This window comes from Phacochoerus africanus, chromosome 2 (assembly GCF_016906955.1).
Source record: "Phacochoerus africanus isolate WHEZ1 chromosome 2, ROS_Pafr_v1, whole genome shotgun sequence".
NCBI classification, from domain to species: domain Eukaryota; kingdom Metazoa; phylum Chordata; class Mammalia; order Artiodactyla; family Suidae; genus Phacochoerus; species Phacochoerus africanus.
This window is the reverse complement of record NC_062545.1, coordinates 132,712,255-132,991,290: the sequence shown is the minus strand read 5'-3', so window position 1 is coordinate 132,991,290 and position 279,036 is coordinate 132,712,255. Positions and strand designations below refer to the sequence as shown.

Below are 279,036 nucleotides of genomic sequence, written 5' to 3'. Positions count from 1 at the left end.
AGGAAGGATATCCCCCCATGTCTCTGGGTCATATGACTTACTCTTCCTGGTGGCAGTCAGAACTGGCACAAAGAGGCAAATTACCAGTGCTTCCCCACCAACTGTTTCAGGGACCTGACCCCTCATGACCAGGTCATATCAGACAGTCCCTGGAATCAGGGACCTCCAAGCAGTACAGAGTTAACAGAATATCCTAGGGGCAGATACACCTGAGGTGAAATTCTGGCTGCATCACTCAGTAACTACAAGACCCTGAGCTGGTGCCTTAACCAGTCTGAGCCTCATCTGTCTCATGTGTAAAATGAGAATAGTAATAGTAATAGTATAGTACTTCCATGCTAGATTTGTTGGGAAGATGCGAGTGATGATTTGTGTAAATAGCTTAGTGTGGGGCCTGGCCCATAGGAGCATTCAGTAATTGGCAGGCATTATTATTACTATTCTTAGAGGAGGGCAGAGTCATCCAGAGAAAGGACCCCGAGGAAGCTTTTCAAATCACGAAGCAGACAGGTGCAGGGAAAGGATAATGTGTTTGTGTTTCTAAACCACAAGTTGATGCGTATCTTTCCACTTTGGCCCTAACCCGGGCTCTCAGCCCTGGCTGTAGGGGCTCAGATGTTACAACAGGCCCTAGCAGCCACAGGCTGAGAGCCAGGAAGTGCCTGCCCTGCCCATGTGCCCTGCTTGACACCCTCCCAGACCAGGTTGATTGACCAATGCCCCAGAGCTGGCAGTGCTCTGAGAGCCATTGCCCACAGTGAAATGCCAGTTCTCAGTGTCCGTGTCCAACTCTCTTGCCCATTTTATAGACTGGCCATGCGTGGACAACTTCAACCAGAAGGACTATGCCAGATGCCGAGGTTCTTCAAAGGAGGGTGTGCCTGGTCCCTCTCCCTGTGCTTGGTGCAATGGCAACCTGGGAATAGGCACTTGGATGCTGGAGGAGAAGCAGTCCCCAGACTGTCCCTGCCACTTCCCAAACTGTTGTTCTGGCCCCTCCTCCTGGGCAGGGCTGACCTGAGTGTGGATCAGAGGAAGATGGAGAAGAGGGGAGAGTCATACATAGAAATTAATCAGCCAGGACCCAGTCTGCACATCCCAGCCATCCCAATATGCAGAGGGTCATCCAACCAAGCCACCTGTAGACCCACGTGGAAGTGCAGAAGGGGTTGTGATGGGCTCAGGAGGCTCCCTAGTCTGGTCTGGTATCCACTTTGGGAATCTTTCTCTAGCATATTTGACTGATAGCTTTCTGCTTCTTGAATATCTCCGGTGATGGGGGAATTCATTACCTCCTCACTCAGTCTTATTTGGGAATCTCTGTCCCCCCTTAAGGCCCCAAAGAACACTATGACCACTATGGCTCTTGAGACACCCCCTTCCCCCAAGTTTCCCTAGACTCTCTCCCTATAGAGTAAGGATGGGACTTGGCTAGTAGCCTTTCTGGGATACCCAAGCCTGGATTCAAACCAAATTAAACACCAGTTCATTTCCGATAATATTCTAATGTTCATGCTTTATGGTAGTTTAACAGTTCAAAAGTACTGCTTGGAGCTGTTTTGGTATATAAGGTATTTGTATTAAAAGGAAATAATTCATGTGTTTGAAGTCCCTGTCGTGGCTCAGTGGTTAACAAATCTGACTAGGAACCATGAGGTTGCGGGTTCGATCCCTGGCCTCACTCAGTGGGTTAAGGATCCGGCATTGCTGTGATCAGTGGTGTAAGTTGCAGATGCGGCTCGGATCCCGCGTTGCTGTGGCTCTGGCGTAGGCCGGTGGCTACAGCTCCGATCTGACCCCTAGCCTGGGAACCTCCATATGCCCTGGGAGCGACCCAAGAAAATGGCAAAAAGACAAAAAATAAATAAATAAATAAATAAAATAAAAAATAAAAATAGGAAATAATTCATGTGTGAGTCAGTTAAAAATAATTTACAGTGTTGATTCTAGGTTCAATAATGTAGTGCATTTCATTCTAGCTTTGGTTCCTCGTTCATTTCAAATCCTCAGCAACCAATCTCCACCCCCCCTGCACCCTCCCACCCAGCCCAACCTGCTTCCCATAGCCAGCATTTCCATCTGGCACAACCACACCTTCCCCAGGGAGGCTGAGAACATCAGGGTTTTGTGATGCAGCTACATAGGGTGCAGGCCTGTTTCGGGGTGGCGAATTTCCACTGGCCACCTCAGCTGTTTGATGGGAGCCTATAGCAAACCGTGTATAAGCCACTGAGCCCATAATGCAAATTCTGTCTCCAAAAATTGCACTGATATGTCCAAAGAATCAGTGAACAAAAAAGATACATGGCAACAGTGATCTCAATAACTAAAGTCTGAGATACCCAACAATGACAAATACCCCTGCACTGTCCTCGGTGCCTGCACTGCTTGGGGACAGCAATTTAGGATCCAAATATGCTGAATTTCCAAGCTAGAATCCCCTAAGCACTCAGTTAGACACAGTCCTCTCTGGGGGCCCAAGGACAGCTTAAGTCTTCTCACTTCCTTGTTTGGGGAAGAGACAGATGGCCCCAACCCCTCCCACATAACATATAAACACAGGAGAAACCACCCCCAATCCAGAAGAAGCAGGGCAAAGGGCAGCCCCGCATAAGCCACGTGGGATAGCCATCCAGATCCTAGGCCAGGGCACTGCTGGGGACAAATAGGGAACGGTGCCTAATAATCCTCTCTTTAGGGGTGCAGAGCTCCTGGATGCTTTCTTTCCTCAGAGATCCCCTACAATCCTGAGGCCAGAAGGCTCTGAGAACTGAGCAAAGGCTGACAAAGGAATTGGAGTCTCTTTAAACCCCCTCTCCTGCCTGCACAAGGGGGCTGCCCCAAAGCAGTCTTAGGGACTTGTTCCAATGGGCCGGACAGGCCAAGGTGGCAGGTTCCTGGACTCCATTTGGGCTCTCCAGGGTGTGTGGGTGGGCACGTGCCACCCCGCAGCACCTCCCGACTGTGCGTCTGCAATGCAAATTAAGGAGTTCATTACGCGGAAAGGCGCTCAGCGGACAATCCAGGTCAGGCCTCTACGCGGCAGCCCAAGGTCCGAGGGGCCAAGTCCAGGTCATAGTGGGCCGGAGGGAGCCAGAGCCAAGCAGATAAAGCACTGAGCTGGGGGGCGTCCCTCGGGCTGAGAGGCCCGGAGCCGCGGCCCCTGCGACCCTCGGCGACTTTTCCCGGGCTCTGCATTTGCCGAGTCCTACCTGAGGCCACACCCCGAAATCAAACTCGCGGCAGGTGAGGCCGGCGCGGCACAAACATGTAAGCGCGGCCTCTCCTCTTCGTTCCCGGCGCCGCCGAAGTGCTTCGGGCGGAGGGCGGGCCGGGCTCCTGCGGCCACTGGGAGAGCTCCGGGCGCTTCCTGCCCGGCAGGTGGGTGCCCCGACCACCACGGGGGTGGGGGGGAGGGGGTTGTAAGCCCTGCCCCGGCTTGGGCCGGGGCGAGGGACAGGCCTCCCCGCACGCGCGGTCCCCAGTCCCCAGGCTTTCGTTCCCCGAAGTGCGGGGCCGCCAGCGCCAGCGGAGGGGACTCGGCGGCGCCGGGAGGGGACCTTCCTGCTCGTGTGCGCCCGGCGCTCGCGCCCAGGCGGGCGGGGGCTTCCAGAGGGCTCCGGGCTCCGACCGGCGAGGTGGGGGCGGTGGCCGCGCTGAGTCCGAGCGCGGCGGGCAGAGGGGCCGGAAGTGCTGCGCCCACCGCCCTCTCGTACCCCGTGCGCCTCGTTGGGAGCCCGCCGGCTCCCCTCGCACCTGAGACCGTGGCTCAGTCGGAGACCGGCGGCGGGGGCAGGGAGAGAGGATGGCGGGGGGAGGGGGAGGCTCTGACTGCTTTTCCGCCAGTCGCAAAATCCGCGGGGACACTTACTACATTGGTCACAATGAATTTCTGATCTGTTTCCATCCAGGCCTCGGAGGACTGGCCTGGGAAGGTCCCCAGGGTCTTCTCTCTCCTCGGTGCCTGAGAGCTCTGCCCACTGAAGAGTGAGGAGTCCGGAGAAAGAGGAGGCGGGGAAGGCGGCGCCCAGAGGTGAGTAAAGGACCTCCAGCCTTGGGAGGGCGCCCAGGGGCCTTCTCGGGACCTCCATAAGGGACAGGCTGGGACAGTGGGCAGGCAGGTGGCCTTTCTGGGCTGGCCCCTTCTCGGTACTGTTAGGCCAGTGGTCCCTTCTAGGTGCCATTTCTCAGTCCTTAGTGGATGTGCATTGTTACTTCACCAGCTTTGGCCCATTGCAGACGGTTGGATGGCAGGGCTTCAAACGCCCCGCCCTGGCACCTGGCCCAGCCTCTGCTTGTTGTCAGGTCTGATGCCTGTCTGGGGTGAGGCAATGTCACCAAGGCCAGTGCACTGAATTCTTGTTTGAGAAAGAGGCTCCCGAACCGGAAGGGCAGAAGCTGGCCCAGCGTCTGTGCAGAGCCCCAGCTAGAAGCAGCCCTGGCCAGAGGTGCTGCTCAGCACATCCCCGCCTGTCATCTCATCTCCCAGCTCCCCAAGCTGCTAAAAGCGCCAGCTTTGCCCACACCCAGTGAGTGGCATCCAACCTAGGAGGAGATGCTGCCAGGAACACCAAGGGCTAAGACAGGAAACATTCCCAGAGCGGGTAGCCTTCGTTTTCTGTATCTTGCCCCATTCTGGTGTGAGTTCTGCTGTGAGTTCTCCTCCGGCCACATACACAGGACAGTGGCCAAGAACACGACATTTGCAACCAGGAAGAGCTGGGTTCGAATCTTGACCCTTGGCCTGTGATTCTGTAGGCAAGTTGCCTTCCTTCTCTCCAAACTTGAATGTCCACATCTGTAACATGGGGTGATCATGCCTTCCTGATAGGGCCTTTGTGAGAAGTCACTGTGATAACTGATGAAAAAGTACAGCCCTAGCATCGGGCTACCTATGTAGCCTCCAGTTTTGGAAAAGGTTAAGCTACCTGAGAATGGTCTGGTTAGGTGGCAGGAGATTGCAGAGGTTGTTAGAACAAAGCAATGGGGACAAAGTAAAGACAGAGGGTCCATGTAGTTAGTGAGGTGGCCCAGGGAAGGGGCCATTTCTGGAAGAGGATCCGACTTTGGAGGCAGAAACAGCAGTGGGTTGAGGTTCCAGTCCTACCTCTGTCCAAAGCAGTTGTGTGCTCTGGAGCAGGTCATTTGACTTTTCTGGGGACACAAGACCAGGGAAGAGCTTGGAACTAGGGATGAATCCAAGCTCCACACATACCATCTCAGACAAGCACTTCTCTCTGAGCCTTGGTTTCTTCACTTGTAAAACAGAGCTCATATAGATGCCTTGTAGACATGTGACCATTAAATGCACTAATGAAAAGCGCCACACACAGTGTCTGACCTGTGCTAGATGCTTTGTACACGTATATGTCTATGTTCCCTTTCTCGGCTCCTCTGTCCTCTCCCCAACTGCCTGTCATCCTTAAAAATGCACCAAGCAAAACAGGTTTGGCTCATCTCACTGCAGTATTGTGAGCTTGGAGTGAGGATGGGAAACAATATTGAGATATAGAAAGTTAAGGGCTGTAAAAATATAATTTTTCCATGTGATTAGGGGACTTAATCATGTGACCAGGGGACTCTGCAGGTTCTTTCTGGCTAGGCACTGAGGACATTGTGATGGGGACTCATGTGTCTATATGTGGAGGCTGTTGAAAATCTGAGACAGTGAAGAGGTGCCTGGCCTACAGCACCCCCCAACCCCCATTAGGTCATCCTTGGAGAAAACCTGGGGCCCAGGAAATCCCAGTGTTGCAGACTGGGGAAGCAGTTAGGATTCTAAGTACAGTGAACAGAGGTCAGAGGGCTGCTCTGGCTTGAGCCGCTGCTGGACAGCAGCACAGCACTTGCAGGCTGGAGCTGGGCCCAAGAGGCAGGCCTGAGTCAATATTGACCTTCCCTGGCTGGCCAGCCTGGCCCTTCGGCCTCTCATTCAGCTGGAGTGTTGACACAAGTGATTGATTGAGACTTATTATCATATTCTTTTCAACAACAGCCCCATTATCTTTCCCCTGGGGATTCACTGGGACCTGTAGTGTGGGAATGATGACAAGGCATGCTAGAGGCGAGGGGGGGGGTGCACCCAGACATTTTGGTGTGTTCTGTGTGTAGTGTCCTCTGCTCTACATGCTTGGCTTCACTCTGGACCACTCCAGTGGGGCAGAACCTCAGGGTACTTCTGCACCCCAGGATCACTCCACACTTCGGTGCAGCGGCTCTGGGCAGATTTTACAGAGCCTGCAGGCAGTGGTAGAAGGGCCATGGCCTGGGTCTAGCCCCCCCACCCCGCTGCTGGAGATAGCTTTGGCAGAAGAGCAAATGAAATTCTCTTCAGGCCCCTCTCACAGGCGTATTTCTAAGGGCCAGGAAGGGTGCTAGGGTGTCACCTCTCATGTCAAGTGAAGAGGGCAGATGGCAGGTCTGGATCCCTTTTGGAGGCTGAGGGAGGACAAAGCTCAGCCCCACACAAAGGATGAGCTGTGAGGGACAGAGGGATAGAGGGCAGGGGCCTGAGGAAGAAGGAGGTGCCCCCCATCACTGAATGCATTGGAGCACGGGGAGCAGGGCATGTCCAAGCTCTGGTCCACGTTCCCACTGAGGGATTGAAAATTGGGCAGGGATAGATGGAGGGGAGACCAGACCCCATCAGCAAGTCCCACAGGCAGGCTCTGCAGGTCAGGGTGGAGTCTAGCAACATATGTTTGGAAAAGCCAACTAAACTGCAAAAGAGCAAGGATTTTGCTTGTTCATCATGATCCCCAGGACCCAGAGCAGAGTAGACACACAATCAATGAGTTGACTGAATAAGTGAATGAATAATATCATTTTATATTTAAACAAACCCTGGAAAGTAAAATTTGAGAAAAATCTTCCTGGCCAATGAGAAAACTCCAGTTAAGGGCCGCCTTCTGTCCAGGGTATTCTCAACCAGGGGGCTGGCGAGGCACATCACTCTTCACAGAAAGGTCGGGGTGGGGGGCGGTGACAGTTCCCAAAGGGCTGTATGAAGAGATCTCAGGGTGGAAGGGCCCAACTCTGGAGGTGACAGGGTCCTCCAGCAGTCCCTCATGTCTGGATGGTGGCAGTAGCCAGGGGTACCTTTATAAGTGCCCTGGAACCCAGGGGCTTATCTCTGCTTCGTATCACAGAGCATATTGCATGGGTCTGAGAATGACCCAGGGTGGGCTGGTAGGCGGTGACAGCTGACTGCAGCCACATTCATGTCAGGGTCTGAGTCAGATGGACACGGGTCTTCCTCTTTGCTGCTCCACTTGGGCCAACCACTTCATCTCTCCGATGAATAAGTGAATGAATAATATCATTTTATATTTAAACAAAAGGTTTAAATATATCATTTTATATTTAAACAAAAGGTTTCCTCACCTGCATAATGCATACAATAATAAGGCCTACCTCCCAGGCTTGTGTCAAGGATCCTGTGTAGGGAACACTTAGCCCAGATCCGGGTGCTGACACTGCGCACTCCCTGGTGACGATTACTCAAAGTACCCAAGCAGCCCCTCCAGTGAGCCCAGATGCTGCTTCTCTCCTCACTGTACCTGGAGAAGCTGGCAGAGGTAAACGAGCCCGTTCCCTCGTCACCCCCAAAAATGCTAGGCCTAGAAATGAGGAGCAGGCCAAAGGCACAGCAGAGCTTAGGGACCGCCGAGCCAGCGCTCAGCCCTGACAAGACAGCCGCACCTCCCTCAGGGGGAGCCTAGGCGTGTACCCCACTCTCCCTCACTGGTGCTCAGAGGGAGCAGGGTTCACGATACTGCTGCTTTCCTTCCTCCCAGGCTTCTGGAAATGGTGGGGAATCCCACCAGCCTCATTCCTAACAGACAGGTTGCAACTTCTCAGACCTTACACAACCAGCCACATCCTGCCGCTCAGAGTAGTTGCAAACTCCTTTGGACTCTCTTTCTGGAAACCACCCTCCCAGCCTGGAGTGTGTCCTAATGAATATCTCCAGTGGACCAAGTGTCCTTTCCTTGAAGGGGGTTTGATGTGTGGGAGCTGCCAAATCCCACTGGAAGCTGGGGCTAGGGGGTCAGGCAACCACATCTGATAACCAGCACTTCTAGTGAAAAGAGGAGGCCACAGGTTAGGAAAATAGCTGATGCTGTCTCAAGACAGGCCCCAGAGGTGATTCCCAGAGGGACCTCTGGAAGTCCTGGAGCATGTCTTAAACAGGCAGATTCACTCCTAAGGGTCTGCCTCAAATGGCGGCATCCATGGGATTTGAGGTTTAAATGCAGACTCATTTCTCCATGGCTCTGCCTTGGGTTTATGGGGCCCCAGGCCCTGGCAGACAGATGTCCCCTCCCCCAGAGGAAAAGCAGTTTGAGGGGATGCCCCACCCAGCACAGCTGTCTGCTGTCCCTGTTGTGGACCCTGGACCACCCAAGCCACAGTGCTTGGCTCGGGGACCCCCACCTACTGACCCCTTGTCACCATGGAACAGTAGTATGAGCCACAAAGCTCTGTCCACCATTCCTCAAGCAAGGCCTGTGGGTCACCTGATTTGGGGCTGGGATCCTACTGAAGGGAAGTGGAGCTGTGCTGCATAAAATACTCTCCTGCTGTTTCTACTGCTCTTTCCATGAATGCCGGGCCCTGACATCATAGCTGCCAATGTGAGCTCTTTAGAACACCCCCTACCCCACTGTAGGGCAAACCCCCGCAAAAACAAACAAACAACAATTAAAAAAAAAAAAGAAAGAAAGAAACTGGTTCTAGACAAAGTAAAGGTCAGCCTGCAAGTCAGGACAGCACCAGTCTCCCCTACCTCTGACTCACAGATCAGCCGGGGAAAGAACCTAGCAATCTTGGTGGAGGGAGCTGGCCCTGGCCCACCCCCTTCTTTTCAGGCTGCCCAGCCCCCTTCCTGTTTATAGACCCCTGAGAAGGAGATTAACCATAGCGTTCAACCGGGCACGGTGGACAGAGCAGAGGCCCTGGAACCAGATCTGGCTTCAGACCCCAACTCGGTCATTTTCTGGTTCTGTGACCCTGGGCAAGTTATTCAACCTCTCTGAATATCATCTGGATTTGTGGATTCTACTAAGTTCTATCTCTCAGGGTCATTGTGAAGATTAAATTAGTTGGTGCTTGGAAAGGGCCTAGCACATAGCAGGTGCTCAAGAAAAGTTACTTCTCTTTCTGTCTTGAGTCTCCTGCTCCTCTGAAGCTGGTCCTGTGGCTCCCTGAACTCTCCCCCACCAGCTCCACCCTCAGTTTGTCTGGGTGTGGCAGCATGACCTCCAGAAACTGACCAGCTCCCCATCTGCCAGCCTCTGGCTGGAGGAAACAGCCTCCACAGGAGCTATGCCCGGGGAGCTTCCTTCTCAAACTGGTTCAGGCAGGGCTCTTCCCACCCCCACCATCCCAGCGCCGAGCATCCCTCTCCCCATCCAGTCGTGGGCAAGCCTGCTGGCTGGAGGGTGATGTCCATCCTGAAGTGGAACATTCAAATCATTCCTCAATCTCAAGGTTGCCTCCCAGCCTGAGAAAGACTCCTCAGCAGCACCTCCCTCCCCTGCACTGGGTCAAGGTGGCACACCAGACGGGAGGGGCTGGGACTGCCGCCCTGCCCCTGCCCATTTCTACTTCACGTGTGAGGCCCACATCATGTCTGTCAGGCAAGGCAGAAGGAAAGGCAGGGACTGGCTTTCTCAGGGAACATCAGCCCTCTGCCGCCTTCCTCCTTCCTCTTTCGTTGTATCTTTAAGGAAAGCTCTTCCACTAGGTGAATGGAGTGTGGATGCAAAGAGGTGGAGATTCTTGGATGGCAGCTTTAAAGACAGGCACGGCTTGATCTGATTTAACCCCACAATGACTCAGCGCCCCCTCTCCCTCAGCCCTGGGAGCACTTAGACTTATCAGAAGGTGGGAAACTGACTAGAAGATGGAGGCCTAGGGATGGCAAGTGACAGCCCCTGTCTGGACCTTCGTGTGGGTTCCTAGGCACGGAGCTGCAGAGATACAGGGGTGCTTGGGTCTCAGGTGACACACCCAGTGACCCAGCAACACTGGATACTTAAGTGGGTGTGTATCTCTTAGGGACTCAGTCAGCATGGATTGCCCTTTTCTTTATTTAAACATATTTTGCTTTTAGGCGTTCCCCTTGTGGCTCCTCTGGTTAAGAATCTGACTAGTATCCATGAGGATGCGGGTTCGATCCCTGGCCATGATCAGTGGGTTAACCGATCCTGCGTTGCCCTGAGCTGCAGCTGCAGCTCCGATTTGACTCCTAGCCATGGAGCTTCCATATACCACAGGTGCAGCACTAAAAAAAGTCATAAATAAATAAATAAATTTGTTTTTAGAAAAGCAGCCCGTCATCCTTAAGGAAAATTTAGAAGAGCAGAAAGATTGGATGATAAAGGTCCAAACACAACAACAATGAATATTTAGCTGTATTTCCTTTGAAAATTCATTATGTTCATACTACATTTACAGATTAGTCTAGGTAAAATCTGTAGAAAGAACTCCCTACTCCTGGAGTTTGCATCATGGCGCAATGGTTAACGAATCCAACTAGGAACCATGAGGTTGCAAGTTCAATCCCTGGCCTTGCGCAGTGTGTTAAGGATCCGGCATTGCCCTGAGCTGTGGTGTAGGTCGTAGACGTGGCTCGGATCCCACGTTGCTCTGGCTCTGGTGTAGGCCGGCTCTGATTAGACCCCTAGCCTGGGAACCTCCATAGGCCGTGGGAAGTGGCACTAGAAAAGACAAAAAAAAAGAAAAAAGAAAAAAAAGAACTCCCTACTCCTAACCTAGGCCATCAAGAATTCTTTGGGAACTTTGGGAGTTCTCTGGTGGCTCAGCAGGTTAAAGAACCAGCATTGTCACTCCTGTGGCCCAAGTTCAATCCTTGGCCCTGGAACTTTCACATGCTGCAGGCACAGCAAAAAAAAAAAAAAAATTCTGCTTTAGACAAAGAAAACCTTGATAATTTAATTTGTCCTTGAGTATGGACAGGTTTTGGCCCCCACAGGTCAGGGACTCCAGGAGAGCCCACCAGATTGGAGGGCCCACATAGTCACTCATACCAGACTTGGGGCAGGGAATGGCCAGATGGTGGGTTTCCCTCTCTCCTGCCCCCCACCATCACACCTAGCAGTTTATTATTTTACCTTTCACATTTAGATCCAATTAATTTGGGAATAGGATATGAAATCTTTTTCCAGATTTTTTTAATACGGATGTCTAATTGCTTCAGCTACATTTATGGAAAAGATCATCTGTTCCCTACCATATTGCAGTGTCACTTTTGTCATAAATTAAGTGACCTTATGTGAGTGAATCTATTTCTGTTCTCTTTTCTATTCCATTGGTCTACTCATCAATCCTTGTGCCAGTTCCATACTGCAGTAATTAGTGTAGCTTTGTAATAAATCTTGGTATCTAGTAGGGTGACCCTCATTTTTGATCTTCAAGATTTTCTTGGCCATTCCTGATTTTTGATGTTTCTCTGTACATTTCAGAATCAGTTTGTCAATTTCTACCAAAAGATGTTTGCTGGGATTTTGACTGAGGTTGCAATAACAGCGTAGGTTAACTAGGGAATAATTGATATAATATTAAGCCTTCCAATCTATTAACATTCTTTATTATCTTTAATGTTTGATTTTTTCAGTGTAGAGACCTTGCACATCTTTGATTGTATTTATTCCAAAGTGCCTGATTTTTTTTTTTTTTTTTTGTCTTTTGGCTGTTGTCTTTTGAGGGCCGCACTCTTGGCATATGGAGATTCCCAGGCTAGGGGTCTAATCGGAGCTGTAGCCGCCGGCCTATGCCACAGCCACAGCAACACCAGATCCGAGACACATCTGCAACCTACACCACAGCTCCTGGCAACACTGGATCCTTAACCCACTGAGCAGCGAGGCCAGGGATCAAACCCGCAACCTCATGGTTCCTAGTCGGATTCATTTCTGCTGTGCCACGACGGAAACTCCGAAGTGTCTGATATTTTTAATGTAAAATGGTGAAAGGTGTCTGAGGGTTTTTTTTTCCCCCTAATGACACTTCTGACATCAAATGAGAAGGGTTTTTTTCCCTCTTAAGACTCTCTCTCCAACTTTCTGATACCAACTGGGTGTTGAACAATTCGATTTGAATTTATCACTAAGTCAGTGACACTAGAGTCAGCACAGACCCCTCAGGCTCCGACCCACAAACTGACCTCCACTTTAGACTACAGTTTCAAGTTCCAAGCCACTGGTACTTGTGATCAACTGCCTATCCTCACATTTGATAATTTGCTAGGATGGCTAATGGAAATCAGGAAGGCACTTGACTGTATGACCTGTTCACTAGCAAAGATATAACTCAGGAACAGCCAATAGGAAGAGATGTGTGGGGGAGGAGCACAGGGCTTCCACACCCTCCCCAGGCCTCACCCTCTCAGGACCTTGATGTGCTCACCAGCCTGGAAACTCCCTGAATCTCATCACTTGGGGGTTTTTATGGAGATTCCATTAAGTTGGCATGATTGATTAAATCATTGGCCATTGATTAACTCAGACTCCAGCCCCTCTTCCTTCCCCAGAGGTGGGGGCAGGGAAGGCTGAAAATTCCAACATTCTTGTCACTTGGGGAATTCCAAGAGTTTTAGGAAGCTAAGTGCCAGGAATGGGGCTGGATTGGAGGGAGGACAAAGACCAAAGCCTGTTTCCCATTTCCCATTGTACCATAGAAACTTAAATTTTTTTTTTTTTTTTTTTTTTGCTGCACCTGTAGCATTCAGAAGTTCCTGAGCCAGGGATCGAACCTGTGCCACAGCAGTGACCCAAGCCATAGAGGTGACATGTGGGATTCTTAACCTGCTGAGCCACCAGGGAACTCTACAGATCTTTTTTTGGGGAGTGGGGGGCAAGAAATAGTGACTTTATTTGGAAAGCCAGAAGACCAAGAAGATGATGGGCTGTGTCCCAAAGAATCATCTTGATACAGGTCTTTTTTTTTTTAATTAATTAATTAAGGTTCCCAGGCCACAGTTCAAATCGGAGCTACAGCTGCCAGCCTACACCGTGGCCACAGCAACGCAGGATCTGAGCCTTGCCTGCGACCTACTCCACAGCTCATGGCAACGCCAGATCCTTAACCCACTGATCAAAGCCAGGGATTGAACCCACAACCTCATGGTTCCTAGTCGGATTCATTTCCACTGCACCACGATGGGAACTGCAATACAGGTCTTTTTTAAAATTTCACTTCTATTTGTCTCTTGCTGGTATGCAGAAATACATTGATTTTATAATATTGACCTTGAATTGGGAACTTTTAAAATTCCCATATTTAATCCCAATAGTTTACATGTAGATTTTCTGGATTTTTCTATGTAGTCACTCATGTTGTCCCAGGCAGTGTTATCCTCACCATTATTTTGGATAAGCCCTGGCAGCCTCCCTTTAGGTGTGGATTTCCCACTAGCAAAATGACTGGCTCTGATTTTTAAGTCTCTGCTCCCCGTCCCCTAAAGCCTGAGCTCAGTTCATTGCTTCCCCACCTCCTACCACAAACTCTGGACCCTGGGACCCTGTGCGGCCCTCCTCTCTCCTCAGGCCCTTCCTGCTGCCTGTGGAAGAACCTACTCTGGAATCGCTGTGAGGGGATCCCACAGTCATGTAGACCACTGGCTAAAAATGCTATCTGTGCATTCCTGCAGCCAACAGTGGACTCTTGGGGCTACGGAGTTGGGGCGAGGGATGTTGTGGGGGGCAGAGGAGGCATTAGCCAGCTCTTCTGCAATTCTCAGCTGTGTTTCTGCACCTCCAGAGGAGTCCACAGAGTGAGGAGAGTAACGGGAACTCCCAGAGGAGGTCAAGTTTTACCAAACCACAGAGTCTACTTTGTGGAGAGGTGGCGAGGGCCTGAGAACCAGAAATCAGGCATGACCCCTGACAGGAGAACCTGAGACCCATAGTTGGACATCACTCCCAGACCTATATCTGCTCACGTCCTGACATCTGCAGGGCCCTGAGCTTAGAGATAGGATGCACAGAGGCCAACATAGAAAAAGAAATAGCCCTTGTCTACTGGGAATCTGATCATTTAACACTCCCTAAACCCTGTGAAATACCTTTTATTAACCCTGTTTTATAAAAACAGTGAGGCTCGGAGTTCCCTTAGTTGCTCAGCAGTAACGAACCTGACTAGAATCCATGAGGATGCAGGTTCGATCCCTGGCCTTGCTCAGTGGGTTAAGGATTTGGGATTGCCATGAGCTGTGGTGTAGGCTGGCAACTGCAGCTCCAATTTGACCCCTAGCCTGGGAACTTCCATGTACCTTAGATAAGGCCCTAAAAGAAAAAGAAAAAAGAATATTGAGGCTCAAATCATGTAGGTGATTCAGTCTCTCCCCAGATTAGTGGAAAACTCCCTGCAACTCACCTGTAACCCAAACAGTATATTTCATTCCAAAGTTTCTTGGTCCTTGGGGCTCCTGCACATGTGGCTTTGCCTGATGGGATTGTTTGGTAGGTTCCTGAACCTCAAGGCCCCCAAACTGGCTTCAGTTCCAAGAGGTCTGACACAGATTCAGATTGATTCATGGTTGGCGAATGCCCAGTGCAGAGGCTGTGGCAGTTAGATAGAGCACCCTGCCTTCCTACCAGCTGCCTCCCAGATCTGTGACCTGCTCCAAAACCTGCCAGACTGACCAGGAAGGCTTTGTCTCCAGAGCAGGAGCAAAGTGAGAATGCCATGGCACAGATCTATCCAGTTCTGTGGACAGATAATTGATCCAAGCATTCAATTCAAGAAACAAACAGGTCTTCTTTTTTTTTTTTTTTTGTCTTTTTGTTGTTGTTGTTGCTATTTCTTGGGCCGCTCCCACGGCATATGGAGGTTCCCAGGCTAGGGGTTGAATTGGAGCTGTAGCCGCAGGCCTACGCCAGAGCCACAGCAACGCGGGATCCGAGCCGCGTCTGCAACCTACACCACAGCTCACGGCAACGCCGGATTGTTAACCCACTGAGCAAGGGCAGGGACCGAACCCGCAACCTCATGGTTCCTAGTCGGATTCGTTAACCCCTGCGCCACGACGGGAACTCCACAAACATGTCTTGATGAAACACACCTATGGGAGTGTCTGACGTGGCTCAGTGGTTAATGAATCTGACTAGCATCCATGAGGACGCAGGTTCGATCCCTGGCCTTGCTCAGTGGGTTAAGGATCCTGCATTGCTGTGAGCTATGGTGTAAGTTGCAGACGTGGCTCGGATCTAGTGTTGCTGTGGCTGTGGCTTTGGCCAGCAGCTACAGCTTCAATTTGACCCTTAGCCTGGGAACCTCCATGTGCCACAAGTGCCACCCTAAAAAAAGTGAAAAAGAAAAAATAAAAAAAGACCTTTCCAGGTGACACAAGGATCCACTGTCCTTTGCAACCTCCACACAAAACCATTAAGCTGTTTTGAGCCACTTCAGATACAAAGCCTTCAAGTGAACACACCCAACCCTGTCTTCCATCACATGTGGTCCCCGCCCAGGGCTCCCTGAAGTCGTGGCCAGACTGGTACTCTAGAAGGGTCACCTTGCCTCCTGAATTTCCAGTCTCCCTCTCTCAGATCTGGAGCTTAGGTAAAATGGAAGCCAGCAAGGCAAGGGATGGGGGTTTGCCTGCAAGTGATCTGTATAGTCAGAGAGAAAGGGGCCCAGAAGGAGGTGGGCTGTCTCTTCCTGGAGAGCTTTTCCCCTAAGATAACAACCCTCACCAACCCCAGCCTTGCCCTTGGTCCAGAATTAGGGCCGAGCACCTGGGAACCATCAGGGCCCCTTCAATTTGGTTGCACATTGGGCAACATGTCTGTGAATCAGCAGCTTGGCTTTTTATGGAGTTGTATGTCACATTCAGAGGTTTTATGTCTGTGAACCATCCTGGGACAAACCTGAGTTGACTGTGATACAAAAGAAAACACAAACCCAAAAACCCTTTTTGGAGTTCCCGTCGTGGTGCAGTGGTTAACGAATCCGACTAGGAACCATGAGGTTGCGGGTTCGGTCCCTGCCCTTGCTCAGTGGGTTAACGATCCGGCGTTGCCGTGAGCTGTGGTGTAGGTTGCAGACGCGGCTTGGATCCCGCGTTGCTGTGGCTCTGGTGTAGGCCGGTGGCTACAGCTCCGATTGGACCCCTAGCCTGGGAATCTCCATATGCCGCGGGAGCGGCCCAAGAAATAGCAAAAAGACCAAAAAAAAAAAACAAACAAACAAAAAAAAACACCCTTTTAACAAAGAGTTGAATTAGATTTGCTAATTTTGTTTAGGATTTTCATTTATGTTCATAAGCAAAATGGGTTCAAATTTTCCTTTCCTGGTACTACTCTTACCTGGTCCAAGAATCAAGATCAAACTCACTTCATAAAATGAGTTTGCTAGCTTTCCTCCCTTTTCCCTATCCCACATTTTAATTTTTTGACAGTGGATGATATTTGTCCTGGGCTTTAGATCATATGAAAACACCCCAGAGTCTGCCTGCTCAGCAGGAGACTTGGCGCAGACGAGAAGACAGACACTTCTTTTCTTGTTTTTAGTCTGTGTTGGCTTATTTATGGGGCTTTTGCTGTTTCTGGGACCTATCTGCAGGGCACTAGCCATTTTCCTGAGGAAGCAGTCCTGAGAGGTGGGGGGAAGCCCTTGGGCTGGTGCAGGGGGGCTGTTCCAGGGGAGGGAATCCGGGGTCCCACCTCGGCCACCTGTGCTTCCTGGGGGGGAGCAGGTTCCTGTGAAGCCACTGCTGGAACTCAGCCTGACCCTCCCCACACAGGCACCATGTTCCGCAAGAAAAAAAAGAAACGCCCTGAGATCTCGGCCCCACAGAACTTCCAGCACCGTGTCCACACCTCCTTCGACCCCAAAGAAGGCAAATTCGTGGGCCTCCCCCCGCAATGGCAGAACATCCTGGACACACTGAGACGACCCAAGCCTGTGGTGGACCCTTCACGCATCACTCGGGTGCAGCTCCAGCCCATGAAGGTGAGGGGGGCAGCAGGGATGGCAGAGGGGAAGGACTCAGGCCACCCCCTCCACAGAAGGCGGCCACAAAGCCACACACACGTCCGAAGAACCACCCAGTTACCAGCTCTCTATTAGCCAGGTTGTTTCCAGTCCTGCTGATCAGCCTCGTTCCTCCCTGGGTGACCCAGGGAGGAGGAGCCTGGGGTATCCCTCTCCTCAGGGTGGCAGGGTTGCCAGATTTAGAAAAACAAAAGCAAAACCAAGATGCCCCCCCCAAAAAATTCGAGTTTCAAATAACAACGAATAATCTTTAAGTATGTCCCTTGCAATATTTGAACCTGCAGCCCCACAGGGGCTAGGGGGCTCTCACAGACCGGGGGGGTTGATTCATGGGTCAAGAAGGGTCAGCCCAAGGGCCTAATAGAGGTTGGGGTCAGGGTCATGGTTTGGAAGCCCTGCTGTGGGCCCTGGAAAGGGTTGGAAAAGTTAAGGACTAGATGGATGACAGCTGTGTGAGTGCTTGGGCATTCTTCCCCAAGGCCCTGGGGGAGGCTCTGTGACCCGGTCCGTGAACAGGCAGCTCACTAGCTCTCCCCACTCCCCTGCAGACGGTGGTGCGGGGCAGCTCGGTGCCCACGGACGGCTATATCTCCGGGCTGCTCAATGATATCCAGAAGTTGTCGGTCATCAGCTCCAATACCTTGCGAGGCCGCAGCCCCACCAGCCGGCGGCGGGCACAGTCCCTGGGGCTGCTGGGGGATGAGCAATGGGCCAACGACCCAGACATGTACCTGCAGAGCCCCCAGTCTGAGCGCACCGACCCCCACGGCCTCTACCTCAGCTGCAACGGAGGTGCACCAGCAGGCTGCAGGCAGACAACGCCGTGGCCTGAGCCGCAGAGCCCACGGGTCCTGCCCAATGGGCTGGCCACCAAGGCACAGTCCCTGGGCCCTGCCGAGTTCCAGGGTGCCACGCAGCGCTGCCTGCAGTTGGGCGCCTGCCTGCAGAGCTCCCCACCTGGCACCTCGTCCCCCACAGCCACGGGCAGGCGTGGGACCAAGACTGCCAGGCATGGCTCCGAGGAGACCCGGCCACAGTCCTGCTTGGTGGGCTCAGCCGCAGGCAGGCCGGGTGGGGAGGGCAGCCCCAGCCCTAAGACCCAGGAGAGCAGCCTGAAGCGCAGGCTGTTCCGAAGCATGTTCCTGTCTGCCTCTGCCACCGCCCCTCCGAGCAGCAGCAGGCCAGGCCCTCCACCACAGAGCAAGGTAGGTCAGGTTGGGCTGCCTCTGGGGCCACTCTCAAGTGGGCAGGGAGCCGGGCCCAGCAGCCTCCACTGGGGACACAGGCCCTGCCTGGCCTTCCCCACTTACAGGGTTGGGTCGGGGAAAGCATGAGGGAAACAGACCATCAGCTGGGGATTCTCACCTGCACCAGCTGAGCCCTCATCCTCCAAAGGCTTAGCATGTATGAGTCAGAGGTTGCAAGCCAGGTCGTTTTCTGGGGCCTCAGAGGGGCTATGGTGTGCCCCAGCTTACACTCATGCCCTCTGGGAGTGTCTAGGCAGACCACATTGCGTGGCAGACAATCCCACCCCCCCAACCCCCCACCCTAGAAAAAGCAGCGTCTTTAGGAGTTCCCATCATGGCATAGAGGAAACGAATCCAACTGGGAACCATGAGGTTGTGGGTTTGATCCCTGGCCTTGCTCAGTGGGTTAAGAATCCAGCGTTGCTGTGAGCTGTGGTGTAGGTTGCAGACGTGGCTCGGATCTGATGCTGTTGTGGCTCTGGCATAGGCTGGTGGCTACAGCTCTGATTAGACCCCTAGCCTGGGAACCTCCATATGCTGTAGGTGCAGCCCTAAAAAGACAAAAAGACAAAAAAAAAAAAAAAAGCAGCCGCTTTGAGCACACACCCAAACCCTCCCCTATCCACAGTACCCAGCATCCCCCACCCAGGCCCCAGCAGAGGTAGGTGCTCGAGCATTGGGGGCAGGGAAGGTCTCTCTGGCTCCCTCTTCTCAGACCTTCTTTTAGCCTCAGCCCCTCGCTAGTCCCAGTGCTCTCATGAGATCCTGCACAGCCTCCCCCACAGAAACACTCATGTTAACTCCTTTGCTAGTACGGATTCTTCCCTCCCCCTTTTTTCCTAATGCTGCTTTGTTTAGCACTCCTGTGATTATTTATTCTCATGTTGTGTGTCCTATGAAAAGCTAGAGGACTAAACTTGCCTGGGTCTGGGAGCAGCAGGAGTTTGGGAGAGCAGGAGTGTGTGACAAGCCTCAAATGCACATATTTTTCTTGTAAAAAAAGAAACAGTGAAGGGAGCTCTAATGGTGACATTTCTTGGCAGGCAGAGGAGAACACTTTTGCTTCTCGCATGCCCTATGACATCCTGTCCGTGGTGACAGTAACATCCTTTCCCATTTGGCAGATGAGAAGACTGACTCAGAGGCGATATATCTGCCAGGTGTCATGAATGAGTCAGCCGAGCCAGTGGGAGGGGCCCTCTGGGCTCTCGCCTCTTGCTCACTGAAGGCTTTCCAACCAATCATGACATCTTTTAGCTCTTTCCTGAGAGACAGGCAAAAATGAGCTTGGGCTATAGCACAAGAATTGTTAGACGTAAGCGTGAGCCTGGAGCCCGCCGTCCCTGGATGGTGCCAATGTGTCCAGCCTGACCTGGGGGTGGGCGTTGAGGAGTGGCCTGGACCCCAACCCTTGTAAGTCACTGCCAGCCCAAGGCACTCAGCGAAGGTTCTGGGCCCGGTGCCTCCCACTCCCCCACAGGGACAAAGGACAGCAGGCTGGGATCCCCCATGGGGTGGGGGTTTGAGGGAGGAACAGATGAGATGTGGCTTGATGTGTCCGTGTGAGAAACATGAGTGCCTGTGAGCTGAGGGGTCTCTGGAAGTCTGCGCCTGTGGAGAGACATTCTCCAGAAAACTCAGGTGGGAGCAGAACAGCGCACACTGCTGGAAGTGCACTTGGGGAGGACTGCGGGGTGGGCGTGTTTTCAGGGATTTGGAGGAGGGGGTGTCACTACTGGGCTGGGCACTGACATGTATGGTCTGCGCCCCTGCCAGCACCCCACAGCAGGAAAACAGGCTGACCTCCAGCCTCTGTCGGCCTGTCCGTCCCTACACCCTTTACCCACCACAGCCGCGGCCATGGGGTGTGCAGGCTCTTGTCAGCACCTGTGGAGGTGCCTGTGGAGGCAGATGGTGCTTGTCTGGGGCTCAGAAACACCACAGTTCCAAATCCAGGGGAGTGGTTTCCATCTTGGCCCCCGGGCATACCTTTCTAGATGGATGCTCTCCAGGCAGCCTCCTAAAAGGCAGAGCCAAGACTGCCTGCAACTCAACCCTGGGCCAGGGCTTCTCAACCCTGTACTCTTAACATTTGGATCCAATAATTCTCAGTTGTAGTAGCTCTCCTGGGCACTATAGGATATTTATTTAGTCTTTTGTCTTTATAGGGTTGCACCCCTGGCATATGGAGGTTCCCAGACTAGGGGTTCAATCAGAGCTGTAGCTGCCAGTCTGCAGCTCAGCCACAGCCAGAGCAACGCGGGATCCAAGACATGTCTTCGACCTACACCACAGTTCATGGCAACTCCAGATCCTTAACCTGCTGAGCAAGGCCAGGGATTGAACCCAAGTCCTCATGGATACTAGTGGGGTTTGTTAACACTGAGCCACGACAGGAACTCCAATTGTAGGATGTTTAGAAGCATCTCTGGCCTCTGCCCACTAGATGCTAGTAGCACCCCTCAGGTGGTACAACCCCATATCCCTCCAGATATTACCAAACATTCCTTAGGGGGGAAAAAAATCACCCACAGTTGAGAACCATGGCTCCCAGCAGATCACCACACAGCTAGGAAGCATTCAGTTTCCTCCTTCTCCCCTAGGACCCTGAGCCCCAAGAACTCCCAGACGAAGCCAGCAGCCAGCCCTCTGCACTCAGCACATCCTGGAGGTTGGGTCTGGACACTCCTAGCAACTCCAAAGGCAGCAGTACTGCACTGGTGCCTCTGGGGAAGGCAGGCCACCAGTGGTCACAGTGTGCTGGGAGTGGCTGCAAGAGAGTCTGTGGTCCCAGGCAGCTTAGCCTACAATCACTCACTTTGGCTAAAGAGTGAAAGAAGACCTTAAGTGGGGGCAGGGAGGCCAAAGGGGTAAGACAGGGAGGAGCTTGGAGGATTTAGAAGTAGTCCCACTTAGTGGCAGAAAGGCCAAGTCAGAAAGACCTCAACAGAAGTTCACTGGTGGCTCAGCAGGTTAAAGATCCAGCATTGTCACTGCTGTGGCTCAGGTTTGATCCCTTACCTGGGAACTTCCACATGCTATGGGTGAGGCCAAAAAAAAAAAAGACTTCAGCAATCAGCAAGCCTTGGTTAAGCACCTACTGTGTACCATGTTCTCCATTATATGCTAAGGATGCCCAGTAGGACCACAGCACAGGGGCCAGAGGTAGAACTGAAGTCTGGCTTTGTGCCTTACTACTGAGTGACTCTGGGAAAGTTACTTAACCTCTCTGAGTACATTTCCTCATCTACCTTCCTCATCTATCTAATGTAGATAATAATAGTATCCATAGGATAATAGAACAACCCATGGGGCTCTGAGAATTAAATGCATAATGCATTTGAAGCCCTTGTCAAGGTGGTATGTCCTCAATAAATGGTTTTATTATTTCTAATGTTATATGGCTTCTGCCTATGTGGCATTTATGGTACAGCCTCCCAGGCCCAAAGCTGGAGAGCCAGCCCTGTCACCAAGGCCCAAGAAGGGAACATGAGGCATCATTGTAACTCCACAATACAACGCTTCTTTCCAGTGGCTTCCTGCCCAAGAAGAGGTCTGAGTCACACAAGTAACTCCAGAATTAATCCAGAACCCTTTGCAATTAGTCCTCCTTTCCCTTTCTTGGAGTGGCTTACCAAGTTTTATCTGGTCCTTTCTAGTGGTTACATTAAGCAAAAGCTCCCTCCTGTGGAGATAGGCAGCAAGGCCAAAAAAGGGACACTTGAGACCAGACCCTGCTAAGGTGAAGACCAAGCCTAGCCCCACCACACCATGTCCTCTGTCCCATGTCCCAGGCCACGACGGTGCTGGCCTCTCAACCAGACTCATCTGCCGTTTCCATCCTTGCCACTGCATCCTCAGCCCCCAAGCTCAGGCAGCACCTGGGGCAGGGTCTCCACAGGGGCCTTGACAGGAGAAAGGGAGCAAAGGCCCCTCCTCATCCCCTCCACATGGCTTGTCCCCACCATCCCCATGTCCACTTATCCACAGATCAGAGAGCTTGTGCAGGAGGCTGGGAGGCCAGAAGGTGAGGAAAACTGTTTTACCGTCTTCCTTAGATACCTACAGAGAGGAGTTCCTGTTGTGGCTCAGCAATAATGAACCCAACTAGTAACCATGAGGATGTGGGTTCGATCCGTGGCCTCACTTAGTGGGTTAAGGTTCTGGCGTTGCCATGAGCTGCAGTGTAAATTGCAGACGTGGCCCAGATCTGGAGTTGCTGTGGCTGTGATGTAAGCTGGCAGCTGCAGCTTTGATTTGACCCCTAGCCTGGGAACTTCCATATGCCACACATGTGGCCTAAAAACAGGGAAAAAGGAAGGAAGGAGGGAGGGAGGGAGGGAAGAAAGGAAGGAAGGAGAGGGAGAGAGAGAGAGAGAGAAAGAAAGAAAGAAAGAAAGAAAGAAAGAAAAGAAAGAAAGAAAGAAAGAAAGAAAGAAAGAAAGAAAGAAAGAAAGAAAGAAGAAAGAAAGAAAAGGAAGAGAAGAGAAGAAAGGGAAGAGAAGAGAAGAAAAGAAAAGGAAAGGATCCAGATAGAGGTCCATGGCTGTCAGAGTAATCTCAAGAGCAGCTTTAGGAGTTTTTCGGGTCCCCAAGCTCTGCCTGGCCCCACACAGATGCTCAGAGAGCATGTTTTCTGTATTAAGCCCTTGCCTCCCAACCAGCAGGTAGTCTTTTTACAGAGCCTTGGGGGCTGCCTCCGGGTGACATCTCATGGAACTCCTGCTCTGGGAACTGGCCTCACAGCCTCCCCCTACCCCCAGTCCCAGCCCTCCCAGAAGCCATGGAGTCAGAGCTGCTCAAACTGTGGCCCACAGTTCCTCCCACATCAAAGCCCAGAGGCCTTGTTAAAATGCAGAGGCCCTGCAGTAGCTGGAAGCTGTCTCCAGGGCCCAACAATCTGCATTTTTATCCGGCTCCCCAAATCACTGTGCATTTATAGAGGAGAATGGAGCCCAGAGAGGAGGACTGATCTAAGATTCATCATAAGTCAGAGCAGAGCAGGACTGGAACCTGGGTCCTGATCCCAGTCTGGCAGTTCCACTGCTCCATCACAACAGAGCAGGGGAGGGAGGTGCTGTGAGGACATGGGAGAATTTATTTACTGTACCATGTGCTCACCAGTGGAGTGGTCCTAGGAGGCCTCCTTGGCCCCTTCACCATAAAGGCCAAGCTCGAGGCAGGCCCGCCTCCCAGAGGCTGGCGCACATGGAATGGGCAGGCGAGGCTGGGGTGGCAGAGGCTCCATGCACATGCTTGACTCCAGGCAAAGCCAGGGACTGAGGTGAGGGCCCTGATGTCTAGGGGAAAAGGGGAAGAGGTAAAAGGCTCTGGCCGAGCCTGTGAGGACCCAAGGCCCAGATTCAAGCAGCATAGCCCCAGCTGAGTGTCGAGTAGATTCCCTAGAAGTTGATTCAGCTTTGAAGGTGAGGATGGGGACCCCAGGGCACCAAGACAACCATCTGTGAGATACTCTGAAATGTCCTGGGAAGGCTTCTCTGTAGCTTCTGAAGTGTGTGTCCCCTTAGGTCACATATGGCCCTCTCCAGGTGCCCCTTTTAAAAGCACACAGTCCCTGGATTTCCCTTGTGGCACAGTGGGTTAAGGATCCCATGTGGTCATTGCAGTGGCTCAGGTTGTTGCTGTGGCACAGGTTCAATCCCTGGCCCAGGAACTTCCCCATGCCTTGAGCATGCCCCCCCTCCCAAAAAAAACCCAAAAAACAAAACAAAACAAAACTTGGGTGGTTTAAAAAAAAAAATCCCTGTTTGGAGTCATGTTGCACATCCTAGCCCCTTGGGAATAACCCAAGGATGGGACCCCCCCCCCTTTTTTTTTAATGGCCGCATCTACAGCCTATGGAAGTTCCCAGGCTAGGGGTAGGGATAAAATCAGAGCTGTAGCTGCCTACCTATGCCACAGCCACAGCAACGCCAGATCCAAGGTACGTCTGTGACCTACACCACAGCTCACAGCAACTCTGGATCCTTAACTCACTGAGCAAGGGCAGTGATTGAATTCACATCCTCACAGATCCTAGTTGGGTTCGTAACCTCTGAGCCACAACAGGAACTCCAGATGGGACCCTTTCTTGCTGGGGCTGCCAGGAGAGCTGGGCCTGGAAAGTCAAGGAGCTTCCTGGGCTGGGCCTGAGCAGGGCTCACTGAGGGCCCAATCTGTCACTCAGTTCCACCTTCCCTCTTTCTCTCCCCACCAGAGACCAGAAGGATAGGCCTTCCCTTCCTTGTTGGGGGTCATCAAGGAATTCCATGGAGGAGATCCATGTTCAGGAGCAAGTGGAGGGGCTGCTCTGGGGCGCCCTTAGGAAACCCCCTCTTCCCTGGCTCCAAGGTTTGGGCTTGGCTAGACCTACCTTCCTGATTCTAGATCTCTCTGGCACCAGATCCCCAGCCCAAGGGACACCCGAGGACACCCTAGATGCTAACATGGCTCTCTGGTCCTCTGTTGCATGTCACAGCACAGACACTCTGCCTTACTGCACCCCCTACCCCAGTGCCCAGGGCCTTTTCCTCCCACATGGGCCCTTGGGTGGGGAAGCCACGGTTGTCAGTGCTTCTGGCCCAGATTCCCTGTGCAGCCCCACAGCACAGAGGGAAGATTGCCCTCGGTGGCCTCCCAGGGCTCTGGCTCTCAATCACCCAAGGAAGAAATAAATACCCAGCCCAGGAAACCCCAGGGAGTCAGCTTTATCTTCCCAGGAGGGGCAGAGAGGCTGTAAATAGCTGTTGTCTGCTCACCTGGGGACACTGGGGTTGGTTTCTCAAACAGGACTACAGTTTAGTTTCAGTTCCATTTGAAAATCTTTGCTTGCTGCGACTGACTTGGGAGACGATGGTTTGGTTTGATGCCCTGCCTGATACTGACCAAGTCCAGAGGTCACAGCAGTCACCCCCTGCCTCTGGGAAGGGTGCACTCCCACAGCCAAACCCCTGTTTCTTTCTTTCTTCCTGTAGCCCACCTCCTCTTTCAGACCACCACAGAAAGAATGCCCCCCAAGCCTGGTGGCCAAGGCCCAGTCCTTGCCCTCGGACCAACCTGTGGGAATCTTCAGCCCTCTGACCACCTCGGATACCAGCAGCCCCCACAAGTCCCTCCGAACAGCGCCAGCTGCCGGCCCTCCTCCAGGCCGGTCTTCCCCGGCAGGCTCCCCCCGCACCCGGCATGCTCAGATCAGCACCAGCAACCTGTACCTGCCCCAGGACCCCACGGTGGCCAAGGGTGCCCTGGCTGGTGAGGACACGGGTGTTGTGACGCATGAGCAGTTCAAGGCTGCACTCAGGATGGTGGTGGACCAGGGTGACCCCCGGCTGCTGCTGGACAGCTACGTGAAGATTGGCGAGGGCTCCACAGGCATTGTCTGCCTGGCCCGGGAGAAGCATTCGGGCCGCCAGGTGGCCGTCAAGATGATGGACCTCAGGAAGCAGCAGCGCAGGGAGCTGCTCTTTAATGAGGTGGGAGGGGAGGGCAGGGCGGGGCGTTTGGGACAGTCAGGTGCAGGGAGTGTGCCCCACACTCAGGCATCCCCTCCTGCCCCAGGTGGTGATCATGCGGGACTACCAGCACCTCAACGTGGTGGAGATGTATAAGAGCTACCTGGTGGGCGAGGAGCTGTGGGTGCTCATGGAGTTCCTGCAGGGCGGGGCCCTCACAGACATCGTCTCTCAAGTCAGGTGGGCAGCTTGGAGGGCTGGGACCCAGCACCGGCTAACCCCTGCCCCACTGCCCGGCGGGGCTATTAGGCAGCCTCAGGCCGAGACAACCGGGGTGCCTGTCCTGAGCCACCTTCCCTGCCCCACCCCCATCTTTGGCTTAACAGACCCAGGGGGCTCAGGGAAGGGGAAAGACACTGGGTCTCCAGCCTAGGCCCGGGGGCTCTGGCCTGCCTGGGCTCCTACACACATTGCCCAGAAGCTGTTTTCCCCGGTACCCTGGGGGACCTACGCGGCCTGGCCCATCTGCCCTGCAGCCCTGCCAGAGCTAACATTCTCTTCCACCGGCGGCCCTGCCTTCCCTGTCCAGGCTGAATGAGGAGCAGATCGCCACGGTGTGCGAGGCCGTGCTGCAGGCCCTGGCTTACCTGCACGCCCAGGGTGTCATCCACCGGGACATCAAAAGTGACTCCATCCTGCTGACCCTCGACGGCAGGGTAGGGCCCTTCCTACTCTGGCACGACCACACCCCCCACTTCCCTGCTCCCTGCCTTGCTTCTCCTCCTAGTTCACCACTCACGCTCCTTTCTCCCTCTCACCCCAACCCCAGGTGAAACTCTCAGACTTTGGATTCTGTGCGCAGATCAGCAAAGATGTCCCTAAGAGGAAGTCCCTGGTGGGAACCCCCTACTGGATGGCTCCTGAAGTTATCTCCAGGTCTCTGTATGCGACGGAGGTAATGGTCGCTTTGTCTCCCAGTCCTCCCAGAAGAGGCCTGGGAACACACAGATTCTCTATTCATGGTCTCCTCCAGAGCCCCCCCCACACACCAAAAATAGCCCAGTTCTCAAGGTCCCACTTAGTCAATACCCTACCATGCTGTCCCATCTCCCCTCTTGGGTGGGTCTTCTCTGGCCTGTGCTGCCACAAACTGGTCCCCAGAATGCTCCCCAACCCAAGCTCAAGGGCAGGCTGGGGTATGGCCAGCCTCCCCATGTGTGATGCTCTTTCTAGGAGAGTAGCTGACAGCTACATCTTTACAGTCAGTGGTCACTGCTGCAGGAAGTAGCTGACCACAGGGAAGGTAGCCAGGAAGGAGGCCCACTCCCCAGGGAAACCTGGAACCAGCTGCTCCCTTCTCCCTCCAGCATGCTGCTACCATGGAGCCAGACTCTGGCCAGTGGAGTCAGGGACATTCTCCTCCTGCAGGTGGATATCTGGTCTCTGGGCATCATGGTGATTGAGATGGTGGATGGAGAACCACCCTACTTCAGTGACTCCCCAGTCCAAGCCATGAAGAGGCTCCGGGACAGTCCCCCACCCAAGCTGAAGAACTCACACAAGGTCAGTCAGTCACAGGGTATGACCTGGCAGGCCCCATTCTTCCTGAGGCTTCAAGGCTCTCAGGCCCAGCCTTTCCCTTCCAGAGAAGCCAGAGAATCTGGGCTCCTGGAAAAGCCTCCTCCTTCTCCACACAGAACTCGCATGGTGTGGAGTGCAGTGTGGAGCCTAGTCACAAACTCCCATGGTCACCCCTTCAGACAACTGACGGGAGCCTGGGAGAAGGGAAAGCGAGCCTGCCCAGCATCCTGATGTCCTGGGGAGGAATCTGGAGAAGCTAACTGAGCAGGAACTCCTCCACCTCATGGCCCAGTGTTCCCAGTCCATCACAGAGAATTGGCATGCCCCTCATCAGTGTACATCCTGATCATATCTGAGCCAGTTTTCCCCTTAAAACAAATGTGTGTGTGTGTTTAACCCTTTTCTGTTAAATCCACCCAAACCCACAATCCTTACCTGCCAGCACCCCCTGCTGGTAGCCAGGCCAGCACAGGGCTGCAAAATGGCACTGCCATCTGGTGGCCAGAGTGAGAAATGTCCCAGAGAGTTGAAGCTCGGTTCCTAAATGGCAAAAGAGTTCTGCAGCCCTACTGGATGGGAGGACAGACAAGAAACAACTAGTCCTTGGAGCTTGCTCTCCTGACCCCTAGACTAGCAGATATAGGGGAGATTTCTAATTGGCTAATTCCCCAGAGGATGTGGCTTTCTGTAACAGCCCAAGACAGCCTTATCTCAAGATACTGGCTCAGATTAAACCAAGATAAGCCCTTGACTTTGACTGTAAGGCTTAGAGCAGTACAGAAATCTCCCTTTTCAGGTCCCACTTTGTCCTTTTCTATTTTTCAAAGCACTTCTTCATCCTTGACTTCTTTATCTTCACTAAAGCCCTGTGTGGCAGACAAGGCAAGTACATTTTATCATTAGCCCATTTTACAGATGAGAAAACTGAGGTCTAGAAAAAAGTACAATTTGCCAGAGATCAGGGATAGATCCAGGACAGGATCACTGGTACCAATCCCATGCCCCATTCCACAGAGCCTGAACACAGAGCCCTGAGAAGCAAGGTTAGGGAGTTCCTGTCATGGCTCAGTGGTTAGCAAACCTGACTAGCATCCATGAGGACGCGGGTTTGATCCCTGGCCTCGCTCAGTGGGTTACTGATCTGGTGAGCTGCAGTGTAGGTCGCAGATGTGGTTCAGATCCCACATTGCTGTGGTTCTGGTGTAGTCTGGAGGCTACAGCTCTGATTTGACCCCTAGCCTGGGAACCTCCACATGCTGCTGGTGCGGCCCTAAAAGACAAAAAGACAACAACAACAACAACAAAAAAAAAAACAAACAAAAAAAACAAAAACAAAAAGAAGAAGAAGAAGAAGCAGGGTTAGGGATGGCCTGTATTTGGAGCCAGCACCTCAGCCCTCCTGGTATCCTAATTCTATTGCTCAGCAGCTCCCCCTATAGGTCACCTGGCTACTTTTCCTGGGCTGATGCAGACTTTCTTTACCTACCTGAAAATTCAAAAAGTGCTGAGTCTGGGAGGAAAGAGGAAGTAAGAAAAGAAAGAACTTAAGACTTTCAGATGAGGTTGGGCCAGGCAGATTGGGTCACCCCAAAGTGGCTCAAACTGTGGCTTCCTCTTGCTGCCTTGCCTCCACAGGTCTCCCCTGTGCTACGAGACTTCCTGGAACGGATGCTGGTGCGGGACCCCCAGGAGAGAGCCACAGCCCAGGAGCTCCTGGACCACCCCTTCCTGCTGCAGACAGGACTGCCTGAGTGCCTGGTGCCCCTGATCCAGCTCTACCGCAAGCAGACCTCCACCTGCTGAGCCCACCCTCGGAGTGCACCTGCCACCTGTGCCCACAGGCAGCGGACACCAGGCCACCAGCTTGCCAACAGGGCCTGCCTGCCTGCCTCATTCTCTCAGTATTCTCTCCAAAGATTGAATGTGAAGCCCCACCCCCACCCCTCCCTACCCCTCAGCCCATTGGGCCAGGCCGGACCTGCCCCTCGGTCACTCTCCCTCCCAAGAGTCCCCAGTTGCCTTTGGCATGATGGAGACCCCTTCCACAGGATGACCCTTTGTTATTTGCACAGGGATATTTCTACGAAACATGGAGACCAGCGATTCTGGCCTCTGTAGCCAACACAGCAGAAAAGGCTGCTGCAGTTTTTATAAAGGTAGTTGTATATGAACATCCCAGGTCACCCAAGAGGCAGACTGCCTGTCTTCACCAGGATGCTTGCTCTTCTCAATTCCAGTTCCAGACCCTGGGGTGTTAGGGCCACAGGAAAGGTGTTTATTGCCCGAGTCCGTCTTCCTCCCTTGTGTCTGACCTTCTGAAGGCACAGTCCCACCTGCACCTGCTTCCAACCCACCTGTGCTGACAACATTCTCCCTGCACAGCCCATGCCCAACTGTGAACAGCCTGCCTGCTCAGGGCCATGAGGGGGGGCATTTTCTGGGTGAAAGAGGAAGAAGGCAGCTGGTGGTAAAGGTGGTCTCACTCTACAGGATGTGTGTACATGTGTGCGTGCGTGTGGGTGTACACACGTGTCAGAAGGTCACCCACAGCTGGCTTCCCTCCTCTCTCCCACTAAGTTCTGAAGGGACCTGCTTCCTTGGCCTGGCTTCCCGCCTCTTACATCCCAAGTTTCTACCTGACCAGTAAAGAGGTCTGTGTTGAAGCTTGGCAGTTTTCTGAGTTTCTCCTGTCCTGTGACCAGAATGGTGAGGGAACAAACTCTGTTTTACCTGAGGGCTTCATCTCAATAACCAGGTCTTCAGGGACCCGATCTTTTGTGTGTGTGTGTATGTGTGCATGTGTGTGTGCTCAGGGGACCTGTTCTTTTCAAAATCCTGTTCTGGGGGGTGCACCAGCTCCTGGGGTTCCATCATGTCACCAGAATGGGTACCCCATCTGTGCAAACCACCTACCCCCAGCTGCCTCCTCTGACACCTGTCTCCTTGTCCTCCCCTCCCCTACCTTCAGGGCTGTTGTGAGACAAGGAATCCCAGGGAAGAATCCAGGTGTCTGGACCCTGTCTAGATAATATTTTTAGATTCCTCTGCTCCCTAGTGGTCTGCTTTGGGGCAAACAAACAAAAATTGTGATGACTTTTTTTAAGGGGTCAGAGTTTTAAAAACAAAAGCATCTACCGTAGAAACTTTTGTGAAGTTTGTTTGCACTTGTGCCTGTTTTAAATTAAACTGAGTGTTCAAAACCCGTGGCCTTCCTGCTGTCTCTGGGAGTGAAGCCAGGCTGTAGTGGGTGTCCAGGGTGCCCCCTCCCCCAATGTGAGCTCCCCAGTGGTCACTCTGATCCACAGAAAATCCAACTCCCTAGAGACACGTGAGCCTGAAATGAGGGCAGAGGAGGGAAACAGGAAGTGAAAGGCCGTTGGGAGAGCAAGGGCTGAGAAATAGACAGGCCTCCTTCTCAGGGGAGAAGAACCCAACCCCAAAAGTCAGGGCACCTCAGGGGCTAGGAGGGAGCCAACAGGGCTGATGACCACTTTCTTCAGCAGCATCTCCCTCCCCCCATTTGCTTCTCACCCCCTGGAAAGTCAAGAGGCTGCTCGCCCCAAGCTGTTCATTAGGAAGTAGCCTGGAACTGCTTGGAGAGAGAAAACAGTCTCTGTTTCAGTTCTCAGAATGGAGGAAGACCGGGAGAAGTACAACCAGAAACCAAGAAACCTGGGTCTTTAACCTTCTAGCTCTTGACACTGATTCCAGCACTTCCTTCCTAAGGTCTCATCCTACCCCTTCTCTGCCCTGATTCACTGAAACTTCTTACCCAGGAGCAGGGAGTCCTGCTGAGCTGCTTCTGCTCCCCACTGCATGCTCACCTAGACAGCCGCCTAGGTCTGAGGGCCCCAGTCCCACCCGCTCAGCGGGAAGTAGCCCTGAGTCTTACCTGCAGGAGGCAGCAGCGGAGGGCGGGGCAGTGTTGGAGGCTGAGGAAGCAGGCGCACCCTTCCACCTCTCCAACGGGAGCCCGGAGTCAGGAGTGGTTAGCAAGACAAAGAGAGGCCAGTTCTCGCAACTGAATAACACTGGATTTATTAACTATTCTTTTGAGTTCTAACAGTCCTTCCACCACACGGTGTCATTCCATAAGCGTGCGCGTATGTCATTTAGCCTCACACACACAACAGTTCTGAGCTTGAACCAAGAGTACCAGTGCTGGTGGCACAGGTGTCTTCACAACAACGAAAGCAACAAGAGTTAGAAAAGCAAAATGTTCAGAAAAGTCTCTGCTAAAATGGAGCGAGCTTGAGAGGCCCCTCAGCCTCAGTGCCCCAGGGCTGACAATGAGAGGAAATTCAGCTGAGTGAAATGTGGTGAAATGTTTTAACTTCTGAACAGAGCTGGACCTGGTAATAAATCTGCAAGAACAGCAAGGCAAGTCAAACACACAATTCAGTTCAGACAGGAAAGATCTGCTGTGGTTTTTTAGAAATATCACTTCCAACCACCAAACCCTTGGCGACTCCACAGAGAGGAGACTTCGTGGTTCTTTACCCAATAAAAAAGGCCCAAGGTGAGTTCAAAGACCCGTGTTAGTGACATGTGAAACATGACTGACAGCACCTTCAACATAACTGCAACCAAGACCTCGTGGTATTTTGAAGCCAAAACATTCATATTCTTACACCATTAAAAACTTCATGAAAATCAAACAGTTGGATAAGGATAAGTGAGCAAGCAAAGATCAGAAAAAAGGAGTTTGCTCTTGGGGTGTCCAATTATCCTCCACCCCACCCCAGATCCTCTCCTCTGGCTTTTCAGGTGCTTCAGTATCATCCCACCACCACCCAGACTGTGGGACAGAGAAAAGGCAGATAATCTGGGCAGAAAAGAGTAGGGAAAGGGCAGAGCACCCCAGAAACAAAGCAAATCTTATCAGAAGAAAACAGTGCATAATCAGTAGGTTCCAAGGTTCAGAAGTCATAAGGGATGGGTTGGAAGCTCCAGTTTCTCAGAAGACATCAGGAGCTCTCCAAACCGAGCCTTAACTGGGAAGATCTTGGGAGTCCTAAGTGAAGGGTCTGGGCTCCTGCTACTCCAAATGCGAGTTTTTTGTTCATTGTCTCTCACTTCACTGCTGTGAAATGACTTCAAGTATCCGGATTTAATATACTACAAGAAGAAGTGAATTCCATGGGTAAATACACACGTAGGGAGAAGTACACGGCGGTGATTCCAAAAAAACCCAGAAGTCAGACTCCGTGCCAGGGTGCAGCGAGGAAAGCGCACCATTGCCACCAGAGGGCACCAGAGATCACGTCCACTGTCCGGGCCCTCGCGCCCTTGTGGCCTCTGGAGGGGGTTAGAAGCATAGACAAAGTATCTGACACCTACACAAGGCCCGCCCCTGATCACCCAATCCTCACCCCAGGCCTAATTTCTCATCATAGATCATTCTTGCTCTGGGTAGTTCCCTTGGAGTTACTGGTGAGAAACTTCCGTTTTGCGAAGACGAATAGACCGACGTTTTAAAAAGACCCCATTGCAGGCAGGTGAGGGGCTGCACGATCAACCTTCGGGGTTCATTAAAAACAAAAACGAAACTTCCCCTCGAGCCGCCACCGGGCAGGCTGTACTTACGGGCGCATAGATACATGTGCAGGCACTGCAGCAGGGTCCTAGGGCACGCGATTCGCTAGACACCGCCCCACCCCCCCACCCGCCCTCGACCCTTCTCGCTAGGCGGGCACAAAGAGGAGTCGGGGGGCGAAGACAGAGGGGACAAAAGACCAGGCCCGAAAAGGGCCGTTAACCATCTCTCCGCGGTGGCCTCTGACTCACTAATCTGCCCAGTACTGAAGCAGGGCCGGGCCAGCGTCCCACGCGTTGGGGCAAAGGCAGGGGTCCTTGGTTTCGACCTCTAGCATCCATCATCCGCCCTGCCCTCCATTAACGGCTCAGCGAGAAGCAGGAACCGTTTAACAGCCCCCTTCCAGCAACCGCCGGAGTTTGATGTAATTTAAACTCGGACCTGCGGCTCGTGTGGGCTTCAGACTCCCGCGCGCCGCCCGTTTAACGTGGCAAACACTTCAGTCAATTATCCCCCTCGCGGAGCTTCTATTTAAAGAGACGTTGTCAGGTTCTTAAGCCTCGGATCAGACCCGCTGCTTTCTGCTTCATATACAAAGACTCAAAACACAAGTTCTTTGAGGGTTGGAAGAAATACAATTAAAGCCTTTGCAACCATTCTACCCTGCGGGAGCACCCACGTGCAGGACGGGGGAGCTGGGAGGGGGTGGGGGCGGGGGAAGTGCTAAATCCTTTCCATTTCAGGCTTCAGAGAGTGAGAGGAAATAGGCTCTAGAGCCCAGAGCTGCGCTGGGCTGGATAATGGTTGGCGGGAGACAATGACCCCACATGGTCAATGAAGTTGAATCTAGGGTCTGCCTTGGGCTGAGGCAGAGTAAGCTGGAATTACCCAGAAGCTGGTTCAAGGGACAACTGACCTTCCTACCACCCCAAAAATATTCTTTAAGGTCTTGAGGCAGTTTTTCCCCAGAAAAAAAATCTAACCTCCAAATTCCTTCTCTTCTGTGGAGAGAGGCTCTGGGGCCCGTCTCCTGGCTCCCCTTCTCCAATACCTAAGGGGAAGGGAGACTTAAGTCCTGTGGGTACTATAGTCAGCATCACTGGGGTGGAGGGTGGGCTGGGAGAGGCTAGGCCTTTGTTCTACAGGTCAACTCTCCTGCCCGCCTGGCTGACAAAGGTGTAGAAAAACCTGGCAAGGGCAAGGGGAAGGAAACTCCCCTTCCCAAACCGGAAGCACTCAGGTCGGAGCATTAGGGCTGAGGGAAGGAGGCCCGGCTTGGGAGGCTGCAGCGGATGGAACCAGTCTTCTACTCCCTGCTTCCGTGACAGGAAGGGCAGGCCTTTAAAGAAGGTGAGAGACTTGGTCAGGGAATACCAATAAGCACAAAAAGGAAATAAGATGGGGGTCCCTTTGAGAGAGAGAGCAGATGGTGGTCTCGCCTTGGTTGGAGGACAGGTTCTAGGATCAGGGGGTGGGAAACTGCCCTAAAAATAAGAGACCTGGAAAAAAGAAATCCCAGTGGAGCAGAGACGGGAAGGTGAGGGGAGCGCGTTTGGGCCTCAAGGCTGTTTACCGCTGAGCGTGCAGCACCACGGCCTCTGTGCCTGCCTGCCAGGTCTGAGGCCCAGGCTCTGACTGGGGCAGAGAGTTGGGCTCTAATTCCGAGCTGCCCTCGGGCCCAGGTGCCTCTCCGACCAGGCTGGGGATGTCTGGTGCTGTGGAGCGTCGGCGCAAACCCAAGCGGCCAGAGCCGGGGCCGCCCTCCGGGTGGGGGCTAAGGCCGATGGGGGCTTGCACTAAGGCTGGGGGCGCTCCCTCCAGCACCTCCTGCGAACGCCACCGCCCAGCCCCCGAAGACTGGGGCGAGTGTGGTCGGGCCATCCCGGCTCCCGCCCGCAGTCGAGCTGCCTCCTCCTCGGTCACGGCACCCAACGCCAGGCTCATGCTCCGGCCTAGCTCCGGCCGCTCGCTGCCCTGTGCCCGGTGCCGGCCGAAGCCCTTTCCCCCTGAGCCAGCCTCACCGCCGTGGCCATGGCCGTGGCCGCCCGCCGCTCGCGCAAAGCGCGCCAGGAGAGGCCGCGGTAGGCGGCGGGGGCTGGGTCGTCGGCGCTCAGGGCTGGGCGCGGGAGCCGGACGGCCAGGGGGGCTGTCGGAGTTGGAGCCCCGGGCCGCAGCGGCGGCGGCCGCGCGGCCCCAGGGCCCGGTGAGGGCCTGCACACAGGTCCCATGGCCGCGGGCGGCGGCCAGCTGCAGCGCCGTGAGGCCCGCCCGGTTGGTGCGGTCCAGGCGTAGGCCGAGGCGGCGGAAAGAGCGCACCAGGAACTCGAGCACCGCCCCGTGGCCGCACGCTGCCGCCCACATCACTGGGCTGTTGCCCGCGGAGTCAGCCGCCTCGGGGTCGCCGCTGAACTGCACCAGCAGTTGCACGGCGTCCAGGTGGCCGCGCTCGCACGCCAGGCTGAGCGCCGTGCGGCCGCGCTCGTCCCGCAGGTTCACGGCCGCACCCTGCTCCAGAAGTAGTCGCACAAAGCGCGCGCGCAGAGCGGGGTCTGGCAAGCCCACCGCCACCATGAGCGGCGTGCGGCCCTGCTCCGCACGGCAGTCGATGATGCTGCGGTCCAGCGCATCCAGCACAAAGCGAGCTAGGTGCACTTTGCCTGCCTGCATGGCCTCCAGGAAGGTACGCGTTCCCGCTCGGGGGCACAGGTCCTTGGGCTTGAGCATGGCCTCGGCCGCCGCGTCCAGGCGGCCCGGCAGCTCCGCACGGGGGCGCCCCTGTTCCTGCGCCCCTCCGGGCTCCGGCCTCCGCGGCGCTAGCGTTTGGCTCCCTCCGCGCGTGGGCGGTGGCGGCGGAAGGTCCTGAGCTTCCCGCTCTGTCCTCCAGCTGCCTCGCCGTTCCTGGGCAGCACGCCTGGCGTCTCACTGCTCCTTCCCCGAGCTTCCCGCCTGGAGGTGTAGATTGCGCGCTACTCCGGGGTCCGCGCCTGACCCGCCACAAGACGACGGGAGCCGAAGCTCCGGACCCTCCTGACTCTTCCGCTGCTTTCCCTTTGTCCAGTGCCCCTCAGTCCCTCGTAGCTGGAAGCCGCGCCACTCACCGGCAGCCGGGGCAGCCCCGCTCCCCTGCTGAGACGGTGGCGCCAGCCGTACGCGGCTGCCTCCAGCCCTGGCGGGGCGCGCCGCTCCTCAATCTGCTGGCGCCGCTTCTCCGCCTCCTCCCCTCTAGCGGGGGCCGGGCCACACCAGGGCGCTTGCTCCATACTTGGGGGGCTCGGCGGCAAGGGAGCGGCAGCCCGGCTGGGTACCTGGCTTTATAGCCTCAGGGGTCTCCATGGCAATACCTGCCCTGAAAGCGGGCAGGCAGTCAGGGCAAAAACTGACGGGGCGGCAGAGACCACCCCTGACCACCCCCCTCCCGGGCCAAGACGTCGGGGAGCAGCTCCTCCTCCGCGCTTCCCCGGGGCTGCGGCGGCGGGGGCTGGGCTGGGGATGCACGCAGGGGGCCACATGCATTCGACCGGGCCAATCCCAAAGTCACAGTCTTCTCTCCCCACCCTCCACCCCTAGCGGAGTCGGTGTCCTGGGCTCCTTAGAAACTAGCGGACTCCGAGCCCGTCGAGGAAGACGAGGGCCGCCCCTAGCGGTACGGGTGGAGGGAAATGGGACCCCATGAAGCAGAATTGGACCATAAGCGAGCTGGAGTTGGCGGCGAAAGGCAGACCGGGAGTAAATCACTCGCCAAATCGAAGGAGGGGGTACTTGCACTGCGCCGGTTTGGGGGTGCTCAGCCTGCCTGCGATGTGCCACTCGAAGCGAATCACTCACGCACACACAATTGTTCCGCACACGCTCACTCGGCTCAGGGCTGGGGGTGGAGAAGTGCACGCTCCAATCTCAGACGTCTCCAACCCCGACAACGTGCCCGCCTGCCAGCTCCTGAGAAGCTGCCAGAGCCGAGACGCAGCGACTGAAGCGGGAGCCTTGGGATCTGGAAATGCTGCAGTCGCGTTAGCAACTCCTCCTCGCTGCCGCCCCAGAAAGAGTGAGGAACATGCAGGGCTCCCCCCAGGGTCCCCGTCTCCCTCTCAAGCAGAAAACAACTCTGAGACCACAGAGCTCTGACCGTGACCACTAGCTGACCCCTTCTAAGAGGAAGAAGAGAGCACGAGTCTATAGGGCGTGGGAAAACCACTACATACCCTCTCCCTGGCCCGCTGCTCTGCTCTGGGGGCGAGGGAGGGGTGCGCAGGCCTTGGTGGAGGGGAGACAGAGCGCCTCAGAGCTGCAGAGGGTGGGAGGGTGTGTAGAGTTGGAATGGATATTTGTGAAGTAAGAAGTGAGTCAGGTAGCGACCACAGAATTTACTGAGACTTGTCATGAGCCCGGTATTGAGTTTCCAGCTGTGGGAAGTACAGAGGGGGAAGTTTGGTTCTGGATAGAAGAGACCCCTCTTAAGCAAAAAGACAAAACTGGGACTTTAAAAAAAAAAAAAGAATTTATCGCCTGGGGGCTGAATAAGTCTGTTAAAGACAAAACCAAGACCATCCCTAGATGAAAAGGTGAAGTGGTGCAGAAGGGAGATAGGGTCTTCTGAAGACAGGGCTTCTGAGATGGTCTTCAAGGATGTGTGGGCTCTGGCTGTTAAGCAAGGCAGACATTCCAGCTGGGGTTACTGAGGCAAGGGCATGGAAGCAGGAAAAATACTTTGAGGGGATAGTGTTGAGGGCTGCTTTAAGGAGTCCTTGCCTATGAAAGACAGGAAATTAAGGGAAGAATAAAGGTGTCCTCAGTCTGGGCACAGCAGTGATCAGAAGCTTTGCAGCAGGTCTGCCTGAGGGAAGGTGTGGCCTCTGGGAAAAGCCAGTGGGCCCAGATGAGGGAGGGGCAGACAGGGCACGAGGCCCTGCTCCGTGAGCCTTCCTCTCCTCTCTCCAGCTCCCTGGCTCCATGGATGCCAACATGGAGCAGGGGCTCCCCCTCCTCTCTTTCCTGGGGGGAGCATGTGATGGATGCCTGTGTGTGTACATCGTGAACCCCCCCCCCTTTATCCTTTTGGTTGATTTTCTCTCATGGTGTCACAGAAAGGTCACAGTATTTGACAGCAGAGTTAAGTCCTAGTTTGAAGGAATTTACTAGCAGTGTGGCTCCAGGCCTGCATTCTCTCATCTGCAAAAGGAAACCCATAACACCAGCCCTGCTGACTGCACGCAACAGCAAGCTGGAGAGTGTCAGGAAAAGAGCTGCACAGTTTTTCAGAGCTCAGAAAGCCCAATCCCACTCCCAGACCTGGAAGTCCCTCCTCAGTGTCACCCGGGATGGGTATAGATTCTCCAACTCCAGGAAGGATGTAGAAACGTTCTCCCTGTTTACTCAGGTAGTAGAAGAGAAGGCTTTCTTTCTTTTGTGACTCAATTTCCCTTTTTTGTAGCATGAAGGAAATTTCTTTCTTCCCTTCTTACTGTTTCCAGGGCTAGGGGAGGGGGCGCCCTAGGAATCTGTGTGTGGCAGGCCAGCCTGACAAGCCAGGCAGTGACACCTCCAGGTGGAGGAGAGAAGCAGCAGGAACATGGAAGGGGGCACTGGTCCCAAAGAGCCATGCCCCTCCTCCCTGAGCCTCCCAGAGACATCTCAGCCTCACTGATGTCCCTGTTTTCTGTGGCGGATAGAGACAGTGCAGGGAAAGAAGAGGAGCTGGGGCAGGACGTGGTCTGTAAGAGGGCGCCAGACTGGGTCCTCTTGCAGGGTCCTCTTTGGAAGGAGCAGCCCTCTCTGTTGCTCCAGCTAGCAGTGCCATCCCACTCCTGGCCTGGCTGACCTGTGGGGGGTGGGGAGCAGGGGGTATTGCCAGGTCTCAGGCCCTGGCGCCTTTGCTCTGACTTGCCTGTGGGCTCAATATGTTCTGAGCAGAAAAGAAATAGCAAAGATGAAAAAAAGCTGCGACTCTGCTGCGGAGCACAGAGGCACCAACAGCCAGAATTAGAAGCTGTCGCTTAGAGAGCTGAAGGCTGACAGGAGATGCAGCCGAGGCAGGCAGGGGGCAGGCAGGCACTCCACATGCCCCTCCCCTCCCACCTGCTGAGCCTCCCCCACTGCAGGCCCTGGGGCTGGCAAAAGGGCCTCCTCCCAGAGGCGGCTTGGGTCTGCAGTCTGTCACTCTGTCTGCAGCAACCCCCACCACCACCCGCCCTGCCCGGCCCCCTCCTTTCTTCCTCAAGTGTCACCAGCCCCCTCACCCTGTCACGTTGCACCAGCTCATCAGGGTTGGGCCTGGTGGCACGTGGCTGGGAGATCCAGAGAGCTGGTGTTGGGGGGTGCGCAGAGGGGAGGGTGAGTCAGCAGGGGACTCTCGCATCTGAGTCGGCAGGTGGGATTGGGAAGAGGGTAGGGGCTCTGCTCTCTGTGCAAAAGTGAAACTTAGTGGATAGGGAACCTGGCCCCAGCCCCACAGAATCTGCAGCAGGGGACAGAACCCAGTGCCCATCCCTTACCCCAGCGCCCTGAGGGAGGGCATCAACTCTTCCTCTCTGCACACCACCTGCGGCCAGAGATTAACTCACTTCCAGGGCCCAAGGCCTATGGAATTTTCCCAGGGGCGCCCTACCTTTTTCCAGGGGACAGACAGCAGGGAGGTTGGTGTTTGCCCTGGCCTCCTAGGAAGCCCAGCCTGCTGTGCAATCCAGAGGCAGGATTGCATCCCCTTCCGAATTCTGGGCTTCCCAGCTCCAAACTGGAGGCCCAGAGACCCTGCCCAGCCTGGCTACAGGATGAAGGGAAGGCATTTGCCTCCCCTGGAGCAGTCACTGGCCAAAGCCAGGGGCTGCCCAGTGGGGCCAGTTTGGCGCTGGCTCTAGCTCATGCCCCCATGCCCAGGCCAGTGAGCTACTCTAGGCCTGGGTCCTCATCCCTCTCTACCCCTGGCTTGGGAGGAGACGGGGCAGCTGAGTGCCCAGCTGGAAGACTGAAGACTGGGCACTGCCCTGGGGTGGAGGTGTCCCACCCTCAGCTGCGTGCAGGCTGATCAGTGACAGGCCTTACTTCTGTGAATGAGCAGGTCCCCTAGCCTCACCCTGTATCCAGGGGCTGCTAGCATCCCAGAGGAATGGGGGAGGGAGCTCCTGTTTATTTTCTGAAGGCCCAGGTGCTCAGGGCTAATGGCATTTGCTAGAACTCTCGATAAAAAAAAAAAAACACCTCTTCCCAGAATCAACCCCCACCCAGCCTCTCCCAGGCCAGTGTCTGTCCTCCTTTAGGATTTGGGACCATGCCGCCACAGATGCAGTGAACAGCTCCCCAGAAGCCTCTCTACAGTGCGTGCTGGGGTCAACCATAACTGCCACAGGGGCCTGAGAATCCAGCCCCTTTAAGTCTGCCTAAAGGGGTGCAGGTGGCCTGAAGCCTTGTGACTCCCCCAAAAGGGTGGAGCCACCTTTGCATGAGGCTCTTCTGCTTCAGCCCTGAGGGTGGAGACAAGAAAAGGCCACTTGTGGTGGGGAATGGCCCGGAAGAGTGACATCATTTTCCAGTGGTTGTGGCCTCAGGGCTGGCAGAGGGGAAGTGAATCCTCTTCAAGCCCAGAGGCAGGCGCATTCCACTGGGCTCTAGAAGGGACCTCAAGTCTAGTCAGCTCTCAAGGATTTTTTTCCCCCAGCCCACTTCATGGTGGGGGGGCACTCTGCTCTGTTGCCCCTCATTTCTTAGCTATAGAGCAGGTGCCATGTTTAGGCAGGAAATCTTGAGACAGAGCTCTTTAGTAGGAGTAAGAAAGACAAAAATAAATAAACTTCATAAAGTCAGGAGAGAAAATGGTGCTGACCTCGTCAAGCAGCCTGAGTGGGAGCACAGGTAGGGAAGTACCTCCCACCCCAACCCCACGTCTAGGAAAAGGGGTGGGTCAGGCTCTGGGCCTGAGAGAGCACAAAAGGCATCCTTCTTCCCTCACCCCCAGCCCCAGGCTGCTCAGCTGAGGCAGCTTTTCCATCACAGCCTCCCATCCCACATGCATCGCGGGAGCAACTGTCCTCAGGGAGCTGGAAGGTAGTGTCAGTCTCTGTATCACGCAGCTGACAAGGAGGCCAACTCATCGCAAGCCTGTGATGGGGTCAAGAAGCCGGGGTGAGCTGCCTGCCTTAGAGCAGGAGGATTTGGAGTTTGGACCAAGAGATGCTTGTACTACAGATGCTAGAGTTAAGGTTCCAGGTCTTCAGGCCTAACTCTCCAGGCGAGGAAGCTCAGCGCAGAACGGCACACTCAGAAAGGCAAAGTGGGGCGAGATCCCCATTTCCTGCCTCCCAGTCCATATTCTTCTTCTTCTTTTTTTTTTTTTTTTTTTTTTTTTGCTTTTTAGAGCTACACCCACAGCATAAGGAAGTTCCCAGGCTAGGGGTCGAATTGGTGCTGCAGCTGTAAGCCTACACCACAGCCACAGGAAGGCCAGATCTGAGCAGGGTTTGTGAGCTACACCACAGCTCACGGCAATGCCGTATCTTTAACCCACTGAGTGAGGCCAGGGATCGAACCCACATCTTCATGGATACTAGTTGGGCTCATTACCACTGAGTCACAGTGGGAACTCCCAGTCCATATTCTTTTGACCTCAACAAATATGATGCTTATTCAGATGAAGAGCAGGAGCTCAACTTGAGAGGACCCCTAGGCCCCAAGTGGGCCCCAGATGACATCTGGTTCCTTCCTCCTCCTTAGCCTGGCTGTGAGGAAGGGGCTCTGGCATCCAAGGGAGCCCCAGCTGCCTGCAGCCTCAGTGTGCCCGGGCCTTTTCCTCCAGGGGAGATGGAGCCACATCCCAGAGAAAGATGAATGTTCTTGCACAATGTCCCAGTGGGGTGGGGGTATCAGAGGTGGTGCTCCTGGGTGTCTGCCTTCTCCGTGAGTGGGTCCTGCTCACACAGCTCCGTGGGAACCCCACAGGGCCTCTCAGGCTTGTCCTCCTCCCAGGGGAAGCAGGCCCTGAGGCAGGACCTCACTGACTCCTTCACTTCCGCCTCCAGACCCTTCATCCTGTCCTCGTACTCTGCCAGCAACTCCTGCTGGAACTGTGGAGACAGCAAGAACCACCCCCTGGTTCAGGAGGGGCTACCTGCCCACTCACCCCACCCCTGGATTGTGGAACCAGAACATGACTGGTTTGTTCAGACTTCCCGGGAGACCAGAGTGGAGGGTAGTGGAGCCCATCAGGGGGCCTCTCAGGAGAGGGTGTGTCAACCAAGCAAAGAGATCTACAGAGCTGCCTCATGACCCCAGGGAGGGAACCAGAGCCCTGGCCCTCTGGGAAGAGGCGGGTGGTTCCTCTCCCACCTCCTGACCAGCAGCTCCTTGGAGGTGGGCCAGGGTAGTGGTCCCTGCTGTCACCTGCTTTTCCATATCTCGGATCTGTTCCAGGCAGGCTGCCTGCTTCTCTTCTAGCTTCTCCTGGTGCCTCTCCAGATTCTCTGTCATCTGGGCGGGAGGGAGAAGCAAGGATTCAGGACGGCATGGGCAGGCAACCTGGGTTAGAATCCAGCTACAGTCCCAGTTAACCAGCTGTTAAGACTTTAGGCAAATTCCTTAACCTTTAAACAGGTTTTTTTTTTTTTTCTTTTTCCTTTTCTTTTTCTTTTTTTGTAAAATGAGGACAATAGTACTTGTCTTGCTGGCTTTTGTAGGATTACGTGAGCCAGTTCATGTGAAGCACCTGCCTGCACGGGGTCAGGACTCAGGGGCTGGTAGCTCTGTTATTGTTGTTAATAATCCCCAGGGAGCTTTAGCACCATTCTCAGCAAGGCTTTCCTTCCTCTCTGAATCCCTGGAAGCCTGACTCAGGAAGCCTCCTTGCCCCCTCTTACCCAGCCAGCCACCCCAATCCCACCCCCCCCATCAAAACCTCCCCCCAGCCCCCCTGGAGCCAGCCCATATCATTTCCATTGAGGGCAGCTGGCCAAAGGCATACTCCTTTAGGCTACTATCCCAACCTCCACACAAAGGCCAGAACCCCAAATGGCCTAGGAGCAGCCCTTCTCTTGCACTGCCTTCCCCCATCCCTAGCTGCAGGGGCCACTCAGGACTGTATTTCCCAAGGGCAAAGTAAAGGCCTGGGGCTACCCCTTCCCTCTGAAAAAGAGAGAGTGTGTGTGTTTGGGAAGGACACAGCTCTTACCCACCTGCTTGATGACCTGCACCACCTCCTGGATGTGGGAGTTGTTGATCTCCCTTTTCAACCTGTTGGGGTGATCAGAGTTTCAGAGAGGGCAGGAGGCCCCTGGGAAGAGCTGGGTGAGACAAAGTCTCCATGGGGTATAGGTGAAATGGGAACTCAATCATAGAGCCATCCTTGGCTGGCTGCATCTATGTCTGGTCTGGGAACCAGCCAGAGGCCTAAACATGGGAACCCAAGGAGACTCTGAGGAGCCAATGGGGGCCCCTGAAGAACACACTGTTTTTCAAGGCATGCATGGGAAAGTGCATGTGAGAATCAGCGGACCCAAGGTTTCACCTCCCACTTTGCATGCTTGATTTTCCCTTAAACTTTCCTCTGCGCAAGCAGGGTTGGCATGTGTGTTTCACCTAAGGAGGACATTCTCTGATCAGACGTGACAGAGTACAACTAACTTTCAGGAACCAGGAGACAGAGACATCTCTGGGAAGCAAGTCAGGATCCACCTGCAGGGTGGCCCCTTCCCACCAGAAGTGGTTCCTGCTCAGCTCTGGGCCTGGAGTTTGAGCCTTGCGCCTCCCCTCCGGAGCTCACCTCTCCTGAGCCATTTTGTCTGTAGTGACCTTGATCATGGCCTGGATCCTCTCTAGCCTTTTGGCCTCCAGCTTTTTCTTCATCTCTTTGGTGTCACTACAGAGAAACATCAGGGCATCAGGAAAATGTTTCCAGCTGCTCGGGCCCTCCTGGGAGGTTTAAGAGGCAGGCGTAGAAGGAAGGCAGGCATACGTCTCCAGGGTCTCCTTGAGGGTCTTCAGCTCTGCAGCCTGTTTCTCTCTGGCCAGCTCCATCATCTTGGTCATTTGCTGCGGGAGAGGAAGAAGGACGGGCTAAGCTAAGTGAGAAGACTTTTGCTGTGCGGAGCGTGTGGGGTTGGTTGGTCTGGGCCGTCTCTCCCTCCCCTCCCCCACGCCAGACCTCGGCCACGTGCTGCTCCTTGCGCTTCAGGACGCACTCGCACTGCTCCTCGCCTTGCTGTAGCAGCTCCTGCTCCAGCCTCTCCCTCAGCTCTCGCAGGCGCGCGTCCGCGCCCTCCGGGCCCTCAGCCGGCGCCAACCCGGCGGTGTCCTCGCCCGGCAGGGTCCTGCGGTGGCCACATGGGAACAGGCCCTAAGCCCAGGGACGCCCGCGCGCCCGCCACGGAGTGTAGGATGCCGCCGCCGCCCTTACCTTTTCTTGCGGGAGCCCTTGCCCGGAACGACTTTGCGGCCACGGCACCCGCCGCCGCCCCCCGCACCTGACGGCGCGAGCTCTGCCAGCTGTGCCGCGCCCCGCTGCAGCAGCTCCTCCCAGCGCCGCGCGCCACGCCGCTCCAGCTCCCGAAGCTCCTTCTCGTGCCGCCGCTGCAGCTTCACGACGCCCTTCAGCTCCCGCAGCTCCTCCAGGCTGGCGGTCCGCGGCTCTGTGGGGGCCGGGGTGAGGCGCGCTGCCGCCCAGGGGCACCCCCACCCCCACCCCGACCCCGGTGTCCCGGACCCTCCCCAGGCCAGACCCCAACATCTCTGGGTCTCAGCAGGCCTTACCCGCAGCTTCTTTGGTGACCTCTTCGCTGGCCTTGGCCCCAGCTGCTGCAAGAGCCAAAGGTGGGGTTCTCAGGTGCTTTGCGCCCCCCGGGAGGGGGGGCGGCAGTGTGGACCCCCTGCAGCGCACTGCTCCAGCCGGAGGCTTCACACAGAGGCTTTCCTTCCCCCGGTGAAAATCTTTGTTTTAAAGATCTGCCGCCAGGCTGGGATGTGCCTATGGGTTTAGCAGAGAAGTCGAGACCCTTCGGGTAGGTGGGAAGACCCTGCAGTGCATACCTGCTGACCCGTTGCTAGTTGGGGCCAATGTCCCATTGACCTGGCGGGCAACTGGACTCCCGAGAGGGAAGGGATTCTGTGGAGGGGAGAAGGTTAGGAAGGTGACTCCAACAACAGCCTCTCTCCCTGAGCCCTAGACTCCTCCCCCTCTGTCATCTTCCCACAAAGAGGACACAGCTCCCATGGGGCCCTGGCAGTGGACCTTACAACACAGACCTCAGGTAGACCTCCCATGGCTTCCTTGAGTTTCACAGCCTTCTTATCGTGGGCATTGAAGAACTTGATGGGATTGGCGAGGGCCACCGTGAGATCTAGGTACACAGGAACATCGTGGGCCTGGTAAGATGTACCTGGGAGCCCCCACCATGCTCACCTACCCAGGATAGCCTGTCCTGTCCCCCTCTGGAGGCCAGCTTGAGGAGAGAGGAGGGGAAATGGAGAGCCTGGGGCTCCCCACATTCCATGTGCCTCCTACCTGCCCAGGTGTCAGGTACATAGTCCTTCATCTCCAGGAAGACAAAGAGCGCAGGCATGGTGAGGGGCATGTTGCTTTCGCTGTGCAGGCACATGTGGTGGTATCCTGTGGGACATGACCAGATGGGCAGTGAGCCAGAGCCCAGTGCCACCCAGCCCTGCTCACCAGGAGCCCAGTATGCAACACTTCTGACTTTGGTCTGGTTCCTGGCTGTGCAATATTGGGCAGGCTTACTTTAAATCTCTGAGACTTTCTTCATCTGTGAAATGGGATAGTAGTGTCTACCTTGTGTGATTATTGTTAGGATTAAGGGAGAATGTTTTAAGCCCTGCAAGCAATTTTTTTTTTTCGGCACCCATGGCATGTGGAAATTCCCCAGCTGGGGATTAAACCTGTGCCACAGCATCAACCTGAAGCTCTGGGGTGATGATCCCAGACCCTTAACCCGATGCACCACAAGGAAACTCCTTTTTTTTTTTTTTTCCTTAAAGCATTTTAAGTGCCCAGTAAATGTTAGCTACTTGGGAAACTGCCCCAGTAGTTACAGAAAATTACATTCTGTTAGGTGGGCAGAGTCCACCTCTGTCAGTTTCTTGGAGAGGTACGGTTCCTGCCCTGCTTTCTAGGGGTGATAACATGAGAGGGCCACCTCCCTGAAGCTGCCCCACCCTTTGGATAGGATCCTGATGCTGGCCTTGGTCTTAGACCCACTGGGAACAGCAAAGAAGGACCCCTATCTTTACCAGAATTCAAGGCATTGACGGGAATGATGCGATGTCCAAGAAACTTGTTGCCTTCCTCCATCACAGCCACCCTGAGGGAGGCCAGCTCGGGCATCAAGATCTGGGGAGAGTTCAAGATGGGACAAGCTGGAGAGGGGAGAGGGTGTCCAAGCTGGCCCACTCCCTGCCTCCAGAAACCTAGAGTCAGTGTGAGAACATGGCAGGTGTTACCAGACTTGGTGAGGATGGAGGGCCCACTCTAAGCCTCACACATAGACATCCTCACAGCTCATGCCATGGCCGGTCCACATAGAGCAGAGGGATGAATATGCTACCCAGGGCTCCAAGGGGGCCTGATGGAGACAGCCCTTGGCAGCTTTGCCAAAAGTATCCAGTGGGGCCAAGACCCCCTGATTCCATGGGACCCTGCTCTCTGGTCTAGGAGTTCATATTTCTGCCTCTGATTGTAAACATGAACAGGCATGCACATACACACATGTGTACACACACAAAACCTGCCCACAGAGTAAATTTCTATAAGCTTGGGTTTTGGACCCTTGAAACAGGAGGGCATAGGTGAGGTTTAGAGAGAAAGGGAGGATCAAAAAATTCTTTTATGTATTTCCTCTTCTACAAGGAGAGACCAAGAACCAGGGATAGATCCCAACTCCTGCCCTACCCTAACCACTCCCCCACCTTCTCAAAGACAAAGGGCTCCTCCTTCCAGACGGGATTGATGGAGTTGGTACTGGGTGACAGCTTGGTGCGATAGCGCCTCTTGGGGTCCCCAGGCAGGCCAAACAGCTCCACTTCCACATAGGTGCGCACACTGCGTTCTGACAGGAACTGCCCAGATATCACCTGGAGGTGGGGGCCCATGGCAGGCTAGTATCAGCTTCCCTGCCCAGGCCACTCTCCAGAACTTAGGGCCTCTAGCTCCGCTAGTGGAACCATCCAATCTTGGGTACTGTGAAGAGCTCTATTCAACTCTGGCCATGGAATAGAGACTGTGTGGCTTGAAGTTACAGCTAAGCTCTGGCACTGGGGTGCTTCCAGCATTCAGGAAACAGGTGTGGGCCTCCCCAGTGAGCAAGGCACAGGCCCTCCCCCAGGGCCTGGGGCTCCGGCTGCCCTACTCTGCCCACTCTTCTCCCCTCCCCCACCCCAGCCTCAGCGCTTCCCCTTGGTTTCCATGGGGACCAAGAGGCAGCCTCCAGTGCTGAGGAGGAGGCAGTTTCCAAGGCAACTTGCTACTGCACAAACTGGCTGGGGCTGAAGTTTCCAAGATATGGAGGAGGGGGTTGGGAATGGAGCGATGGAGCTCCTGTGTCTTTCTCCTCAAGACCCCAGCCCTCCAGGCCACTTGTCCACTTCGGGGCCTTGCCGTAATAGAAAGGGTGGTGGCCACCACCACATCGATGCGGTCCACCGAGAAGGGGTTGAACTGCTTGTCCAGCCGACGCATGAATTCATGCTTGAGGAGGTAGCCGCTCTGCCCGTTGAACTCAAAGAGCGCCATGTTTTGCTGCATGGGCAGGTCTGGGGGAACAAGGGCATTCAGGGAGGGGGCCCGGCTCTGGGTCTGCACACAGCCTTTCTTCCCAGCCTTTCCCTTCTTGTGAAGGGGGAGGTTGGGCGCACCATGAAGATGAGGGTTTCTCATGTCCCAGCCTAGTTCTTTAGGGTCTCATCTCTCAGGATGGGCCTGCACCCTGGAGTCAGCAGGAGGAAAGCCACGACCAGACCTCAAGCCCATGGTGGCAGGCAAGGCCAGTGGAGCAGGTGTCACCACAGACCCCCCTCAGGTCAGCACTGATGTCTCCACCTACAGACTCATGTACATGCAGTCACATAGGCACGTGAGACACACTTATATCCCTAAACGCTTGCTCACCTGCACGTGCACCCAGAGCCCAAAAGAACATCAGGACATCCCGGTCTATTCTAAAGACCCCCCTCCCCTGGGCTAGGGTAAAGGTGAGAGGAGTAGGGGAAGGTTCTCAAGAGCCTGAGCGTGCCCTCACCCATCGTCTGGAAGTTGAGGGCAACCATCTGGCAACCAGCATTCCAGAACATCTGGGGCATGTAGTTGGAGGAGTCCATGCGGGTGCCCTTGGGGTAGATGCGGCTCATTTGGCGCTTGTTGTAGCTGCCACAGTATATAGGAGCCTAGGGACTGCCTGCACGGGGAGCATCCACAGACACCCACCCCCTGCCATGAGCCCAGTCCCAGGCAGTCCCCTTCCCTCCACCCAAGCAGGGAGCCTGGCTACTGAGGCCTCAAGGATACTCCACGAACTGCACTGAGGCCTTGGAGAGCAGGTCGTAGGCCTTGAGCTCTGTGAAGGAGGAGATGACATAACTTCGGTTCTTCTCTGGGGGCAGGAAAAGAGAAAAGGGAGTCTGCGTCAGGCTTTCCTCTCCCTCGGACCTGCCCTCCCCTTTGATGTCTCCGTCCAGCACAGAGATACCTCCAACCCGGTGTGTCCACTGAGGCCTGAGGGTTGAGGGGCCAACCCCAGGCCAGGGAAGGTGCAGATTTGTGTGAGTAACAACATGTGCTGGGGGTAGAGGGCATGCCCGGGGGGGGGTATGCATAGGGTGGGGTGTCCTGGTGGGTGGGGTGCACGCCCTGGGTGGACACAGAGGGTGTGGGGAACACATGGGGAAGAGCCTGGGGGTCAGGAACATGCTGTGATGTACAGAGGAGCGGGGGGGAGGGGTAAGAGGCACACAGCAAAGGTGGTGCAGGTGGCACAGGCCATGGGTGGGCACAGGAGGGGGTTCAGGCTGGGGATTCAGGAGTAGGGATCCAGTGTCACACAGAGTGTATACAGAAAGAGGTGTTCATGTTGGGGGTGTGCAGAGGGTGCGAGGAACTCGCCATGTGTGTGCCTGGAGAGGATAAGGTAAACAGCATGGGTGAACTCAGGGGAGACGACAGGGGGCAGATGTGTACTGGCTGATCTTGTTGCCTTTCACTTGTCCCAGGAGTCCTCCTGCCCTGGCAGCTGCAGAACCTGCAGGTGGAGCCCCAGGCAGCCCGGCTGAGGTAGCCTGTTGTAAATGGCCTTCCTGGCACTGACACACTCCAGAGCATTCTGCTTGGTGCCAAGTTCTCAGTACAGGGACAGGACACTAGGAGCCACCACCACTTAAACAAGCCCTTTGCCTGGCTCCTCTGCTGGGTGTTTATAGACAGCGCCCCCAGCCCAAGGCAGGATGCCCCCCCCCCCTCTTGCTTTTACCCCTACCCATCAGGCTGCTCTGGTGTCAGGCCATGCTTCCTAAGGGCCCTCTCTTGAATCTAGCCTAACCTCCAGCTTCCCACCACCCCATGTTAACTCACGGGCAGAGAACTCAAAGGAGATGAACTTGGTGGGCTGGATGTAATTGACAAGGCTGGACATCTCCTCGTAAGCCGTCACTTCCAGGCCCGCTGTGCCCTAGGGACGAGGACGGCAGTGTGGAGAAGAGACCAGTACTGAGCCCAGGAGCCCAGCCCCCACCCCCACCTGGAGGGCTCTCCGGTGGAGCCAGCAGGAGGAACTCGGGGCTTCCCACGCACCTCATCTGACTGCATCTTCTTTATCCCTTCCTCATCCAGGTTTCCCGACTCCTCCTCCTCTTCCTCGTCCACCTCCTCCTCCAGCTCAGCCCCTTCCTCACCAGCCCACGCTGCCACACAGGGCTCCATCAGCACTGGGGGGGGGGGTGTTGAGATCCTGCACAAGGCCAACCCTCCCCTCCAGACCCAGCCCCTCCCTCCCATTCCAGGTGCTCCCTCACACCCACTTCTCTCCAGTTCACTCACCCGTGTCCTCACCCACAGGGACACTGGGTGGACCGCCACCCTCAGCCTCCCCACCCGGCTCCTTGCTGGGGTCCGTGGGGCCAGAGAACTGGTTCTTCTTGTTCTTGATGAGGATCTTACCCCGGAGATCCTCAGGGCTGGGCAGGGGGATACCTGGTTTCAGCTGCAGGAGGGGAGAGAGGGTCCTCAGCACCATCTCCTCACCTTCAGGGTGTAGCCTAAGCTCCTTGACTCCAAGCTGCACTCCTCTGCCCCTTGCCTGCTTCTCCAGCCTTGCCTCTCATCATTCCCACCTGGTGGGCTAAACCCTGCCTGACCCAACTTATCCCAGCACCTACTCCACCTGCCTAGACCACCTTTTCTCCACACTCACCAAGATAAATCCAGTGCCTCCCTCAGATTTCAGCCCAGCCAACACCTCCTCCAGGAAGCCTTCCATGATCTCAAAGACTAGATCTGGACTCTCCAAGGATTCCCACAGCAGCCACAGGCGGTAATGTCCTAGTTACTGTGCCTCCCCATGAGAAGGTAAGCCAGCTGAGGGCTGGGGACTGCTCCTGTGTCACTACCATAGCTCCTAAGCCCAGCACAGTGCCTGACATGGTAGATGACAGGATCCCAGCCCCATAACCTTCCCAAATGAACCCCAACATCCTCTGAGGACACCTGCCTCCTTAACCCAGCACCCTGCACTGGTCCCCAGTCCTCAGGCCCCAGTGTCCTACAGTGAAATCCACTCACTGGGAACTTTTCCAGGGGCTCTGTGAGCAGCATATCCCCAAATAGCGTCCGGCAGTACTCGGCCATCTTCGCCTGTTGGCGGGGTCTGCAGGGAGCAGAAGTAGGGTGGGGTTCAGCAGCTCCACCTCACCCTCTTGTCCACCTTTTTGTGCCCCATGATGACCCAGATCAGGGGCTCAGGAAGTTGGGGAGGCAGGAACACAGGAGCGCCTGGGGTCCCAAGGGAAGTTTTGCTGAGACCTGGGAGAGGGCTGGAAGGCATGGCTGGACGGGGACAGTTGTGGGGAGGGCAGCTACAGGCAGGAGATGGGGACCAGGTGGCAAGTGAGGCTGGATGGCCTGGATACGCACGAGTCCACGTGGTTTTCAAATGACAGGATGACCGGATAAGGGGAGGTCTTAAAGGCACTCTCTGCAATAGCTTCGATTGCTTCCTGGAGAAGAGGAGGACCCCATGGAGAGGCAGGCAGTGCTCCTGGCTTCCCCTCCCCCAGGGGCACCCTTGTCCACTCCCCAGTCTCAACACACACATAGAAATTAGAGGGTCACTGTTGGCCTCCCTGTCTCTGCATCCCTCTGGTCCCCACACCGGTCCAAGGCCTCCCAGCCATCCCTCTGCTCTGGCTTCACTCCCCTCAACCCCAGAAGGCTCATGTCCTAGGGCCCTTCCCTTGTGCCACTGCCACCAGCCTCCACATGCCAAGTATCACCTTGAAATAGATGTCTGTGGTCATGGTGAAGCCGTGAGTGATAATGGGCTCCTCATCAGGGGGCTTTCCCTTCCAACAGTCCAGCTCCACGCAACGGCAGCCAGCCAGCAGCACCTGGCGGTACATCTCAGCCGAGGAAAGGCCTGAGAACTGGCCAGCTGAGCCAGAGGAAGAGAGAGGGGTAGGGGCTTCACTCGGGGCAGTCCAGCTCTCCCCCGCCCCACTCCGTCCTAGGCTGTCCTGTGGGCAGCCCCTGTAGGAGAGTCAGGGCACAGGAACTGCCACCATAAAAGGAGAGGTGGACAGTGAGGTCTCCAGAGCCCACCTGTCAGGTAGGTGTTGTGTGACGAGTTGATGAAGTAATGGTTGAGCGGCTGCGTCATGTCCTGATGCAGCAGCAGCTTGTCCTGGACCAGCACGCTGTTCTCTGGCCCACAGAGAAACCACACCATGCCCTCGGGGGACAGCTGGCCTGGGGGACAAGGGTGGTTGTCAGGGCCACAGCCCAGCTGCTGGGACGGGAGAGGACCTTGGGGGCGGTTAGAGGTTCCCTGGGTCCTCACCCCTCTGCACGTTGATGCCGCTGGGTTCGTACTTGTCGATGAGGCCCTGCACCTGGTCAGGCCGCGCTGGCGGAAACAGCAGGGAGTTCAGCCTGGAGTCGCGCTGTTTCTGGTTGATGAATTTGGTCAGGTGCTCCTTGGTCATGTAGGGTTTGGCCTTGGAGTGGCTGCAGGCCAAAGAGAAGGGCACAGGTCCCCTCTATGTCCCCTAGGCCAGGGGTGGCTCAGACAAACCCCTTCTCCAGTGACACCACCCAGATGTCAGCATGGCAGATTGGGAATTTTAGCCACCACCCCTTCTCCAAGCCCAGCCCAAGAAGCTCACTAGGAAGTGAAGATCTCGTCTATTTCAGGCCGAGGACAGAGGCTCATGAGGAAACTCCTATAGACGGATTCTGGGAAGTCCTCGGGATTGATGGCATCATTCTGGGGGACGAGGGGGATAGAGAGTCACCTGAGGACTTCCTCTGCCACCCCCACCACCCCCCACTCCAGCTTCTCAGTACTAAGAGCCACAAACAAGGCCCAGCCCTGTGCATGGGGGTCTGGGGAGAGGGAGGGCTTAGGTCAGATGGAAGAGCAATTTGGGCACCTGAGCCCTCACTTTTCAAGGCCCTAGTTGCTGAGCAGAGAGCATCTTAGCTGATTTGCTTTGACTCTGAATTGACACTGGCTAGTCCCTTGCCTGGGACAGGATTTGAACTAAAAGTGACCAGGACGGGGAGGTAAAGAGATCAGAAGCAAGCAGTGCTATTTGCTAGAAAAGTGAGCTACCACTTTCTTTTTAAGGGGAGGATAAGTTTTCAAAAAGAAGCAATTCAAATACAGACAATGGCATCTGAAAACAGAACCTCATGATGCATGAAGCAAGACTGACAGAACTGGAGTTCCCATTGTGGCTCAGTGGTTAACTAATCCGACTAGGAACCATGAGATTGCAGGTTTGATCCCTGGCCTCGCTCAGTGGGTTAAGGATCTGTCGTTGCCATGAGCTGTGGTGTAGGTTGCAGGCGCAGCTTGGATCCAGCGTTGCTGTGGCTGTGGCATAGTCGGGTGGCTACAGCTCCAGTTAGACCCCTAGCCTGGGGACCTCCATATGCTTGGGTGCAGCCCTAGAAAAGGCAAAAAGACAAAAAAAAAAAAAGACTGACAGAGCTGAAGGGAGAAATAGACAATTCAACAACAAAAGTTGGAAATAGAGACAGTACAAGGAACAGTAACAAAAAAATAGATTAGACTTCACCCAAATTAAAAATTTTGGTATTCCAAAGGACACCATCAAGAAAATAAAAAGGGAGTTCCCCTTGTGGCTCAGCGGAAACAAATCTGAGTAGTATCCATGAGGATGCAGGTTCAATCCTTGGTCTCACTCAGTGGATCCAGTTGAGGATCCAGCGTTGCTGTGAGCTGTGGTGTAGGTTGCAGTTGCAGCTTGGATCCCATGTTGCTGTCACTCTGGCGTAGGCTGGCAGCTACAGCTCCAATTCAACCCTTAGCCTGGGAACCTTCATATGCTGCAGGTGCAGCTGTTAAAAAAAAAAAAATTCTTAAAAAGAAAGTAAAAGTAAAAAGACAACCCACACTATTACTCAGCCATTAAAAGGAACAAAATACCAGCATTTTTAGCAACATGGATGGACCTAGAAATTATCATGCTAAGTGAAGTCAGCCATACAATGAAACACCAACATCAAATACTTTCACGGACATGTGGAATCTGAAAAAAGGACACAATGAACTTCTTTGCAGAACAGATACTGACTCACAGACTTTGAAAAACTTATTTTCCAAAGGAGACAGTTTGGGGAGTGGGGGGATGCGCTGGGGTTGTGGGATAGAGATCCTATAAAATTGGATTGTGATGATAATGTACAACTATAAATGTAATCAGTTCATTGAGTAATTAAAAAAAAAAGACAACCCACAGAATGGGAGGAAATACTTGCAAATCATATATCCAATAATGGACAATTGCACAGTAAGACAACTCAACTGAAAGATGGGCAGTGGATTTGAATAAATATTTCTCCAGAGAAGATATGCAAATGACCAATAAGCACATGAAGAGATGCTCTACATCATTAGTCATTAGGAAATGCGAATCAAAACCACAATGAGCTACCACTTCACAATCACAGAGTGACTAAAGCCAACAACAAAAAGCCAAAGGCAGATATGAACAAGTGTTAGTGCAGATGTGGATAAGTTGGAACCCTCAACACTGGTGGGATTATAAAATGGTATAGTCCCTTTGGAAAACAGTTTGGCATTTCCTCAAAAATGTTAAGCACAAAGTTACCATATGACCCAACAATTCCAACTCTAGATTTGTATCCAAGTGACTTGAAAACCTATGTCCAGACAAAATCATTCATAGCAGCATTATTCATAATAGCCAAAAAGTGGAAACAACTCAATGTCCACCAATTGGTGAATAGTTAAGCAAAATCTAGTATATCCTTACAATTAAGTTATTCCACAATCAAAAGGTATAGAGTACTCATGCATGCTATAACATAGATGAAAACATGGTGCTAAATGAATGAAGCCTGACATCAGAGATTGTATTATATAATTCCATTTACATGAAATGTCCAGAATAGACAAATTTTTTTTTTTTTGCCATTTCTTGGGCCGCTCCCGCAGCATATGGAGGTTCCCAGGCTAGGGGTCAAATCCGGCCTACATCAGAGCCACAGCAACGCAGGATCCGAGCCGCGTCTGCAACCTACACCACAGCTCACAGCAATGCCGGATCTTTAACCCACTGAGCAAGGCCAGGGATCGAACCCGCAACCTCATGGTTCCTGGTCGGATTTGTTAACCACTGAGCCACGATGGGAACTCCAAGACAAATTTTTGTTTGGCCACACCCAGGGCGTGCGGAAGTTCCTGGGGCCAGGGATCAAACCCATGCCACAGCAGTGACAATGCTGCTGGATCCTTAACCACTCGGCCACTAGAGAACTCCCAAAAGAGACAAATGTATAGAAACAGAATGTAGACAGGTGGCATTCAGGGATTCTGTATTTTTGCATTCTCTTCCAGAAAAGCCCATCAAATGTTTTTCAGGATAGCTCTGAAAGGCCAATATCAGTCTTAGTTTGGAGCAGAGGCTCTGAGCAGGAGAGCTAGACAAGAAATTGGACCCATCAGCTCCAAGCAAAGATGGCTCAGTGGCCCCTACTGGGGCACAGAACTGATCAGTAAGGAGGCCTTAGCTAAGGTGGGAACTCTCGAGAAAAGGAGTGTAGCAAGTGGTGTCTTCAGCAGGAGCCCGTTTCCACCTTGTCCCCAGCCCCATGCTTGCATCCCCTGAGACTGATTACACCAAGAAGTCACCAGGTCCTTGGAGCTAATTGTGGGGGAAGTATTCCTGCTAGGATTCATGTGGACAGGTGATCAATGAGGTCTTAGTTTTATTTACTTACAATGTTCCAAATTCCTACCAAGAGGAAAGTCCCCATGGGGTGCATGTGGTGCTCTATACAAAGGCCAAGGGAGGACAGGGGGCTGAGATCTACTCCTGGCCAGACAGAAACCCTGGCTCAAGGCTGCATCTGCCCAGAGGGTGCTTTTTTCCCTTTGGCTGCATTCGTGGTTCACAGAAGTTCCCAGGCCAGGGATCAAACCCATGCCATAGTAACCCCCAGAGCCACCAAGGAACTCCCAGAGGGCTCCTTTGTGTCATTCACATAAGGCACCTCATGGGGTGACCCTGCATATAACTTGTAATTAAAAATCAATTACTTAAGGGAAAAGAAAAGAAAGTGTTCTCTTGTGGTGCAGTGGGTTATGGATCTGGCGTTGTCATTGCAGCTGCTTAGGCCACTACTGTGGTGGGTGTTTGGGTGTTTAGTCCCTGGGGTTAACTGGCTTTTTGGGCTCTCTGGCTGGGACAGTACTGTCCTTCCTGTCCCCCACCCCCCAGATGTACCCAGGTTGCCCCCTAGTCAGAGGCAACTCCTGTGAGAAGGAGAATTCTGGGGATGGGCTGGGTAGTGGGGGAACCACTCACCTTGCCTTTGGGGAGGTGGCAGGCGCTGAGGGCAGCTTCCACCCGCTTGCGGTCAGCAGGAAACATCTGGAAAAAACTGAAGAAGCAGAGAAAGGCACCAGGCAAAGAGAAGGGTGAGGCCTGGGGAGCGAAGGCTTTGGGGAGCTCGGAGGCCATGTGGGGAGGGAGCAGGGGAGACTCACTTCTTCACAGGAATCTTCCCTTCAGGGTTGAGCTGCATCCTGAGCTTCACCAGGCTGATGGGCAGAAAGCAGCCCGTCAAGGCCCAGGGCTGGCACCCTTAGCCCCACAGGCTAAGGCCAGGCTGGCAGGCACTTACATCTTGTCCAGGAAGGTGCTACGGCAGGCGTTGGCTGTGAGCGGATGCTTGGCCAGAGCCAGGACATCTTCAGCCCAGGCCTGCAGGACCCCAGAGCACAGCAGTCAGCACCCCACCACCACCACCACCACGAGATGCCCCCACCACCTCGCGGCCCAGGCCTGCCTCTGAGGAGGTCCAGGCTCTCCCAAGTGCCCAGCCCCAGGCCAGCTGCCCCTGAGGCACCTTGCCCACATTCTCCTTGTAGGAGACGAAGTTATGGAAGGTGAGGTCCACCATGTCTGGGCCGGACACCACAGTCAGTGTCTTCAGCAGGAAGCTGTTGTCGGGAAAGTCCATGTTGAAGACTTCTCGGAGCTTCTGGCTCTGCAGCAAGTGGTGATGTGAGGGTCAGAGGTGTGCCCCTGTCCCTGCCCCCTGTCTTTCCCTCTCAGCCGCTTGAAATATGGCCCACTGGGGTGGCATCCCATCCCTGCCCAGCTCAGGAGCCACCGGCCTCAGCACCCAGGAGCTGGGGTGGGCAGGGAGAGGCCCACAGGGAGGGATTAACCCAGTATTTTGATTGCCATTTTTCATTTGAAGACAGATTTTTTTTGTTTTTGTTTTTTGTTCCTTATTTTATTTTTTTATTTTTTGTCTTTTTTAGGGCCACACCTGTGGTATATGGAAGTTCCCGGGCTAAGGGTCAAATTGGAGCTACAGATGTAAGCCTACACCACAGCCACAGCAACAGCAGGATCCAAGCTGTGCCTGTGACCTACACCACAGCTCACGGCAACACCAGATCCTTAACCCACTGAGCGAGGCCAGGGATTGAACCTACATCCTCATGGATACAAGTTAGGTTTGTTACTGTTGAGCCATGACAAGAACTCTTTTATTGTTTTTGGCCTCACACACAACATACAGAAGTTCCCAGGCCAGAGCTGGAAACCCTGCTATAGTTGGAACCAGAGCCACATCAGTGACAATGCCAGATCCTTAATCTGCAGAGCCACCAGGGAACCCCTGAAGCCAGATTCTTAGTCCCCAGTCTCAAGGAATCCTGCTTCCTCCAATTTTCCTACCAGCATAATGCAAATATAGGCAAACCAGTCAGGAAGGCAGGGGGTGGGGGTGGGGGTTGTAGAATGCAGGCAACACCTCACAGACTGCCTGGGGTGCTCTAGGGGCAGGAGCTGGCCCTGAAACCTGTCCATTCACTGTGTGTCCTGATACTACAGCCCCAGCAAGCCCAGGAGCAGGTGTGCTGCATCCTCAGCTCAGAGGAAGACCCTCTGCTCAACCAGGGACCCTCCAGAGGTTGGGCTCCCCATCCCCACAGGGACTCCTGCCTCAGCCCTGCAGAGCTGGTGACCCCTCTGAGCCTGGGCTGCTGCTGGGCCCACTTACCTTGGGCATCTTGGCAAACTTCCCAAAGCGGGTGTCCCGGATGCTGGTGATATCCAGAAACTCCATCTCCTGGTGGGAGCACAGGTGGGAGGTGGACAGAGATGGCAGGTCAAGAACTAAGAGCAGGGAGGAGGGAGCTTCACACACATTCACATCTTGGCCAGCTGCCCTCTCTAGATGCCAAAGCTGTGGGGGGCCTCCCAGACCCTAACATTCCTTTCCCAGCAATCCCCACCCCCCATAGTGACCCTCGTCCCTTCCTCCCTTGGTCACTTTGAGTTACTCAGGGCCCATGACCTCCAGCCTCCCCTCCACCTTCCTGGACTCTCCCCGGCTCCCCCTCCCCCCTGCCCAGGTGTCTCGGCCCTTCTCTGATCTCTTGGGAGCCCTCAAGTTTAACCCCAGCCTTCAGCAGCTGCTCTTTTTCTTTTCTCTCTCTCTCCTAGGGCTGCAAAGGCTAGAGCATCTGAGCCTGAGGCATGGTTGGACTTAATGCATCCTCCAGCCCAAAGCAAACAGCCTCTTCCCCAGAGTCACCCTTCCAGGTCATCCTATACTCAGCGTCCACGCCTCCACCCCTGCAACACTAGGAAGCTGCTTGGACTCCATGGATCAGCAGGTGCTCAGGCTGCCTCACCTTACTCTGATACGTCCAGTATAAGTAGTAGCCCTTGGGGTCCACACGGAGGATAACCGGGGAGGCTATTGTTGTTTCCTGCAGGAGAGAAGGTCTCAGCTCCCTGCTCTGACCAGGTCGAGCTTTCCTGGCCCAGACCAGGAGTTTCAGAGCTCACCATCTGCCTAGGAGGCGGCCATCCTGGGAATCTGCAGGCATTTCCCTTTGTTTTCCAGAGCTAAGGGCTGAATATGAGTCTTTAAAGCTCGGAACCAGGGGTGGGGAGAGGTAGAGAATTGGAAATGACATTTCTGGAAGAGAAGAGAGTTCCCCCTCTAAATCCCAAAAAGAGGTTCTCCTTCTAGACCCCAAGAAGGGTCTTGGCCCCGACATTACCCTGTTTTCAAGGCCTTCAGCCAAAGGGGCAGAGTGTCCCTCTCCAAGACTCTGTACCCTTCCCTGCCCCCAGCCCAGGAGAGCCCAACAGCTCCTTTGCAGCAGGCTGGCTTCCCCTCTGCCCAGTCCTCCCCTCCAGGAACTGTGCCCACCCCACCCACCCACCTGTCCCAAGTGCCTTCCTACCTCCCAACCTAAGCACCCAACCCTGCCTGCCTAAAATACTGTTAAAGACCAGCTTCTGAAGAGCCTTTCCTGAAATGTGCTATAACAAGGGAGTGAGGGCCGGTTCTCAGATCTAGAAGCCCCTTCTGGAAATCCCCAGGGGCTCTGAGGAAACAAGCCTGTACTAGGCTGTGACTCTGTGCCCCCATGTTTGCTGAAAGAGCAAGGGAATGAAGAATGACCTCGCTTCTGAATTCCTGCTCCACTCAGAGCACACAGGCTACCTTTTATTTTAAAGGTCTGTGCGCATGAACAACAAGCTATTAAAATTGAATCTTGGGGTTTCCTGGTGGTGTAGGCATGGTAGTTGCTGCACACCAAACCAGACCAAATGAAGAACTGGCAAAGGAGTTGGTCCAGAAAAAGGTTCTCAGATCAGGGGTGGTTAGAGAACAAGGGAAAGAGAACACTGACAGGAGTTTAATTTTGGAGAAAGCTGTGTTCTGAGCTTCATCCTCCCTCCTGCCCCGTCCTAGGGAGGCTTGGGGTACCTGACCCCTTACCTTAAGGCTGCCCTTGGAAAGCTTTTGTCACCCCTTGCAGGTGTGGAGTGTAATGGACTGGGGTCTGACTCCTGCCCAGGAAACACTGGGTGACAGATTGACTGTCGGAGACAGAGGTGCTGGTGTGCTACGTGAGCCCTAACTCCCAGAGCCTATGGGGCGGGGAAGCCATGAGTATCTGCTGAGTCCAGAGTGGACCCATGGGAAAGAGGGGCAGAGAGTCCAGAGCAACAGGAAGCCGAAGGCAGAAACTGGATTCTGAGGGGCCTGAAGAATTAATTGCAAGTGACCTCCCAGAAGCAAGATGGAAGGAGGACCCTGAGTAAGAGATTCCCCAGCTCAGGGGGAGGGTCTCCTAAGAAACCTCAAAAATGTGTGCCTTGAGGAGTTCCTGTCATGGCTCAGTGGTTAACGAATCCGACTAGGAACCACAAGGTTGCTGGTTCGATCCCTAGCCTTGCTCAGTGGGTTAAGGATCTGGCGTTGCGAGTGTTGGATGGGATTAAGATGGCAGAATAGAAGGACTGGAGCTCAACTTCTCTCCTAAAAACAACAAAATTCACAACTAAAGACTGAGCAATCTCCACCCAAATGGACCAGGAAACCCATACCCTACTCCAGAAGAAAAAGAGAAGGCCACATCCACAGGTAGGAGGGGTGATTTCATGATATAAACAACCCTATACCTCCCGGGTGGGAAGCTCCACAGACTGAAAACTAACTGGCTCACAGAGACTCACCTCTCTCAGAGTGAGAGTTCTGAGCCCCACATCAAACCCTCACATGCTGGGATCTGTCACTGGGAGAAAGAGCCCCTGGAGCATCTGGCATTGAAGGCCAGCGGGGCTTCTGCGCAGGAGCTCCACAGGACTGGGGGAAACGGAGACCCCATTCTTAAAAGGTGCACACAGACTTTCACATGCACTAGGTCCCAGGGCAGAGCGAGGTCTCCACAGGAACCTAGGTCAAACCTGACTGCAGTTCTTGGAGGACATCATGGGAAAACAGGGGTGAATGTGGCTTGTTGTGAGGGAAGGACATTGAAGGCAAAGCTCTCAGGAATATTAAGCAGCGTGCCTTTCTCTGGAGGTGGCCATTTTGGGAAAATCTGGCCCCAACAGTCGGTCAGCTGCTGAGAAGCCCCAGGGCAAACAACAATCCAGGTGGGATCACAGCCCCACCCCTCAGTAAACTGGCTACCTAAAGAGCCTCAGGCACACAGCAGCCCCTAATCCCATCCAGAGACTAAGCCCCACCCACCAGAGAGATTAGAATCGGCTCCATCTACCAGTGGGCAGGCATCAGCCCCTCCCATCAGGAAGCCTACAGCAAGCCCCCCATACCAACTTCAGCCACAAGGGGGGCAGACACCAGAAGTAAGAGAGGCTACAGTTCTATTATCTATAAAAACGTCACCACACCAAAAACCTATAAAAATGAAAAGACAGAGAACAACAACTCAGATGAGGGGGAAAGGAAAAACCCCAGAAAATCAGCTAAGCAATGAGGAGATTCTCAGCCTCCAGGAAAAAGACTTTAGACTGTCAATGCTGAAGATGATGCAAGACATTGGAAATAAGCTGGAGGCAAAGATGGATAACTTACAGGAAACACTAACCAAAGAGATACAAGATATAAAACTTAAACAAGAGAGATGCAAAATACAATAATTGAAATAAAAAACTCACTAGAAGCAGCTAACAGCAGAATACAGGAGGCAGAAGAACGAATAAGCGAGGTGGAGGACAGATTAGAAGAAATTACAGATGCAGAACAGAAAAGAGAAAAAAGATTGAAAAAAAATGAAGAGAGTCTCAGGGAACTCTGGGACAATGTTAAATGCACCAACATCCGTATTATAGGGGTGCCAGAAGGAGAAGAGAGAGAGAGGGGACGGGATCCGGCATTGCCATGAGCTGTGGTGTGGGTGGCAGACACAGCTTGGATCCCACGTCGCTGTGGCTCTGGCATAGGCCTGCGGCTACAGCTCCTATTAGACCCCTAGCCTGGGAACCTCCATATGCTGCAGGAGCAGCCCCAGAAAAGGCAAAAAGACCAAGAAAAGGAAAAAAAAAAAATTGTGTGCCTGGAGTTTCAGTATGTTAAGAGCCCGACTAGCATCCATGAGGATGTGGGTTCAATCCCTGGCCTCACTCAGTGGGTTAAAGATCTGGTGTTGTGGCTTGGATCTGGCGTTGCTGTGGCTGTGTTGTAGGCCAGCAGCCACAGCTCTGATTTGACCCTAGCCTGGGAACTTCCATGTGTCAAGGGTGTGGCCCTAAAAAGGAAAAATCAAAACAAAACAACTGTGCCTGAGGAAGAAGAAGCCTTACCCTTCTGTTAGGCCTGGTTTATGAAAGCCCCTGCTCAGTTAAGAAATTTGGTACCCCTATCCCTCCCTGCACCCTTCCCTAGAGGAGGTGCAGGGAAATCTTCCCACCGGCCTTTCCAGGGGGCCTGGAGCCTACCTGACAACATTCTTAGAGGGAGGGGCACAGGAGATGTCATTCTAAATTACAGTTGGAGTTTTGAGTTAGAACTATTTTCTTTTTTTTTCTTCTTTTTAGGGCCACACAATGCCAGATCCAAGCCTCATCTGCGACTTAAACCACAGCTCACTGGGACTTCCAGTTGTGGCTCAGTGGTAACAAATCCAACTAGCATCCATGAGGATGAGGGTTCAATCCCTGGCCCCACTTAATGGGTTAAGGATCTAGCATTGCTGTGACTATGGTATAGACCTGCCGCTACAGCTCTGATTCAACCCATAGACTGGGAACTTCCATATGCTGCAGGTGTAGCCCTAAAAAGCCTAAATAAATAAATAAATAAATAAATTTTCTTAAAAAAAAAATCACAGCTCATGGCAACGCCACATCCTTAACCCACTCAGTGAGGCCAGGGATCAAACCCGCATCCTCATGGATACTAGTCGGGTTGGTTACACCAACTGCCCTACAACAGGAAATCCTAGAACTAGTTTCTGAAGTAAGACTGGGCTTTGTGAGGAGAAGTATCCAGAGGCTTTTCTAGTCTTTTCCCAAGAGCAAATGGAGTGTCTCATGACCAGCTCTGTTTCCTTCCACAGAACATAGGAGAGCTTCTCCCACAGGATACCTTGTAAAAGGGCCCTGGGACACAAAATGAAGTTGGGAGCTGAGCACATCCCATGCATCATGCTTATCCACTACCCAGCTCATCTGCCAACTGGGTGGGAGGTAGTCTGAGAACTGAGCCTCATCTGCACATGTTCTGCAACTGGGTGATCCCTGCTCCTGGGAGTCAGGATCCAGGACCCTATGGTACTCTGCCTTGGGGAAGACAGCAGCCAGCCAGGTACACAGATGGGGACTTGCAGAGAAGGCCGCATAGCCTGTCACCATCCTTACTGACCCTCTACACAGTCATGTTATACACACTTCCCAGAGGAACCGAGAGAGGCCACTTCACTTTTCACTCTGAGCCACTTCCCTCAGTCCACAGCCTCATGGGCCAGGGTTCTACCATGCCAGTGACCGCACCACTCCCAGAGAAGCAGAGAGCCTCCCTGTAGTCATAGCAACCAGATTACTCAGTTTAGCCCAGCCCATAAGGCCTTAATTCATAGACCCAGAGCCCCCTCATCCCACCTGTGAGGAGGAGGGCCCAGTCCTAGGGGCCCTTCCTTCTCCCTCACAGCCATTAGATTCCCTTCCTGGGACCAGCTGGCTCAGACTCTCACACTGGGCCAGCCCAGCAGCCTCCCCTCCCTGAAGCAGGGCCCCATATTTTCCCCTCACTTGCCTAGGAGAATCCCTGGCCTGTGGCAACACATTTTCAGGGCCCAGGAGGACCAGAGGCTGGGCAGCAGGCCCAGTCTGGGAAGGAGCAGACGCGGTGGAGACAGAGGTACAGGGCAAAGCATGGCTTCCCCCTTCCCTACAGACAGCAGGGTGTCAGCGGAAGCAGAAGTCTATAGGTTCCCTCCCAGGCCCCTGGGGGCAGAACCTCCAGTTCTGACTTGGGGTTCACTGTCCTTTTGTGGCTGCCCCACAGCAGCTGGGAGAGAGCAGGGCCTCCTGGGGAGTGGGTAGGGAGGGATGAGGATTCCAGTCCCAGGCATCCCGCTGGGGCAAGACTGGGATGTCAGTCCTGGGAGAAGGGGTCTGGCTCACCTCAGTCTCTGGTGCCACCTCAGCTCGGGGCACACTTTTCTCCCACCACCACTAAGCATGGGAGCAACAAATGCTACTCTTCTTGAGCGCTTTGGAAAAGGACAGACCCCCATCCAAAGAAACTTCCTCCTGTGACCACCTGGGCAGCCATCCTTTTCCCACATCCAGATGCAGAGCCTGGGCCATGGTGGTGGCCACTCGGGGCACAAGCCCTCACCCACAGATTTGTTTATCTGGGCAGTTGTATCAGCTACCTGGCCAAGCTACACAGGCACCTGAATCCTGGCAGACATAAACTAGCCCAGTCCCCTGGCAAAGCTCCTAGCAGCCTGCCCACCTGCCGCCCCCACGCCCCAGCAGCCCCCAGCCAGGCCCCACTCACATCGTCCCATTTGATGAAGCGCTCCCCTTGGCTCAGATAGGCCTTCACCTTGGGGGGCAGCAGGACGGGGTTGAGCAGAGACATGGTGCCAACTGTCCCTCTTTGGAGAGGCTGGGCAGGCACAGCAGACAGGAGGAAGGGAAGAAGGAGGGCGGGCAGGAGGGGAGCCTAGCTGGGCTCACATGTTACCCGCCCACCCCACCCCCCAGCAGACCCGGAAGTCTGGGTGCCCTGACAGCCCTCGGGCCCGCGGTAGCTGGGTACAATGCTGCGCTTGGGCCAGAGGCCCATCTGCCTTTTAAATCAGCCTCATCCCGCCCCCCTGCACTGGGGGGGGCTGTGGTCACTGCTCCTGCCCAGGGAGGCTGGGCTCCCCCTCCTTAAAACCCCCACCCTCACTCGGTGCCTCAGCACTTCCTGCTCAGGGCTTCCTTCTCAGCTCTTCTAGACTGAGAGGCAAGTCATGAGGCCCGGTCGCCCAGGAGCAGGGGCTTCTCGGTCCCAAGAGCCATCCCCCTCGGTTAGATAGGGGAGCGGGGGTCCAACTAGGGATGCTGTTGTCCAGGTGAACACAGAGGGGAGGAAGCAAGGAGCTCACCAGGGGAAGGGACCCCCACAGAGGTGGGGTCCAGAGCACAGAGGTCCCTCCCAGAGGCAGGGGAGGCTGGGGTCACCCTGGAGGTGGGAGTTGAGGGTGGGGCAGGGTCCAGCCGGGATTGAGTGTTTTGAATAAGCAAAGTTTGCTGAACACCCAGCTCCTCTTTCTCAATACTTCCTCCACATGAAAATGAGGTGCAAGTGAGGCAATGTGCCCCTCACTCAGCACACCTGACTCTCATCCCCTGGTCCTCTGGTCTAGGCTGAGGCCTGGAACCTCACTGACCAGCCACCACTCCACATACAGCCACTTTGAGCAACCCTAGGCCACCAGCCTCCCCTGTGCTCTCCCGCCAGATCCCTCCTCTGCCCTGGACTGGGACCTGACAAGAACACCTGGGGCTCAAGGGCTGCTTATACAGGCCTCTGCTCAGGCTGGTGGGCACTGCTCAGGGTACATGGCCCTGACACTGCTCCAGCCTAGGCCCCCGGAGCCCATAGCCCCGCTCAGCCAAGCCCACTTCCTCTTGCCTAACCTGCTCTTATCGCCCTTAACTCAGCTGGGGGAGCCTGGAGCTCTGCCCAAGACTTCCTTCCCCTCTCAGGGCCTGGCTTTCTGCCCCAGGTGCCACCACGGACCTTTGTGCTACCCCTTGACAACCTCAGGACCCTTGCCCCAGCCCTAGACCTGCTTTTGATGGCCAGTCCAGCCCAGGGTGGGAGAATGGAGGCCAAGGGGGGCTGGAGCTGAGGGGGCTCCTAGCACAAAAATAACCCCCAGAAAAACAATTCTAAGACCACTGGGGTGGAGGCTGGAGTAAGGCCTGACAGAACCTGTGGAAGCAGCATGGTGGGAACCCACCATGCTTCCGGGCCCTCAGGACTCAGATGCTCCCCTCTCCCTCTGAGCCCTGCTGTCTCATGCCTCCTCCATCTCTCCAGCCTTGTGCCCTTCTGGGGGCCCCTCTGGTGTCTCCTGCTGTTCCATTTCCCTCCCCAGGATCAGGTTCCCTCTCTGTCTGTTTGAATGGATTTTGCAAGGGAAATCCCTGACCCTTCCCAAAAGCCCCTGCACCTGACACCTGCACCTGCCCTTGCACCCAAGTCCCCCACTCTTGTCTGCCCTGCAGTCTTCTTCTCTACTTTGGGCCTGGAAAGACAATCTCCTCCCCCTCCCCCTCCCTTGGCTTGGGGAGTGGGGAGGGGAGGTTCTCTCACTTCACAGGATTGGGGGGGTGACACAAGGAAGTCAGGGATTTCAAGACTCTTCACTCTTGTCCTTTCTCAGGCTCTGAAGGTCAAGGCTCTGAATCCACAGAATAAAACCTCACCCATCTTTACCCAGTGATCGCACTGCCTGGAATGAGTTCTTGAGATCCCACCCCACCCTACAACTCTAGCTTCAGTGGGGCTGTCCTCTCCTGCCCACATCCTACAAACCAGCCTTCAGAATGCAGGAAAGCCATACAAGCCAGTGGAGCTGGGAAAACTTTCATCCAAGAGAGCTTTTTTCCTTTAAAGCTAGTTAGGTTTTTAAAAATGTGACTTACAAAAATATTGTGTAAATAATGGTAGGGTGGATATAGAGAAGATCAGAGAGGTCATGCAAATACCCAGCTTGGGAAACTGACTCCTGGGGTGAGCTGAGTAGAGGCGCCTCAGACTGTTGGGCAGTCTCACCCACTCCCCAGGGCAGAAGGTGGAAGGGCGAGGGTGCCCCCTGCTGGGTGCACCGGAAAGCGGGTGCCTCCCAGGTAAAGGCTGGGAAAAGCAGACCCTAGGGTAAGTGGCTGGTGTTGCTGTGGAGACAAGTATGCTGGAGAGTTTGGCATGTCTAAGCCTTGGACCATGGAAGGCAGTGAGAACTCACCTGCAACACCCAGAGAGATACTGGTGGCCTGGAGCCCCAGAGGCAGGTCCCAAAGTTACCTGTTCACTTGGTAGCTTTGTGTGGGGACGTGATGCTTTTTGGTTGCTTGACCATCAGAGAAGTTTAATGGTGGAAGTAGAACTCAGATCTTTGGTGGTGCAGTTAGCAGCCAAACAAGAGAGTCAGATTAGGTAGGTGTCTTACCTGACTCCACAAGGTACCTGATGAAGCAGCAGAAGCCTGCAGACCTATGGTGAGGCTTGGGCCAAGGGCTATCTTTTGGAATGAAACGGGCTCAGATGTGGCATCCTCAAAGATCTGTAGTCTGGCACAGACTAGACTCACTGTTTGGGCTCACTGCTCTATGAACCCCTCCACTTACTAGCTGGTTGATCTCATGATATAGAACCTTCCTGTGCCTCAACTTTCTCACCTGTAAAATGGGGATAATTGGAGTTCCCGCCGTGGCTCAGTGGTTAATGAATCCAAGTAGGAACCATGAGCTTGCGGGTTCGACCCCTGGCCTTGCTCAGTGGGTTAAGGATCTGATGTTGCCATGAGCTGTGGTGTAGGTTGCAGATGCAGCTCAGATCTGGCATTGCTGTGGCTCTGGTGTAGGCCAGCGGCTACAGCTCCGATTAGACCCCTAGCCTGGGAACCTCCATATGCCATGGGAGTGGCCTTAGAAAAGTCAACAAGACAAAAAAAAGGGGGGGGATAATTATGTGCCACAGGATTTATAAGAGTTTAATAATATAATGGATGTAAAGTACCTAACACAGTGCCTGCATGTGCACTCAACAGTATTATCATTGCTGTTGTTGCTGTTGCCGTTGTAGTTGTTACTTGTTTAGCAGACACCTCCAGGTCAAATACAGTTTCTTATTACTTCCTCCGTATATATTGCTATTCTTTCCACAAGTATCTTCACCGACTTCTTCTTTGAAATTTTTTTTTTCCCCCAGCAGTTTGTGTGGATCATGGGCCAGACGTGTCTTCCTTGGAGCAGGCTGTCCTCCAAGCAGCCTGGACATGTGGAGTCATGAGCACAAGGGCTCACATCATGGACAGGCACCCACCTGCCACCATCTTCACCCTTCACGGGTGATGAAGCAGATGTGAGAGAGAGGACCACGAGCTGTCCATCTCTCCAGCTGTGTGTCCAGCTGTGGCTCCAGATCCAGCCATCCTCTGGGTGCTAAGAGTTGAGTGCGAGTGGAGTCAGGGACAAGGCTGGGTAGCAGTACTCAGGTTCTAATCCCTCAGGTAGGAAGGACAAGCAATCAGGAGTTCTCTGCAGAAGCCCAAGAGGGAGATGATGCCTGTCCTCTCCTGGACTCAGAAGGAACCACTGGGGACTTAGAAGTGGAAAAGAATCAGTCCCAGGTGTTTCCCTTTGAAGAGTCATTTTGGATCAAACTTACCTGGAGGTAAACCTGGGGAAACGCTGGATTGATCAGCCAGAAACCTAGCTTTTACTTTTTTTTTTTTTCTTTTTAGGGCATTTGGAAGTTCCCAGGCTAGGGATTGAATCAGAACTGCAGCTGCTGGCCTACCCACAGCCACAGCAACACTGATCCAAGCCAGATCTGTGACCTACACTGCAGTTTGCAGCAATGTTGGATCCTTAACACACTGAGCCACAAGGGGGACTCCAAGAAACCTAGATTTTAGACTCAACCAGAGCCAAGGTTTGCTGTGAGATCCTGGCAAGTTACCCAAGCTCTCTGATCTATTAAGCTTTTGATCATTTCTAAGATTCCTTCCAGCTCTAAAAATCCCTCTCTTTCCAATTGGAAGGGCCAACCTTTTCACTTTCATCACCTGTCTTTCCTCTAAGAGATGACAAAACTAGAGATAAGTGCTGAAGATGGCAGGAAAGGATTGGCTCTCCCTGTTCACACCCCACCACACCCTCAGGGTGTTCTTGGACACATTACTCATCTTCTCTGCCTCCGTTTATTTATCTGTGAAATGGATCTGTTTTCATAAGTGTGATGGAAACAAGTTAGACGACATTCTTCTGCAGGCAGACACAGTGCAATGCATATAAGGAATGCCCTCAGAACTGACTGAGTTTTTCCATTCTTAGTCCTATCCTGGTCCACCTTTTTTAGGACCTGGGCAAAGTCGCAGTGAACAGGCCCCTCTACTTTGTGAATATCAAGGAGCCAACAAGATCAGGGGATGCTGGGAGACACACCCAGGATCTTCAAACATCCTAACCCACTGGAGCAACAGCCTGAACCTCACAAGGTAAAATGAACAAGGCTGAACTCAGAGATCTGGGCTTAGCTCCAAGGCACCGACTGTACAAGGACAGGGTGGGGAAGTAGCGGCTTAGCAGAAGCATGTGTGAATAAAACTGAGGGTTTTCATTGACAGCCAGCTCCATATGAGTCAAATGAAAAGGCTGCCAAAAAGGCGGACAGACTCTTAGGCTGCTGAGTTGAAGTCGAGTCCTGAGCCCAGTGACTCTCCATCTTGATTTCAGTCAGAATGGCCTGGGAAGCTCTGGTAACATTACATATTCCTTGCTGTACCCAGACCCTCTGAATCAGGACCTTGGATGGGTGGGTGGGGAGAGGGGAGAGAAGTGGGGAGCTTGAATTTCTAAACATGTTCAGCGTTGGTTCCAGTGTGCAGCCAGGGCTCTAGAACCAAGGAAAACTATCCCATTCTCATTCTTGGCATGTCAGACGACATTGAATATACCCAGGGACTTCAGTTTCAGTGGTGACTTTATCCTGGTGGAGGGTGGCCAGGATGTAGGCTGCACCTGACACGCTGTGAGCCCTGGTGGATGGAACCACAACACAGAAGGTGGCCAGGAGGTCCCCCTTCAGATGGATGAGACTTGTTTGCCTGGGCCCCAAAAGTTGGAATCTTATTTAAATGACTGTTTAAGTCAGATTTCTCATGAAACACTGTGAAATGGAGATTTGCTTGAAGGAAGTTTATTAGGAATTGCTCTCAGAAATAACACAATACCTCTGAGGGAGAGAAGGAATCAAGACTGAGTGGAGTAGGAGTTCCTATCGTGGCGCAGTGGAAACAAATCTGACTAATATCCACGAGGATGAAGGTTTGATCCCTGGCCTCACTCAGTGAATTAAGGATCTAGCATTGCCATGAGCTGTGGTGTAGTTTGCAGATGGGGCTCAGATCTGGCACTGCTGTGGCTGTGGGTGTGGCCGGCAACTGCAGCTCTGATTTGACCCCTCACCTGGGAATCTCCATATTCCATGGGTGCAGCCCTAAAAAGACAAAAAAAAAAAAAAAAAAAGACTGATCGGGAGGAAGAAATTGATCAAGGATGCAGTCACAACAAAGGATACATCTGCAGGGAGATCAGGGGTTGGGATGACCCTTCAAAGCTGACCTCGACTGAGGTAAGAGAGCTGGACCTTTAACACCCACCCCTCGTTATATGGACAGATTATCCCTCATGAAATCAGGCCAGGGAGCTCCCTTTGGCAGCTGAAGGAAATGCTCAGGGAGACACTCAGCTGTGGGCCATCAGCAGCCAACACTCCTGCAACTTGGGGATAAACTTCTCAGTCCCAGAGGCAGGATCTGGGTGGTGCACCATTGCAACCAACTAGCATCCCCTTTGCACAGCTCAGAACTATTTGCATCATGTGGTGAGCACACTCTGCCTGGGAAGACCCCCTCCAGAAATTCAGTGACTGCTTTCTCTGGGTAACTTACAGGAAGGTAAGTGGGATGAACTATAGCTCCACTACTGCAGCTTGTCACTCTGCTCTTCAGCATCCCCCCATTAACCATTCTAGATTCTCTTTAGCTTCAGCTTGTACCTCTCCTTGGGAAGAGGAAACTATGGCAGCATGATTTGAGAAGGGTGAGGTGGTTAGGACTCACCTGGGGGGTGACTTGGTGGCTCACCTGGGGGGTGACTCAGATCCTCATTCCCAGGGAGGCTGAGCTCCTAACCACTTTGCCCTTCTCAAATCATGCTGCCACAGTTTTCCACTTACTGTCAAGACTGGGCAAGGGAGTACCAAGAGACATCCTTGAGCATCACCTGGGTGCCAAACGTATTCTTTCGTGACCTCATTATGTAGGGGCAGCCCTATTTCTTCCCAAGGATCAGGGTCAGGTACCCCTGGTGAAGTGACTCCCTTTTCGGCTTGGTGGTATCTTGGCACAAGGAATCTAAAAGATGGGAAGCAGCCCAAGGGATTCTTGTTCTGTGCCCTTGTGGAAGTGTTCCATCTCTAGGAGCCAGATTCTCTAAACCCAGAGGTCCTGGATTTATAGGAATAGGAACCACAAATTCCCCCCCAAAGAATCACTAGGCATGATGGTAAGTGTGGGTATTCCTACTTTTTTTTTTTTTTTGTCTTTTTAGGGCTGCACCCTCTGCATATAGATTTTCCCAGTCCAGGTGTCAAATCAGAGCTGTAGCTGCTGGCCACAGCCATAGCCATGGCAATACCAGATCCTTAATCCACTGAGCAAAGTGAGGGATCAAACCTGCATCCTATGGATACTAGTCAGATTTGTTTCTGCTGAGTCATCTTGGGAACTCTGGGTTATTTCTACTTTAATCACTTGTGCATTGCTGTCTGTGTAGCCTACCTGTGGGGCCATAGCACCATATCATAGTCTTTCAGTTTTGTTGTTTTTTTACTTTTTTGGCTACACCCATGGCCTATGGAAGTTCCTGGGCCAGTAATTGAATCTGTTGCTGCAGCAACATCAGCTCCTTTTACCCAACACTGCACTAGGCCAGGGATCTAACCTGCACCTCCACAGTGACAAGAGCTGCTGCAGTCAGATTCTTTTTTTTTTTTTTTTTGTCTTTTTGCCATTTCTTGGGCTGTTCCCGCGGCATATGGAGGTTCCCAGGCTAGGGGTCAAGTTGGAACTGTAGCCAATGGTCTACTTCAGAGCCACAGCAACTCGGGATCCGAGCCGCATCTGCAACCTACATCACAGCTCACAGCAATGCTGGATCTTTAACCCACTGAGCAAGACCAGGGATCGAACCCGAAACCTCGTGGTTCCTAGTCATATTCGCTAACCACTGAGCCACAATGGGAACTCCTGCAGTCAGATTCTTTACTCACTGTCACAGTGGGAACTCCTCATAGTTAATAAATAGGGTGCCTCCTTCATCCTGGAGCATGGTGTTCCCTCATCTCTAAAATGGTGCTTCAGCAGCACCTTTGAAAGGCTTTTCTTTCACTCTTTCAGCTCTATTCACCAGCGGGTAGCAAAGTGTGATAGGGCCAGAAGACTCTATGACTCTTTTGCTATTGAGTGGGACTCTTGGTCTGATGCAGTGTTATGTGAGATCCTACGTCAGTGAATCAAACACCTTCAAGTCCTCAGAGAGTGGTGCTAGTGGAAGCCTTTTGCAGGAAAGAGAAAGCCCTATCCAGAATACGTGCTGATTCAAGTCAAGATGAAACACCAACCTTTCCAGATGAGAACAGGTGCAATGTAATCAACTCGTTACCAAGCAGCTGGTTGGCCATTAGTTGCTGGCAGGTTGGAGACTTGGCGGCAACAACAATAAAGTCAGTCTTGGTGAGTGGGTACCTATTCTGTTGGGCCCACCCCTGCCACCATAGACAACATGCCTATGTGTGGCCAACATTTGTGCCAACATGGCCACTTTATTCATGGGCCCATTGTGCCTGCACAGGTGGTCAATGACAGAGCCTGGCTAATATCATCTAGCCAGGTCTTTTTTTTGGGGGGGCTCCTCCGGGGCATATGGAGTTCCTAGGCCAGGGATCAGATCTGAACTTCAGTTTCGACCTAAGCTGAAGCTGTGGCAAGGCCGGATCCTTGCCCACTGTGCCAGGCTGGGGGGTTGAACCTGCATTCTAGTGCTCCCAAGATGCCATTGATCCCACTGCACCACAATGGGAACTCCACCAACTCATTCTTTTTTTTTTTTTTGTCTTTTCTCATTTTATGGCTGCACCTGAGGCATATGAAAGTTCTCAGGCTAGGGGTCGAATCGGAGCTACAGCTGCTGGCATATGCCAGAGCCACAGCAACACAGGATCCTAGCTGCATCTGTAGCTTACACCACAGCTACAGCAACGCCGGGTCCTTAACCCACCGACCAAGGCCAAGGATTAAACCCGAGTCCTCATGGATCATAGTCAGGTTCATTAACCCCTGAGCCACGACAGGAACTCCTCCACCAAGTTATTCTTGAAACTGTACATATTTTTATGTAGGGCCACTCGACTAGGGAGCCATGATGATGATCAAGTCTCCAGCTATCAAGTGTCCACTCAGACACTGCATGACCTTAAAATGTTTGGCTGCTCCACTTTCTCAGCTGTACAATTACTCATGCAAACAGTCAGGGAAGTGTACAGTAGGTCCCTTTGGGGACGAAATAGTGAAATCCTTACTCTATTACCGCAGTATTATAGAAGCCTTCCTTCTGGGAACCCAACCTCTCTTTCAATGAAAGGGTTCTGGATCTGAAAATAAATTCAGGTCTGGAAACCAGACAAGGTATTGTGACTTTTATTGGAGCAACTGCCATCAGCCTCCTGATCTTTCATTCTCGGTTTCTCAGCAATTCTGTATGTGGTCTGAACATCCCTGGGGGTGACTGAGATCATTTCAGGTATTTCACAAAAGTCAAAATCTTTGCATAATGATACTAAATAATACTATTATTTAGCTTTTGAACTGTGTTGACATTTGCACTGATAGTGCAAAAGCAATGTTGGATAAGATTCCTGGCACCTTAACAAACTTAGGCCATGGTACACAACTGTTCACCTACACACAGAAATGTAATGGTTCTTTCAAGGAAAAGCACTTATGTGATTAAGCTATGAACTAAACTAGCCACTTTTTTCATAGAACACCATTTTCTTTCTTTCTTTTTTCCTTTTCTTTTTTTTTCTTAGGGCCGAACTTGCTGCATATAGAAGTTCCCAGGCTAGGGGTTGAATCGAAGCTACAGCTGCTGGCCTGCACCATAGCCACAGCAACTTGGGATCTGAGCTGAGTCTGTGACCTACACCACAGCTCATGTTGCTGGATCCCTGACCCACTGAGCGAGGTCAGGGATTGAAACCACATCCTCATGGACACTAGTTGGATTCAATTCCACTGCGCCACAATGGGAACTCCCTGGAATACCATTTTCACTTGAAAAAATAACTGACAGATAAACTATGTTTATTCAGACTTGGTTATCTGGCTTGGTTAGATGTTTTTGCAACTTCTCAGTAAGCCTGTAACTTTGAGGAAAACAACTGATAGAATTTGTTGCCAGGGTTCTGGATCTGAAAATTGATTCAGGTCTGGAAACCAGACAAGGTATTGTGACTTTTATTGGAGCAACTGCCGTCAGCCTCCTGATCTTTCAGTCTCGACAATTAGAGCTTTCAAACGAAAATTAGGATCTTAGAAAAATTGTACATACTATCGTGAGCTTCATAGATTCCCAAGACCTAAAACTTTTTCTGATGATATTAACAAGTGTGATTTTTATTATTGTGTAATGAAAGCATCACTATTTGAAAGATCTATATAATTCAATGAATCTATATATATATATTTTTTTCTTTATCTCTTTAGGGCTGCACCCACAGCATATGGAAGTTCCCAAGCTAGGGATTGAATTGGAGCTGTAGCTGCCAGCCTACATCACAGTGACAGCCTCAGCAATGTGGGATCCAGGCATGTCTGTGATGTACATCACACCTCGTGTCGATGCCAGATCCTTAACCCACTGAGTGAGGCCAGGGATCGAACTCACATCTTCATGGGTACTAGTCAGATTCGCTTCCACTGAGCCACAACAGGAACTCTGTAGTTAGTGAACTTTTTTGAGGCAATTTCTTCATCTCTAAAATGAAGATAAAAAAATGACTACCTGATAGATTGTTGTGAGACAAATGAGACAAGGAATATAAGTGCTTATGGTGCCTAGCACATAATAAAGGTGTGAATGCTGCTGCAGTTGTAATTGCTCAGAACTTTCCAAGGCCTGAAAAGGCTGCCTTAGGGAACAGATAGCAAGGTGCACCAACATGGATGGCCTTTTAGATGATGCTGGAGAGCGCTAGCATCATAGGAATGCTGTGAGGAAGTTCTAGGGTCCATGAGGGTATTTATAAAAGAGAAACTTCAGGACCCATTCTGTCCCCAAGATGCCTTGATTCTCTGCTCTGACTGTCCACCCTTAATCCAGAAGAGGCATTTAGAGGCATACTCACTTTCAGGCCACTACCCTTAATCCAGAAGAGGCATTTAGAGGCATATTCACTTTCAGGCCACTAGGGGGCCATTTAATTGTCTGCGGCAGGAATACACTAATGGTCCTTAATGGCTCAGGCACCAGGGAGATTGGACTCAATTATATCTGAGAGCATTTTGAGTTCCTAGGGTAAAAGACACTATGTAAATCCAGATAATAAATAGGACTCATTGATGACAGGTTAAAGAATCTGGCACTGTTTAGTGGAGAAGAATAGGATGAGAGGAATTAAATAGGGGTTTCAGGTATATTTATTCTTCAGTATGGGAAGAAGTGACATGCTGTTTTCTTGCTCCACTGGGAACCAATCAGGAAGAAAAAAATTTACTTTGCAACAGAAGAAATTCAGAGTACATTCAAGGAAGTGGATGGGAGGAGGCTTTAGGTTGGCCTCACCTGGAATCTTGAAGAATAATTCACTTTGGTATGGCTGGTACAATCAGTTCTGTCAGGAAGGCCAGAGAGTAAGGGAGAGAAGAGAGTTCAACATCCAGAGACAATTCAGGATTTTCGACCTAACAAGGCCACCCGGCTAGAAGGGCTCTGGCCACCCTGGGAGCAGGATGGGGAAGGAGTAGTTATATTTTCCTCCTCAGCCTGCAGAAGACAATAAACATTCTAAACTTTTAATGTCTTTGAAATTTCCCAGAAAGTAAAAGTCAGGCTGTTCCTGGAAATGAGCATCCTGTTGGCCTTTGCTAGTGGCAGACTTGCATCCAGGCCTCAGGAGTCAGTGTCTGCACTGTGGGCCTGCAGTTCCAGCAGCTGATCAGCACACTAAGCTCTGGTAGCCATTTGACCTGTATGCAGTTGAGGTGGCAGGGCAGCAGTGTTGGGGTGGAGCTTCTTCATAAGAGGGCATGGTGTCTGGAAGCTAAGGGTTCTTATGGAGCAGGAAGAGAAATGGAAAAGTCAGAGATGGTCCAGCCCCACAGTGTCTGAAGCCAGGAGTCAGGAGGGGTGGTTCACTCACAGAACCTCCAACCCCAGTTCTCCCCACACCACCACTCACAATCTCCAACACCCATTGAGATACCCAGGCAGTCCACACAGCCAGCTCTGGGAACACAGGAAGTAAAACTCAAGAGGGAGGGAGCCAGAAATTCTAAAAAACCTCATACACAGGGAAGGGGAGAAGGAGAGAGCTTAAGAAATGTGGAGGGGAGAAGGAGAGGACTGAATGTGGAGGGAGAAGAGGAGGGGTGAAGGAAGGGGAAAGTAAGTGGCTACCGAGCTTTCCCAGCTTGGAGAGGGGTCTGAAGGATGACAAGCCTCACATGGGAAGGGTGGTAGAGGAACAGCCCCCTTCAGGCTCTGAGACACCAAGAGGATCAGAGAAGGGAAAAGCCCTGGGAGCCGCTCCACCGGTTCAGTGCAGCCTCTAGAGTTCAAGTCAAACCCAAATCCGGGAGGCGGAAAACCCTCAAAGCAGGACCTGGGACCTGTTGCAAACTTCAGGGCTAAGGTGGGAGGCGAGTCTGGAGAACCAGCTCAGCACGTGTACTGTCCCGAAAGCTCCGAAAGTTCTGGGCAGCCCACTCAGGGATCTAAGAGGATAGGGAGTCTGGGGAGCCTTGAAGCCCAGGCGGGACCCCGGCGGGGGTTGGGGGCAGGGATAAGGCGCGACCAGCGGTAACCGCAGTGCACGCTCCAAGCTCCTTGACTGCCTGAGCCAGACATGGGCCAGGCTCTCTAGGTGTAAACGGGTCTAGAGAACCCAGCGGGAGGTTACGTGGACTGGGGCACGAGCCGAGAACACCAAAGTAAAATCACTCCCACTTCTGCGTGTAAACTGAGGCCTGGAGTGGAAGCGCTGCTGCTTATACCACCTGTCACTTCGGACAGTCGGGAAGCAGAAAGGAGGTGCCAGAGTTGACAGCTCTGCGCTCCGACCGCCCCTCCCCGCCCCCCTTCCAATTCCGCACTCCGCCCCAAACGACGCTGTTACCCTTTTAAAGAAGAGCCCGGAGCTCCCACCCTCGCCGCGCCTGCCCGCGCGGGGCTGCGGCAACGTTGCCCTTTTAAGAGCCAGCCTCCGTTAACTCTCTCTTAACGGGGCGTCCCGGCGGGGGCTCCCGGAGCCCGCCAGCAGCCCGCCTCCTCCCCGCGCGGCATTTCCGGACCCCGGCGTCGCCCTTTTAAGAGGCAGCCCCAGCAGCGCTCTCCCCCGCCCCTTGTTGCCGGCGCGCGAGGCGGGGGAGCTCGGCTGGAGCAGAGCGCGCTGTCCGCGCGGCCACTGGAGACCGGGCGACCGGCGGCCGGGCAAGCGGCGGCGGCGGCGGCGGCGGATGGGGACGCGGAGCCGGGCGGCTGTGGCGGCTGTGGCTGTGGCGGCAGCGGGGAAGCAGCTGACTGGCCGGCGGCGGCGGCGGCGCTGGCGGCGGTGACTGGTCCAGGCCCCGGCGGCGGCTGCAGCGACGCGGTGGAGGGCTGCGGGCGGTCGGCTTGAGGAGCGGCGGCGGCGGAGCGCGGAGCGGGCGGGAACGGAGGGCGCCGGGCCGCCCCTTGCCCAGTCCTCGCAGGCCGCCAGGCCCCCTCCAGCCGGGGCCGTGGAGCACCGGGGCAAAGGCCGGGGCCCCCCCATGAAGGAGCGCGACTCGGCCCCGGCCGAGCGGGGCAAGCCGGCCACCTACACCGGGGACAAGAAGGCGAAGATGGCGGCCAAGACCAACAAGAAGTGGGTCCGGCTCGCCACCGTGTTCGCCTACGTGCTCTCCGTGTCGCTGGCCGCCATCGTGCTCGCCGTCTACTACAGCCTCATCTGGCAGCCGGTGGGCGCCGGGACCTCAGGGGGAGCCGCCGGCCCGCCCCCCGGCGGCTCCAACGCCACTGGCCCGTCCGGGACTTCGGGGGCGGCCGCAGCGGGGCCCAACACCACGGGGTCGTCCCGCCGCGAGGCGCCGCGCGACGCGCCCCCGCTGCAGGCGGCGCGGCCCTTGCCTCCCGAGCCCTTTGCGGACAGCCCCTTGGCCGGACCGCTGGAACAGCCGCGGGGGGCCGAGGAGGACGAGGAGGAAGCAGCGGCGGCGCCTGGGAGTCGTTGAACCCTTCCGAGCCAGGGGCGGCCGGAAACCATCCTCCCCAAGCCCGGAGGCAGGACTTTGCAGCAGGACCGGGTGGGGAGCCCGCAGGAGTGACCCCCACGGGAGTGAACGCCTCCCTTCCCCTGATGATCGCCGGCTCGCCCCAGGGGCGAGGGGCCTGCAACCTGCTCTTCAGCCAAGGGACCACGATTCTCCTGGGGGTTCGGGGTTTGGTCTTCCCAGGACCGTGCCGCGCCAGGGCCCTGAGCCCTAAGGGGGATGGGGGGAGGGGTGGGGAGAGCACAGCACCGACCCCTAATGCGCTGCTCGCTCTTCTGTATCCTGTGTACAGGAGTGACTCGGGCTTTCCCCCCAAGACTCAGGGGAAGGAGGGAGCTATATGGGCTCTTCTTTAATAAACCGCAGCTCTCACAAGGAGGAGGGCACCAAAAGTAGTGGAGCTCAGGTATGTCAACCTAGTTTTCAGTGGCCACAGATGCATTTAATTTATAGATCCCTGTATATAGTTGTTGACATATGCACTAGAAGCTATAATTGCATAGAACTACATGTATCTTCCCACACCCTGGGTAGACTCCTGGCTGATGGGGTTAAGCAAGGGCTACTTGCTGGCCCCCAAAGTGCAGCTAGCTAGAAGGGCACAGACACTTTTTTCGTTACCCACTCTTCCCCCCCCCCCCCATTTCAGAAAGATGGGTTTATGACACAAAAGAGTATAATCATTCTTAGTCTTGTTGGAAAGGACAGTGGAAACCTTTGAAGAAGTAGAAGCAGTCTAGAGAGGATGGGGAATGTATGGATCCCATCTTCTTCCCACCCTAGTGCCCCCACCTAAGGCTTGCTGGTGAAGTCCTAAGTATCTGGATATGGGCCAGGGAAGGAGGAAGGGAAAGAGCACTGCCTCTGTGCTTCAACCCTTGGCCTTCTCACAGAGTTCTTTTAGGAAGAGCAAGCCTTGTAGAGTGGCTGTCAAGTGTTTTTATCTTTTTCTTTTTCCCTGCTCTTCAGAATCGCCTCTTGTTCCAGTAATCACCTTTACTTTCCCTCTTCCCTGTGCCTGTAGTGAAAATGTACCCCTGTTATTAGGATGAAATCCTTTGTGAACTAGAGCTTTAAATTTTAAGGTAGAACCCAAAAGGCTGGAAGGTGGGCTTCAAACTCAGGAGTGTGTTTCTATAGCCGGGGAAATAGACCAGTCATGCTTTGGAAGGTTAAATTGGCTTGTCTTTACCTCTCCCGATAAGCCCCACTTAACATGCAGCCTATACTTTTCATTGAGATGAAAAACATCAAGAGAAATGACATATGTCTGGGACAGCAAGAATTACACATCCTCAATTTGGATTCTGTTTCCTTCCGCCACTTGCTTTTAGGCAGTTGAGTGTGGGTAGTGACAAGATATCAAACCCTTAGTGTTTCCTTTTTGGGAAATGAGGCACTTTAAAACAACAACTTATCCACCTGAGTCCTGAAGCAATTTGTCTCTCCAGTTTTATGGCTTACACTCAAGTTAGCTCCGATCCAAGTTTACAGGACGACAGCCTTGCTTTAAGCCATGTCCTATGGTGGGCAAGGTAATAGCAGCTGAGCTGTCGTAGCCTAGGGGCGGGCGGGGTAGCACCCCCAAGGTGTCTTGGCTGGAGGAAGTTTCTGAGCAGCTGACTTGACTTTGGTCATCAAGAAGCCTTTAAGTCCTTCTTAAATTTTTGGTGAGGGCCTCGGGGAAGAAACAAAAATGCCACTTTATAACTTCAATAATAGCCTGTAATTTGTATTTATTGTGTGAATTTTTAGTCCTATATTTTAATAATTTGTAAATTGATATCTTATTCCAAGAATCCTTTGAACTTGCAGGAGAACATCTGGGAGTCCAATCCCTTGTCCCCATCCTGACCCCTGCATTCTGGACTGTTTAATCCACTTTGGGATGGATCAAAGAGTCTAGAGAGACCACTCCTGGGTCCAGCTGCTGGCCTCCTGACTCTCTAAAGCCTTCACTGGAATTGGACATTAGCTCCAGCTCTAGCTGTGAGCCTGACCAGAGACATTATTTATAATTCAGCCATTTAAGATATACCTGTACTCAAAAAGTCCTGTATATTTTTTAAAAGTTTTATTTTTCAGGTGAACAAAAATACATTCTAAGAACTCTACGTCAACCTGCGTAAGTTGATAGTTTCTTTTTTCATGCTTCTTGGGGAAGGAGTAGAGGTTGGCAAAGGCAGTGGTCCGATGTGTGGTGAATGTGGCGTGATGAATAGGTGTAGGAGGAAAAAGCAATTGCTCTAATGTTCCCTTTGCCTGATGGTTTGACCAAATTGATTAGTGAAGGGTGACAGGAATCCATCTTAGTCGGGAAGCAATCATGTGGTCAGTCAGAAGAACAATGATAACGAGCTTAGCTATCTTTTGCCAACCTTAAGAAAGATTGAGGAGTTCCCGTCGTGGCGCAGTGGTTAACGAGTCCGACTAGGAACCATGAGGTTTCGGGTTCAGTCCCTGCCCTTGCTCAGTGGGTTGACGATCCGGCGTTGCCTTGAGCTGTGGTGTAGGTCGCAGACGCGGCTCGGATCCTGCGTTGCTGTGGCTCTGGCGTAGGCCAGTGGCTACAGCTCCGATTCAACCCCTAGCCTGGGAACCCCCATATGCCGCGGGAGCGGCCCAAGAAATAGCAACAACAACAACAACAAAAAAAAAAGACAAAAAAAAAAAGAAAGATTGAAAAAGGAGTTCTCTTGCGGTGCAGCAGATTAAGCATCCAGTGTTGTCACTGCAGTGGCTTGGGTGGTGCAGGTTCTATCCCTGGCCCCACATGCCACAGGAGAGGCCAAAAAAAAGGAGGAGTTCCCGTAGTGGCACAGTGGTTAACAAATCCGACTAGGAACCATGAGGTTGCAGGTTCGATCCCTGGCCTTGCTCGGTGGGTTAAGGATCCAGCGTTGCTGCGAGCTGTGGTGTAGGTCACAGACGTGGCTCTGATCCCGCGTTGCTGTGCCTGTGGCATAGGCTGGCGGCTACAGCTCCGATTAGACCCCTAGCCTGGGAACCTCCCTATGCCGTGGGAGCGGCCCTAGAAAAGGCAAAAAGACAAAAAAAAAATTAAAAATGGTTGAATGAAAGTTCTGCTTTTAGAAAACTAGAAAACTCTGAGCAGATGTCTCAAAGAGGAAGTTCAGGGACCGGTAAGCACGAATATTAAGAATTATTATAAATATTGAGCTGGGGTGAGGATCAGCCACATGATAGCATCACTGTTCTCACCTTTAAACCACTAGCCCTCAGCTCAAGAAGCGGTAATACCAGGGGAGACAAATGGATTCGTCTGCAGTGGTTGGTCAGAGCTTTGTCTATGGTGGGGGAGGCAAGAGAGCCACAGGGCTGAGAGAAGGTGTAGGTTGCTTCATAGGTGAGGCTTTTTCTTTTGTAAAGCAAAACGATAAAAGACATGTGGGTGAAAAGCACAAATATAAGGCATTAGTTGTGCTGCAGAACAATTCAGCTCAGCTCATTGTTAGACAATGCTGCCCAGTGCCAAGTGGAGTGAGAAGCCAGTGTCGGTGGGGCCCCCTGAGGCCTGCATTTCTCTGGAGCTGTTAGGGGGTGGCTGCTGTTCTTTTACATCACCTTGTAGTCTGCAGGAGAGCAGGGGAAAGTCCGCCCTTCTTTTATTTCCCTCTCGAGCCTACACAATGGCTTTCTGTGAGAGGGCTTGGTAAGGCAGAGCAGAAGGGGAGTGAAAGAGTTTCTGTGTTCTTCTAGTCAGCCCCTCCTTTCTGTAGATGGTGACATGTGGTTTCTGCAGTTGCACACGGCTTCACACGTTGGGCACATACAGTGGCATATGCAGCAGGAGCCTGCTGGCCAATTCGAAGGGCACTGTTCCACCAGATCAGGGCCTGGTGGCAGGGAGCAGCGGTTGGAATAGCTTTATTTTCAAGGGTTAGAAATTGGCTGTAAATTAATCCATCAGGTTTTGCACCAGGAAGGAGAGGTCTGGGCAAAGGGGGATTACTTCCCTTTAACTGGTTTGTGCCAGGACTACCCAGATCATTTCTAGGTGTTTGCTCATATTAGAAGTGACCGTGTGCATTTATTCCCCGACAGCCTGAGTTTGAAGAGATAATCCTCTTTTGAAAGTGAAGTTGTAGAAGGTGAAGGGTGAGGAGTTTGCCAGTAAGCCATTTAGGCTGGGCTTGTGTGGGTATCATTTCTTTTCCCATTGTGCTGAGGTGCAAAGAAGTGCTTCTCTGAAGTTTCCGGCACAAGAAATGTTTTTTCTCCTTAACAGCTCTAGATTTCTACATGGTATGAGACCACAGCTTTGGAATTTTTTTTGTCTACCTTGTTTTTTAGTTTTATGAGGGAATCCTAAGATAGTGTATCCTTTTGTTGAGTATTTATATCCTCTTTTGAAATGCTGAGTGAAGTGGAGAGCATCTGCTTGTTTCTCCCTGTTTCTTGAAGGGGAATTGAAAGGTCAGGTCCCGAGCTTTAGGGCTACCACAGCTATTTAAAAGGAGTAATAATGGTCCTCCCTTCCTGTCTGCAGAGAATGGAGATATTTCTGGATTGCAACGCAGTAACAAAAGAGCCAGGGCTGTGCTTTTGTTGGTCTCCTCCCCTGGAGGGAGGAACTGCAGTGGCCTGGCCCGTTTCACAGGACCAGCCCTAACTGAGCTCAGTGCCTGGCACACAGGAGAGGGACTCAAGTTTGCTGATCACCTGGTTGACCACTGCACTGGATAGAATTGGCCCTAGTGTCCTTGTGGTGTCACTGTCATGATCCACATGTACCATGTGATCCACATGTCATGTACCCACCTCCACAGCCCATAATCCAGTTGGGACGAGTGGATTGCCACATCACAGCTGCACTGGCCATTCTTTTTTTTTTTTTTTTCCCACTGTACAGCAAGGGGGTCAGGTTATCCTTACATGTATACATTACAATTACATTTTTCCCCCAGCCTTTCTTCTGTTGCAACATGAGTATCTAGACAAAGTTCTCAATGCTATTCAGCAGGATCTCCTTGTAAATTTATTCTAAGTTGTGTCTGATAAGCCCAAGCTCCTGATCCCTCCCACTCCCTCCTCCTCCCATCAGGCAGCCACAAGTCTTTTCTCCAAGTCCATGATTTTCTTTTCTAAGGAGATGTTCATTTGTGCTGGATATTAGATTCCAGTTATAAGTGATATCATATGGTATTTGTCTTTGTCTTTCTGGCTCATTTCACTCAGTATGAGATTCTCTAGTTCCATCCATGTTGCTGCAAATGGCATTATGTCATTCTTTTTTATGGCTGAGTAGTATTCCATTGTGTATATATACCACATCTTCTGAATCCAATCATCTGTCGATGGACATTTGGGTTGTTTCCATGTCCTGGCTATTGTGAATAGTGCTGCAATGAACATGCGGGTGCACGTGTCTCTTTTAAGGAGAGTTTTGTCCGGATAGATGCCCAAGAGTGGGATTGCGGGGTCATATGGAAGTTCTATGTATAGATTTCTAAGGTATCTCCAAACTGTTCTCCATAGTGGTTGTACCAGTTTACATTCCCACCAACAGTGTAAAAGGGTTCCCTTTTCTCCACAGCCCCTCCAGCACTTGTTATTTGTGGATTTATTAATGATGGCCATTCTGACTGGTGTGAGGTGATATCTCATGGTAGTTTTGATTTGCATTTCTCTTATAACCAGCGATGTTGAGCATTTTTTTCATGTGTTTGTTGGCCATCTGGATATCTTCTTTGGAGAAATGTCTATTCAGGTCTTTTGCCCATTTTTCCATTGATTGATTGGCTTTTTTGCTGTTGGGTTGTATAAGTTGTTTATATATTCTAGAGATTAAGCCCTTGTCGGTTGCATCATTTGAAACTATTTTCTCCCATTCTGTAAGTTGTCTTTTTGTTTTCTTTTTGGTTGCACTGGCCATTCTGACTGCAGTTTCTTTACTGCCAAGTCTAGGAACCTGGGCTTGACTTGACTGTTCTTACCAGGCACCCCCAGTACTCCAGGTGGTACTCAATGGAGGCAATGTAAAATATGTGACCCAGTCATTGTCTCCTTTGTCCTGGCCATGTGGCCTGATCTTGAGCTATAAAAATATCTGCTCTATCGACAGTTTTTTGGTCACATCTGTTTTACTTGCTGACATAACCTGTGGGCCTCTGCTGCGAGAAAACCTGTGTTATACTCTTTGTTCCCTACAGTAGCTAATTTAAAAAATACAAAGACAGGGAGTTCCTGTTGTGGCTAAGTGGGTTAAGGACCTGATGATGTCTTTATGAGGATGCAGGTTCAATCCCTGGCCTTGCTCTGTAGGTTAAGGATCTGGCATTGCCAAAAGCTGTGGCATAGGTTGCAGATACAGCTTGGATCTGGTGTGGCTGTGGCTGTGGCTGTGGTGTAGGCCAGCAGCTGCAGCTCCATTCGACCCCTGGCCTAGGAGCTTCCATATGCCATGGGTGCAGCTGTAAAAAGAAAAACAGGGAGTTTAAGTCATGGCTCAGTGGAAATGAATCTGACTAGTATCCATGAGGACACAGGTTCAACCCCTGGCCTTGTTCAGTGAGTTAAGGCTCTGGCATTGCCATGAGATATGGTATAAGTCACAGACATGGTTCAGATCTGGTGTTGCTGTGGCTATGGTGTAGGCCGGTGACTACAGCTCAGACTCCACCCCTACCCTGGGAACTTCCACATACCACAGGTTCAGCTCTAAAAAAGACAAAAAAAGTTCCAAAACTGTTCCAAAGCTTGTCCAAAAAAGTACTTGTTAGTTACCCAAGACTTCCTTTTAACGATACCTCCCTCTGCCACCACAGTGCTCAGAGAATGAATCAAGGTCTCCTCCCACTTAGTCCTGGAGGGCACCTGTCCCTTCAGCTCCCAGCTAGTAGTCTGGGCAGGATTGAGTCACAGCAGCCAGTCTCACATTATCATCAGGACCGGGGTTGGGGAGCAGTGTGCTCTTGGGAATCTGGGACCCCTGAACTGGAAGATAGGTGGTCTATGGACTCAGCGATGGCATTGGTTATCACTCTTGACCCCTCTCTTCCCTCCTAATTGACTGGGAGTTCATAAGAGCAAATGAAGCTAATAGATGTGATGGAGTATAGAGAGTTTAGGAATAAAAGTACATGAGATGGAGTTCCTTCCCGTTGTGGTGCAGCAGAAACAAATCCGACTAGGAACCATGAGGTTTCGGGTTCGATCCCTGGCCTCTCTCAGTGGGTTAAGGATCCGGTGTTGCCGTGAGCTGTGGTGTAGGTTGAAGATGCACTTTGGATCCCCTGTTGCTGTGGCTGTGGCCTAGGCCAGCAGCTGTAACTCCGATTGAAAACCCCTAGCCTGGAAACCTCCGTATGCTGCCCTAAAAAAAAGCAAAAAAAAAAAGCAAAAAAAAAAGTACATGAGGTAATTGATTTTCAAAAAAACGTCTGTCTCTTTGGGCAAAAATGATGCACGGAAAGAAATGTGAAGGGACAGGTAGTAAACATTACACATGTGCCCAGACCATCAGCATCACTTGGGAACTTACTAAGAGATGCCATGGCTTAGGCCCCATCTCATTTAGGAGGTGGTGCTCAGCATCTTTTAACTAGACTTCCAGGTGATCCTGAGGCACACTAAAATGTGAAAAGCACTGGCCCAGCCTTTCCCTCTGATTCAGTAACTTGGGTTAGGGTATTAGTGTTTGGACAGATGGTTATCAAAGGTGACTTTTGACCCTCTTGCTTGGTTGAAGCAGCTGCCCTGCTGGGGGAAGAGGAGACACTGTGTCTCTAGAGTTTTAAAAGGGAAAACGCCTTCCTTGTTGGTTATTTTTGAAGGTTGCAGGAGAGCTTGCCCTGGAATGCTTGTTAAGAAGGAGGCAGGCCTGAAAGAATCTGCCCTCCCCCTCCTACAAAGGTACCGTTGTGTTTGCCTCACCTCCTGCCTTGGGGCCTGCTGCTCCTCAAGCCAGTCCTTAAAAGGAGTAGTGGGTGCCACATTTGTTCTTTCTGGTGCCAGGTCTGTGCTGTTTCACTTCCCCGGCGTCAAGTGGATGCTTAATGAGAAGCTGTGACGTAGGCAGGCCGGCAGGCTTGTTGAGAGAGGCAGCCTCTCAGTCTGTGCTTTCTGCGAGCATCTCTCATTGCTTTCCTCAGCCTCCAGCTCTCCTCCTCGGTGAGGCTGTGGTTGCACTGTGTCAGCTCTTCCTCATAAGCCCTGAAAGCCCTTGCTCGGGAAGAAATGCTTGCGGGGTCTGTGGACACTGATAAATCACTCAGGAGGCAGAAGTGAAGTGGTGCCTTTCGTTCCCCTTATTCCCTTGACCACCTTAATTTAGTCCCCCAATGAAGACAATATGGCCAAATTGCGATTTTCGCCACTTCCTTTTTTTTTTTTTTTTTCTCAGGGGCCAGTGCCTTCTTTTCCTGTTATTCCTGTCCCTGAGGCTGGGCTTTGGGACTGGAGCTGATGGTGGTCAGACCTTGCAAACTTGGGCCTTGTTAGATGGCTGGGGATCCCCTGCTTTCAGGGGTCCCCAATTACCTGTTCCTTGACCATAAGAAAATACAATCATGCTGCTCCTTTGGATGGTAAAACATCGGGAGGCATGGAGCAAACTCCACAAGGAAGCTCATTTCTGGGGAGTGAGTTCATGAGATTGCTGCTGTTGTAAACAGAAGAAAAGAGGAAACACGCTGAGCTGCAAGAGCCAGTGTGCAAAGTTAGGGGGAAATGCTTCAGACATCCTTGTGATCAAGTGGCTGGATGAGGGCAAGAACATTCTCTGTAAGAGCAGGGTCACTTCATGATGCTTTTAACTCAACCAGACTTCCCTGGGGGATTAAAAACAACTCACTGTCCTAGAAGACTGGGTAACTTTTACAAACCATCCCTTGTTTCCCTCAGAGTGTATTGGCCCCGGTGAAGATGAGCCTAGAAAGAAAAGATTAAAAAACAAAGTAGACAGAGATCACAACAAATAGCTACTCCATTTATTCAACAGATATTTACGGAGTGCCTTCTGTGTGCCAGGCTACTGTTAAAAGAGTGCCTTCTGTGTGCCAGGTATGTTTTGCGTACTCTTTTTAATGTTCTTAACTCTTCAGCATAGATATTACTAGTTCCATTTTGCAGACAAGAAAACAGTGGCTTTTAGAGGTTAAAACTGACCAGAGTCACCCAGCTAGTGGATAGCAGACCTAGAATTCAGATTCAGTCTCTCGGATTCTAAGGCCCATGTTTGTTCGACTCTACCATCCGAAAAATACCTCCCTTGCAGTATGGTCTGCTGTTCCTCTCTATAAGGTGTTGTGGACCAGGACAGAGATGCCTTCTACCTCTTCTGCCTCCTTGGGTTTTGATTGTTTGTTTGGCGGCACCCATGGCATGCAAAACTTGCCAGGCCAGGGATCGAACCTGCACCACCGAAGTGACAACCGCAGGATCCTTAACTTGCTGAGCCACCAGGGAGCTTCATCTGCCCTCCTGGTTTTGAGGCCTCAGGTAAAGCTTTCATCCCCCTGCTGGCTCCCTACTACCCTCTGCCCTCTCTGCTGGCAGTTCCTCCAGCTCTGGCTGGGTTTCTGAAGCCATGTCCCACAGAGGACCTCCCATCTTTGAGAAGTAGTCTCGTCTGTTGTTTGAAGAGAAAGGGTATCCAAGGAAGGCTCCCAGTCTGGCCTTTAACCAGAGGAGCCACGAAGAAACAGACCAGCCTTCCATGGCCCCGAGCTTCGTGGGGGAAGTCTGCACTTCCCTCCCTCTCCTTAGCAGGTCCCATCCTAGAGCAGGTGGGGTGGCCACCATGGCTACTGGTTCAGTTATCCTGAAGGAGGGCTCTCCCTTTTTGAGAAAAGCTCAGTGGTGCCCGTCTTGCACTACAGCCTCCCTGTAATGAAGAGGTCCTGTTCTAGTCTCCATTCTTTCCAACCCCTAGTGACTCACTCCTGTGATGTCCCTTTCTCCCAGCATCCAGAAGGGAGAGAAGCCCTATATCTCCATAGCTCTTCTGCCCAGCTTTCTCTCCTGTTCCGGTCTTGTGGTGAGTCCTGAACCAGAGCTCTGCCCGAACTCTACCTCCCCATCCCATAGTCAAATGTGCATATATCCTTTAATGAAGGCACATCTGTACAATTGGCAGCCCTGGGGGTTGGGGGAAGTTTGTGAATCTTAGAATTCAAATTCTGGATCACAATTTTTTGGGAGACATCTGAGTTTGGGCTCTGCCCAAACCTGCTCTACACCAGCTCCATCGTGTGGGAGTCGTGGGTTCCAGAGCCAGGGCCATGCTCCAAAGTCACATACATGTGGCCAGGAGGCAAGAGGAAAACTTGAGTTTGGAGTCTTTTACCCTTGCCTTTTCATATCTCACAGGGGTCTTCTTTCCATAAGCACAGAATGTTCCCAAGCCTTTCCAGAATTCTTCTGATCAGTCTCCACCTCTTCTAGTCCCACTCATGCCGTTCCCAGCCAGCTTTATCACTCCCCACTATAAGAAGTTAGCCTACCCGCTCTTAAGCATCTACCCAGTGCCTCAGCCTCCCACTCAGCTCTGAGGCCAGGAAGCTCCCACCATCAGGGGCAGCCCACCCCCCTGTCCCCTACATGGCCAGCAACCAGCCCTGAGTCTAGGGTCAGTCTTTGGCCTTAGCCCTCTGTATATACTGGTCCAAACCCTTACTCTCCAAGTGTGATGTGGGAGCAAGCAGCATGGGCATCACCTGGAGCTTGTTAGAAATGCACATTCCCAGGCCCACCCCAGACCTCCCAAGTTAGACTGCATTACCCTGCACTGTCATGTATGAGAAGCACTTCTCTAAACAATCTGATCTGCCAGGAAGACACTTTCATGTCTCCTGAATGGAGGGAATGGAGAGTAGAGCAAGCGCCAGTGAGGAAGCCTGGCCCTCACACGGTGGAGCCACAGTGTAGGCCTCACAGCGCCAGCGGAGAAATGCCGGGTTTGGTCTGGACACGCCCTAGAGAACCCAGAGAGGCTGGTGAGGCCCAGGGCTCTCAGCAGAGAGGAGGGGAGCCTCAGGCCCACGTGGAGCAGGGGAACTTGGGGACAAAGGGCACATGATGAGAAAGAGAGGGGTGTGTGCCTTCATGAGCAGAGGTGGGATGGTTCACTTTGGGCTCCTACCACCATCCCAGGTCCTGTGGGCACCTATAGCCAAGAACAGCTCCTGTTGTGCAGCCTGGATCTGCCGGATGACTGGGTTTCCTCCCTCCCTCTGCTGGCAGAGTTGCCATCGCCCACCAGCTGCCTTGCTGGTAGTGGGTGCTCAGGAAATGTTTGTTGAATCAAGAGGAAGCCACAGCTTGTGCGGAGTCTGGATAATTCACCAGACGTGGGCCTCAGGGGAGGGGCAGGAACGGAGACTAAGTGGGAAAGACAAGTCCTGATGTCGTACTTAACTGGAGTTGCTGTTGCTCTGCCTCTCAGTCCCTGCCTGAGACCTTGCTCTGGCATGATGCAGTGTAGGGAGGGGGTGGGTAGAGAAAGTTGGAGATGGTGGGAAATGGCCTTAGCGGGCAGGGCCCCGGCCCCCATTCAGGGTGTCTGACCTGGGTGTGGGGGAGGAGGACCCTGCTATGGGGGAAAGCAAGCTGTCCCTCCCCCTCTCCACCCCATTTCAGAGGCTTTCTGGAGGCCCTTCCCTGTGCAGAGGAGACCTGAACTCTTCTCTTCTGTCCCCAGCTCCAGCCCCAACGGCTGTGGCCTCCCTCTTCCAGAAAGACAGGAGGCTGCCAGCTGATTGTGAGATCCTGGGTTGGCTGTTCTGTGAGTACGGGACTCTGAGTCACCTGGGAACAAGACAGGGGCATAGGGAAGGGCCCAGGCCAGGGGGTGACCATGCCAGCTGCTGAGGCTGCCTACATTTGAGGACCCAGGAGCGGGCAGCTGGAGAGGGAGGCCAGGCCCTGGGGAGCCAGGCGAGCCAGATGCTGAGGGCTTCCAGGCCTTGTCCTCTCACCATGGTGGGGGAGCTTGTGGCTGGGGCAGCAGTAAGCGCAGGACAGGGCTTGGCAGCCTCAGAGACCAGGAGTGACATGGGGATATACAGGGGCACTACCTGTAGGCGAGAACACACATGTGCACAGGGAGGTGCCTGGGGGTGTGGTGGGCAGCTTGCCCTCATGGTGTCACTCCACTGGAGAGTTTGCCAAACTGCTGAGCCAGGCTGTCGCAGCCACCAGCCACCACACACCCATTGCATGAAGGCTCTTGACAATACCTTCCCTCCTCTCCCCAGCCTGGCCCCATACTCCCAGGAGCTTTTGCTCAGTATCTCCCTGCAGGCCCAGGACCCCCTGTCCTGCTCCTCACACCTCCTGTGCCCCTCGCCCTTTGGCTGCCTCCTCTAGGGGGCCTGCTTCGAGGTACCAGGCCCTGCTGGGCCCTGGCTTTGCCAGACTTGCCTTCTCTGGGCTCCAGGGGCCCTGCTGCTTTGGGGGGCCCAGAGCAAGTCTGGGCTTCTGGCTCAGCCTGGGGCTGGTTCCACCCTAGAGACTGCTCAGAACCATCCGGCCAGGACACAGAGCTCTCCTGGGCCCCAGGCCTTGGACTGAGCCCACACATGCTCTCCCGGGGCCCAGGGCTGTTGGCGCCTCCTAGAGAGAGGTCCAGGGGAACCAAGTCAGTATTCTGTGGAGGGCCAGATGCCGCAGGACTGGCTGGACTGGCTGGCAAACCTCCTAACTCCCCTTTTGGCCCCTCTGGCGATACTGATGCTGGGGCTGGGCTGGTTGCTGGGTCACTGGTGGGTCTGCCCAGCTCTATCCTGCTCTGAATCTGTGCGTGTTGCTTCTCGCTCGGAGTCTTTCTGGTGTCTGAGGTTCCCTGAAACAAGAGGTTGGCTCTGCTGGCTGATGAATTCAGGGCTCATGTCCCTAGCCCACCCCGTCCTATGCCCAAGTACCCACCTCCTGGCTCTCCAGCTCCTCCTTGCCTTCCTTCATTTCCCACCTGCAGAAACACAGCACATGGCAGACCCTACTCCTCCCCACCCCACTTCATGTCTCACGTGGTCGGCAGCCCACATTCCCCCATGAGAAGCAAGAACCCAAGAGTCTTGGAGGAAACTCAGAGCCAGAAGGAGGCTCCAGAATGCTTCCCTTCCAGCCCGACCTTGGTCCCCAAATCCAACCATCCCCCCTGAGCACTGCCCCCTCACCCCCGATCTCCGGCTGCTGTTTATGGCCAAGCCTGCAGCACCTTGAGTTCTGTGGGGATTCCAGGCATGTCCTGGCCTGTGCTGCCTGGGAAAGGCTGCCTGACTTCCCAGGGGAAGGTAACTGCTGTAATTACCACCAGCCTCCCTGGGCACAAGGCTCTTGCTGCTGCTGCCTTTGCTGATGGCCTCTCCCTACATCTCATTAATCTGCCACCAGGCAGCAGTCAGCCAAGAGGCAGAGGCCCTAGGGGCTGGCGCAGGCACCTGGGCCAGTGCCGGTCCTGAACACCCCCCTCCCCCAGGGCAAGGGTGATCCAGGAAATCTAGGAGCCCAGATGCCGCCCTTGACTTTGCTCCCTGCCACATGTTACCTGCGGGCCCTGCCAGTCAGCCTCTCTGTCCCCCGAGCTTTGCTGCGTGTGGCCAGTGCCACCAATGGTCTGTTGTGTGGCCCACCCCGAGTAGTACAGCCTGCAAGAGATGGTCCAGGAATCAAGAGAGAATAGGTCCAGGAGTTCCCGTCGTGGCACAGTGGTTAACGAATCCGACTAGGAACCATGAGGTTTCGGTCCCTGCCCTTGCTCAGGGGGTTAACGATCCGGCGTTGCCGTGAGCTGTGGTGTAGTTTGCAGATGCGGCTTGGATCCCGCGTTGCCGTGGCTCTGGCGTAGGCTAGTGGCTACAGCTCTGATTCAACCCCTAGCCTGGGAACCTCCCTATGCCACGGGAGCAGCCCAAGAAATAGCAAAAAGACAAAAAAAAAAAAAAAAAAGAATAGGTCCACAGCAGCCCAGCTTCTAAACCAGCTCATGGTCCCTGCTCTTCCTTCTCTCCCAACTCACCTTTGCCATCTGGGGTCAACAGTGGGGGCTGTAACTTTTGGTGGCTCCTGGGACCTAAGTGAGGAAAGGAAATGGGGAAAGGATGGGGTCACAAAAGATCTTAAGCAGGAACATCAGTTTTTCAGGACCAGGAAGCTGTTGGTCCTTTTCGGTCCTTCTCAGTCCCCAAAAGAGCCCTGGCCTAGGGGTCAGGGGAACTGGGTCCCTGTGCTGGCTTTGCCACTCCTGGCTAGGTGATGGGCAGAGCCTCTCCAGCCCCAGCCTGCTCGTATATAAAATGAGGGACCAGCAATTCAGAGCTCTGTTCTGTTCCTATAACAGGCCAAGAACAGCTGCCACCCATGAGGGACCAACACCTCAAAGGGACGCCAGGGCTGACTTCCTCATGCGCCTTCTCCCCAGACTTTCGGTGGTTGGAACCCAGGGCAGGGGCTTAGAGGATAGGAAGAGAAGTCACGGTGCCCTCCTCCCACAGCAAGGGAGAGGAGGGAAGATGTTCGTCTGTGCTTCCTTCCAGGTCTGAAAATAAGCGATAAACCAAGAGACAAAGAAAAGAGAAGAAGAGGGGGTGGGGTGGGGGACAGCGTGGAATCCAAGATGGATGGGGGTGAAGTGGGTGTTGGCTCACCCCTTGTGCTGCCTGCCCTGGCCAGGCCCTCTTCCCGGGGCTTGCTGGAGTCCTGTAGCCTGCAGAGCAGAGAGAAACAGTCAGGAAGCACCCAGGCTGCAGAGCTGCCAGTGGGCGGCCGCCTGCCCCAACCATAGCCCCTGAGCTGAGGACAGCAGGGAGAGGGTGGGCCCAAGAAGGATGGGAAAGCCAGTGCCCACAAAAAGCCCTGAGCCCAGGGCCCAACCAGAGGACCAGGCTGATCCTCACCACCCTGGTCCCAGCAGCCCTCCAAGAGGCACCCATGGGCAGCCCAACCCCCAGCCCCACAAGCATGTCAGCCCAACAGGCCGCCCAGCCCAACAGGCCGCCCAGCCCTGCCACCCACGTGGACGTGGACTTGGCCTTGTCCAGGTCCCACGGGCGGCGCCAGTCACCCTCTGCATCTCTGTGCCGTGCAAGGCGGGCCAGGTCGATCTGCTCCCTCTCCTGCTTCCACTGGGCATAGTCCCAGCCTGCTTCAGGGGACCCCCCTGCTGGCTGCTGGGGAGCTGGGCCTGAGACCAGGCCTGGACTCCGGGGCTCCCGAGCACCCTGCAAGGAGAAGACAGTCAGCACCATAGGGTTGAAGTGGAAAGCACCCCGGGCTTGGCATGGAGATCCAGAGTGTCTACTAACCTGCTCCTCTCCCAAGGTTTTGACGTCCCCACCCAAAAATCAGATCTCTTCCAGCTGTCTGCCATGGGGACAGTTTCCACCCATCCATTAGCTGTGCCTTTTGGGCAAGTTACTTAACCTTCCTGTCTATCATTTTCTCATTCATAAATAGGGATAATAATTGCACCTACCCACGAGGTTGTCACAGGGGCGTGTGGTCAAGCCCAGGGCAAAGAGGCGTCCATCAGCCCTGAGCAAGAGCCAGGACTAGGGGCTGCTGCCACCTAGAGGTCACACCTGGCACATGGCCAGACTCTTACACCCTCCTGACCCACCTCCAGACCCCCATCAGCTTGTGACCAGGGGTCCAGGGAGCCTAAGGGGCTGGGTCACATCTCTGACTTAAACTGTCTCTCACTGCAAGTCCTACCCAATGTGGAGACTGGCCAGAGAAAGGAAGAAGCAGTGGGAATTCTTGCAGGTGCTGAGTGGGCCATGTCCCCACAGACGGGGACATATGTGATTCAGCTTCTATGTCACCCCCAAATGGGGACCACCACATACATGTCCCCATTCCCTCTTGAAGAGGTACCTTCCGTGTAGAATCTGAGCTGATGGCCATCTGCACAGAGGGGCTCGGGCCCAAGCCCCCTCCAGGTGACCCTTCTGCCCCCTGGTTCCTTGCTCTGGTGGGCTTCTCACTTACGATCCGCTTGGCCTAGAGGGAAGTGAGAAAGGTGGCGTGGCAGAGCCCGGGAAGAAGAGGCTGCCCGCCTGATGCCTGGGCATCCCTCACCCACCTTGCTCACCTCAGCTTTGTTTTCCATGGTTACAGCCAGCTCCACCCGCTCCCCCAAGCAGAAGGTACCAATGTAAGCCTCTGCCTCCTCATCCTCAAGCATTTCATTGGCTGCTCCAGGTCCAAGGGTGCTCCTGGCCCAGTTCCGGCTGACCACCCGCTTCCCCTGTAAAAGGAGGTGCTGGGCCATTAGGCCACATGGGCGGCACTGGGCAGAAGCTGAGGGCTGGGTCCTTTGAGTGGTTCCCCAGGCTGGGTTCCAGCCCCAGCCCTCCCTGGAATGCCCACAGAGGAGCTGACTCCGCGAGGCGTTCACATACCAGCGGCATTAGGTTATCCAGGCCTTGGGCCACCCAGGGGCCCAAGACGCCACAGTGGCCCATCATCTCTGAGCTGGGAAATCCAAAGCACTCAGACAATGAGGCTCTGTCCCTCAGACGCTCCTCCTTGCATTCAGCCCCAACTTCTCTGTGCCCCCAGGGCTTGGGGTTTGGGAGCGGCCTGTGCTTGGGGGCACAGATGCAGAGCTCTGGGGCTGGAAAAGGGCATGAGGAGGCTTCCGTTTGGTCACCTTTCAGGGGTGCCTCTTTGGGGATAGGGGCCAGCAGTGGCCTGGGCTGCATGAGGTTGAGAGCTGGTAGGTTTACCCCAGAACATGAATGGGGAAGCAGAGGAGCAGGGGCAGCTGGGCCTCCCCCTCCTAGCCAGCACCCGACCACCCCCCACCTCCCAGCTCTGGAGTGGGGCTTACTCCAGGAACCTGGCTGATGGTGACAGTGAGGCCGTCAGGACGGAGGAGCTCCGGCGTGGTCACCGCTATGCCCCCCTGCTCCGCCTGCCGACGGTCTTCCTGTATCTCCTGCAGGAGGGCCTGGGGTCAGCACAGGCCATACCCGCCCCAGATGCACAGAGACAGAGACACTGACAGGCCTATACAGAGAAACACCGGTGAGACACCAGGGGCAGAGGCACCCCATCATGGGGTCCCCAAGACCCTCTCAGAGCCTCTGAGATGGAACACACCCACCCTACTCCTGTCCCCAGGCCCAGAGCCTGCAGGGAGAGATCACCATGCAGGGGTCTGTAGGTCAGATCTCGAAGGCCAACTCAGTCAGTCCTCCCGGCCCGTCACAGCCCACTCACCTGGTACCTGCGCAGTAAGGCCTGGTTCTTCTTGCGAAGGGCTACTATCCTCCGGTCCAGCTCTGCATCCTTCTCCTCCTGCCTGCTCATTGGGGACTCAACCCCATGAGGCCCCTGCTGAGGGCAGGGGGCCCAAGCTCCTGACTCCTGGGCCCAGGCCTTCCCAGGTCCTCAGCTTTCACATACCCACCCAACCATGCTCTTACCACTCAAAGAAGAGACCCCAGACCCAGAGCTAGGGTCCCATGGAAGGCCCCAAGCCCCCACCCCGCTAGACCTGCCTGCCCATCTCTCTGCCTCCTCCGGGGCTCAGGTTAGGGCCTCATATCCAGGCCTGCAGCTCCCAGCACTGGCTGCCCCTCCCCCAGGCTCTCCAGGGAGCGCCACTGCTGAGCAGAGCCTGGAATGGGAGTTATAAATGGCTCTGGCAGGGGAACCTGCCGTGACTGGGAAGTTGCCAGGGGATTCAGGAGGTCGGGGGGAGCTGTTTGGCTCCCAGGCCCAGAACCGCAGTGAAGAGAAAGGCCCCTACTCCGTCCTGGGCTCCCAGGCCCTGCACCCCACTCCCCAGGCCTGTGCCCAGCTTGTGGGAAAGAAGCGCTCCCACAGGCCCAACCTCTCTAGGCTGCGAGCTGCTGGCAGTCGGGGCAGGAAGGAGCCGGCTCCATGGGCAGGCCCAACCCGGGAGGCACCCTGGGCACAGGGTGCCTCGGCATTGAGATCCCTGGGTCCCTCTCTTCTGGCTGCTGAAATTCCGTTGTGGCCAATGCCCCTGCCCAGCTCCCCCACCCGCCCCGGCACAGCCCTCTTCCTCCCAGGCCCAGCTGTCCCCAGCTGCCCCAGAGTGTGGCCGCCTGATGTCCCAACCCCAAGAAGCCCCCCGCCAAAGGCAAGGTGCCACTCACAGCCGAGTGCATGGCCACAGAGGGCACCGAGAGAATTCCAGAACAGTCTTGGGGGAGCCAGAGCGGGAGGGAAGCCGGAGCCACAGAGCCGGGCCTCTGCCGGTCTCTCCCTGCCGGCTTTGCAGCTCAGCACACGAGATCATGTTGTGATTACAAAAGACTCCTCTGGGCTTCCAGCCAGGAACTCCGCGGCCACTGCCCCCACCCATCCACTCTCAGAGGGCGAGGACCCAGGGCACCAGCAGCCAGCTGGCCCTGCCCGGCACCTCCCTGCCCCAGCGTCCCCAGACAGACTGGTAGGGGTTTCTCCCTGGCAGGCTGAGCCCCCATAGAGGGCCTGGCTGCCCCAGGCCCTGTGACCCAGTAACACCCCTGCCTGGTCCGGCTTGCATACAGAGGGGCAGCCTAGGAGGCCTCTGTCCCTCCCATTAGTACATAAAGACCTACAGCCCAGCCCACTGCACTCCCTGGTATGAGGGACCACCCCCACCCCCCACCCTCAAAATGAGCCTCACCTCACTCTCCTCATCTGCGCTGATTTAAGTAATTCAAAGGGATCAAGAAGCTCACTTTCCCTAAGCCACCAAGTACTACTGCATACCTAAAATAACACTATTAGTCATGCATTCCTTTAGGTGGAACATAGCCTGTATTTTATTTTGATTTTTTTTTTCTTTGTAGGGCCTCACCTGCAGCCTATGGAAGTTCCCAAGCCAGGGGTCAAATTGGAGGTACAGGTGCCGGCCTACACCATAGCCACAGCAATAGGGGATCTGAGCTACATCTGTGATCTACGCCAGAATTTGCAGCAACGCCGGATCTTTAATCTAATGAGTAAGGCCAGGGATCAAATGCACATCCTCAAGGACACTATGTCAGGTTCTTAACCCATGGAGCCACAACAGGAACTCCTGGCCTGTATGTTAAAGTACAGCTGCTCCCCTTGCTATGGGGAAATTCCTGCAGGGCCTGTGCCACCACAGCTCAGGCTCCTGACTCTGGGCCCTTCCTGGCCATGCTCTCCAGGGATAGTCCTTTCAGCCTCTCGGATCCTGAGAAAGGATGCAGCTTTTCTTGGGAAAATTTCTCCCCACATCTTCCCAGTACACCTGAGGCTGCTGTCTCTGCTCAAGGGAGCAGCTTGTCTGGTGATCCCAACCCTTAGATCCCAACCCTTGGTATCGGGAGCACCTGGTTCAATAGTAATATGTCCTCTGGAGTTCCCACTGTGGTTCAGCGGAAACAAACCCAACTAGTATCCATGAGGATGCAGGTTCGATCCCTGGTCTCACTCAGTGGGTTAAGGATTCGGCATTGCTGTGGCTGTGGTGTAGACCAGCAGCTGTAGCTCTGATTTGACCCCTAGCCTGGGAACTTCCATATGCCCTAAATGGGGCCCTAAAAAAAAGAAAAAAGGGCAGAAAAAAAATTAATACAAACAAAATAGTAACATGAAGAGTTCCCATCCTGGCTCAGCAGAAATGAATCCGACTAGGAACCATGAGGTTGCGGGTCCGAACCCTGGCCTCACTCAGTGGGTTAAGGATCCGGTGTTGCTGTGAGCTGTGGTGTAGGTCACAGATGCAGCTCGGATCTGGCATTGCTGTGGCTCTGGTGTAGGCCAGCAGCTACAGATCTGATTCGACCCCTAGCCTGGAAACTTGCATATGCTGCAAGTGTGGCCCTAAAAAAAAAAAAAAAAATAGTAGCAGGTCCCCCACCTCCAGGCTCTGAATTGGGGGCAGGTGGGCAGCTGTCCTAGCAATCCCCCTTATCCCTGATTGACCAGTTCTGTTTCCCTAATCCCATACACGCCTCGTCCTCTTCTGCCCCCAGAGCAGAAAGTCATGCTGTCCTCTGTCTCCTCTCCAGACCAGCCCAAGGAGCCAGAGGTCCAACCTCTGCTCCCCTTGTACTATGCCTTCCTGTCTGTCCTCCCCTCCCCACAACTCTTAGCCTTTTTCAGGCCAGGCCTTGGGGTAGCACCTCTGACCCCACAGCCAATCTCGCCCCCCCACCCCCAGAGTTCCCATCCTGCTTGCAAATGCCACTGCACTCTCTCTTCCTTTCATGCCGGATGTTCCCACTGAGTCAGATTCCTCTAACGTTCCCAGCAACAGTGACGCACCCAGGCTACACACACACACACACACACACACACACACACACACACACACACACTCCTTCTCTCACCCTCTCCACATGCTGCCTACTGAGTTCCAGCCTAGCTTCTGAAGGCCAAGGGTAGGGCCTTGGTGGGTGGCACTGGGGTCTCCCATCACCATGGTTGGAGCTGGAAGTCCCGCAGAGCACCAGAGGGGGAGAAGCAGCTGAGACCTAATGTTCTCCGTAGTCTTTAGAACCCAGCTCCCCAGACCAGATCTGGGTGTCGGGGGTATTGTAGACAGAGGAGGCTGCAGGGGTGATGCAGGTCTGCCTGTCCCCCTCACTCCTGCTCCCGGCCCGGGTTGGGTCAGGACAGCAGCAGGGAGCAGGGAGGGTAACCTAGCTCTTCTTGAAGAGTCTACAGAGAAAGCCTCCTTGAACCTAGTGGCAAAGGCCTCCCCACTGGGCATGCTGAAGGCCCACGTGACCAAGATGAACCAATAGGGCCCCACGGTTGCCGACCATGCACTTCCCAAGTGTTACTCCTAACATGGCGCGATTCAGAGCCGGCCGCACATTCTACTATTTTCTCGAGTCTGTGGTGTGCCTATCTGCTCCCCATTGGACAGAAGCTCTCCGAGGGCAGGAATGGGGTGCCCAGGGCCTCTACATCCCCAGGGCCTGTTATGGGGCCCTTGCAAACTATGGAACCTTCCTCGTGCCTGCGGAATAAATACACAGGTGAGTAATCCATGCTGTCCTCCGACGGCTGTGCATAGGCTGTGGCTGCCTTTCCCTCCATCCAGAACGCACAGAGAGGCGGTGGGTGTAAAGTCCCTAAGAGGGAAATTTCTTTCCCAGTCTGGAAAGTTTTCCAGACTGTTGGGCTGGTGTGACCAGCATGTTGTTCCCCGGGTGAGACCCTGACTCTGTTACTCTGTCACCACTAGAGGGCAGCAGAGTTATAAGATCTAGCTGCGAGGCTCTCTCCCCCTCTCCCTTCTGCTCCCCAGCTCCTCTCCCGCAATTCTCCATACCCCCCACCTACCAAATTCACCAGACTAGAGAAGCTAAGCATTGTAGAAGCTTTACTTTATTGAAAAAAAAAAAGGAATATGACCAGTATCAATGAGGACGCAGGTTCCCCATCTCTGGCCGCACTCAGTAGGTTAAATGATACAGCGTTGCCCTGAACTGTGGTGTGTGTTGCAGATCCCGCATTGCTGTAACTGTGGTGTAGGCTGGCTGCTGTAGCTCCGATTGGACCCCTAACCTGGGAACTTAAATATGCCGCAGGTGTTCCCCTGCCCAGGCTACACAACCTCTCCTTAGTGGCACAGGTGAGACTAACAGCCAGGCACCTGTCTGCCTGTCCTGTGCCCTTTCCCTGGCTGTGTCAACAACAGTTTCTATGGACCCTTCATTCTGTGCCCTCCTTCTTTCCACCCCGACCTCCGGGTCATATCTGCCCCCTGGCTGGTCCCCCACCTCAGGAGGCCTGCCAGCTGGCCCATAGACCCAGCCCTGAGGACATGATGGCCACAAGTCTGGGGATTCCCACTGAGGAAAGAAGGGGAGGGAGGCCTGCAGGGAGGAAAGACCCTCTGGAGTATACACTGAGACTGGGAGCATAGACCCAGGCAGAGGCTCTGCCCATGGGGCCTGCACTGCTCAGACCTCCTTCCCTGTACCTGGACGATGGCTGATCTACAAAATATGACTGCTCTGCCCTTGCCCTTCACCTCAACCTTGTCATAAGATGGGATAGAGTGGGATGCTGGATTCCAAATGAATTTCCCCCCTCACTGGCTGTGTGACTTTAGGCAAGTCCCTTATCTCTCTGGTCCTCATCTGTAAAATGAGGTGTGCCTATTTCACCGAGTCACTGGCAGATGAAATGAAAAAACACAGTAACAGCTGTATCTGGAACAACATGTGATGGAGAATAAAGCTCAAAATAATTTCTTCTTGCCTCAGGTACCTGTGATGGCCACCTTCTGGATGTTACCCCCCTGCCCCAGCCTCCTTTGAGGGACCCCAGAGGCCACCTCCCAACAGCCCACTGGGGCCTGAACACATTGAAGAACTCTGGGATATGGAGATCATTTGTGACCTGATGGCGGAGATCACCTTAGCATCGTCACTGTGTGCAGTATATCCTTCCAGGCCAGGCCCCTGCCCCACCCTCTCCAGGGAGTCCTCCCTGCTACTCCTCTCCCCCACACCCCATCCCCTCTGCAATCCTAGACTCTGGCTGCCATCTGTCTCCAGCTAGAGGTCACCGGTGCCACCTGCCAGCTCTGGGTGAGTGGATACATGCTGAGGAAGAGGGTGAGCAAGTCTGGATCCCATGAGAACCTGGCTACTAGGCAGGTGGCCCTTCAAACAGGAAGGGGCCAGAGGGTGACTTAAACACAGTGTTCCTTTCCCACAAACCCATATCACCCCCACGCCCCACTGGAGCCACTTCCCAGCTCGAGAAACTACTGTCCAGGGTTTCTGCTGTGGCACAATGGGATTGGCAGCACCTCTGGAGCACTGGAGGCAAGTTCAATCCCTGGCCCTGCATTGCCACAGTTGTGGCATGGATCATAGCCGTGGCTCACATCTGATCCCTGGCTGGGAACTTCATATGCCATGGGACAGCCAAAAAGGAAATTACTGTCCTGATTCCTATTGATTCAAAGTTCAGTGCAGGCCTCTTGGGTCAGGCTAGGCGTGGCCCTGAGTGTAGAGGACTGCGTACATGAGGGAAGAGCTCCAAGTAACAGGGCCGTTCTGGGCCCTACCACTCTCAAGAACACGCATGCCAGAGCAGGGCAGGGCCAAGGCCTTTTGAAACATCAGGGGGCAAAGGGTGAACCCTGGTGTGGGACTGGAGCCCGGGGCTACTTCACCTGACCCCAATCAATGTCAATGTCAACAGAAAGTGAAGACCAAGGCACCTGAGGCCACATTAGCCTGAGGTTAGGGCAGCCTAGGACTCAGATCACCTGAGGAGTTTTCTAGGCCATAAGCATGGGTGGTGGGGGTTAAGCAAGACTCAGCATGGGGATGGCAGCCCGAGTATTGCAGGAATGCAGCCTGAGAGGCTATGGTGGCTTCTTACCAGGTAAGAGAATGTGAGGTCAGGGGAGGTCACTGAGGGGGCAGAGGAGTCCAGAGGGGCTCACTGAAGCTTTTACAGCAGGGGCCGGAGGAGGCCCTGCAATGGTTTAGGAAGCCGGGGAGAAGGCTGGATCCAGATCCTGGAGGGAGGGGTCTGCACCAGCCCCAGGGGTGGGGGTGTCCAGGGAAGAGTAAGCAGGAGGACTTTGGGGAGCCTCAGAGCATCAGCATGGGGAAGTAGGGTTTCAAGTGGGGAAGGGGCTGCCAAGACAGCACTGAGGCTCAGGCCTGAGCCCTTGTGCATGTAGGGAGCAGGCCAGGCTTGCCGGCATGTGCTCCTTTCTCTGGGCAGGCAGAGAGGCTGGCAGGCCGGCTGGGAACAGACACACTGTGCCCACCTTGAAGCTTCATCACCTGGGCCTCTCCCAGGAGGGAGGTGTGGGCAGGGTAGGGAGAGGGAGAAGGTCTGGCACAGTTTTGAGGGGTGAGAACAGAAGCCCAACAGGAGGCTGAGGGGATTGGAGAGGGCTGGCTGGGTCCTGCTGAGAAGAGGAAAGGGCCTTTGGAATGGCAGGGGCTGGCGTGCCCCCTCTCAGGCTGGTGTCACTGGGCTTAGAGGCTTCAAGGTAGGAGAAGGCAACCAGGGTGAGAGAGAGCTGGCTGAAGTGCCTGAGTCACCACAGTCACCACAGGGAAGAAGAAGCCACGGGGGAGGGGAGGGGGTGACCAACTGTCCAGTTTGCCTGGAAGTGACCCCATCTCAGTGCTGAAAGTCCTGTGTCCAGAACTCCCCTCAGTCCTAGGCAGACCTGAATGTTCGGTCACTTTATGGGGAAAGAGGCTGTGGCCAGATGCTAGGGCAGGGAGGGAACCTCTCAGGAGTCTGTCCGTGAAATACTCTGAGAGACGCCAAAGGCCGAAGGTGGAACTGTATCTGGCAGAGAGATCCCAGTGTGAGCAAAGGAAAGAATGATGAGGCCAGGAAGACAAATAGGTCATCAGTGCTGATACTGATAATCATAATGACACCTTGCACTCACAGCTCACGCTGCCAAAGCCTTCACACACCTGATGTCAGTTGATCTCAGCAAGTGTTGAAATGTGTGAATTAGCCAGTGCTGGTGTTATTCGCTTCTCTTCAGGGTCAGTGATCTGCCCAGGAGTCTCCGAGTTGGGGTGGGGGCCTCCCACTGCACCTGCCCCAGCCCTGCAGCACTCCCTCCAGCCCCAGCCAGGGCCAGCCACCTCTGCCCTCCTGCCACCAGAAACCTGTTCACCCAAATCCTGCAAAGGCGCCTGGCTGTCCTGCTTCCCTCCCCACCCCACAGGACAGCCCAGGAGCAGGGGCCTTGCTGGCTCCGCTAACAGGGATTAGGGGGTCACAGAGAGGGCTGCCATCCTGCCTTTTGACCTTCACCATCAGTCTACACCCTCCCTGAGACCGCCCCCACCCCAGCCTCTACCGCTCCCGGAGATGCCCTCAGCCTCTCCTCTCCCTGAGCCCAGACATGTCGTTTCTTGCTTCCAGAGTACCTTTCCAGCAGGGGAAGGCCACCATTCTCCACGAGGCAAAAAATCCAAGCCCTTTGTGAGCACTTAACTTTCTGTAAGGCATGGTGCCAGACCACACATGATCGAGGCTCTCTACAGCATCTTAGGATTGTGTAGCCAGACGCCCATGAACTTCATACTCTGCTGTAAATTAACCCCAGTGTGCTGCGGTGGGCATCCTCCTCACCTCCCAAAGGCCTCCACCCCACCCAGACCCTCATATTCTCCTCACTTCTCTGTCCACCCCGTCAAGATGGGTCTACCTCCTACCACCTGCCTGCCATGACCTGGACCCCGATCCCAGACCCTGTCTCCTGAGATGGTGAGAACCAAGGTCCTGAACCTCCAGATCGCAGAGCATTAGCCCCCACCGCCCTCAGCCCTGGAGCTCCCCCTTCCCTCCCTCCAGGGGTGGGGGTCCATGAAGACACAGCCCTCTCCTTTCAGCTTCCTGCCAAAGGCTGGGGCTGGGGTGAGGAGGGCATGTCATCAGTGACCCCAAACGGGAAGAGGAAGATGCCTGGAAGAGAAATGCTGAGCGCTGGTGAGGGCAGGGCGTGGTGACTGCCGGTTGTGCCATTTAGCAACAAGGACTGGGAAGTGCTCCCACTCAGGCACGGTACCTTTGTAAACCTCCCCTGCTCCTTGCCCTGGCTCCCCAAAGGCTCACAGAAAATATGTGCCTGTTGGATTAATAACTCCCCACTTACTTGTAAACCAAATCCTTTGCCCACAATGTTACCAAAGCAGGATGCAATTTCTTAGAACAGCATTCCTGAAAAGAGAGAAAACATAAGGTGAAGAAGAGGCCCCAGGCTCTAGATTCACAAGGCCCAATTGGGACTGACTAGACACTGGCTGGGTGGCCTCCGAAGGCCTGGCTTTATTAGAAATCTATAAAAGAGAGGAAGAAAACACCTATCTCCAAGAGCTGATGTGAGATAATAGATTATTTTTTGATTCAGTGAATTTCTTTATAGTTGTACAGCCATCAACACAACCTAATTTTAGAATATTTCCAACCCAAACCCCCAGTCTATCCCTCCCACCCCAACCTGTGTCCTTTGGTAACCATAAGTTTTTCAAAGTCTGTAAGTCTGTTTCTGTTCTGCAAATAAGTTCATTTTGTCCTTTTTTTAGGTGTTAGCACTTGATTTTTATGTCTCACTGTCTAACTTCACTTACCATGAAAATTTCTAAGTCCATCCGTTTTTGCTGCAAATGCCATTATTGCTTTCCTTTTAACGGTTGAGTAATATTCCATTGTGTATATGTACCACATCTTCTTTATCCACTCCTCTGTCATGGACATTTAGGTTGCTTCCATGTCTTGGCTGATAAGTGATATTTTATTTTATTTATTATTATTATTATTATTATTTTGTCCTTTTGCTATTTCTTGGGCCGCTCCCGCTGCATAGGGAGGTTCCCAGGCTAGGGGTTTAATCAGAGCTGTAGCCACAGGCCTACGCCAGAGCCACAGCAACGCAGGATCCGAGCCGCATCTGCAACCTACACCACAGCTCACGGCAACGCCGGATCGTTAACCCACTGAGCAAGGGCAGGGACCGAACCCACAACCTCATGGTTCCTAGTCGGATTCATTAACCACTGCGCCACGACGGGAACTCTCTGATAATTGATATTTTAAAAGAACCTGAGGAATTCCCTCATGGGGTGAGCGGGTTAAAGATCCAGCGTTATCACTGCTGTGTGGCATGGGCTTAATCCCTAGCCTGGAATCTTCCATGTGCTGCAGACTTGGTCAAAAAGAAAAAAAAATAAAAGAACTGAACACATAGCAATACTTTCCTTTCCTCCCCACCCCATGGACATAAGAGAGAATCACTATTTTCATCTTATCCATTTTCCCAGTTGTTTTTTTCTTTTTTCTTTTTCTTTCTTTCTTTTTTTTTTCTTTTTTCTTTTTGTCTTTTTCTAGGGCCGGATCCACAGCATATGGAGGTTCCCAGGCTAGGCGTCTAATCGGATCTGTGGCTGCCAGCCTGCGCCACAGCCACACCAGATCTGAGCCATGTTTGTGACCTACACCACAGCTCACAGCAACGCTGGATCCTTAACCCACTGAGCAAGGCCAGGGAACAAACCTGCAACCTCATGGTTCCTAGTTGGATTTGTTAACCACTGAGGCATGATGGAACTCCCTAGTTGTTTTCTTCTGTTTTTACAGCTCTTGTTGAGCAAAATGATATACCAGAAACAGCACAAATTGTACAAATTTGATGAGTTTTGCCATGTGTTTACTTCATGAAGCTATCAGCACAGTCAAGATAATGAACACATCCACCAAACCCCAAAGTTTCCTGGATTCCCTTTCCAATGACTCCCTCCAGCATCTCCCCCTTCACACCACACTGTCCTCAGGCTACCTCTGATCTGCTGGCACTACCAATTTTTCACATTTTCTAGAATTGTACACCATTCTAGAATTTTATAGACAATTGTACTGTATTGTATTTTCTCTTTTTTTAAGGGCCACACTGGCAGTATATGGAAGTTCCCAGGCCAGGGATGGAATCAGAGCTACAGCTGCCAGCCTACACCACAGCCATAGCAACGCAAGGGATCCAAGCCTCATCTGCAACCTATACCGCAGCTCACAGCACCACTGGATCACCCACCCACTGAGTGAGGCCAGGGATCGAAACCTGCATCCTCGTGGAACCTAGTAGGATTCTTTTCCTCTGTGCCACAACGGGAACACCCAGGTAGGTAACTTTTTAAAAATCCAGTTCAGCCAGGCTTTTTATAGGAGAGCCTGGAGACAGTGGCTGGTTTAATTTCTCTGCTTCCTCCTGCATGTTTGTGATTTCACATGGTCCTTGTTGTCCTTGATTGAAACAGGAGCCGACAGAGCCCCTTCGCCTAGCTGAGGGTGGGAGTCCCAGCTGGCCTCAGTTTCATCCAGCATGGGGAGCCCATGGTGGGCAGCCAGAGGGCAACCAACATGGGAGAGATCCCCCTTCTCCTTTTTCTGGAAAAAAAAGATTTTTAGAAAAAAATATGTAAAAAAGAGGAGTTCCCATTGTGGCGCAACAGAAATGAATCCAACTAGTAACCATGAGGTTACAGGTTCGATCCCTGGCCTTGATCAGTGGGCTAAGGATCCAGCATTGCATGAGCTGTGGTGTAGGTCACAGACGAGGCTTGGATCTTGCATTGCTGTGGTTGTGGCTGCCTGCTATAGTGCCAATTTGAGCCCCTAGCCTGGAACCTCCATATGCTGTGGGTATGGGCTTAAAAGCAAAAAAAAAAAAGGAAAAATAAACACAAAATACACAAAATATAAACCACGGTAATGGAGACCAGTTCTTAGCCAACAATAATTACATTTCAACCTTGCCTTCATTCACCAGATTTTTTTTTTTTTTTTTTTGCCACACCTATGGCATGCAGAAATTCCCCAGGCCAGGGATCAAATCTGCATTACAGCATTAACTCAAGCCACAGAAGTGACAATGCCAGATCCTTAACCTGCTGTACCACCAGGGAACTCCCATTCACCATATTTTTACTGGGCACCTGCTAAGTGCCAGGAGATCTGCTGAGGGCCGGTCCTTGGGATACAAAGGTAAGCAGACAGTCCCGTGGAGCAGGAACAGGAGAGGAAAGGATGCAGGGAGAGAGAGGAACTTGTAATAGGGTCACCTGGTCTGTCTGCAGAGGTCTAAGGGAGGCCAGTGTGACCAAAACACACAGAGCAAAGGGGTGTTGCACACAGCAGAGGCCAAAGGGGTCAGAGGGGCCAGGCCACAGAGGCTTGCAGAGTGCAAAGTGAGCTGGCGGCCTGGACTGCAAAACCCTAGGCTCCCCCCATGCTTGTCAGCATTCTACCTGGAAATAATCTCTTCTTTTTCTTTTTTTTCATTTTTCCATGTCCTGGATATGTATTCTTTTTGTTTGTTTGTTTTGCCATACCCCAAATCATGTGGAAGTTCCAGGGCCAGAGATCTAACCTTCACCACAGCAGTGACAATGCTGGTTCTTAACCTGCTGAGTCACCAGGGAACTCCTGGAAACTTATTAATTTTATCTCCAGTTCGTGTCTGCGACGTACATCACAGCTCGAGGCAACACCGGATCCTTAACCCACTAAGCGAGACCAGAGATTGCACCCTCATCTCATGGATCCTAGTGGGGTTAGTTAACCTCTGAGCCACAAAGGGAACGCCCCCTGCAGTTCCAATTTAAAACTGCTTTAAATGGAAGTATAGGAGTTCCTGTTGTAGCTCAGCAGTGACTAACACGACTAACATCCATGAGGACTTGGGTTCAATCTCTGTCCTCCCTCAGTGGGTTAAGGATCCATGAGCTGTGGTATAGGCTGGGAGCAGCAGCTCCAATTCAGTCCCTAGCCTGGGAACCTCCATATGCTGTGGGTGTACCATAAAAAGACAAAAAAAGAAAAAAATCAAAGTATATACTTATTATTTTTAAAAATTTTTTTTGCTTTGTAGGGCCACACTCACAGCATATGGATATTCCCAGCCTAGGGGGTCTAATCGGAGGCACATCTGCCGGCCTACACCACAACCACAGCATGCACAGGATCTGAGCTGCATCTGCGACTTACACCATAGCCCACGGCAATGCTGGATCTTTAACCCACTGAGTGAGGCTAGGGATCAAACTTGCATCCTCATGGATGCTAGTCAAATTTGTTTCCTCTGTGCCACAACGGGGACTCCTCAAAGTATCTTTATAGAGTAGTCTACACCTGTTACTCTCATAGCCCATATTTGTCCATCCCCCCTTTGGTAAACACAAGTTTGTTTGTTTTTTCTGGGTGACTCATTCAATTTTTACTCTCAGGCTAGCGCTCTGAGCTGGAACAACACCTGTGAGAACTCAGGCCTGGGGCTTGGTGCCCAGGGCAGAATCCACAGGCCCCTCCACAAAGGTCACTATTTTCTCCTCCACTTTCCATTATTCTCCTCTTTCTATTATTAGCAAGTGATAATCCCATCTGTTTTGTATGAGTCAGTGAGTTAACTGAAGAGTGTGAGGCACCTCATGGCCTGGCATTCAGTAGGAGCCCCACAAGTGTTTAGAGCTAGCCCCTGGATGCTAAACAGCTTCTCCAGGGTTTAGGCCCCCTGCCCGGGTTATGTGGCATCTTGTCACCTGCACACACACATGCCTGCATGCATGTACACCCTGCTTCCAGCTGCTCTTTGCCAAGTTAAAGATTAGCCCAGCCTGCCTCATTCCTCCACATCCTCTGTCCATGACCCTCCCAGGGCACCTGACGTATCCCATCCCCTCCCCACCCTTTACAAATACGCCTGAGCTCCTAAGGACAGTCAGAACCTCTCCAGCCTCCTGCTCCCTGCTCTGCACGGTCAGGTAAGGACTTGGTTCTGCTGGCTGTGGAAAGGAGACCGGAGTAGCTCTGTGAGCATCTGTTGTAGGTTTGTGTGATCATGGTCTCCCTGGGTATGTGTGTTTATGTACTGAATTGGTATCTGTGCCTCTGTGTCTCTTTGTGTGGGTGTCTTGAGTATGTATGTTGGTCTGTGTCTTTCATAAATGCGATGTGGGTCTGTGTGCTGTGTCTGTGGATCTGCCTAGGTGCCTACCCGCTGCCCTGCCCCCACTCCTGGGCCAAGCTCTGCCTGCTCTCTACCTGAGTTATCATTGAATTTATAGCCTCTTGGGAGTTCCCTCCATGGCATAGTGGGTTAAGAATCTGACTGCAGCGGCTCAGGTTGCTGCAGAGGGACGTGTTTGATCCCTGGCCCAGAATAGAAGCTCTAGTATTGCTGCAGCTTTGGTGTAGTTCACAGCTGTGGCCTGGATTCGGTCCCTAGCCCAGGAACTTCCGTATGCTGTGGATGCAGCCATTAAAAAAAAAAAAATTATATCCTCTGACATGTCAGGCAGAGGAGTGTCGCTGAGTGTTGAGGGGACTGCATTAGTTCCTTTCCAGAGCCACCAACACTTATCCCTCAAGTACCATGGCGTGACCTGGGGAGAAATAGTCCAAGACCTTTTATTATATTTTATTGAGATATAATTAACATTAAATTAGTTTCAGGTGTACAACTGTTTGTACCTTTGACCCAGGCCCCACCCTCTGTATCTATGAGCTGGAGGGTTTGGTTTTTTTGTCTGAGAAATTATTTTTAGATTCCACGCATAAGTGAGACTATGTGGTACTTGTCTTTCTCTGTCTGACTTATTTTGCTTAACTTAATACCCTCAGGGTCCATCCACACTGTTGCAAATGGCAGGATTTCATTCTTTCTTACAGCTGAATGATATTCATTGTGTATAATAATACACTTAACCATTCATCTGTTGACAGACACTTAGGTTGTTGTTTCCACATCTTGGCTGTTGTAAATAACGCTGCAGTGAACATGGGGGTGCATTTATCTTTTCAAGTTAACCTCAAGCACCATGGCGTGAGCTGGGGAGAAGCAGTCCAAGGCCTTTTATTATTTTATTGAGGTACAAGTAACTATAACATTAAATTGGTTTCAGGTGTACAACCTTCTGTGCCTTTTACCCAGGCCCCACCCTCTATATCTATAAGCTGGAGGGTTTGTTTTTTGTGTGAGGAATTTTTTTTTAGATTCCACACCTAAGTGAGACTATATGGTACTTGTCTTTCTCTGTCTGACGTATTTTCTCTTAGCTTAATGCCCTCAGGGTCCATCCACACTGTTGCAAATGGCAGGATTTCATTCTTTCTTACAGCTGAATGATAATCATTGTGTGTAATATACACCTAACCATTCATCTGTTTTTTGGGTTTTTTTTTTTTTTTTGACTCTTTTAGGGCCGCACACACAGCATATAGAGGTTCCCAGGCTAGGCATTGAACTGCTGGCCTAAGCCACAGCTATAGCAATGCCAAATCCTTAACCCACTGAGTGAGGCCAGGGGTCGAACCTGCACCCTCATGGATCCTAGTCAGATTTGTTTCCACTGAGCCATGACGGGAACTCCAACCATTCATCTGTTGACAGATACTTAGGTTGTTTCCACATCTTGGCTATTGTAAATAATGCTGCAGTGAACATGGGGGTGCATTTATCTTTTTAAGTTAGTGTTTTTGTTTTCTTTGGATAAATACCCAGAAATGGACTTACTAGATCATATGGGTATTTCTCTTTTTAATTTTTTGAGGAATCTCCATACTGTTTTCCACAGTGGCTGCATCAGTTAACATTCCCTTTTGTCCACATTCTTGCTAACACTTATTTCTTGTTGGTGTGAGGTGATATCTCATTGTGGTTTTGGTTTTCATTTCCCTGATAATTACTAATGTTGAGACTTTTTCATGTACCTGTTGGCCATTTGTATGTTGTCTATGTAAAAATATCAGAGTCTCTGCCCATTTTTTATTTTTTATTTATTTTTTTGCTTTTTAGGGCTGCACCCGTGGCATATGGGGGTTCTCAGGCTAGGGGTTGAATCGTAGCTGTAGCTGCCAGCCTACACCACTGCCATAGCCACTTGTGATCCGAGCCACATCTGTAACCTACACCATAGCTCACAGGAAAGCCAGATCCTTAACTCACTGAGCAAAGCCAGGGATTGAACCTGCGTCCTCATGGATGCCAGTCAGATTCCTTAACCGCTGAGCCATGACGAGGACTCCCTCTCTGCCCATTTTTTAATGTTTTTATTTTCCCCCAAGGCCTTTTTTCTTTCTTCTAAGCCAAATTGTGGCTGGCTGTAAAGTTTTCTTTACCACTCCCTCCCCCCATGCCCTGTCCCATGGATCTCTTCCAGACTCATGACTCAATAAAGGGAAGGAGGAGGGGGCAGAAAGGACCATGGCAGGGTTCAGAGGCAGACCTCAGCTGAACATTTATGGCACCAGTAGAAGCCAACAAAAATGATTGGCTCAAATGTTGCCAGGGGCAGGAGTTCCCGTTGTGGCTTAGTGGTTAATGAATCTGACTAGGAACCATGAGTTTGCGGTTCAATCCCTGGCCTTGCTCAGTGGGTTAAGGATCCGGTGTTGCCGTAAGCTGTGGTGTAGGTTGCAGACATGGCTCGGATCCCACGTTGCTGTGGCTCTGGTGTAGGCCGGCGGCTATGGCTCTGATTCGACCCCTAGCCTGGGAACCTCTATATGCCGCGAGAGTGGCCTAAGAAATGGCAAAAAGACGAAACAAACAAACAAAAAAGTTGCCAGGGGCCTGTCTTGCAAGAGGCTGGGGCAGTTGTGGTACAGCTATGTGTGTATGTATGAACATTTGTGTTTCTGTGTTTAGCAGCCATATGAGTACCAGAGTGCCCTGATGTCAAGTATTTTGTCCACTTGTCTGATTTGTGGGTCAGAAAACAATGAATCTACCATGTTTATACTGGCTCCATTCTGGAGTTGTCCCCCATGACCTATGTGGCAGCCCCAAGCAAGACAAGGCCAGCCTTGGCACCAGAGCAAGCTCAAAAGCTCCATCCTATGAGAGCATATTTGTTGGCTAATGACAGATTGACTCAGACACCAAGCCTGGTAGGAGGAGACAGCAACAAGCAGCTTGGACCAGGGAAAGTTTTCTATTCACTTGTGCTGCAGGGACAAACGTCTTAGGGTGCTCCATATCCTCCAGAGGTCCCGACCCACCAACCCCATCCTCCTTGCCCTAGGTGCACTCATCTCACCAAGCCTCCCTCTGTAGCTTTATGCCAGGTGTCTACATAGGGGCAAGAGTCTCTAGGGACTGAGTGCCATGACCTGGCATGCTACATGAAAAATTAACATGATTGAAACTAACCCAAGTAGAAATGAATTAAAACATGATTATGAGTCCAGGGGTGGATCTGGGAGTGGAGGGTCAAGTGTGAGGAGGTAGGGTTCAGGGGTGCATAATGCTCTCACGTCTGTGTCTACCCCCCATGTAGATGAACCAATCCATTGCATCCATTCAACACCCATTCCTGATGCCTACTCAGGACCCAGCTCCATACCAAGTACCAAGCTAAGCCAGATGGAGCAATTCTAACCCTTTCATTCTTTGAAGGGGCCATGTGTGTCCAAACCTGGGAGGAAGAAGGAACAACTGAAATTTAAATTACAGTAAACTAAACTTTATCTTTTGAACCACAGGTGTTGTTTTTGTCACTCCCTGCACTTGCCTTCAAAGATGGAGCCAGGTAAGTACTGTGGTGGGAAGCTGTAGGGTGGAAGAAGGGAGAAGGGTGGTGAAGGCAGGGGCAATCAGTCAGTCATATCCACTGCAAGCCAAGAGCATGTGTGTTTGTGTGTGTGTATGTGAAGGTGGTAGAAGGGTTCCAAAATGAAAACAAGCCCTTATATTTTGTAGTACCATCTACAGTTTAAGAAACCAAGTTCCCCTTCCGGCTCAGTGGATTTCAAACCCGACTAGTATCCATGAGGATGTGGATTCAATCCCTGGCCTCACTCAGTAGGTTGAGCATTGCCATGAGCTGTGGTGTATGTTGCAGATGCAGCTCAGATCCTGTGTTGCTGTGGCTGTGGTGTAGGCCAGCAGCTGCAGCTCCGCTTTGACCCCTAGCCTGGGAACTTCCATATGCTGTGGGTGCGGCCCTAAAAAGCAAAAAATAAAAATAATAAGTAAGAGACATGCCCACTGGAGAGTCCTCATGGCTCAGCAAGTTAAGGATCCAGAAATGTCGATGCTGTGGCTCTGGTTCCAGCTGAGGCGTGGGTTCAGTCCTTGACCTGGGAACTTCTGCATGCCACAGGCACAGCAATAAGAAAAAAAAAAAAAAGAAAAAGTAAAGACAGTAAAAGAAACATGTTCACATTGTTCATCTCACTAGAACTTCAACCTCCGGAACGAAAGAGCAGGGGCTCCTCCCTTGGTACACATGAGCTCCAGGGAAATTAGAGGTCATGGTCAGGGTGAGGCCCAGGAAGTATGGCTGGGTTTGGAGCGTAGAATGCATTTCTTGGCAGCTCTGCCATTGGCTCCTCTCCAAAGGAACAAAAGACTGTGCTGGCCCTCAAGAAATAGAAATCTCATCGAGGGAGTTCCTGTTGTAGCTCAGGAACAAACCTGACTAGTATCCATGAGGATGCATGTTTGATCCCTGGCCTCACTCAGTGGGTTAAGAATCCAGCATTGCCTCAAGCTCCAGCATAGGTCACAGATGAGGCTCACATCTGGCATTGCTGTGGCTGTGGCTCTGATTCGACCCCTAGCCTGGAAACTTCCATATGCCTCCGGTGTGGCCCTAAAAAGCAAAACAAAAAACAAACAAACAAACAAAAAACTCCTCACCAAGGAGGCAATTCCCACCAATGGAGCACTTCAGAACACCCAGGACCATTCAGATTGGTTGCTACAAGACCCACTGAACCCACAGTCAGGCAGTCAGGATGGCTGCATCTAAGCAGTCTTCCTGCAGGAATGCATCAGAGAGTTGAGCACGAGAGATTTCCAAGTGGCAGGAGACATGAGCCAAGGCTGAGCTGGGACCAGAAGTTCATAAGCAGAAGCCAACAAACAGCTGAGGATCTGAGTAGAGATTGGGATGGGAAAAGTGGGGTCTTCGGGGGAGAGGGAGAGGAGGAAGAGGCTATCCGGACCTTTTTTTTGGGGGGGGGGGGCCACACCCTTGGCATGTGGAAGTTCCTGGACTGGGGTCAAATCAGAGCAGCAGCTGCTGGCCTACACAGCAGCCACAGCAGTGCCAGATTCAAGCTGTGCCTGTGACCTATACCACAGCTCACAGCAATGCCAGATCCTTAACCCACTGAGCAAGGCCAAGGATTGAACCTGTATCCTCATGGATACTAGTCGGGTTCTTAACGCACTCATCCACAACGGGAACTCCCAGAGCACCTCCTTAGCATCATGGAGTTTGGCTGAGGTTGGGAAGGCAGACAGCTGACAGAGTAGGGACAAGAACACAAACACTTCCTAACTAGCATTTCCCCACCGGGGAACTCAGCCACCTCCTGAGCAAACAGGAATGCACAACTGAACTTTGCATTGACTTTCAATATATATAACCTGTTCTTAAGTGAGTGAATGAGGGAATGGTGGTCAGGAAAGGAGCCAAATCTGAGAAGCCTCGTTGTGGGAGGGATGGGGGAGGAGAGGAGAGGGGAGGGGAGGTGGGCACAAAATCAGCGTCAGGAAGATTACAGGATTCTCACTGCAGAACAAAATAACCAAAGCTGTTTCTTTTTGTCTGCTACTCTTCCACAGGTCCAAAGGTAAGAAATTTCCCCAGCTGTCTCTCCTTTCCCTGACCACTGCCAGGTCCTCCAGACCTCTAGCCCCCTACCTAGACCCTCAGCAAGCTGCCCACAACTTCCCCCAAAATGCAGAGCAGGGAGCAGGCTCAGGCCTCACCCCATGGTCTGGGGTGGGGGCTGGAATCACAGCACAAGTCCACCCCCTGGCGCCTGCAGCCTTTTCCTCCTCGCCGTTCCTGTTTTCCCATCTGTCTCTCTCCTTTCCCCACTTCCCCTCCCTGCCCCAGCAGCCCATCCTCTCTCCTGCTGCTTCCCCTCCTGTTCCACGCTTCTTTGCTTTCCCAGCTACCCACAGCCTTCCCAGATAGCTGGCTTGCTCCCAGACCCCAACCACATGGCAGGGCCCCAGTGACCTGCCTCTGTCAGAAAAGGGAGGCTGCCAGCCCTCCTTCCTGCTTCCCCCTCCCCCAGCTCCGCTTTGGCTACCACCAGCAGACCCAATTCCTAGGCATGGAACTGGCCCTACCACAAAGAGAGTCATAGGCAAACAGGGTGGGAAGTGGCCAGCTTCCAGGCATCTTTGAGCCTGAATGGGCCAGCAGCTGCCCTAACATGGTCACAGGAAGTTCCCCTAGCCCTGAGGCCCACCTCTTCCCCACCCACTACTAGCCCTTATCAAGTTCTAGGAGGCTGGAGCAGACTGGGAAGTTAGCCAACCTCTAGAGTAGGGCCATAGCCCCACCCCTGCTCCCTCAGGGCCCCAGACCCTCAGTGCCCATCACTGTAAGCAAGGTGGTATCTCTTCCCATCCCTGGGCTTGTGGCAAGAGGCAAAGAAACTCCTCTGGTCCTGGGGCTTCAGGAGGGGTTCCAGCCAAGACAGAAGGGCAAACCACTCTTTCCAGTCCTCTTTTGTCCCAGGCAATTAAAGCCTTGGTTTTACTTTCTATTCTTCCTCATTTCTTGAGTCTGGCACCTGCTCTGCTCAGGTGCCAGAGCATACACTCCCATTATCATGTACACAGCCAGGCACGTGTACCCATATGCATGTATCTGTGTGCACATCAGCCATGTATAGGCCCCCACCCATGCATGTGGGTACAGACGGCTATGTGTATGTAAATGCAGCACATCCCCTTGTACCTGCACGTGCTACCTATACAGAGAGCAAGCACATCCTTACCTTGCTGCCTCCTACCTTTGTCTCCTCCAGCTCTCCAGCTGTCCCCTCTTTGGCCCTGCATCTCCTGTCACCCTGCCTCCTATCTCCTCCTTGCCCTCCTGTGAGTTCATCTGTAGCTTCCCCCAGCTCCTCCTTCACTTCTAAGTAGTCAGCCTGGCAAAACCTCTAGTCATTCTTCAAGGGTTCCCGGGTGAGGGAAGGGAGAAAATGAGATCATTCTGCTTCTTAGCTGCAGATAAGATAAACTAGGTCCAGGGAGTGGGAGTCATATCTCAGTTCAAGGAATGGAACCCAATGAATCTAGGTTCTTTGCCCCCCCACCCCACCCCTGTGTCCCCTCTGTGCTCTGGCTTTATCAAAGCAAAAGGCTCAGGGCTAGGAGCAGTCACTAGCTGTCCTCGACTCTCAGACCTCCACCCCAACCCCCTGCTAGTGCCCAGGAATCCTGAGTCCTCTAGAGTAGGGGTTGGAGAGGAGGAAGGGGGAGGGAGAGGGGGAGTTGATCTCAGGTAAGATTGGCACTAACCTCTGACTCTTAACATTGTTCATCTGGCTTTCTGCAGGGGCACTGCCATGGAGGCGGGCACCCTCCTGGACCTGGGCACCACCCTGGCCCTGGGCACCACCCTGGAGGCGGGCCCCCTCATGGCCCTGGGCACCACCCTGGAGGCGGGTCCCCTCATGGCCCTGGGCACCACCCTGGAGGCGGGCCCCCTCATGGCCCTGGGCACCACCCTGGCCCTGGGCACCACCCTGGAGGTGGGCCCCCTCATGGCCCTGGGCACCACCCTGGAGGCGGGCCCCCTCATGGCCCTGGGCACCACCCTGGCCCCGGGCACTGCCCTGGAGGCGGCCCCCACCCTGGCCCTGGGCCCTGTCCTGGGAAGGGCCACCCCCCAGGGCCTCCTGGTCCACATCACTGAAGAAACGGAAGAAACAAACCAAGAATGGGGTGCCTGACCTGGCATGAGTTCTGAACCAGAATCTTCTGTTCAAAATAATCAGCCTCCTGGAGGCCATGTTCTCCTCTTAAAAGAGCCTGTCTTTCTTCACATCCAGCCCAGTCCTCAGGGCCCAGTTGTCTCTGAGTTCCCTAGTTCTAAAAATATGGCCCAGTCAGGCTTTCTCAGATGTTTGACTCATTGGTGTCCATAGCATATTAATGTCACCCCTCCCTTTTGTTTTCACTTCTGTCCCACCCCCCATCAAAAGGCCCCAAGTAGGGCCTCATCACCTCTGCCCCATCACACATACCCAGGGCTGGTGGGCCTTCCAAGTTTCCTCTTGCTGGCCTCACTACAATTCAGAAGCCTTCAGTGGATTGCTACTGTCCACAAGTTATTTCTCACTATCCCCTGAAAATACTTTCCAGACTCCTTAACTCTGCCCAGTTTACCCACTACCACCACCTCTGCCCCACCCCAGGAATGCCTTCCTTCCAAGCCACCATCAACATGCAGCCTTCTCTAAAGCCTGTTAGAGTAAGAAGTCCTTTCTGTGCACACTGCCCTCTTTTCTGAAGCTTTTATCAGCCATCACATGGGCCCAAACACAGCCTACCCAATTGGCACCAATTAACTGGCTGGCTTTTTATCTCTTCAGCCAGAACAAACTACTCAGGGCTGGGTCAACACTTCTGCACTTCTAGACTCTCCCACCCTCATCACCTACTGGTCTATGCCTTGCATAGAGTGGTATTTGCACACAGTTTAGGGATACCCATAGTCGAAGCATCTCTGGGTTCTAACTCTCCCCCCAGCCACATTCTTCAACCAAAGCACCTCCCACACAGAGACAGCATGCCTGGTATGAAAACCCTTCTGCTTGCCCAAATCACATCTAGGATCCTCTCCACTCTGCAACTCCCAGGCTTTTCACACTGCCCAAATCTAATCTAGTGCTACCACAGCCCTCTAGCCAGGCCTGTCCACTACTCATCACACCTCCTCTCTCTCACAGTCACTGCCTGACGGGGGAGGCAGCAAGTTCCCGCAAGTGAGACGCTGTTGGGTACCTTCCAGGCTGAAGAGGGGTGGTTATAAGAAAAGGAGCTGGAGATTCTCTAAGTGTCTCTCTTCTCCTCCCCCACCACACTCCACTTCAATAGCAGAATCGAGGCTCCTCGTCTAAGGCGCGCAGGCCCAGGTCCAGAACAACATCAAGACCCAACTTGAGCAGATGTCTAGCACCGCTGGAGAGGAAGGTGCGGGAGTGGGGTTGGGGGCGTGGAGCGGAGCCGAGAGAAATGTGGGACTAAAAGTAGCCCAACCTCTCTCAATCCCTTGGCGTCCTGAGCAGTGCAGTGCCGGCCTGGAGCTTCTCCCTCTTTCAAAGCTGGAAGAGTCTGCGTTACAAGTCAATAAGGCTCTCTACATGGTGCTTGGGGTCGCTCTTCCTGGTCCCTCACGGGAAAACCGATGCCCCCCAGGAAAGGCCGGTGTGCTAACTACAGCCCGGTGCCAGATCCCCAAAGGCAACTCTCAGATCTGGCCCGGGTAGAGGGGCGCACAACACCAGTCATGGGGTCTTAAAGACAACAAGCCTCCAGCGCTGGGCAGGGGTGCGGCGGGAAGCCTCTGTCCCCGCCCCCCAGTACCGCGTGCATTGGCTGGGATCCTCGTCGTCCACGCCCAGCGATCGGCCCGCTTGGCTTGCACGCATGCGCCGGAGCCCGCCGCCGCCGCCGCCGCCGCCGCCGCCGTGGTCGCTTCAGCACCAGGGCCCGGACAGCGGCGCCGCCCACGGGCATGGAAGGTGGTGGCGGCAGCAGCAGCTGCGATCCGGCTCCTGGCCCGGGTCCGGAAGGGGAGCAGCGGCCCGAGGGGGAGCCTTTGGGCCCAGACGGCAGCTCCCCGGACAGGTAGGGGCGGACTGTTCCACAGACCCAGCTCGCAGACTTTCCTAGATCCCCGCCCCAGGTATCCCCAGTAGCCGCCATATGTCGCCCCATTCATTCCCCAGCCCCTCTTAGAGCCCCTTCTGGTGCCTTCAGACTTTCGGCCCTCTTGGCCACGCCCTCGTTCCGCTAGGTCAATTTTCTCTCTCTCAGGTACCCCTTACGGTCAGCCCCCTTCGCTCTCACACCCCCGCCCCCGCCCCCGCCCCTGGACCTGCCCCACCCACAGTTCCTACCTTACCTCTAAGGCCCTGAGTTCCCCGCCCCTGCTGCCTCCAGAACACCTCCCTCTAGGCCCTGCCCCCGCGTCTTCTCAGTAAGCCCCAAGCCTCCAGCAACCTCAGTCCGGGTTCTAGCGTGTCAGTATTCTCCAGGGTGCTGGTGTATTGCAGACGGAAGGCTCGCCAAGGTGTGTGTCCTGGGGGGAGGGCAGACACCCGGTCGCCAAGCTAGGGTCTGTCTTTGTCCCTTACTGTCAGTCTCCAGTCTGCCCGGCATGGCCAGCGGCGCACGTGTGGCAGCCACCTGCACTCTTTGGAGGCGCTGGGTGGCCAGGCTCTGAGGCTCAGGTGGAGGTCGGTACAGTCCCTGAAGGAGCACCAGGCTGGCTGGCGGGACAGAAGGAAGACCTTTCATTGAGATCCCAGACCTTGGTGCCTTTCTCCACCATATGTGTGAGGGAACAGCCCAGCCAGGTAGCAATATGGCGCAATTTCTGTGCCCTGCTTGGTCTGCCTCCTCCAAAATCCCTCCCCTAACATGACACTGCTTCTCTCTTCTGCATGGCCTGAAATAAGAAGCATTCTTTGGGGGCAAAAGCAGAGGTGGATTTCCCCAGTTAAAATGTACATTCTGTACCTCAGAGTGAAGAGGAGGCCCCTCAAGTGGGGAGAAATGTTTTATTTTCTCTACTGTTAGCACATCAACCTGGGTAGATTTAGCTACCTTTTGGTCTGAAAGACATAGAACTTTCTTCAGTGGGTAAAGCACAGGATGAATGTGTTCCATAGACCAGAGGGCTGCCTAGGACTATGGCCTGACTAAAGAGCCAAGAGTGGGCAAAGCAGGGACAGCGACAGAGCAGGGTAGGGGTCAGAAGCATCCCTAGAAGGGGCTGGAGAATCATTTTCTGCCTTGAATATTTTGCCAAGGATCAGCCCTCTTTGGTCTCACTTTCCCTGCACATGGGGGTCAATACTTGAGTGTAAGAAGCACTGCTCTCTTCTAGCAAATCTCTGAGACCTCTGACCCCTCACTGCACTTCCCCAGAGACTCTGGACAAATCAGGCAAAGAGACTCGTTTCAATTAAAAACAACAAATATATTTCTGCTGAACTAAGTGGAACTCTGGGGGAGGAATAAGACAGCACACACACACACATTTCTTTATTAATGCATTGACTACGGGGCAATTTGAAATAGTTCATTCTTGGAGTTCCCATCATGGCTCCGTGGTTAAAACCTGACTAGTATCCATGAGAATGCAGGTTCCATCCCTGGTCTTGCTCAGTGGGTTTAAGGATCTGGCATTGCCGTGAGCTGTGGTGTAGGCTGCAGATGCGGCTCGGATCTGTAGCTGTGGTGTAGGCTGGCAGCTACAGCTCCAATTCGACCCCTAGCCTGGGAACCTCCATATGCCGCAGGTGAGGCCCTAAAAAGACAAAAGACAAAAAAGAAAGAAAGAAGGAAAAAGAAAGAAAGAAAGAAAGAAAGAAAGAAAGAAAGAAAGAAAGAAAGAAAGAAAGAAAGAAAGAAAGTTCTTTGTGTTTTTCAAATTACCATTTTATTTTCCTAGTGGTGTGAACAGCTCCCCACTTGTCCTGGCCACTCTGAGGGATCATACAGATGTCCATATGGCTATGTATCTGGGGCTTGGGGGCATGGTTAATACACATGTACATTTGCCTTTTATGGGGCTCCCAAGTTGAGGGTTCTGTGTCTGGGGCACTATTAGCCAGGCCCTGACTGCTGTGACTTTGGCCTTTGAGGAGACCTGTGTCATCACTTTCCATTCCCCTACCTATGTGCCCTAGTCACTTGGCTTATAGACCAGTGGGCCCAGGCAGGCAGCCCAGGAAATTGCTCATCCCAGTCAGAGCCAAGGAACTGAGAGAGTGAGAATGAAAGCTCCCTGGGGAGGCAAGGCCTAGGGTGCTTAACTCCTATAATTACTAGATCTCCTGAGAAGAGAGGGCAGCAGGGGCTGGCACAGAAAGCTTTTATTCTGAGAAAAGTTTGGCTCTTCTTGGGAGGGCTAAGATAAAGACTCGGTTCTACAACAGTCAGAATGTTTCAAATTCTGCCACATTCTCAATGATGGACACAGTCAAGAGGAGTAAGATCCTAGGACCCTGGAGAGGGGTAGAAGGGATTGAAAGGAAGAGGCTGGGACTAGGGAGACCCCAGTAGAAGCAAACTGGTGGTGGAGGCTGGAATCCCCTTGAACAGGAGTCAGCTAAAGAAGAGGGGGGCTTATGAGATTTGGTAGACTGGTTAAGGAAGAGTGCTCCTGTTCTCTGTAGCACTCCCTGGAATGCTGGCTTCCCTTAATGAAAAAGAAACCTATGGATTTCCTGTTGTGGCTCAGCGGAAAGGAATCTGACTAGTAACCATGAGGATGCAGGTTCAATCCCTGGCCTCATTCAGTAGGTTAAGGATCCAGCATTGCCATGAGCTGTAGTATAGGTTGCAGATGAAGCTTGGACCCGGCATTGCTGTGGCTGTGGCATAGGCTGGCAGTTGTAGCTCTTATTAGACCCCTAGCCTGGGAACCTCCACATGCCGAGGGCAAGGCCCTAAAAAGACAAAAAACAAAAAGAAACTGATACTCCAAATGGGGGCCTGGCTCACTGGCCTCACTTCTCACTGAGTGCTCTAAGGCTGTGGGTGGCTGAAATAAGCACCCTGGCTGCCCCAACCTCCTGACTCTGGAAGGCAGTCCCACTCTAAAGAGGGAGACCTAGACTAGTGGGTCACATTCATGCCTTCAAGATCCAACCCAAACCAAGCACAGTACCCAGCATGTGTCAAGTGCTCAAAAAAGACCTGCGGAATAAAAAAATCTCAAAGAAGTAGATGACCACACTTATACACACAAACTCAGATCATTTGTCCAGCTTCTCTTTGGCCTATGGGGATGGGCCTGTAAGGTCTTTTATCTGCCAGGACACTGGTTGCTGTGCTGTTATTTTTTTATTTTTTTATTTTTATTTTTTGGCATTTCTTGGGCCGCTCCCACGGCATATGGAGGTTCCCAGGCTAGGGATCTAATCAGAGCTGTAGCCACCGGCCTACGCCAGAGCCACAGCAACGCGGGATCAGAGCCACATCTGCGACCTACACCACAGCACACGGCAACGCCGGATCCTTAACCCACTGAGCAAGGGCAGGGATCGAACCCGCAACCTCATGGTTCCTAGTCGGATTCGTTAACCACTGCGCCACGACGTGAACTCCCTGTGTTATTAATTTTATGGGGTCACCTGAGGTCTTGTTTGAGAACAACTATAATCAAATTCTTATTTTTCTAAATGTTCAGTTGTCTTTTTTTTTTTTTTTTTAATGCAGTGATTTAAATCATGAGACAAATTTCAATGCAGCTTTTGGGTAACGAAAAGTAAAGTACTTATATATGTAGTGTGAGTCCCAAGGTGTGAGAAGTTCTCAAATGGGGATATGTTAGCTGAGGTGCCTAAAGAGGTCAAATTATAAGTATAAATATACTTAAACACCATGCTCCCTGCAGCCCTAAGTGTAGGAAGAGGCAGGAAAGCAAATGGCTTCCCCCTGCCAGGCACCTCACTAATGTTACCTCAGTTAATTTCTGTACTACACCTGAGGGGAGGACATTATCATACCCTTGCTCAATAGACAAGGATGCCAATGCTCCAAGAAGTGTGTGTTCTTTCCCAAAGCCCCAGGGCTAAAGAATGATGGAGCCAGGATCCTGCCTCCACTGCTCCCCCATTTAAAAAAAAAAAATTTTGTGGCCACACCTGCAGTATATGGAAGTTCCCAGGCCAGAGACTGAATCCGAGCCACAGCTGGGATCTACAGCACAGCTGTGGCAATGCAGGATCCTTTGACCCACTGAGCAGAGCCAAGGATCAAACACGCACCTCAGAGGAGACCTGAGCCTCTGCAGGAGGCTTCTTAACCCACTGCCCATAGGGGGAACATCTGCTCCCCCATTTTTGTCTCAGCATGGAGGTTATCTCCTGCCCCCCCCATATTACCCCACCACCACCACCCCTGAAACTGTCTGCCATCCAGCCTTCCGGGAGGAGAGGAAGAGCTTGCCCATTTTTTCCAGTTCCTCTACTTGGTCTCTGGGCAGAACCCAGCCTCTGTGGGCAATGTGCACTTGCCACCACAGCCAGGACTCTGGCCCACGGCCCCTTCAGCAGTCCAGCAGGCAAGACTGGAAGCCAGGGTTGGCTCGGCATAGACCCAGCTCTCCCAAGGGAGCTATGCAAGTTCTGGTAGGCCAGGTGAGCCAGGCAGATGGGGGAGGGGAGGAGACTCGCTGGCCGGCCCAGCACCCTCTGGGAAACCCCCCATGGCCCTCAGGCGCTCTGTTCCATCCTAGGTCTGGCAGTCCTGCACTAAGGTGGGACTCCACCTCCCCCTACACCCAAGGAGTGGGGCTGGGTCCATGCACAGAGTGCTGCCCTCATGAGTAATTTGGAAAGAGGAATCGGCGTTCCTGTTGTGGCTCAGCGGTAACAAACCCAACTAGTATCCATGAGGTTTTGGGTTCGATCCCTGGCCTCGCTCAGTGGGTTAAGGATCTGGTGTTGTTGTGAGCTGTGGTGTAGGTTGCAGATGTGGCTCGGACCCCAAGTTGCTGTGGCTGTGGTGGAGGCCAGCAGCTGTAGCTCCGATTCCACCCCTAGTGTGGGAACCTCCATATGCTGCAGGAGTGCCCCCCCCAAAAAAAAGAAAAGAAAAGAAGGAAGCAAGGAGGGTATGTAACTATGGTTGACTTCTGCCCGGCAAGTTCCTTGCTGGGGAGAGGTTCCAACTCCCTCTCCCAACCATGCACACCCTTTCAGAGCAAACCTTCTGCCCCAAGGCCTAGGTTTGGTGGAAAGGCAGTAACTGCCGCTGCCAAACTTTTCCTGATGCCCCCACCCCTGTTGGGCCCTCCTCTGGCCCCTTCAGCCCTCTGTGACTTCCTCTTTCACAGAACTCAACTGGCTTATTCAGCCCAGCACCACTATTAGCAGCCTGTCCCTCACTCAGCATTAATTCAACAAAAATCTCTTGGGCACCCTCTGTGCACTGAGGCCAGACAGATTAACAAATGCATCAGGTCCTGCTCTCCCAAAGCTCACCTTCCATAGGAGAGACAGGCAGTGAACATGACAATATATAATATAGTGTCCGGTTGTGACAAATGCTAGGAAGAAATATAAAGCAGGTAGGGGGACAGGGAGCTGATGGGTGATTGTTTAGTCAGGAAGGATGTCTCTAAGAAGGTAATGGTGTGAGCTGTGCAATCATCTGGGGAGGAGCATCCCAAGCAGCAGGACGAGAACATTCAAAGGCTCTAAGGTGGGAACAAAAGTGCAGCAGGTGCTCAATAAACATCTGACAAGAGGATGAAGAGATAGTTACAGCAGAAATAGCACAGGGCTGCAAGTCAGAACCAGGTTCAAGGCCCAGCTCTTCAGGGCTCACTGAACCTCAGGTTTCAAATCTGTAAAAGAAGGAAAGTACTTCCTCTGCAGGGTTTTTAAAGGAGTAAATAAGATCATAGAATGTGTTTGGGGGGTGGGGTGTTCCCATCGTGGCTCAGTAGTAATGAATACAACTGGTATCCATGATGACGAGTGTTCGATCCCTGGCTCTGCTCAGTGGGTTAAGGATCTGGCGATGCTTTGAGCTATGGTGTAGGTCACAGATGTGGCTCGGATCCCGAGTTGCTATGGCGGTGGTGTAGGCCAGTAGCTGCAGCTCTGATTCAGCCCCTAGCCTGGGAACTTCTATAAGCCTCAGGTGCAGCCCTAAAAAGACCAAAAAAGAAAAAAAGAATGTTTTTGGGTGCAGGGACAGATGATTGATTGAGACAATGAACCCCAAGAACTAGGCAGGGGAGACCCAGAGCCCTACCTTCCCAGTTTCTCCCCTGGACTAGTAACAGAACAACCCAAGCCCCATCTCCTCAGCTCAGCTTACGGAGCAATGCTATCTCCCATCCACATTTTCTGTGCCTCCTCTCTCTGCAGGTCCCAGAGCAAGGCTGTGGCCCCCGAAGCAAGCCCAGAAAGAAGCTGCTCCCTCCACAGCTGCCCCCTGGAGGATCCTTCCAGTTCTTCAGGACCCCCACCAGCAACTTCCACCCTCCAGCCTGTGGGCCCTTCCAGCCCCTTGGCCCCTGCCCATCTCACCTATCCACGGGCACCACAGGAATACCGGGGTGGCAGCTCCCTGCCAGGGCTTGGGGATCGGGCAGCACTGTGCTCCCATGGCTCCAGCCTCAGCCCTTCCCCAGCCCCCTCGCAGCAGGATGGGGCTTGGAAGCCACCATCTGTGCAGCACCATGTGGTCAGCGTCAGGTAAGGAGATGTCCAGCAGCCTGCCAGCTACCCTGGTAGGTGGAGCAGGGCTTGAAAGTGGGGCTGACTCACCCCAGGCTCTGGACTTCTTCACGAGGAGGCAGCCAGGATGCCCACTGCCTCTGATGGAGGAAGAAGCCTAGATGGAAGATGAAGGAAGGGAGCTTGGGAGTGGGAAGGCCTAAAAGGGGTAATGCCATCTTCCTCTATCCTCTACCCCTACCGCAACCTCCCACCCTGCAAGAGGACTCTGGTGAGCAAGTGTCTTTTCTTCTCTTCCATAGGCAGGAACGGGCCTTCCGGATGCCAAAGAGGTAGGCCTGGGCCTTCTCTGGATCCCTAGGGTGACCAGGCCAGTGCTCAGTTTAGCCCCACCATTTACTCTTGGTGGCTTCTAAGCTCACCCACCCCCTCCTGCTACCACACCCAACATCAAATCATGTGGGCTCTCTTCCTCTTTCCCAGCTATTCCCAGCTGATTGCTGAGTGGCCAGGGGCTGTGCTGCTGCTGTGCCTGGCTGTGATCCTCCTCTGCACCCTCGCTGGACTGCTGGGAGGCCAGCTACCCGATTTCTCCAAGCCCTTGCTGGTGAGGGGCCAAGGGGAGGGACAGGGACCCCCATTCTGGTCAGCTCAGCTCATCCAGGGCAGAAAGTTGGAGTGGCCCAGCTGGGAGTGGAGTGGCAATGGCGGGTTCTCCAGAGAGAGAGTTGGGGAGGTGGTATAGAGGTAATACTTATGTCCACCAGTCCAGGCCAGGCCCTCTCTGCTCCAGGGACCCAAAGAGGCAGAGCCAAGAAGGGAGAAGGAGAACTTCCCCTCCTGCCTGATCTTCTCTTCCCTCCTCCCCTGCAGGGCTTTGAGCCTCGCGACACGGACATTGGGCGCAAGCTAGTGGTCTGGAGAGCATTGCAGGCCCTGACAGGCCCCAGGAAGCTGCTTTCTCTTTCCCCAGACCTAGAGCTGAACAGGTAATAGGTTCCCATCTTTCCACTCTTACGGGAACAGGGGAAAGAATGAGGTCTCCAGAGAGGAGCCAAAGGCAAGTCAGAGGGCCTTGCTGGGGCCCCTGGGCAGTGGTGTCTGGCCTCCTCTGAGCATCCCCACCCCGCCCCAGCCCCTCGATGGTGCCTGGCATACATCTTCTCTCTACCTCAGCTCAAACCCCCACACCACTCTGAGTCCTGCTCCCTGGAGCAGTGCCCAGGAGAGCATGCTCCGGCCTCGAAGGATGGTGGAGCCCCTGGACCACAGGCAGGAGAGCTTCTTCTGTGGCCCCCCTGGTAAGCTGCAGCCTGACAAGTTCATAGCTTTAGTGGTGGTTCTCTTCCTTGTCCCCTACTAGATCAGGAGGGCCCCAGAGAACAGCTGGGAAGATGAGACAGGTTTCAGGTGCTCAGCCAATCAGAGGCAAGCTGGGTGGGGGTGGGGCACAGGGGAAGGATGAAGGGCCAGGATCAGGCAGCCACAGCACAAGTTTCAGACTCCTGTGAATCTGAGCCTCATATGGCCCTGGGTAAGCATCTTCCCTTTAGTGGGCCCAGGACCTGGGGCCAAAAGGCTGAGCTCTGGGTGATGTGTTGCAGAGAAGAGCTACGCACAGCTGGTGTTCATGTCCACCTCAGCGGGCAGCCTGTGGAACCTGCACGCCATCCATTCCATGTGTCGCATAGAAAAGGATCAGGTGAGCTGGATGGGGAGGTGCCAGAGGCTGGGAGGGAACCAGGGATACCAGGGACCTACCTGATCATAAGTTGAGCCAGAACTGCCAGGCTGGACTGGGGAGGAGCACTCCTTGCTTTAAAAAGTATTGCAACCCTGGAGTTCCCGTTGTGGCTCAGTGGTTAACGAACCTGACTAGTATCCATGAGGACTTGGGTTTGATCCCTGGCCCCACTCAGTGGGTTAAGGATCTGGTGCTGCCGTGAGCTGTGGTATAGGCTGGCAGCTACAGCTCCAATTCAACCCCTACTGCAACCCTGCTGAGAGGCTTTGGTTTGGGGTGGGGAGAGAAGAGTCAGCTGTTTTCAAAAAGAGCCAAGACACAGGTGCTGGAAGACAGACCCTGCAGACCCTGAAGATTTTCAAAAGGTCCTAAAAAGGAGCCTCAGGAGCTATAGAGGAGGCCCCAGCCCAAGGCCCAAACCTTCATCAACCCAAGCAGTGTCAATCCACTCGTGCTAACTGGAGAACCATGTACCATAACATGTGAAGAAAGGTTTGCTACTAAAAACAGTATGAATACCACTGAGTAACTGAAGCCGCTCACTTCCACACAGGAGTATTTCAAGTACCAAAAGACATTGATTAAGATTATGTGCTCTAGGAGTTCCCGTCATGGTACAGTGGTTAACGAATCCAACTAGGAACCATGAGGTTGCAGGTTTGATCCCTGGCCTTGTTCAGTGGGTTAAGGATCCAGCATTGCCGTGAGCTGTGGTGTAGGTTGTCGACACAGCTCAGATCCTGCATTGCTGTGGCTCTGGCATAGGCTAGCAGCTACAGCTCCGATTAAACCCCTAGCCTGGGAACCTCCATATGCCACGGGAGAGGCCCTAGAAATGGCAAAAAAAAAAAAGATCATGTGCTCTAGGTGTTCCCCCTGTGGTGCCAGGATGCAGGGTTGATCCCTGGCCTCATACAGTAGGTTAAAGGATCTGGTGGCATTGTAGGTCACAACTGTGGCTCAGATCTGATCCCTGGCCAGAGAACTCCATATGCTGCAGGGCAGCCAAAAATAAAAATTTAAAAAACAGCATGTGTCCTGTAGTTAGATGCCAGAATTCAAAGCCTTAGCTGTGTGACTTCGGGCTCATTTCTTAACCTCTTAGTGCCTCAGTCTTTGTATCTATGAAATGAGAATAATAATGGTATTTTCGTCACAGGGATGTTGTGATGATGAAACAAGACAGAGTTTGTAAAAATATGGCATACTGACTGACAGTTGTAATCCCTCAATAAATGTTACTATTGTCAACATGATCTCAGGCCCACTGCTATACAGCCAGTTGACAGCAGTACGGGGCCTCTGATTCCCAGGCCGGCATTCTCTGTAACTTACACCACCTGTTGTGATGGCAAGAGCAGGGTGGAAGGGATAAAAACAGGCATGAGGTCTGAAACCCTGTCCCTCAGAATGTGGATGGGGGTAGGGGGCTAGTGGCAGTGACCCTGATCCTGGAATGTTTTGACCTCCCCTTTTCCCAATGTTTGCTTCTGGTTCCTGGACACTTGCATCTGTGGCTGCCACTTCCATACCTACTCCTGACTCAGGCAGTGCAGAGTTTGGGGGGTGTGACCTGCTGGGGTCCTTAGGGTAAGACTTCTCAGGCTGAGGCCTCAGGCAGCATTCCTGATGCTCCTCTTTGATGGAGTCCAGATGTAGCTGCTGGACCTGGGCCTGACCAGTCAGGTTTTGCTGGGCAGTCAAGATGACTCTCTGCCTCTGCCCCGCAGCCTGAAAGGAGCTGAGAGGGCCTTGGATAGCGGTGGGGAAATCTAGGCCCCTGCACTTCCCCTGAGCTCTCTTCCACTGTGTGTGCCCTCCAGATTCGCTCCCATACCCACTTTGGGACTCTGTGCCAGCGTACAGCAGTGAACGAGTGCTGCCCCAGCTGGTCTCTGGGCAATTATGTGGCCGTGCTCTCCAACCGCTCCTCCTGCCTGGATACCACTCAAGCTGACACAGCCCGCACACTGGCCCTGCTGCGGGCCTGTGCCCTCTACTACCACCGCGGTGCCCTGGTGCCCTCCTGTCTAGGACCCGGGAAGGACAAGCCCCCACGCTGTGCTCAGATTCCCACCAAGTGCTCCCAGAGCAGTGCTGTCTACCAACTCCTGCACTTCCTGCTGGACAGGGACTTTCTGAGTCCTCAGACTGCTGACTACCAGGTACCCTCCCTCAAGTACAGCCTGCTCTTCCTGCCCACCCTTAAGGGTGCTTCCATGATGGGCATCTACCTGGATCGCCTAGCTTCCCCCTGGAGGCTCTCTGACAACTACACATCCATCACTGGCATGGACCTGGGCCTCAAGCAGGAGTTGCTGCTGCACTACCTGGCCCAGGATACAGTGTACCCCTTGCTGGCCCTGGTTGCCATCTTCCTCAGCATCGCCCTCTACCTGCGCTCCCTCTTCCTCACACTCATGGTGCTGCTAGGGGTGTTGGGCTCCCTGATGGTTGCCTTTTTTCTTTACCGAGTGGCCTTCCGAATGGCCTACTTCCCCTTCGTCAATCTGGCGGCCCTCGTCCTGCTCAGCAGCGTCTGTGCCAACCACACCCTCATCTTCTTCGACCTGTGGTGCCTCAGTAAGAACCAGCTGCCCGCTAGCGGCCTGGCGCAGCGCGTGGGCCGCACCATGCACCACTTCGGCTACCTGCTGCTGGTCTCAGGCCTCACCACAGGTGCAGCCTTCTACGCCAGCTACTTGAGCCGTCTCCCGGCCGTGCGCTGCTTCGCGCTCTACATGGGCACGGCCGTGCTGGCGCACCTGGCGCTCACGCTGGCCTGGCTGCCCTCCTCCGCCGTGATCCACGAGCGCTATCTGGCGCGCAGCTGTGCATCCCGGGCGCGGGGTCCATGGGTCGGCAGCGCGCCGCGGCGACTGGCCCTGGCGCTGCACCGGCGGCTCCGCGGCCTCCGGAGGGCGGCCGCCAGCACCTCCCGCCTGCTCTTCCAGCGCCTCCTGCCCTGTGGCGTCATCAAGTTCCGCTACATCTGGATCTGCTGGTTCGCCGCGCTGGCGGCTGGGGGCGCTTACATCGCCGGTGTCAGCCCCCGTCTGCGGCTGCCCACGCTGCCGCCGCTCCGCGGCCAGGTCTTCCGGCCCAGCCACCCTTTCGAGCGCTTCGACGCTGAGTACCGCCAGCAGTTCTTGTTCGAGCGGCTGTCTCAAGGCGAGGGCGGCCACATGCCCGTGGTTTTGGTGTGGGGCATCCTGCCCGTGGACACTGGTGACCCCCTGGACCCTCGCAGCAACAGTTCGCTGGTGAGTGACCCTGCCTTCTCGGCCAGTAGTCCTGAGGCCCAGCGTTGGCTGCTGGCCCTCTGCCACAGAGCTCGGAATCAGAGCTTCTTTGGGACCCAGCCGGAGGGCTGGCCCACACTGTGCTTTGTGGAGGCCCTCCAGCGCTGGATGGAGAGCCCCGGTTGTGCCCGCCTGGGGCCAGGCCTCTGCTGTGGCCACTCAGGCTTCCCCTGGGCCCCCCAGCTTTTCCTGCACTGCCTCAAGATTATGGCTCTGGAGCAAGGCCCGGAGAGCACCCGGGACCTAGGGCCCCGCTACAATACCCAGGGTGGCCTAGTGGCTATGGTCCTGCAGTTCCAGACCAACTTCCAGTATAATCCAGACTACAGCCAAGCCCACCACTTCTACACTGAGGTCAGCCACTGGCTGGCAGCCGAGCTGGGCAGGGCACCTCCAGGCCTCCGCCGGGGTTGGTTCACCAGCCGTCTGGAGCTGTACAGCTTGCAGCACAGCCTGAGCACGGAGCCTGCTGTGGTGCTGGGCCTGGCCCTAGCCCTGGCCTTTGCCACACTGCTACTGGGCACCTGGAATGTTCCGCTCAGCTTGTTCTCTGTGGCGGCTGTGGCTGGCACCGTGCTGCTCACTGTGGGACTCCTGGTTCTGCTCGAGTGGCAGCTCAACACTGCTGAGGCCCTCTTTCTTTCTGCCTCTGTGGGCCTCTCAGTAGACTTCACTGTCAACTACTGCATCTCCTATCACCTGTGCCCCCATCCTGACCGCCTGAGCCGTGTAGCCTTCTCTCTGCGCCAGACCAGCTGCGCCACGGCAGTGGGAGCTGCCGCCCTGTTCGCGGCTGGTGTGCTTATGCTGCCTGCCACAGTGCTGCTCTATCGCAAGCTGGGCATTGTCCTCATGATGGTAAAGTGCGTCAGCTGCGGCTTTGCCAGCTTCTTCTTTCAATCTCTCTGCTGTTTCTTTGGACCAGAGAAGAACTGTGGGCAGATCCTCTGGCCTTGTGCCCACCTGCCATGGGACGCTGGAACTGGGGAGCCTGGTGGGGAGAAGGCAGGCCGCCCACGACCAGGACCAGTAGGAGGAGCGCCCGGGTCCTGTTCAGAGCAGTACGAGTTACAGCCCCTGGCACGACGCCGGAGCCCCAGCTTTGACACCAGTACAGCCACCAGCAAGCTTTCTCACCGGCCCTCAGTGCTCTCTGAGGATCTGCAGCTGCATGATGGCCCTTGCTGCTCCCGGCCCCCGCCAGCCCCCGCCTCCCCACGGGAGCTGTTCCTGGACCACCAGGTGGTCTTCAGCCAGTGCCCAGCCCTGCAGACCTCCTCCCCCTATAAGCAGGCTGACCCTGGTCCCCAAAGCCGGGCCAGGCCAGACTCACAAGGGCAGAAGGCTGAGCCCCTGCAGGCCTCACCAGAAGCACCAGCCCACTCCCCCAAGCCCCAGCCCCAGGTAGTGGAGCCTCCTGATTGCCTCTGCTCCTCAGCCAGCACCCTGGAAGGGCTCAGCGTTTCCGATGAGACCTGCCTCAGCACCTCTGAGCCCAGTGCCCGTGTGCCGGGTTCTGTGAGTGCCTCCCCGGAGGACCTGGACGAAACTGAGCAGACAGTACCTGAGCGGGGCCAGCTGAACGGGAAGCGGGACACCCTGTGGCTGGCGCTGAGGGAGTCTGCTTACGACCCATCACTGCCTGCATCCCACCAGAGCAGCTCATCCTGGAAGGGCCGTGGGGGACCAGGAGACAGCAGCCCTGTGGTGTTGCCCAACAGCCAGCCAGATCTGCCAGACGTTTGGCTGCGCAGACCCAGCACCCACACTTCAGGCTACAGTAGCTGAGGGAGGCCCAGGGAGTGCCTGGGGCGCAGAGCCTGTCAGGGATGAGCAGGCAGGGCCAGCACCAGGCTGGAGCCTAATGATGTTTCCCCACGTCCTCATGGAGAGGTCTTACCCTCCAGCTGTGGATTTTAAACCCTACCAGATGTTCCAGCCTTGGGCTGCTGCTTACTCCCCACATCTGGAGGATTCAGTCGGGGAGGGGGGTGTCTTTGGAGTGAAAGGCCAAGTTCTCCTTGTGACCTGCTGAGGGCTCGTCTGCCCACATGGTGCCAACCTAGGCACCCCACCTCTGGAAGGGGGAAGGCCAGGTGTGTAGCTGTATGTATCAGGGGAGGCTGACCTGGCCCCCCTGCCAAGCAGCAAGATTCAGTGGGACTAAGGGACCCAGTCCTTGGGATCCTGCCGGAACACCTCACCAACCAAAAGAGCCCTGAGAAACCTCAGCAGCCTCTTGGGCCTCACACCTTCAGGGGCTCTTTATCAGGACTTCTCTGTGAGAGGCTTCTCTGGGCCAGAGTTGGGCTGGAGCATCTGTCCTGAACTGCCTGCCCACCTCACATACCCCCATTAGACCAGAAATTTGTCAAGGCCAGGCAGAGAAATGGCTGCTGGGAATGAAGCAGGAAGAGGATGAATAGTCAGCCTCAGAGCATCCCTAAATCGCTGGGTGGTCCCTCATGGGAAGCTGCTCTGGCACAGATGGGACAGGTCCTCTCCCCATTAAGAATCCCTTGCATCCTGCATCTTTTAGTTTGCAGAACACTTCCACACCCATCGCTTCCTAGGAATCTCACCACTTCCATATGTGGTAGCCCACAGTTGGTCAGGTCCTTTTGCTTCCAATTTACAGGCAAAGGTATTGAGACTAAATAAGGTTAAGTGATTTACACCAAGTCACACAGCTAGTAAGTGGCAGAGCAAGATTTCCTGACTCACTCCACCGCAACTTCCATGCACCTCCTTCTTACCTGCCCTGATCTTTCACCTCTGACACCCTCTAGCAACCTGCTTGCAGGTGTTTTTTGAGTAAACTCCCCTGTCTCCACCTTAAGCCTCCATCTCCAGAATGAGCTAAACTCTGAGCAAGGCTGGAGTTCCTCTGAATCTCCCCTGTGCTTCCCTTCCCGCTCCAGCCATGAGGCATCCCGAGTGACCTGATTCCCCAGGTCAGGGGCAGGGGCAGAGGCACTCTTCCATGCCCATAGTATGTGGAGAGCCCCTGCCAGTGGAGGCACTGAGGGCAGCAGAGGTTGAGCAGAGTTCAGTGAAGGCAGGAACTCAGGCCTGCCCTCTTTAGGAATAAGTTTAAAGCTGTTTTACAAGTCAGGGCCCCAACTTCCTAAGGACAAGTCTCTTGGGGGCACTCAGACTACAGGCGGACGCCCCCTCCCCAAAGCAAAGGGTCTCTCTGGACGTTTTGTCCCATGTGAGAGCTCATGACACCTGGAGCATTGGCAAGTTTACTAAACACCTATGGCACTGCAAGGGGACAGGAATGTGGAGGGATTATCGAAACTCTGCCCTCAGAGCTCGCCCTCTAGCTGAGGAAACAGTTCATGTGTACACACAGGCATCCATGGGTCACTGATGGCACCATGCAGCATGCACTGAAGGCCATATGCCTGTTACCCTGAGTATTGCTGGAGCTCTAGTACCCAGGACTGGTAACCAGGAAGGCTTCCTGGAGGAGGAATGGCTTGAGCTGTGCTTCAGACATCCAAGTGTCTCAGTCAGGGAGGGACCTTATCAGTTATTCTAGAAGATTTCAAACTTTGTAGCCTCAGGATCCTTTCTTCAAAGAATCCCTGTGTGGAAACAGTATATAAAACAGATAAAAAGCAGTGACACTGGTGGGTTCTGGATGGGGGAGTACGGAGCCAAATCAGCCTCCTTCTCTCCTATACCTCCCAGGGGACCCTGGGGAAACCCTGAAGCTCCTGGCAGCTCCAAAGAATGTGGTGTGAAAACCACGGATCCAGGTCATTTCGTGGGTGAGAGGTGAAAGATTTTTCTGGGGCCAGTCTGCGGCAGGGCTGGAGGCAAATCAGGGGATGTTTTTTGTTCTGTTTTGTTCTGTTTTCCTATGTTGTTGAGAGCTACCTCCCACTCCAAGTAGCCCAGGAGAAATGGGGCAGGAACTCCAGTGAGATGGAGGAGTTATGGAAGAGAAAATGCCACGGGAAGGAATGACGGGGTTAGGTCGGCTCCTTCGAATGTTAAGTACATTAAACCCACTTGACTCCTGACATCAGGAAGGAGAAGCAGTGAGTGGAACTTCACTGGGACCATCTCACTTCATGGCCAAGTGGAATTCAGCCTTTCTGTCCTGGCCTCTCTGTACCATGCACTCTATCCTGTCATCGCACAGCCAGGCCGAGAGAGTTCTGGTCTCAGCTGAGCCCGCCAGCCAGAGGGAGGAAAAGGTGAGCCCTTCCTGAGCATGAGCTGAAGTCTGGCCTTGACTCGATCGAGAGTCCAGCATCTTAGTTGCCTCTCAGCAACTCCCCATGGCTCTTCTGCCCCGTGTTGTGGGAGGGCAGCTGGGCCCTGGATGCAAAGAACCTGCTCGCCACATCCTCTTTCATGTCTTGCAGCTCCTGTCCCAGACACATTGGTGTCTGGGACAGGAGCTTCAAAAACTTAGCCTAGGGGAGTTCCCGTTGTGGTGCAGTGGTTAACAAATCTGACTAGGAACCATGAGGTTGCAGGTTCGATTCCTGGCCTTGCTCAGTGGGTTAAGGATCTGGCGTTGCTGTGAGCTGTGGTGTAGGTCGCAGACGTGGCTCTGATCCCGCGTTGCTGTGGCTCTGGCATAGGCCAGCGGCTACAGCTCCAATTGGACCCCTAGCCTGGGAACCTCCATATGCCGAGGGAGCGGCACTAGAAAAGGCAAAAAGACAAAAAAACAAAAAACAAACAAAAAAAACACTTAGCCTGGGGAGTTCCCGTTGTGGTTCAGCGGTAACAAACCCGACTAGTATCCATGAGGACACGGGTCCAATCCCTGGCCTTGCTCAGTTGGTGAAGGATCCAGCCATTGCTGCAAGCTGTGGCGTAGGTCAAAGATGTGGCTAGGGTCTGGCATTGCTGTGGCTGTGGCGTAGTGTGGTAGCTGCAGCTCCAATTCGACCCCTAGCTGGAACTTCCATACCTGATGGTGCAGCCCTTAAAACAAAAACAAAAACAAAAAACCCAAAACTTGGCCTGGAATACAATGGCTGGAATGTTGGAGAGAATATGAAGGGGTGGGCATCAGAGATCTGGGCACAATGGAGGCACTCTTCAAGGATTTCTGGGTCCCCCTTCTTGCAGGCCATGGACACACAACCCTTCAGGAAGGCAGATGAGCCAGAGCAGCTGATGTACTGACTGAGTTTGTTCTTTATGCCACCGGGCCCAAAGGACTGCAAGAACCCAGGAGTAATCCAGAGCCTCACCTCACATCTAGGGAGGCCTGGATCAGGCATCCCACAACACTGAACTATCCCACCCTCCTCTCTAGCCTCAACTTTGGAAAGCATGATTTGAAGCATTTTCCATTTCCTTTGAGTTTCCACAGATCTATTCCATCATGAGTGGTTACAGTGAGTGTATGGCCCTGGACATGTGCTGGGAAGGAGGGGAAAGCCAGTCAAAGCATTCACATTTGCTCTGGAAAATTCAAGAAATGGTTTCTCAACACAGAGACACTTCGTTCCATTCCTCTGGGACTTAAGGTCATTTCTCCTATTTGAGCTCACACCCAGAGCATGAGTATGTGTACTATATGTTTTAAAAATGTAACTTGCAGAGTTTCCATTGTGGCTCAGCAGTAATGAACCCAACTAGTATCCATGAGGATGCAGGTTCAATCTCTGGCTTTGCTCAGTAGGTTTAGGATCCGGTATGGCTGTGAGCTGTGGCGTAAGTCGCAGATGCGGCTCAGATCCCGAGTTGCAGTGGCTGTGGTGTAGGCCAGCAGCTGTAGATCCAATTTGACCCCTAGCCTGGGAACTTACACATGCTGTGGGTGCCACCCTAAAAAGCAAAAAATAAAAAAAAATTAAAATTAAAATATAACTTGCTATAGTTTGTTACTATGAAAAACCCATCATCCTTCCTTGGCTATGACACTTTGGTGACAATATTAGAGATTGATTTGTCTGGCAGAATCTTGGCTATTTACAGCAATATACCCATACCATGGTATTTAGGCAAATCTCAGCTTGAACCTGATTCTGAAAGAGACATCACACAAGAGATTTATAAGCCAAACGCCCTCAGCCTTCTCCAACGCATTCCACTTTCTCCCAGTGCGTGACAAGACAGGGACACAGGTGAGTGGTATTGGGAAAGAAAAAAAATTGGAGAGTTTTTTTCTTCTGTGCTGGTGTCATTTTAGCCTTTGAGAACACACCTGGGCAATGGCAGCTCTCTGGCACCCATGCCGTGCAGCAAGATCCCACTTGCTTGGGGACAGGAAAAACAGACTTTCCTCAACCTTTCTGCCCTCACCCTTGTTCACAGGGATGACAACAACTCAAGCTGTGGAGGTATTTATGCTTAAGAGAAGAAAATTGTAACTCGGTTCACTGGAAAGACAAGAAATAAAAGAAAGCCACTATGTGCTATGTAAATGGCTGGCTGTCCCAAGCCACCCTGTGCTGAAGAGCACTGGAAGGACCTTGATAAACTTAGCATTATCATCAGGCCTCTGTGTGATTATTCATGTTATACATCAACATAGGAAAAAGGCCAGCATTTTACCAAATTCACGAACATCATACAAGAGCTTTAGGATTGATAAAATCGCTGAGTTGGGCAGACTGATTTTGTGAGATTTGAATTCATGACCATCAACTTCAGCTGCAGCCTCAGTCCCACCTAGCAGCTAGCTTCCATTCTAGTTTCTACTTTCCATTCTTTCCAGCGATCATTTCATACTTTGTCTACCTTCCTCAAACACCCAGAAACCCTTCACCTCCTTGCACCCCCTACCTTAAGTAGACAAAAAAAAAAAAAAAAGTCTTCTTCAGAAATAAACCTGGAGGCATCAGAAAGAAATTTCCCTACCTTCAAGACATCAAGCCCCCAGTTTACCTACCCAGCTCTTGACTTCTTCTCTCCCCATCCCTTCTATTACAGAGAGGGAAGCAGTGGAGTTCCCATTTTGGCGCAGTAGAAAATAAATCTGACTAGTATTCATGAGGATGCAGGTTTGATCCCTGGCCTTGCTCAGTAGGTCTGGGATAGGGCATTGCTGTGAGCTGTGGTGTAGGTCAAAGATGCGGCTTGGATCTGGCATTGCTGTGGCTGTGGTGTAGGCCAGTGGCTACAGTTCCATTTTGACCCGTAGCTTGGGAACCTCCATATGCCCCGAGTGAGGCCCTAAAAAGACAAAAGACCAAAAAAAAAAAAAAAAAGACTACTTGACTTGAGAATGCTTGAGGAAGTCCTTGAGACAGCAAAGCAAAACATTATTATAACTGTATTACATATGTTCACATAGCTAAATAGAGATGGGAAATATATATACATATATATATATTTTTTTTTCTTTCTTTTCTGGCCACACTTGTGGCACATAGAAGTTCCCAGGCCAAGGGTTGAATCCAGGCCACAGCTTCAGCTGCACTGGATCCTTTAACCCACTGCACAAGGCCAGTGGCTTGAACCTGCACCTCTGCAGTGAGCAGAGCTGCTGTAGTGGATTCTTAACCCACTACACTACAGTGGGAACGCTGAAGAGGGTACATTTTTAAAATATATATTTTGTAGGGGTACATGAACAAAAGGGTTTGAAGATGCTACTCTAAGTACCATCTGCCTTGCCCCTTTGTGACTTTGCTCCTTTGATCATGCCATCTTCCTCCTGAAGCATCCTTTTCTTCCTCTCAGCTGCTCATTCCCATTAGCACATGTATCCACTGTTATCTACATCTTCGAGAAAACCCTTTCTTGGAGTTCTCATCGTGGCTCAACAGAAACGAATCCAACTAGGAACCATGAGGTTTCGGGTTCTATCCTTGGCCTCACTCAGTGGGTTAAGGATCCGGCATTGCTGTGAGCTGTGGTGTAGGCTGGCAGCTGTAGCTCCAACTGGACCCATAGCCTGGGAACCTCCATATGCCGTGGGTTCGGCCCTAAAAAGCAAAAAAAAAAAAAAGAAAGAAAGAAAGAAAAGAAAACCTTTTCTTGACCCCCACAATGCACCTCCAGTTACTGCTCAATTGCTCTACTACATCCACAAACTCTCTTCTGCACTTGCCGTCGCTGCTTCTTCATCTCTCCTGCACTTTTCAGCCTGTTCCAATGTGGCTTCCACTCCAACCTCTCCACCAAAATTCCTCTTCCTTTACTCACCAATGACTTTTGGGTGTATGAGAGAAAACTTATGCATGAGTTTATTCATTACAGGATTTTGTATACACCAATGACATCTTTGTTGCCAAATTAAATTCTTTAAATTCTCATCTTGCTTGCCCTTGCAGTTATTTTCAATAGTTTACCACTCCCTTCAGCAGTTTACCACTTCCTCCTCCTTAGCTTCTAGGAACTACCCTTTCTGTGTTCTTCTCACCTCTCCAGCACCTCTTTATCAGATTTCTTGGCTGGCACCTTCTTATCACTGCAGTTTCTAAGTACTGCCATTCCTGTCCTTGGTCCTAAGGCTCTCTGTACTTCTGCCCTTGGTGATTTCATCCAATATTATAGTTTTAAATAATACCAATACTCATAATTCACAATAGTATATCTCCAACCCAGACTCTCCTCTGGGCTCAAAGCCTGTATTTCCAGCTGCCCGCTTGACAGCTCCACTGGAATGTCTCAAAGGCATTTCAGATTTACCATGTTCAAAGCTGAATTTTCAGCCCCCACCCCCCCAAACACAAAATAATGACTCTATCCACACAATTATTCAAGCCTGGGAGTCATCTTTAAGCTCTCCCTCTTCCTTACCCCTCCTTCCCCCATATCCAGTCTAATACTGAGTCCTGAGATTCTGCTTCCAAAAGCTGTCTTAATTGCGTCTGCCTCTCTCCATCTCCACCACCACTATCATCTCAGCCAAACCACCATCATCTCTCACTTGATTAATTACAGTAGCCTCCCAACTCTCTAATTTCACTCTTGCCCTCCTTCAGTCCATTCTCCATGGAGTAGTCACAGTGAACTTTTTAAAATATAAATTGAATGGCACCCTCCTGCTCTAATACTTCAAAGACTTCTAATTACTCTTAAGGAAAAAAATCTCTTTATATTTGAACTACAACCTGGTTATCTTTGGTCTACAAAGACTGTCATTTGACTGCTTATCTCTCCAGCTTTGTCGGTGACATTTTTCTCCTACCTTTTTTAGTCCCTCTAGGAAAAGCCCATTCCTACCTTGAGATTTCACATTTCTCTCCTCTTCCCCAATTGTTCACCTGATTAACTCCTCCTCATCCTTTGTTAGTCAAACATCACCTCTGATGTCTTCCTTGACACTACAATTTAAACTAGGTTTTGAGAGTTCCCGCAGTGGCTCAGCAGGAACAAACCTGACTAGTAACCATGAAGACAAGGGTTTAGTCCCTGGCCTCACTCAGTGGGTTGGGGATCTGGCATTGCCATGAGCTGTGGTATAAGTTGCAGAAACAGTTCAACATTGCTGTGGTTGTGGCATAGGCGGGCAGCTGTAGCTGCAATTTAACTCCTAGACTGGGAACTTCCATATGCAGTGGGTGCGGCCCTAAAAAGCAATAAACAAACAAACAAACTAGGTTTCCTTGGAGTTCCCTGGTAGTGCAATGGGTTAAAGATCCAGAGTTGTTACTGCTCATTGTTCTGGGGTACATTCCATCCTGGTCCGCATGCTGCACGTGCTGCCAATATAAATAAATTAAAATAAACTAGGTTTCCTTGCTTTTCCCTCTTCCCTCATAGTTTTACTACAGTTAGTAAATATAAACTTTTTTTTACAGCTGAATTGAAACACATTGACTAGTTTGTGTGATTATTTGCTGTTTCATAGAGGGCAGAGTCCAGGAGGTTAGACTTTTTTTTTTTTTTGGTCTTTTTAGGGCCGCACCTGTGGTTAGGGGTCGAATGGGAGGTGCAGCTGCCCGCCACAGCCACGTGGGATCCGGGCCACGTCTGCCACCTACACTGCAGCTCAGGGCAACTCCAGATCTTTACCCACTAAGCCGGGCCAGGGATGGAACTCGCATCGTCATGAATACTAGTTGACTTCTTAACTCTGCCATTCTCCACCCCGTAAGGTGTAGTTTTCGGCCCACCCACCTCTGTGCTCCTGGCAATTGAGCATCATGCAACACCCCTGACAATCATAGACCAAATAAAGAAAAGGATTGTGACATGAACTCTAAAGGTGACTGCGTTTGCGTCCCAAGGCCAGAATATGACGCTGGTAGGTTCATAGCTCCATTCAAGTCGGCGAAGTGCACCACTCCCCTCCCCCGCCCAGACCTGGGGGCTCTCACACCCATCGCCAGGAAGCTCAAGCTCGCCCCTCCACTCTGGATCTTCCGTACAGCATGGCAGCCCCCAAAGGCGTCACCCATAGTAGTGGCTTCCGTACAACATGGCTGCCTACAGGGAGCGCACCGCACCCCCTCCCGCCAGGCCACCGGAAGTTTCCATTTGAAACCGAGGCGGCGGACTCTGTCGGCGCTACGGCAGTTGCTGCCCGGCATCTTTTGAACCCGAGTGACGAGGCCTGCGGGCAGGAGCAGCAGGCGCCTAGGTTCGGCTCTCCGGGGGTTGGAGACTGGCTGGGTGTAGGAGGCCCATGGGATGGACTGGGAATTGAAGAATTTTCTCTATTCCACGTCGTGCTCTCCTGGGGCCCTCCGTCCGCTTGGGTTCCCTGGGCCAGCCCTGGGTAACATTCAGCTTGTGCCTTCCAGGCCCCAGTCGTGCTGCCTCGTTACGATGACCAGCGTGGTTAAGACAGTGTACACCCTGCAGCCCACTTCTGTGCTGAGCAGCTGTCTGGCCGCAGGTGGGTGCCTACGCCGTCCCCACCCCCGCCCCCAGGGCGCTGCCTGGGGTGGTCAGGCCAGGGAGTACGAGAAATCAAATTGGCAGCTGAGAATGGAGGGTGTCGACAGGGAAGGGCATTCTGTCGGCTCTGAGAGCCTACTAACTCCCTTAGAACCGGACTGTCTAGACTTATGGGAGTTAGGGAAAGAGCCAGATGGTGGGACTTTGTAGATTCGCCCTATATCCGGGCTCCCCCAAACTGAGCATTCACCAATTAGATTTAAGTTGATGATTATTTTATAGTGTTATCCCATTAAGCTAGGAATCCCTTTTTAAACATTTGCCAGTTTTATTTCCAGACTTGGGGTATCTGGAGGTACTGGGTTTGTTGTGACTGAGGGGAAAAGAGAGTCATTTGAAAGACAGGATACTTATTAGGGAGAAGCAGTCGGTTCACATGGTATCTGGTTCACATTTGTAACTGTACAGTGTGTCTCACATAGAACATAATAAACATTTTTTTGGGTGAAGTGAGAGAGAAGGGACAGGCCTAGCTAGTATTTGGGAACCTTGGAAGAAGAGACATGGTTAAAAGCAATGTTTGATTGCTTTGCCATCAGGCTTTGTGTTCTTTGGTTTGTGGTTGCAAGTCATCGCCTAGAGCCTGCAGGTGTGGAGCTGCCTAATCTAGAGATTGTAGCCCAGAACAGGCTTCAAACATCAGCACCTTTGGTGGGAGATTTTGAAGCAGCTGGTTAAGATCCCTTCCCAGTGACTCCACGCAGTTGATTGATGAGCACTAGCAGGATTGATCTGTGAATAGGCTTTTCTCCACAAGCCTAAAGTGCTGTGGGAGTTCCTGTCATGGCGCAGTGGAAACGAGTCAGACTAGGAACCATGAGGTTGCAGGTTCAATCCCAGGCCTCAATCAATGAATGGATTAAGGATCCGCCGTTGCCATGAGCTGTGGTATAGGTGGCAGATATGCCCCCAAGCCTGCGTTTCTGTGGCTATGGCACAGGCCGGCAGCTGTAGCTCGGATTAGACCACTAGCCTGGCAACTTCCATATTCTGCGGGTGCAGCCCTAAAAAAGAAAAAAAAAGGCCAAAGTGTTCTCTTTGCACCTGGTGTCAGCAGGGCTTAGGTGTTCCTGGGGGAAACTGGATCTGCTTTTATGCTGCCTTTCCCTTAAGGGAACAGTGTCTCCCATTCAGTGGGGCATGACTGGCTCTCCCCAGCCAAATTGGAAGTTTTCATCTCTTTGATTTCTCTCCTTGTCCCGGCTTTGTGATCCTGTGTAGCCTCAATAGTTTAACATTTTTAGGCTGCCTCCCAGGTTTTTTAATTTTGATTTTAGGCATGAGTTGGCTGGTTTTTAGTTTTTGAATCGGTAATATATGCACATGTAAAAACAAAAAAATTCTGAAATTAGGAAATGATAGCAAAAAACAAGTCTTCCCTTGACATAGCCAATTAGTTCCTTCCTTAGCGTCTCTCTTTTTTTTTTTTTTTTTTTTCCCATTTAGGGCCACACCCTGGGCATATGGAAGTTCCCAGGCTAGGGTTCAAATTGGAGCTGTAGCTGCCAGCCTGTGCTGCAGCTTGTGGCAACACTGGATTCTTAACCCACTGAGTGCGGTCAGGGATTGAACCTGCATTCTCATGGGTACTACTTGGGTTCATAACCCTCTGAGCCACAACGGGAACTCCTCCTTCTTTTATTTTTTAAATTTATTTTTTATTTTTATTTTTTGGCTGTGCCTGAGGCATGTGTAAGTTCCTGGGTGGGGATTGAACCCTCATCACAGCAGTGACTCAAGCTGCTACAGTGGCAGTGCTGGATCCTTAACCTGCTGTGCCACAAGGAAACTCTGCAATAGAATTCCTTTTTTTTTTTTTTTTTTTGTCTTTTTGCCATTTCTGGGGCTGCTCCCTCAGTATATGGAGGTTCCCAGGCTAGGAGTCGAATCAAATCAGAGCTGCAGCCGCCAGCCTACTCCAGAGCCACAGCAACGCAGGATCGAAGCCTCGTCTGCGACCTACACCACAGTTCACAGCAATGCCGAATCCTTAACCCACTGAGCAAGGTCATGGATCGATCCCTCAAGCTCATGGTTCCTTGTCGGATTTGTTAACCACTGAGCCACGACAGGAACTCCGAGCAATAGATTTCTTACTGTGTATAATGAATTAATACTTGAGAGAGAAGATAAATTCATTCACCCAAGTCTGCCTCTTACTTTAGACAGACTTCAGAAAGAACCCTTTTAATATTTGTTTTGGGGGAAAGAGTACAGAAAATAGGGCGTAAGTGCCCACTGAATGTACTGATAAGTGGAATAATTTGTTAGCCTGAGAAATGATATTTATTCCAAATTGTTATGCAACTGGAGTCATCAAAATAATTCTCTGTTCAACGCAAATATAAATTTTCCTAATTTTTCTGATCCAGTGCTTCATACCTTATTTCTTCAACCTGATTTAATTATTATGGCTCTTAATTTAGGTCAAGCTTAAAGGAGACAGTTTACAATGAACAAAGCGAAAGCATAAACTAGAAGAACCTCTGTGCATGTGCTGGGGGGGTGTGCCTAACTCTGGAACAAGTTACTTGAATTTGCTATGGAATGTAAATGGTAGAAAACATGTGTGGTGGAGCACTGGAGCCCCTAAGGGCTCGGGGGGAAATGCTCGTTTATGGGGAAGAAGAGTGTCATGTCAGGGCCATTTGTCTGGTTATCTGGCAGTGGCCTAGCAAGGTCAGAACAGAATGCTAAACGGGGAACGTCTAAACTTAATGATGGATAAACAAATTTAAAGGGCTGGAGTTCCTGCTATGGTGCAACTGGATGGGCAGCATCTCTAGAGGGCTGGGACACAGTTTCTATCCCGGCCCAGGATGGTTGGTTAAGGACCTGGCCTTGCCACAGCTGTAGCATAAGTCACAACTGAGGCTCAGATCTGATCCCTGACCCTGGAGGCTCCCTATGCCCCAGGGTGGCCAGAAAAGGAAGGGGAAAAGAAAAAAATAAAAAGCTGGTGGTAAAAGTAGTCAGCATTGAAGAGGGGAAGAAAAATAGAGAAGCAGGTTTAGAGAGTCTGCGAAGAGTTCCCTGGTGGCTTGGTGAGTTAAGGATCTGGCATCGTCATTGCTATGACTTGGGTCACTACTGTGGCACAAGTTCAATTCCTGTCCCAGGAACTTCTGCCTGCCACAGGCACAGCCAATAAATAAATAATAGAGATGGTCTATGAATCAACCCATGAAACTGTGATGTGTTCTATTTATTCAATAGGAGGGTTTTGAACCTCTCTCTTTTTTTTTTTTCTTTTTCTTTTTATGGTTGCATCTGTGATATATGGAAGTTCCCACGCCAGGGGTCAAATCAGAGCTGCAGCTGCTGGCCTACACCACAGCTCACGGCAACGCCAGAACCTTAACCCACTGAGTGAGGCCAGGGATCAAACCCATATCCTCACAGAGACAATGTCAGGTCCTTAATCTGCTGAGCCACAATAGGAACTCCTGAACCTCTCTAAATATGCCAGGTACTCTCCTAGATGCTGGGGCCACAAAGACATCTCTGAGTACTAGTTAGACAGCCAGTCTGGTCAAAAAATCTAAGCAACAGCTGAAACTCAGAGCAGCTTGAGGGTAACCTTAGGAGAGTGGGCAGAGTGCTTAGGAGCAGAACAAGATGGTCCCCTCATCTGCTGTTTGATGAAGGGTACACTGTGTCTTGCCTTGCTGACTGCAACACTGCCTCTCATGCTGTCTGCTTGTGTGAATCTCCACTTTCACATCTGTACTTGCTGGCCATTCAGTCTGATGTATCATCAAGCTTTTGGCTACCCTCAAACACACTGCACTGTCACATTTAAAGAATTTTGGGGAGTTTCCATTGTGGCTCAGAGGTAACAAACCTAACTAGTATCCAAGAGGATGCGGGTTCTATCCCTGGCCTTGCTAAGTGGGTTAAGGATCTGGCATTGCTGTGAACCATGGTATAGGCCAGCAGCTGAAGCTCTGATTTGACTCCTAGCCTGGGAACCTCCATATGCTTCAGGTGTAGACCTAAAAAGAAAAAAAAAATTTTTTTTGGTTTCTATCTCATTATTCTGGAAGTCTTATTCTTCTGAATTTATGGAGTTGCAGCTGTTAGGTCATGATGCCTGAGGTTTCACCTTCTTGTTTTCCTTTGTAGATGCACAAACTCGAGCCACTTCTAAGAGCCTTTTACCTGTCAAGTGCAAAGAAGTTGATGTTTCCAAACCTCGTTCAGGAGGTTCAGAGAATGATGGTACAAAAATCATCAAACCAAGAAGAGAGAATGGGTGAGTCAAAGCACTGGTATCCCATTGGCATCTTGCTAGAAATTGCTCAGTACCAAGAGTAAGGAAAAAGAGCTTCTGAGAGCGCAGGGTGCCTGAAGGGCTGGCCTGCAATCAGTGGCCCAGAGCAGTGTAGTGTTGCTGAACTGTTTGTCACAACCCTCTGTGGGTTGATAAGTTTGGAAGAGGCGCAGCCAGGGTTAGGGTAAGAAGTATCCTTTCCTCAGCCCTTGCTCTGATATATAAGCAGCAGGACCGGGGCAGACACCAGCCCTGAGAGGTGGGCAGGGGGAGGGGGGCTAGTTGTTAGCCTCGGTTGATGGTCTGAGCCCGGTGTAACCAGCATATGTGTCCCTCCACTGGGTGTGCTCAGCTCCCCGAAGTGAGGTTGACACGAGGTAGTTGTACTATTTTGAGCAGCATCAGGTCTGTCAGCCTATTGAACTGGTCAGGAAGGAAGCCTATTTCCTCATCATTACCTTTTGCCAATAGTCTGGGCCAAAACAAAAGTACATGGACTCAGGCTTCTCGGGCTTCTACTGTCTACATTGTATGGAATCTCTGGTTCTTGCTCTAGAAAACCAAACTCTTTGTTCTGCCTTGGTTACAACATACACAACAATAGCCTATGATTCTCTGATTGATTTCTTGGTCGTGGTTCTGGTTTCACTGAGACATAGTTGACGTACAATGTTGTATTAATTTCAGGTATACAACATAATGATTTGATACTTGTATATATTGCAAAATGATCACCACAGTAAGCCTATCTAACATCCCAATTTCTTTGCTTTTGCTTCTCTAGGCAGGTGAAAGCTTTAGACACTGCCACTAGGAGGAACATCAGAAAGGGGTAAGCATCAGGGTCAGTGAAACTTGACCACCGTTACAGGGCAGTGGATCGCAATCCTGGTTGTACATCAGAGTCACTCATGGACTTTTTTTTTTTTTTTTTTCCCCCGCTTTTTAGGGCCATACCCGTGACATAGGGAAGTTCCCAGGCTAGGGGTCAAATCAGAGCTACAGCTGCCAGCCTGTGTCACAGCCACAGCAACACCAGATTCGAGCCAAGTCTGTGACCTACACCATAGCTCGTGGCAGCGCCGGATTCCCCAATCCACTGAGTGAGGCCAAGGATTGAACGCACATCCTCATGGATACTAGTCGGATTCGTTTCCACTGCACCATAATAGTAACTCCATGGACTTGTTTTAACATGTTAGAGTCTGGTGCCACCCCAGAGATCTGAATGGAATTTTCAGGGGTGAGCCACAGCTGGGTTTGAGAACCACTGTCAGGGCCAGAATCCATGATGCCACCATCTAGAGTACTAGACAAGAGCTTTTTGGGCTCCACGCCAGGACCACTGCACAAACCCAGTTCTGGCCTGTCAGCAGGAGCATGAAGCCCTCAGGAGAGGAGAGGCCATGTGTCGTTAGTGTTCTCTAAATTTCAAAATGAGTGCTGGCGGTGGCAGTGGTGGTGAAATGCTAGAGAAGGATCCATTTCTCTCTGTTAGAGGCTGGCTTGGATGTTTTGTAGTCCTGAAGACGGAAATACTAGAAGCTGAAAAGTTTGTAGAAATAGGTTTTTAATTCCACATCTGTTAGCCAGGTATATCTTAAAAGTTCTTAAGACGGGAGTTCCCATTGTGGCTCAGTGGTAACGAACCTGACTAGTATCCATGAGGACTCAGGTTTGATCCCTGACCTCACTCAGTGGGTTGAGGATCCAGCATTGCCTTGGTTCCAGCATTGCACAGTTTGAGCTGTGGTGTATGTCACAGACACAGCTTGGATCTTGCGTTGTTGTGGCTGTGGTGTAGGCCAGCAGCTGCAGCTTCTATTTGACCCCTAGCCTGGGAATTTTCACATGCCATGGGTGAAAAAAAAAAAGGAGTTCCCTTCGTGACGCAGTGGTTAACGAATCCAACTAGGAACCATGAGGTTGTGGGTTTGATCCCTGCCCTTGCTCAGTGGGTTAAGGATCCGGCATTGCTGTGAGCTGTGGTGTAGGTTGCAGATGCGGCTTGGATCCCTTGTTGCAGTGGCTCTGGCGTAGACCCCTAGCCTGGGAACCTCCATATGCCATGGGAAGCAGCCCTAGAAAAGGCAAAAAGACAAAAAAAAAAAAAAAAGGTTCTGAAGACAACATTCTAACAAGAAGGACTCTGAGAACTTTGAGAAGGATTAATATTGATGATGATAATGGCTATTATTTATTAAGTGTTTATTAGATGGTAGTAGCTTTGCTAAGAATTCTACGTGTATTCTCTCTTGTTCTTCACAATAATAATGAGATGTGGGTATTACTTCTAGAAATGAGGAAACAACCTCAGAGAGATTATTCAGCTCCCTGCTGTTCATATACCACCATGTGGTGATGCCAAGATTCGAACCAATCAGTTTGTATGACTCCATAGCCCACACTCTTAACCCTTCTGCCGCTTCATTATATGGAGTACAGTTATCATTACAGCTACAAGCCATTGAGTGAACGGAAATCAGAGGAAGAGCTCAAGGATAAGAACCAGCTCCTAGAGGCTGTCAACAAGCAGTTGCACCAGAAGTTGACTGAAACTCAGGTAAGAAGCCCACCAGGCTTCTGCCATCAGCCGCCCTTGGTGATGCGTGTGGAATCCCAAGGTATGGCCCCTCAAGTGGGGGCAGGCTGGCCATACCTGGGTGCCTGAAGGCAGGAAGTGAAGGCTCCAGGTTTGCACTGTGGCTGCCCCTGAAGAATGGGACAGGTCTGATCTGCCTGCACGGCACCCCCACAGGGAGAGCTGAAGGACCTGACTCAAAAAGTGGAGCTGCTGGAGAAGTTTCAGGACAACTGTTTGGCAATTTTGGAGAGCAAGGGCCTTAACACAGGTAAGTGTCAGCACAACAACTGCCTTCAAAGGAATCCTCCGCGTGCCTCCTCTTGGGTGATTCTGGACTGTATGTCAAGGGTTGGCCTGGTGTCAGCTGACCCGGTCAGTACAGGGGTTGCCTAGCAAAGCCCTAAAGGTTTGGGGGCGCTCCTCTTTATTCCCTTACGATATTGCTTTGCCTGACCAATGTAATTTCAGGTGATTGTGGACAGAAGATTATCTCTCTTTTTTAATTATTTATTTATTTATTTATTTATTTATTTATTTATTTATTTATTTATTTATTGTCTTTTTGCCTTTTCTTGAGCCGCTCCCGCATATGGAGGTTCCCAGGCTAGGGGTCTAATAGGAGCTGTAGCTGCCAGCCTATGCCAGAGCCACAGCAACACAGGATCAGAGCCACGTCTGCAACCTACACCACAGCTCACAGCAACTCCAGATCCTTAACCCACTGAGCAAGGCCAGGGATCGAACCCACAACCTCATGGTTCCCAGTCGGATTTGTTAACCACTGAGCCACGATGGAACTCCTATTTATTTTTTTGCTTTTTAGGGCTGCACTCACGGCATATGGAGGTTCCTAGGCTAAGGGTCAAATCAGAGCTATAGGTTTTGGCGTATGCCACAGCCACAGAAATGTGGGATCCAAGCCATGTTTGTGACCTACACCACAGCTCATGACAATGCCGGATCCTTAACCCACTGAGCAAGGCCATGGATCAAACCTCCATCTTCATGGAAACTAGTCAGATTCATTTCCGCTGCACCACGATGGGAACTCCAAGATTATCTCTTTCTTATCTGAACACTCTGCCATTCGTTTGGTCCTGACAGGTATGCTGTTGCAAATAGCTCAGAAATATTTTCTTTCAGGAGATATACCCTACAGGTAACCTTCCCAGGTGCAGGGGGGAAGAGAGAGAAAGGATACTGTTTCAAGGGTTCCTAAAGCTGGGTAATGAGTGATATCATGGTGGTTAAAATGTGATTCCTGTTCTGACCCTGTCGCTAGAGAGCAGAGCCTGTAGCAGAAAGGAGAGTGGAAGAAGGAATTACCCAAAGACTGCAGGTGGGCCTCAACCTGGGTTGAGGAGCCTGGGAACACCCACGGAAGGGGCCCAGTCTTCACTGGATTAAGGAGTGCTGTCTTCAAATGCTACCATTAACCTCTACATTTTAGGATATATTCTTTAATCGTGTTTTTGTATGATTACTAGGTGTATACACTGCTTTTTACCAAAAAAATACATTTTTTTTAAGGCCTGAAAAGCCTTTAAAAAATGTGAATTGTAAACAAAACCAGAACATCCACCCTTTTAGACAAATTTTCCACTGACCTGAGGAGAAGATAAATTTTTGGCTATATCCAAACCTAGAGAGGAAGGGGAGATAAAATCCAGCTCTGGAAATTCCTACTGTGGCTCAGTGGGTTAAAGACCTAACATTGTCTCTGTAAAGATTCAGGTTCAATCCCTGCCATCACTCAGTGGGTTAATGATCTGGTGTTGCCATAAGCTGTGGTGTAGGTCACAGAAGCAGCTTGGATTCAGTCTGCTGTGGCTGTGGTATAGGCCTGCAGCTGCAGCTCCGATTTGACCCCTAGCCTGGGGGCTTCCATATGCCACAGAAAAAAAGGAAGACAAAAACATCCAGCTCTGGAGGGCAGCTGTGGGTGTCTCTGCCAAAATAAAAACTCAGAGGAGAGTCCAGGACCAGATGCTTAGAGAAGTTTCCCTCATGAATACGCCTGTGGAGGAGGTTTTGTTTTCTTTTGTTTAAGTCGCAGTTCCCTAAGTGAGGCTGACTTTGTTGTATCTACTGGTTTTAGGCAGTGAGACCCTGGCGTCACAGCAAGATTCTACCATGGATCACATGGACTCTATGGTGAGGACACGGGTGTGAGTGGGTGAGGGCTCAGTGGCAGCTGGGCCCTGAACCTCTATGCAGGTCTCTACCATATGTGTGGCAGAGCCCAAGAAGCAGCCTCGTTATCCAGATTGTGGAGGAGGGTGGTGCATATTTTATTTGGAATGTATGCAAGCAGAAAGGTGCTTACAAATATGAGTGAATCTAAGTTGAAAATGTACTGCTTTAAAACCCATAATGGGGTGGACCAGGATAGACAACTTTCTGGTTTCTCTATTCTATGCTTTGCCAAATTTCTCTCCTTGTTCCTCTGCTGAGAAGTGTCTTACAAAGGTCCAGCCTGAATTAAATGTGTCTTTTCTTTGGTTCCATCCCTGAAATATGAATGTGATTGTTTGCTCAAAGTCTTTTGGGAAAAGAAAAAAAAATGAGAAAAAGAGAGTTCTGGGAGTTTCCCTTGTGGCTCAGCAGGTAACAAATCCGACTAGTATCCGTGAGGTTATGGGTTCAATCCCTGGCCTCACTCAGTAGGTTAAGGATCTGGCATTGCTGTGGCTATGGCGTAGGATGGCAGCTGCAGCTCCAATTCTACCCCTAGCCTGGCAACTTCCATATGTCGTGGGTGTGGCCCTAAAAAGACCAAAAAAAAAAAAAAAAGTCTTTGGAGCTTCTGTGATCTCTTCACCAGGAAGATCAGTTGTCATCTTAGAATCCTAAGTTTGGAATCCTTCCTCAGCTCTCCCAGGCTATTTAGTCACCCTTTTTGGTGGCTATCACAATTTGTTCCTGTTGCTGAATCCTGGCACAGAGCACATGAAGGTGGGGTCCTCTGTCTGTCCTGTGGACTGACGTCCTCCAGGGCACCCATGAGAGCCTGGCATGTTTGTGGACACTCAATAAGTGACTGAACAGAGGGGGTGTTAGCAACCATCTGGAGTCAGCTCCTGTGAAGAGATCAGTTTATGTGAAGAAAGTTTTTACATTTCAATAAAGATTTATTACTGCATTGTTCTTTCCTCTTAGTTGCTGTTAGAAACTCTGCAAGATGAGCTGAAGCTTTTTAATGAAACCGCCACAAAGCAGATGGAGGAGTTGCAGGTGAGAGGCAGATATCACCCCAAGGCAGAATTAACATTGCCTACCACAATAGGTGGATCTGTGGAGGACTCTTTCTTGTTTATCTACTTATTCTTTATTTTTTGTCCATGCCTGCTGCATGTGCAAGTTCTCGAGCCAGGGATTGAACCCGTGCCACAGCAGTGACCCAAGCTGCTGCAGTGACAGCGTTGGATACTTAATTTGCTGTGCCACAAGGCAACTCTTCTACTCATTTTTAATAAAATCTTTAAAGGGCTTTTTTGTCTTTTTGCTATTTCTTGGACCGCTCCCAAGGCATATGGAGGTTCCCAGGCTAGGGGTCAAATCGGAGCTGTAGCCGCCAGCCTATGCCAGAGCCACAGCAACGCAGGATCCGAGCCACGTCTGTAACCTACACCACAGCTCACGGCAACGCCGGATCGTTAACCCACTGAGCAAGGGCAGGGACCGAACCCGCAACCTCATGGTTCCTAGTCGGATTCGTTAACCACTGCGCCACGACGGGAACTTCAGGGCTTTTTTTTTTTTTTTTTTTTTTATCTTCTTAGGGCTGCACCTGCAGCATATGGAGATTCCTAGGCTAAGGATCTAATCAGAGCTGTAGCCACCGGCCTATGCCACAGCCACAGCAACGCCAGATCTGAGCTGTGTCTGCAGCCTACACCACAGCTCACAGCAATGCCGGACCCCTGACCCACTGAGCAAGGCCAGGAATCAAACCTATATCCTCATGGATATTAGTCGATTCATTTCCACTGCACCACCATGGGAACTCCCTTAAACTTTTTAATAATAGTTTTAGATTGCAGGAAAGTTGCAAAGATAATACAGAGAATTCAAGTCCCTTAATATTAACATCTTACATTATTATGGTATAGTCTTGTTGAGACTAAGAAACCAATATTGAGACATTACTATTAACTAAATTCCAAGACTTTATTTCCCCATTTTTTTTTTCAACTAGTTTTCTTTTTCTGTTCTCAAGACTCTTAGAAATGTTCACTTCTGCAGGTTGTGAGGCCACATGCAATACTCTAGGTTGCTCCAGATTGAAAGTTGACACCGGTGTGAAATCCATGCAGTGGACACTCGATATCTCAAGGAAACCCGTAATAGGAATCCCAGATCCTCGGGTCTGGACTGCTCTGGATTGCTTAGATGAACCATTGGGTACGACACTGAATCCTAGAGGATGTCATTGCCCCAATTTAGACAACAGATTGTGTAGCAGGGAGGGACAGTTCCTAAAACCAGCACAGATAAATCCATGCTAAAAAGACAGTGTATTCCCGTCTTCCTCAGTGGGATAGAAGCATAATATTTTGGGTATGGTATTGTCTTTCCTGTGAGTCAAAGTTTTATAGAAGATTTTTTTGTCCTGTCAATGTCTTTCCATATAGGCCTTAAAGATAAAGTTGAAGGTGAAAGAAGAAGAGAGGGCCCAGTTCCTAGAACAACAGACTTTATTCAACAGTCAAATAAATGATTTTACAACAGCCCTTGAGGAAATGGAGCAGCTCTTAGAAATGTGATGAAAAAGCAAGTGGCCACGTGGCTCCCTCTTGGGGACACACTCTCAGAGGAAGCCACTTAGGACATCTGCTTCTTGGCCGTGGTCTTCTAGGACTCACCATCCCCAGAGTAAAAGCAGTTTCTGCAATAGGATCAAGAACAGTCTATGCTGAAATGGCGGTTCCCCACTTCCAAACTGGCCAGCTCTCCTGAGCCTCACAGTACATAATTGAGACCTACAAGACAGGGGGCCTAGAAGCTTGGATCAACCTCCTAGGCAACAAAGTAGCACACATTAGAATCAGGAGACTAAACCAGCCACAGCCAGAGGATCCAAAAGGTCACATTCAGATGTGCAGGAAGAGACAGTGGAGCACAGGTGCCCCACGGGAGACTTCACCAAGGAGCCATGCGCTCCCCTCCTAACTTGGTATACATTCTGTCCCTTCCCGGTTGGGCTCCATAACCTCCCTGTAAATTCACACTCACTGTAAGTTACTTAAAATGGCTTAATAAATGGAGTGAATGTATAGAGAGCAGTAACGCCTATGAAACAATACACCTGGGAGCTTCTGATCTAAATCACTTCTGTTACTTTTTTTATTAAGTGCTATTAAAATAAATATTTTTGTAACTGCAACAATGAAAAATGAAAATAGCCAGTGTAACTTAAATACCTCCACTGAATCCTATTGAACTAATCTAGCTAACATGTTCAAGACTCCACCTACTCATTAGGTGCTCTGTGGTTAACACCCCCGTCTTCCAAGAGCATTAGTTAGCCTTCCTCAGATATTCAGTATTTGTAGCAGCAGGTGCCAGACTTTGTCCTCCAGGTTTGTATCACTAGCTGTATTCCTAAGTATGATTATATCTCTGATGTTTGCTTTTTGCACAGCCAGTCTGGCACCTGGCCCCATGAATCCCTAGTCAACCAAAGTCCTTGGCAGGCCTCCCCACTAGTTTCCCAAAGACCTTGCTCTATTTCATTTTGTAATCAAGTTAGTCAGATTTTGGCTTTAGGCATCAGCTTTTTTTGCACCTCTACCAATTTCTTCACCAGCAGCCCCTACTCTTAAGGATTATTGAGGCTGCCCAGAGCCACCCAATGAAGTCAAGTAATGTCCCGACCTAACTTGTAGAGCTAAAATTCTCTGCCTTCACACACAGACACTCACACAGCTGGCTATGTCCCACGTACTTTGAGAGGGAAATCCAGTAAAATAATTCTCACCAGTGAGAAGGGCTGAATATTTTCTTCTACCCATTTTCAGGATGAGTCTAATTTAAAAGATTGCTTGCCCAGGTGAATTCGTAATTGACATTCCTGGTCCCCCATCTCCCCAAAGTTTTATTTCGTTCTTGGAAAGGAAACTTGAGCTGAGTTGGGGGATCTCAGCTGTGAGATGCCCACTTCCTTGTTCTGCCTCCCTAGTTAATGCTTAAGAATGGAACTGTCTCAACTCCTCCATTACTCACCTTTCCTAGTAGAGACCTGTTTGCTCAAGGTCTGGCCCCTTGCCTCATGGCTCTGCTTGATACCACCAGCCAGCATTTGTGCACTCTCGCCATTTCTCTTGTTCTCTCTGACCTCTGCTGCTCCATCTGCCTTTTGTACCTGTGGAGGTGTTCTGGGAACTTATTCTGATCTGGAGCCTGAATAATTTCATGTATTACACGAACTCAGTGTGACCTATAGCCTTCACTTTGCTAGATGCTATAGGAAGCTTTAATGTACCATGACATTCTTCACCTCAGAGATGCTTGGTGAAATGTTGAAATATACTATATAGGTTAAATAATAAAGCAGTAGTTTTCTAAACAGTGGATTGTGTTATCTAGTGGTGTACTGTAGTAGTTAACTCTGAGCTACTTTGCTTGAGGAAGTCTTGATGGAGAAGGTAGACTGGATTGAAGGAAGAGTAATATTTGGAGAGGCTAGCTAAGAGGGATGAGGACCTTCCAGGGAGAGCAGTGCACCGTGGCCGCGAAAGCTTCAGGCCCTTTCCCCATGCCTTGCCCCATGCATCTCTTCCATCTGACTGTTCCTGAGTTATATCGTTTTATAATGAACCAGATCTAGCAAATAAAATATTTCTCTGAGTCTGGGAGCCACTCTAGCAAATCGAACCCAAGGAGGGGATCCTTGGAACTTCCAAGGAAAAAATAAAATTATGAGAGACTGAGAAAAGAGTTGAGGGGCTATCCAGATGAGCCTTGAGGAACTGAGAATTTGTTCAGAGGGTTCAAGATGAAAAGGGATTAGGTCTGCCATTTAACCAACCCCCCTTTATTCTTGCTTTTTAGGGCCGCCCCTGCAGCATATGGAGGTTCCCAGGCTAGGGGTTGAATCGAAGCTGCGGTGGCCGGCCTACACCACAGCCACAGCAAAGCCAGATCCAAGCCACATCTGTGACCTACACCACAGCTCACAGCAACGCCAGATCCTTAACCCACTGAGTGAGGCCAGGGATCAAACCCACAGCCTCATGGTTCCTAGTCTGATTCGTTTCCACTGCATCACGACAGGAACTGCTAAGTAGCTAGATTTAAATAAGAAGTACTTACATCCTAACAACTTAGGAATTTGTAAAAAAAAAATATGCATAAATCTAAAGAAAATATTTGTGTATTTAAATAACTACAATTATTTGCTAATAGGATATTGGGCACTGTATAACTTCTCAAACCTTGGAATCAAATTGGACACTGTTTGACAGTGAAAGGAACACAGTGTGGCATGTCATGTGTCCCTGTGGTTCCTCCCACAGTTTAAAGTATCCTGTGGCCTCCCTGTGAGCTTCCTGGCCAGGGGTGCCTTGGCTCAGTCTGGGAACCATGAATCTAGGCAATAAGAAATCACTGACACTTTTTAAGCAGACAGTCACCATAAGGAATGTTTTAGAAAAATGAATCTAGAGAGTTCCTCTTGTTACTCAGTGGCAACAATCCGACTAGTATCCATGAGGATGCCGGTTTGATCCCTGGCCTCGCCCAGTGGGTGGGGGATCCAGCGAAGCCATGAGCTGTGGTGTAGGTCGCAGAAGCGGCTCGCAGCTGGCTTTGCTGTGGCTTTGGTGTAGGCCGGCAGCTACAGATCTGGTTCAGCCCCTAGCCTGGGAACCTCCATATGCCACATGTGCAGCCGAGACCAGCTCAGCAGGTTGAGGCTGAAGAATGGGTGCTGTAAATCTTTAGGAAAAAAGTTAACATAAAACAAGATACAGAGACATTTATCTTAATTAAAGGTGGGAACCCAGGGACTCAAGGTCTCAGGGACCAAGAGCCCAGCCTCAAGAAACCACACTGCTTTTATTGTGCTCTTGAGGATTATGTCAAGTGAGGAGGGAGTCGAAGGTGCAGGGTGTAGGGTTTTTTTAATTATTTTAAAAGTCACATAGCTGGTTGCTGACTAAGCTTTCATTCCTTTAGGCATTCAACAATCATTAGCATTGAGGAAGCTCGGTGTCAGCTATCTGGGCATAGCATTCTAGAGAATGCACCTTGGTTCTCTTTGCTAATGCATATTCTGCTAATGACTGCTCATAAACCCCTTGGGGCCATGAGGCTCATCTTCCTCTTATTCTTTAGCGGACATATCATGCTTGTGCAAACGCGTGCCTATCTGCCCAGGTCCAGAGCGGCTAGACAAATGCATCATGTCCTCATTCAGCTGACCCTGTGAATAACTTATGCCTTTAGGTCTTTCTTCTTAAGTTTAAGTCATTTACCAGCACTGCCACTTTTTCAAGCAGGAAGATGGGGTAAAGTAAAGCAGAGAAGATGGAGTTTTCAACATAGAAAATAGAAGGAAAGAAGCTAAGTAAATATTGTAAAAACGTGTCTTGTACAGGCAAATTCAGAGGGACAGAAAGAATAAAGCTCACAAGTGACTGGAGGGCAGAGGGAAGAGTTTTGTTTGGCATGATGAAGCTTGTTGAAATAGTAGTGATGGTTGCACAACATTGTGGATATACTTGATGCCACAGAACTGTACACTTAAATATGATTAAGGTGGCAAATCTAAAGTGTACAGGTCTTGGCGTTCCTGTCGTGGTGTTACGGCAGATACCCAGCAGCCCTGCGCTGCAGCGTATCAGCTCTGGTGACAGCCCCGTGGCTGTAGTGTACCAGCTCCGGCAGCTTTGTGGCTGCAGTGGATCAGCTCTTTTACCTGGCGAGAAACCAAGCTAGCACTCGGAGAATTGGAGAACTCAGGTTTATTACGCCAGCGGGCTCAGAGGAGATCGCTCTCCAGAGTCTGAGCCCGGAAGAAGGGTTTCACAAGGCTTTTATGGGCTACGTCTTCCGGGCCCAAGCTTGGCTAGTTGGACTGGAGTGACGTCAGGCAAAGTAGTAGATGCGGAAACAAATTTACAGAAGCAGATGCATGGGGGAGGACTGGTTGGGGCAGTTGGCTAGACTTTGCTTAGTCATCATGGCTGGGGTCTCTCCTTTCTACATTTTATTGGGACATTTTCTCCTACAGTGGCACAGTGGTTAACGAATCTGACTAGGAACCATGAGGTTGTGGATTCGATCCCTGGCCTTGCTCAGTGGGCTAAGGATCCGGTGTTGCTGTGAGCTGTGGTGTAGGTTGCAGACGCGGCTTGGACCCTGAGTTGCCGTGGCTTTGGCGTAGGCCAGCAGTTATAGCTCTGATTTGACCCCTAGCCTGAGAACCTCCATATGCCTCGGGCTCAGCCCTAGAAAAGACAAAAAGACAAAAAATAAATAAATAAATAAAGTGTACGGGTCAATAAATTAATGCTCCCTCCAGAGATGAGCACTGTTTGTTTTTTGGTTTGTTTATTTAAGGCCACCCTTGTGGCATATGGAATTTCCAGGGTAGGGGTTGAATGGGAGCTGCAGCTGCTGGCCTATGCCACAGCCACAGCAAGGTGGAATCTGAGCTAAATCTGTGGCCTACACCATGGCTTGCAGCAGTGTCGAATCCTTAACTCACTGAGTGAGGCTAGGGATCACACCCGCATTCTCATGGATACTGGTCTGATTCTTAACCCTCTGAGCTACAACAGGAACTCCAAATGAGCACTGTTCTGACAGGAAATCACCACCTATTAGGACTGTCTTTTCTTGAACTTCATGTAAATTGATTTGTCTATTTCATCCCTGTAGAATGGAATGTTATGAATTGCTCAAAATATCCTCTTAACTGCTTTTGAATCTGTGGGGCCTGAAGGCTGCTCTCTCCTTCACTCCATTTTTTTTTTTCCGTCTTTTTGTCTTTTTAGCGTCTCACCTTTGGCATATGGAGGTTCCCAGGCCAGGGGTCAAGTCGGAGCTACAGCTGCCAGCCTATGCTACAGCCACGGCAACATCAGATCCGAGCTGAGTCTGCAAACTACACCACAGCTCACGACAATGCCGCATCCTTAACCCACTGAGTGAGGCCAGGGATCAAACCCACAACCTCATGGTTCCTAGCTGGATTTGTTTCCACTGTGCCATGACAGGAACTCCCAAGCTCTCTTTTTTTTAAATTTACTTTTAATATTGTCCAGTAAACTTTTTTTTCTTTTTATGGCTGCACATTGGGCTTATGGAAGGTCCTAGGCTAGGGATCGAATTGGAATTGCAGCTACTGGCCTATGCTACAGCCACTTGCAACATCAAACACAAGCCACATCTACAACCTATGCTGCAGCTTACGGCAACACTAGAATAATCCACTGGGCAAGACCAGGGATTGAATCCGCATTCTCACCGACTTCTTACCCACTGAACCAGAATAAGAACTCTCAATTTCTCTTTTTTCTTGATCAGTCATGTTAGGAACTTATCATTTTTTATGTTGAGTTTTCTCTGTTGTACATCTCACTATTTCATAATTCTACTATTATTCATTTCCATCTACATTTGGAGTTTTAATTTACTGTTCTTTTTCTAGGGTCTTAAAATAGAAGAGGAGGTAATTTCAATTTTCCTCTTTTCTAGTATAAGCACTAACAACTGTAAATTTCCCTCTAAGAGCCAAGTAGCTGCATCCCACAAGTCTTCCTAAATCCTATCTTCATTATTTGTCCTTTTGTTCAAAATATGTTCTAATTTCCATTCTGATTTCTTCTTTCACCTATGGATAATCTGCTTCATATCTCATTACTCTACCAAAATAATTTTTGATAGGGTTGTGTGAAATAAAATTAATACTTTATGGCCAAACAAGAAATTTTTAAACAAAAATTTTCTCTGACCTTTGGTCTCCTCTCTCTCCTCTGCTATGCAGGGTCTTACTCAGTTTCAGTGTCACCAGTGACTTGCCTGTAGGTAAACCCAGTGGACTTTTTCCAGTCTTCACTTTAGCCTTTAAACAGCTGAGGGTACTAAGTGAACTTAAGCAGGACTCTGGGGCCCTCCTGGGTACAAAAGCCTTTCTGTGTTCTTGTTTGCAGGAAAAAGGCTTCAGCCTCTTAGACTTCCCCAGAGTTCCAAAAGGCAGATCCAAACCGTTACTAATCAGGAGAGTGAGGGGATGCAGAGACAAAGGAAGAGCAGTCAAGAAACAATAGTACAGGTCTATCGAGATGGTGGAGGAGTAAGATGTTGTGCTCACCTTCTTTCACAAATACATCAAAAAAAAAAAAACCAAAACACATCTATATGTAGAATGATTCACACAGAACATCTACTGAATACTGGCAGAAGAACTTGAAACCTCCAAAAAGGGCAAGAAACCCTCCACATAACTGGATAGGACAAAGGAGGAAAAAAGAGAGAGAAAAGGATTCAGGACAGGACTAGCACTCCTGAGAGGGATCTGTGAAAGAGGAAAGGAACCCACACCCTGGGAAGCCACCTAACCGATGGGGAGATCAGCCAAGATGGAGGGACTTCAAAGTTGCTGGGAAAAGCGCAGCAGCTAGACTGAGGAGGGCAAAGCAGAGAGAGAGCTGCACAGACAATCTGTACCACCTCCCAGGACACCACAGCCTGAGATGCTTGGGTGGGGGCTGGGCCCTGAGACTCAGGCTCTGGAGGTCAGTTCTGGGGAGAGGACCAGGACTGGCTGTGTGGAGACAGCCTGAGGGGCTAGGGAGTGGTATGCCACAGCTGAGGGAACCAGAGAGGAGGTCTGGGCACACAGGAAAAGCAAGGTGCCATTGTTGGGGAGGGGGAGAGGAGGAGGGGCAGACTACCATAGGAATCTCTTTCCTTGCACACACACAGACTCTCAGAGGGTGGGGCGCCTCTGGCACAGGCTACAGCTGGCAAGAGGCTACTTTCTTGGGCTACAGGAGACCAGGTGCTTCTTGTGCAGGCTAAGGGCAGTGGGAGGCTAAGTGCAACACGGTTCCTCTTGCATGATCTACAGGCAGCGGGGACAAACCACAGCAGTCATCTCAGAAACCAGAGGGAGGTGTAGACTGCCACCACTAGGGGTCTGTGAACCGGCTCCACCTGATGCCCCAGTCACCACAAAGGTCGGCCAAAAAAAAAGGGGCACTGCAACTGAGCACCACCCACTGTTGCTCTAACTACCCTGGGAACCTACCCGCCCTGCTTCGGCCACTGCCAAATGCTCCAGGCAGCACCCAACATACCTGATCACTATCACTTCCCGGGGCCCTGCAACTAGGAGCAGCCTGTGCAGCATCTCCTGCATGGTCTAAGTGGGACAGGGTACTTCTTGCATGGTCTACAAGTATCGGGGCAAACCACTGCAGTTATCTGTGACTCCAGAGGTGTGTGTGGCCCGGCACCAGTAGAGGTCCATGAACAGGCACCACTTGCAGCCCTAATCACCTCAGAGGACACCACAGAGAGGGGAGAGGGCATAGCAATCAAACACCACCTGTTGTTGCTCTCACTCCCCTGGGAACTCACACACCCTGCCACTGCCACTGCCAAATGCTCAAGACACTGCCTAAATCTGCCTGAGGCTCATTACCACTTCCCAGGGCCCTGCAGCTAGGAATAACCTGTGCCACCTTCCTGCAGATCCTTGCTACTGTCAAGCGCCCAGCAACCAGGCACTGACTGCTAGCCCTACCCATTGCCTCATATCCCTGGAAACACACTCAGCACCCTGGGAATAATAGCTTGCTCACACAGAAGAAAGAGACAGCAAATATGCAAACTCCCACACCAAAAACAAATATTACCCCCCCAACAAAATACAAAGGGGCGCTCTTGCATAGAAATAGCCTTCCAAGACTACAGTTTGACCTCCCTAAACTCACAGAAAAAGAAAAATATAAGCAAAATGAAGAAGTTCAGGAACAATTCCCAGTTAAAAGAACAAGAGAATTCACCTGAAGCAGCAAACCATGAAACAGACCTCTGCAGTCTAATATACGCTGAGTTCAAAAAGGAGATAGTGAAAATACTGAAGGAATTAAGGGTGAATATGAAGGAATTAAGAGCGGATACAAACAGTAATGCAGATTACTTTAGAAAGGAACTAGAAAATACAAGGAGGAACCAAGAAAAATTAGAAAATTCATTTGCAGAGACTCAAACTGAGCTGAAGGCATTGAAGAGCAGAATGAATAATGCAGAGGAACAAATTAGTGACTTAGAAGATAGAATAAAGGAAATCACCCAATCAGGACAGCAGACAGAAAACCAAATGAAAAAATATGAAAGCAATATAAGAGATCTATGGGCTAAAGCAGGCCAATCTACACATAATAGGGATTCCAGAAGGTGAAGAAAAAGAAAAGAGGATTGAAAGTATATTTCAAGAAATTATGGCTGAGAACTTTCCAAACCTAAAGAAAACAGATACCAAGATACAGAAGCATAGAAGGCCCCAAACAAGATGAACCCAAACAGGCCCACACCAAGACATATAGTAAAAATGGCAAAGTTAGGGATAAAGAGAGGATTCTAAAGAGAGTAAGAAAAACATAAAGCATTAATTATAAGAGAACCCCTATAAGGTTCAGCTGATTTCTCTACAGAAACACTACAGGCCAGAAGAGAGTGGCAAGGTATATTCAACGTTCTAAAATGGAAAGATTTGCAACCTAGAATACTCTACCCAGCAAGAATATCATTTAAAATAGAAGGAGAAATAAAGAATTTCTCCAACAAACAAAAGCTAAAAGAGTACAGCAATACTAAACCCACTCTAAAAGAAATACTGAAAGGGCTTCTCTAAATAAAAAAGAAGAAGAAATGGGATGAAGGAAATCACAATTGGAAAGCAATCACTTAAATAAGCAAGTATACAGATCTAAAAGGAAAATAAACAAACAAACCTACTGTGAAAGTGACAGTGAACACAAGAAACAGCAAAAAGACAAACATTAAGATGTTAAAAAAAGGACTTCAAAATCATAGACTAAGGGGAAGTAAAGTAAGAAAATCTAGACTTTTTTTTAATAATGTGTTTGAGCCTATATGACTATCGAGCTAAAGCAAGCAGATATAGGAAGGGGTTAACACATTTAAAAAACAGGGCAACCACAAATCAAAACCAAACATTACATTCACAAAAACTAAAAAAAAAAAAAAAATACACAAGCATAAAATAAATAGAAATCATCCAACCAAAAAAAAAAGGAAAGAACAAAGGAAAAAAACTTTCCTTGAAAAAGACACATGCACCTGTATGTTCACTGCAGCACTATTCACAATAACCAAGACATGGAAACAACCTAAATGTCCACAAACAGATGAATGGATTAAGAAGATGTGGTATATATATACACAATGGAATTCTACTCAGCCATAAAAAAGAACAAAATAATGTCATTTGCAGCAACATGGATGGAACTAGAGACTCTCATACTAAGTGAAGTAAGAAAGAGAAGGACAAACACCATATATCTCTTTTTTTTTTTTTTGAATTTTGCTTTTTAGGGCCGCACCCAAGGCATATGGAGGTTCCCAGGCTAGAGAATCAAATCAGAGCTACAGCTGCCCACCTATGCCACAGCCACAGCAACGCAGGATCCAAGCTGCATCTACGACCTACACCACAGCTCACGGCAACACCAGATCAAGGTCAGGGATCGAATCCAAAACCTCATGGTTCCCAGTCGGATTCGTTTCTACTGCGCCACGACAGGAACTCCCCATGTATTGATTTATATCTGGAATCTAATATATGGCACAAATGAACCTTTCCACAGAGAAGAAACTCATGGACTTGGGGAACAGACTTGTAGTAGCCACGGGGGAGAGGGAAGGAGTAGGATGGACTGGGAATCTGGGGTTAATAGATGCAAACTATTTGGAGTTCCCGTTGTGGCTCAATGGTTGACGAATCTGACTAGGAACCATGAGGTTTCGGGTTTGATCCCTGGCCTTGCTCAGTGGTTAACGGATCCGCTGTTGCCCTGAGGTGTGGTGCAGGTCACAGACGAGGCTTGGATCCCGCGTTGCTGCGGCTCTGGTGTAGGCCAATGACTACAGCTCCGATTAGACCCCTAGCCTGGGAACTTCCATATGCGCGGGAGCGGCCCAAGAAATGGGGAAAAGGAAAAAAAAAAAAAAAGAAAAGAAGCAAACTATGCATTTGGAATGGATAAGCAATGAGATCCTCCTATATAGCACTGGGAACTATATGTAGTTAATTTTGACAGAGCATGATGGAGGATAATGTGAGAAAAAGAATATGTGTGTGTGTGTGTGTGTGTGTGTGTGACTGGGTCACTTTGCTGTACGGTAGAAAATTGACAGGGAGTTCCCATTGTGGCACAGCGGAGACGAATCCGATTAGGAATCATGAGGTTTCGGTTCGATCTCTGACCTCGATCAGTGGGTTAAGGATCTGGTATCGCTGTGAGCCATGGTGTAGGTCACAGACGTGGCTCGGATCCTGCATTGCTGTGGCGTAGGCCAGCAGCTGAAGCTCCAATTGGACCCCTAGCCTGGGAACCTCCATATGCCTAAAAAGCAAAAAAAAAAAAAAAAAAATTGACAGAAAACTGTAAACCGACTATAATGGGAAAAAAATCATTAAAAAAATGAGACAATAGTACAGTGATAAAGCAGAGTCCGAGTTCCTCCTCAAGGAATATATATATATGTAACTGTACCTTTGAGAGGTTGGTTGTTTGGAAGTTCTCTGGCTAGGGGTTAAATCGGAGCTGTAGCATGCACCACAGCCACAGCAATGCCAGATCTGAGCCACATCTATGACGTACCCTGCAGCTCATGGCAATGCCGGATCCCTAAACCACTGAGGGAGGCCAGGGATGGAGCCTCATGGATACCAGTTGGGTTCATCACCTGCTGAGCCACAACAGGAACTCCTATCTTTGAGTTCTTTTGCAGGAACTAAGGCCTCTACTCAAGTGGAGGATGGTAACCTCAATCTGAATACCAGATTCCTGGAACATCATCACCCTGTTACCTCACCACCAACTAGTCACAAGAAAGTCTGCACACAGTTAGTGGTAAGGAAGAGTCTGACCCCCTCACAAAAGACTGATTGTGATTATCTCCCCTACTTTATCCCTTTAAAACCTTTCATGGTCCTGCAGAATCTTCAGAATTGGTTCTTCGACACAAGTCCACCTTCTTACCAGGTTGCTGGTCATCTAAATAAAGCAACTTTTCCTTTCCAACCACCACCTGTCTCCAGCGGGGAGGAGCCCAACCTGAGCTCAGTTTCCTTCTCTTCTTAAAAGTGTGTCCTTACTTCTTATGTACAGTAAATAATTTGGAACATAGCAACACCTTAACAACCACCTTCCCATAAAACTCAAATCAAAATCAACAAACCTTGTTACATAATAAAGCAAATTTTACTGAGTCATAACCAGAGTGCACCCTAGAGCAAGCGCTCTTCTCCCAGATTTGCTTTAACAATGTATAGACCACTCTGGGACATTGGCGGATTTTTCCATTTGCTGTTCTAACATTTGCTTTCTCACAGCCTTCTGCAGTTAGGACTGCTATTTTCAACGCAGGGGGGGGACACTATAGCCGCCCCTCAAAAAAAAGAAGACACTTTTCCGGCTCATCTACTTAAAAAAGACCAAACCAAGGATGACAGTCACCTCTCCCAGCTAGCACCCTTTCCCTTCAGGGCGTGTTTCTGCTGGTGGTCATCGCCGATTGGCTGGTGCCGCTTCCAATGATCGAGGGGCCTTCAGTGGACAACGGAGGGTGATTGGCTTATGGGGACCCACCCCCTCGCCAATTAGTTGGCGTCAGCAAAACCGCGGACTGGTGGAGCGTGTGGGCGTGCCTGGCTCAAGGCTGCTTTACTTCCAGCTCCCCTTACAAGGCAGAGATGGCGGCTTCAGCTTGGCTACTCGGTAGGCGCTTTGCGAGCTGGAGGCCGCGGCCGCAGCTACAGGCGCTCAGTGGCCTGATTACCCAGCAGGCCAGCTCGCTGTTGCCGGTGGATGATGTGATCAATGGTCTCAGTGAGGAGCAGAAGCAGGTAGGGAGCCCGACCGCCTTCCCGGCCCCTTCTCCCTGCTTCGTGGTCGCCTGGGCGCTCTTCTGCGCGGAATTCACTCAGCTGCCGCTTTTGATAAGGGAGCGCCAGCGCTGGGGGGGCAGCGGGCCTTAGCCTTCCCTCTGTGGCGGTAGCAAGGCTGAGCTGTTGGAGTTAGTGGAGAAATTGCGGACAGGAACGCTCCAGGGAGTCTGAGGGGTTTTTTGGTGCAGGGTTGGCAAGGGTATCCGTGTGTGGCAAAAGGGCCTGTAATCTGTCCGAAGACCTCTTACACCTCAACACTGTCTAAGGCTGCGGTCCTCGAGCCTGATTAATCATCACCATAGAATCTTTTTAGGAATACCCACCTTGGGGTGGGGGTGAAATACACATTGTAGCCTACCCCTCCTGTCAGAGTACAAAGTGGAACAAAAACTTGAACGATGTCGTTACAAATGAAGCTGAACTAGCGGTAAACTGTGGTGTAGGTCGCAGAGGCGGCTCAGATCCCGCTTTGCTGTGGCCATGGTGCAGGCCGGCAGCTACCGGTGCGGCTCTAAAAAGACCAATAAATAAATAAATATAATATAATATAATAATGGAGCTGAACCAGAGCCATTCTTGGGGGAAGGAGACTGGGTTCACTTGGACACTGGTTTGGATTCCTGGAAGAGTGATTCTTCCATGGCTCTAAGCAACTGTCTGAACTTGGCCAGAGTGCCAAAGTCTAGTTGCATTTACAGTCAGCAGATAGAGTTTTGAATCACTTCTGGCAGAAAGTGTTCAATCCTAGTTCTCAAGCTTTCCAGCCCAGAAGAATTTATTTTTCGTTCTTTCCTTTTTTTTTTTTTTTTTTTTTGGCATTTTAGGGCTGCACCCGAGGCATATGGAAGTTCCCAGGCTAGGGGTCAAATTGGAGAATTGGAGCTGTAGCCACTGGCCTACACCACAGCCACAGCCAAGTAGGATCTGACCTGCGTCTCTGACCAACACCACAGCTCAGAGCAACGCCCAGATCCCCGATCCACTGATCGAGGCCAGGGATTGAATCTGCATCCTCATGGATCCTAGGATCCTAGTTGGATTGTTTCTGCTGTGCCATGATGGGAACTCCCAGCCCAGAAGAGTTTCTAATTTCTCTTGAGTAATAATCCCTTTTAGCCAAAGGCTTTGGTGTGTCTAAAAGTGCCTGAAAGTTCAGAGAACTGAAGGGAGTGTGGCTGGAGAGCAGTGAGTTGGGGATGAGAAAGGTACTTGGGGAGGCTGGAAGGGCCTGCAGGGAGTCACCTCACAGGGCCTTCTAGTCCTGAGTAAAGAGTTGGGGTTGTTTTGGTTTCTGGTTTTTCGTTTTTACCATTTTTAAAATTGAAGTGTAGCTAATTTACAATGTTGTTAGTTTCAGGTATACATACACAAAGTGACTCAGTTATGCATACATATATATAATGAGTTTTTCCTTTAAGTACAGTGGAAAGCCATGCAATGATTTATGTAGGGGAGTGACATTTAAAAAAAGAATCTTCAGGGAGTTCCCCTTGTGGGTTAAGAACCCAAGTAGTTAGTATCCATGAGAATGTGGGTTTGATCCCTGGCCTCACTCAGTAGATTAAGAATCTCATGTTGCCTCAAGCTGCAGTGTAGGTTGCAGATGCAGGTCAGATCTGGCATTGCTGTGGCTGTGGTTTAGGCAGGCAGCTACAGCTCCAATTCAACCCCTAGCCTGGAAACTTCCATAGGCCACAGGTGCAGCCCTAAGAAAGGAAAATTGAAAGAAAGATAATCTTAAAAAAAAAAAAAAATCTTCAGCAGTTCCCGTTGTGGCTCAATGGAGACAAATCTGACTAGCACCCATGAGGATACAGGTTCAGTCCCTGGCCTCGCTCAGTTAAGGATCCAGCATTGCCATGAGTTGTTGTGTAGGCACAGATGTGGCTTGGATCCCACATTGCTGTGGCTGTGGTGTAGGCCAGCAGCTGCAGGTCAAATTCGACCCCTAGCCTGGGAACCTCCATATCCCGGCAGGTGCGGCCCTAAAAAGACAAAAAAAAAAAAAAAAAGCTCTTCAGAAAGAGAAGTGAAGATCATCTCTGAGGAAGCATAAACTGGTAGGGCCTCTAAGTGTTGTTTCGATGCTGTTTGGTGAGGTTACCTGTGGCCCGTTTCCCTGAAGGGGCCCTCAGTGGTGATGCTGTCCTCAGGGGCAGTATTATACTATTTCAGCTGCATCTGCCCACTTCTCTCCCTCTAGCTTCGTCAGACCATGACTAAGTTCCTTCAGGAGCATCTAGCCCCCCAGGCCCAGGAGATTGATCAAAGCAACGAGTTCAAGAACCTGCGAGTGAGTCATGAGGCCCACACTAAGGGGGACAGAGCGGGCAATGTGGGAGCTGCATTGCTGCCTGGCAGGGCTCACCAGTCTTCTGATGAATGAAAGCTCTCTAAGAATGCAGCCCCTTTCTGTGAAGTGTTTGGGTCTCATTATTTCAGATGTGCCAGGCACCTGTGACTGGCTGCCTTCTCCCAACCCACTGCACTCTGTTCTGTTGGCAGGAGTTTTGGAAGCAGCTGGGGAACCTGGGGGTCTTGGGCATCACAGCCCCTGGTGAGTATGTTTTCTTTCCCTTCAGAGAACTTTTCTTGAATGCCCTTTAACACCATTGCCAAAAGAAGTAGGAAAGGAGAGGAAAGATGATACTCAAAGGATCTGAGAGCCTTCTCCCTCCTGACCTGATTAAGTGCCCATTTCAATCACTGCTGGCCAGACAAGAATAAACTCTTCTGTTTCTTTCTTTCTTTCTTTTTTTTTTTTTTTTGCTTTTTAGGGTTGCACCTGCGGCATATGGAGGTTCCCAGGCTAGGGGTCCAATTGGAGCTGCAGCTGTTGGCCTACATCACAGCCACAGCAACGAGGGATTCAAGCCACATCTTCGACCTACACCACAGCTCATGGCAACACCAGATCCCCAACACACTGAGCAAGGCCAGGGATCAAACCTGCATCCTCATTGTTACTAGTTGGGTTCATTATGCTGAGCTACAACAGGAGCTCCTCTTTTTCTTTAGGCAGTGATGACGCTAAGGAAAAAGTCAGCGTGGTTCACTTGCTTCACCCCAACTCTTGAACTCTTCATGCTTAATGAGTTCCCCCAGGTGTTTGGGGAATTTCGAAAACTCCAGATCAAGCAGTAGTCTTAGCATTTCAGTCTTGCTGCCTCCCCTAATCCCTAAGCTTTGGCCTACTAGTAGCATTTAGGCAGGATCCCTCAGGGCAGCACTCAGCCCCTTTAGGGACTGCCTGTGTCCTCTGCCCATAGCTTGGCCCTAGAGCTCATTTGGAAGCAGATGAGGGTGGGGTGGGCATGAAGGATGCCTGTCCAAGCCTCCACATGAGGTAACTATCCCTGGGCCTGTATAGAATCCTTTGTGGGTTTTAGTATTTGCTTCCAGGAGGAGAAGGCAGGGAACTGATAGACCCTGCTCAGGTGCTGGCCTCTAAAGGAGAGGCCATGCCTGGCTTGCCATGCCTAATAAAGAGATGATGAGCCTGTGGTCTTACTGGCCAAAGCCTGGGTGGCCCACCACGCCTTGGCCTGTGTTTGCTGGGCATTAGCATAGAGGTAGACCATGATATACCTCTCCTTACCTCCTCTCTTAACCACTCGGAGATAGTTCTTGGGATTTAAGCTGATTATAGAATGTTGCATCATGGGTAATGATGAAAGCACTTATAAATTAATTTAGACTATCTTAACATACAATAGTAGGGGGAAGGCTTCTGGAAACTTTTGTGTAAGACTCTCTCAGAGTTTCTGTTGTGACTTAGTGGAAACAAACCCGACTAGAACCCATGAGGGTGCAGGTTCGATCCCTGGCCCTAGGCTAGGGATCTGGCATTGCCGTGAGCTGTGGTGTAGGTCACACATGCAGCTTGGATCTGGTTTGGCTGTGGCGCAGGCCAGCAGCTACATCTCCGATTTAACCCCTAGCTTGGGAGCTTCCATGTGCTGTACCTGCAGCACTAAAAAAGAAACGACTCTCCCTGTGTCTCTTGGGGTTTTATGAGCCCCCATAGAGAATAGGCTTCTGAATCAGATGCTCAATAATGGAAAGAGGCAGCTAGGAATCAGAGGAAAACACTTAGCAGAGGGAACTCTAAAAAGAAAGCCAGATATGAGTTCTGATTTCCACATGGTGTCCTGGTAGCTATTTCTAAAGTCACTTGCCTATGGGCTTTCCTTCTTGGAGTTGTGGGGGTTGAGCTAACTTTCCCTAAAGCCTAGGCAAGCCAGAGTGAACACGAATCAAAGGGAAGGGAGGCTGTGACCAGATAACCCAGCTTCTTTGATTTTGGATCTGTTGCAAAGGAGAAAAAACACATTTCTTATGAGGAGTTCTGAAATCCCCTCCCAGCATCTCTTCTGCTTTCTGCTGCACTGCTCACCAGACTTTCTTTTCTTTCTTTTCTTTTTTTTGGCACGCAAGGCATATGGAGCCCCCAGGCCAGGGATCAGATCCAAGCCATTGTCATGACCTAAGCTGCACCTGCAGCAACACTGGATCCTTAATCCACTGTCTGGACTAGGGATCAAACCTGCATCTTAGTGCTCCCAAGACACTGCTGATGCCATTGTGCCACAGCAGAAACTCCCAGACTTTCTTTCACCAGACTTTGTCCCATTACCAGCCCTTCTTTTTTTCTTTTTCCTTTTTTTTTTTTTTTTTTTTTTTGCTTTTTAAGGCCACAGAATATGAGGTTCCCAGGCTAGGGGGGTCGAATTGGAGCTATAGCTGCTGGCCTACAGCAATGCCAGATCTGAGCCACATCTGCATTCTACACAACAGCTCATGACAATGCCAGATCCTTAACCCATTGAGCAGGGCCAGGGATTGAACCCGCAACTTCATGATTCCTAGTCGGATTCGTTTCCGCTGCGCCACGACGGGAACTCTGGCCCTGCTTCTTTAGTCCCAAACCTACAATATGAAACACCCTCCTCAGGTCTTCTGCACACACATTTTCTGCCTTGTATCTTTTCTTAGTGCTTTGACCTTCCCTCCTTGTGTTTCTCTGATAAACCCTAGGTCTTCTTCCTTCATTTCTTCCCCAGGGTTGGTACCTCTATAGCCTTCTGAATAGTGGGTGCTCTGGTCCTCTTCATTAAGAGCAAGGGAACTCTGCAGAGTTCCCGCTGTGGTGTAGTAGGTTAAGAATTGGGTTGCTGTGGAGGTGCAGGTTCGATCCCCCAGCCTGGCACAGTGGGTTAAAAGATGTAATGCAGATGGAAGCTGTGGCTCAGATTCAGTCCCTGGCCTGGAACTTCCATATGCTGTGGGTATGCCCATTAGGAAAAAAAAAAGAGAGATCTGTGTGAGATAAAGCAGGAGCTGCAATGACTGTTTTCTGAACCACACCTCAGCTGACCAGGGGCAGCAGGCAAAATCGGTTCTGTGAGCTTATAAGCAGGATCCACTGCATGAGCCTATTGATCTTGCTGGAGGGAACTTGGAATAGGTACTGCAAGGATGTTTCTGTACCATAAATAAAAGTGAGATTCCTGGAGTTCTCGTCGTGGCACAGTGGTTAACGAATCCGACTAGGAACCATGAGGTTTCGGGTTCGATCTCTGCCCTTGCTCAGTGGGTTAACGATCAGCGTTGCCGTGAGCTGTGGTATAGGTCGCAGACTCGGCTCGGATCCCACGTTGCTGTGGCTCTGGCGTAGGCTGGCAGCTACAGCTCCGATTTGACCCCTAGCCTGGGAACCTCCCTATGCTGCGGGAGCGGCCCAAGAAATGACAAAAAGACAAAAAATAAATAAAATAAATAAAATTTTAAAAAAAAGTGAGATTGCTATCAGTGTCCTCACCCCAGGCTGTCCTTCCCACTCCCCTGCCCCACCCCCACCCCCAGTTCAGTACGGTGGCACTGGCCTGGGCTACCTGGAGCACGTGGTGGTGATGGAGGAGATATCCCGAGCCTCTGGAGCAGTGGGCCTCAGTTACGGTGCCCACTCCAACCTCTGCCTCAACCAAATTGTGCGGAATGGAAACGAGGCCCAGAAGGAGAAGTACCTCCCCAAGGTGAGGAACCGGGAATGGAGGAACACACTGATATCATGGTGCAGCCACTAGCCATGAAGCTCCTCCCACTGGGAGGGCAGGCCAGACTTGTTCTCTGTAGCATGTTGCCCTGAACCTGATAGGGCTAGGAAAGGGGTCAGGGATCTGCTTTAAAATGCTTCAGTAAACCAACTATAATGGAAAGAGTAAAAATTATTTTAAAAAAATAAATAAATCACCAAAAAAAAAAAAAAAAGCTTTGGGAGTACCTGTTGTGGTGCAGCAGAAACGACTCCAACTAGTATCCATGAGGGTGTGGGTTTGATCCCTGGTCTTGCTCAGTAGGTCAAGAATATGGCATTGCCGTGAGCTGTGGTGTGGGTCGCAGACATGGTTCGGGTCCCCCATGGCTGTGGCTGTAGCTGTGGTGTAGGCCAGCAGCTATAGCTCTGATTTGACCTCTAGCCTGGGAATTTCCATATGCTGTGGGTGTGGCCCTAAAAAGACAAAAAAAAAAAAATGCTTCAGTCAAAAACAACAAAGGCCTCAGAGTTTCCTCTGTGGCTGAGTGGGTTACAAACACAACTAGTATCCATGAGGACGCAGGTTTGGTCCCTGGCCTCGCTTGGTGGGTTAAGAATCCTGTGTTGCTATGGCTGTGGCATAGGCCGGCAGCTGCAGCTCCAAATCAACCCCCAGCCTGGGAATTTCCATGTGCCTCAGGTGTAGCCCTAAAAACGAAAACAACAAGAACAACAAAAAACAAGGTCCTACTGTATTTATAGCACAGGCTCTGTATCCAATCTCCTGGGATAACCCATGATGGAAAAGAAGAATAAAGAATGTATGTATATGTATAACTGAGTTGCTTTGCTGTACAGCAGAAATTGGCCCAACACTGTAAATCAACTATACTTGAATTTAAAAAAATTACTTCTAAGTCTAAAAAAAAAAGAGAAAAAAAAGTCAGTCAAGAAAATTAAAAGTATAAATTCCCAAGTGGTTTAGCCAGGGTAAGAATCCAGTGTTGTCACGGCTGTGTGTGGGTTCGATCCCTGGCCTGGGAACTTCTACATGCTGTGGGCACAGCCAAAGAAAAAAAAAAAATTAAAAATAGGTCCAGAACACCTGAGCCCCTGGACAACATTTGCAGAGCATTTTGAGAAACGGAAGCCTAGGACTAGCATCCCTTGCAGAGGGAGTGGGAAAAGGAGAGGTAGCTTCAGCCTTGTGAATATGGGGTTTCTCTTCTAGGACTTGATCTTTACCCTGGTCTGAGAAGTTCGAAGGGGTGTCATGTGACCAGGCAGTATCTGTGAGCCACCATAGGGTGCTTCTGAAGCCATAACGAGGTCCTTTGGGGTTTTCCTTGCAGCTGATCAGTGGTGAATACATCGGAGCCCTGGCCATGAGTGAGACGAATGCTGGCTCCGATGTTGTTTCCATGAAGCTGAAAGCAGACAAAAAGGGTGAGGCGCCTCTTGACCTATGAGCTGCAATGGGCAGTGGGACATACGTTGCAGGTGAGGGAGTAGTGATGGGGATTGGGTTTCCAGAAGCCTTTCTCAGCTGTACAGCTTCTTGCTCAACAGAAAATCTATGGACTGACTGGCTAAGACAAAGCCCACACAGCTTGTTCAAGTAGCCAATTTCCTGTCCTTAGGAGATTACTATGTCCTGAATGGCAACAAATTCTGGATCACCAATGGCCCTGATGCTGATGTCCTTGTTGTCTATGCCAAGACAGACCTAGCTGCTGTGCCACCTTCTCGGGGCATCACAGCCTTCATTGTGGAGAAGGTGAGTGTATGGCAGGGTGAGAGGCCTTGGTCTCTGGAAAGTGGTCCCAGAGGTGATCTCTTCCGAGTGATTAAAGACCATCAGTGTTGTTTCCTCTGCCAAGACTCCCTCTGGGGGCGGGGCTGAGGCAGGAGAGGGGACTGAAAGGCAGGTGGCCAGAAAGTGGAGTTGGGGAGGATTGGTCAAGTCTGAGGATAGTGGAGCCATCCATGGGGCAAGGCTGTGCGGTTGGTTCAGGAAGGTAAGAACTGAAAGGAGGCCACCGGCTTTGACAATCAGGGTTTCACTGGTGGACCTGGAGAGAGAGCAGCCATGGGAGCTCGAGGTGTGAGTGAGCATGCAGGTGGAGCCTGGGGCCTGCACATTCTAAGTCTTGTTAGTAAAAGCACAGGGAGACAGAGCAGGAGTTAGAATGAAAAGTGGAGAGTTTGAGTTTGTTTTACAGAATGGGAGCATTCTGGGATTTCCCTTCGTGGTGCAACAGAAACAAATCTGACTAGAATCCATGAGGATGTGGGTTCAATCCCTGGCCTCACTCAGTGGGTTAAGGATCCAGCGTTGCTGTGGCTGTGGCGTAGGCTGGCAGCTACAGCTATGATTCGACCCCTAGCCTGGGAACCTCCATGTACCACAGGTGTGGCTCCAAAAATACCAAAAAAAGGGTGGGAGAGTTCCCTGGTGGTGCAGTGGGTTAAAGAGCTGGCGTTATCACTGCTCTGGCACCAGTTGGATCCTGGACCCAGGACAGGTGGTGGTAGAAGAACCTCCTGCCTGATGGCCACTGGAGTCAGAGACAAGGAGAGTTGGTAGAGAGTTTCATGCATGAGTGTTGTAAAGGGGTGCAGTACCCTTTGTAGGGAACAGGGACAGAGAGGGAGTAGCTGACTGGGACTGGAGGGCAAGAAAAGTGAGTAGCCCAAAGCCTGTGGCTGAGAGGAGAGTGCTCCAAGTTGAGTCATCTTCCTGGAGGAGGAGGAAGCAGCAGCTGGCAGTGCACTTCATCTGATCAGTTCAGGCCAAAATGCTGCAGGTGGGAATCCCTGGTGGGACTTCATGAGGTGGCAGACGAACAAGGGGGCAAAGGATCAAGTGGGCTGGCGAGAGTGTCTTGGAAGTGATTTCCCTTGAGGAAAGAAAACAGAGCCAGGAGGGGTCAGGACAGCCTCAGGCATCTGGCGTTTCATTGGGCAAGAACTGCTCCATGGGAACTGGGGAGAATGCTGCCAGCAGCAGGGGGAATGGGGGGCGGGTAGGGTTTAGGCCAGCGACTCTAGGAGTGGAGCATGGAGGTAGGACGCTGGTGTACCAGGTGAGTAGAGGCACTTGATGGAAAGGTGGGTACTTCTCGAGGTCTTCCCTTTCCCTGGCCCCCTTGGTGCTTTGCAATCTGGGCCACCTTTTGTTCCCATCAAGGGTATGCCAGGCTTCAGCACCTCTAAGAAGCTGGACAAGCTGGGGATGAGAGGCTCTAATACCTGTGAGCTGATCTTTGAAGACTGCAAGGTTCCTGGTGAGTTTCCGAGAATGGGGGAGGCCCTGTCCCGACCCCATCACAAACTGTGAAGGTCCATCTCTGGGTTGGAAAGCCTCACCTCCCGTTGCTAGCTCACCAATGACATGTAGCCAGACAGCAGGCCTGCACTGTGCCCTTGTCCTCTGGCTCAGGCTGGACAGCTGTCCTACGGCCAGAGCCCCTGCAGCTGGAGGCCTGACCATGGCTGCAGGGGAGCATGGTGTGTTTCCTATGTGGAAAACACCATGCCTGGAGCTGGTATTCCAGGAGAAAGATCTGCCCTCACCCACTCACGTCCTTCAGATTTCCTTGCATGTGCCTTTGCCTGTACAGCCTGTGTGAGGGATTCATTAATGATGCTAAAAAAAATCTAAATAAACTGATGGAAGCTGGACTCGGTGAAGGGAAGGCTGTTCAGTTTATTAGCATTTTCTCCCCTGAAGTATAAAGGTGCCGCATCACGAGAGGCCAGCACCATTGTCATGTGCTAACGAGACCAAAGGCACAGATTTGATCACCAGTTAGGTTGGCTCTGTGCCTCAGTCATAAACCATCCCTCTCTCCCACAATCTGCCACCTGAAAGAAGTGTACTTTGGTTATAAGGACCATCTAGGGAGGGATGATGGGTGCAGAGCCTTCACTGTGGGCAAGAAGAAGTCTATTAGCATTAAAGGCAGATCAGTGGTGTCTACTGTTTGCACTCAGCTTCCTGCTCACACTTCCCCAGGCCACCCAGTGTCCTGGCTTCCAGGGTGTGTGTGTGTGGAGATGCTCGGCAGTTTCTGTCAGTAGTGCCAAATGGTCCTTCTCCTGGACAGACTTCCACGAACCACCCTGGGGCAGGGGGAGGGTAATATTGACCAGAGCAGACTCAACCTGGGGACAGACTGATTCTCTGGTTCCTTTATGGGCACAGGTGTGAAAACAGAAGTAAGGAGGGGCTGGATGACTTCTAGACCAAACTAGCTTTGATTCTTTCCTACCCAAGGCAACTCGAGAAGGGGAAGATTTAAGGATTGATCCTTTGTGGTCTGGTCTTGTGGATGGGTGGTGGGGGGGGGGGGCTGTCCCCTCTAGCAAGCTCCACTTCTGACTAGAAGTGGTAAACTCCATCCTTTTCCTCACCTGGAACCTTTGTTGAAGGTCAGGTAACACATTTTAGTGCCTTGGGAGAGAGCCACATTACCAAACCCAGCAGCTTTTATAAAGGCAATGTGGCTGCGGACAGCCCTCTCCCTCCTGACCAGCACTCTCCCGGCAGCTGTCAACATCCTGGGCCAACTAAGTAAGGGCGTCTACGTGCTGATGAGTGGGCTGGACCTGGAGCGGCTGGTGCTGGCTGGTGGGCCCCTCGGGTGAGTGCGAGGCTCAGGAGGGAGCTGGGCTCTTGCAGCCTCCTCGGGCAGGTGGTACCCCTGCAGTCTTCCCCTTGGCGGCCACCACCTGGCCGCTGCACATTCTCTCTTGGAGACAAAAAAGAACCTTCTCTCTCATGTTTATTTTCTTCGCACTGAAGACAAGTATCATTAGGTGATAGACAAAAGGCCTGAGGTGTTATTCTGCCTGCTTAGTCGGATGTGAAGCAGGATGCCTGGGCTCTAACCATCTACACAGTCCCACCATTCTACCTGGTCTCAGGGAAGGGCTACAAGGATTGGGTAGTGTGGTGACAGGGCAGGGATGACAAGAGTCCTTACGCTCCCTTTCTCCTTCTTGGGATGCCAGTGCCTTGTCTTACTGAGCTGCCCCTAAGGCCTTTCCACACTAGCCTTTTGCACCTCCAGCCAGAAGTGGGGTGACAGGCCTCTCGGCCAGTGTTTCGCTCCTTCTTACAGGCTCATGCAGGCTGTCCTTGACCACACCATTCCCTACGTGCACATGAGGGAAGCCTTTGGCCAGAAGATCGGCCACTTCCAGGTGAGTGGAGCATTTCTGTTGAAGTGTACTCCTTCGTTCAGTTCATGTTTTAACAAATGAGCACAGTGGGCACGTGCTGTGGGCATTTACTAGCCCTCCCCAGCAAAAATGAGTTTGGGAGTTCGTGTTGTGACTTAGTGGAAATGAACCTGACTAGTATTCATAAGTATGTGGGTTCAATCCCTGGCCTTGCTCAGTGGGTTAAGGATCTGGTGTTGCCCTGAGCTGTGGTGTAGGTCACAGACATGGCTTGGATCTGGCGTGGCTGTGGCGTAGGCTGGAAGCTGCAGCTCCAATTCGACCCCTAGCCTGGGAACTTCCATATGCCACAGGTGCGGCCCTAAAGAGAAAAAAACAAAACAGTTTGCATGTTTAGGGCGCAGGTTTCCTCAGTGAGCTACTTGGCTTTGGAAGCTGTCGAGAGGTTCCTCTCCCTTCCTGTTCCTGATGAAAGAACAGGGCGCTGTAGGGTTGGAGGGGAAGGCGGGCAGGTTGTGGGGAGGGAGTGACCTTTCAAGTCATGCTTTCTGTGCTGAGGACAGTCACGAGGGTCAGCGGGTGGGGGGCCAGTTCAGGGCACAGTGTTCACAGTGCAGCGGCTGCTCTCTGGTCTTGACTCCAGGTCATCTCTGTCACGCTAGGCAAGTCCCATTTCTCTGTGCCCTGGGTCCCCATTCCAGGCTGTCGGGTTGCCACTGCAGACCTGCTTTTGGTAACTAAGGGAGTGATTTTTTTTTTTTTTTTGCTTTTTAGGGCCGCACCTGCAGCATGGAGGCTCCCAGGCTAGGGGCTGAATCCAAGCTAGAGGTGCCAGCCTACACCACAGCCACAGCAATGTGGGATCTGAGCCTTGTCTGCGACCTACACCTCAGCTGGTGGCAACGCTGGATCCTCAACCCACTGAGTGAGGCCAGCGATGGAACCCATATCCTCATGGATACTAGTCAGGATTGTTACTGCTGAGCCACAGCAGGAACTCCTCCAGCACACTGAACTGTGACCTCCCTTTGTGCGCAGTTGATGCAGGGAAAGATGGCAGACATGTACACCCGCCTCATGGCCTGTCGGCAGTATGTCTACAATGTCGCCAAGGCCTGTGATGAGGGCCACTGTACCCCCAAGGTAAGGACCGGACCCAGAGAAGGGTACACGGGGCAGAGGTGGTGGCTGGGCCACCTCCACATGGCCCGGGCAGCCCACCTGACCTGGCGCCTCCTCTGCAGGACTGTGCTGGCGTGGTTCTTTACAGTGCCGAGTGTGCCACAAAGGTAGCCCTGGACGGCATCCAGTGTTTGGGTGAGTGGCCTCCACCTCTCACTCTGCTTCACCTGGGCTGCACCTTGAGGCTCCTTATGCCCCAGTTACTGGGTGGACATGGAAAAGCAAATGGGAAAACTACCAGAGGCCACAACTTGCTACTACATTCAGCAGTGCCCCAACCCGACCCCACCCTCCTCACCTGGTCCTGTGGATGCCAGGAAATGGGGAAGTCAGCTGCCTCCCAGGTGGAACAGCCTGTTCTCAATGGCACACAGGGGTTAAGAGCACAGGCTTGAGCAGTTCTCACCATGGTGCAGTGGGTTAATGATGTGTCTTATCTCTGTGATAGCACCAGTTTGATCCCTAGCCTGGCACAGTTGGTTAAGGATCCAGAATTGCCACAGCTGTGGCATAGGTTGCAGATGTGGCTTGGATTCGATCCCTGGCCTGGGAATTTCCATATGTCATGGGTATGTCTGAAAAAGAAAAACAAAAAAACCCCAAAAAACCTCAAGCTTGAGCCAGATGTGCTAGGTTCGAATCCCAGCTCTACCACTGTTGGGCTTTGTGACTTGTACAAATTACTTCCCCTCTGGGCCTGGCACCCAGTAAGTGCTGTGCAGTAGGTTCTTGTCCCCCACCTCCCTATCTGCCAGGGGTTCTCTCCCACCTTTGCCTGGCCTCCTCAGTGCTTTGAGTGGCCTTCCAGCCTCCTGTCCACCTCCCCACAACTTGGTATTCCCCACACCCTCCCTCTCACCCTCTTTTGCTGCTTCTCTTCAATCAGTCTCTCCTCCTAACCCATGTCTATGAACTGGGTCTCCTTGCTGTGCTCACTGCCCATTATTTTTCCCATTGTCCTCTCTTCTCTGTCCAAACCACGGCTGCAGGTGGCAATGGCTACATCAACGACTTTCCCATGGGCCGATTTCTGCGAGATGCCAAGCTGTATGAGATTGGGGCTGGCACCAGTGAGGTGAGGCGGCTGGTCATCGGCAGAGCCTTCAACACAGACTTCCACTAACCCCAACATCCTTCCCCAGCACCTCAAGGCCTTTCTCTGGAAGGAGAGATGGGGCAGCTCCTGCCAACCCAGGAAAAACATGCAGGGGCTTCAAATGGACTTCTCAGGAAGCATGCTGGCTTTTCTGGGGCTTCTTGGATGGCTATGTGCCCTTGCCCTCTCTGAGCCTGATGCCCTCACCTCCCAGGGCAGGTACCTTTATCTCGTGTGCACCTCCGCCAGGGAACCCTGTGCTCAAGCACACCAGAAGCATTGCCACTCTATGAATTTAAACTTGATAGGCTCTTTTCTTTCTGGGGAAAGGTACCCCCCCAAACCTAGCCTTTGTTTCTGCCAGTTTCCAGAGGCATCAGCTCCAGCAGCTTGTGAGTGGGCACTGCCTCTGCAGCAGTCCCTCCGTCCCTCAATATTTTTTCTTTTTTTTTTTTTGGTCTTTTTGCTATTTCTTGGGCCGCTCCTGCGGCATTTGGAGGTTCCCAGGCTAGGGGTCAAATTGGAGCTGCAGCCACCAGCCTACGCCAGAGCCACAGCAATGTTGGATCCGAGCCGCGTCTGCAACCTACAGCACAGCTCGCGGCAACGCTGGATCATTAACCCACTGAGCAAGGGCAGGGACCAAACCCGCAACCTCATGGTTCCTAGTCGGATTCGTTAACCACTGCGCCACGACGGGAACTCCCCCCCCCCCCTTTTTTTTTTTTTTTGCTACCCCACAGCACATGGAGTTCCTGGGCCAGGGATTAGATCTGAGCTGCAGTTGCAACCTATACCACAGCTGCGGCAATGTCGATCCTTAACCCACTGCGCCAGGCCGGGGATCGAACCTGCATCCTGGTACTGCAAAGACGCTGCTGATTGCATTTTGCCACAGCAGGAACTCCCACCCCTTAGTCTTTAGGGCTGAAATCCTACCATACTGGGGTGGCATTCTGGGAATAGGCATCTCAACATCTCTGCCATCCAGAGCCTACAGTAGGGCAGAGGTCAGCATGCTCGTGAAGGGCGGGCTCAGTGCTGCCCAGCACTGTGCTGCCACTGCCACCATCCAGCCCTGGCCACATGACAGCCCACAGCTGACTGGGCAGCAGGCCTGGGTTGGCTGGCTCAGCTCCAGCCAAGGCTGTCCACATACCTTTCTCTGGACACCCTATGGCTAATTTTGTTACAACTGCACAGTGGCTGCTGCCGTTTTGTATTAAACATTATGAAGCAAACCCATCTGCTTCTTAACTGGTGGTTTTGGGGGAGAAGGACTCTATTTGCTACCGCCCTCTGTCTGGCTCCAGCTCTCTGTCCTTGGAGAGTGGCTGGTCCAGGTTCTGCTCCTGCCCTTCAGCCTACTCATTGCTTATTGGTGGGGTGGGCGGCGTGGGGTGGGGGAACGAAACAGCTCTTAGGATAGAGAAGTTCTCAACCTCCCTTTCCCAGACCTCCTAGTGATGTTCAAAAAAAGAGAGAGAGAGCCACAGTAGTAAGAGTGTTGGAGCTTGAGAGAAGCTCGTAAATTTCCTGAAGCCATCCCAAAGTGTTTTTAAAAATCAAGACAATAGTTCTCGTCGAAGCTCAGCGGAAACAAATCTGACTAGTATCCATGAGGATGCAGGTTTGATCCCTGGTGTTGCTATGGCTATTGTGTAGGCCAGTAGCTACAGTTCCAACTAGACCCCTAGCCTGCAAACCTCAATATGCCCTAAAAAGACAAAATAAAATAGGAGTTCCCATTGTGGCTCAGCAGAAATGAATCCAACTAGGAGCCATGAGGTTGCGGGTTCAGTCCCTGGCCTCGCTTGGTGGGTTAAAGATCCGGCATTGCTGTGAGCTGTGGATGTGGCTCAGATCTGGCAATGCTGTGACTCTGGCATAGGCTGGCAGCAACAACTGCGATTAGACCCCTAGCCTGAGAATCTCCATATGCTGTGGGTGCGACCCTCAAAAGACAAAAATAAAATAAAAATCAAGACAATTCGATTTTCCCAAGGTCAGAACTGGAGATAGAATCCAGACCAGCAGAAATAGGGGTTCTGAGAATGCCAGCCTGGGGCCCCCTTGCACGTCCACCTGGATGGAGCACAGTGGAAAAGTTTTGGGTTGTCCCACCCCATCGAAGGTCCCTAAGAGAGAACTGGTTTTCTTGGCCTGCAGCCCAGTGGTGCCTCTTCTAACTACTAGTCCTGGCCTGTAGCCAAGAGCTGTCCCCAGCCTGATGCTTCTGACAGGTGGTTTTAGCTCTTTACCGGCCCCAGCCCAGTCCTGTCCTGAGAGGCTTGTGTATCCAGGGCTTCTTGCCCACCCTGCTCCTTGTTGTGCTGGAGAGGAATGTGGCTAAAATGACCTTGGGAATTCCCATTGTAGCTCAGCAGTAACAAACCCAACTAATGTCCATGAGGATGCAGGTTCAATCCCTGGCCCTGCTCATTGGGTTAAGGATCCAGCATTTCCGTGAGCTGCGGTACAGGTCACAGACATGGCTCAGATCCCATGTTGCTGTGGCCATGGCATAGGCCAGCAGCTGTAGCTACGATTTGACCCCTAGCCTGGGAGCCTCCATATGCCCCGGGTGTAGCCCTAAAAATACAAAAATAAAATAAAATGGTGGTTTTATTTGGTTTCAAGTGTATCTGGAACAACCAGCCCAAGATGTTCAGAATGTGACAGAATGGTATGTTTTAACCAGTTGGTGTGGGTGACGGAGCCCTGCCACCAACTTGGGGAGAATGATCTTTCTCCTGATGCTGTATGTGAAATGTTTAAAAATAAAGCCAGGTGTTTCCATTGTGGCTCAGTGGTAATGAACCCAGCTAGGATCCATGAGGATGTGATTCAATCCCTGGCCTCGCTCAGTAGGTTAAGGAAAGATCCATCATTGTTGTGGCTGTGGTGTAGGCTGGCAGCTGCAGCTCCAATTCGATCCCTAACCTGGGAACTTCCACGTGCTGAGGGTATGGCCCTTAAAAAGCAGGGGGAAAACAGCCCAAAAAGTGTAGCAAGAGTCATGAATGGTGGAAGAGCAGGGGGCACCCAGTTCTCGAGTTTGGGGTTGTTTACCCCTATCGTGCAACTCTACAGCCCAGGGTTAGCACCACTTCTTCCTGGGCTGCCTCATTCCACTCCAGTTTCAGGTGGGTCATATGGGCCCAGCTCCCCTGTTGACTGCCATCCCACTCTTTGTTTTCCTCCTGCTTACCCTGTGGGATGGCAACAGAAGTTAAGGGAATGTTTTTCCAAGTGTGGTCTGGGCATACCCTTTAGTAGAATTTGGCAACCTGTAAAAAATGCAGATTCCTGGAGGGGCCCCAGGCTTAATCAAATCTCCAAGGGTAATTCTGAGGCACAGGCAACCTTTTAGAACACCTGGTTTGGGGCCTAGAGGGTAACTTCCCCAGAGGCCTGAGTCCTAATTCCAAACCCATAAAACCTGGTAACAACAGTCCCTCACCTACATAGACCTCGTACGTTAGCTCCTTGATCGCCACAACTCAGTGCAGAAGACAAGGCTGCGCGGAGGCCCCCTTCCAGAAGACCGGTGAGCTGCCCAGGGTAGCCGAATAAACCTTGGGTGGTGGCTGAACTAGCCACACCCAGACCCCTGCCGCCCAGTGCAGCCAGAGCTGGTGTCAGCAGCTAGGCGTGGGGGTCGGGGAGGGGCGCACAGCCTACACCCCACCAGGGGAAGCTGAGACCCAGGGCCGTTAGTTGCGACCCCCAGCCTAGGACAGGTCCAAGGTCCTCCCTCTGCCCCCTCCCCGGAGACGCCCGTTCGTTGAGGTGCACGGCTCTGGCTGGCGGGCTCAGGCGCCGCTCTATGGGCCCTGCGTGGAGCTCGCCTGACCCCTGCCGGCTGCCTGCCGCAGAAGCAGGGTGCTAGGCCTGGAGGCTCCCAGCGTTGGATTTCAGGGTGCACAGGGCTCTATGGACGTTTTATTTTGCCAAATGAGGACATGGGGGGGGGGGGGGGGGGGGGGCGGGGGGGGAGGCCGGCTATTCTCTATCTTGTGTCATTTCATTCAGGAAAGGCCACTTTAAAAAGGCAATTTAAAAAAATACCTAGGAGGAGTTCCTGTCGTGGCTCAGTGGTTAACGAATCCAACTAGGAACCATGAGTGTGTGGGTTCGATCCCTGACCTTGCTCAGTGGGTTACAGATCCGGCGTTGCCATGAGCTGTGGTATAGGTCACAGGACCCAGCTCGGATCTGGGGTTGCTGTTCCTGTTGTGTAGGCTGGCAGCTATAGCTCGGATTGGACCCCTAGCTTGAGAACTTCTCAAAAGACAGACCAAAAAAAAAGTTTCTACAACAACTGTCTAAGGTTTTGCAAGGCAGATCTGACTCATCTGACCAGGCCTTCCCCCCGGGTGCCCCTCTCCCCACCCCTGCCCAGTACTTGTGCTCTAGTTGCAAACAGTCCTCCTGCCACTGTTTCTGACCCTGTGCCTTTGCCCCAGCTGGTCCCTCTGTGGAGGATGTCCTAGCCCCTCACCTTGCTCTTGCCTCCTCCTCCCTAAAGACTCAGTTCAGGGACTGTCTCCTTCAGGAAGGCTGCCCTTCTCTGATCTTGCCCACTCCTCTGTCCTCGTTTCCCCTATCCCAAGTGGGGTTCCTTTTTGCTTCTCCCCAGGCATACCTGCAGCAGCAGGCTTTCCCCACTGTTGTGTTTGTCTCATCTGTGTCTGTTTCCCTAGCATTAGGCTAAGAACTTTAGAGTCAGGCTTGTGATGGAACTGCCTTTATGTGCTCACAGTCTGGCATGGTTGCTGGCACATAATAGATGCTCAACAAATATTTGTTGAAAGCATTTTAGAAAAAAGTGTCATGTGCCACTTAGCTCAGATTTCGCTGGTACCGTAGTTATTTGTATATGTGATTACCTCTATACTGTACAGATCTTTGAGGTCAATGACCATTTCTCACTTAGCTGAACGCTCCCAACAACACCCAGTGCTCACAGTAAGCACTCACTCAGTGCTATGTTCATGCTGAATGAGTGAAACAACAGGTGGGCCAGAGCCTGGCCTAATCCCCAGAGTTGGCAGAGACAGCAGAGTCAGCCGGCCTGGCCTGGTCCTGCTTCCCCTAGGCCTTCCCACCCTGGAGTTGCTAGGGCCCAGCTGCAGAGGGGAGGCCTCACCTCCCATAGTCCTCTGAGCCCCTCAGAAACAGAAAGGAACTATGATGAGGGACCCTGGGTTCCCCACCCTACCCTGCCAGCTGAGGACAAGCACAGGGATTGGATAAAAAAAGAGGGTAGAGTCGGGGCACACACTGTCCTTTTTTTCCCTTGTATAAAGTGTATAGTATATACAGAAGAGTATGTGGAGTCCCATCATGGCTCAGCAGTAACGAACCTGACTAGGATCCATGAGGATGTGGGTTCGATCCCTGGCCTCACTCAGTGGGTTAAGGCTCCGGCATTGCTGTGAGCTGTGGTATAGGTCACAGATGTGGCTCAGATCCTGGGTTGCTGTGACTGTGTCTTAGGCCAGCAGCTACAGCTCCGATTTGCCCCTTAGCCTGGGAACTTCCTTGTGCTGTGGGTGCAGCCCTAAAAAGACCCCTCCCCCCAAAAAAGAAGAGTATGTATGTATATATGCAGTATGAAGAATACTGAAACTTCTGTGTACTCAGTACCTAGGCCAACAAAGAGAGCATTACAAGTACTTTAGAAGCCGGTGTGGCTGCCCCTGACACGTTCTCCCTAGAGGAACCATAGTCCTGAGTTTAGTGACAGCCCTTGCCTCACTTTTCTTTATGGCTTCTTACTTCTGTGTGTCTCTCTAAACAATAGTATTTTGATTGCCTGGATTTTTGGGGGGAGGGGGGTTGGCTGCCCCTGAATCATGTGGAAGTTCCCCAGGCCAGAGATCGAACCTGCTCCACAACAGTGATCTGAGCCACTACAGTGACAATGTCAGATCCTTAACTGCACCACAAGGGAACTCCTTAATTGACTGTTTTTAAGCTTTGTGCAATGGGTCTCATACTGAATATATTCCTCTGTCTTTAAAATTCATTCATGTTAATGAGTGGAGCTATAATTTGTTCAATTTTTTTTCTTGTATAGTATTCCATTCTGTGAAAATACTGCAATTGAATTACCCATTCTTGTGTTGATGGACATTTGGGTTGTTTCCAGTTTGGGGCCACACTAAAACATTCTACATGTGTCTCCCAGTTTATGTGTGTTAGAGTCTCCAGGTATCTTCCCAGGAATGGAATTTCTGTGTTGTAGGGTATATGTAGGGTATATTACTTTACTGGGTAATTCCAAATTGTTTTCCAAAGTTGTTGTGTGCCTGGGTTTTTTAGAATGATGCCACCAGAGATGACCCAGGACAGAGGTGGCACACCAGCCTTGGGGCCAACACCAGGAGCTTCTTTTTGGCAGGGGCGGGGGAGCTAGATAACAACTGGAGTGTACATCATTGCTTCCCTGCCTGGGGCTTATAAAACAGAGGCACCAGGAATTCCCGTCGTGGCTCAGTGGTTAACCAATCTGACTAGGAACCATGAGGTTGTGGGTTCGATCCCTGGCCTCGCTCAGTGGGTTAAGGATCTGGTGTTGCCGTGAGCTGTGGTGTTGGTCGCAGATCTGGCGTTGCTGTCACTGTGGCCTAGGCCGGCAGCTACAGCTCCGATTAGACCCCTAGCCTGGGAACCTCCATATGCCGCGGGTGCAGCCCTAGAAAAGACAAAAAACAAAAAACAAAACAAAAAAATGGAGGCAACAAACCTTTATAGACAAACTGAGAACCATGCTCTGAGCTGGGGGCTGGGATACTGCACTGAGTTAGCACGGGCACAGACCAGCCTCAAAGAAACAGTTGTTTCCACTTACTCTGCCAGGTGGCCTGACACAGCTTTGTCCTGTAAGACATTGGAGAGAAAGGGCTGGACAGGTAAAGGGGAATTTTCTTGAGGAGAGGAAGCATATTCTAGGCCCAGGGATATCTCAGCACAGGTAGTATGCAGAGCAGAGGGGGTCAGTGGAGGAGGTGCAGAAGGCTGCCCTTGCCAGCAAGAGACAGGAGGAAGAAAGGAAGAAGTGAAAACTAGGGCTGTCCCCAGCCAAGAGAGGCGCATCTCCATCCAAACACACCCGTGCCTTTGTGTCCAGTGGGCATACCTGGTGGCATACACACAGACCCGCACAGGGCTGCACACACCAAGAGACAAGCTGTTAGACACACCACAGGAATGGAGGCAAGGAATGTGAACTCACAGCTGTTTGAGGGAGATAAGCCCAGCTCCAGGGGCCACCTGCCTGGCCTGCCTTGAGGGTCCCCCCAGTGCATCCGACTGGGCTCCTAGAGGCAGCCTCTGCAAAGCTGAATATTTTCAGGATAACCCAGGGCCCACCTCAAATGTTTGTTCTATTTCTGAGACTGGGGTAGCAAATTCTCTTGGTCCACACCTGAGCCCTTGCCTGATGTTGCCCAGTTGGGCAGGTTGAGCATACTTGCGGGGTCCCTTTACTTACTGAAGTAAAATTATTTAATTAAATTTGATTATAAGATGAATTACAATCTAAAATAAGGGGAGGAGGAATCTGAAGTGAAAAGTGGCTAGAGTAGTGAGTCTTGATGTCCTTCATAACTGGCCTGCAGCCTACCTGGTCCTTCCCATTTCTTGTCTCTCTTTTTTTAAATTTTGCTCCTTTTAGGGCTGCACCTGCGGCATATGGAAGTTCCCAGGCTAGGGATCAAATCAGATCTGTAGCTGCTGGCATATACCACAGCTCACAGCAACACCAGATCCTTAACTCACTGAACAAGGCCAGGGATCGAACCTGCATCCTCATGGATACTAATCCGTTTCCTTACTGCTGAGCCACAACGGGAACTCCCGATTTCTTTCCAGACTCCTGTTGATGGCCCAGAGTGGAAGGGTGGGGTCTGGGCCATTTCAAGATTGTTCATTAAGACTGGAGGGGGAGGAGTTCCCGTTTTGGCTCAGTGGGTTAAGAACCTGACTAGTCGTGTTCCTGTTGTGGTGCAGTGATTAACGAATCCAACTAGGAATCATGAGGTTTCGGGTTCGATCCCTGGCCTCGCTCAGTGGGTTGAGGATCCGGAGTTACCGTGAGTTGTGGTGGGGTCACAGACACGGCTCGGATCTGGCGTTGCTGTGGCTATGGCTGTGGCCAGCAGCTGTAGCTCCAATTAACCCCTAGCCAGGTACCCTCCATATGCCAGGAGTGTGGCCTAAAAAGCCAAAAAAAAAAAAAAACCAAAAAAACCTGACTAGTATCCATGAGGATACGGGTTGGATCCCTGGCTTTAGTTAGTGGATTAATGATCCAGTGTTGCTGTGAGCTGTGGTGGAGGTTGCAAACTCAGCTCAGATCCCATTTTGCTGTGGCTGTGGTGTAGGCTGGCAGCTGCAGGTCCAATTAGACCCCTAGCCTGAGAACCTCCATGTGCTGCAGGTGCGGCCCCAAAAAGACAGAAAAAAAAAAAAAAAGACTGGGGGGTAGTTCCCTGCTGGTGCAGTGGGTTAAGAATCCGGTGTTGTTAGTGCTGTCATACGGGTTCAATTCCTGGCTGCAGAACTTCCACGTGCAATGGGCGTGGAAAAAAAAACAGAACCCAGAGGGATGTGAATTTTGTATGACTGCAGTTGCCTGGGACAGCAGGGATCTGTTCCGCAATGCTGAGACTGCTTCCAATGCCCAGAGCTGGCAAAGGTTCAAGCTAAAGAATCACCACCCAGATTTGCAGATCCAGCAAGTGCCAGCCCTTCTCACTACCTCTCTCCCTGCCCCCACCCTCTAGGGCCCCCAGGGCAGAGTCACCTTGGTCCTACAAGGCTGAGAAAAGGGTGGATAGAAGCAGGTTGGCCTTTGTGTTATCTCTATCTGCCCCAGGTACCCACCTTTCCTGGGAAGCTGCCTGGTTCCAGAGTGAAGTCCTCCCTGGAAAGCAAGTGGGGCCCTCCTTTGTCCTCTCCCCTGTGGGATGCTTGGGTGCTTGGCACCCTGCAACCCACAACCCTAAACCCCACTGTCTGACCCCTAGGGGCCTTTTGGAGTTTTATGCTGCAGGGTTGTTTTTTGTTTTTGTTTTGTTTGTTTTTTTGGCTGCACCCATGGCTTGTGGAAGCTCCTGGGCCAGGGACTGAACCTGCACCACAGCAGTTACCCAAACCAAAGCAGTGACATTGCCAGATCCTTAACTAGCTGTGCCACCAGGGAACTCCCATGTTGCAATTTTTCTGCTTTGCCCATCTGATCAGCCAAACCTCCAGTCTGAGCCTCTGCAGCCTTGGAGAGGTGGTGGGGAAGGGACAGAGTCCTAGAGGTGCCTGGAGTGTGCAGCCTGCTATCAATAGGCAGCAGGACCATTTGTAAGTGAGGCTGTGAGCCCTCCCCAAAGAAAGGTCAGACAGAGAAACACTGGCTCCTCAGTGTTAGTTCTGAGGTCTCTCCCTCACTGATATGTGCTCTTCCCTACTTTTCCTACTTCCCCATCCCATATTCTGCATTCCTTAAACTTCCAAGTTCCCCTCTGCCCCAAGAAGGGAGCCCCAGGTGGCCACTCTCGTGGGCTCAGCTACCTATCTTATGCTTTCCCACCAGGTCCTCCCATCTGCTCCTTCCCTTCACTACTGCCAACACCCGTCCCCCGTCCTCAGCCTGCCCCACTCACCAGGAAAAGCCACCCACCCAACTCATTCCCCTGCTGCCTCGGAAACTTCATCACTCTGCAGCTCAGAGAGTCTGCAGGGATTTCCTGGGACCCACCACGCAGTCCACCACCAGTCAGTGGATGGACATGTTTATCCAGGCTCCTGCCCCCCAGGTGGGGCACCCCAGGCTCAGCCTGCTTGAGTGATCTGCTGCTCTGCCCCACCTAGTCCTCAGCTCAGTGAATAACAACTGGCATGTACAGAGTGGCCACTCTGCCAGGATTCAATGCTGAGGGGCAGTTATGGGGTCAAAGGAGCTTACAATCTAATCGGGGAAATAGACTTCAAACGCTGATAGATGTTTAATCACACCAATCAGTCCCCCCCCCCCACATTTCCAACTTTATTACATTTCTCAGCCTCTCTTGCAATTATTTTTTTAAGTTTTATTGCAGTATAGTCGATTTATAAGGTTATGAAAATTTCTGCTGTAAAACAAAGTGACTCGGTTATACATGTACACACATCCATTCTTTTTCAGATTCTTTTCCCACATAGATTATCACAGAATATTGGGTAGAATTCTCTGTGCTATACAGCAGGTCCCCATTGACCAATCATTCCATGTAGCTCAGTGTGCATACGCCAATCCCAAACCCCGAGTCTGCCCTCCCTCCCCCACTCCAGTCAGTTCTGATGTTATCCTTTCTTTAACACCCAGCATGAGCACCGTTCAGCCATTACCTGTCCCTGTCCGGTTTGTTTCTATATCCTCGAAATTAAGCCTGGCTTAGCGGAGGTACCCACCGTTAAATACTTGCATAATGAATGCCTGCCCTAGGGGCCGCAGGAGGGGACCACCTCTCTTCCTGTCACCCTCCACCAAGCTTATTTAAATGAAATCAGATTTAACTAAAAGTTCAAGGGTGGACTTGCAGGAGGAAGGGCAGAAGAAGGCAGGGGAAGTCCCAAGGCTTTGCCTTGAACAAAATTCTCCGATCTTTTTAGCAGCTAGTAAAAGAGCAGAGTTCTGGGGCCATAGACTCTAGCTTCTTGGGAAAGCCATCCGACTGCCAAAAGCCAGTGCTGTAACTTTTACATCTCCAGATTTCAGTCTGCCCTGTCGAACCCCTAACTATTATAATCCAGTCACTGAACTAATCAAGCCAGAAAGTTTTATAGTAAAAATATGCACGAATCACAAAACCCACACACCTCGGACTCAGAGGACAATCACAATTACTCTGAGGTAATATCACAATTACTCCTGAGAACAGGAAACTGGGCTGAGAGGAGTGGAGTCTAAGGGCAGCAGGCAGGGCCTGGAACATAGTGTGGCTACTGGAGGTAGTTTTCTATACTGCTATGAAAGCCCAGCCCTGTGACTGCTTGGCAAGCAGGCAGACCGCAGAGCCACTGCAGCACAGGCAAAGGCTGGCTTTCTCTCGGCCAGGCATTCATTTATTCATTCATCATTCAGTAGCTGCTACTGAGAACTACCATGTGTAGGTACCCTGCCAAGCTGTGGGGAACTAGTAGGTCCCAGTGTAGCCTCAGTCCTCACTCCAGTCTCAGGGAGACAGGCCTTACTCTTGCTGGCCTGGCTGGGCTTGGGAGGGAGGATGCATTGCTAGCTAAGGATTGTAAATGAAAGAGGGATGGAGGGTAGGAACCTGGGAGCCTCCAAGCTCCAGCAGTTTCAGTTGTCTGTTCAAGATTCAGATTTCCATCCTGACAGCCACCAGGAGCCACAGAAGTGTTTAAGCAGGCAAGGGATACGATGCTATCTGTTTTGGAAAGATCTCTCCGGCTGCTATGTGGAGAACAGGTTGGGGGCAGTGCGGTGGGGGGTGGGGAGGGCAGAGCAGATGCAGGAGGCTAGGGCTGAGGTCACTGGGGTAGGGAGGAGGTGTGAGGAGTGAAAGTAAATGACAGTCAGGCTGTGGGTGGTGGCTGGGGAGGGAGAGGGAGGTACCAAGGATGACTCCTGGTTCTTGGCTTTGGAAACTGAGTGGGAGGTGCTGCCCTTAACCCCAAAATCAAAACACTGGAAAGAGAGCTGTGTTTGCCTGTAGTTGGAAGTTGGTTGAAGTATCTGATGTCCCTGAAAGACCACATTGTTACATCATGTCAAAATGAGTGCAGAGGGCAAAGAAAGGGTACTTTTGATGAGGCTTTGCAAAAGGAATATTCTTTTTATAAAGAAACATGACAATACACTCACAACATTTTGCCCCCCAATCTAGTAGTGAGATGAATGTTGCTCACAGCAACTTCATGTGTAAAATCCAAATGACTTGCTAACAGACATTTAGAAAACAGAAGAAAAAAGAATTGTTTGGGGAAGCTCATTCAGGAACAAGTGATGGAACAGTTAAAAGTGGCAAAGCTGGGGAGTTCCCATCTTGGCTCAGTGGAAACGAATCTGACTAGCATCCATGAGGACGAAGGTTTGATCCCTGGCCTTGCTCAGTGGGTTAAGGATCTGGTGTTGCCATGAGTTGTGGTGTAGGTCACAGATTTGGCTTGGATCCCACGCTGCTGTGGCTGTGGTGTAGGCTGGCAGCTACAGCTCTGATTCTACCCCTAGCCTGGGAACCTCCTTTAGCTGCAGCCCTAAAAAGACCAAAAAAAAAAAAAGTGATAAGGCTGGGATTTGATCCCTGACTCTGCTATTTATTAGCTGTGTGACTCTGGGCAAGTTATCAAGTCTCTCTATGCCTCAGTTTCCTTATCAGTAAAATGGGACTAATAACAGTACCAGTTTCATAACACTGGCTGAAGATGAAAGGAGAGTGTGTAAAGAACTTAACACAGGAGTTCCCTTGGGGGCACAATGGAAATGAATCTGACTAGGAACCATGAGATTGCGGGTTCGATCCCTGGCCTCGCTCAATGGGTTAAGGATCTGGCATTGCTGTGGCTGTGGTGTAGGCCGGGAGCAACAGCTCTGATTAGACCTCTAGCCTGGGAAGCTGCATATGCTGTGGGTATGGGTCTAAAAAAAAGAAGCAAAAAAACCCCCATAGTGCTGAGCTCATGGAACCTCTCCAGGAATGTCACCTACCACTATAGAACACATTCTGACAGAAACAAAAAGGCAATTGCTGAGGTACCCATACACATTTCACATGGTTGCAGTTTTTTTGTTTATTTTTTTATGGCCACACCCGAGGCACAAGGGTGTTCCTAGACCAGGGATTGAATCCAAGCTGCAGCAGTGGCAACACCGGATCCTTTAACCCACTGCACCAGGCTGGGGATCAAACCTTCACCTCCATAGGCACTAGAGCTGCTGCAGTGGAATTTTTTTTTTTAGGGCTGCAGGTGAGGCATATGGAAGTTTCCAGGCTAGGGGTCAAATCGGAATTGCAGCTCCTAGCCTACACCACAGCCACAACAACACGGGATCCGAGCCGCGTCTGCAACCTACACTGAAGCTCACAGCAATGCCAGATCCTTAACCCACTGAGTAAGGCCAGGGATCGAACCTACATCCTCATGGATACTAGTCGGGCTCATATCTGCTGAGCCACAACCGGAATTCCTGCAGTCCAATTCTTAACCCACTGTGCCACAGCAGGAACTCTCCCCATATGCATTTTAGTAATGAAGAGTTGCCCAAATAACCAATCATGATTTTGCAAATCCCCTTGTAAGATTTTGTGGGGGTTTTTTTGGGCCACACCTGCCTCATACAGAAATTCCCAGGTCAGGGATCTAGCCTGTACCACAGCAGTGACCCGAGCCAGAGCAGTGGCAATGCCGGATTCTTAACCACAAGGCCACCGGGGAACTACAAGATTTTTTAAAAATTAGGATCATAGGGAGTTCCTGTCGTGGCGCAGTGGTTAACAAATCCGACTAGAAACCATGAGGTTGCAGGTCTATCCTTGGCCTTGCTCAGTGGGGTTAAGGATCCGGCGTTGCAGTGAGCTGTAGTGTAAGTCACAGACGCGGCTCTGATCCCACGTTACTGTGGCTCTGGCCTAGGCTGTCGGCTACAGCTCCAATTAGACCCCTAGCCTGGGAACCTCCATATGCCACGGGTGTGGCCCTAGAAAAAGACAAAAAGACACACACACAAAAAAATTGGGATCATAGGGAGTTCCCATTGTGGTACAGCAGAAACGAATCTGACTAGTATCTATGAGGATGCAGGTTCGATCCCTGGCCTCACTCAGTGAGTTGGGGATCCAGAGTTGCTGTGAGTTGTGGTGTAGGCTGCAGACTTGGCTCAGATCCTGATTTTCTGTGGCTGAAGTGTAGGCTGGCAGCTATAGCTGTGATTCAACCCCTAGCCTGGGAAATTCCATATGCCATGGGTGTGGTCCTAAAAAGCAAAAAATAAAAATGAATAAATAAAAATAAATAAAAATTAGGATCATATTCCCAAATCAGGGGAAAAGTTTGTCAGACTTTATGCCTGAGTCTTTGTGTCACCTCCCCAGCTGATTATTGCCTGGGTAAGTCTTGCTTGGCTCATATACCCTTGGCTGGGTTCTTCAGTTTCAGTGTGTCTCTCCTCTACTGGGTGGAGGGGAGGCTGTCCAAGTCAGATGCCACGTAATTGGCATCACTCCCAGGTCCACTGGTGCCTGAACAGTGCCGAGTGTGAGTGGTGCTGCAGATGGTCAGCATAGCACTTGTGACCCAGACTTTAGTTTGGGGACCTCTCCAGGGGGTGTCTCTGCTGGAAAGGACTGACCCTGGCCTCTTGTGTGTTCACTGAGGTTGAGGGTGACTCAACCATGGGGTGACTCTCTGCCTCTGCTCTTGCTTTCAGAAGACTGAAGAGATCGGTGGCTTGTGGCTAGAAGCTTGTAGGAGACAGAGACTTGAGGAATGTGATTAGGGATGCCACCAAAAGTCTTTCTAAATGCATAGGAAGATGGCTAGGGTCATGGAAACTGCCCTGGTCTTGGGAGGGTAAAGTGGAAAAGCCATGCGGAGAGAGCCTGTCTCCTCCCCCAGATGCAGCAATGAGAGGCATCCAGCCTGACTGAGGCCAGAGTGGGACATACCACAGCTGGGTGGGCAGATTACAGCCCTGGGCACCACGGACTAGGGGCTCCCAATATGAGACCCAAGTGTAAACAGGGGTTGCAGGACTGGATTCCAATGCCAATACAGAAACAGGGAAGGCTGCAGGCATGGCAGGTTGGGGGCATGATGAAGCAGATTCATAACTTCTAATGCTTTGGGGCCATCTGCTATAGATTCAGCACTGTTCTAAGCACTCTGCATGTTTAAGAAGCTATAGAGCCAGGATTCCAGCTCAGGGAGTCTGGCTAAAGAGTTTGTTTTCTTTAACCGCTACACTACATGAAAGTAAAAAGAGTATAAAGCTTTTAGTCCTTCCTACAAAGGGTCAGGCCTCTGTTAACCCTTTATGCTAAGTGCCATATTTTAAAAAAAGCAAAGGTTTGGAACCACTCCAAGACTGTGTGATCTTGAGCAGTTACTTAGACTCTCCAGGTCTCAGGGTCCTTATTCATTTGTAAATATGAGAATGATATTTACCTAAAAGGGTTGTTGAAGATTACAGAAAAAAAAATGTGTGTTGAGCGCCTGCCCATGCCTTCTGTAAGGCTTTGGAAGACACCGCTCATTCCAGATCTGGGTTTCCTCATCCCCCTGGGACCCAGTCTATGGGTCTGGGTTCAAAGAACCTCAGTGGTGGCACTCCTGGGTTTTCAGTTCACAGCCTCCCAGGTTCCTCAAAGGAGGGGTCCTCCTTGACATACTCCCATTTGATTTCTGAGCAGACCAGCGTCCTAATAGCAGTGACTCTGAGGAAACTGAGATCCCAAGCAACTCACACCCAGATCGGTACAGACATTTCATGCTTCTTGGAATGATCATCCCCCCTCCCCATTAATTTATTTATTCATTTTCCGTTTACCAAGATCATACACTGTTCAGCTCATCAAATATTATTAGGCACCTACTATTTGCCAAGAATCTCACCCTGTTCTTGGGAGTAGTCACCCAGTGGAGCCCACACACCCTGGACCACATTTAATTTCCCTTCTCATCTACAGCCTGGGTCCATGGAACTTGGAGTACACCCAGTAAACAATAATGAAGGTAGTAAAGAGAAATAGGCTGTGAGAATGTAATGAGGCTCTCCAGGTAGGGCCAAGGAAGGCAGACACACCAAAGGCCTGGACAACCAGACAACCAGACAACCAGACAACCATCTGTGTCTCTGTGTCCACTATGCAAGGGTCACAAACCCGAAGACCTTCAGAGGTCAGGCAGGAATAAATGCCACTGGAGCACCCCTGCCCCGTAAAAATGGCATTTGCTGCTTGGCACTAGCAAATGGAAATATGGGCCAAAGGTAGCCAGGTCTTCTAATATTTCAAGAGAGACTGGAACTCTGGATTTTAATTTTAAATCTCCAAACATTTCATTATGGGTTCCTAATTTCAGTCTTCTTTGAAAGCCTTGTGAGAAAAAAAAAAAAAAAAACTTGTCAAACAGAACTCATCTGCCTGCTGAATTCTTAAAGGTTGCCAGGTTGGGACCCCTAAGCGGACCTGTGAAAGGAGAGAGGTAGAGGGCTGTCCTGAGGCCAGGTTCTGAGGGACCTAGAATGCCATCTTCCTTGGGTTCAAGGATACGCCTGACACAAAACCATAAAGAGGAAGTTGAAGACACAATCCTGCCTTCCAGGTCTCATCACTGAGACCCAGGAAAAGCAGCAGCCAGTCAGGAAGGCATAGCAGGAGGAGTGTGGGGCCTCTGGGAATCCAGAACATCAGTGAGCAAAGTGGACCTGGTCTTTGAGAGACCTTCCCAGGAAGTCAGGCTTGAGGCTCTGAGGATGAGGATTTGGGGGCAGAGAACCCAAGAACTCCAGGAACAAACATGAATGGGTATGACCTCTGCTGGAGAACCCCAAAGAAAAGCCCAGGAAGAGTTTGCTTCCAGATGTCATGGAAACAGGCTTTCTAGAAAGGGTAGGGCTATGATATGAACCTTTGTTGACACCCTCTCACTCTGTTCTACTCAACCTGGCAATCCCAACAGCGGCTGTGGTCAGGAGCAGACAAGTGGGGCATGGCTGTCCAGGCTCCTAGAAAGCAGTGCTGTGGACAGGGACCAGGGGATCCAACCTGACCTGAGGGTCAGGCAAGCCGGGTATAGATCACCTGTGTGACCTGGGACAGGCATTAATCGCTCTAAGCCTCAGTTTCCTAATCTATGAAATGGTGACAGAGGTCATATCTGCCTCTTGGGATTGGGATGCAAACAAAACCAGCTCTATACGGCTTTCATCATCAGTGTCCACTGCCTGAGAATTACAGTCCCAAGTAGGGCAGGGAAACAGCACCTGGAGGGCAAAGCTGGTTCCCACCTTTGCGGACTTCATTCTCATCGCTGCTCTAGGAAATGGCAGGACTGCTTAGAAGGGCGAAGCAGGAGTTGGAGACATTGAGCCCTTCCCATCCCTTCCCGGGAAATGAGGTACAGCCCCTGCTTGGCGGTGGGAGCCGCACTCAGGGCTCTTCCCCAAGGATGGACCCTTTCAGCCCACCTAGTAGGGAGGGCGGAGCCCCAAGGTAAAACATCCCTCGGAGAGGCCAGCGCTGGATGGACATCGAGGAGGAGGCAACATCCCTCCTGCATGAGCCTCAGCCCACTGCTCCCCCAACTCGCCTCCCTGGATTTCTGTCAGCCCAGCTCTGACCGAGACCTTCCTTCCCTTAAAATCCCCCGTTGCTGGATGCGCTGGTTATGAAGCTCCTGGGCAGGGCTTACAAACCCAGGTGGCCCCAGCCTCCTCTTCAGCCTCAACCCTCGCCTCACTCTCCCTACTTCACAGCTCTGCGCCTTTTTTCAAGCCAGGACCCCTGCGCTGCACGGCCTCAACTTTGCCCCTACCGATGGCAGGTCTGCGTGGAGAATGCCTGCGCCTTCGTAGAGACTTTGCTCGCGGCTTAACCCTTTCTCGAACGTTCTCACACCTCACCCCCGCGCCCCACCAAGGGCAGACCTTAGCACCCTGCCTTTGGCTTCCTCAGCAGCCACTGCGTGTTCCTGTCAAGAAGTTATGTTCCTCACGTTGTTTTCTGGCTACTTGTCCCTCTACCCCGAACACATCCCAGCCCGGACTGGAAGCTTCTTGAGAGCAAGAAAATGGCCTGATTCTTCGTGGTAACCCCTGGGCTGGCCTTTTTGCCGGGGGCATTCTGGCCCCTCGAGAATCCCTCGAGGGACGGACAGCTGGGCGGGGGCAAGGGCGAGTGGGCGGCTGGATGGAAGAACCGGCGCGGGCGGATGGGGCCGCTTTTGCAGAGCCCGCGGGGTGGGGGTGGGGGTGCGTGAGGTTAGCTCTGGACCCTCCGCAGTGGGCTCCCGCCCAACCCAGCCCACTCGGCCCGCTCCTGGGGCCAGTGCCCACCGGGCCAGGTGATCTCGAACCTTCTCTCTCTCACACCCCAACAACAAACAATCCTCGCGCTCTCCCTCCGGAGAAAGGAGGTGGAGCCTGACCTCAGCCGGAGGCTGCAGCAGCTGCGGGAGGTGCGGGGGGAGGGCTCGCAGCTCCCGTCCTTGGGGGAGCCTCTTCTCCTGGGAGTGGCAGGGGTGGGGGCCTTGGCGGGTTCCCAAGCGCCCAGGAAAGCCTCCGGCGGCAGCCTCGACCCTCCACGCGCGAAGGGAGGAGGGGCAGAAGGGGTAGCTTCAGTGAACGCCTGCTTGCGACTCTCCCTCTTGGTCTGGAGTGCCCTCGGACCCCGCCTCCCCCTCCCCCCGGTTCACACCCACCCTCCTCGAACCCTGCAGCCTCAAGGGCCGGGTGGGACTAGGTGCCGAGTAAGCAGGAGGGGGAGGATGCGCTCTTCTGGGCTCTCCGGAGCCGAGGTGTGCCCATCCCCCACCCCCTTGGCTGGGAGTTGGGGGTGTGGAGGGCGCTGGAGGGTGAGACGAACCCCGGGACTCGCCGGCAGGGACAGGGAAGAACCTGAAATGGGGTTTAGTCTGCAGTTGTTGCGGCTTGGTGGAGGCAACTTGGATAAAGGGCGGAGAGGGCACCCCAAGGGGAAGGCCTGGGGCCCTAAAGAGGGTAGGAGTCGGGAGTTGCGAGAAGGAGAATGCAGAAATAGCTTTTGGGGGGTGGGGGGGGGTGGGGGAGATGGGGGGGAGCAGCCGGCAAAGACTTCCTCTGGCCAGCAGTCTGGGCAGATGGGGGTTTTGGACACCGCGCCATGGACATGTGTTCCCCCAAGGTCTGGATGCAGGTAGCACCCCCCCCCTTTTTACTTTTTATGCAGACTGACCCCTGCCTCACCTTGACTTCCCCCTCAGCCTGTGGCATTGAGTGCCATTAGAAGAGGAAGAAGGCCTGTTCTTCTCTTCTTTGCTGGGCACTCAACAGCTGGCTCCTTGGCAGCAGGAGGGGGCCTTGCCCTTCCGGCTCAGAGTCACAGGGAGAGCACGTCTGCCTCCCCCATCCCTAGGGAAAGGGGCCTCAGCAGGTAAAGACCAAACAGACCGGTTGCACTTGGATTTGCCTGGGGGGCGGGGGGGGGGCAATAATTTCTGGAGATCCCTTTAAGGAGGGGGTTTCGATCCCTTTAAGAGAGAGTGGGTCAGATAAAAGGACTATAAAACTCCAGCTTTCTTTATTGCCCCCCCCCTTATAATGGAGGAGGGGGCAGCTGCTACAGTCGCATTTAATTGGTGTTCTGCTATCCCTGCCCCAAGGCACCCTAACCTCCAATTTGTCCAGTGAGGCTGAGGGGCCAGGTAGCTAAGTCACCCTGATACGTAGAGTTCTCGTAGAGTTCGGGCATTCTTGGAGAGGAGGGTGGTAAGGGAGCAGCCGCCCCACTCCCACAAAAGGTGGGACCAGAACCTGGCATGGAGGAAGGGGAAAGTGGTTACTGCCACCACTGCAAGGACTGCGCTGCCCACACTGGGGTACCCTGCCCAGTGCCAGGTGGCTGGAACCGAGGGCAGGTGGTCTGCAGGGACTGCGGCGGGCAGTGGGGGAGGTGCCTCGCGGCTGGACTGGAGATGATAGAGCAGACAGTCTGTCCCGGCTGTCAGTCTGGTCGTACGTGGTGGGGGAGGGGTGTGCGGCATGTTTTCTCTCAGCCCTGGATGTTTTCCTCTCAGCATCTCCCCCTCTAGGCTCTCTTGTTCTGAGGCAATTAACCCTTCCTGATGGGTCTGGAGGCGCTGGTTAGAGAGAGCCCCCTGCCTGGAGGCAGGGAAGGGTGGCTCTGGAGACCTGATGTATCCATTCCTCTCTTCAGGTGAAGCAGCAAATCCTTTTCAGCGGGGGACCTCTGGGTGTGCCCTGGGGAGGAAAGGTGAGGGGCCCTAGGCGTTGGCACAGCTGCTTTGGTGGGGTGGGATGGGGGCAGCATTCGCTCAGGAAAGGTTAGATGACAGGCGGAGCTCTTCCACACCTGGAAAGGGCTCTGGACTGGAAAGGAAGCAAGCCCAGGAGAAGAGGTCCCTGCAAGTGGGTTAAAGGAGGAGAAGAGAGACCAAAAGGTCCCCTGGGGACAGGCAGGGGGTGTAGCCCCTGGCCTCTTCATTGGTTTGTTGACCAGAATTAACAAAGGGGATGGGGAACAGAGGGAGATCAGCCAGCTGCCAGAGGAAAAAGATCAGGTGCCTTTAGCCAGCCTGTGTCTCCAAACTGTAGTCCACTTGGTTAGAGCCTCCTGGGGCACAGGAGGCAGCCACCCACATGAGGGAGGCTCTGAGAGTAGAACTCCTCCAGCTGTTGGGCAGGCTGGGCAGGCCGGGTAGACTGGAATGGGTTCTCATGACCACTCTGTCTCCTCAACAATCAGTTTCCCTTTTTTCCCCTCCCACCACAGCCCCAAATAAAGACAACTCTTTCCCCACTCCCCAGCCCAGGGCCATTGGATCTTCACTCCTGGATGCTGGGGAAAAGTCCACTCTTCTAACCTCACCCTGCAACCACTTCCTAGGCCGAGGATGGGCTTCCTGCCACTTAGGTCTCCTTTCCTGTGACTCGGTACATTTCTTTTCTGACCCTCTTGGCCTCAATCCCTGCCCATTAGTGGGCATGAAGCCAAGGTCACAATAGGCAGGGTTGCTGACAGGAGCCCTGTCCCCTCTCCTGTTTTGGCTCTTGGCTGCCAGAATGGCATAATCTCTCTCCAGTGGCCACTTTTGCTGTTACCCTCTACCATCAGTCTCTGATGAGGGGTGGCGGTATCAGCCCAAAGGACAGACTGGGACAGGGGGAGGAGGTATTTTGTAAGGGGAGGGGGTAGGGCTGGCCTGATGGTGGTGGTGGGACTGCTAGGAAGCTTGTCCTGGGAGGCTCAGGGAGAGGAACAATCCTTTTAAGAGTTCTACTTTTGTAGGTTTGGGGTTTTTGCTTTCCCTGAGGGTGGGACGTAGGAAAAGTAGAAGCATTTGTCTTGGGAGAACCTGGCCCTTTGAGAAGTTGCCATGCCACAGTCTCAGCTTTCAGCTTCCATTCACACCTTGCTGGGTGGCCAGGTCCTTTAAACATGTCCCCCTACACAGCTAGGTCTGTCTGGGCCCCATTGACAGCTCTAGAGGCAGATAGGGAACCATCTTTCAGGGTTCTATTTCCCAGGCATAGGGGCTAGTAGCCGTAATTGTCTTAAAGGCTACCTTCTAGTGAGTGCTTGACTGCTGCGGTCAAGCAAAGGCGAAGCATTATGTATGGTGCAGGAGGGAGCCCTTCAGCCACACTCCAAGGCTGCATTTCTGCTCTTGTCTAGGCAGCCGCTGCCCTGGAGGTGCTTTTCTCTGTCAGAGGTGTTTTCCACCATGTAGCCCCTCCCTGGGCTGCTCCTAGGTGCTGGCGACTTGACACTACCCTTTCTGCCGCTCCTCCTTTTACCCCCCAAAGCTCCCCTCCCCTGCCTAAATTGGCAATGAAGCTTTGTTTCAAAGAGGACTCAGTATTTCTCAAGAACCTACTATGTGCACATCCAGAGCTTGCTGAAGGGAAGTCCTTTGCCGGCTCTGACAATTCAAGGTGGCCAAGATACAGCCCCTTCCCGCACCCCTCAGGGACCTCCCACACCTCCGTGTGACCTCAGCCTGCTGTGCCCACCCACCCCGCTGACCCTGCGAGCGTGCTCAGGCTTGGAAAGGCACGTCTGTGGGTGTGAGACGGAGCCACGGCATTCGGTGACTAGGGGGAAGCCAGGTAAGTGTCCACACTTGGTCCCATCCTGGCTTGGGGACGCGAGGGAGGGAGTCCAGCCTGGGCTGTCAGGCTGCCCGCCCCCTCCTCCCTCGCCCAGAGAGCTCTGGTGTTCCCCGCAGTGATGGAAGAGGGTGTGTGGGTGTCAAGGACTCATAGACCAGGCTCTGCTGTCGGCTGGAAATGGTTGAGGGTTTCACACTCTGCTTCTGAGAGAGGTGAATTAGGAGCTGGAGTGGGGGGCGGTAGGTGAAGGGGAGAAAGAGGGAAAAGAGATGCGGGTGAGGGGTTACCGAGCCAGGACCGACCTTGCTGGAAAGGAAAGGAGACGTGGCAGGCAGGGAAGTCGGAAAGATGAGGCAAGGGCGGGAGGGGCTTCTCAGCAGTCGGGGCCCTTTCGTTGGAGTCTGGGGCCCTTTCTGCAGGAAAGGGGGGTTGTCTGCGCTTGATTTTCGGCTGGTCTTCCCGAAGCTTTGCCTTGGGGGCAGCAGCCGCTGGCGAGCGTGGGGCGTTCCTCGGCCCGCAGTTTTCTCCAGTGGGTGCTGGAGAGGAAAAAGGGGACGAGGGATGAAGAGAGGTGACGGCCAGGGCTGGGGTGAGATTAGATTTCTCGGGGGGCGGGGGTAGGGTAGCAGCTAGTGGATTGGGGCTCCAGGGTCGGGTCACCATGGGATACGGGCTCCGGCTCTGGAGACGAAGAGAAAATCCGAGAAGCCGGCAAAGAAACCCACCCCCTACTCCACCACCCTTGGCACCGTACCCCTCCCCCCAGGCCCCACCACTCCCCGCACCACCTCCCCCGGCCGCCTCGTGCTGCCCCCTGCGTTGGGACGACCGACCCACGGTTCTGATTGGTCGGAGACCGGGAGGGGGAGCCGAGGGCCGGATTGGCTGGCGGGGCCAGCGCAGGGCGGGGCGGCTGATTGGCGGAGCTGGCCGAGGGGCGCGCCGCTGATTGGCTGGGGACGAGGAAGCAGGAAGGAGGGCGGCGGAGGCTCCGCTCTCGGGGAGTTTGTGGGGGAACCGCGAGCGGCGTAGCGGATCCCGGAGCCCGGCCCCCGCCGCCTGCCCGTCCGGCTGCCTGCCCCGCCCGTCCGGCTCCCGCCGTCCGCCCGCCAGGGCCAGGCGCGCCCGCCCCCCCGACGGCCCCGCCCGACCGCGGCCCCCGCTCCGCCCGCCCGGCCCCGGCCCCCAGGAGGAGGCGCTGACGCAGCAGCGTGGAGCCCGGGAATTGAGCGCCCCCGGGGGGTTCCAGCCGCCGGATTCCAGCCCGGCCAGGGCCTGCGGGCTCCCAGAGCCGCGCCGTCCGCGCCGCCCTCCCGGTGAGCTAGGGGCCGCGGTCGAGGAGGAGGGGAAGGGGCGAGCGGGCGGGAGGGAGCGAGCGAGGGAGGCAGACGAGTGAAGGAGAGAGGACCGGCCGCCCGTCAGCGCGCCCCACCGAGCGCGCCGCGCCGCCGCCCCCGCCAGCCCGGGAAGGGACGGACGGACGGACGACGCGAAGCAGGTGCGGCCGCCCGCTCGCTCGCGCCGCCTCTTTCCCTCAGGTCCAGCGCCACGGTCCCGCCATCGGGGAGCGCGGAGCGCCTCGAGGTGACAGCCCCCGGGGGCCGCCCGCTTCGCAGGCCGGGGGCGGGGTGGGTGGCGGCCACAGGGTGGCAGCTCGGCCGGGCGGCGGCGGCGCGGGCGTCCCGGGCCGCGGAGGGCGGGAGGACGCCGGTTGTTTCTTGGTCGCGGCGGAGCCGGTTTGCCTCCGAGTGCGCGGGCGGCGAGGCCCCCGCAGCACACCCCCCCCCCCGCCGCCGCGCCCCCTCCCCCCATCGCGGTCCCGGAGGCAAGGGGCCGCGGCCGGGGGCGGCGCCGCGGGATCGCCCGCACAGGGTGGGGGGCGCCCTCCCGCGCTGGGAGCTGACCGGTTATTGCTGGATGGGGGGCAGGGGATGGGGGCCGCGCCGAGGCTGGGGGTAGTGTAGACCGGACCCGATCGGTCTAGGAGGAAGGGAGGCGCCGAAGACGGAAGGGAACCGGTTCGAGAAGCGAGTGTGGGCCGCGGGAGGCCCGGAGGGGACCGTGCGGAGCTGTGGCCGAGTCCGAGGTGAGGCGGGGGAACCGAAGTTGTCAGACCGCCTCCAAGTGACAGCGGGACCCAGTGCTCGCAGCCGGGCCTGGCCCTGCCCTGCCCGCCGCCTCTCCTCCGGGGCCGGGGGCCGGGTCAGGTCGGGCCCGAGGGGCCCGCTTGGCGGCGAAGCTCCGGACAAAGGCGGCGCCGGAGCGGGCGCAGGTGGTGGCGTCGGGGAGGGGAGCGGGTCCGAGCCACCCACCCCAAGGGGCGGGCGACAGGGCCGGACTCTGCCCTGGGGATTGCGGGGGCCGGGGCGACCGCCGGGAGGAGCTGCGGCACTGGCTCACTGCTCAAGCCTTAGATCGCCTCGCTGTTCTGGGAAGAGTGGGGTCGACCCAGCGGGGGCAGAAGGGCAGAGGTGGCGTTGTGCACACGGTGGGCCTGGCCAGTGTCGACCGGGGTTGCTGGACTCATCCAGGCGACAGTCCGGTGAGCAGCTCTAGAGCCTGCCAGGCATGAGGGGTTTCCACAGCCAGAGTCTTCCCTCAGACAGAGGGTTAATCCCACCTGGGACATCTCCTAGTCTCCCATTGTCAACAGTCTTAAGAGGGTGGAAGACTGGTTGGATTGGAGACTAGGAGATACCTCCCAAGTGTGCTCCAGAAATATGTGGACAACTGCCTTCAGCACTTTTCTTTAGTAAAGGAAGGTATTCACATAGAGGAATGAGAAGCTGAGTTGATCAATCAGACAGGAAATTAATGATTAAATTTAAAGCGTTTCTTTATCACGTGAAAGACTTTAATTCCACCCTCTCCACCTCCATGTCTTCCAAAAAAAGGAGAAAAGGTCCCAGAGAGACCACATGTCCTGGAGGGACACCACCGTCCTTGGCCAACTAGAGGACATTTAGGAACCAGTGGCTTAAGCTATGAGTGCTTCTGACCCCACCAGTGACCAGCTCTAAACTGAATGCTGTTTTCCTGTTCCTAAAAACCCACTCAGAGCTCCTTTGCCCTGTCTTGTGATCCCCGTACTTAATGGAAGAGTTGGGACCACAAAAACAGATTCAGGTTGTTTAGAATATAGACTTTTGCTAAAAATCTAGATCCCACCTGAGGAAGATGTTGGTTTATGAGCTGCTCAAGGCTGTCATTGGCTGTAATCCCACCTTGGGAAAATGCCCTGTCACCCTTGCTTAATCTGAACATGAAGTTAATTCATGGCCACCCTCCATCCCCCTCCTCAGGAAGGTCTAGACCCCAGCCTGGGTGGAGTTGAGGCTTGTGGGAAAGGGACGTATTACCTAATGCAGGAGACTGAAGTTTGTTCTGAGAGAATTTAATTGTATGTTTAAGATCCAGAGAGTGATAAAGCATCTCAAGGTCTTTGTATCTTCTGTGGGTCTGTCTAGTATGTATGTGACTTCTTTTGGTGGCAGTCAGAAGGGTGTGACCTGGTCTGGCCATTGGAATATAAAGGGAGTTGCCAAAACAATGTCTCCCTCTTTGACAGGCTCTTACCTGGCAGGAGACTCACGTAGGTCAGATCAAGTGTTTAAAAGAGTTTGCCCTGGGGAGTTTCGCCAGTGAAGAATGTCTTTTTTATATCTCCTCCTTTTTTTCCTGTCCGTTGCCCTGCTGTCCCCATGTCAGGCCTGTGTTGTTGTCATGGACTCCCTTTCCCTATTGCTTCCTCTGGCCTTTCTGGTCTATTCTGTACAAAGCTGCTAGATCATTCTTTGTAAAGCACTCCTTCCCCCATGTCACTCCCCTACCCACAAACTTGCCATGACTCCCCTTTTCCTGCAGTCTCATCCTAGACAGTGTCCCTTAGGGCTCTGCCCTAGCCACACATGTTTATCTCCCTGCATCTTTGCTCCTGCTGATTTCCCCTGTTGTCCCCAGTTAGGAGCCATTGCCGCCTTCTTGTCCTGCCTGAATCCTACTGATCTTTGATCTCAGACCACTCCAGGCCAACATTGCTGGCCTCTGAAATTATGACCCTGGATTTTATATAACGTGGTGTGTTCTTTGAGTGCTTTTGTCGGTTGGACATTTCTTAAGGACAAGGACAGTATGAGAATCAAACGTTTGTTGTGTATGTGTGTGAGTATTCCAGGATTTCTGGTACAGAGCTGTACACATCATTTTTATTGAATGAATAAATGCAGTTGGCGGCTTAGTTGAGTGGGAGCAGAGGGGAAACCTTCCCTTCTGTTTCCCCAGAAATGCCAGTATGGAGTCCTTGGTGGTTTCCGACCTTTTCTGTCTCAGGCATGTCCATAGGGCATGTTTGGGGTGCTTTAGCATGGGGAGCAAATGAAATTTAGCTGTTGTTTCTGCTATTGCAGCTGGTGAAGGGTCTGTCCTGTGGATTGCTCACATGATACCATATAGACATCAATTGGAAAAGGGCTGTAATCCTGTTTTCCTCCTACCTCACCAGGCCATTCTCCCCACCCGGCTTTGCTGCTCTTTTGCAGTTTTCCTTGTTGTCCATGCTAAATGAATCCATATGTTTTATCTCTTCTCAATCCTGGGTGTAAATGGGGGAGAAAACATCATTCTAAGAACAGAAAAGAAAGGTCCCTGGGACTGGCCTGTGGATGGGGCTTTGGGGAATGATGTTGAAGGAGGTGTTTGTAGGGGCATTGCTGGCATGGGAGGCACGATCAGCCCCACACTGAACCCATCAGAAAGGACAGCATATGATCCTAACTCTCTTGGAACTTCCGTTTTTGTTTACCATCAACTCTGGACCATGGGGGAAACAGGAAAGAGGACTGGTGACTGGTTTGAGTCTAGGCAGTGAAGAAATAAATTCTGCATCCATCCCTTTTCCCCCAAACCTCCCTTTTGTGCCCCAGTTTGATGATTAATGGACCAACATTTCCCTTCCAAGCGGGAAAGCCACCCCTCACAGTTGCCATGGCAATGCAGACCGCTCCCCCGTCAATTAAAAAAAATTCGTACTACTTCTCTCCTCCTTGCTTCTACAGTAGCAGGAGACAGCCTACCTCAAAATTCATCTCCTGGTCTCTCTCCTCCGCTGCTGGGACCGTTTTTGCTGTGTGTCCTAGAACACAGCCCTCCGTCTTTTTCTGATGTTGCCTTTTTCTGAGATTTGTCTGAGTTTCTTCACTCTGAGCAAATTGTGCCCCTCTTGGATCCCGCAGCCACCAGAACACTTTCACAAAAAAGCAGAGAAAATTTCTGCTTTTTGATTCATCCACAATGCAAATTGAAAACTACAAAGAGTCTTCTCTTTTGATTAAAAACAAAAAACTTTCCTCCACACCTTCTCTGATAGGTAGAGGTATAAGTTGGGGAGCATTTTGACATCTGTAAAGGAAGTTTCAGTAAACCTGGAAGGGATTTAGCCTCACAACATGCCTACTTCACATTGGAGTTCTGTGGGGATTTTCGATTTATTTATTTTCATTCCTCCCCACCTTTCTGTCCCAGTCTTCAGGAGGACTTATGTGTGTTCATTTTATCTGTTCTTACTCCTCTTGGCCTTGCTCCGACAACATCTGGCCTTAGCACCCTGTCACAAGGTGAGTCATTAAACAGAAAAAAAATTTTTTTTAGGGGGAAAAAGTTTCTGGAGTGGAGAAGAAGCCCATGTTGAACTAAGGCTGCCAGTTGAAGCTGCCGGGTTTATGGAGCATTATACGAACAGCCCCAACATTAAAAGGTCTCCTTTTTATGAATGGGTTGTGAAGAATGTAAATAAAGCAGCATCTCTCAACGGGGAAGCATTTTACATAAGCAGTACTGCCCCGGCCCAAGTATTTATGGGAATTTGCTAGCACAGTCTGGCAGGACTCACTTCCTTTGTGAACTTGCCATTGTGCGGGGGACTTTGGAGGGACAAGAAGAGTGTGCTTCGATGCAGAGGGAAGCCCCAGCACTCCTCCTCTGCAGGTCCCCCGCCTTGACATGATGGGCCAGCTCATGGCTGGGAGTGCCTGTTAACCCTGAAAAGGTGGACAATACAGCATTTAGTCAAGGGCTTGTGAAGATTAGAAGCATAGGCTCCCAGTGTCTGGAGTCCTGGTATTCTGCAGCTCCTCACCCCTTAGGCTGCTTCGACCTCCCCAGAACAGGGGACAGGGAGGTCCTGAATGATGAAATCCTGCCTGGTTTTATGGGAGGCACCTAACTGGAGTAAAATGGACTGGTTTGAATTTCAGCTCCTTTATGTTTCCTCTGCCCACCTCCTGGTACTGCCACTAATGAGCAGTAAACTGGCTAATAGGGAGGAGGGGGAAGAGCAGCAGCAGGCGTGAGGCTGCAGGCAGCCTGTGCAGGGCCAGACCAGTGCCCTTGGCTCCACTGAGCTGGCTTAGCAGAGCTGCTGAGTGCTAGCTTGGCCCAGGGGTTCCAATGGAGGGATTGGTGTCCTGCCCTAGGCGACTTGGTCTTAAAGCTGGAGATCTGAGGATTGTGGGTTTGGTGAGCAGGCCTCAGGACAGAGTCACATCCAGGACTTTGTGTCATGTCCTAGGAAGGATTTTCATCCAGATTCCCTTTTTCCCAGTGGGAAACACCTGCGAAGATGGCTGGTTATTAACGTGACTCAGCGTCCCACCAAATAATTAATAATAATAATAGTAATAAAAAATAACATTGTCCTTGAGATCTTCAGCAGGCACCAGGAATAAAGGAATGGGTTTATCTCTCTGAGATTTGAAATAGGAACTTAAATTCAAGGCACCATAACCAAATTACCAGAATGAAAAAAATGACAAATGACTCGACTTAGTTAACAGGATCAATCAGGCAGAAGCTTGAGGTCTACATCTTTTTTTTTTATGTCAGTTTCTTTTCCATTTAGTTATGGGGACGGGTGTGTGTGTATGTACATACTTTGACACCCCCTCCCCAGTCCTCTGTCCTCAGTTAAGGAGATAGGACTTGCCTTTTGTGACACCAAGGTCTCACCTGGATGGGTGCTGACCACTCCTACCTCCAGTGCCTGTTTGGGTCCCCACCTTCCTTGGATGTAGCTCTTTGAATTTCATGGCTGCAGAGGAGAGGGTTGACCCACACTTAAGCCTCTCTCTGACTGCAGCCAAGTGTCTAAAATATTAGGGAAAAATTCATTTTGTTAATCACATTCCCATCAAGCTAGGTAGTTTAGAGGTGAATTACTGGTTTTTAGAGAATCTGTAGATAGCACAGGAAAGATATTGGGGTGCTGCTTGGTGCCAGGATATCCCGACATGTGCTGCTTGGTGCCAGGATATCCCAACATGTGTAGGATGGAAGATGAAGTCATGGTTCCACTGTAGTCAGTAGTGAGGGGTGTCCCCTGCTGTGTGCCTGGAGGGGTTCACACGGTTTGGACAGAGTGTAGAAAACTATTGTAAAATTGATGAAATGACTATACGAGGTGATAGAGAAAATTGGAAGGCCTTGGATTTATTCTGTCCAAAGAGGTAGCCAAGTGGTCAGGTAATGTGTCTTAAAATATTAAGATGGCTGTTTGGAGTGTGGGGACCAGATTTCAGTCTTCATTGCAGTCCGTGTGGGTAAAGATTTCCTGTAATTGAAAAGATGTGGTTAGATGCATAGGGGAAGGGGAAGTCTGTAGATTCCTTTCCTGAATTTACTGTAAAATCAACAAAACATCTTTGCAACCCTTACCCTTTCTAGGATATAAAATGGGTTTATTTCAAAAGTGTATCTGAGAGTTTATTGGGAACTTTGAGCAGACTTTTCTGTAGAAATAATTTGTAAAATTATGTTTATGTTCTTTGGCTAGTACACAGGTGTCATTTAATCATAGTACATCTTTTATTCTTTTGTGGTGAAAAATCAGGAAAAAGCTACTAATGTGTTAATGCCAATAGTTAAAAACAGCACGGAAAAGCAAAATTGAGCATGCAAGTTGCTCTTGAATGATGGTCTGTGGCTCAGCAGCCTTGGGGCGTGGGCTTTGGGACTGAGACTAGTTGCCCTGCCTCTACCCTCAGTGGCTTGGGAATGTGGGCAAGTTTTTCTACCTCTCTGTACCTCTGTTTTCTCCTTGTTAGGGTGAGATAACAGTCACCTCGTGGGGTGGTGTAAGGATGGATGAGAGTGATGGTGACTGTAACGTGCTTATGGTGGTGCTGGGGACAGAGTGAGTGCTTGTCAGACATTAGCTGTCCTGGACTAGAAGCTTCTCTGCTGAATCAAGAATTCTCCACCTGCACCTTAGGGGTTTGAGGACTGATAACACTAGCTCTGTTTCTTTGCTGCTGAGTTCACCTTAGTATCTGACATTCTTTGTCTTGATACAGGTATGCTCTCCAGTACTGCCCTTGCTCCTTTCAGTGATTTGGGGTAAGAAGTGAATGGAATAGCTGGGCAGATTGGGAGAGAAAAGAAAGAGGATGGTAGTGGGAAAAGGGTGTGCTCTGTAAATATGAAAGAACTCTCAAAGTGGCCTTTTAAACTGTGGATTATATTGAAGAGGCATGATGTGGGGATGGGGGAGAGTTTGGGGTGACAGTTTCTTTCCAAGTTTTTTTTTTGTCTTTTGTCTTTTGTTGTTGTTGTTGTTGTTGTTGTTGCTATTTCTTGGGCCACTCCCGCGGCATATGGAGGTTCCCAGGCTAGGGGTTGAATCGGAGCTGTAGCCACCGGCCTACGCCAGAGCCACAGCAACGCAGGATCCGAGCCGCGTCTGCAACCTACACCACAGCTCACGGCAACACCGGATCGTTAACCCACTGAGCAAGGGCAGGGACCGAACCCACAACCTCATGGTTCGTAGTCGGATTCGTTAACCACTGCACCACAACAGGAACTCCATGGGGTGACAGTTTCTTGTTCTGGGCTGCAGGACAGTGGTGCCATCAGTCTACCCCAAATGTTATATGGGGTGAAGCAGGTGGGCAGCCAGATATTTATTCACCAAGCTCTTAATAAGCCCTGTGGATGAGATTTAGTAGTAAAGAAGCAGAGCCAGCCTGTGCCTTTAAACACTCGGTTAATTGCTTAGGTGTGAGATATTCAGTTTGAGTGCCTGTAACTCTAGTAGGGGCTGCTTGTGGTTCTGTTTGTGCTAGCAGAGTGTTGGAAAGGCCTGGTCATGGGTCTTGTTCCTCATGGTTGTTTCATACAAGAGGTCAGCACTTTGCTGAGGAGGCTGAGGGCGGAGCTCCCATCTTGGCGTGGCTGGCCAGTTCCTTCTGTTCGGGACAAGAGATAGCACCCCTAGGCTTGGTAGGCCATCTTAGAAATATAAGTTGTTGGTTTCTGGAGTGTCTTGGTGGTTGAACCAAAACATATCCTTCGCCACTCCTGGGCAGGTGCCTGGAGCCAGCTGGTGAGTTGTGTTTTTTGGAGACTAGTGCATCAGTACATGGGGCTTCCTGGTTGGCCTGTTGCTGAGCCTTGGGGTTCCCTGTCCCTATTCCTGCTTTATTTCTTCCACACCTTAACTGTCTGGAGCGGATAGGTCCTCCTCCAGGAGTAGATTTGCTTCTGCCCTGGCCTGGGCACTATGGAGTCTGGGTGGGAGGGTCTGAAGGAGCCTCAGTCTGGAGCTCCCTCACCCCTGGCTTGGAGTAATCCTATATAGAGCCAGTGGCAGTAAGTCTGGGAAAAGTTGAATTTGTCTCTTGCCCTTTCCAAATGTTTATGAAGCAAATTTCTCAGAGGGCTGCACATTTCCCACTGGGCTTGGTACACCTGACATGAAATAGACCCTCAGTTAGTCTGAATGAAGTCTCAGCTCAGACGTGCCCTCTGGGATGCTGCCATGGAACTGAGTTCTCCACTGAGAGCCCTGTCATACTGCCTTGTTCTCTGTCTTCCTACCAGCCCAAGTTCCAATTTCTATGTTTTTTGCACTTTTCTTCAGCTCTTAGCCTAATACTTGACATGTAGGGAGAAAGAATGAGCTTGTGTTGAGCACCTACTGTACACCAGGCAGTTGACACACTTTTTTTTTTTTTTAGATTCCCAGGCTAAGGGTCTAATCGGAGCTGTAGCCACAGGCCTATGCCACAGCCACGCCAGATCTCAACTGCGTCTGCGACCTACACCACAGCTCACGGCAATGCCGGATGTTTAACCCACTGCACGAGGCCAGGGATCGAACCCGCAACCTCATGGTTCCTAGTCGGATTCATTTCTGCTGAGCCAGGATAGGAACTCCTGACACACATTCTCATTTAACTTGATTTTCATTACAACTCTGCTATGTAGATAAGGAAATAAAAGCTCAGAAAGGTTCAAGCTGTTGACCATGCCTACTTTGGATAGCGGTGGCACCAAGTGGCTTCCAGACCCCTGTGAGTCTTGCCTCCACTTTGCTGAGCTGTGGCGAGGGGCCAGCAGAGGTTGGCTGAATGAGCAAAGGTCACAAGAGGTGCCCTGCGCTTGGGAATGAGCAGTGGGTGCTCTGGCTTAGCTGGACAAACACCTACACAGAGGTCTGCCTCGTGCATATGGAAACCGGGTACTGGGAAGAATCTGGGCCAAGGTAATCACCTATGGTAGGAACATGTGCCTTGCAAGAAAGCCTCTAAAAAATAGTTTTGTATTGCATGTGATTACCCTCTAATTTGTCAGGTTAGAGTTTCTTGGAGCAGAGCACTACAGTATGCCTAAAATACAGTGCTCTCTGCCCACTGTCTTAGCTCAGGGGTCTGCATGTACATATCGACCCATAGGTGACCCTTACCCTTGCTTATTCTAAGCCCCTTACCTGCAGGTGGGTCTTGACCAAAGACTGGAGACTGGCTGTTTCCAGTGAGAAGGAGAAGGAGATTCCACTAACTCTATTGTTTTTTATTCCTGTGCTTAATTGCAATTCTAATATAAAATAGGGGAGAGGGATTTTCTGATGGCTCAGCTGGTTAAGGACCTGGCATTGTCACTGCCGCAGTTTGCATCACTGCTGTGACATGGGTTAAGTCCCTGGCCTGGGAACTTGCACATGCCTCGGGTGTGGCCAAAAATAAATAAATAAAATTAAATGGGGGAGGGGCCCATTTTACAGTCTGAGTAAATCCTCCCTCCTTTCCTGCAGAGATGTGTGTTCTTTAATATGAACAAGAGGTGCAATATCTAGCTTTGTGTCCAGAGTTAGAAGTAACTGGAGGTTCTGGACACTGAGGTGTAGCTCTGGGCTTGTGTGTCTGGGTGCTCCTGCTAGGATGGTCAGGGTGGACGGGAGTAGCCAGAGGTGGGGCTCGGCTGGTCACCACCCTGTGTGGGGTGGGGGTGGACTGTCTCTGCATGGCTGCTCCTGCTTCCCTGGGCTCCTGGAAGCCCCCAGCATGAAGGGTGAGGAACAGGTGGTCTGACAGGCCGGAGATAGGCTTGGTGCCTCTGGGGTGGGCAGGCCCAGCTCCTCAGATAGCCACCAGACCTGAGGGCAGTCTATAAAATGAGCTACATCCAGACAGGTCAGGCCAGTTCCCTTTGGTCAGGCGCCACGGTTCCTGCCCAGGCATTTTTTTGGTAGGATCCTAGCCTGACTACAGAGTGAGCCGAGTACCCACAGCGCATGAGGCTGACTCGGCACCAGGGTGGCCCACTCTCCACAGAGGCAACACCCTGGGGTTTGAGCTCCTAGCTGCCAGAGCCAAGGCTCCTGCTCTCTCTGGGTGCCTGCGTTGGCTGCAGTTAGATGGCGGTGGCAAGCATAGTGCCTGCCCTCTGACCCTGTCCCCTGGGCCTTTGGCATCTGAAGATCTTGCCTTTCTGGTTTCTTGGTTTCTTGGAGACGTGGGGCCATTGTTCAGGGTCTGTGGGATGCAGTTTCTGCCCTTGCTCGCTTGCCGCGTTGTAAACTTGGCCCCCCACAATTCGCCCTGCCTGGGTCCTGGGCAGGAAAGGGTTAGTAGCATCACCGTCTTTCCTGGGCTGGATAATTGGGTGTTTTCAGTGGAACAGGAGGGGAGCAGAGTTCAGGTGCAGGCTGTGTTTCCAGGTTTTTCACAGCCCCAGCAGCTCTGGGCTTCTGGTATGGGGCTCTGCCAGGCTGAGGGCAGGTTGCCCTCCTCCATCTGTGGGTCTGAAAGAGAGGGATCTCCGGAATGTTGGCCTGCCTGGTTCCTACTCTGCTATGCTCCTCCTGCATGGTGATGAGGGTCATCCTTGCCACTGCTCTTAAGTAAGGTTTGTTCTGACGTGTCTGTCTGAGATGAGGAATCTAAAGTTCAGCAAGGCTAGTTAAGTTGCTCATGAGGGGCAGAGCTGGCATTTAAATCCAGGTCTGCCTGACTCAAATCTTTGGTTCTTTTCCATTTTACCAGCTCTGGGGAATTCAGGAGATAACCAGCCACATCTTTATATGGCTTTATCATAAGAATTTCAGCAGCTTCAACTCTGTTTTTCCATGAACTAACATCAGCTAAATTTAAAAGGATGGGAGCTTGCCTTTATGCTAGTGCCTCTTTTCTTCTTTGATGGAAGATTGAAGAAAACTCAGTGCTTGTGAAAAAGTATTATTTCTTTGAGGGTTAAGGGATATTCCAAGAGAGATTACAGAGGAGGCAGTGCTTAACTAGGTGTCACTTGTGTGACTTGTGTAATTGGAGGGAGGTGACCGTCACCCAGGGGACCACCTGGTTTGCTCTTACTAAGATCCCTGCCTCAGGTGCTACATTTCATGAAAAATAAACCAAGAAGCCTGAGTAGCAAAGTTTAAAGTACAGTGGCTAGGAGAGGTTTCAGGAAGAGTAGTGGGGCAGAGCCCTGGGTCCTGAACTCCAAGAATGGGAGTGGGAATGCAGTCTAGAGCTGGGAAAGTTAGGAAGAGCCAAGGCCAAGACTGAGAGAATTTCTGCCCCAGGACAGCCTCTGCCTGCAGGAGTGATCTGGGCTTGATCTGCTGGTCAAGGCCCCCACTCTTGCCCTCATTTCCTTTTTGGTGCCCACAGCCCACCTCCTCCAGGCCTTTAGCCTGCCCTTGCACACATGCAGTACCTCGGGTGCGCTCCACCTGCCCTGGTGGATGGTAGAGCTGGGTCTGAGGTGCTGGAGCAGCTTGAGGGCAAGAGACAAGGCCTCCCTCCCTTTCTGTTTCTGTGGAGATGCCTTCTCCCAGCCCTGGGCAGGCTTGTGATTTTGAATTCAACCTGTGATCCGCTGGGTCTTTGGCTCGGAAGACCACTGGCCACTGTGCTTGCTGGCAGCTGTCAGACTAGTTTTCTTCAGTGAGAGCTTATTTTATCTGGGCAAGTTGAGCAGTAATATGCCTTGGGGAGTCCCTCCTGGGAACCTTCTCCTGAGGGGGCCCAGACTACCTGTGCCTAATATAAAATGGGGGACAGGGCTTCCCAGAGAGGAGGGGTAGTGCTGAGAGAACCCAGGCACCCTTGTCTCTTGGCAGTGATAGAAAGTTCCCAGTTGAGCTAGTGTGTAAGTGGAAGGGACAGGACAGTGGGAGAATTGGCAGAGCTGAAACGGGAACCAAGCCTACTGCTTTCCTGCGATCTTCTTCCCCCATTGTGCTGGGCCACCCCTGCAGGTTGGAGGGCCCCTGGCAGCCTGGGCACCCCCTCCACCCAGCCCCACCCCAGGGAAAAGCTGCTGCTGAAGTTCTCACACATCCATCTGGCCTCAAATTATGACTCACATTCACTCTTCTTAGACTGGAGTGCAGTGCTGTGCGGTAGGCAGCAGAGACCCCCAGCCTCTCCTCAGGAGGGTGAGTGGCATTGCTGCCTCAGGCACCACCTGAAAGCTAGGAGTTGTTTGTGGGTGATGCGGGTGATGGGATTTGGCAGATTCAGGGGAGGCTAGCAGGAGGCTCTTATGCTTGATTTGGACATGTGACTTTCACCCTGTGATTTAGAAGCGTCCCAGGATCATCATCCTCAGGGACAGTGCTTGTACCTGCGGGACTGGAGGGCTAAGTGGGAGGTGAAAGAGCGAGATCCTCTGCCAGGAGCAAATCCCTGGGCTCTGGGTGCAGGCTCCTGAAAGTGGAAGCCTGCCTTCTACTCCTTTTCTTGTTGGGAGGAAAAGACCGAGTGGAGCCAAGTGTCCCAAAATCTCTGGCCCATCCATCCTTGTAGCCAATCCAACAGCATACCGGGGGTGGGGGGAGTCGGGAGCCCACCGTCACCCCCCTACTAAGACGTCTTCATTGGCCAGCTTGAAAATGTCTCTCTGGGCTTGCTTTCCCTTTCTCATCTACTTCTCTTTACTCTGCACTTGGGTGTCCATATCCTTAAAGACCATAAGCTCAGTGACCTCAGCCTTGGCCCCAGCCATTCCCAGACCTGACTCCTCTGGTAACTTGGGGCCTATTGAGGGGGCTTTGGCTTCTGCTCAGCTGTGTGGTCTGTTCACCGCCCTCCTTCTCCAGGCCCTTTGGGGGTTGGGGAGAGCTGGGCTCAGGCTTCCCTAGGAAATACAGACCACTTCTCCTTGTTCTTGCTCCTCCTTCTCCGTCTCCGGCACAGGGGTGCCCTGCTCTTGAGGGAAGGGCCTGGGGTTATAAGCAATGCTTTTGAAGGAGAAAGGCGTTATTAATAAGCGAGCTGAGCAAACAGGGATGGGTGGTCACCCTGATTAGAAGCACGGAAAGAGTCTTAAGGAGGATCGCAGATGCCTGGGATTTTTTTAGGAGTGCTACAGTCTGTGCTTCAGGAATGAATGGATTTGCTTTCTGTGACTCTGTGGCCTGCCTGGGGCCTGGTCTCTGGGTAGTGCAGGTCCCCGCACGTGGCCAGAGCAGTCTGGCACTCCGCCTCCCTTTTCCAGTTTTCCAAGTTCTTTCTCAGGGGTGAGGGACTCCCACGCTGCCGTCAGCCGGGTTTTCAGAGCACTGTTTCTCAATTAGTGCGGCTTATCTCTGAAAAAGAAGGTACCCAGTGACCCCAGTCACTGGCCCAAGGCCACAGGAGCTACTGGAAGGGCTCCAGATTTCCTGGGAGCCCTCAGGCCTGGGACTTAAAGGGTTAAATCCTGGCCCTGCAGGGACTGCTCCCAGCTCCTCTGAGTGAGTGTGCATAACAATAGCAGTGGGAAAATTAAGCTGAAAAGCTTCAGCTTGCTAGGTGGGAGGGGTCCCAGAGTGCCTGGGAGGGCAGAGGCATGTCTGGCACCTTACTTGGCAGCACCTTACTTTGGTTGGGATGTAGGTAGGGAGCTCTGACCACTGATACTGACTCCCTACCACCCTCAGTTCTTCGTTGCATGGGCCTGGCCAGCTTCCTGCTCACTGCTTGCTCTGGCCTTTTTCATTTAGGAAGGGTCCCAGGCTTCCCCAGATATGTTGGGGTTGGGAGAGTTGTCTGCCAAGCAAAGTTAGGAGAATGATCCCTGGTCACAGGCATTTTCTCTCTGGGGCTCTGGGTTTCCTGCAACTCTTCCCTCATCCTGCCCCCTGCCTAGCATCTTGCCTACAGGGAGGGAGTCCTGAGGAATAGAGCAGGACTAACAAGGCAGCTCTGGTTTGTCCCCCAAGTTAGTTCTTCTCTTCAGTACTTTCTTTTCTCAGCTCTTGGTGGCTGATGGGGTTTAAAGCTGTACCATAGATTTAGAGTGTGGTCCCTGGGTTTTCTACCCGGAATTCTGGCCCCGGTCTTACTGACATCCCTCCTCCAGGCACCTGGCACTGTTTGAGCTATTTGAATCTGAACTAAGGTGCATCTGGCTCCAAGGTCTGCCTAAGACCTCGCTCCTCAGGTTCCTCAAAGCCAGGCCTTCACCCTTCAGGGGCCTTTCCTACAATACCCAGGTTATGACTGTGCTGCTGTATGTGCCAGGCAGGTGTCCTCACAGGCTGGACTTTGCCTCCTCCATAGCCCGGCAGGCAGGTTCCTCGTCTCAACTCCTCACTCTCCATCTCCTTCTCCTCCTGTGGCCAGTCTCAGAAACCCCAAGAAGGGAGAGGGAGTTGGTAGTGTTCCTGAAGAAAGAGATGGACTTCCACCACCCAGGCCCTCATCCTGGCTCCATGTCTTCAGAATCTCCTGCCCTACAGTGAAGCAGCTTTACCTCCAGCTGCTTCTGTCTTCCAGACCCCCAGGGTCTGTGTTGCCCCATAGGCTCCCAGAGGCTTAGTTCAGGGGGGAGTGGGGCAGCCAGTCCTTGGAAGGTACTGATGGCCTGATACCACTGGACCTTTGCACTCTGGAAGAGGGGTCCTGGGAAAGCCCAGGCTGGAAGTGGGATGAGGGTAGGCCAGAGTTACTGCTGGATGGGTGTTGAATGGGCTACAGTGGGGCAGAAAGCAGGCAGGGAGGCTGGGGCGGGCTTCTCTTATTGCCTGCCTTCTGTCCTGCAGATTGGAGATACTCCATGACACACACTCGGAGGAAGTCTCTTCCCATGCTGAGTTCAGGCCCCACGGGCCGCCAGGAGCCCCTGCAGATGGAAGGCAGCAGTGTGGAGCAGGGGGCGGAGGGTGTGGAGCCAGGCCCCCTCGAGAGCCCAGGGCACCTCATGGGGCGCCGCAAGAACTACCCACTGCGGAAGCGCCCATTAGTTCCTGAGAAGCCCAAGGCCTGCAAAGTGCTGCTGACCCGCCTAGAAAATGTGGCCGGCCCCCGGAGCGCAGATGAGGCTGATGAGCTGCCCCCCGACCTGCCCAAGCCCCCTAGCCCGGCCCCATCCAGTGAGGATACTGGCCTCCCCCAGCCCCGCAAGCGGCGCCTGGCCTCCCTCAACGCTGAGGCCCTCAATAACCTGCTGCTGGAACGGGAAGACACAGGCAGCCTGACAGGCCCCCGCCGCAGCCGAGGGGGAGACCCCCACCGCAGCAGGGACCGAGACCGGGCAACTGGAGGCTGGGCCTCCTCCAAGAAGCGGCCCCGGCTGGGGGACCTCGGAGGAGGAAGTCGGGACCTGTCCCCAGAACTGGCACCAGATGAAGGGGCCCGCCGAGATGGTGATCCAGCTCCCAAGAGACTGGCCAGCCTGAATGCAGCTGCCTTCCTAAAGCTGAGCCAGGAGCGGGAGCTACCCCTGCGGCCACCTCGTGCCCACCCAGAAGCAGATGGGCACTCTGCTGAGCCACTAGCACCAAAGGCCCTGAGGCCAAAGTGGGCCAAGGTCAATGGCAAGAACTACCCTAAGGCCCGGCAGGGGCCTGGCTCTGGGGAGGCTGCAGGCCCCCCTGGCTGGCAAGGGCCCCCGGAGGAGCCATGGCCATCTGCCACCCCTGGTGGGCCCTCCAGCCAGCCGCCTTATCAGCCCCTGAGCAAGGCTCTGGAGAGCCCCTTGGGGCTGCGCCCCCACCTGCCCCTGCTGATGGGTGGGCAGGCAGCGCTGAAGCCAGAGCCCGGGCGCCCAGGCGAGGAGTCGCCTGCCCCCAAGCAGGAACTGCACCAGCCCTCGTTCCCCGCACCTCAGCTGTCCCCCCTACCAATGCCTGGCAACCCCGCTGACTACAGTGGCCTGTATGGTCGGCCTGAGCTCACTGCACTAAGCAACTTCTACCTGTACTGCAGCCAAGACGGGCTGCAGTGTGGGGGCTACTCCTCCTGCCCCGTGCTCCCTGAAGGCAAGCTGTCCCCAGTGGCTGCACCTAACGAGGGGCTTCTCTTGGCCCCGAGCTCAGTGCCTGCTGGCACCCCTTTCCAGCATCCTCCATGGGGTTCTCGCTACTGCTCCAGTGAGGACGCTGGAGTGAATGGCTACAGCATCTGTGAAATGTTGTCCCCGTCTCTTTCCCACATCGGCACTGCCTGTGGTGGCTGCCCCTACAAAATGCCTTTTGCAGCAGGTATGCCTTCCTGGGGGTGGGATGTGCTAGGGAGTCTGAGACATGATATCCCAGAAGGGTGGGTCTTGGGTTGGGGTGGGACTCCATGGGGTCTACCTACTGCATGAAAGGGTAGGAGGTTTTGAGAAGGGAGATTTCCCTAGTTTTGTGCCCCGAGCCTAGGAAGTTCCCAGGACAGAGGTCTATGTTTAGCTCCTAGCAGCCCTGCTCTGTCATCACTGTCCTTGGAGGCCTCTTGGCATGGCAGCATGATGGTAGAATGGTCAGGGAGGGTCTCTCCTCCCTCCCCATTGGAATACCTGTTTTTAGACTCTTGAGTAGTAAGTTCAATATTGAAAGCAGCACTTTGGCCAAGTTGTTCCCATGTCCCTCCTGCCCTCCTCAAGAAGAATTAGAATTCTTTTCCAGGAGCCCAGATCATCTGCATGTCAGTCAAGTTCAGCATGCACAAGAAGGGTGGTAGGTACCAGGCCTGGTAGGTGGTGCCAGCTGCAGTAGGACAGCTTCTCCTTGGCCATACAGGCCTTAAAAGAGCAGTTACGCACAGATTTAGCATCACCTTGCTAGGTGCGGACAGAATGGGCACCCTCAGAGAATAGACAGGCTGTAGTCAGGGCCTGTGGCTTTGGTGTCTACCTTCTTGGCAAGATCCAACTACCTCAGTGTCGTGCTGCAGCTGATGAGATACCCCTAATTCATCTCTCTTCCCCCAAACTGGCAGGAGTGTCCTTTCATACCTCTCCAGGTGCCCTTCTTGGCTCCTGAATGGAAATGAGGGGACCAGAGCCATCCTGGCCAGTAGGTCTGCCCTGCTGTTGGTGAAGTGCAGGGCCAGGCCTTCCCAGGGCTCTCCCCTCCCCTCCACGCCTCTTCTTGAAGGGGTCTATAAAACAGCTTTATAGACACCTGACTCTGGCCAGACTGGTTGTTTCAGGTTCTGGTGTGAGTTGGAGCTCTAAGCAGTGAGAGTAGGCTTCTTCTTGGGCTTTTCTTCCTCTTTCCTACCACTCACTAACTCTATAGACTCCTAACCCATGGGACCCAAGACCCTTAGCCCTGTGCCCCAGGACACCAGTAAGCACCATGTGCCAAGCGCCTGTTCTTAGTGCTTTATATATATATGGGAGGCCATATGGCATGTAATTGAGCACAGACTCTGGAGCCAGACTGCCTGGGGTGAAATGTTCTCCCCACTTCCTTGGCCACGTGACTGTGGAACAAGCCGGTAACTACTCTGTGTCTCAGTTTCCTGAATTGTAAAATGGAGGTAATAGTACCTACTGCATAGAGTTGTTGTAAGGATGAGATCATATATTGATAAAAGAAACATCCAGGACACACTCTGTGAAACTCACTTTATGATATTCATTCTATTGCAAGGCACTGAGAGGTAAAGTGACTTGCCTAAGGTCACACAGCTGGTTAATGGCAGATCTGGGACTCACGTCCTGGGCTAACTCCAGATCCCCTGCTCCAAAGCACTGGAAACCTTGGAGAAGGAAGATTAAGCCAGGGCTAGAGATGCTGTTCCCGATACCTCCCCTTCTTTTGGGTGGCGTTGATGTCTGTGGGCCAGTCTCCAAGGTCAAGAAAAACCCTTGGCCAGTCACTGACAATCCACCTTAAGGGCCTCTGACCCCACCTGCCACCTCAGTGGCCTCTTGGGTTCACGCTTAGAATTAAGATGGAAGCAGGCTCTGAAGCCGAGAGCCCAGGAAGGTCACTGCTGATCCTTACCTGCCCTGATCTCCTCTCTCCTTTTCCAGAAGGCTGCAGGTCCCTGGGCCAGCTGGAATTTCCTCTCCCGGAAGCTGGCCACCCTGCCTCACCTGCCCACCCCCTCCTTGGATGCCCTGTGCCCAGCGTACCACCTGCAGCAGAGCCTGTCCCCCATCTTCAGACACCCACCTCGGAGCCCCAGAGCATAGCCCGAGCTTGTCCCCAGAGCGCCAAGCCTCCTAGTGGCTCCAAGTCCGGTCTGCGCACGGGCTCCAGCTGTAGGCACACAGCGCGGAGCAAGGCTGCCCGCAGGCCCAGCCACCCCAAGCAGCCACGTGTCCAGCGTCCACGCCCACGCCGCCGTCGCCGCCGCCGCACTAATGGCTGGGTGCCCGTTGGGGCTGCCTGTGAGAAGGCCGTCTATGTCTTGGTGAGTGCCGTTCTCGACTGAAGGGGAGAAGGGAAGGGTGCTGGAAGAGACATAGGACCTGCAGGGAGGTAGAGGACTCCAGAGAGGACGGGGGCTCCAGCTCATTTGTATCCCAGGAACTCCTCACCCTGGGCTAGCCTGCTCCCCCATACCCTGGTGATCCTGCGCCCTGCACCTTGGGGAGTCAGGGAATGCACAGTCAGTCACAGCTGGTGGCTGCCATCTCTGTCACTGATGCTCAGGGAAGCTTCTTAAAGTGTCTTCATCTCTTGTCCCTGTTCATGCCATCCCTTCTGTCCTGAATTATAAAACAGAGGGCTTTCAGGATAATATGTAAAGGAATAGGCAGAAATTGGGATAGCAGAGAAAATGACTGATACAGGAGTGTCTGGATGAGGAAAAGAATGTTGACTAAAATTTACTGAGCACTTCTTAGGTGCCAGAACTAAGCTAAGCACTTTGCATGCGTTATCTGCTTTCATCCTCACCACTGCCCTGTGAGGTCCATACCCCATGGTCCTGTAACTACCTTCATGTCACAGATGAGGAAACAGGCTTAGCAGTAGGTGAAGTCATTTGCCTAAGGTAGTGCCACTTCCGACAGCAGTTTAAGAGTCTCATCCAGACTGTTCATTAGGAAACTTGAGGACCTACCCAGTGCTGGGGGCTTGGAGCGAGAGAACCAGCTGTCGGGGGTGTGGTGTTAGAGTGCCGCCCCAGAAGCTTCAGTCCACTTTCTTACCCCTGTTCCTATTTCTATCCTTTCTCCATCCCCATCCTCCCCTTGAAAGCCAGGCTCAGGGAGGAGGAGCCAGAGTGCAGACTGCTTTTGCAGTCTCCCCTCCTCTGTGCTTTGACTGTCCTGAGGAAAACAGAGAGGATGGCACTCCTGCTCCCTCTGAGTGTGGTCCCACAAGCCTGTTTGTGTCACTGGTTTGTTGCTCAGGATGAACCGGAACCAGCCATCCGAAAGAGCTACCAGGCAGTGGAGCGGCATGGAGAGACGATCCGAGTCCGGGACACCGTTCTGCTCAAGTCGGGCCCTCGGAAGACGTCCACACCTTATGTGGCCAAGATCTCTGCCCTCTGGGAGAACCCCGAGTCAGGTATCCCCGCCTAGAGTTTGACTTGGCCCTAGTCCCCTGCATTCTTGGTGGAGTCTGCTTTTCACTAAGCCAGCGTCTGTCTGCTGCCCAGGGCTGCAGACGGCCTTGTACTTGGTTTGGGTCAGCTCATTAACCTTTCTGGCCACCTAGTCCTGGGCACCTGTCACTCTACCTCTCCTGTCAGTGCCTTTCCTTCCTTCTTCCTCCATGCCTGATAGCATTCCAAACCACTGAATTACAAGACTTGGCCTGGGCAGGGGACAGGAGTGGCTGGAGCCTGCAGGATTGGCCCAGGCTTTGAAGTTGGATGAGCCTCCAGGGCAGGTGGCCAACCAGCCAGCTTATCTAAGTAACTCTGGAGTTGCTAGCCCAAGCCATGGTTGCTTCTTTTCCCCTCCCAGGAGAGCTGATGATGAGCCTCTTGTGGTATTACAGACCAGAGCACTTACAGGGAGGCCGCAGTCCCAGTATGCACGAGGTGAGCTGCCTAGTTGGGGAAAGGTGGGGACATTGAGAACATGGTAAGGGGTGGCAGGTAGCGTGGGCAGTCAGGTGCCTGGATTCATCACCTTGGACACCAGAGAACCTGGGAAAGGGCTTGGGTTTTAGCCTCTTTCCCCAGCAATGCCCCATTTCATGTTTCAAAAGGAATAGTAACCTTTGTCTTGAAAGGTGGGGCAGAAAGGGAGCCACGGGAGGCAGGGGGTGCCAGAATGAGAGCAAGTAGATGTGTCTTCCTGGTGACAAGATAGGGGCAATGAGGCTGCACATTTTTCCTGTCTGTAGCGTGAGAGGGAGGGGAGAGGAACTCTCCTAAGGCCCCTAGGCATCCACCAAGCTGCTGCATGCTAGGAGGGGTCATGCCTTCTGGGTGTGGTCCCTCCACCCTGAGTCCGGGCTCTCTTTTACTCTTTTTCCCCTCACTGGGACTTTTCACCTAAACCAGAGGATGTGCACCAGTTCCCCTCTCCTCCCTGGGCTGGGATGGGGGTCGAGAGGCTGATGACAGACGGGCTGGAGCAGGCACCTGACTAGTTCTGAGTAGGACAGCACCAGGAAAAATGCCTTGGGTGCTAGATAAGGAGCAGCTAGGCTGGAATTCCGGGGATGCTCCCTGGCTTTCTGGGCACTAGCTGGAGTTATCTGAGGTCAGCAGTCCAGCAGAAGGATTAGTGTCTGCTTTGCTCCTGGAGTTAGGTGCTTCCCACCCTGGTAGCCAACCTCCTCCTCTGTTCCCTTTGAGCCTTTGCAGAATGAAGTCTTTGCATCCAGACATCAGGACCAGAACAGTGTAGCCTGCATTGAAGAGAAGTGCTACGTGCTGACCTTTGCCGAGTACTGCAGGTGAGTGGTGCCCTGTAGCTCTGGCTAGCCTCTGCCCTCAGACTCCCCAGGGCCGTTTGGGGGCTGCCTCTGATCCCCAAGGGGATCTCACTCGCTGGGCCTGACCTCCCAGAACTTTCTTCCCATAGTCTGCTCCCATCACCTTTTTTTTTTTTCTTTTAAAGAGAAAAAGAGAAAAATTGTTCCCCCTCTGAGGCAGAGTGATGGAGACAGAGTTGCGGGAGGTGGGATGGTTACAGTACTGGTCTCAGAAAATTAAGGAGAATTGGCAGGCATTTGGGAGTGAGGCTCTGGTGGGGGTTGTTCCCTAGGGATAGAGAAGATGGACTGGTGATTGACAGAGAAGGCATAGGCCCAGGACAGGGATAGAGGCAGCCCTTGTGGAGGCAGGAGGGGATGTCCCAGCTCTGGGCAGGGTGGGGAAGGAATTGGTTTTCCTACAAAGATAGCTGTGGTAAAGACAGTGAATGGTGTGTCACTGCAGATTCTGTGCCATGGCCAAGCGCCGAGGCGAGGGTCTCCCCAGCCGAAAGACAGCACTGGTGCCCCCCTCTGCGGACTACTCCACCCCGCCACACCGCACAGTGCCCGAGGACACGGACCCTGAGCTGGTGTTTCTTTGCCGCCATGTCTATGACTTCCGCCATGGCCGCATCCTCAAGAACCCCCAGTAGCCTCTTCACGCCCACACGGGGGCCACCCACGGGCAAGTGGGGCTCAGGGCAAGGGGCACTGCTTGAAGCACAGCACTTGGTTAAGGGGCCACAGGAGCCTGAGGTTGCTGGCCTGTGGTTCTCTTTTGGGGGGGAGGGCAGGGGCCCCTGTGGGTTTGGGCCCTATGGGAGGGAAGGGGAGGCCAGGGTATAAGAAAAGCATCAGAGCCCTCAGCTTGGCCCAGGGTACCTCTCTGTGGTTCCCTGGGTAGAGGCTCCTGAAGAAACTGTCTTCCCTGAGCCTGGGCCAAGCCTGAGGGCATGGGTTCTGGGGGTGGGGTGGGGGGGAAAGTCCTTCAGGAATCAAGCCCAACAGGCGCTTCTTCATCCTCCCCCTGGGCCATTCGAGGGGGAGTGGGAGCCAGCTTTACCTCACCCACTGTGACCCGCTGCTTCCCCATCAGCCTGGCACCAGGCTCTCCCAGTTTCTAGCACAGCTCCGAGCTCATTCCTTTGAGGCCTAGAGAGCCAGAGTCTGGCTTCCAGAGCATTGACTTCCCCCTCCTGAACTTGGGGCCTTTCCCTGGCATTCCTCTGTTGCCCCTGCAGTAGCCCCTGGTGCTGGGACAAGTTACCCAGCCCTCATGGTCATGGGTGTGGCCCATTTGTGGGAGTCAGCTTCCTGTCCACCTCCCGACGAAGGCCGCCCAGCAGGTCTGGCTTCCCAGAAGTTAACTGATAACATGGGGTTTGTCATGTCCTAGAGAGCAGAAGGGAGCTGGGAGGGGGTGGGGGCCAGGGGGCAAGGAAAATTACTACCTGATTTATTGAAGACTTCTCCTCTTGCCTTACACTTGGAGGTTCTAGAAAACCTCTTGCAGAACTTCACACATGACTCTTCAAGCCACACCCACCTGAAATCAAACCAAAGGAGTGCTGTGGCTCCCCTTGCCCTGCCACCCCTTACCCTAGTCTTTTGTAGATTGCACTAATTTACATCCCAGTGAGAATCAACACTGTATCAGACCACAGACCTGCTGAGCTGCAGCCACTCACTCTAGGAGCTAAGGACCTGAATTTTCAGTTTGTTCCTGTTGCCCAGGGGCCCTATTCTCACCTCATGCTGCTCCCCAGAGTAGATTAGGAGGCTCAGCCTCCTGCTGCCCTTACCAGGACTAGGCCCTTAGCCCCGGGGCACTCTGTAGGGGGACTGGAGCAGCCTAGTTCTTTTCCTATTTGTACCAAAGAGGAGCCTGGTGGGGAGAGGGCGTGTGGCTTGGGCCTAGCGCTAGGAACCACAGTGATTCCCCAGGATACAACTCTGGGGACGGGAGCCCAGGAGGGCAGCACCAGGTCCCTCCCCCCTTGGGAAGGGTAGCATGGGCTAAGGAGGTGGCACTGGGTGAGGACCACTGGGCTAAGACCCATGGGCTAAGGAGGTGGCACTGGGTGAGGATCACTGGGCAGGAGCTGGAGAGGGAGGTGGAAGAGAATCCTGGGGGCACTCCCAGCCAGCCCCCAGTCCTGTGCTGCCCCCCCCTCCCCCCCGAGCAGACAGCTGCTCCTGATTGGTCACTGGGCTTGGGAGAGGCCTGGACCTTTCAGAGGTGAACTTACACATGGGAACCAGTCCCAAACCCAAAGGGAAGGGACTTGGGTCCCCTTGTATTGAATAAGCTGTTTGGAGGAAGGCATCAATCCAGGAGGGTGGGGCAGTAAGAGAGGTTGGCAGAGTGGCTGCAGGGCCGTGAGGGCTCTGGAGAGCCAGCCTTGGAGCCTGCTCTTTCCCAGGGTGCTGGGCCCTTGTTGCCAAGGAGCCCAGCCTCACTCAGCAGGAGGCGATCAGGCCCCTCCTCCCAGGAGGCAGGGTCTGCTGACCAGAACTTAAATGCTTTTGAAATCCCTTAGATGTGGAAATATTTTTTCGAACCTGAAAATGCAGCTGGTAGAATTTCAATGGACGCATAATTCATGTAAAATATATTTTAGTTGATATTTTGTAAAATGCACTTTTTGTGTGTGTCGACCCTGGTTTCTCAGATCTGTATTTCAGTGTTTACAAGGGAGAGGAGGGCCTTTCCTCACCTCCCTTTTGACAGAGATTAGAAGTACTTCTTTAAGAAAAAAAAATAAATTTGAGAAATTGTATTGATTTAGAAAAGGATCATTTCCTGTGTGTCCTGTCATCTTTGTGTGTGGGTGCAGAGGGGCTCACTACTGTTTTACGGGGGAGGAAGTCCCTATTAGTTACTTGCACTGCAGGGGCTCACTGGGATCCATAATCAAAGAGCTTGGGGGAGAGTAGGGGGAAAGCAGAGGGAGGAGAGGAAATAGGGAACAGGAACTTGCAGTTGACTTCACATCTGGGTGGCCAGAGCCACTTGCCCGGGCTGTGTGAAATCCTTGGGTTGCCAGCTCCCGCCTAGCCAGTGACTTGGGAACTGGTCCACAAGTAGTTGCATGGTGAAGATGGCACCTCATCACCTTGGGTCATGCCCTTAGAGAAAACTGGCCAGCAGAAACTGTTCAAGGGCCTTGGTATCTTTCAACTGGCTCCCCTTTCTGAGGAAATGAAAGCCAAACTGTGGGGCTAAGGGCTGTCATTGCTTGGACCCTTGATTCAGTTAACTGAGCCCTACCCCCAGTGTTGAGCATGTTCAAGGTGGGGCAGCTCTAAGGCTGTCGAAGTTGCTAGGAGGCGGATAGGCAGCCCAGCCCTTTTCTGCATTTTGTAAGAACATCTGGGCAGGTGCATTTCTGAAGAGGTTACTAGTGGCACCAACACCACCATGGACATATTGTAGCACTGCCATTGGGTGTGCTGTCCACAAGAGGTTCATGAGATGGGAAGTATCCTGTCACTTTACAGATAGCGAACTGGTGTGGGGACAAGAACTTTGTCTAGGGACTCCCCCAGAGTAAGTGGCTATTCCTGTATTCAGACTGCCTCACTGTGACTGCTAACACAGAAAACTCAGAGAAATGAACACATGGTCCAGTTAACAACTTCTCAAAAATTTTTTTCTCTTTTGTACTTAACCATTTAAAAAAAAAAAAAAAAAGATTTCAGTAGAAACAAGCTCACCATCAGAAATCTATCTTTAGTGCTATCGGAGAGCCAGACTGGGGAAGGCTGAACCCTGATGCAAACTTCTAAATTGGTGCATGGTGCATCCTAAGAAGCACCCCACCACTCAGACAGTGGGAGGAGGGGACCTACCCAGAAGCTGGGAGGCCACCAGGCTTCCCATTCTTTCTCCTTGCTCATCGACTGTACAGACATTACCAGGATTGGGTAATGTCCTCCAGCTTTGTCTCAGCCCTCAGGACCTCTCATCCTCTGAATTCCTCCCATCAGTGGGACCTCCCTTCTTTCACTAAACATAAGTCCTTTGGCATCTTCCCCTGTTCCTGTTCCATCACTCCTCAGTACAGTGTGTTCTGGGGTCAGCTGCTTTCTCTCTCCATGTTTGTGCTCCATTAATCTGAAGAACCATGTTTAGGAATTTAGGTTTTAGAATCAAACCAACCTATATAGAGTCTCAGCTTCCCAGAACCTCTGTTTCTTTAGCTGCACGGAGGGGAATACCCAGGGCAGCTGTGACAACTAAAGGAGATAATGAGTGCAAAACACTGAATGGACACCAGCCTCAATAAATGTGGGCCCTGTTTCAGAGCCTCACTGGCTCCCCACACATAACAGGATAAAGTCTGGATGCTTAGCGAGGTACCCAGTTGAGATCAGTAAAGGCTGGCTACTGATGTCCAAGGCATTCCCCATAGCTGCCTCTAAGTCCACCTGGCCAGCCTGGTTCCACGGAGCACATACTTGACCCCAGGCAAGGAGGCTGCTGCTCTGTGCCCCCAGCTCCTCACCCTTCAAAATGTGTGCCTATCACATCAGTGGTCATCAGGCACCAATTTGACCTTGGCCCCTTACTAGAGTGTGTCCCACCTCTTCAGACTTGGGGGAAGGAAGACAGAGAAGAGTCCCTTTCTTTATTAGCATTCAGCATTACCCGGTGGATAAATACTGAAACTGCCAGGTACTGTAAAAAAAAAAAAAAAAAAAATCTAAGGGTCACCATGGAGATGAGCCATTGTCAGTGCCTGACAGTCTAGTTCCTCTTTATTGGAGTGGCCAGAACAGGGCGGGTAGATGGTCCACACTGGGGGCTCTGCTTCCAGCAAGAAAAGACCTCCAGAAATTCGGGACTGCGAAGACCCCCTGCTCCAGCCCCGCTGTAAAAGTAAGGGCTCGGCCCGGCCGGAGTGTGCGGCAGGGAGTTGCGGGGAGGTCCCCTCCGTCCAGCTCTTGAGGGCAGGCGCTGTGCGGAAGAGGGAGCCTCGGCCTGGGTCTTTTTTTGCCTTCGGGGCCTCCGCAGCTTTTGTCCCCAAACCCGGTGGACCAGGGCGGAGCTGGCTCAGGCGCCCTCTCCAGGGTGGGGGTCTGCACGCGCCCTCCCAGTCTGCTCGCAGCAGGGGCTCCCGCCCCTCTCCCCGCCCCCGGCCTGGGCCCGCCCCCCGCGCCTGTGTCACGGCGGGGCCGGGGGCGGAGAGCGCCGGGCGGGACATCCGGCCCAGGTCCCTCGCCGCGCCCGCCGCCCGCCGCCCGCTCCGGCGCCGCAGCCCGGGAGTCGGCCACCCTCTCGCGCCGGGGCCTCCCGCCAGCGCTCCCATTCCCTCCCCTCTCCTGGCTGCACGGTCCCCAGCCCTCGGGCCCGCCCCTAGACCGAGCCCGCCTCCCGGACAGCCCTCGGGTCGGCCGGGCCCGCGCAGGCCCCCGTCCCGGGAGCACGATGTTCCCCCGCCCGCTGACCCCGCTGGCGGCCCCAAATGGCGCCGAGCCCCTGGGCAGGGCGCTGAGGCGGGTCCCCTCGGGCAGGGCCCGGGCCGGGCTGGGGGCGCCGCCCCTGCTGCTGCCGTCCATGCTGATGTTCGCCGTGATCGTGGCCTCCAGCGGGCTGCTGCTCATGATCGAACGGGGCATCCTGGCCGAGATGAAGCCCCTTCCTCTGCACCCTCCCAACCGCGAGGGCGCGGTGTGGCGCGAGACGGTCCCCAGGTCTGGGGGGCTGCTCCTCGATGCCGGGGACTCAGACTTGCAGGTGAGGCAAGACGTCCGGAACCGGACCTTGAGGGCAGTGTGCGGACAACCAGGCATGCCCCGGGACCCCTGGGACTTGCCGGTGGGACAGCGGCGCACCCTGCTGCGCCACATCCTCGTGAGTGACCGTTACCGCTTCCTCTACTGCTACGTGCCCAAGGTGGCTTGCTCGAACTGGAAGCGGGTGCTGAAGGTGTTGGCGGGTGTCCTGGACAACGTGGACGTCCGCCTCAAGATGGACCACCGCAGCGACTTGGTGTTCCTGGCCGACCTGCGGCCTGACGAGATTCGCTACCGCCTGCAGCACTACTTTAAGTTCCTGTTTGTGCGAGACCCCTTGGAACGCCTTCTCTCTGCTTACCGCAACAAGTTTGGCGAGATTCGAGAGTACCAGCAGCGCTATGGGGCCGAGATCGTGAGGCGGTACCGGGCTGGAGCGGGACCCAGCCCCGCAGGGGACGATGTCACCTTCCCTGAGTTCCTGAGATACCTGGTGGACGAGGACCCCGAGCGCATGAACGAGCACTGGATGCCCGTGTATCACCTGTGTCAGCCTTGTGCCGTGCGCTACGACTTTGTGGGTTCCTATGAGAGGCTGGAGGCAGACGCCAACCAGGTGCTGGAGTGGGTGCGGGCACCGCCCCATGTCCGATTTCCAGCTCGCCAGGCCTGGTACCGGCCGGCTAGCCCTGAAAGCCTGCACTACCACCTGTGCAGTGCCCCCAGGGCCGTGCTGCAGGATGTGTTGCCTAAGTATATCCTGGACTTCTCCCTGTTTGCCTACCCACTGCCTAATGTCACCAGGGAGGCCTGTCATCAGTAACCATGGGTGTGGGCCAGGAGCTGCTGGGGACTGGTTTTGACAATGCCAATTTCTGTGTTATCATCTGCCATACAAAGAAACCCTGGCTCTGGGGCCTGGGGCTTCTCCAGATGGAAAGGACTGCCTTTGGATGTTCCTTGTCCAGGGTGGGTGCCCACAGTGGCTCAGAGGACAGGGTTGGACAGGTGACCTGGTGCTCTCCAAAGGGGGGGTTTCTTGGGGGGCCAGTGTGATCCTTCTTGCCCTGGCAGAGCCAGATTCCAGTTTGCCAGTGAAGCAACACATCTGTCCTAAAGATTGGCTGCAGGGCCCTGCTTGCCTGGATTGTGCAGTCCACTTAGTCCACCTTATTTTAAACCTGTGGCCAAACTCAGGAGGTCTACCAGAGCTGGGATCCCTGTGGCCCATTCATCACTTCCATGAGCCTCAGGGCTGGAGTCCGAAGTCGTGCCTTATGAATGACTTTTGTATCTTTCTACTTCAGACTTAGAATTTCCTACACTTGCCAGATTCTTTTCATTTTTCCAAGGAAAGGAAAACTGAAAGGGCCCTTGCCTGGTAGCACCAGGATCTGGCCCTGCAGCATCCAAAGATCCCTGTGCCCAGGCTCTTCCTGGGACTCTGGGCACTTTCTCCTATCCCCCAGGGTAGTGACTGTGGCTAGTGTATCTTGCTGCCACTTTTTTAGTGCATTTATTTAAAATTTGTATTTTTGATAGAACCTTTGAGAAGGCTTTGTTTTCCCAATAGCTGAATTTTTAATAAAGCCATTTTGTATATAAAGTCAGCATCTCTGATTATCCCTCTGAGCTCCTGTGTGTCTTCCTGAGGTCTCTCTTCCCTGGTCAGGAGAGGGAGCTCGCAGGTGGAGAAAGTAAGACAAAATTGGAACTTGCTAGAGCCAGTGCAGTGGACCACTGTCATAGCATGGAGCCTTTGGGGGCTTCCCATAAGCCAGACTGGATTGCAGTCTAAGCTTCTGAGATGCCACCGAAGGGCAAGCCTGTTAGGAATGTACCAAGATCTAGAGCACATCTACATGATCATTCCCTGAAGAAGGGAGGAGAGGTAGGTAAGAGATATTCCTCCTCTTAGAAAGGAGATGAAAAGGGGGATCGTTGTGTGAGCAAGGGGAGGTTGTTTCCTGACACTGAGAATTATAAGGAAGGCAAGGCAGTTGAACCAGGGCAGGCTTTTGCTGACTTCAATCGAGAGGAAGTTGTGGGCGATGTGGGAAGATATAGTCAGCATAGTAGAGGACAGGCCTCAGTGTGCCTGGTTCCCCCACTGCTCTCCAGAGATCCCAGACCCACCAGGGGATGGAGAATAGGGGGCTGGGTTTGCCACGCCCATGGGAGAGAGGCAAGTTCAAAGCTGGCGCTTCCCTGTTAATCTTGTTTTCTTGCATCCCCAGTGGGAACTGCTATACTGAGGGACCTGGGGCTCTGGTGAGAGGTGATGCCCAAGGGAACGAAGGAGGGAGGTGGGAAGGGCCTCCTTGTAGATGCCACTTATACCTAGCCTTGCTATTGGCCTGACTTTGGGGGAGTAAACTAACCACATTCCCCAGATTTCAGGGCGGGGGCTTCAATGGGCCCTCATGTTTCTCTGCCATGACTCACCAGTAGGCCTCACTGGATCACCTGTATGCGACCTGATCCTCTTCAGGGTCTGCTTGGTCCTGGGGATTTCACCTCAGATAGCACTGAACGTGCTCTTCCCTAACTGCCCAGTTGCTTGTCAGCATCTCCCACTGAGAATGTGGCTTGGGTGAAGTTGAGATGGCATCTATTGCTGTTCATGAGACTTTCCCAGAACCTAGCTCAGGGGCTGGCAGGAGGCAGGTAGATGGCCCGACAGAACCAAGGTGTACCTGTTGCTACAGGCCAGAGAGCACTGTGCTTGGAGTCATCTAGACTCATCAAGACCCAGTTCTTCTCACCGGCTGCCTGACCACCTCTCTGAGCCTCCAGGTGCTCCACTATATCGTGGGGATAATAATGCCCATCTTATGTAGATCGCTGTGAGGATTAATGAAGACAAAATGTGTAAAAAGTGCCCATCCCAGCACCTGGCTCCATGGGTGTTCTCTGAAACTATAGTTGAACACCTCATCCCTCAGCAGCCTGTGGAGACAAGGGAGAAGCCAGGACACTGTGTCCACCCAGCGCCGAGGAGCAGAGCTGCCTCTGGGCAGGGCCCCTTTGACTCATGGATTCACTTCCCCTGCCACCCAGTCAGATCTTCTGTGAGCTTCCTGCCCCTTAGGACCTCACCCCTACCCCTGTCCCCAACTTCTTCCTCCTTGACTGGGAACTGGCCGATCTAGATGCAGACCCCTGGCAGCTCCTCAGTCCCCCTCTCCAGGGCCTTCAGAGTGGAACCCAACTGCTGTGTTTGCCTCATCTCTTTAAACCTCACAACATGGAGTTCCTGTTGTGGCTCAGTGGTTAACAAATCTGACTAGGAACCATGAGGTTGCAGGTTCGATCCCTGGCCTTGCCGTGAGCTGTGGTGTAGGTCGCAGATGCAGCTTGGATCCAGCGTTGCTGTGGCTCTGGCATAGGCTGGTGGCCACAGCTCTGATTAGACCCATAGCCTGTGAACCTCCATATGCCACAGGTGCGGCCCTAGAAAAGATGAAAAATAAATAAAATGAACATTTATTTATTTGGTCTTTCGACTTTTTAGGGCCACACCCATGGCATATGGAGGTTCGCAGGCTAGGGGTCCGATCAGAGCTATAGCTCCAGCCTACACCACAGCCACAGCAACTCCGGATCCTTAACCCACTGAGCAAGGCCAGGGGTTGAACCTGCAACCCCATGGTTCCTAGTCAGATTTGTTTCCTCTGTGCCACAACGGGAACTCCAATAAAGTGAACATTGAAAACAAAAACAAAAACAAAAAAACCTCACAACAGCACCAGAGATGTTATCCTGTTTTACAGATGCAGAAACCAACGGAGTTAAGTATCCTGCTGAAAGTCCAATCCAGGTCCATGAGCCACCCAGTTTTGGGGGTGGGGTGCAGAGAGTGATCCAGAGAGAGATTGAGAAAGGTGGGGGGGAGAGGGAAGAGGGGATGGCAAGTTTAAGGAAGATGAAGAGTGGATGGGGGTATGTTTAGGGGCATTTGCATACATCCCCCCTCTGCAGTTCTTTTATTCCTTCATGTGCAGAGAATTTAGTTCAGCCCGGCTGACATTTACCAGTCCCTGCCCTGGAGGAGTGGGAGACAGATGAAGTCCTTGATGTGGTTAGTTTATTGGCTACTCTCTCCAGGCAGAAAAGGATGCAAGGCTACAGAGGATCCTGACAGTCAGAAGCAGACACCTGTGGTATGGGGAGGAGGGTTTGAGGTAAGAGAGAGGGCCTGCTGAGATGAACTGCCACTTACCATCATTTTTCTCCCTAGACTCAGTACCTGCGGACCTTAGTCCGTCATCTACTGTTCCCTTCAGGAAAAAGGCCTTTTTTTTTTTTTTCTTTTTTGGCAGCATCTGTGGCACATGAAAGTTTCCAGGCTAAGGGTCAAATTGGAGCTACACCTGCCAGCCTACACCACAGCCACGGCAACATCAGATCCTCAAATCTGAGATTCGTCATTGACCTACACCGCAGTTTGTGGCAATGCCAGATCCTTAACCCACTGAGTGAGGCCAGGGATCAAACCTGTATCCTCATGGATATTAGTCAGGTTCTTAACCCACTAAGCCACAATGGGAACTCTCAGGGAACTGGACTTCTTAAAAGAAGCTGCCACATAGGTGGCCCATAGTTAAGGGGTCCAGCTAGCCCTAATGGGGCCTGCCTTAAACTGGCACCCAGGCCAGAGCTGGGTGTGTGTGGCCATCCCTGGATCACCAGGGGTGGGGCAAGGGCATTCTCAGGACTAGATACCTGGGCTGTGTCTTCTCTGGATTCCCCCTTCAGTGGGTCTGCTCTCATCCCCACACAGAGCCAAGCCTATGCCACCACCTGGTGCCTATGAAGACAAGGTAGGTCCCCCCTTTTTTTTCTTGCTTTCTAGGGCCTCTCCCGCAGCATATGGGGATTCCCAGGCTAGGGGTCGAATCCGCTGGCCTATGCCACAGCAACATCAGATCTGAGCTGTGTCTGCGTCCACAGCTCACGGCAACGCCAGATCCTTAACCTGCTGAGTGAGGCCAGGGATCAAACCCGCAATCTCATTGTTCCTAGTCGGATTCATTTCCACTCTGCCACAATGGGAACTCCAAGGTAGGTCCTCTTTAGAACTCGCTCCATCCCATACATCTTGAGTCCTCCAGGGCACAGGGGATATAGGCTGACAACTTCTCTCAGCTGAGGGTGATGACAAAGGGAAGAGGAGGAGCCCAAAGGGGCCTGGCCTTCCGGATCTGGGTCCCAACCCCACCTCCAGGCTCCAATTCTGACTCATTTTTCATTCTGTCTGAAGCTACTGCCCAGGGATCACCTCACCATCAATTCTAAGATCTTTCTCCTCCCCTTCCCTCTCCCACCCCTGTCCCACTCACCACACAGACACAACAAGTTCCAAATGGAGCCGATGACCCTCCCCCTGAATGAATACAGAGTCCTCACCTTTCCCAGGGGCCAAAAAGGGGACCAAGCCTGCAGGCCCCCTGCCAGGGTGGATTACAGTGCTTTTTTAAAAATTGAACTACTCCTTGCCTGGCTTCAAACAAGTGAAAAGGCAGTCTTTCTCTTCCTAAAGAAAAATAAGAATTAACAACAGCTACTCTGAATTGAGAGCACCCGTGCCAGCCCTGCTGCGAAGCACTTCACAAGCATCACCCTGGGCTCACAACAACCCGGAAAGGTAAGTGAAAGCTTTCTCATTTTATGGATGAAGAAATTAAGCCTAAGTGACCTGACCAAAGACATGGTGGGGTTGGGATTAAAACCCAGCTCTAATGTTTGCTCTTCCATAAGTGAACACGCATCACAACTTAGCCAGCTCATTCCATTTGCTGATGAGCATTGTGTTCATTTTCTCTCATTTTCCAGCTCTTCTCCAACCCTCTTTCCCAATACTCCATAAGTGATTCTGTCCACCTGACTCCCCAACTATCATGAAATTCTCCAGGAGTTCCTGCTTTGGCACAGTGGGTTCATGATTTGCCTTGTCTCTGTGGCGTTGGCAGCTCGATCCCTGCCCAGTGCAGTGAGTGAAGGATCCTCAGCTAACACGGCTACAGTGTAGGTTGCAGATGAGGCTTAGATTCGATTGCTGGTCTGGGAACTTCCATATGCTGGGGGTGTGGCCAAAAAAGCTAAACAAAACAAAACAAACAAACAAACAAACAAAAAAATCCTCCAGAAAACCAACTTTCCTATAGTGCTGGATCCAGACCATGAATATAGTGGACTTCAGTTCTGGTCTTCTGAGAAGCAGATGCCAAGACAGAATTAGACAGGCAGGAGATTTATAGGAGAAAACAGCTGCGAAGGATAAAGGGGGAAGGGAGCAGGAATAGGCAGGAAGAGCCCAACACTTGTGAAGGAGAACGGGAAGGAAGAATTGGGTGGGAAGAATCTCAGACTGCAGTGCCTGCTCTAAGAAAGTCTTGGCAAAGCCAATGGGGAATCCTAGGCGAAGGTTGCCTGTTGGAGGAGACCTCCGCTGGGCTGGAATTCGGGGACCTGAACACTGAGGTAGACTGAAAGGTGCAGAGGCTGGGGGTTATCAGCCAATTACTCTTCCCACAGCAGGTTCTTCCGAAGGGAGGTGTGAATAGGGAGCCTCCACAGCCGCTACCCAGACCTGACTTGGCTACTCTGACTTATAGACACTGGTTCCCATAGGTTCTGTTGACGTAATGACCTTTTCAACAAACGGAAAACAGCTGGTGGCCTAGCCAGAGCCTCCAGGTGTCTGAGGAATTTTCAACTAAACTCTTCCCCATGGCCGGTCCTTGGCTTTACAGCAGGACTGCTTGCCCTGCCCTTCGATGGGAGGACATGGGCCATCACCATTGGTTTGTGTCATGGTCTTTAATCATGTGGACAATGATGATTACCTTTGCCTAGCTTCCACCTCTCACGGGCTCACCTCCTTTCAGCTGACAGCAGATTCACACATTGAGGCTTCCCCCATATGATCATCCAGTGGGACTTAAATGCCTGGGGCACCCTGGGAGGGAAGCAAAATTCCCCTAAAGGGACCTTCTAGAGACCCATATGCCCAGGAGTATCAGGCAATCCCCCTACTGAGCTCTTCATCTTGTTACTGCCTGGTCTTGGAACCCTCTGCAGAAGGGTCCCCACAGAGACGAGGAGAAGCAAAGCAGTAGTCCTGCTTGTGCCACAGGGTGGGGACAAGGAGGACCAAGTGTGCCAGCCTCAGCCTCTTGGTGGGGTTTTGGGGACAGGACTTGAGGGGCTTGAGGAGCTCAGGAAGGAGGAGGCTGTCATGTTACTCCTGCCACTGGCCCTGCAGTGCCCCCAGACCTGCTGGGCCACCACCTCAGTGAATGTTGGCAGACGGAGGGAGCCAGATATTCCATGTCACATCAGCCTGGGGGTAGGAATTCATCAAACATCCATCCACTAGATCACTTCTCCATCCTCCACCCTGGAGAGTTGAGCTGCCCCTGAGACCCCCAGCAGAGGCCCAGGGTCTAAGCACTGTGGCCAGAGGGGCCATCAGAGCTGAAGAATCCATGGGAGCCAGAGCTCAGGCTGGCCCCTGAGTGTGCTGCTGCTGAGAACCCAGGCTGCTTGGAGGACGGTCCTTGAGGCAGGACCAAGAAAAAGTGGGGCTGGCAAGGTATGGGTGAAGGGAATGAGGCATGGCTTTCCGGAGGAGCTAACCCAAATTGGGGGTCAACTGACCCCCTGGAAACCCAGACATGTCTCCCCTACGATCCCAGTGAGAAGCTACAAGGAGCCTCTTCCACAGAAGCTGTAGGACTCAATATCAGGCCGGCCACCTGGAAGTGGGGGTTCTCCTGCTGTCTGGATGCAAATGCCCAGCAATAAAAAGAGAGCTGTTCTGAGAGAGGAAAGAGAAAGCTTACTTAACTAAAGCCAGCCCCTGTGCAACTTTGGGGGAGGAGTCTTTGATTTTTGTCCACTGAGACTGCCCTCAGCCCAAGCATGCATAGATACCAAAATGGATAGATGGAGGACTGGGGGAATAGTGGCACAGAGGAGCAACAAAACAAGGAAGGGGACTCATAGTTGCTGTTCAGATGCATGGACATCCCTGAGGCTTTTCTCAGCTACTGAACAGTTAGCCCCTTCCTCCTTTGAAGTCCCATGGTCCCTAGAACATACTTCCAGGAGAGCTTTTGACCATGGTGTTACTTGTCTGTCTCTGCCCTATAGACTGGGAGTTTCCCAAAGGCAAGAGCCAGACTTGTTTCTCTTTGTATCTGATACATAGCAGGTGCTCAATAAAGGTTGAATAAGTGAAAGGTCAGATGATTAGATGGAAGAATACATGGATGGATGGATGGATGGACACATGTGTAAATGAGTGTGTGTGTATGTGTGTGTGTGAATGGAAGGATGAATAGCTAAATGGATAAGTAGTAGGATGGATGGATGGATAAATGGCAGCAAGGGAAATAGAAGAAGAGGAACTTGTGTAGGAGGGGAATCACAATGAGCATCTAGTGACTAGCATTTTCTTCTTAAAGAGAGTAGTCTTGAAGGAAGGAGAGATGTTCCAGTAAGGAAGCAATAGTAGAAGTTTGTGAGATGGAGGAAGCAACTCGGACAGGGCTGGGTCCTGGGTTTGCTGAGGCACAAGAGGGAAGGGGTTCCACTGGGACTAACAGGAACATAGCCAGGTGAGAGATAGATGTCATGAAAAGCAAAATCAAGAGACGAGCCTGGGAGTCCAAGTGTGACCAAGTGAATTCCCCAAAGGGAGGAACTTTGAACAGTCAAATGGCCCCCCTAAAGCAGAGGAGAACAAGGGCCGTGTTCATTTGTTCCTAACCCATCTAGGCTTCTAGAGGGGATGAAGTCGCAGCCTCCAATGGTTAGTAGGGAGGGAGTCCCTCAGGGTATTAGGAACAGAGAGTGACCTGATTCCTGCATTTCAGTCCAGTCTCTGCCACATGCCTCTGATGAGCTGGAGCAAGTCCCTTAAGGTTCAGTTTCAGACTTCCCATTGTGGCTCAGCAGTAACAAATCTGACAAGTATCCATGAGGATGTGGGTTCGATCCCTGGCCTCACTCAGTGGGTTAAGTATCTGGCTTTGCCATGAGCTGTGGTGCAGGTCACAGACATGGATCAGATCTGGCATTGCTGTAGCTGTGGTGTAGGCCAGCAGCTACAACTCCCTGACCAGGCTTGACCCCTAGCCTGGGAACTCCCTCCCAGGCTTGACCCCTAGCCTGGGAACTTCCATATGCCACGGGTGTGGCCCTAAAAAGAAAAAAAAAAAAAAGTTCAGTTTCCTCACCTGTCACCTTCTTGTGGAGTTATGGGGACTTGGGGACCACAGGAGGAAAGGAGTATGACACAGCATAAAACCCTGTGCACACAGAAGGGTGGAGAGCAGCAGTGGGCTGAGAGCTCAAGGGTCAGGAAGTCCGAGATTCAGAGGCTTGCTTTCTTGCTCAAACTCTCACTAGCTGAGTCAATCAAACAAGCTTCTCTGAGCCTTTTCCCCCACAAGTGAAATGAGCAAAACAACACCTATCCTGAAGAGTTGTTGTGAGGTTTCAAAATAAGTCACAGAGCATGCCTGGCGTCAGTAAATGAAAGCTAATATTACATAGAAGGGATTAATCAGGGCTGTGGTGTGCGATTGGGCGGCCAGTGCCTGGACGCAGACCAGGTGTCCCAGATGAAGGAGCACTTCTTTCTCATTCTCACAGAGGTACCGTCTGCCCTCCAAGTTCACCTGGGGGGCTGAATTGAGAGTGTCATTTCCAGCTCCAATCTCTTAACTTTCAGATAGGAGTCTCAAGACCAGGCTCTGAACATGGCCGATGACCTAGGTCAGCCTGGATGTTCTCCTCCCAGAGGTGACAGTGGGAGCTCCCACTCTGTGTCAGGGACACTGTCATCACCCCTTCAGGGGCCATCAGAGCAGGGAGGCCTCAGCACTTGGAGTCCTGCCACCATCCCGTGCCAGGGCCTGTCATTCCACTGTCTGTAGTCATTCTTTTGGTTTATGAAAGCATCTCCAGCCCCATGTAGATGCAAAGATCAAGTAATCATAATTTATTACCTACTTCCTTGTGCCAGTCCCTGGGTGAGGAAATGTCTATATACCTCTTCTCCGTTCTTTTATTTTGAAATTGTTCAAACCTACATGAAAGTGGTGAAAATAGTACCTTTCTGAGGCTGAGGCTGTGGCTCAGAAAGAGTGGTCACACAGCTCCTGAGGAAACTATCTGCCCATAGACCCAGATTCATCAGTTCACAATTTACGACATTTGTTGATCCCTTTATATATGTATGGTTTGCTGAACCACTTCAGGATGGACTATAGACAGTGTAACATCCAAATATTTCCATGTATCTCCTAAGGAAAAGACCATTCTATGTGTAACCCAATATGATAATTAAAAGTAAGCCATTTTTACATTAATACAACAGTATTGTACAAATCCATATTTACATTTTCCCAATTGTCCACATAATGTCTTGACTTTTTATTTGTTAAATCAAATCAAAGGTCATACACAGAATTGAATTGTCATGACTTAGTCTGCTTTCAACTAAAACAGTCTCCCACCATTTTCTCCCCTCTTTGGTCTTTGATGCCATTGACATTTTGAAGCATTTGAATCAGTTGTTTGCAGAATGTCCCTTAATTTGGATTTTCTGATGGTTTCCTCATGGTTAAATCCTGTTGGATGCTTCTAGGGGCTGATGGATTTTATTGCTCCATTTCACATAAATGGAGGCCAAGACTCAGAGAGAGTAGTCACACAGCTCCTAGAGGCTGACCCGGGATTGAGGCAAAGAGATTGGTTCTCAGTCTTTTGCTCATTCTCCACATTGCCTGGAGCAGCTGGGAAGTCTTATCACTTGAGTTCCTATGATGGATTTGTTTACCTGTCCCTTTTAGCATCCAGACCAGAATGGAGGGCATATGTTGACAGGACCTAGTGCAGGAAGAAGAGGGATGCCCCAGGGGAGACATGCCTTCAATACACTGCAGTGAGCCCTAGGTTTCATAGTCAGCCTGGCTGGGACACCCCCACCCCCAAAAGGCTCCTTTAAGCTGTTTTAGAAATTTGATCTTAGAGTTCCTGTTGTGGCTCAGTGGTCACAAACCCGACTAATATCCATGAGGACACGGGTTCGATCCCTGGCCTTGCTCAGCAAGTTAAGAATCTGTCATTGCCATGAGCTGTGTCGAAGATGCCGCTCGGACCAGTGCTGCTGTGGCTATGGTGTAGGTTGGCAGCTATAGCTCCCATTTGACCCCTAGCCTGGGAACTTCCAAATGCCATGGGTATGCCCCCGACCCCCCAAAAAAGAAATTTTGATCTTTTCAGCCCCCTTCTAGACCTCCAGGGGAAGTGATGGGTCACATCTCTCTCTCTCTCACCCCCTCCATTCTACAGACTACCAAGAGTATAACAATCTTCTGCGTACCATCATCAGTGATTTCTGTCCTGTTGCCTAGCAATCCCAGGGCATTTCAGCCCTTCCCAACCAGAGGGTGGGTAGAGAGGGCATCCACGTGACTGGCTGGGTGTCTCTGGCTCCACCTGGCCCCACTTCCTCATGACCAGTTGCCTAACAACCAAAGAGGTCATCGTGCTCTGTGTCATCACCCTCCTCCTCATAGGAGATGAGCAGAGTCTCTTGAGGGCCTTTCCTCTGCACTTGGGAACCCCTTAGGTACACTCTAAAACGTGGGGCTCCACCCAGGGGAGGAGCTTCATTCCTGAGAGCTAAGTAAAGGGGAGGAGACACACCTCAGCCTGCAGTGCATCTTCGAAAAGCATAAAAGAAGAGTGAGGCAGGAACCTCATCATGCCAGCACAGTTCAGCTTCTCATGGTATGGTGCCACAGAGGTTTAGAGATCTCCTGGCCAGGAGGGCTGGCTTTAGGTCCTGGCCAGTTGCTCTGTGAAGGGAGAGAGATGGGTGGTCCATGTACCCAGGCAGCTCCTTAATCATCCTGTGGTTAATCTTGAATATGGGTGTCTAATTTTAACCATTTTATTTGGGAAAGATTTAGACCAGAGGCCCTTGTCAGGGATCCTTGGGACCCCTTAGAGGTTCGTGGACAGAATTCAGGAGGTTGGTAAACTTGGGGAAAAGTTGCATCTTTGTTTTTACTCGCCTCTGCTGAAATATATGAAATGTTGTAAATTCATGGCTTTATGAAATATTAATAAAACTGGTGACTTTGTCATCTATGGAAATCAGATATTTTTAATATTACTTTACAGTTGTTGAAGATATCACAAACTATCAGTTATACTCATTGCTACCTAGAAATTATGAGTTATCAGACCTGCCACTAGATTCTTAATATATTATTCATAAAGAAGCATGTATCAATACTCCATTTTTATTTTTTAATACTTTGATGACTAAATTTCAATGTAACTGGTTTCCTTTGCAATCCTATCATTGTTTAATGCAAAATATTTTTCTGAGGCTTCATCAGGCCACCAAAGAGAGCTTATGGTATAAAAAAAGGTGAAGGGATGGAGTGCCTTTTGGCATAGAGGGTTAAGGATCCGGTGTTGTCACTTTGGCTCGGGTTGCTGTTGTGGTGCAGGTTCAATTCCTGGTCAGGGAACTTCCATACACCATGGGTGTGGCCAAAAAAAAAAAAAAAGGTTAAGAGCCTCAGGTTTAGGCTCTGTAAGGTTTTCTCAAACTGAGACCCAAGGACATATTCTGGGGAGTCTTCTAATTTTGAATGTTCAGTTTTGCTGCTAAACAAATTTTGTTTGTTTTTTTGCTTCTTAGGGCCATACCTGAAGCATATGGAGGTTTCCAGGCTAGGGGTCCAATCAGAGCTACAGCTGCTGGCCTACGCCATAGCCACAGCAACACCAGATCCGAGTTAAGGCTTCCACCTACACCACAGCTCACGGCAACACCGGATCCTTAACCCACTGAGCGAGGCCAGGGATCGAATCTGAAACCTCATGGTTCCTAGTCAGATTCATTTCCATTGTGCCATGATGGTAGCTCCTAAACAAATGTTTATAATTTTGATGTATAATGTTCCCAATAGTTTGTACGACTACCTTATAATCCAGTACTGCTGTGTCATCTCAGTTTCCAAGTTTGCATTTACAACAGAGGTGGTGCAAGCAGCTCCACCAGAATTGTTCCATTCTGATTAGAAAAGAACAGAGACAAATTGAATATGTCAATGGTGACAGTACAAAACAACAAGAAGAAAAAAATCGTGTGGAAGTTGGTAGAAGGAAGTGCGCTAAACTCAAAGAACCTGCTTCCTTGTAGTCGGCACCCTCGTCAGGTGGCAGAATTCAGTGCAGCAACACAGTATCAATTATCACAGAAAATTAATGATTTTAGTTTGAATTGTTTTGAGTCATAAGTTTGTTTGAACTTGTAGTTCTGTCTGGGCTTTTACAGTAGTGTAATAAGTATTAGGATAAGTATCCTTAGCTTCATGTTTTATACTTCCTTCAAGAAGCTGGGCATGTTTTTCTTCTCCTTTAAGGGGACTCGTTCTTCAAGGGTGAGAAATATTGGGCTCTGGCCCTTACTCATAACTCTTCCGGTTTCCTTTTCTGGCTTACCCCTTTTTCTTTTCAAGAATAACTGAGGGAGGGTCTCAAGCATTAGAATGACTTAATTTCAAAAGCTCCCCAGATACTGGATTAAACAGCAAATCACCTAGTAATTTCTGGAAATTTCAAGAGTGTGATTCCTTGGTTTGTACAAAGTCACTTCCCACATTGTGAGGACTGAAGCAAATCAATGGTTTTATTCCGGCGAGTGCTTTGGATTGTTTGGCTTGCTCAAGAAACGGCTTCCTGGTAATGTTAGCACTAATCATGGGGGTGGGGGAGGGGAGTCCTACTGTCACGAAGTCAAGGGGACAGGGCAGGCTGAAAAGTGACATACATAAAATATCCCTCCTTTCCTAATCTACCTTGGAAGGTACTTAAGTCATGTGTCTCTCGTCCTATAGTTTAAAAATTATATTTTAGAGTCACTTCTAATGTCATGTAGTCTTTCACTTTGGGGACTATTTTGTATATGAGTGCCAATTCAGATGTAAGCTTAAGTCATCCCATATCACCCATGAATGTTGGCAGTGGAAGGAATATCTTTCCTATAGTTTCAGTTCTGGACTGAAAAACCGGGGAAGAAACTCCATTTTCTTTTTGGCACAAATCAGAAAAACAGCTACTGTGCAGTTTCCTTGTTAACTGGACTAATACTGTTGATTCCGATTTAAGAAATTATCTGGGAGTCCCCATGTGTCTCAGAGGTAACAAACTGAACTGGTATCCATGAGGATTCGGGTTCAATCCCTGCCCTTGTTCAGTGAGTTAAGGATCCTGCGTTGCTGTGGCTCTGGCGTAGACCAGCCGCTGTAGCTCCAGTTTGACCCCAGGACTGGGAACTTCCGTATGCCCGGGTTCGGCCCTAACAAGCAAAAAAAAAAAAAAAAAAAAAAAAAAAAAATTAACCTGAATATTAGTTTGAGTAGAATTGTGATCTATATGCAATATTAACTAGATCGGAGAGCTTTTACATTTTCACATGCATACATAGGCTCTCCCTACCTTCCTCAACATCCCATAGTTATTGAACTTTGTAAACTGGCATTGAAATATCACGACAATGTTTTGTTTGCCAATTTTATAAACTATGAGGTGCAATAATGTTATTTTTCAGAGACAAACCAGAGGTTAATTTCTCAAGGTTCTTGCTGTTTGTTTAGCAGCATTTGATGGAGGATCTTTTATATACATTTGTAATAGATGAAAAATAAACCAGATTTCAAATTCCTTTCTTTCTTCCTTTTTTTTTTTTTTTGTCTTTTGTCTTTTTAGGGCCGCACCCATGGCTTATGAAAGTTCCCAGGCTAGGGGTCTAATGAGAGCTACAGCTGCTGGCTGACACCACAGCTCACAGCAATGCCCAGATCCTTAACCCACTGAGTGAGGTCAGGGATCGAATCCGCAACCTCATGGTTTCTAGTCGGATTCATTTCTGCTGCACCACATGGGAACTCCTTTTCTTTCTTTTTTAAAGCAAACCAGGTACCAAGGTTTTTTTGGACCAAATTTTGTAGGATAAGTTAAACTTAAATTGCATTCTATTAATCAACATGAATGTATTTCTGTAAGTATAGTTATGTTGAAATTGTTTTAAAAAGCAAAAAAATCATATCTATATGTGTGTATGTGCATATTTTAAAAGACAAATGTATGTGTATATATATATGTATATATATATTTTTTTCTGTAATAGGGCCTAAAAATTTGAAAACCTACAAAGTGTCAAAGAGTTCAATTTAAAGTCTATCACAAAGGAGTTAAAAAAACAGTGATTAGGGTTCCTGTTGTGGCACAGCAGGTTATGAATCCGGCTGGTATCCATGAGGATGTGGGTTCCACACCTGGCCTCGATCAGTGGGTTAAGGATCTGGCATTGCCATGAGCTGCCTGCAGTGTAGGTTGCGTACACGGCTTGAATCTGGGGTTGCTGTGGCTGTGGCATAGGCCAGCAGCTGCAGCTCTGATTTGACCCCTAGCCTGGGAGTTTCCATATGCCACAGGTGCAGCCATGGGGGAAAAAAAAAAAAAAATGGTGATTAACTTTGACCCTCTTGAGGATTAAATATCTGGTGTTTTTAAAAGGTGTGTAGCCCTTGTTGGACTCTGAGTCTCATTTATTCTGGCAATGTCATTCCCAGAAATAAAGAATCTCAGCGGTTCTCATTGTCCTTCCACTGCTGTGGGGGCTTCTCCAGTTGTCCCGGTGACCTTACCCTGTTTCCAAGTTGCACACTAGCCTGCAGAGTAATGGCCAGCCTTGGATGGCGCTTGGACCCCTCCTTAAGGCAGCTTCTGCTGGGCAACACCCCCTACCTCCCCCGCCGCAATGAACTCCTGACTCCTTGAGGTCAGGATAGTTTCTCTTCCATCATTTTGGTTCCTGAAGTGCCCAGAAAACTCAGTCCCACCCCTCTTCCAGAAGGAACTTAGAAAACAGGAGTTCCCGTCGTGGCGTAGTGGTTAACGAATCCGACTAGGAACCATGAGGTTGCGGGTTCGGTCCCTGCCCTTGCTCAGTGGGTTAACGATCCGGCGTTGCAGACGTGGCTCGGATCCCGCGTTGCTGTGGCTCTGGCGTAGGCCAGTGGCTACAGCTCCGATTCGACCCCTAGCCTGGGAACCTCCATATGCCGCGAGAGCGGCCCAAAGAAATAGCAAAAAGACAAAAAAAAAAAAAGAAAGAAAAGAAAAGAAAATAAGTCTCCCAGGGCCTGGGTGGAGGATACTGCTTGAGGACTGTCACTGAGAGCAGCATCCAAGGAGGTTCCGACACAAGGGGTTCTTTTGGTTTGTGTGTGGTAAAAAATACATAAATTTACCGTCTTAATTTTTAGGTGTACAGTACAGTGTTGTCAGCTATATGCACATTATTGTACAGTAGATCTCTCTGACTTTTTCATCCTGCAGTACTGAAACTGTGCTCATTAAACAACTTGCTGTTTCCCTTCTTCCCAACCCCTAGTAACTGCCATTCTACTTTCATTTCTATGAATTTGAATATTTAAGATACCTCATATAACTGGAGTCATGTATCATCTGTGTTTTTGTGGTTGGCTTACTTACATAATGTAATGTCCTCAAGGTTCAAGCTGTTGTTAGCATATGCCAGGACTTCCTTGTTTTTAAGGTGGAGTAATGCTCCACTGTATGTATATACCACATTTTGTTTATCCATTCATCTATTGATGGACATTTAGGTTGCTTCCACATTTCGGTTATTGTGAATAATACTGCACTAGACATGGGTGTGCAAATGTCTCTTCAAGATCCTGTTTTAAATTATTTCGAATATATACCTAGAAGTGGGATTGCTGAATCATGTGGTGGTTCTACTGTTATTCTTTTGAGGAACCGCCATACTGTTTCCTAGGGCAGCTGCACCATTTTACAATCCCATCAACAGTGTGCAAGGGTTGCAATAGCTTCTTATCCTTGCCAACACTTGTTATTTTCTGTTTGTGTGATTTTTCTTTTTGATATTGGCCATACTAAAGGGTGTGAGGTGATATCTCATTGTGGTTTTGATTCAGTTTCTTTTTTTTGCAGGGGGGGCATATGGAGGTCCCCAGGCTAGGGGTCCAATCGGAGCTACAGCTGCCGGCCTACAGCACAGCCATAGCAACGCAGGATCAAAGCTGCATCTTCGACCCACACCACAGCTCATGGCAATGCCAGATCCTTAACCCACAGGCGAGGCCAGGGATGGAATATGCATCCTCATGGATCCTAGTCGAGTTCATTTAACTGCTGAGCCAAGAGGAACTCCCTTGATTCGCTTTCTCTGATGATTAGTGATGTTGAGCATCTTTTCATGTGCTTGATGACCATTTACATATCTTCTTTGGAGAAATGCGTGTTCAAGTCCTTTCCCCATTTTATAATTGGGTCATTTGGTTGTTATTGCTGTTCTTGAGTTGTATGAGTTCTTTACATATTCTGGATATTAATGCCTTATTAGATATGTTTTGTAAGTATTCTGTAGGTTGCCTTTGTACTCTACTGATTATTTCCTTTGCTGCACAGAAATTTTCAAGTTTGCTGTAGTCCCTGTCATCTATTTTTGCTTTTGCTTTTGTTGCCCGTGCTTTTGGTACCACATCCAAGAAATCATTGCCATCCCAATATCATGAAGTTTCCTCTATGTTTTCTTCTAGTAGCTTTATAGTTTGGGGTCTTACATTTAGATATTTAACATGGAATGCTTCATGAATTTGCATGTCATCCTTGTGCAGGGGCCATGCTAATCTTCTCTGTATTGTTCCAATTTTAGTATATGTGCTGTGGAAGCAAGTACAGATCTTTAATCCATTTTGAGATAATTTTTGTAAATGGGGTCAGAAAAGGGTCCAATTTCAAATGCAGGTTTGGGGGGGCAGCTTCACAGTGGGTTGACATTTTGTTCAGCCACTTGTATTTTTTTTTTTTGGCTCTTTTTTTAAGTATTATTGAGGTGTAGTTAATTTACAAGGTTGTGGTAATTTCCGCTGTACAGCAAAGTGATTGAGTCATATATATACACATACCTGTTTTCTTTAAATAAGACAACAGAACTTTGGTACAATAATTGTTAATGTAATCAATGCTAATGAGACTGCTATAAGACTGAATGTTTGTGCCCCCATCAAAATTCATGTGTTGAAGCCCTAATCCCAAATGTAATAAATCATTTCATTTTTAAAACAACTTTGAGCCCATTCCTTTATGCAGAAATTGAGGGATTTAGAGTTAGGTATTCTGGTATAAGTTGGGAACTTGGCAATATATACCAATAACAAAGAGTAGAAGGAAAACAACTACGCATATGTTATTAATGTGTACTAATGTTCTTTAGTTAGACCCAAGTAAACTATAAATATTAGACTTTTCTTTTCTGAGGCACTATTATACATTTTTTCCCAAATATTTCAAGCAGAAGCACATGCATCTCCTTTGTTAATGTGTTGATTATTAATAATAATGATGAATAATATGAATAAATAAATGGATAAATTTTTTTAAATTCCTGTGTTGAAGCCCTAATCCCAAATGTAATAGGATTAGGAAGTGGGGCCTTTGGGAGGTAATTAGGTTTAGATGAGGTCATGAGGGTGGAGCTCCTGTGATGGGATTAGTGTCCTTAAAAGAAGAGGAGTAGACCAGAGCACGTGGGCTTGCTCTCTCTCCCTACCAAGTAAACACACCATGAGAAGGTGGCCTTCTGCAAACCAGGAAAAAGGTCCTCAGCAGACACCAAATCTCCCAGCATTTGGATTCCCAGCCTCCAGAACTGTGAGAAATGAAAGTTTGTTGCCTAAGCCTCCAGTCTATGGTTTTCTGTTATAGTAGCCTGAATTAAGACAGAGTCTTTTTTTTTTTTTTTTTTTGCCATGCTGACAGCATGTGGAAATTTGCGGCACAGCAGCAACCCAAGCCACAGCAGTGACAATGTTGGATCCTTTTACTGCTAGGCCACCAGGGAACTCCTAAAACAGAGACTCTCACTGATTAAAACACAGGTCAAAGACCAGGATCTTATGCTTTATTTTTTATAATTCAAGGCACCCCTTTCAGCCTAGAAACCATCACCTGAATTGTATACTTGAAGGTATAACGTTGCCTTGGATCAGAAAAGCAAATTTGCCCATCTTAGGTTGGCTCCCTCCCCTGCCCAGCTCCTTGACTAGAGTGGCTATGACTTTGTCCCTATTCCTCCATCCCTCCTGAACCTCTACGTTTCTCAGGAGTCTAGAGGTATTTGACCATCCAGACTCTCATCAGCATCACTGGTCAGGAAAGCTTCCATTCATGCCATGGTCATCAGAGAGCATCTCTGCTGGCATTTCCCCAAGGAACACAAGTTACATTCAGGAGGCAACAGGCCTCATGAAAAGTTTTGGTGGTCACGTATGCTGAAGAAATCCAAAGTTACACAGAATTTAAAAGATTATTGCAGAACTTTTCCCCCTGATAGCTTAATGCGTCTTGTAGATCTGAGTGGAAGGTGGAGTTAGTGGAATATGCACTTTTCTTCCAAACTTATTTGACTATACAATCCCTTTTTTCACTGGTGTGGGATTCTTCTGAATCCACTTTGGGAAAGATAAGTTTCTAGGAGGCTCAAACCAGCTCCTAAATCAGCTTTGCCATTTTGACACTCTCCTGTAGATAAACACATGTACTAAATGTTTCCATCTATTTCTAATTTCCAGAAATAGTAGAAATTAGTAGATATAATTCAGGTAGAAAGATGAGTGCCTGTACATATATTTTATGTGTGCTCTTTTGTATGTATATTTTGTCAAAAGTTATTTTCTCAGAGTTCCTGTCATGGCTCAGCAGTTTACGAACCCAACTAGTATCCATGAGGACTTGGATTTGATCCCTGGCCTTGCTCGGTGTGTTAAGGATCTGGCGTTGTTGTGAGCTGTGGTGTAGGTCACAGACATGGCTTGGATCCTGCGTTGCTATGGCTCTGGTGTAAGCTGGCAGCAACAGCTCCGCCTTGACCCCTAGCCTGGGAACCTCCACATGCCTTGAGTGCAGCCCTAAAAAGACAAAAGACAAAAAAATATATATTTTTCTTTTGGAGTTCCCTGATGGTTCAGCAGGTTAAGGACCCAGCATTGTCACTACTATGGCTTGGGTTCAATCCTTGGCCTGGGAACTCCCACATGCCATGGTCATGACCAAAAAATTATTTTTCTCTTGCTTTAAGTATTATAGCTTTTATAATCCACATACCATTATCCGTGGACTCTAGAAATGAAGAAATGAGTTTCTTGATGTTTCAAATTTTAGTAAGCAAATCTAAAAATTGGTCATAAGCGGTTTATTCTTTTCTCACTTATCTATTATTTAAGTAATTAATTAATTTTTGGTCTTTTTAGGGCCGCACCCTCGACATACGTAAGTTCCTAGGCTATAGGTTGAATTGGAGCTGCAGTTGCCGGTCTGCACCACAGCCACAGCAACGTGGGATCCGAGCCATGTCTGTGACCTACATCACAGCTCATGGCAACACCAGGTCCTTGACACAATGAACAAGGCCAGGGATCGAACCTGAATCCTCATGGATACTAGTCAGGTTCCTTACCACTGAGCCACACTGGGAACTTCTTATCTATTATTTTAAATCTGTTTTTTTTTCAAAGTATACATACGGAGATTTTGAGGCTTGGATCGCCTGTAGATATCACTGAGTTGAACTTCACCTTCTATCCTTGTAAGCCTTTTGTCTAGGAATTGCCCTTCCTTTTCCCTCCCATTCTCCATCCCCAATAGCCAGGTTTGTAACACCTGAAAATCCTCACCGCCCAGAAGTGTTTGGACACCTTTTACTAACCACGTGGACAATGAAGCAGAGAAAGTAGATCTGGTGAAAGAAAAGCAAGGATCCTTTTGTGGAACAATGGGTTAAGGATCCAGTTTTGTCCCTGCAGCACTTGGGTCACTGCTGTGGTGCTGGTTCCATCCATGGGCTGAAATTCCACATGCTGTGAGCGTGGCCAAAAAAATTAAAAATGGGTAGAAGATCTGAATAGACATTAAAAAAAAGAAAGAAAGAAAGAAAGAAAAGCAAGAAGCTTCCCTTAGAGAAGGGCTGCCCTGATCCCTGACAACTTGTTCTTATCCCTGGTTCCACTCCTTTCCTGAGGACTGGCTAGGTTTCTGTCTTTGGGTTCTGTATATCCTAAATTTCCCTTCCCTGCCTAAGCTTGCTTGAGAACTTGTTCTCACTTGCCAATTTGGAAAGGGTCTAGCTAGTTCTTCCTAAAGTATATATGACTAATAAAACTCCCTGAGATTGAGAAACAAGACAAAACCAAACATCCCTAGTAGGAATTCATGAAATAGTTTATCAAGTGATTGAGCTATCAATTGAAATGTCCATCCCAGCTCTGTCAACTGAGGAGGCCTAGAAACAATGACTAACCTAGTAGCAATGACTATCTATAGTACCCAGATTTTAGTCTTGAAATACCATTTTCGACTAAAAGAAACCAGAGTTTCTTGGGAAAATGGTTGATTCCAGGTCTGGGGTAGGAGATGTCCAAGATGAGCCTGGACATCTTGTTTTGTTGGATAGCAAGGAAGTGATGAGGGATGATATCCCTCAGGTCAAAAGACTCAGGAGCCAACTTAAAGAGGCTCCCAGAATCCCCATCGTAGCTCAGCAGGTTAAGAACCCAACTAGTATCCATGAGGATGTGGGTTCGATCCCTGGCCTTGCTCAGTGGGTTAAGGACCTGGTGTTGCTGTGGCTGTGGTGTAGGTCGGTTTGCCCCCTAGCCTGGGAACTTATATATGCTGCAGGTGCAGTGAATGTGGAGAGAGCGCCATGAAGGGCATACTTGGAGAGTACAAAGTGGTGGGGTGCTGGCTATCCAGCCCCGAGAGCCACCTGTCGCCCCTCTATCGCAGGCAAATCTTTGTGCCTAATCATGTTGTTGCCAAGTTACTTGGTGTCTCAGCTGAAGATGAAGACATCAGCAGTGGAGACTATCTACTGTGGACAGGTGTTCCAGAAGTATCCCCTGAGGGTGAAGAACTTCAGCATCTGGCTGTGCTATGATTCCCTTGTTAGCACCCACTAGGAGTACGAGATACCAGGACCTGACCACAGCTGGCACCATCACCCAGTGCTACAGAGACATGGTGAAGCACCATGCCCAGGGCCCACTCCAGCCAAATCAAGAAGGTGGAGGAGATTGCAGCCAACAAGTGCCTCCAACCAGCAGTCAAGCAGTTCCAGGACTCCAAGATCAAGTTCCTGCTTCCCTATCAGGTTTTTTGTCACCTGCACAAGCCATGCTTCACCACCAAGAGCCCAAACACCTTCTTTTAGATACAAGCCTTTGGAGTTCCTGGACCTGCCCAAACAAAAACTAAGTAGGAAAAACAAAAAAACCAACCAAACAAAAAAAGGCTCCCACAAGCCCAAGATGGGACAATTTTAACTTCAGAAAGGATAATAATTGAAACCATTAGCTGTCTTGAGATTTGAGTTTGTACTGCTCTTTTAAAAGTCATCTTCAGAAAATGATCATCATTATCTTCAAAACTGTTAAATAAAAAGAATCAAATATTTGTTTTTGCCTTTCTGTTGAATTTTGCCACTGGGTAACCAAGTAGTAGATGAAGGAGAGTGTTTTTTAAAATAAAGTACCCAATTAATAAATAAAAAATAAGTAATAGAATATTACCATTTTGCAATCCCCAGTGACTGAATGGATCGACTCAGCATCAACAGTTACTAACATCACAGAACCTGAGATAACCAGCTACCAAGTTGCAGGAAATACCGAGGACAGAGGAAGGTGTTGAACAGGGGCTTAGAGAGCTGGAAGGATATGGGAAGCAAAACCCTGGACCACCAACAAAAGTAGCTGACATTTATTAGGTGTTACTACATGCCAGGTGTCATCCCTGCTTTCCATGTATGATTTCACTTCATCTTCATAACAACCTCAGGAAGCAGGTACAATTATCAGGCCTAATATACAGATAAGGAAACGGAGGCACAGAGAGGTTTAGTAACTTGTCCAAGGTCACACAGCTAGCTCCAGAACATACTCCCTTAAACATTAGGTTATATTGCCTCTCATTAAAAAAAAGTGTTTTTTGGTGGGGTTTTTTTGTTTGTTTTGCTTTGTTTTGTTTTTTAGTTCCCTGGTGGCCTAGCAGTTAAGAATATGGCATTGTCACAGCTGTGGCTTTGGTTCAATCAATCCCTGGCCCAGGGGACTTCCACATGCCACAGGCGTGGCCAAAAAACATAGAAACAAAAGGAAAGTGTTTTTTTTTTAAGAAATAAAAGTTATAAGCTAATAATGGCAAGTCCCTGCCTACACAGACACATACAAACTCTTAAGATCCTAAATGTTATTTAAGAAGATTTAAATTTAAGCCTAAAATTAAATTTAAAGATTTAAATTTAGTCTAAATTTAAATTTAAGGATTTAAGTGCAGGAGTTCCCTAGCAGCTCAGCGAGATAAGGATCTGGTGTTGTCACTGCTATGGCTCAGGTTCGATCCCTGGCCCCAGAACTTTCTCATGCCATGGGTCCAGTCAAATAAAAGAAGGTGCAAATGCTAAAACTGTAATACTAAACTAGGGATAGAAGAGTTGGGTGGGGTCCTTCCCCTAAATCTGGTTTAACCCCCACCAAATATCACATTGATTCTCTCCGACAGTGAAGGCTGTGGACAGTATTGATTCTTCTGAGCACATCTGAGATTTGTGTCTTGCAACAAATTTTAAGGTCCTGTGTCGAGCCTGATGAAAAAACTTTGGAGGCATCCTTATGAAAGAAGCACCTGAGGTTTGCAAGAAGGCAGCAAAACCAGTATCTTTTTGACATGCCCACTCTCCAACCACCCCATCACCCTGTTCCCAAGAATACAAAGAACCACTCCCATCTCACCCAGTTTCTCTCTCTGCCTCCCTCCCAGTCAGACCCAGCCCTTAACTGAAGCCAAAATGTGGATCCTGTCTGCTTTGTGTGGACACATCGGCCCTCAGGGCAGCCCTTGCCCTCCTGCCTGGGTCTTTCTCCCACACTCCTTCCTTTCCCTACCAGTTTTCTGGAAGCATCATTTTAAATCTCTGAATTGTCTCTTGCACAGCCATAAGAATTTACATTTTATCTCTAACTCCCCTTAGAAGGATTCCTGACTTGCACAAAGATGGAGTTTTGTGATTGTCATTTGTCACTGTTCCTACCCTTCCCCCAGAGGGTCCCTTCCAGGCATGCTACAGTCACCCCAGGCAGGAGGTCGCCTTCTCTCCCTGGTAATAAAGGGACCCTGTGGTCCTCTGGTGCTGCCCACATTGGTGTCCTGCCTCAGCCCACCTGCCTTGTTCTCTTCCTCCAAAAATGTGGAGATGTGGGTATTTATTAAAGTGAATTGTGGCGCGAAAGAGATATTTTGGCAGCTTTCTTAAACTCAACGAGGAGCTCAGGCATGAGGAGAAACAAGCACCAGATGTCTGAACACAGATAACTGTCACTGTCAGATAACTGTTTCTGAAAGCCCTTCCCTTTAATTTATGCGCACTCTATGAATAAATACGTTTCAAGTATGCCCGAAGCTGTTTTTTCAGTGAGTGCCAGCACTCTCAGTGTCTGGCATGGTGTCTCTGCTGTCCACGTGATGCTCCATCAATGAACACCAATTTGAAAGTTTTAAACGCTCTCTATTCTCCTGACATGTATTTCAACTTTTCAGGATCTGCTTCCTTCCAGGTAAAAAGGATAAACTAGAAGGAGAGGTACCTGCCTCTAAAACGGAGTCTTTGGGTGTCAGAAATTAGAGTTAGGAGATTGGAGGCATCTGAATATAGATCAAAATAATATGTCCTGTTCTGAACCAAGGGAGAATTGCCAGTGTCTTCAAATGGGTCAAAATGTCTAAAGCACTGGAATTCAACATGACTGAAATGATCCCCTGCCTTTGACTTTGGGCATCAAATCTGTGAGTGTTAGTAAATGTTTCTGTCTCTAAATCCTTTGTCCCACGCCCATGCACATAATTCTCATTTGTCCAAGTTGAATGAATGCCACGTGCCCATGTTTCCATCGTAGCCCCTCCCTCTTGGCTTTAAGATGGCCTCAATGCTGTTTGAAGTAGCACAGGCAATGGTGGTGAGACCTGGGTGCTGATGTATGTTGTGAGTCAGGAATTCTGAGGCACACGTCCATCACAGTGATGAGTCTCTTCTCCTGTCACTTCTTGTTCCTATTAGATCATCAGGCTAAAAATCCCCCCATATCAGTAATTGTTTACAAAGCCATCTGCAGGTACACCTCATGCTATTTAGGTTTACTGGTGCATACCCCAAATGAAGAACATTTGTCTTGTTGCTGCCATGATGTATGTAGCAATCCCGCAAGAATCAGTGCTCCACAGATTCATTAAGGTCGAGGGAGGGCCAGTTCTGTTTGTATGTGGATTTCCCTTTGACAAATGATGGCTCTCTTGCTTCTGAAATAAGGTACTTGCTTTGGTGAATCTTAATGCACAGGTTTCAACTTCACAATTGCATGCCCTAACAGAATAATCAAGTTTCTAGAAAGAGTTCTTTACACCTATTGTCTCTACTTCTGAACTTCCTATTTATTCTTGAATTCCAGCCCCCATCACTCCATCTTTCCCCAAGATCACCAGTGACCTCTGACTCACTAGATCCAGTGGGTGTCTTCAGGCTCCACTCTTGGACTTCCAGGAACATTCAACCCTGTGGACCATACTCTCTTGAAACACCCTCCTCTCTTAGATTTCTGGACACCCCCACCAACAGGTGTCCCTCCTTGCTCTCTGACCCCGACGCCCTGGCTGCTGTGTGGGGTCATCTTCGTTTAGTCATTGCATGTCGAGGCTCTTCAAGGTCATACTGGGCCCCTTTCTCTCCTGCTTTCTCCCCCACCTGTGCATTCAAGCCCAGTGTTTCAAGTACTATGTATGTCAATGATCTTGCACACAGGTCTCCCCCTCTACGTTTCAAATGTACTTCCAGGAGTTCTCGCCATGGCGCAGCAGAAACAAATCTGACTAGGGACCATGAGGTTGTCAGTTCAATCCCTGGCCTCGCTCAGTGGGTTGAGGATCCAGGGTTGCCGTGAGCTGTGGTGTAGTTGCAGATGTGGCTTGGATCCTGGGTTGCAGTGGCTGTGGTGTAGGCCAGCAGCTGCAGCTCCAATTAGACCCCTAGCCTGGGAACATCCATATGCCAAGGGTGCAGCCCTAAAAAGCCAAAAAAAAAAAAATGTACTTCCAAATCAACATGTCCAAAAGGCATGCTTTTTCCCCAAGAAAAAGAAGGAGGTGGAAGAAGAGAGAAGGGAAGGGAAAGGAAGAGAAGCGGGACACATCTCCCAGGTCTGGACATTTTTTTAGTTTTATCATCATGTTCTTATAACCTGACCACCTGGAGGTCAGTCATAGGCATCAAAAAATGCAGTGATGAAGTTCCATGGGATTGGCCACATCTCAGCAACTCTGGGACACAGGTTCAATCCCCTGTCCCGCACAGTAGGTTAAGGATCCTGTGATGTCACAGCTGCAGCATAGGTCACAACTAGGGCTTGGATCTGATCCCTGGCCCAGGACCTCCATATGCCATGGGGCAGCCAAAAAAGAAAAGAAATAAATCTAATGATCTCTAATGACAAGCCCCTAATATGTTGAAGTCACTGGGGGAGACCCCAGCACCCCTGACCCACCCTCTCCACTCGTTCAAGCTCAGTTGCAACTGCCCTCATTGTTCTTGCCTCTCCCACCTCTACCACTTTCTGTAGCTGCCATTTCCCTATTGCTCCAGCCACTCGTTGACAAGACCAGGGCCCCCACCCTGGCCCTCTTGACATTCAACTGCTGCCGCCATCAATGCAGAGGTGGGGGGGGGGCATGTTGCTGCCTCCACTGTCACCAAGCTCAGCTTTCTCAAGTCCAAGTGAACCCTGAAGCGTCTGGCCTGTGGGTGGGAAGCCCGCTGGTGCCCCAGGATGGTATCCAAGTAGCCTGACCCTCTCCTACTTCCCACCCAGCCTGCTTCTCTCAGAAGTTTGGGCAGCATTGTCCTGTCTCTCTTAGTTAGGAGAGTTGATTTCAGAGCCTCCAGAACTCAAGCTTGAATCTCCAAATCCCTCTGCTGTTCTCCCAAGACGCACAGTGGGCCGTTGTATACAAGAGGTTACTGATCGTCAGCTCTATTATCCTAGACCCTGCAGTAACCCCAGCATAATCCTTGCTACACTTTCCCCTCTGCCAAGACATCTCCCCTCTCCCCTCGAATGCCCTTTATGGGTTTAAGCCTCCTCAGCTCAATCCTTCCTTTCTCAGGACAGCCTCCTCTGACCCACAGACCAAATCAGATCTCTCTGTGCTTTGCTCCCTCTCTTCTGTAGCTCTTACTACAGTTTGTAATTCTATATTTGATTTCTATCTACATCCCCCTCTAGAAGATAAAGTCATTGAAGGCAGAAATTCCATCTTTTTTGCCCACCTTTGCATCACTGACACCCTATACAACACCTGGTCCATGGTAGGGGCTCAGGAAATAACTGTGGAATGAGTGAATGAACGATGATTCACTTCATTATATGTCAATCTTTTGAGAGCCTGTCTTCAGTAGAGCCATTTATCTTGGATGACAGAGAAAACCCTTTGAGGGGCAGTCACTAACCAGCGTGCGTTGCATGTTTGAGCACCGTAATATTTCTACTTGTGGGTTTGATACTCCAATTGCATATTTTATTAATTTCTATGAGGGTGGTGAAAAACACTGTTACTGGCTTGTGGGCGGTTAAACCTGGCTCTGGGGGAAGGGGTTATGTTACGAAATGGAAGGTGATTGGGGATACCAGTGCCAGGCACAGAGGAGGCTACAAGAACGCCCCAGCTCCTACCTGGGGACATCCTACCTCCTCCCTTCAGCTGTGCAGATTGCCAAAGACGTGAAGAAAGACTAGACAGTCCCAGAACCAAGTGGCAGGTGTTCCTATGATCCCCGTGGTCAAGTGGGGGTTCTTCAGATGGGTCTCAGAATGAGATTGCCTGGTTGGTTCCCGATGCTTCCGGGTTTACTCTGTGACTTGTCAAGTCACCACACCCTCCACTGTCAGAAGATGACAATGATATGTTTGACCAAAAAATGACAACAAAGCACTGGTGAGGTATTGAAATGAGGCTGGTTTTGGAGTCAGAAACAACATCTAGTTCACTGGTTCGTTTCTAGTATAAGTCACACATCAAGAATGAACCTTCTGGAGCTCCTGTCGTGATGCAGCAGAAACGAATCCAACTAGGAACCATGAGGTTGCAGGTTCAATCCCTGGCCTCGCTAGGTGGGTTAAGGATCTGGCGTTGCTGTGGCTGTGGTGTAGGCCGGCAGCTATAGGTCCGATTCGACCCCACTCCATATGCCTTGGGTGTGGCACTAAAAGGAAAAACAAACAAACAAACAAAGAATGAACCTTTGACAAGTTCCCTGGTGGCTCAGTGGCTTAGGGAGATCTGGCATTGTCACTGCTGTGGCTCTGGTCACTGCTGTGGCACGGGTTTAGTCCCTGGCCCAGAGACCTCAGCAAATGGAAGGTGAGGAATCTGGGAAGCGCTGTATGAAGGTGGGAAGGTGATAACCATTAACTTCTAGGGAGTACTTGCCATGGGTGGGCGCTGTGCTGAGCACTGCAGGCATTATCTCACTTAATCGACAATAGCCTATGAGGGTTCTTATTATCACTATGTTTCAGTTAATGAAACCAAGAGTCAGAGTAAAAAATATGCCAGAGGTAACACAGCTGAACAAATGTCAGAGCCAGGATTTGAAGCCTGTTCTGTTTGACTCCACATGAGCCCACTTAACCCTAAGATACACTGCCCATCAAGAAAGTTGAGTTCTAGCCCTGAATCCTTCATTGTGGGTGTCTTGGTGTAATTACTTCATTTCTGGAAAGTTTTAATATTTGTAAAATGTGATTAATAATACCTGTAGTGGAGGGTTTCTGTGAAGATTAAACAAGACAATGAACTCTTTAGAACTGTTCCAATCCAGCAGCCATGAGCCACATGTGGCCAGTAAGACTTCAAATGTGACTGGTCTGAACTGAGTTGGAACACAAGTGTAACCTATACACTGGGTTTCGAATATTTTTATGAAGAAAAAGAATGCAAAGTTCCCCTTGGCACAGTGGGTTAAGAATCCAGTGTTACTGTAGCTGTGGCACAGGTCACAAGTGGGTACAGGTTTGATCCCTGGCCCAAGAACATCCTGCAGGTGTGGCAAACATATGCTGCAGGTGTGTCAAAAAGAAAAAAAATTGCGAAAGAGCTCACTAATAATTTTCACATGGGGAGTTCCCATTGTGGCTCAGCAGTAACAAACCTGACTAGTATCCATAAGGACACAGGTTCAATCCCTGGCTCCGCTCAGTGGGTTAAAGATCCAGCATTGCCATGAGCTGTAGTGTAGGTCACAGATGTGGCTTGGATCCCATGTGGCTGTGGTGCAGGCTGGCAGCTGCAGCTCTGATTCGACCCCTAACCCAAGAACTTCCATATGCTACAGGTGCAGCCCTAAAAAGCAAAAAAAAAAAAAAAATCACGTGGAATATATGTTAAAATGATAGTGTATAGGGTTAAATAATATCTATTACTATAATTAATTTCACCTCTTTCTTTTTACTTTTTTAAAAATCTGGCTACTAAAAAGATGAAAATTACATATATGACTCCCATTATATTTCTATTGGACAGTACTGCTTTAGAGCACTTAGCAAGATAATGATTATTGTTGTGGTAATTTCACCCAGAACTCTATTCCATCTCCCTGCTGAGGTCAGCACCTAGACAGAATCTGACACAGAATGAGTTCCCCTTTTTCTGTAAGTGTGAGTTCTAATGAATTTTAAAAACTGTAGATTTTGGAGTTCTCTTGTGGCACAGCAGGTTAAGGATCTGGGATCTGGTGTTGTCACTGCAGCAACTTTGGTCACTGCTGTGATGTAGGTTTGATCCCTGACCTGGGAACTTCCATATGCCACAGGCATGGCCAAAAAACAAAACAAAACAAAGCAAAAAAAACCGTAAACACAAATGTAGAGGGGTTTTTTCCTCTGTTGTATTTTTTTTTGTCTCTTGAGGGCCACACATGTGGCCTACGGAAGTTCCCAGGCTAGGGGTCAAATCATCACTGCTGGCCTACACCACAGCCATAGCAACACTAGATTCTTAATTCACTGAGTGGGGCTAGGGATTGAACCCACATCCTCATGGATATTAGTTGGGTTCATTACACCTGAGCCACGACAGGAGCTCCCACAACTGTAGGTTTTAATCTTTTGAATCTAGTCTTTCTGATGTGAGTATTATTGTTGTTTCAAATAAAAGATCTTCCAAGTGGAGGGAAGTTTCTATGTCTGAGCCAGATATACTTTCAGTATATAAATGACAGTTTTAAAACATTCTGACCCAGATTCTTTATTCAGGTAACTGGAGAGGAAGCCACATCTTGCAGAGCCCAGGAATCACTTTTTCCTTACACATAATAGGAATGACCCTTTTTTTTCCTCCATTCCTTATAAAATGTTGCCTATCCCAATTCATAATGAATCACTACAATTGTTTCAAACCACTGTCCATGAAAACATATCATTTTAATGCATGCCCAAATTTCATCTTGTTGCTTTTGACCAGTCTAGATAATTTTGGATCCCGATTCTCCCATTTACTATCATGCCATCCCTTTCAGCTTCGTGTCTGTCTGCAGATTTCTTTTTAGACCTTCTATTGTTCATTCAGGTCACTAAGTGAGAACATGGCTAAAGACAGGACAGTTAACTAAATTATAACCTCTGTAAGGACAGAAGGACCAAACTTGCAGAGCTGAAATAGAGGACTGATCTACATTCCATGTTGGAGTTATATTGCAGTAACATGCAACTTATAATGAAAGGATTTTTGTTGCAGTGATGATAACACAGAAACCCCAACATCTCCGAGGTTTAACACAACTGAAGTTTATGCCTTCCTCACACATAACAGTCCAGTGCTAATGTTCCTGCTCAGTGAGTATCTGTCTTCCCTTTGCTGATTGAGTCCCAGGGGATTCCTTCCTTCACGTGGCTCTGCCAGCTCCAAGGGCCTTGTCATCCCCTGCAGCCAATCATTGAAGAGAGAACAACATGTGGAAGTTCCTGAGCCAGGGATCAAACCCATGCCACAGCAGCAACCCGAGCTGCTGACAACACCAGATCCTTAGCCTCCTGCTCCATAAGAGAACTCTGGCACCCACATTTCTTGAACCTGCCCTGAAAGTAGTATCCAATGTCTTATATTCATATTCAATCAATGCAAATTTAGCACACAGCCCCTCCCATAAAGAGGAGCTGGAAATACAGATCCAGTATGGCAGCCCATTTCTAGAAATATACTACATATGAAAGAGGAGCATGAAGTCTGGTTGATAGCTCTCCATCTCTGCTACCTTCTAAATGGTAATTATTGGAGTTTCCATCATGGCACAGTGGAAACGAACCCAACTAGGAACCATAAGGTTGTGGGTTCAATCTCTGGCCTCAATCAATGCGTTAAGTTTCCGGTGTTGCCGAGAGCTGTGGTGTAGATTGCAGACGCAGCTTGGATCTGGCGTTGCTGTGGCTGTGGTGTAGGCTGGCAGCTGTAGCTCGGATTCAGCCCTTAGCCTGGGAACGTCCATATGCTGTGGGTTCAGCCCTAAAAAGCAATAAATAAATAAATAAATGGTAATTATTTCCATAAGGATGTGAAAAATGCATGCAAAAAAAAATCTAGATGTATTTTCAGACTTCACAACTCTTTACCCATTATCACTCCCCCCAAACTCATTAAATAACACGTAAAATGCATTGCATAAAATAATAGAAATAATAAGAGACTGTAATCATTTATGATTTATAAGGAAACTACACTATTGCACCAATGGCAATTGTCATAAAGTGTACCCCTAAGATGGAATGAGTTAGGCATAGGGAGTAGTAAGATGACCAACCTTTACCTCTATTCCTTCCACTGGGGGGGTGAGGGAGATGCAGAGAGAAGGCAAGATAAATCAGTTTGAGGGAGGCTGTAGTCTGGTCTCCTCCTTATCACCCTTTAAGTTAGTAAAGAAGAAATGAAGTGTCAGCTGTTTTCTTTTTTTAATTTTAGTAACAAAAATCACATGTTGCTCATATTTGTTCCCTCTTGGCCAAAATTTCTGGATGATGACTTGCCAGCTAAATACCTTAGAAATATGGCTTAATACCTAAATGATCACATAAACATGTAAAAAATAATGTGAAATGTGAAAGGGTAAACATGAAGAGTAACCCCTGAATTTCTTCATATTCCCCATGGAATATCAAGCAGGCACTGGATTAAATATGTATTGATTTTTTTTTTTGGTTTTTGTCTTTTGTTGTTGTTGTTGTTGTTGTTGTTGTTGTTGCTATTTCTTGGGCCGCTCCCACGGCATATGGAGGTTCCCAGGCTAGGGGTCGAATCGGAGCTGTAGCCACCGGCCTACGCCAGAGCCACAGCAACGCGGGATCCGAGCCGCGTCTGCAACCTACACCATAGCTCAGGGCAACGCCGGATCGTTAACCCACTGAGCAAGGGCAGGGACCGAACCCGCAACCTCATGGTTCCTAGTCGGATTCGTTAACCACTGCGCCACGACGGGAACTCTGTATTGATTTTTGATGGATTAAATGGATCAAGAGTTTTTTATGATTGTGCCTTGCCTGAGTATTCTGTTCCAAAATACTTATTTTATTTTATTTATTTATTTTGTCTTTTCTAGGACTGCACCCGTAGCATATGGAGGTTCTCAGGCTAGGGGTCTAATCGGAGCTGTAGCCACCGGCCTACGCCGGAGACACAGCAAGGAGGGATATGAGCTGGGTCTGCAACCTACATCACAGCTCACAGCAACACTGGATCCTTAACCCACTATGCAAGGCCAGGGATCGAACCCGCAATCTCATGGTTCCTAGTCGGATCCGTTAACCACTGAGCCACAATGGGAACTCCCCAAAATATTTATTTTAATACATTTATACATATTACAGGCATCAATCCCCTGCATGGATGCTTTTTCTTTGATTTGAAAATGTACCCTAAATTGAGGTCTTCTCACCTCTTTAGTTCTGAATCTCTCTCCAGCTCTTAATCTGATAATTGGTTAAGGAACTAAATTTCTGTTCTGTATACGACTAGTATATAGTACATAAAAATGTCTAAGAGTTCCTTGGTGGCACAGTGGGTTAATGATCTGGTGTCACTGCTGTGGCTTGGGTTTGATCCCTGGCCTGGGAACAACTGCATGCCATGGGCACATAGAAAAAAATGTCTAAAACTATGTGACTATGGATATTTTTCTATTTAAAAGATAGTCACTTTGATCATATCATGCTTATTTACCTAACGTACTAATGTGGGGCAGGGAAGGGGATCAGTTTTATCCTATAAACATCTTGTTCTAAGCAATCTTATAAAAATATATGTTCTGCTGATTTAATATGCTCCTCCCTTAAAGTGGGAAAATGTTTTTATCTATGGCTAAATTCCAGCAGCCACACACACACACACACACACACATACAAAAAGATATACTTAAAAACATTAAAAAGAAAGGAAGTACCTATGTTGCACAGCAGGTTAAAGATCCAGCCCTACCACATCTGTGGTACAGGTTGCAACTGCAGTGTAGGTTCAGTCCCTGGCCCAGGAACTTCCACATGCCATGTGTGCAACCAAAAAAAAAAAACAAACAAACAAACAAAAAAAACTAACATAAAGAAAATATTCCCACATGGCAAAAATACTATAAGCAAAGTCAAAAGACAATGTAAAATGTGGGGAAATATTTGCAACTTGCATAGCCAAAACCTAATTTCCCTATTATATAAAGAATTCTTAGAAATAAAACAAAAACACAGTGGGAATTCCTGTCATAGCTTAGCGGAAACAAATCTGACTAGCATCCATGAAGATGCAGGTTCCACCCCTAGCCATTCTTGGTGGGTTAAGGATCCGGTGTTGCCATGAGCTGTGGTATAGGTCACAGAGGAGGCTGGGATCTAGTGTTGCTGTGGCTGTGGTGTAGGCTGGCGGCTACAGCTCCAATTCGACCCCTAGCCTGGGAACCTCCATATGCCACGGGTGCAGCCCTGAAAAAAAAAAATACAAAAAAAAGGAGTTCCCGTCGTGGCGCAGTGGTTAACGAATCCGACTAGGAACCATGAGGTTGTGGGTTCGGTCCCTGCCCTTGCTCAGTGGGTTAAGGATCCGGCGTTGCTGTGAGCTGTGGTGTAGGTTCCAGACGCGGCTTGGATCCAGTGTTGCTGTGGCTCTGGCGTAGGCCGGTGGCTACAGCTCCAATTCGACCCCTAGCCTGGGAACCTCCATATGCCGAGGGAGCGGCCCAAGAAATAGTAACAACAACAACAAAGACAAAAACAAAAACAAAAACAAAACAAGAAAACCCCACAAAACAAAACCTACTAATAACCCAATAGAAAAATTAGCAGGAGTTCCCATCGTGGTGCAGCAGAAACGAATCCGACTAGGAACGATGAAGTTGCAGGTTCGAGCCCTGGCCTCACTAAGTGGGTTAAGGATCCGGCGTCGCCGTGAGCTGTGGTGTAGGTTGCAGAAGTGACTCAGGTCTGGCATTGCTGTGGCCCTGGTGTAGGCCGGCAACAACAGCTCTGATTAGACCCCTAGCCTGGGAACCTCCATATGCTGAGGGTGTGGCCCCAAAATGTCAAAAGACAAAAAAAAAAAAAAAAAAGAAAGAAGCAAAGAATATAAAAGGCCATACAGAGAAAAGAAATACAATAGGCCTTAAACCTATGAAAAGGGGTTCAACTTCATTCATAAAATAAGTGTAAATAAAAATTGAGCTGAAAACATATTTAGCTAGGACTTTGGCAGAAATCTAAACCTATGATAGCACTCTGTAAGTGAGGGTGTGGGGAACGTTCGGGGGATAAGGTGGGACAATCTCTGCAGAGAGCAATTTGACAACATCCCTCAAAACTGAAAATGCATTTACCTTTCCACCCAGCAATTCTACTTCTGGGAATTTGCCTTAAACATATAACTTTTGTGTATAGTGACTCATATATTAGGTTATTCATTGCATTATTGTTTGTAATTGTAAAAATGATGGGAGTTCCCTGGTTGCCTAGTGGTTAAGGATCAGGCATTGCTACTGTTGTTGGCTCCAGTGGCAGCTGTGGTGCGGGTTCGACCCCTAGCCCAGGAACTTCCACATGCCAAGGGCATGGCCAAAAAACAAAAAAACAAAACACCTAAATGTTCACAAATAAGAGGACTGGATAATTAATTTATGGCTTATTCACAGAGTGAAACACATCAAATTATGAAAAAAAAATGTTAAACGAGGAAGCTCTCTTTGAGCTGATATAGAAAGATCCTCAAGCTATATATTAAGGGGGAAAAGCAAGATGCAGACCAGGGTGTTGGAAGTTCCTGTGTGGCATAGTAGGTTAAAGATCCAGTATTGCCACAGCTGTGCCAGAGGTCACAACTCTGGCAAGGGTTTGATCCCTAGCCAGGGAACTGACATGCTGTGGGTGAGGAAAAAAAAAAAAAAAAAGATGCAGACCACTGTGAATTATGCTACATTTTATAAAAAAGAGAGATTATTCCTCCGTGCTTATTGGCACATAAAGAAACTCAGACTAATATTAATGAAGGAGAGCAGATGGGAACCATGGCTAAGAGATGCCCTAGAAGGGACACTTCCATGAAAATGTTTCTAATACCTCCTGATGTTCTATTTTTAGCCTTGTTAATATATTGTCTATTCAATAAATTAATTTTCTAAAAGTAACTAGGTCTCTGTGAACTTTTTTTTTTTTTTTGGCTTTTTGCTATTTCTTGGGCTGCTCCCACGGCATATGGAGGTTCCCAGGCTAGGGGTTGAATTGGAGCTGTAGCCACCGGCCTACGCCAGAGCCACAGCAACACTGGATCCGAGCCGCGTCTGCAACCTACACCACAGCTCACAGCAACGCCGGATCATTAACCCACTGAGCAAGGGCAGGGATCGAACCCGCAACCTCATGGTTCCTGGTCGGATTCGTTAACCACTGCGCCACAACGGGAACTCCTCTCTGTGAACTTTTAACTCAACTTTGGTGGGGTGATGATGGTCTAAGGAAAATGTGAATTTGCATGACTGGTGACATAACAGTATGGTACAAACTGTTACATATGGCTCACTGATTGCTTCTATTCTCAAGTCTTTTCTCCCCAATGAAATGCCCCCTCTCAGGGTTTGAGGACAACTTATTGATTGATTAGATCTCTGACTTTCATCTCTGTCTCTTTTTTTTTGTCTTTTTGCCTTCTCTAGGGCCGCTCCTGTGGCATAGGGAGGTTCCCAGGCTAGGGGTCTAATCGGAGCTGTAGCTGCCATCCTACACCAGAGCCCAGCAATGCAGGATCCAAGCCTTGTCTGTGACCTACACCTCAGCTTGTGGCAACGCCGGATCCTTAACCCACTGAGCAAGGCCAGGGATTGAATCCGCAAGCTCATGTCTCCTAGTTGGATTCGTTAACCACTGTGCCACGACAGGAACTCCTCTCTTTTTATTATGAGAACTTTTTTTGTGTTTCTACATCTTCCTTTCAAATAAATCAAAATATTAGAGGGAAAGGACAAGTGGGTTAGAAAAGTTGCCAAGTAAATTGGGCCTCCTGAGGGTGTATCTTCAGGTTAAAAAAAAAAGGTAGTCTCCATCTCATTCATGAAAATGTGTTTGCTTTCTATTCAGTCAATTACCTATTATATGCTGGATGGTATTTTCTGGTTCAAATGGCTGTCTATATCAAATGCCAACATTTAAAAATCTATTTCCTCACCATAATAAAAAATCTATTTCTTCTGCTCCTGTTTCAATGTCAACAACTCTATTGTTAGAATCTGCAAGTTGGTGTCTTTCCAGCCAAAAGATAATTCAGCTGAGATGTTTGATTTTACGATACAAATGTGATCGCACTTCTCCATGTGACCTGCTTCCTGAAAAATCACTTAGTGGAGAAAAGAGAAAAATAGGTGAAAATTCAGTGCCTGCTGTACTGACCGCTGGGGTTGGTGACAGAAGCGGGCTGAGGGGACTCCTGGATCCCCTCCAAGAGGTATAACCCTGCTCTCCACCTTTGGTGGAGGGAGTAGGGCATTCTAGCCTCATGTTTCTCCAGAGCCTGGGTGTAAAGGGCAGCTTACTGCCCCACCCATCCAGTGCTTCCTGGTAGAGGAATCTAGGTGAGCAGTGGCAAGCCAGGGAGGCTGGCACAGTGAGGGGTGTCACCTGCCAACACCCAGGCTGGATCCCCAGGGCCCAACCTGGAGAGCCCAGTTCCCCTGATTGCATAAGACCCCTTCCCTAGGACAGAGAGTGTGCACTCTGGGCTGGATCCCCTGGCTTTAGCACCCTCTTCCCTCCCACTTCACAGCCTTTTCTTTTCCCAGCCCACTGTTTCACTGTTATTTTCTTATTCATGCCCAACTATAGAAACTCTAGAGCATAAATGCTTGGGCAAGCTATTTGAGGTCAATTAATTAATCTGGCTGGGTCTCAGTTTCCTCTTTTTCATGGTAACATCAAACCTTACAACCTTTAGAAAACTATTTGGTAGTTTCCTATTAAGTTAAATGTACATTTTTTTTAAATTCTCATCTTTTCAGGGCTGCACCCATGGCATATGGAGGTTCCCAGCCTAGGGGTCTAATCAGTGCTGTAGCTGCCGGCCTACGCCACAGCCACAACAGTGGATCCGAGCCTCGTCTGTGACCTACACCACAGTTCACAGCAATGCCGGATCCTTAACCCACTGAGCAAGGCCAGGGATCGAAGCTGCCTCTTCACGGATACTAGTCAGATTTGTTTCCGCTGAGCCATGACTGGAACTCCAATGTATACTTATTCTATTCAATTCCTAAGTATTTATCCGAGAGAAACTAAAGTCTATGTTCACTGAAACACTTGTCTACCAATGCTCATAACAGCTTAATTCATAATAGCCAAAGACTAGAAACAACTCAAATGTCCATCAACAAGTAAACTGAAAACACATGGTAATGTGTTCATTCAATAGAGTACTAGCTCAGCAATAAAAGGAAAAACTACTGATACATGCTTCAGCATGAGTGAGTCTCAAAAGAATTATACTAAACAAGCCGGCCTCTGTGATTCCATTTATAGGAAGTTCTAGAAAAAGCAAAGTGGATCTATGGTCTAAGAAACCAGAACAGTGGTTTCTTTGGATGGCAAAGACTGAGAAGGGCAGAGGAAACTTTCTGGAGTAATGGAAATTTCTACATCTTGATTAAGGTGAAGGTTACATGAGTATTTACATTAGTCAAAAATCATAGAATTGTACTTTAAATTTTGTATGTTTTATTTTATGTAAATCAAACTTCAATTTAAAAATATCTTTGAGGAGTTCCCATTGTGGCTCAGCGGGTTAAGAGCCTGACATAGTGTCCATGAAGACATGGATTCGATTTCCAGCCTCTCTTAGTGGGTTAAGGATCTGGCGTTGCTTCCAGCTGCAGTGTAGATCACAGATACAGCTCGGATCCTGCATTGCTCTGACTGTGGTGTAGGCTGGCAGCTTCAGCTCCAATTCAACACCTAGGCTGGGAATTTTCACATGCTTCATGTGCTGCTCTAAAAAGAAAAAAAAAAAAAAACTTTGAAAAAATAATAGGACCTACCTTACAGGGTTGTAATTATTAAATGACTGAATATGAAAAGTGCTTAGAGCAAGCCCTGGCACATAGATTATTACCATACAAGTATTCATATTGCCTTTATAGTAGCCTATACATGTAGTATTCACACGGCATTCATATTTAATATTTACAATTAATCTGATATCTGTGGCACTGTGGGAAAGACGTTTTATTTTAAAGTACTATTTGTCAGGAGTTCCTGTCGTGGCTCAGTGGAAACAAATCTGACTAGTATCCATGAGGACGCAGGCTTGATCCCTGGCCTCACTCAGTGGGTTAAGGATTCAGCGTTGCCATGAGCTGTGGTGTAGGCTGCAGATGAGGCTTGGATCCTGTGTTTCTGTGACTGTGAGGTAGGCCAGCAGCTACAGCTCCAATTCACACCCTAGCCTGGGAATCTCCATATGCCATGGGTGCAGCCCTAAAAAGACAAAAAAAAAAAAACCCAAAAAACAAAAACAAAAAACAAGTGCTATATGTCAGGAGTTCCCTTGTGGTGCAGTGGGTTAAGGATCCAGCATTGTCACTGCAATGGCTTGGGTGGCTGCTGTAGCAAGGGTATTATCTCTGGCTTGGGATCATCCACATATTGCGGATGCAGCCAAAAAGAAGAAAAGAAAGTACTAGATATGTCAGAATTTTTTACTTTCTTTTATATAACCCAACATATGCAAAACATTTTCATTTCATTACATAATAATAACTTTAGTAATGAGGTATTTATAGTCATTTTTCAAAGGTCTTCAAAATTCTGTGTATATTTTGCCATTATAGCATATCTCAATTCGAATGCTGAATTTTCGTCACAGTTGATCTGTTTATATTTTATAAACTGTATAGTTGAAAAAGTAGATTCAAATGATTGAAAAAGTAGATTCAAATCAGACTTGCTCCAAAGATGCTTAAGTTTTTTAAAAGTTGTATTGAGCATCAGTTTCTAACTGTGAATAAAATATAATGAAATAATAAAAATGGTTCCTCGGAGTTCCCGTCGTGGCGCAGTGGTTAACGAATCCGACTAGGAACCATGAGGTTGCGGGTTCGGTCCCTGCCCTTGCTCAGTGGGTTGGCGATCCGGCGTTGCTGTGAGCTGTGGTGTAGGTTGCAGACGCGGCTCGGATCCTCTGGCGTAGGCCGGTGGCTACAGCTCCAATTCAACCCCTAGCCTGGGAACCTCCATATGCCGCGGGAGTGGCCCAAGAAATAGCAACAACAACAAAAGACAAAAAGACAAAAAAAAAAAATGGTTCCTCAATCACACCAGCCAGGTTTCAAAGGCTCCACAGCCAAATGTGGATAATGGCTATTGTACAGGACGTCATATTCTTTCAGGTGTTCATCCTTTGCACCAGAAGACACTGCTAGGGAGTTCCCATTGTGGCCCAGTGGAAATGAATCTGACTAGTATCCATGAGGATGTGGGCTCGATCCCTGGCCTCGCTCAGTGGGTCAGGGATCCAGTGTTGCCATAACTGTGGTGTAGGTCGCTGACTGGCTCGGATTCCTTGTTGCTGTGGCTGTGGGTGTGGCATGCAGTTGTAGCTCCAATTTGACACCTTGCCTGGGAACTTCCATATGCTGCAGATGTGGCCCTAAAAAAAGCCAAAAAAAAAAAAAAAAAGAAGAAGAAGACGAGACTGTTAAACTTGTAGGGAACAGAATTTCCTTTTTCTTGGGGGTTCCTTTCGTGGCTCAGTGGTTAACGAATCCAACTAGAAACCATGACGTTGCAGGTTCGAGCCCTGGTTACCGTGAGCTGTGGTGTAGGTTGCAGACCCATAGGCCGGCGATTAGACCCCTAGCCTGGGAACCTCCATATGCCATGGGTGCGGCCCTAGAAAAGACCAAAAAAAAAAGCCAAAAGAGAAAAAGAGTTTTCGTTTTTTTTCCCTTTTTTAATTGCTTTTTAGGGCCACACCTGCAGCATAAGGACGTTCCCAGGCAAGGAGTCAAATCAGAGCTGTAGCTGTCAGCCTACACCACAGCCACAGCATCGTCAGATCCAAGCCTCATCTGCAACCACCACAACTCATGGAACACCATATCCTTAACCCACTGAGTGGGGCCAGGGATTGAATCCATGTTCTCATGGTTACTGGTTGGGCTCATTACTGCTGAGCCACAACTGGAACTTCTCAAAAGAACTGTCTACAAAGGAATTCAGGATGGAGGTGGAGGAGTCACTTTACCACTGTCCCAAGCTTGCAGGGAGTTGTGAGGATTAAATGGGGCCCTGTATCTCAGCTACATTTGTATTTGACTAATAATAATATAAATGTGTATAGTCATCAATTTAACTTTCTGACATAATGGTTATATTTGAGAAATGTTGCTTCAAGTCCAAATATCAAAAAAACCACAGAATGATGCAAGGGACACCACACATGCAACAGTTCCATGACTAATGCTCATAGATGCCCAAGAAGACATCATCTCAGATGGGATATTTAAACTGCCTCTCTAAGAGGCTGCTCCTGGCCTAGGTTTGAATGCTAGTTCAGCTTATGCTACATGTGATATTGAGGAAGTTAATCTCCCTATGCCTCAGTTTTCTCATCTGAAAAATGGGAACAATATCAACCCCATGTGGATTTTGGGAACAAGTGGAGAGAGAAGGCAAGTGTTTCAGAAATAAAAACAGTTGATCTCTAAGGAGGGCAAATGCTCATGGGGGTCTTTGTTCAGCTGGCTGTCTGGTGTGGGTGGGAGATATGTTCCCATGGGCAGTGTAAAGAAGGCAGGATCTATCTGAGGAAGGGGGAAAGATGCAGAAGCCCAGTGGAAAGTTTTAGAGAGGTGCCTGGGGCTAGGCAAGATTCATAGGCCTCTTAGAGAAAGCACCAATGAGAAATAGCCCAAAAGGCGACTAAGGGAAAGGTGTTTAACAGAATGACATGCTTCACCTTGTGCTGTATGTATAAAAACCCCTCTTTCCTTGGTCTCCTTTATAAGCCGTCAAAAAAAAAAAAAAAATCCTACAAGATTTATTAAAACCCTTGTGTAAATGAATTTTTTTTTTTTTTTTTTTGAGAGGAGTTGCTAAAATCCTTCAAGGGTGGCACAGGGAGGAAAGATAATCTGCAAACACCTAAATCTGGGTTACCCATGTGCCTTGCACTGTCCTGGGTTCAGGTTAAACGCTTTAAAAACCACATATATTTTACGTCGTGTGTAGGCGTCAGGGCGAAGAAGCTGCCTCATGGTTCACGGTGGGCTTGGGTTAGGCCTCCAGCTCGTGTTTCCAAAACAATAAAGGCGTCTTAGAGCCTCCAGGTGGGCGCCGGCGGCAGGGATGTGTCTAGAGCAGGTGCGGGTTCTGCCGGTGCACCCGCAAAACCTCCCTCTTTGGGGTGCAAATTACTGCCTCCCACCCTCCACTTAGGTTCAGGCTGTTGGGAGGCTGGGCAGCGAGCACCGAGCTGCCTCCCAGCTGTCGCGCCCCACCACGGTCTGGTGTGCGTTTTCGCAGGCCCCGCGTAGATTCAGCTTCCCCTCCAGGATCTGGACACAGTGGCCCACAGCCCGAGCAGGTGACAGGACCCTTTGAGCTCCGCGAGCTTTCCGAGCTGTAGTCCTCTGCTCGTGACTCTGGCCTCACGCCCACTAGCCGCCCCGACTCCCCACCCTGCGAGCCAGAGAGTACGCGAGGACACGTTCCCCGGCCGGCCGTGCTCTCCCTAGGGGCCAGGCCAGGGTCAAGGTCTCAGCTCTGCCCGCTCGCAGCGCCACCTTCTGGCGCTGAGCCGGCGGGAACGTGCCAGCGGCTCCGCTCGGCTAGTTCAGTCGCGGAGCGGGGCGGAGACTGGGTGGCCGCGTGAACCCCGAGGCCGTGAGGGGCGTGGCAGGCTGGGTGGCCCTGGACCACGCCGTGGTGTGTGCCGCTCCCCACCACTCCTGGGGCCTGCGCTCTACCAGTTGGAACAGAATGTTTTAGACTGGAGTTTTAAAATGACGCTCCGGACGTTGCTTGGATTGGAACAGGGTCAACAGCCGCAGCTCAGCTGCTGACGAGACCCAAGCCCTCTTTCAGGCAAGTCCCGGGAAAGCAGCCCTCCCACCCACCGAGGAGGTCAGGAGTTCCTGGCCTCTCCCCATGACCGCAGCCCACCCGCCTCTGCCCTTCGCCTCTGCTCCCCAAACCTCTATTTTGGGGATAGGCATGAGCTCTCCTGGCTCTGCCTCTCTCACCTGTTGAGTGTCCATCTGTTGGGACCTGGAATTGCCCTCTTGGTCTTTGTCCTCTTGCTTCACCTTCTCACCGTTAGCCTGTCTTCCCCTGTGACCCAGTCTCCCCTAGATCCTTCCTCAGCCCCACCCCTGACACTTGACCCTATCACAGCTCAGGCTCCCTCTGCAGCAATAACTCTAGGAGGTACTCAACTCCCCTCCCCATTCTCTTCCCTGTTTCCCAGTCTTCACAACTCTGTGGCTATTTCTGGCTTCCTAGTCCCTCACCTCGATAATCTCCATCCTTAACATGTGCCCCAAACGCTGCCCTCCCCCAGCTGTCATCATGGTTCCTGACTCAGGTCTGCCCCTCCCCCTCCCTCCCTTGAATCTGGAGTCACTGCCCCAGTCCAGCATAGGAACTTCTGACAGGGCCTGATGGAATTTGTGTGATCTACTGCTGTTCCCACGTGAGACTCTAGCTCTTGTCCTGCCCTGAGCCCCACTCCCAGCCATACTCTCACTTGTGATCACAGAGCTATCAGTGGTGCCTAGGGGCTTGGCAGGATCCTTTCTTCCTGTCCAGCAGGACTGCTGGGGTCCATGGATCAGATTCAGGCTCCAGATTTTTCTGCCCAAAGGTTTGGAGCTCTGTTTCTTAGTCTTACCTGCCATTGAGGATCCTGCAACCTCCAAGGACCTCCTGGTATGATGAAAGTGGAGGGGAGCTTGTCTACCCTCCTAGCACACCCAGAGATTCTCTTTGGTCAGCTAGACATTCCCATCAAGAATTGGTAAAGAGAGTTTCCACTGTGGTGCAATAGGATTGGCCACATCTCTGCAGCAATGGGTAGGTCAGATCCCTGGCCTGGGAACTCCATTTGCCACAGGGTGGCTAAAAAAGAAAAAAAAAAAAATTGGTAAAGGAAGCAAGGGCTGGTTTGATCCACAGAGTCTCAGCTGCCCCTGTTTCCTAAAGTTGATAATGGCCACCTAGCCACTTTCTGAGCACGTATTAAGGGACGATCATTGCCCTCTTCCCTGGCTTAGCTGAATCCCACCCCTTCCATCAAGGCCCAAGTTCTATGCAGCTGAGGGCTTAATTAAGAGCCTGCCTTGGTCATGTGCCATGATTTTCTCACTCTGTCCTTGGTCTCTCCAGAAAGAGTCAGTGATGTTAACTCTGTCCCTATGGTCATCTCTGAAGCACCCCATCACACCTTAGGCTGGACAGCCAGTCACATGCCAAGAGAGGCTGGACTTCCCTTTCCAGAGACACTGGGAATGTGTGCTGTGGATGAGTGCTTCTCCTGGAGGCCTCCACAGAGCTCTTCTTGGCTCATTACTGAGGACACAGTGTGTCCTGCCTCTGGATGCTTCTCACATTTTAGGATTTTTTTTTTTTTTTTTTTACATCAGAAAAAAACACTGGAGGAGGGGCCAGCAGGAGGTGGCTAACTTTTTATTTTTTCAAGAAATTCATTGATATAATCACCTACCATTACCATCATTTCATTTGTAAACAAGCTATTTTTAATTCTAAAAATATGGGAATGACATCATGGAAGCTTTACTCATACACGTTACTTTTTTTTTTGTACTTTTTGTTTTGAAATGATTTCAAACTTACAGAAAAGTTGCAGGGATAGTACCGAGAATCCCTATATACCCTTCACTTAGATTTGCCAGTTACTAAATATTTCACCCTATATAGTTTTATCATTTTGCACATGCACACATGCACAGAGGGAAAATAGTCTAACTACATAAATTTCTATTTTAAACCATTTGAGAATAAATTATAGATATGGCATCTCTTAACCACAAAATACCGTAATACTATTATCAAAATCAGGAAATTTAACATTTTTGATAAAATACTATTATCTAATCTAGATACATACCTTCTTCAGATTTTGCCAATTGTCCCAACAGTCTCCTTCCCCTCCCGCTGGGACTGAGGCTCCCTCCTCCTCCCCTTCCTCCTTTCCTTTCCCTCCTCCCTCTCTTCCTCCTCCACTTCTCTTCCCCCTCCTCCTTCATCTTCCTTTACTCCTTCTCCTTCTAAGAGCTGTTGTTTTCTCTGGTCCAGGATCCAGCCCAGGTTCACCTGTTGTATTTAGTTGTCATGTCTCTTCAGTCTCCTTCAGCCTGGAACTTTTCCTCAGCCTTTCTTTGTCTTTCATGACATTGGTGTTGTTCCTTTTCTAAGTACAGGTCAGTTATCATGTACAGTGTCCCTCAGTTGGAATTTGTCTGATGTTTCCTCGTGATTATATTCAGGTAATGCATTTTTGCCAAGAATACCACAGAAATGATGTGTCCTTTCTCGGTATATCACAGCAAGAAGCACATGACTTTGGTTTATCCTATTTTGAGAGATGTTGACTTTGATCACATGGTCAGAATGGTGGCAACTCTGTTTCTCCACTGTTGTATTACTATTTTCCCCTTTGGAATTGCTAAGTAATTTGTAAGGTGAATTAACAAGTCTTTTAAATGAAATATAATTGACTTTTTGGGAAACCCATGCCGTAATCCTTATTTTCATCATTTGCTTTTGTCTAAATATCTTTAAGATCATCAGTGAACAATACACCGGCTCTTGAAAAGCACTGCATGAGGATGCAAGCAAGTCATTCATTTATCTAACAAATACTTGAGTACTGTACATACCAGGTACCTTAGGAAAGGATGGAACACAGTCAGAACCCAAAACAATACAATTGAGTATAGTCCACTTTTGTAGAGGGCTCTGGACCTAACTTCTGATTTGCAGAATACACACAGGGGGCAGAGGAACAAGTTGAACAACATCTAGAGGAAACAATCATTAAATTCAGAGTATGGAACATTCTGTAAGAAGGCTAGCCTGCAGTCTTCAAAAGGACAACATCATGGAAAAAGAAAGGAGGGACTAATCTAGATAAAATGATACAACAGGAGTTCCTGCTGTGGCACAGTGGGTAAATGATCTGCCATGTCTCTGTAGTGGCCTGTTTCTGTGGTGTTGCTACTTCGATCCCTGGAACAGGTTAAGGATCTGGCATTGCCCCAGCTGTGGCTTAGGCTGCAACTCCAGCTGGGGTTTGATCCCTGGCCTGGGAACTTCTATATGCTTCGGGTGCAGCCGAAAAAGGAAAAAAAAAAAAAAAAAGATGCAACAATTCATGAACTTTGATTGAATCTGATTTGATCTTTTTTTTTTTTTAACTCTAAGTGGAGGACAACTGGGAAGTTTTCAAAATATAGACTAATATTAGATAATATTATGAAATTATTGTTAGTTTTCTTAGATATGATAATGGTTTTGTAGTTATGTAAGGGAATGCCTTATTTTAGGAGATGCATGCTAATGCATTTGGGGTGAAATGGCATGATGTTTGCAATTTATTTTCAAAAGTTTCAGTAAAAAATGTATTCATGGACTTCCCTTGTGGCACAGCAGTCACTGCTGTGGCATCAGATTGACCCCTGGCCCAGGAACTTCCATATGCCACAGGTGTGGCCAAAAAAAATGTATTTATACACATAAATATATAAAGAGAGAGCAAAATGGTAAAATGTTAAAAATTATTAAAGCTTGGTGGATAGCATAAGGATATTCATAATTCTATTTTTTTCAACTTTTCTGTGGTTTTGAATTTTTGAAAATAAAAAATTGAAGGACAACTATATAGGTATGATTGTGATCCATAAGCACAAAACTCTGTTTTATTTATTTATTTATTTATTTATTTATTTATTTTTGGCCGTGCTTTTGGCATGCAGAAGTTCCAGGGCCAGAGATTGAACCCATGCCATGGCGGTGACCAGAGGCACGGCAGTGACCAGAGCCACAGCAGTGACAATGCCAGATCCTTAACCTACTAGGTTACCAGGGAACTGCTAAAACTCCCTTTTAAATGTTGCTGAATTTATAGTAGTTTTTTTTTTTTATCCTTTTATGTTTTCTCTGCCAGTTTCTCTTCACTATCTTATGAGGAGAAGGTTCTTGGTTTTTTAATATTTAAAAAAGCTCCTAATTCAGCCTACCTGGAAAGTGTCTAGGTAACATAAGACATACATTACAGGAGTTCCCTGGTGGTTCAGCAGGTTAAGGATCTGGTGTTGTCACTGCTATGGCTTGAGTTGCTGCTGTGGCACAGGTTTGATCTTTGGCCCTAGTCTCCATGCCTCAAGCACAGCCAAGAAAGAAAGAAAGACAGACAGACAGACAGACATTACATGGAATTCCCATCGTGGCACAGAGGAAAGGAATCTGACTAGGAGCCATGAACTCACTCAGTGGGTTAAGGATCTGGTGTTGCCATGAGCTGTGGTGTAGGTCACAGACACAGCTCAGATCTCACATTGCTGTGGCTGTGCTGTAGGCGGGCAGCTGTAGCTCTGACTGGATCTCTAGCCCAGGAACCTCCATATGCCACAGGTGCAGCCCTAAAAAGCAAAGCAAACATTTTTGATGGCTGCATTGTATTCCTTTCTTTGGCTGACTGGGCCATAATTTATTTAACTTTCTTTATTTGACTCTTTTTTGTTGAGCATTTAAATTATATCCAGTTTTACAATGACATATTATTATACTGGGATGAACATCTTTATTGCTGAATCTTTACAGAAATATATGGTTAATTTATTGGTTAAATTCCCAAGTCAAAGTTGATATGAAGTTTGTAATGTGTTTCTTTTTTTCTTTTTTTTTTTGCTTTTTAGGGTTGCATTCTTGGCATGACCTACACCACAGCTCAGAGCAATGCCAGATCCTTAAACCACTGAGTGAGGCCAGAGATCTAACCTGCAATTTCATTGTTCCTAGTTGGATTCGTTTCCATTGCGCTACGACAGGAACTCCTGCGTTAAGTTCTTTATACATTCTCCTTTCATCTTTAGCCAGTATTATGAAATTGGCTCAGTGGTTAACGAACCCAACTAGTATCCAGGAGGATGACAGTTTGATTCCTGGCCTTGCACAGTGGGTTAAGGATCCAGCATTGCCATGAACTGTGGTGTAGGTCACAGACACTGCTTGAATCTGGCATGGCTGTGGCTGTGGTGTAGGACAGCAGTTGTAATTCTGATTCTACCCTAGCCTGGGAACCTCCATGTGCTGCGAGTTTGGCCCTAAAAAGACAAAGGAAAAAAATGTTATGAGGTCAGCCAGGTATGGACAGTAGTTGAGGCTGGGTGATTTGTATATAGGAGCCCATTATAGTAGGCTCTACTTTCATACATTTAAAAATTTTTACTTAATTAAAAAAAAAAAAAGGATGTTCCAGAACAGTTTAACAAGTAAGCGGGAAGATATTTGTACAATATATTTAGTTTCTGAAAAAAACCATATGATGTATAATCCCATTTTTGCTGAAAAAAAAACAAAAAACTTAGAAGGAAAACTGGAGAAGTACACACCCAAGTACCTTACCTTGCTTGTCTCTGGGGATTGGGTTATTCCACTTTCTAAAATTTATAGAAAAATATGAATTACTTTTATACTAAGAAGAAACAGCAAAAATGAAGTTTTGAAGTTTGAAGGAATGTTGCTGAATCATCAAATGTGTTTCTCTGAGGAGTCTGAAGGAGCCCCACCAAGCACTGGGGCCTTATACAGAGGTGGAACCATTGCAAGCCACAAGGTGGCAGTGCTGCTTGCGGAGGCTGCCCTCCTTGGCTGAGCACCCCCCACCCCCACCCAGAGAGTGTCCTTGCCCTTGGCTCCCTTCTTACCCTGAAAACCCAGAGCATCCCCTGAGAGAAGAAAGACCACCTGGGGTGCATGGTGCTCCTCCCTGCTCTGCACCTAGGTTAGTGGTGCAAATGGTGCGAGGGAGTGGAGATGGCAAAGCAGTTCCTTTCCTTGGGGAAACTGGGAGGCCTCTCCTACCTGTCTAGTTGTCTCTAGAGGTGGCAGCAGCTGCAGGCTATGTGTTTGTAAATATGTTTAAAAAATATTTTTATTAACATATACTTGATTTGAAATATTGTGCCACTTTCTGCTGTGCAGCTGTAAATGTGTTTACAAGAATATGTTCTGCATGTTTGTTTTACTGATCGTGTCATTTTCCTTGTTTGTGTGTGTGTTTTAATGTTTAGAACCTGTTCTTTATTTCAGAATAATAGTGTGTGAAAGTTGAAGAAAACACAACATTTACTTAGTACCCAATCCCATGCATATTTTCTTCTGTTTCAGTCCACGCATTGTTCATCATATTGGAAATCCTTACTATACCTGCCTCGGAAGCAGGATCATTGCACTATACTGATATAATTTCAACAAATAACTAGTAACCAGTATGCGATGTATTGAATAATGGTATCATTTTGCATTGTGCTCTGTTATATTTAATTATAATTATAATTAAAAATACCTGCAAAACAATAACTATATTTATAAAATCATTTCCCAATTAAAAAAACATTTAATAATTAATCAAAGTTGACATTGGCACATTGTTTATAAAATATACTTCACCTAATTTTTTTTTTCTTTTTAGCGCCGCAGGTGTGGCATATGGAAGTTCCTAGGCTCAGAGCCACAGCTGCCGGCCCTAGCAACCCCAGATCCAAGCCAAGTCTTCGACCTACACCGCAGCTCACAGCAACACATGATCCTTTTACCCACTGAGTGACACCAGGGATCATACCTGAATTCTCATGGATACTAGTCAGGTGTATTACCGCTGAGCCACAATGGGAACTCCTCACCTAATTTTTCAAAGTGTAAAATTTAATGGGTGGGTGTGTGTTTCCTTTTAGGGCCACACCCGCCTCATATGGAAGCTCCCAGACTATGGGTCAAATCAGAGCTATAGCCACTGGCCTACGCCACATCCACAGCAATGCAGATCAGAGCCGTGTCTCTGACCTACACCGAAGTTCACAGCAGTGCTAGATCCTTAATCCACTGAGCAGAGGCCAGGGATCGAACCCCTGTCCTCATGGGGACTAGTCAGGTTTGTTACCACTAAGCCACATTGGGAACTCCACTTTTGTTTTGTTTTGTTTTTTTAATATATTCACAGAGTCCTGCAACCTTCACCACAATCAATGTTAGGATATTTTTTTTTATCATCCCCCAAAGAAACTCTGTATCCATTAGTAGTCATTCCCATTTCTCACCATTATCTCCCTAAGCAAACACTAATCTGCTGTCTCTATACATTTGCCTGTTCTGGACATTACATGCAATTGAAATCAGACAATAATATAGTCTTTTGTGACTGATTTGGCATAATATTTTCAAGGTTCCTCTATGCTGTCATGTGTATCAATCAGTAATTAAGTTCTAGGAGTTGTGGCTCAGCGGGTCATGAAACTCACTAGTATCCAATGAGGATGCAATTTCGATCCCTGGTCTTGCTCAGTGGGTTAAGGATCTCGTGTTGCTGTGAGTTGTGTGTAAGTCATAGACATGGTGCAGATGGTGCAGATCCTGCGTTGCTGTGGCTGTTGCAAGTATGTAGTCTGGCAGCTGCAGGTCTGTTTCACCCTCTAACCTGGAAACTTCCATATGCTGCAGGTGTAGCCCTAAAAAGACACACACACACAAAAAAAAATCCCTTCTTATTGCTAAATAATAATCCATTGTATGGAATTTTACTTATTCATTCAAAAGTTGATGGGTATTTGGGTTGTTTCCACTTTGGGGTGGTTATGAATAAAGCTGTTATGAATATTCACATACAAGTTTTTGTGTGGATATATGTTTTCATTTCTCCTACGAATGTACTTCTGTAACTCTATGTTTAACTCTTGAGGAACTACCAGGCCATTTTCCAGTAGTAATGTATTGTAAGTTCCTGTTTCTCCACATCTAGTGCCTTTTTTTTTTCTTTTTTTGTCTTTCATCTTTTTAGGGCCGCACCCTCAGCATATGGAGGTTCCAAGGCTAGGGGTCTAATCAGAGCTACAGCTGCCAGTCTACGGCAGAACCGCAGCAATGCCAGATCTGAGCCGAGTTTGCGACCTGCACCACAGCTCACGGCAACACCGGATCCTTAACCTACTGTGCAAGGCCAGGGAATGAACCTGCAACGTCATGGTTCCTAGTTGGATTCACTTGCGCTGCACCAGGATGGAACTCTGACAGTGCTTTTTATAATCTTTTTGGTCATAGTCATCCTGGCAGGTATGAAATAATATGTCATTGTGTTTTTGATTTGCATTTCCCTGCTGGCTGCTGGTTATTTGTGTATTTTTTAAAAATTTATTTTATTGAAGTATAGTTGATTTATAATATTGTGTCAGTTTCTGGTATACAGCACAGTGATTCAGTTATACACATATATAATAGTTTGTATCTGCTAATCCCAAACTCCCAGTCCATCCCTCCCTGATTACCCCCACTCTCACCCCCTCGGCAACCACAAGTCTGTTCTCTATGTGTGTGGGTCTGTTTCTGTTTCA

General features: G+C 51.0%; 11 protein-coding genes, 1 non-coding gene and 1 pseudogene across 28 annotated transcripts; 9 read left to right on the top strand and 4 right to left on the bottom strand.

The window, feature by feature from the left end:
* The first annotated feature begins 3,912 nt into the window (after positions 1-3,912).
* Positions 3,913-30,501, top strand: PAK6 (p21 (RAC1) activated kinase 6). Of its 2 annotated transcripts, none has more exons than XM_047766727.1 (9): positions 3,913-4,033; positions 16,772-16,980; positions 17,571-18,227; positions 25,244-25,741; positions 25,827-25,960; positions 26,310-26,436; positions 26,550-26,675; positions 27,149-27,283; positions 28,937-30,501. In XM_047766727.1, exons 2-9 carry the CDS (start codon positions 16,777-16,779, stop codon positions 29,102-29,104), a joined length of 2,049 nt encoding a protein of 682 aa, XP_047622683.1. In that variant the 5' UTR covers positions 3,913-4,033; positions 16,772-16,776; the 3' UTR covers positions 29,105-30,501. The 2 variants fall into 2 exon arrangements, with proteins under 2 accessions (XP_047622683.1, XP_047622684.1); XM_047766728.1 differs by lacking the exon at positions 28,937-30,501 and adding an exon at positions 28,129-28,394.
* A 2,466-nt stretch (positions 30,502-32,967) lies between these two features.
* On the bottom strand, positions 32,968-41,183 carry ANKRD63 (ankyrin repeat domain 63). The gene has a single exon (XM_047766726.1). It carries the CDS (start codon positions 35,559-35,561, stop codon positions 34,407-34,409), a length of 1,155 nt encoding a protein of 384 aa, XP_047622682.1. The 5' UTR covers positions 35,562-41,183; the 3' UTR covers positions 32,968-34,406.
* PLCB2 (phospholipase C beta 2) lies at positions 41,175-64,225 on the bottom strand. Of its 10 annotated transcripts, none has more exons than XM_047766717.1 (32): positions 63,871-64,225; positions 58,232-58,309; positions 57,595-57,663; positions 56,428-56,568; positions 56,203-56,282; positions 56,066-56,119; positions 55,884-55,959; positions 52,191-52,291; positions 51,866-52,032; positions 51,628-51,774; positions 51,303-51,460; positions 50,944-51,026; positions 50,593-50,677; positions 49,852-50,014; positions 49,606-49,739; positions 49,387-49,483; positions 48,328-48,412; positions 48,062-48,186; positions 47,422-47,576; positions 46,734-46,898; positions 46,059-46,158; positions 45,316-45,420; positions 45,057-45,151; positions 44,841-44,916; positions 44,565-44,609; positions 44,212-44,443; positions 43,960-44,125; positions 43,771-43,847; positions 43,579-43,674; positions 42,992-43,049; positions 42,204-42,290; positions 41,175-41,887 (listed from the first exon to the last, which is right to left on the bottom strand). In XM_047766717.1, exons 1-32 carry the CDS (start codon positions 63,952-63,954, stop codon positions 41,687-41,689), a joined length of 3,585 nt encoding a protein of 1,194 aa, XP_047622673.1. In that variant the 5' UTR covers positions 63,955-64,225; the 3' UTR covers positions 41,175-41,686. The 10 variants fall into 10 exon arrangements, 8 of the variants coding, with proteins under 8 accessions (XP_047622673.1, XP_047622674.1, XP_047622675.1 ...); XM_047766718.1 differs by having other exon boundaries at positions 41,395-41,887; positions 44,565-44,606; XM_047766719.1 differs by having other exon boundaries at positions 41,395-41,887; positions 49,606-49,715.
* Positions 64,226-76,613: 12,388 nt separating this feature from the next.
* INAFM2 (InaF motif containing 2) lies at positions 76,614-79,809 on the top strand. The gene has a single exon (XM_047766716.1). The coding sequence runs from the start codon at positions 77,189-77,191 to the stop codon at positions 77,648-77,650; it is 462 nt and encodes a 153-aa protein (XP_047622672.1). The 5' UTR covers positions 76,614-77,188; the 3' UTR covers positions 77,651-79,809.
* Positions 79,810-86,618: 6,809 nt separating this feature from the next.
* CCDC9B (coiled-coil domain containing 9B) lies at positions 86,619-95,924 on the bottom strand. Its single transcript, XM_047766715.1, is given in 12 exon segments — positions 86,619-90,494; positions 90,578-90,620; positions 91,200-91,299; positions 91,671-91,724; positions 92,299-92,357; positions 92,672-92,871; positions 93,527-93,652; positions 93,744-93,899; positions 94,485-94,592; positions 94,877-94,990; positions 95,782-95,867; positions 95,870-95,924. Coding segments are annotated over 12 exon segments (1,659 nt in total). The 3' UTR covers positions 86,619-89,936.
* An 11,722-nt stretch (positions 95,925-107,646) lies between these two features.
* On the top strand, positions 107,647-115,933 carry PHGR1 (proline, histidine and glycine rich 1). The gene is made up of 4 exons (XM_047769453.1): positions 107,647-107,913; positions 111,635-111,681; positions 113,727-113,734; positions 115,462-115,933. The coding sequence occupies exons 1-4, from the start codon at positions 107,675-107,677 to the stop codon at positions 115,819-115,821; spliced, it is 654 nt and encodes a 217-aa protein (XP_047625409.1). The 5' UTR covers positions 107,647-107,674; the 3' UTR covers positions 115,822-115,933.
* Positions 115,934-117,569: 1,636 nt separating this feature from the next.
* Positions 117,570-133,490, top strand: DISP2 (dispatched RND transporter family member 2). The gene is made up of 8 exons (XM_047766711.1): positions 117,570-117,758; positions 124,025-124,354; positions 124,639-124,668; positions 124,820-124,943; positions 125,210-125,325; positions 125,513-125,637; positions 125,941-126,038; positions 127,904-133,490. Exons 1-8 carry the CDS (start codon positions 117,646-117,648, stop codon positions 131,168-131,170), a joined length of 4,203 nt encoding a protein of 1,400 aa, XP_047622667.1. The 5' UTR covers positions 117,570-117,645; the 3' UTR covers positions 131,171-133,490.
* Positions 133,491-139,442: 5,952 nt separating this feature from the next.
* Positions 139,443-152,400, top strand: KNSTRN (kinetochore localized astrin (SPAG5) binding protein). Of its 3 annotated transcripts, none has more exons than XM_047766714.1 (9): positions 139,443-139,895; positions 140,059-140,153; positions 144,341-144,470; positions 145,273-145,320; positions 146,934-147,051; positions 147,247-147,340; positions 149,171-149,226; positions 150,232-150,306; positions 151,318-151,700. In XM_047766714.1, exons 1-9 carry the CDS (start codon positions 139,687-139,689, stop codon positions 151,342-151,344), a joined length of 852 nt encoding a protein of 283 aa, XP_047622670.1. In that variant the 5' UTR covers positions 139,443-139,686; the 3' UTR covers positions 151,345-151,700. The 3 variants fall into 3 exon arrangements, with proteins under 3 accessions (XP_047622670.1, XP_047622668.1, XP_047622669.1); XM_047766712.1 differs by lacking the exon at positions 151,318-151,700 and adding an exon at positions 151,707-152,400 and having other exon boundaries at positions 139,449-139,895; XM_047766713.1 differs by lacking the exon at positions 151,318-151,700 and adding an exon at positions 151,707-152,400 and having other exon boundaries at positions 139,450-139,895; positions 146,946-147,051.
* An 11,584-nt stretch (positions 152,401-163,984) lies between these two features.
* On the top strand, positions 163,985-178,207 carry IVD (isovaleryl-CoA dehydrogenase). The gene is made up of 12 exons (XM_047766710.1): positions 163,985-164,182; positions 166,428-166,517; positions 166,730-166,781; positions 170,090-170,259; positions 171,614-171,707; positions 171,902-172,038; positions 173,452-173,548; positions 174,814-174,907; positions 175,388-175,469; positions 176,487-176,591; positions 176,693-176,765; positions 177,620-178,207. Exons 1-12 carry the CDS (start codon positions 164,030-164,032, stop codon positions 177,751-177,753), a joined length of 1,281 nt encoding a protein of 426 aa, XP_047622666.1. The 5' UTR covers positions 163,985-164,029; the 3' UTR covers positions 177,754-178,207.
* Positions 178,208-200,544: 22,337 nt separating this feature from the next.
* On the top strand, positions 200,545-224,723 carry BAHD1 (bromo adjacent homology domain containing 1). 5 transcript variants are annotated; one of them, XM_047766707.1, is made up of 7 exons: positions 200,545-200,877; positions 215,865-217,304; positions 219,074-219,453; positions 220,400-220,559; positions 220,961-221,037; positions 221,803-221,903; positions 222,388-224,723. In XM_047766707.1, exons 2-7 carry the CDS (start codon positions 215,879-215,881, stop codon positions 222,575-222,577), a joined length of 2,334 nt encoding a protein of 777 aa, XP_047622663.1. In that variant the 5' UTR covers positions 200,545-200,877; positions 215,865-215,878; the 3' UTR covers positions 222,578-224,723. The 5 variants fall into 5 exon arrangements, with proteins under 5 accessions (XP_047622663.1, XP_047622664.1, XP_047622660.1 ...); XM_047766708.1 differs by having other exon boundaries at positions 200,546-200,877; positions 219,071-219,453; positions 221,812-221,903; XM_047766704.1 differs by having other exon boundaries at positions 200,546-200,877; positions 219,071-219,453.
* Positions 224,724-227,116: 2,393 nt separating this feature from the next.
* Positions 227,117-229,269, top strand: CHST14 (carbohydrate sulfotransferase 14). The gene has a single exon (XM_047766709.1). The coding sequence runs from the start codon at positions 227,356-227,358 to the stop codon at positions 228,484-228,486; it is 1,131 nt and encodes a 376-aa protein (XP_047622665.1). The 5' UTR covers positions 227,117-227,355; the 3' UTR covers positions 228,487-229,269.
* Positions 229,270-245,383: 16,114 nt separating this feature from the next.
* On the bottom strand, positions 245,384-245,490 carry LOC125121635 (U6 spliceosomal RNA). The gene has a single exon (XR_007133523.1). It is a non-coding gene; the product is annotated as a U6 spliceosomal RNA (small nuclear RNA).
* A 3,971-nt stretch (positions 245,491-249,461) lies between these two features.
* Positions 249,462-250,132, top strand: LOC125121182 (60S ribosomal protein L18a-like; annotated as a pseudogene).
* Positions 250,133-279,036: the final 28,904 nt, after the last annotated feature.

What these genes read in the sequence shown, in the direction of transcription:
- KNSTRN (XM_047766712.1), top strand. Translation starts at nt 139,687, where the DNA reads ATGGCAGCCCCCAAAGGCGTCACCCATAGTAGTGGCTTCCGTACAACA. An exon ending in GAGCAGCTGTCTGGCCGCAG is followed by an intron (nt 140,154 to 144,340) that starts GTGGGTGCCTAC and finishes TTTCCTTTGTAG; the next exon opens with ATGCACAAACTCGAGCCACT. An exon ending in GAGCAAGGGCCTTAACACAG is followed by an intron (nt 147,341 to 149,170) that starts GTAAGTGTCAGC and finishes TACTGGTTTTAG; the next exon opens with GCAGTGAGACCCTGGCGTCA.
- CHST14 (XM_047766709.1), top strand. Translation starts at nt 227,356, where the DNA reads ATGTTCCCCCGCCCGCTGACCCCGCTGGCGGCCCCAAATGGCGCCGAG.
- BAHD1 (XM_047766704.1), top strand. Translation starts at nt 215,879, where the DNA reads ATGACACACACTCGGAGGAAGTCTCTTCCCATGCTGAGTTCAGGCCCC. An exon ending in GCAGTCCCAGTATGCACGAG is followed by an intron (nt 221,038 to 221,802) that starts GTGAGCTGCCTA and finishes GTTCCCTTTGAG; the next exon opens with CCTTTGCAGAATGAAGTCTT. An exon ending in ACCTTTGCCGAGTACTGCAG is followed by an intron (nt 221,904 to 222,387) that starts GTGAGTGGTGCC and finishes GTGTCACTGCAG; the next exon opens with ATTCTGTGCCATGGCCAAGC.
- ANKRD63 (XM_047766726.1), bottom strand. Translation starts at nt 35,561, where the DNA reads ATGCTCAAGCCCAAGGACCTGTGCCCCCGAGCGGGAACGCGTACCTTC.
- PLCB2 (XM_047766717.1), bottom strand. Translation starts at nt 63,954, where the DNA reads ATGTCTCTGCTCAACCCCGTCCTGCTGCCCCCCAAGGTGAAGGCCTAT. An exon ending in CCTCAACTTCCAGACGATGG is followed by an intron (nt 47,577 to 48,061) that starts GTGAGGGCACGC and finishes TTGTTCCCCCAG; the next exon opens with ACCTGCCCATGCAGCAAAAC. An exon ending in CGTCAATGCCTTGAATTCTG is followed by an intron (nt 45,421 to 46,058) that starts GTAAAGATAGGG and finishes CATGTCCCACAG; the next exon opens with GATACCACCACATGTGCCTG.
- IVD (XM_047766710.1), top strand. Translation starts at nt 164,030, where the DNA reads ATGGCGGCTTCAGCTTGGCTACTCGGTAGGCGCTTTGCGAGCTGGAGG. An exon ending in AGGAGAAGTACCTCCCCAAG is followed by an intron (nt 170,260 to 171,613) that starts GTGAGGAACCGG and finishes TTTTCCTTGCAG; the next exon opens with CTGATCAGTGGTGAATACAT. An exon ending in CTGGCTGGTGGGCCCCTCGG is followed by an intron (nt 174,908 to 175,387) that starts GTGAGTGCGAGG and finishes TCCTTCTTACAG; the next exon opens with GCTCATGCAGGCTGTCCTTG.
- INAFM2 (XM_047766716.1), top strand. Translation starts at nt 77,189, where the DNA reads ATGAAGGAGCGCGACTCGGCCCCGGCCGAGCGGGGCAAGCCGGCCACC.
- PAK6 (XM_047766727.1), top strand. Translation starts at nt 16,777, where the DNA reads ATGTTCCGCAAGAAAAAAAAGAAACGCCCTGAGATCTCGGCCCCACAG. An exon ending in TGCAGCTCCAGCCCATGAAG is followed by an intron (nt 16,981 to 17,570) that starts GTGAGGGGGGCA and finishes ACTCCCCTGCAG; the next exon opens with ACGGTGGTGCGGGGCAGCTC. An exon ending in GGTCTCTGTATGCGACGGAG is followed by an intron (nt 26,676 to 27,148) that starts GTAATGGTCGCT and finishes CTCCTCCTGCAG; the next exon opens with GTGGATATCTGGTCTCTGGG.
- DISP2 (XM_047766711.1), top strand. Translation starts at nt 117,646, where the DNA reads ATGGAAGGTGGTGGCGGCAGCAGCAGCTGCGATCCGGCTCCTGGCCCG. An exon ending in GACGGCAGCTCCCCGGACAG is followed by an intron (nt 117,759 to 124,024) that starts GTAGGGGCGGAC and finishes CTCTCTCTGCAG; the next exon opens with GTCCCAGAGCAAGGCTGTGG. An exon ending in CACCATGTGGTCAGCGTCAG is followed by an intron (nt 124,355 to 124,638) that starts GTAAGGAGATGT and finishes TCTCTTCCATAG; the next exon opens with GCAGGAACGGGCCTTCCGGA.
- PHGR1 (XM_047769453.1), top strand. Translation starts at nt 107,675, where the DNA reads ATGTGGCATCTTGTCACCTGCACACACACATGCCTGCATGCATGTACA. An exon ending in TCCCTGCTCTGCACGGTCAG is followed by an intron (nt 107,914 to 111,634) that starts GTAAGGACTTGG and finishes TTTGAACCACAG; the next exon opens with GTGTTGTTTTTGTCACTCCC.